This window comes from Pseudonaja textilis, chromosome 2 (assembly GCF_049901715.1).
Source record: "Pseudonaja textilis isolate UNSWEBS1 chromosome 2, rPseTex1.2, whole genome shotgun sequence".
Lineage (NCBI taxonomy): Eukaryota > Metazoa > Chordata > Lepidosauria > Squamata > Elapidae > Pseudonaja > Pseudonaja textilis.
This window is the reverse complement of record NC_141991.1, coordinates 59,690,266-59,947,512: the sequence shown is the minus strand read 5'-3', so window position 1 is coordinate 59,947,512 and position 257,247 is coordinate 59,690,266. Positions and strand designations below refer to the sequence as shown.

Genomic DNA, 257,247 nt, shown 5'->3' with positions numbered 1-257,247 from the left:
AGGCTGGCCCTCCTCGCGCCTGCAATATTTGGTCTTCCCACTTTCGCTGGTTTTCCCCTCAATTTGTTTATACGAAACCTGATGGGTTTGGTTGCTTGCTGTCTGTCAAAACAGAACGCATGCAATTCTGCAATAAGAGTTGGCGGGAGAGGAGTTGAAGCTAGTTCCCTGGTGGTAGAATCGCTGTGCGGTTACCGCGTCTTTGTGGTGATTTTGTGCATACCGTGCAATTATGCCAGCAGGAAAAGTGAGTCAGATTATCCTCAAGCAAGATAGGCTGAATCCTTTAAATGTGTGAGTTTTGTATTTATTATGATGTCTTTAGCATTTAATGCATTTTTCAACCATCCAGATCAAGAACCCGCTCTCCGCTAATATATCTCTTGGTTGTGTCCCCAGTTCGACCTGATTTCCACCACACTGCTAAACTAGTACTCACCCCACCTCCATAATATGGTTGGATTTATGAAGTCCCAGACATGTTTGTGGGGAATTATTGTGATTAAATCCAAAACAGGGTGGGTAGGTGGGTAGGTTAGGCATTAAGTTGGGGAGAGGTTGCTGAATTAAGTCCTATATACCTTTCAAGGAGCCAGAACACTATTCATTTGGAGAGAAATGGACTACAGCCGTTTTATTGTAATATACTTTCCGTTTTTGTAGAATACATTCAGGAAGGTGGCAAAACTGTTCTTACACCCTCAGAACCATTGCAGTCTTACATCAGAGAAAGTATCAGCACCATTAGCACAAACTATGTCCCTTGAACACTGTGTTCCTGTCAGTCCAGAGGAAAGCTATAGGTTGCCTTTAAAAACTCTGTGCCCTTTCCATGCTTCTGGCTATTTATAGGACAGCTGAACAGAAGGATGTTTTTTTAAATATAATCAATAATAATAAAAACAAGAAGAAATGTTTAGAACAGTTGCAGAGGTATTTTTGATGTTACCATGGATTAGGAGGGCTTTCAAAAAAAAATTTTTTTGTCTTGTGCCAAAATGAACCAAAATGGATCTGCTTCTCTGAGTAGATTGTTCTACAGCTGGTGGCCACCACTGAATAGGCTCTTTCTCTTACTGCATGGCCTCCTTCACTTGAAAAGCATGCGCTGAATAAACCCTGATCTTGAGCTGTGAGAAAGAGCTTTCATGGTTAACGGGGCTCTAGGAAATACAGTAGGAGCCCACGAGGGTGACAAAGCAGGGTGCTTTTATCGCCCACTCTAAGAGTTAGCAGCCATGCCCTGAACTGTTGCTGGACTGTTTCAATGACAACCCCTTATTCACTACCCTGAATTCCTGTCTCTGTCCTCAAGTGCAAACTAAAATATAGGTTTGCACTATGTTATCTATTTGAGGATTGCTTCCCACACCTCTCTGCCTTAAATTAAACAATAGCTCTGGACTGAAAAGAAAAAGCTTTTTTGCCTAATAAAAAGCAAAATGAAAAAAAAAGTGGTGTTAAATGGAAATGTGAGATGTTGCATTGCAAGAACCCACCAGAGACCACCTAGTGCTTTAGAGATGCCATATAAGCATTCTGACACATGATCACTCCTTATCTCCCCTGGCTGAAAAAAAAATTGCCTGAAAATAAATTCTGTCATCTAGCAGAAGCTGCTTACAGCTGAAAGAAATATAAAGAAGAGGGTGGATTGTTGATGAAATATATAATACATTTATAGTAGATGGGTTCTGAAAAGGAAAGCCATGTGTTGTCTATCATTCAGCTGTTGGTTATGCCACCTTTGCCCCCTTGTATGTGCAGCAGATCAAGCTGTTTCTCTCTCCAGCTGCCAGCAACTCCCGAGGGCCTCCCCTCCATCATTTGTTACCTGATCTGGGCATTGGGCTTTGAATAGGGCACCCTCCGCTGATACCACATGAGCTTTGCCATGGAGCTGCAGCAGGGGTCTCTTAACGGCATTATGGGGCCCCCAGGCAAAACAGTGTACTGGGGGTCCCCCACGACAACTACTCACATGAATAAAAATGTAGGTGGTCGATAAAATTAAACATATATTTGCATGTTACTGTTAATAAAAAATGCAGTAAAATGTAATAAATACATTGCTGTATTTATATGATACAAGGTGCATTGAAGGGTTAACATACACAGACTCGTATGCTCGTGGGGCCCACGGGCAAGTGCCCATCAGGCCCATGCATCAAGACAGCCCTGAGTGGCAGTCCTTTATGGTCTTTAGGTCACTTGTTTACTACAGCAGTCATGAAAGAAAGAGTCCTACAATCAGAGTTAGGAAACAGAGACCCCCCATCCATTCGAGGCAAGAATCAGAATTAAAACTTTCCCAAAGTTTTGCCCAGCTTCTGATTCAAAATATGCAGTGAAAGGGAGCCCATCACCTCTAGGAGGAAAGAGTTTCTCTTTATGGCTCTGATCATAAGAGAAATAAATGTGTTATTTTCCTAAAGTATTAAAGCCAAGTCTCCCCCCCTTTTTTTTTTTGCTGCAATGAAATTAAGCAAATTATTTGCTCTTATTTTAAGAAACTTCCCAATTTCTTCATTTCTTTCATAACATGTCAGTGGTTTCCTTAATACTTTACAATATGTTCTGATGACTGGACCCCACTGCAGTAACAGAGGACCTTGCATTCCTAAATGTATAATTGTTCATCAGTGCAGTAGGTCCTGTAACATAGCCAGCTGTTTGCACCAGACTAGCAAAATGCAAGCAAAGGACTGACAATTTGCAAGGGAAGTAATGAAGGGAACTTGGATGCTTAGCATTGTCTCATAATGCAATTGCTGTTTAAATGTGCCTATCTATTTTAGTAGGCATCACAGAAAGAAAGGCAAGTAGAGCAATCAGTTCACACATGCATGTTAATTATTTGTTGGCAGCAGTGTTACTGCCAGCAGATGACTGCCAACATCTTTTAAATTACGCACTGTTGTCGTAAAGGCCTGCTTTTTTGCAGCAGGGGCAGAGGAATCATACAGGTAAAAACATTCAACCCTATAAAATAGTAAGAGGTAAGAGACTGTTATATGCTGGTTTCTCTGAGAAGAGATAGATCCATTGTTATACCTAGGAATGTGGGAAAGATGATTTAATGCATATGGTATAGAATAGATGTAAGTATACTCTCAGTGTAGAAAGACAGCATCACCCCTCTGGGGTATTAGTCTTCCCTTGTGTATCAAAAGCATTACAAAGGCAGCATTACTCTTCTTTTTTGTGTACCATGGACAATACCAAGTATACAGGACCAGGTTCTTGAAACAAGAAGTCGATTTTCTAGCATCCTATGCTTTATTTATAAGGACTGCAAGCTTCTACATTCAAATATACGATCCAATTTTTCTATTAAGGATCATTAAAATTCTCCTGAGAACAAGCCATATAATTTCTGCCGTCAGGGACACTATCACTCTAGTACAGTAGAAAAGAGGTTTCTTTAGGTTTGCTTCTATCCTGCTCCAGGTGGGGCTGGGCTTTAAGGTGTTCTGAAAGTGGTATACTGTGTTGCTTTCTAGTTTATAGTACGCATATTTCTATATCTGAGTAACCTGTGTGTTATATTGATTTCTTACTCATATGATACGTTTTGGTAAAATCACATATGCAACCCTACTTTTAGATGTAAGACTCAACCCTTTTTTTAAAAATGGGCTACTTTTTATATACAGTATATGTTTAATTATTTTAGGAATGGTTATGTATTATGTATTGGGGTTTACATAATATTGTTAACCAGTAAGTAAAAAAAAATAGAGCACAGCAAATGAAAATTGATGCTTAGAACATTTTGTGACCCACTGTATAATGTATAATGAAAGTGTAAACTTACAAAATGGATTCACTCAATAATCAAATTAAGGAAGTTGGGTGAACTTTTATTTTTGTATATCGTCAGATGTCATATACCTCCAAGTTTGGAGTTTTACATGACTTCCACCCCCTGGAAGCCATGTAAAAGTAAAACCCTTTAAATGAGGTTGTGAGATAAGATCTGTATCTCTTTGCTTTGGGAATTTAACTGAAGGTGGACTCTATGCACCATTCTGATAATGCTTCTAGATATCCCTTCCTGCAAATGCTGAAGACCAAGACCTTTTCATTGACTGATAATCGGCCATCAAAATATTGTTAATTCCTAGTGATCACATAAATAGATTTTCTCCATGATGATCTGTCCCTAAATTGGTCCTTCAGATCTTCCAATAGTGCACTAATCATTGTCCATTCACCTTGCCCCTAGTTGTCCTCTTCTTCTCTTTCTTTCTACCTTTCCCAGCATTAAAGCTTTCTGCACAGTTAGATCTTTGATACTGAGTCTAAAACCCAGTCGTTTGTGCCTCAGGTTAAAACAATTATGAGCTGATTTATTCAATGATCCATTTGTTTGTTTTCTTGGCTGCCCATTCTCAAAAGTCTTCTCCAGCACCAATGTCAGTTTTAAAGTATAGAGTCATCTAAATTACAAAATAATTTCAATTTCTGTTAGTTCAATTTCAGGTAGAGGGTTTGAATCTGGTAGACATCTGACTATGCAATGGTGTAGTGCATTAAACCATATCTTTAGTTCTGTCTAGTGTCCTGTAGTGTCCAACCTTCCAAATCCCATCTTATCATACACTATTCAGAACAACAGCATTTTCCCATGGGATGATTCTTATAATTAGTTTCATAATCTATTCAAAATCCTTTCTTCGTTTATAATTTTTAAAAATCAATGTTCTAATTATCCAGTTGCTATTTATTCTAAACCAAAAGATTTTTCTAATCCTTAAATTTGGATAGAAGTTCTTTTGAATGAAAGATTGAATAAACTTACCTGGTATAGTAAAAACATGGCATTATAGAATTTCCTAATATCTGAAATTTACAAGCAATTTCCAAAAGTGATTAAGAAAAGTATATGATCACAGGTTTTTTTAAAGGCACTAAGCTATGGTTTGGACTACAGTGGTGTTTTCTCATCTCCCAAATTTCTAAACCCACTGGAAATGACTGATTTGTGGTCTCCTTGCAAGGAGCAACTGTCTAGAGCACATGGGGATGATCTTCGTCTTCTCCTTGTCTAGAGAGGAATTCAAGAGTTGTCTTTTTATTCTGGCTCTCATTTGCTGAAGCCATTGGCTATACTGCACAATTTCTTGCCCAGAAGTCCTGATAATTGATCTCTCCTGAACTAAAATTCCTTCTCAACCCAGTTTCTATAATGAGTGAACAAAAACCCATCTGTTGTTTTGGCTTATACTTCCATGACACCATCCTTGTTTTCTGAACACATAGTGTAGCGTTCACCCCATTCACTCACAATTAAATCTGCACAGAAATCTGAAGCACAGAATGAAGAATGCAGCTTACACCAGTAAGCAGTCGTCAGCTCAGCCTTGGCAGTGATATGTGACGCTCGTGTGGGATGTGAGAAAAGCTACACAGTAATGTGAGCTGCTACCAACTATCCAAACAGAAGAACTGGATGCAACTGAGTACATAAGAAATTGTGTATGTACTAAACAACAACTGCTCTGAAGGTGGAGGGGGGAAGGAACTGCCATTGTTATCAGTCTGCTTCATGAATACAGTAAGGGTTCACTGCCAAGCACCTGTTGTGGCACCAAATCTTGTGTAAGTAGGACTTTAGCATTCAGGAGTAACCCCATACCCTGGATAGCAGAAGATTTCTTGAAAGAGAAGTGAATGGGGAAAATGTTTACTTAGTCACAGCGGGAAGATTTTTCTTCTGTAAATTTCCTTAGTGGACCACCAGCAGTATAATCACAGTATTTCTTAAACTAAAAAAAGGTAGAAAGTCAGTGGTTCTATCTAGAAGTTAGAAATGAGATGTTGTGTGCGTGTCTACATGTGGCCATGAACAGAGGCAGATTGGAGGCTTAACTTGCAGAGAGGGGACAGCCAACTCTGGCTGAGTTGTCCTTCAGATGCTGTCAGCCTTTTTCAGTAGGCAAGGGCCTACCACCATGAAAAAAAGAAGGGACAGCAGGCAACATGCTTTTACTGGGGCAAAGATTACTGATGGAAGTAATGATTCTTTAGATATTTGTTTTTGTTCTGTTATATGGAAATAATCCAGTGCTTCTTATGGCAGCCTCAGTACCACATTAGGACATGCAGGAAGGAAAGGCAATAAGTGAAATCCTAACTGGATTTTCTATAGTAAGATCCTTCCTTCAAATGCTAAAGTAAAAACAGCCACATTTTCATTCAGCCAGTAAGGCTTACTTTTTCGCAGCTACTAAAATTCACATTTACATACTTGCAAATATGAAAAAAGTTAATGTTTGTTTATATTCTCATACTTTGTTATAAAATAACAATACAGAAATAGATAATAAATGTGTAATCTGTAAGAAATAGACATATTTGTACACATTAGAATCAAATGCAAGATCAAAGACTGGGTGCAAGGCAATAAGTTACATTGAATTGCTATGAAATAAAATGATAACATATTGTTTAAGCATAAAAGAGCTTGTTCAAAGGCCTGGAACTAGGAGTACACAGAAATAAAACATGTTTCTCCAGTTGTAAAAACTAGCTTGCCTTGTCACAGAAATATTTCATTTGCTACAGATGAGTAGTAATTTGAACGGGTATTTTCTAGCCATACTAATTTTCTAAATAGTTCTCAGGGATGCTTGCTGAGATTCTGGAAGCTGTAACTTCAATAGATACTTAGAAGGGGGTTTGAAATAGTCCAATTTATGTCTTATGGAATGCTTTGAATAAAATGAAGGACATTGGCCCTCTAGATATTGCTAAATTACATCTATCAGCATCTCTCACTATTAGTCTGACTTTAGTTTAGTTATGGCAGCTGGCTGGAAAGATAGTGTAGTAACATGTGGAGGCCAGAAATCAGAAGTCCTAACATCTTTTGCCTTGAAGATGCATGAATAGCAATGCTATATTTTTAGCCAATATAGCTGTGGTTGGCCTTGTAGGACTTAAATCCTTTTCCATCAGTTACTCGTTTTACACCAACGCCTCTGCATATGAGTCCACTCCACATTCCAGTAGCTTTGATGTGTTTTCATACCACAACATTTCAGCATTAAAGGTCTCAGCTTCTTAGAAATGCCAGTGCACTTTGAGGTGCAGTCAATCCCAGGGCTTTAGATCCTAGACTTCAAGGGATGTCTCTGGCTGTGGACTAAAGACCCATCAGGCCTGGCCCACCCTCTGCCAACAAATCCTCTGCCTGACAGGATAAAGTTGGATGCTTGACAGCCATCCCAGGCTGGCCTTCAGCTACTCAGAGCTCAGTGTGACAATTACAGCTTTCTTTTCTACTTCTTACTGCTGGCTCCATCTGTCCACAGTCCATCTGGGGAAAACGAGCACAAAGGAACTAGGCCAGGTGGCTCTGGAATAGCCATCTTTAACCTGTTTCCCATCTGTTCACCTTGGTTGCTAATGTAATAATCCCCCAGGAATTTAAAGGAATCTACTTGTGGTTTTATACTAGGGCTGAGCTGGCATTTTCTTTCATATTATACTAAGCTGGACTGTGTATGCAGTGAGGGAAAAGACAGTGGAGGGATGTTGGCCTCAACCTAGGCAGGGCACATGGCCTACCTCGCTGATGCTGAGTGAGATTTTGTTTAGAAAGTCCTGCAGGCGATTCCTGAAGTCTGTCCCCAAATTGTCACTAGGTTGTCATTTGAATATGAGAGAAGGTAAATGTTGTTAGATACATGAGGAGTACTTGTGCTAATAGATTTAATTTGATTTTAATCAAATTTAAAAGGAATGCAAGTTTTTTTTTTGTCCCCAAAGCATCTACATACAGTGCCCACATAACACTCAAAAGGCAGTTGTGGCTTTTAAATCCCAAATGTTATATATGTTTGTTCCACACAGAGAAGATCCCAATCCTGGTTAGATAATCTGGTATTGTATAAGACAGATCCATCTGTTCCTGTTCCTGTTCAGCTCCCATTAGCCCTTTGTACCAGTGATTGAGGACTATGAAAGATATACACCAACCAGATCAAGAGGGCTACGGATTCATTCTCTCTTTTACAGTATGATTTCCCGTTTTCTGCTGAAGTTTTGACTGATAAAAGCTCTGTGATAGAGTAAAACAACAAGGACTTCTCATAGTCTTCTAATTATCCTCACTTGCTACACCACAAATTTCCCCTCCAATAGAAAGAGGTTTTGTCCCTTTCTAGAATTTTAGATCTATACTGTCTGAGGCTAATTTCAATTTTGAAGACCATCTAGTTAAGATTTGGCAGCTGCTCAGCATCTTAGCCTAAGAGCCTCTTTTGCTTACAATTGGACTATCTTATCTTGAATTTAGTGCCATGGCTGCTGATACTTTTCTGATCTTTTAAGAAGGCAATACTTTCAAGAATGTTTTGTCCAAATAATGGATTAAACTTTTGTTTATGATGTTGGTATCTGTTAATGTATGTGAAATCTATCTTTGATTTATACCAGAGGTCCCCAAACTTGGCAACTTGAAGATTTGTGAACTTCAACTCCCAGAATTCTCCAGCCAGCTATGCTATGCAGAATTCTGGGAGTTGAAGTCCACAAGTCTTAAAGTTGCCAAGTTTGAAGACCTCTTCAAGATACTCTTATAGGCCATATTTAATTTAGTACTGAAAAAAGTAAAATAGTATGGCTATCAAGTTATACTAAAACCAGTTCCACACAGACCAAATATTATTACCAGTTTTTCATACCTTTGTTGTAAATCTACAGTACTCCAAATATAATTTACAGAAGTATGGTATATTTAGATGTTTTCTTTAAAAGGGAATCATTATAAAAACAGATATAAATCAGATTTATTGGATTACAAATGAATACATTTTGATAAGCAAAATTGGTACAGCAGGAGTTCACCTGAAATCTAGGCAGAACCTGTACAAGTATTGCTATTAATTTTCCTGCTCCAATCTTATTCTCAGAAGTCCTCATTCCCTTTATTTTTGAGAGCAAATGAATAAGTATGAAAGTGCAACAGAATGCTCACACTCACTTGTTCAAAAAGTGTGATCAGTTTCTCCTTAAAATGACTACAGGTGCTATCCAAAAAATCCTGTTAGTTCTACATCTATGGTCAAGCACAGTTCTAATTAAATAGCCCCTCTAACCTTTTAAAAAACTTTTTAAAAATATCTGCCCAAGAACACACTATCTGTGGAAGACAAGTTTACCACTATGAATACTTGTACATTCTTGAAGAAATCAAGCTTCCAAGAGTGGAGGTGTCATGTAACCTATGTATAGACCGTGTCAATTTTCTCTGAAAAACAGCAGGAGAAAGTAAGAATTTATTCCCCAATATAACATTCATTGAAGTCAGAGGATGGTGCCAACATACATTCTTCCCCAATACAAGTGCTCTTCACAAAGCCTCTAATGCCATTATGGATTCGGGTAACAGAATACTGTATGTAGTTCTTCCATCCTAAAGAAGCAAATTCAGATGCAAAAATATGTGGTTCAAATAGCATAAATTGCAGTATAGCTTTCTTCAAACCTGCTACTCAATGTCCAGATGTAATGGACACCAACTCACATACATTCTGACTAGCACAATTCCCATGCATGGTTTCCAAGCCTGCTGAGAATTATGGAAATTAAAACCCAACATACATGTAATCCATCAAATTGGAGAACGCTATGTCCAGTCATCAAAACAAAAAGTATCCTGTTAACAAAGATAACAAGGACAAGAACATAATAGCGATCAATGAAAGTTAGCTTTATAGAAGAATCTATGGGTTAGAAAAATATATTGTGACATTTTGGTTTTCATATAGTAAATCAGCCATAGCAACTGCTGCTAACAAACCAGAATTTTAATTTTAATACCATTGCTATGTCATACATGATGTTATAATGGATAGAGTCTTCGGTGTACTAAGTCAAAACAATTAAATCATCATATGTTTATAAGTTACTTAAACCCAGCCATTGCCTTACCTTTATTACATCTATCTCAGCCGGCACTCAATCAGCTTTTAGAAAACAATTGTTCATGATTAAAATCTTGGCAAAAGGGCTCAAGATACTGAGGACCAACTCCTAATATATCCAGGCACAGATCCTAATACATTTCTATGAATGATTATTTTATGTAAATTTGACTTCAAATATCTCATGACCCAAGCAAGAAAAATCATACCTGGTCATTTTAATTATGCAATTAATGAATCATGAATCAGTGAATGCATTCTAGATGTAACACTTTCTGATAGTTTTAGGTCTACTATGGTTAGACAGTCCACAAACAACCTGCCCCCCCAACAGGTTACTGACAGAACTGCAGGAAGAAATCCCAGCTCCTTACATGGGTATGCCAGAAAAACTGGTGAGGTTCTCATTGATTATGGGTTGACTAGGCCAGTGCTGACTGATTTGCTGTTTACTCTATGTTCTTCAGGAAATCCAGCAGCCTTTGGTGCCATTCATCTGGCTTGTCAAGATAACAGGCATGGCCTGCCCCTTTCATCATCATTAACTTGTGATTAGGTAAATTCTTCAAGTTGTTCAGGCTCACTTCACCCAGTTGGACATCTTGATCCCCATATACAATGAGAGTTGGTGTCTGTAATGCAGGAGAGAGGGAAAAAAATCAAGCCTGGTTCAATCAACGAATGAATGTTCTTGCCTGTCTTAGATCCTAATAATGAAAAATTAGTTCAGATGAAAAATAGAGACAGAGGTGTTCTCTTCCGGGAAAAAAATCCTTCCCGTATTGCTGTTCAATTTATGTGGCTACATTAACCATGTAGCTAATTTGTACTTGCTCTCTGTGTTTTATAATGGCATGCTCTTAGCCCAGTTTTCAGGCTATAAATATATCCAATCAGTATTAGCAAGAGGATGATCCTTTCCTGGTGGTGATAGAAATGCAAATCTTCAGCAAACACAAACCTCTTCTACATTTGCAAAACAGAGTAACTGCAGCAGATATTTTCAGCAGGACCACAGGGAATTCCCATTATTATCAAAAACCCACCATCACCCTAACTAAAAAAAAAATGTGCAGATCAGATTTGCAAGGGCAAAGGTACATGCTAGAAAAGACTAAAATCCCCAAAAGGGAGCAATCTGGATAGGGGTCAAATTAAATGCTCTACGCTCACAAGAGACATGATAAAAGTCGGAGAATGTTCACAGAAATTTATCGCAGTAATTGTAATTCTTCTACATTCAAAACTACAATTCATTTTAGGTGTGCCAGATTCTTACTGTTGATGCAGATGTGGAATTTATTCAACTAATGTAATAAAACATGCATAAAATGAAATGGAACCCAGTGAGAATCTCCTGAACCCATCTGAGTATTCTTTTAGAATGGTATTGCCCATTTTCTTGGTATATCTTCACAACACTATAAATATTCCCCAGATTGAATATAGGTCTGCTTTTCCTTATTAGTATTGTATTTGAGGGTAAGGCAGTGTGCATTGCCCCCTAATGGACAACTGATGAACTCCTGCAAGGTTGACAATACATCTGTAAATCCACTTCCATCCACATTTTCCTCGCATAGTTGTGAAATGCCAGTTGCATAACTGAGATAACCCAGCCCTTCTAATTATGTCTTGTACCAAAGAAGATTCTGCTCCAGAATTCCCTTCTTCTTTAGACGAACATACCTTGACACTGGCATATTGGGTTGGAGGGAACTTCTCTGTGCAGATGGGTGCCACTGGGATGTAGGCTTTCAAAAGGTGATTGTGCTGAAAAAGGAATGGGAGTGAATACATTCCACTGAGAGATGGACTGATCACCACTGCTTGGTCAAATTTCAGGGCCTCCAAGACATCCTTCAAGAAACTGCCCGGGGCTGGTTCTCCGACAGGAGCTGGAGCAACAGCATCTTTAGAGCGGCCGAATCCTGGATCACAAGAAACAAGACATCCTGCATCACACATATTCTATATGTGTAGCCCTCTCCAACCAAGCATCCTCAGCTGGGTGATTACAACTCCTAGCATTCCCAGCTCAGAAAGACAACTGCCCCATTTGGCTAGGAATTCTGTTTGAGGATTGAGCCATATATAAGCATTTAAATTATAAATCCCCAAGTTTCATTTTTGTGACACTTGAAGCCCCAATAATATACCATCAAAATTGTGGTAAATCATTCAGTAAGATGTTTTTGTCTATCCCTTTCAGTGGACAGAACTGTGGCTAGGTAGACTCAGGTGGAAAGCACCTCCCAAATCCTGTTCCAGAACCCTCTGGTTATATTTCACTACCCCATCCTATTGCAAGTCTTGGCTTTGTGAAGGTATGTGTCCCTGCAACTGGAAGATACAAAGACCATGCTTTGTTACTATATGGATTGATTCACTAGATTTTTCTCTTCAAGGCAGAAGAGAAAACAACTAAGTTCTTCCATATATTTTACCAATTGTCATTGCTTGTGGTCCTTGCTTACTGATTGCAACCAACTGAAGTTATGACAGCATTAAAAAAAAATGCAACCAATCCTTGCATTTACAATTGTCTCAGTATCCTGCAGTTACATGTTCACCATTCATGCTTATGGCAAGTAATTAATAGAGAATGCAGAAATGAAATCTTAAGTGGCTTTATTTTTTGCTTAGTGACTCCATTACTTAGCTTAAAAACAAAGGCAAAATAAGGTGGTAAACCCATCACAATCACTTGATTTTGGGCTTAAGCAGCTATGTTGTGCATCAGCCAAATTGCTGGTCCCAATTGCTGTTTTTACTATCACCCTCACCTGAGCTACAGATATTCACCACTATTGCACACTCCTATTACTGATTATATAAACCTACATTCCCACATATTTATACAATCTTTAAATATTTATTATAAGGTAACCAATATAACATAAAAGGAAGGTAGTCCCTGATTTCACAATTTAAGAAAAGTTAAGGAGAAAAAAACATAAGAGGACACCCAAAATTAGTACTGTGAGAGATGAGGATGCTTATTGCCTTGACGCCGTACAATGAATCTATTCTGATTGCCAGAAAATATAAAAGGCCACAAAGGGAATGAACTTTAGTATCCAGGAAAAGTCACAACCAGCAAATTGTATCTTTGGATAAAAGAATTATGAACAGATGCATTTTATTGCAAATATCCCTTGCATGTAAAAAAGCATTGGGGGGTTTTGGAGATCTATGTCTTCCCTTGAACCCAGAAAAACATATAACATGGTTTGAGATAAGGAGCACATAACTGCCAGTGGTGGAACTTGCTGGGCGCCGGGGTGTTCTCATTGGTGTTGTTCTTACATACTATAGGGGGGCTTTTGTGCCCACGGTTTTGTTTACAATATAAGACTGCCATACAGATGGAAATGAACTTACAAAGTTGAATACCATGACAATGAGACCAGAAAAAAATCAGAAGTCTCTCTAAACCTTAACTTTCCTGTTGCATCTCTGGAAGTTCAAGCATGATGTAAATTTTTAAGTTAGCCTAAAACAATCCATTTGTTGGTTTGATGTTGCAACTGAGCTAAATTATATTTTAGAATTAGTGTGCATATTTTATGGTAATTGTAACACACACACACACACACACAGTGTGTGTGTGCATATGTATATGTATACACTTGAATATATAGGTACATGTTTGTGTGTGTGTATATTTATATATATGTGTGTGTGTGTGTGTGTGTGTGTGTGTGTATATATATATATATATATATATATATATATATATATGTAGATCTTTGGTTGTTCGGGTTTTCTCCCGCGTAAGATTTGAAGTATCTAGGCAACGTTTCGATGAAGTCTCATTCATCATCTTCAGGCTTCTGTCTCCAGCTCTGTGCTTCTCAGAGTAATGGAGATTGCAGCTGCTTCCTCCTTTTAACTGCCAGTGGGGTGGAACTTGATTGGGTGGGGGCTTGGCTGTGTTCTGATTGGGTGGGGGTGTTCTCATTGGTAGGGGTTTGGCTGTGTTCTGATTGGTTGGGGGTTAGCCGTGTTCTGATTGGTTGGAGGCGTGTTCTGTTCAGGAGGGCTTGGTTGTGCTCAGGTTAGTTTTAGTTGCTGGGGATTTGAGCTGGAGAGTTGTGATCTTGCTGTTTGGCTTCTAGTTCGTGGTCCTGCTGCATCTTCATAGTGGGTGTTGGTTTGCTTCATGTATGGCTCAGAGGGTTTGAAGTGGGTAGTGATGCAGCTGCAGTGCAGCTTCTGGTCCATGGTCGTTTCTCATTTTCTGAATGGGTGGGAGTCTGTTTTCTACATGGAAGTGTGGTGGTGGCATCTTGTGTGGCTCTCATGGGTGTGGGTCCAGTGTCCTTCTTCATGTTAGGTACTCGTCTGTTCATGAGGGCGGGTTTCCAAATGGCTGGAAGGCGGGAGGTGTCATCTCGTTTGTTCATGCTGTGTGGGCGTTTTTCTATCTCTATGGCTTCTCTGATTATTCTGCTGTTGAAGTGTTCGGTTTTGGCGATAGTTCTGGTATTTTTAAAATCAATTTCATGTCCTGTGGCTTTGAGGTGTTGGACCAGGAAGAGGTCGTTTCTTCTTTTTGATTGAGTTCTTATGTTCTTCAATGCGTGCGCTTATTCTTCTGTTAGTTTGTCCAATGTATGTGTTAGGGCAGGCTGTGCAGGGGATTTCGTATACTCCTTGGTTTTCTAATTCGATTTTGTCTTTGGGGTTTCTTAGGATGGTGGATATTTTCTGTTTGTGCAGAATGCTGTTTTGATGTTGTGTTTTGGAGGATCTTGCTAATTTTGTCTGTAGTGCCTTTTATATATGGGAGGAGGGCTTTTCCGTTTTCTTGTTCTCTGTCTTGGATTTTGGTTGGGGCTTCTTTTTGGATTAGGTGGGTAATCTTCTTTCTTTGGAATCCATTGGCTGTAAGTACGTTGGTGAGAGTGTGTAGTTCGGTTTTTGGTGTTGTTCATCGGCTAAGCATTTTGTTCTGGAGATGAGTGTCTTGGCTACTGAATTGATCTGTGCTGGGTGGTGGTGTGAGAGTGCATGTAGATAGCGGTTAGTATGTGTTTTCTTCTGGTAGATGGTGTGTCCTAGGGAGCCATCGATCTTTTAGTATACCAAGACATCTAGGAAGGGAAGTTGATTGTTGGCTTCTGTTTCCATGGTGAATTGTATTTTGGGGTGTAGACTGTTGAGGTATGTGAGGAAGTTGTTCAGTTTTTCTTTCCCGTGTGGCCAGATTATGAAGGTGTCATCTACGTATCTGAGCCAGAGTTTGGGTTTGTGGTCGGTATTTTTCTAGAGCTTGTGTTTCAAAGTGTTCCATGTAGAGGTTTGCGATGACAGGTGAGAGGGTGATCCCATAGGTGCTCCTTCTATTTGTTTGTATTTTTGTCCATTGTAGGTGAAGTAAGTATTGGATAGGCAGTGGTTGGTTAGATCTAGGATGTGCTTGGGGGTTGTATTTGTTTTGGATGGCTGTCAAGGCTTCTTTTATTGGCACTTGGGTGAAGAGGGATGTGACATCGAAGCTTACTAGTAGGTCGCTAGGTTGTAAGTTTTGTTTCTTTATGATCTCGATGAACTGGAATGAGTTTCTTACGTGTGAGTTGATGGATTCTGCATAGGGTTGTAGTTGTTTGGCAAGAAATTTGGCCAGGTTTTGTAGAGGTGAGCCTATGGAGCTGACTATTGGTCTGAGTGGGGTTCCTTCTTTGTGTATTTTGGGGAGACCATAAAGCTTGGGGCATCTGGATGATTTTTCTCTGGGTATGATTCCTTGCTGGATTTTTTCACTGATGGGGGAGGCTTTTATTTTGGATTTGGTATATTGCTGAATACCATATATATATATATAATGTATATATATGTGTGTGTGTGTATAGTTATTTATTAAATAAATAAGCCTAAAAACATGATCTATTATATTAATATAATTATTAGTCTGATAAAGAATAATTCTTTTACTTTGGTATTGTATCACACAAAGCCTCATTTTTAACCATAATTTGTTGGAATCAGATTTTATATATTCTGCCTTATTTTTGCTTCTGGTGACACAGAAGCAAAAGTGACAGTCTTCTTAAATATCAAATTGTATAACCTGCCTTTCTTTTGCCCAAATCTCCATTGCCCACTGAGAATCAAGCCCACCTGGCAGGTCAATAGCTACAGCATGGTATCCAGCTTCTGCCAACTTAGACAAAGTCTGCAGGTTGAGCCACGTCTCTGATGAAAAACGAATGCCATGGAGCAGCAGGAGGGAAAGGCGAGGAGCCTGTTGTGTAGGTTTAGCCTGGCGGGAGAACAGAGTCTGCCCACCCACTATGATGGTTTCCTCTGTCACCTGTATTGCAGCCATCACCCTGGGATCTCCTGGGAAGCCTGAAGACATGAAGTGAGCAGAAAAAAGATTCAATGATTGCCTTCGGCATTGATTTTCATAATATATTGTAAGAATAGATTAATTTTTGTTATTAAATATATACATGACATACTTAACTGATTCGGTATGTTCACTCTGAATAGTCTCTTCCTCTTTGCTGGTCTGATATTTACATTTTTTATTATTATTTTACCTGTTTGATCTTATAGTTAGTAATTAAATTGTTAGTTCTAAGTATGTTTCTGGTTTTCAAAAAATGTTTTGTATATAGTTTCCTCTGCAATTCTATTTTTAAAATTGCTATAAAAATAGAGCTGGGTCTGTTCTAGATAATTAATATATTATATGTCATGTGAACTACTGACCTATTTAATAGGATTTAATTCAAAACTGTTACTCACATGTTCTTACCTGCTGAGCTGTTATGTAATTCTGAAAATCCAGTCAAGTGAGTAACAGTGTTCAGATTTGAGCCACTTGGTCCGAGAATGAAACAAGATGGATGCCAGTGCAGCCAACAACAAGGCACTCTGACACAAAACTGACATAAACATGCCTTTATAACTGTCTGGCTGCAATGTCCAAGACACAATAACTTTTGACTGCCTAGCCAGTGAAGAATAGGCAAGAAGTATGACAAAGCTTTGCCAATACCTTTTTGTTTGCAGAATACAAGAACCCTGAACCGAGAAAATAAGTAGAGGATAGGGCTCCTAGATGTACTGATAATGACTGGATTGTAGGTTGTATTATGTGTATTGCCCATAGACTGAAAAACTGCAGGATTCTTGTTATAGATAAATGCCTGAACTGGTCAGAATGGACACTGATGCTATAAACAATGGGATGGAATTAAGATATAAAAATATTTAAGAACATTTTTTAAGAGCATTTTTTTTCCAATCCTGCTAAAATCCCCATAAGCCCTCCCAAAGAGACAGAACTACAAGAAATATCCATTTCCCAGCTGGGCAAATAAACCTTCATACAACCAATCTCAGGACAGGGGGTCCCCTTTACATTTAGCTCCCTTTAGCTCTTTTGGTCACCAGCGTTCTCCTTTAACATGCAGTATTTTCCCTCTTATCTGTATTTTCTCTCTTATCTGTACTTTCCTTTTATCTGTATTTTCCTCTTATCTGTAAGCTGTTTATAATCACTGTGGAATCAGCAATCTCAAAACTGGGTTAAACAAGTAATAAATAATTAGAAATAAAGACGTTTGCCTGAAACTTGCAGTTAGTGTGACAGGATTCCCATTGACATTTTGGGTTTTGTTGCAAGCAGCTAGGAACTTTTTTTTTCTTTTAAGAAAGTAATAAGGAAAGATTCAAGAACCAAATCAATCTTCATCAGCCAGTAACTTTTTAAATTTGCCATACATGCCTGGGTTCTTTGCTAGTTTTTTTTAAATGTAAACTGCAGTGTAATAGGGAGTCCAAAATAAAGTAAACTAGACAAATAAAATGAAGTTTTTTTCTCTCAATGCAACCTACTTCACAATATATGCAGTGATCCATTGTCAAGCGTGAACCGGCTGTTTTGGAGCAGCTGAGGGGGAAAAAAACAAACAAATGAGGTCTCTGTAAAACTTACCAAGTTATTGCCTTAATTAACCAAAATGGTGAAGTTTCGAGAACAGGCTAACTTGCAAGAGGCATGCAAACCGATCGCTGAAAGATTTAACACTCTCCAGAACTTCCGGGTCCAAAGGTTTTTAGAGGAAGTTTGAGGAAGGAGGGGAAAGGGTAGTAATACTGTGAAAGTTGCAACATTTTCTAAGCAAAAGTTCAAACAAACACTAGGGACACCTAGTGGTCATGAACAGAATACATTTATTTCAACAATAATTCAGTAAAATGTGCAGGTAAGTGGTTCTAGTATTATCACTTACTATGTAAATATGGTATTTGCATTATTTTACATTGTCTTCCAATCAGTGGTGGGATTCAATTTTTTTTTACTACCAGTTCTGTGGGCATGGCTTGGTGAGTGCAGCAGGGGAAGGATACTGTAAAATCTCCAGTCAGAGGTGGTATTTGCTGGTTCTCCGAACTACTCAAAATTTCCCCAGAACTGGTCAGAACCTCCTGAATATCACCTCTGATTCCAATATTTATTTGTAACAGAAACATTTGTGTGTGTGGTTTTGTATGTGGTTATGAGTGCGCTTGCGCACCCCACCCACCCCATTTTTGATCTCTGACAAGTGCTTGGACAAGTACCTGCAGTTTTCTTGGCAAGAGTTTTGGGAAGTAGTTTGTTATTGCCTCATTCTTAGGACTGAAAGTGTGTGACTGGCTCAAGTCACTCAGCTGGCTTTGTGACTAAGAAAGGCTTAAGTCATTTTTTAAAAAGCTCAAATCCAAATAAATATTACAAATTTTAAATATTGTAAAGTAGTCCTAAACAACCCATGCCATCATTTCAGAGATATTTCTTTACCTAAATAGAGACACAGAATGACCACAGCTGGGGGGGAAAATGGGAACAGGAGTGACTTCTAAATTTCTTATGGAAAAATGGCAGGGAATATCAGAATTTCTTTCTTTCTTTCTTTCTTTCTTTCTTTCTTTCTTTCTTTCTTTCTTTCTTTCTTTCTTTCCTTCCTTCCTTCCTTCCTTCCTTCCTTCCTTCCTTCCTTCCTTCCTTTCTTCCTTCCTTCCCCTTTCCTTTACCTCCCCCCACATCTTTCCTTCCAGGGTTTCTCCCTCTCTCCCTCCTTCCCTCTCTCTGTCATTCTTATTTTTACAATAATGTTATTAATACTTACAAAGATAAAAGTGAATAAAAACTATTAAAAATATAAAAAGAAAAGTGAAAGGAGGTAGAAAAGAAAAAAATGAAAAGAAGATACATAAAAGTGATTTTTGCCCTCAGACAAGGCTAAACAATTTGGATAATTTAACAGCTTCTCTAATATTTCAATTAAAAAACTATTTTAATCCCATATCTTATCTCTTATCAATAGTCATTACAAAAAAATTAATCTTGCCTATTAAGACCAGGAATATTAACATATATAATTTAATCTTAATAAAAAATTCAATTTATAATCAAACCCTAGCACTTTAATAAATAAAACACTTATAAGTAAATCTTTAAAGCTGTATCATTTAATCTTAGTCCAAAAGAAATTCCATGAACAGCTACCAGAGACCATAACATGTATATTTTAACCCTAATCAAGCAGATCCATTTTATAAATATTCTTGTTATTTTAAAAAGCTTAATATTTAGATCTATTAAGTGGTAACTCACAAATTAATTCATTATCATTTTTCTTTGTCTCCTTCCAAGTACCTGAACAACACCTCTGCCTTTCGTTTCAGAAAGAGTTTCCTTGATTCCATATTCCTTTTATAAATCCAAAATAAGAAAGCTTTCTAAATCACTCTTCCAATTTATTATTTGTATGTCCTCTTTAATTATTAAGACATCAACTGATTTCATTTTTAAATCCATTTTGGCATTATTTTCCATATTGTACTCTGGCACTTTAAAATCTGTTTTCAGATCCACAACATCTTTTTCCCATATCACTTTTATAATTCAATAATTTTAAAACTCCTAATCTATATGCAAATCATTCTCCATCTCTATTTTAGCAAATAAATTCCAGTTCCTCTGCCATACATATCAATCTTGTAAGCAATGTCTGAGTAAGTTGTTTCCAAACAGACGTAATTCAAATAATTTCATACAATAATTTATAATAAATAAATACAAAGTGTTTTGCTTGATATCTTGAAGAACAACTAACAATTGAAATATAAAGTTTTGGGCTTGATGGATAAGTAGGGAAGATTCATACACTGGATTAACTGATGTTATGGCTTATTTGGCTAAGTGTGATATGTGAACCTAGCATAAATTATTCAAGCAATGAAAATTAAACCAAACTTAATACAGTGCATGATCGTAAAATTACTTTTTACTTGCAGATTAGTATTTGGTTTTGATGTGTTGAGTGAGCTGCTATTCGAAATCCAAACAGAGACCTTAAATGGGATGAGTAAGCCAAATCTATACGGAAAGCTTGAAACATTAATTTTTGGATGCTCCAGAAACCAACTATTTTGGAAGAATACTCCAGCTTCCAGTTATAGCTAATGACCACAAAACGAGTATCTGACCTTTTGATTATTTGGACAGCAAGGATGAATCTGTGTTGCTAAAGCTTGCATATTTTGACTTAGGTCTACATTAGGAAATAGGAAATTTTTATTTTACTGTAAATAAGTATTAACACTTGTAGCTTAAGGTTAGAAATGAAAAGTAATACAGTAATAAAATTATCCATTTGGTTCAGAAGGACAGCTGACAGAACAGCACATTGGCAGCCTTTGTGTCCTGCTTTGGCCAGTTCATTATACTGGCTTATCTTAGTTCATAGAGGAAGAGGAGGGAGTAAATCTCAGAGTTCTCTGTTGGTTTGGATGCACCTTTATGCCATTTTTAGAACTTTTATGTATCCCAAGATGCCCGTTTTTACATGTATACAAATTGCCACTGTTTGTGACTGTAAGTATCTGCACACGTTTCTTCTAAAAACTCTCTAATTCATTTGAGTGGGAAGATTAAACCTTAAATCAAAGGATATTCCATAATGTACCATTATGTTACCACTGCTAGCTTACGTATAATATATTAAGTCTTTAAAACTGTATATATGAATTGCTAGTTGAAATGGGCAGCTATAGAAATTAAATAAATATAATTTTATGTGCATAGTCAAATATTTAAATATACTTATTGTACTTATATATTGCTGTAATAAAGAAATGATTCTCATCAAAATAATTATTGCTATTGAATTTATAAATGTTTTGTAGATACACAAATACCTATCATGCTATTCCCTTTGGGTTAAACAACTTAATCATTAATATCCTTACATATGAGTGAAATAAGAAATAGGTGCTGGAGGCTAAAACATCTGATGAACTGTTACAGGAACTGGGTATGCTTAGTCTAAATTCTGGGTGTTTGGATTTGGGAGTGGAAATGTCCATGTCTTCACATTGGCAGTCTTCATGTCCTGCTTTGGCCAGCTCATTATACTGGTAGGATAGCTGATGACTGGCAGGTCATATGTGTTCATGGCAAGGATCTTCACTGACTGTCTCTTCAGGACTTGTCTTATTCTTTGGTGGTGGTCGTAGTTGTCTTCCTTGCTTCCTCATCCTGGTTCCTACATGGTTGTGGGATACCAAAGTACTTGTAGCTGGTCTGTTATGTGACTCACTGGTAGTTTCACTCTATTACTCCTAACAACTTTCCCTCTCGACTCCCATCCTGCCACTTTTTTCCAGTCTGAATGACATCCAGGTGCTCTTACTGTAGATCCCAGTCAGGTAGATCAACAGGTCGATGTCTTCTTCACTCTTTGCATACAGCTTAATGTCATCTGTGTAGAAGAGGTGGTTGATGGTAGTTCCACTCTTGAACTTGTGTCTGTATCCGATCCTTGTAATTATCTAGCTGAGTGGGTTCAAGCCTATACTGAATAGCAGCAGGGACAGTGTATTACCTTGGTATATGCCATACTTAATGGACACTTATGGTGTTACCTTGAACTGACTTCCAAAGTTGTCTTCCACACCCTTTCTTGAGGAAGGTCAAATAAGAGACTAACAGAATTAGAAGGGACCTTGGAAGTCTTCTAGTCCAAACCCCTGCTCAAGCAGGAGACCTATACGAATCCAGACAAGTGGTTTTTAGAGCTGCAGTAATGCAGTGGTTAGAATGCAGTACTGCAGGCTACTTCTGCTGATCACTGGCTGCCAGCTGTTTGGCAGTTCGGGTCTCACCAGCTCAAGGTTGACTTAGCCTTCCATCCTTCCGAGGTCAGTAAAATCAGGGCCCAGATTGCTGGGGGCAATATGCTGACTGCTTAGACAGGGCTGTAAAAAGCACTGTGAAGCAGTATATAAGTCGAAGTGCTATTGCTATTGCTAAGTGGTTGTCCAATCTCTTCTTAAAAACCTCCAGTGATGGAACCCACAACTTCAGATGGCAAGCTGCTAGTTTTAACTATCACGAAATTTCTTATTTCTAGCTGTGTTCTCTCCCTGATTAGGTTCCATCCATTGCTCCTTGTTCTGCCTTCAGGTGCTTTGGAGAATAGGTTGACTCCCTTAGATATTGGAACACTGCTCTCATGTCACCTCTTGTCCTTCTTTTCATTAAACTACACATACCCAATTCCTGCAACAGTTCTTCACATGTTTTAGCCTCCAGTCCCCTAATCAACTTTGTTGCTTCTCTCTGCACTCTTTCTGGAGTCTTGACATCTTTTTTTTATATATTATGGTGACCAAAACTGGATGCAATATTCCAAGTGTGGTCTTATCAAGACATTATAAAATGGCACTAACACTTCATATGATCTTGATTCTGTTAATCCAGTTTAGGACTATAGCAGCTGCAGCATACTGCCAGCAAGTAGGTCCTCAGTATCCTGTTGACTTTGTATAATCACAGAACCATGTGTGTGGCACTGAGGCATGAACTTTCTGGTAGTCAGTCCATGCTGTGCTCAAAGTCCAAATGTCTCAAAACTGATAAACTGACAAACACTGCACCAGATATTCTCTTTATCTGAACCAACTCAGTTCTTGTGGCTTAATTTATAAATACTTATAGATATCCAAACTTGGTGCCAGGTTAAGCTCATTCTGTGTTTTTTTCAGTTATGTTTGAAGAACAGCTTGTATTGTTAGTCCTTCTTTCTTGCGTGGTGCAAAGCACAAGTTAAGAATTACGTGATTATTTTTTTTTTGAGTGAAAGAGAAAAAGACTATCTTGTGTTTCTTGTCAAAGGAAGAAAAAAAGAAGCAATTGGTTGGGAAATTTGTATTGCATAAAACTTTTAGTCAATCATATACTGGCGTTTAGGGCAGGTTTCATCAAAACAAATAGATTGGGTTAATATCAGAAATTACTGGCAATCTATCTTTACTATTAGCTTATCTATGCCTTTTCTGCCAACAAGCATAGAAGCAACATTTTCAGTAACCAAGTCAGGCTTTGATCTGATGACTAAGAAAATTCCAGGGGGAAAAAGAGTTATACTAAGAGCAGCTCCTTTTTTCCATTGCAATATCTCATTAAAATTGTTCAAGTTTTCCTTGGGGAATACTATTCCTTACTATACATCAAAACTCGAAAATAACATCAACACCTGCTAAGCATCTGAACAAAATAGAAACAAACAGTCTCTTCCCATTTCTCTCAGTAACAAAAATACCTATGGCACAAAACTGGCCTGGATTTGTGCTGAATTAGAAAAGGTTCAAACTGCACTAACAGTATTTTGTGGCCTTGTATCTATTTACAAATAGGCTGAATTTGCTTATCACAATGAGCCATTATTGTATCTTAAATAATCACAATTGGTTAGAACTATATTTCGATACCCTACTTTACGCTGCATCTAGTGATCATGTTAATTTTGCAGCTGCAATCTGATTGCTGTAAACAAACCTTATTACATATGGTTTTAGCCTGATGTGAAAAAACAGCCATACAAAGACTGAGTGGAAGTGGAGATACAACCTAAACACATACTAAGCAGCCAATATTCACCATCTGCACATTCATTTTCCCCAAACAATGTTTTTTCTGGTGTGAACAGTTTGTTCATACAACATGCTGAATATGATTTACTTTTGGCTTTGTGTATTGCATGAAACCTGCCACCATGATTTTAAGCCATCGCTTTGTGTATGTGCGCGCGCGTGTGTGAATAGCACACTATGCTTTTTGAACAAACCATGGCTTAGCATAATTTATTGATTAGGTTTCGATCAGAGGGCAGTGCGCATTCTTTGCTTGGCAGTGCACAGGTGAGTTTGGATTTCTATTCTGATAGCCCCTTACCCAGCCTACATTGGAAAGAGCATGATTATCGTTGGGGATAATGGGTGTCTGAAGTTCAAAAACTTGGAAAACCAGAAGGAGCCTGACCAGAAAAGGTCAGGCTCCTTCATAAAATGGAGGGGCATAAACGGAGAACAAGTATGGGAATAGATTGCTCCTTCCCGTTTGGGTCCCCCTTATCTTAGAGCAGCGACCCCCAACCTTTTGGGCGCGAGGCACCAGTTCCATGGAGGGAGATGATTTCGCGCGCTGCTTGTTCGGGGCTTCTTTGCGTGGCCCGGTTTCTGGCATGCCTAGGGCCTGGGGCTGGGGACCTCCGCCTTAAGAGTCTCGCTCCTCTAATTTAAATAAAGTGCCCTGAATTTTCCTCGCCTCAAACGCGAAAGCGCTCCCATCCCGCCCGCTGCCAAATCAGGCGAGGGGTCGGGGGACTCTCTGGGAGGAGGTGCGAAGGGTCAGAGGAAGACACAAGGACCAGCCTCCCACGCGGACAGACCCCCCCCTCCCCCTCATCCCTTCAGCCGCGCCTCCCGATCCTGGACGGGTGGCAGGGCTCCCCTTGGCCGCTAGATGGGGCCCGGCGCGTAGAGGCGGGGAGCCGGGCTGGCGGGTCGCGGAGGGAAAGAGTTCGCGTCACCAGCTCGCGCAGCGCCCGCTCGTGGGGGGGGCGGGGGAAGAAGCGAGAGCGAGAGAGAAGACGCAGCGGCTGCGAAGCGCAGGTACTGTCGGCCGGCCAGTCGGCCTGCCCTGCGGAGGGAGGAGCGTTTTGTTCCCACGGCGTCTCGCTCGGTTCGCAGGGTCCATGACCGGCGGCTGACAAAGGCCCTCCCGCCTTGGGCGGGCCGGGGAAAGACGCTTGGGGAGGGTGGCTGTCGGCCTATGTGCGCCCTTCCCTCCCGGGGAGGGATTCGTGCCTCGCCTGGGTAGTCGGGAAGAATTTGCGGGAGTCTCTTCCCGGCCTACCGAAGTTTTCGTGGCAGAGATTAATGCTCGGTTGCGCGCGTGTTGCATGTCAGGTCATTTTGCGAGAAGCGCGCGGTCAAAGGGGAAAAACAGCCGGCATTTTTTTTTTTTTTACGGTTCCCCTTGAAACCGAGGCTGGTTGTTGCCCTCCTCCAGTTCCCAGTGTAAAAGGTGGTGTTTTGGGGTTTTTTTTTGTTTTTTTTCCCCCATGGGCCGAGGTGCCGGGCGTGGGAGTAGAGCGGGAGCCCGACAGGTGCGTCGGTCTCCCGCCTAGGAGAACCTTCGAAACGGGAGGAGAGAAATAAGAGGTTGACGCGTTAGGGCTCTTGGAAGTGCCTGAAACATGGGAGGTTGGGATTTTGAAAGGCTTGCTGGGTCAATGGAAGAAGTCTGTGGGGAGTTAGAGAGAGGGAGAAGATGGTTGTCGACTGTGAAACTCTTGCTTGCTCTCATAGGCCTTGGTGAATTTGTAAGCGCCCAGTAAAATTTATATTTTCCCACCCCATTAAACAATGCCTTTCTCTCACAGTTACATACCAGTGAAACTGCTTGAATAGAAACAGGGTTTGTATGAGTAGGTGTGCGCAGTCTGAGGTTAAAACAAATATCACCTGGTAAACAAGGGTGTGTCCTCCTATACTTAAACCAAGCAAAGGCAGTAGAAAGCTTCAGTTTGTCTCAGCAGGAATGGTGCTGCTTCTGCTATTTTCTGCATACATGTTGTGTCTGTTCTGAGTGGGAATTAACTAATAGCTCCAAAGAATCCAAAAAGGAAGTCGAAGAAAGGTTATGATGGATCTTAGAAGAATTCACGATGCGGACTTCTCTCCTCATGTGGCAAATTCCGTTCAGGAGCTGTTGGAGCAAATAATAGCAGAACGCGATGCCTTATGCCAGGCCTTGGCATCTCTCAAGGCTGGTTTAGCAAAGCTTGAGAAACGCCTGGAAGACACAGATCACCGCGTGGGAGCCCTGGAAGCAAAGATGGTATCTACTCAAGGCTGCGTTGTCAAACATGCTACTTTAATGAAGGAATTGGCAGTAGGAAAGTTGGTGGCTGACTACAAGCTGGAGACACTAGAAAACAAATTGCGAGCTCGGAACTTAAGGGTCACAGGTATCCCAGCAGCCATTAGAAATGTGAACCTTATCCCATTCGTAGAAAATCTGTTACCGGCTGCCTTAGATTTAAATGACAAACAGGTTCCCATCTGTATAGAAAGTGCTTACCGTCTTCCAGCAAATAATGCCCAGGTGGGTAAAGGTAGTACTGTATTAATCACTCTTTCTGACTTGCGGCATCGGGAGAAAATACTGAAGACATTCTGGACAACAAACTTCCATGGACACAAGATATCCTTCTTTCCTGATCTCAGCCCACTGACATATGCCCGACGGAAACATTTTGTGGCTTTCAAGCAACAGTTCCTAAAGGAAGGAGTTCAGGCCTATGTATTGTACCCTTCAAAGTTAAAGGTTCTGTACCAGGAGAAAATGTACATCTTCAAGGACATTCAGTCTGCAGATCACCTACTAGATGAAATCCGAAAAGGTAAATGGAGAAAAATTAGTACAGACTTGAGAAGAAAGCTTTGCTCCTTTTGGGTATAGTACTGACAGGATTACTTTTGAAATCTTTGACTGTTATTTTGAAGTAAGGATAATGAATAGTAGCAGATTCAGTGGAATGAAATCTAGTTTAGGTGTGCCATAATATGCAGGCATGCAAACCAAGGTTTCACTTCAGACAGTGATATCCTGAGACACTGGGAAAAGCTTGTAATCTTGGAAGGCCTTCATCTTCCTCAGCACACATTGCATATGCCTGAATAGGCAAATACCAATGTATGACTTAAGGTCTTTAACGGAATCTATTCAATGAAAGAGAGGTGTCTTGATTCCTTTTGAGTTTACTTCCTCAGTGATTCTTTTATCTCTTATTAGTAAGCATAAAAGGTTGAGAGGTATTTTTATACTCATTGCAAGATTCTGCTATTGATACAGTGGTGGAAAAGGTGCTTTCAACCGTTGTAATCAACTAGAGAATTACAACATTTACAAGAGGGTTGTTGTTTTTTTTTGCTTTAAGTACCCAAATTCTACCATATTTACAAAGGATTTTGAAATGGCATTCTGCTAGCAAAGATTTGTTTGCATTACTGTGTTTTCAAGTATACAGAACTCTTATAGCCTACAGTGCTAGAAAATAATGGACTGGTGTTTCTTCTTTGCATACATACTCAACTTTGTCTGCAAATGGGCTTTGCCTAAAACTGATTTTATGAAATATTTACCAAGTTTGTACATAATAAGCATAATGATTAGTTTGCTATGATTTTTAAAAATACATTTTCCTCACTGATAATTTCTTCAAAGATGTATGGCCATTCTTGCAGTATATTTTTCACCATTTAGTTACCCAATTGTTGTTATAGAACCAAGCAGGAATTGCTTTCAGAGTCCATCTTTTAATGGCAACCTCACTTGTGGGATTTGGCAAATTCATCTAGGACAAGTAACAAAGTCACAAAGCTGCATACTCAACTTTTGTGTAGATGTAGATCAGTATGTTTAGGAGATCTGGAAAATAATTCATCTCCCGATTGTATTGATGATGGGATATATTAATAATTAGCCTGGTTATTGCTTACATCTGTCCTGGCTGATTCTAAAAGGGTGGGAAAACTATTTTAAATCTGCTGTGCATCAAAATGATGAATTCTGAACTATTTGAATACAAAACCCCAATTATTGTGAGGTCAGCTAGAAGAAGGGGTACCTAAATATTTACCTAAGGCAATCTCACGTACTGGAAACTGAATTATTTTCCTTAAAATCACAGAAATAATTGTTCCTTTGTAAGCACTTTTGCATGGATATTTATAATCTGGGTGAGATATTTGACAGCTTTCCTTTCACTTTTGAAAGTGAAATTTGCTCTGTTAGTAAAAAGTTTAATACAGTATATTTTTTATGGGAAAAGGCCATAGACTCCACTATTTGTGAATTGAATCTACCGTATATACTCGAGTATAAGTCGACCCGAATATAAGCCGAGGCACCTAATTTTGCCACAAAAAACTGGGAAAACTTATTGACTCGAGTATAAGCCGAGTTTTTCAGCACATTTTTTGTGCTGAAAAAAAACCCCTCGGCTTATACTCGAGTGAGATTCCCTCTGAAAGAAAAATGGTATGGAGCTCCGGAGCTGGGCAGCCGCTTCCCTGCTTCCGTGTTTCCTTTGCAACTTGTAAGCATGGGGGTAATCGGAAGCAGAAAAGTTCTTGCATGAGGATATATTGTTTTTTCTTTTTTTAACTTGCCACCGTCATGTGAGAATGCTCAGACAATGCTTCAGTCCGCTCGGGAGGAGGAGGAGGTGGTGGCGGCGGCCGCTCGTGTTTTCTGAGCGAGGGAGCGAGGACAGACGGAGTCCGCGAAGCGGGGCTTGCCTGCCCTTGCTGGCTGCCTCTGCTTTCTTAGGGGCGGGGAAGGGGGCTCATCTGGACCAAGGGTGAGTCCCCCCCTCAGTTTCCCCTGAAGGATCTTCCGTCGCTTTTGCCTTCTCCCTATGTCTTCCCTCTGTTAAAATCCCCCCACACACACTTATTTTCAGGCAGATAGATTTTGTGTCTGAGCATTCTCACATGACGGTGGGTCTTTCCCACCCCCTAAAAACAGTTAAAAAAAGAAAAAACAGTATATCCTCATGCAAGAACTTTTCTGCTTCCAATTATCCCCATGCTTACAAGTTGCAAAGGAAACACGGAAGCAGGGAAGCGGCTGCCCAGCTCCGGAGCTCCATACCATTTTTTTTTTCAGAGGGAATCTCACTCGAGTATAAGCCGAGGGGTTTTTTTTCAGCACAAAAAATGTGCTGAAAAGCTCGGCTTATACTCGAGTATATACGGTAATTATCTTTTGTGTTTGGATAAAGGCCTAATGTGACATGTTGGACATAGGTATAATTAACAAAGATTGAAAGAAAAACTCAGAGGAGGAGCAAAACCTAAGGGTTTAGAAGGAAAGGATGGGCAAATGTTTTTCAAAACCTGGTCTGATGTGTAGCACCAATATCGGAGACATAGCCATTTTAATTCTGTACTGAGTAAACTTAGCAGAATTTTGTTTCAGTAGCAAAATAAAAGAAAAGACAGATCTTTTTGAGCTTCAGTGAGGCCTAAGTAGTTTAGAGAAAGGAAAGTATAGTAAAGTAGGAATCTTCCTTCCTGTAGATATGGGTAGGTCTTAAAACTGTAAAGGAGACAAGGGAAAATAGTTGCTGTTTTATATTTAAGATTTATTTCATATTCTTGTACTAAAATTGTTTTCACTGGCATGGATATGCAGAAAGTAAGTATTGGCAATAAATAGTAGAATGCATTTCTCTTTAAATCAGCCAGCTGATAAAAACATCAACCATTATAGGAAATGAGACAATTTCTACAACTACCTTCTGATTATGAATTGGATCCTACTAATACAACTTCTGGGCTTTAGAGATCATTTGTGCAAGGCGGGTAGAAATATCCCACCTTCCAAACGATTTATAGCTTATACTTACTTGCCAAAGAGAAAGGTGGGATTTGATGTTGGCAGCTGTTTTTGTCTATTGCCATTGAGTACCAGGAAAAAGAACAGGCAGGTGGGATACATGAAATGACACAGATGGGCTTTTAAAAATTATTTTTATCCTGCCCTTTTCATATACAACTCAAGGCAGCAAATTTACCAGTACTCTTTCCTTCGCTATTTTTCCCACAACCACAACCCTGTGAGGTGAGTTGGGCTGAGAGAAAATGGCTGGCCCAAAGTCACCTAGCCGGTTTTCCTGTCTAAGTTGGGACTAGAAGTCAGAGTCTCCTGTGGCCCTGACCTATCCACACTATACCAAACTGGTTCTAGTTTATAGTTTGTATATACCCTCTACTTTCTCCATCTTTAAAATGATGTACTTAGTTCTATAATTAGTTCTGCATGCAATTTGATTCTTGTACTAGCCCTTGGTTGCTGATCAGAATCACCAAGTAATCTTAATGGTTGAGTGTGGATTTTAATCTGGCTTTCTCCAATCATACTCCAACATTCTTAACTTTTACATCCCAGAAGCCCTGGTGATTGCCTATATTTTTCCAAAGCTGATTATTGCTTAAAAAAGAAATTTGAATCTTAAATAGCAATTCAATATGGCACTGTTATTGAGGCGTACCAATCGTTTTAATTCTTAACCCTAAGTCATACTGTACAGTGCTACCCACCATCTCCAAATTCAGTGGTTACAACGGAGATTGAAAGATTTAAGGCCTGGTTTAAGGACAAGTTAACATAGCTAACAATAAGCAAGATGAACTTGAAATATGATTATCCTAATTACTCAACCATAAATTTGATTTCTTGTATCAAATAAAGCCATAATTATTTCCCTCCCTCCTCAAAAAAGGCATAAAGGTTGAGGAGGAAAGAAAACATGTCTTATACACCAGGGGTCTCCAACCTTGGAAACTTTAAGTCTTGTGGACTTCAACTCCCAGAATTCCTCGGCCAGCAAAGCTACAGCAGTAATCCTGCAGTTTTGTGGTGTATGGTATTTGTTAGCTCATTGCCTTACCATAGCAAGCTCTCTGATCCTAGTGGATCTTTTTTTTTTCTTTCAAATCATTTCAGAAAAGATGACTATGACTTTGATCCGCAACAGGCTGGCGCTGCTGGTCCTAGGAATCCTTGTCACTTTTGTCCTCTACCTGTTGCTTCCTGCAATCCAGCATGAAAAATTTACTGCTTCAGTAGACATCCCTAAACCACGGGCCATGGAGGAAGAGGTGAAGAATGCTGGAAATGTCACCATCGCAACAGGGACAATTTTGCACTCTTCCGTTTTCTTCAGAGAAGCTGTGTTGGTACAAAAAGATGTGGCTTCCTCCACTGAAAGGTAAGTTACCTTCCTGATTTTTGAGACTTCAAAGAGTTAAATCTCCTTCACATAACAAATAACACTCAAGCATCTGTTATCTATTCTAATAGTACATAGAAACATTACCTTGAGTTTGAGCTACTGGCAGCCATTCTGGTTGGTTTAAAGAGTACCAAAAGTATGATGAATATTGGGTGACTTAGTTTTTAAAGTGAATCATTCTCTTGAATGGTTGATTTATTTTGCTCCAGTAAAAGTTACCGTTTTGGTATTACTGTATTTCAGTGAACAGATGATGAAATATATATTTACTGATCTATTTTCCTTGGCACTTCCTAGATGGATGTCATATTACTCATTTGATTCTTAAACTGCTCCTATTTCTTAAACTGCTCCTATTTCTCCACGACCGTGTAGCTTTCAAAAAAACCAATTATTATTTGTAACTAGATCCTGGATCCATAGAGAGAATACAGCTTATTTCTCGCAGTGTGCAGAGTAATTCAGCATTGGTAATCCATGGCTGAATCATGCTTGCTGATGCTGGAATTTTCTTTTCTACTGTGCATTTGTTGTGTTAATCTGTGGCTTTTTGGGGATATAAAGTAAGAGAAAGAACTACTACTCGGATATTGCAAGGGGCCTAAATACATTTTTCTCATCACATTTGCCACAAAGCAATCTCATTTTCTAAGTTTGTAAAAGCATCACTTTTCATCTATAAAAAATGGCTTTCTCTTAATTTGCAATTATTTGTAATTAAGAGCGTCAAATGTTTTGTCTACTCTATGACTGCCATACACTTCTATTATTAAGTGATTATTGTAATTATCCAAGAATATGTTTTCTATTTGATAATTTGAGTATTTCCTTCTGTACTGGTATCTGGTGTATAACCTTGTAAAGATTGGAAAATAATTATTGCAAAGATTGCCAAATATCTCATTTCTTTAATAATATCCCATGTTGTTTTATGAACTCTTTTTCAAATCTTCAAATTGTTTGAGATTAGTCTTCTTTAACTTGATGGGAATTGGATGTATTGAAATAATCATTACCAGTTCTCTACTGATTGTATTGCAACGTATCTGATGTATTGCAACATATCCACCAAGCAATATTGTCATAAACAATGGAATAGACTTCTATTTTCCCCACCTGTATATATTCATTACACTGCTCATGTATCTCATGTAACTTTCCCCAACCACACTTCAGGCAAGTGTTACTTTGGTGCTAAAAAAAACTCCCAATTCTCTTAATTTTCCTGAAAGATATTTGGTGTTTTGAAATGATCTTTTTTTTTCTTTTCCTTTTTTGAGATTAGTTTAGGGATTTTGTTTTACTGTGTAAATAAAATATTGTGGGACTTAAGTATATTTATACATATCAGAATACTAAAAAAAGATGAAATTAGCTGCTAGTTCTTTTTCTTAACAGGCTGGCAGTGATCTTCTTGCATGGCCAGTCCTTCACATCCAAGACATGGGAGACTCTAGGAACACTGGCTTTGCTTGCAGAGAATGGCTATCGTGCAGTGGCTATTGATTTGCCTGGTAAGAGTAAGCAGTGAAACCATTGTTTTTAAAAAACCATTTTGACTTTTCAGTTTTGGCTTCATTTTTTCTTATGGGTTGATATTCAGTAATAATATACATTTCTGGGGGGCTTGCTTTGGAAAACATTTTGGATGAGGGTAGCAAACCAAAGTAGAGGGATGAGCATTATTTAGTCAATCATTTCCATCTGCATGTTTCATTGGCAGTAATCCCTCTGCCTCTCTCTGGAGTAAATGCCAGCAGTTGTAGGGGCTCTTGTAATGTGTCTGTTCTATTTTCATATCAGGGAGAATGTAATTTATTACTTAATAAGGGGAAAAAGTTATTGGAATCTGTTAAGTAGAAGGGTGGCATGCACTGAAGATTTCATTGCCAAATATATTTGCCAGTTTTATTTCCCCTTTCAAATACTTTTGTATTTTTTTATTTCCTGGAGAAAAATGTTTGGTTTGTGTTTGTTTAGCATCCCACTCCCCACCTCAAGTCTTTTTAGCTCCCATTCTAATAGTTTTGAAAAGTCCCTAAAAACCTGGCTCTTCTACGCTTTGGGAATAAGGTGACTATTGAGTACGTTTTGTACAGTGCTTGGAATTTGTGTCCTTGTTTTTTATTCTTTATAATAATGTAAGCCTCAATGTCTCTCTGGAGTTGGATAGCCTTAAGTCTAAAGAAAAGCATAAATACGAAAACATTAATAGCTTTAAAATCAAAATTAACAGCAATTAAACAGAAGGTTAAAACTAAAAACACTGGGTAGGCTTTTGTCTCTCATTCATTCAGCCACCTCCAGTATAGTGCACCCCCATCAGGGTTCCAAGTCAACCAGCAGAGCCAGGTTTTAAAGCCATTCTAGAAGACCAGAGGATTGGAGGAGGATCTCACCCCTGGAAGCAAGATGTTCCAAAGGCCAGAGTTATAACTATCACTTTGGAGGACTAATTTATAAAAGTTTAGCTTGCATTATAAATGATTTATATTTTAGAAGAATTTCTAATGGCCGTTGCTATAGGGTGAGGAAAATTGCTTAACTAGTCAAAAGAAAGCCAGAAGTAATAGGCTGTAGAGATTGCTGGGATAACTGCATAGCCATGTAGTTTTTTCTCTTTGAGAATACTTTGACCTCTGCAAAAATTCAGTGCTGTATTTTATTGCATATTTCAGTCTCACAGGAGTGCGTAGTAGAACTTAAACATGCTTTAAATAAATAATGCTACTTTGAAAGGACATAAATTTGTCACAGCTTCTCTTAAGTTATATTTGACTAGAGGATCAGAAAGAAGAGCCAAGTTTTCCCTTGAAAGTTGGAGAATAGTGGTACATTGCTGGTTATGACAGTCTTTTTGAACCTGGTACCCTCCAGATCTGTGGCCTGAGGAATTCTAGGAGCTGTAATTTCAGCATATCTGGAGGGAGGTTAAAAAAAAAGGTCCTCTGCTATAAAGATCAGAATGATATGCATTAAAACGGGTGTCAAACTCAAGGCAGCCCGCGAGGTGCTTAGATCTGGCCTGCAGGCCCACCCTGGAAATAGCAAAGGACTGGCCCGTGGTGTCTCTGCCAGCGAAAACGGAGTTTGGGTGGGTCATGCACAGTCCTTTTGGACCCCGTTTTCAACCACGATAGCCTCCTGCAATCCTTTGCCAGCAAAAACAGCTTGGGGAGGCTGCATGCAGCCCGCCTGGCTCCGTTACCCCTAGCAGAGGGCTGCAGGAGACTGTTGTGGCCAAAACCAGAGCCAATGTGGGCCACACATGCCTCCACGGGCTCTGTTTTTGCTGGGAGGCAGGAGGCCGTCATGGCCGAAAACAGCCTCATTGAGTGATGAGCTGGCCACGCCCACCCTGGCCACGTGGCCCTGCCCCTCCAAGGTCAAACAGAAGTGGCCCTCAATGAAAATGTGTTTGACACTCCTGAATTAGAATACATGTCTTGATTTCTAGATTTGGTATCAATGACTAAAGCTATTAATTATAATTGTTTTAATGATTCTCATTGTTTGCTTAAAATTATTACCCAATTCTATTTATTGTAGTTGTTCCAATTTTTGTTTGTTTCTGAACAGGTTATGGGAGCTCCCCACGTTCCGCCTCTGTCGGGACCGCAAAAGGCCGCATTTCCTTTCTGGAGCAAGTCTTCAAGGACCTGGGTCTTCAGAAGCCCATTTTGATCAGCTCATCTATGAGTGGCCGATATTCCATTCCATTTCTCTTTTCTAGTGGAGAACAGCTAAAGGGCTTTGTGTCTATTGCACCAGTGGGTACAAAAGATTTTACAGCTCAACAATATCAGCAGCTCGAGGTAAGAGATCAATGGACTGGAAAAGCTAATTATATTTATTTGCATGGAAGAAGACATCTCTCTTCCCAAAGCAGGGGGGAAAGTCTCTTAGTGAATCTAAGAGGATCTTCTATTTTAAAGACAAATGATTTGAGAAAAAAATACATATATTCATTTCAAGCAAATACAATTCATTTGATTTAATATAAACTTTAATTCCATTAAATCAGTGTGGCCTTTTTCAATATATGTAACCCTTATTTCCTAACATCCCAAGGAAATAGTCACTCTTGGGTTGTGGGCTGTGTGAGTTACAGATGTTTTGCAGCAACATGTGTCTCCCTGGGAATGCAGACAGTACAGTTCCTGGTCTAGAGTTTATTAAGAAAAGATGTTTTAAATTTTCCTTGTGATTTTAGTAAGGAAGTGGAACGGGGGTGAACAGAACCTTTCAAGGACACATATACGGGGTGTAGAATCTGATGTCTGGCATAGAGGGCTTTTTATACAAACTCATAGGGCCCCATAATATAGATGTCTCAGGTATGTTGAATTGCAGAAATAGGAAAGAGAGACAGAACTTGGAGAAAGTTGTGTAGACAGTGATGCCAGGAAGGACAATCTCTCTAGTTTTATATGCCTGAAAGAAGCTGGGGGAAAGAAGTTCTACTATGCAGATATTAGGTAGCATGATCATTCTGTCAGTATGGTATAGACCAGTCTTTCCCAAACTTTATAGCCTGGTGAAATCCGTGAAGTAATTTCAGGCCTCAGGGAACTTGTGCATAAAAATGGTAAAAAAGACCAAACAACCAAGATCACAATACAATTTTCTTCTAACCCACACAATCCTCATTTTACACTCTTCCCAACAACAGTAAAGCAATAGGCCAGCAGCTAGGATGCAGGATGTAAAATTTCCTTCCCAGTGAGCACCAGCAGTGTACAAAATATGTAATAAAAAATACATTTTTTTTCATTTATGACCTCTTTTGGAACCCCACTTAAGAAAGACTGTTCTAGACACTTGCTGGATTTGTACAGTTCTCCTTATGACAGATATAGCAAGTATGTGTTAATGGTGCACATAGGATTGCAGTACTCCAAATATCATTTCATCACCAATCCCTACCATTTATTTCTTTTTATTCCTGCCATGGCAGCTGCCCTTTGGAGCATCATGCCTCCTGAGATTAAATTGTCCCTGTCGGCCTTTTGTAAGATCTTGAGAACTTGCCTTTGTGCCTAAGCACAGGTTATAGTTTATCTCCAGGTTATATGGATGATAGATTAGACGGTGCCTGGCTGCTGTGTGTGTGGTTTTTTTTCCATTTCTCATGTTTTGCTTTATTCTAAGCTGCTTAGAGTGTAAAAGATGGTCTATATGCATTGCATAACTAAAATACAGATGGAAATCAATACCCTTTGAAGATCCTTATGTTCTGTCCCTTGATGTGGGTAGCCAAGAGCAACTGGACGAAGGGCCCATAATAATTGAAGATCCCATCTTCTAGAATTGATAGAATAATTGGCCCTTTTTATCTGCTGTGTTAATGTCAGTCTTGGGAGTACTGCAGGCAAGATGTCTGCAGAGTACTAGCTCTAACTTTTATTTTAAAGTTATATTAACAGAATCTTGAGAGTCCGAAGGTACAGTACATCTCTTCCCACCTCACTTTGCCAATCTAAGAAACTAGGAAAGGTGCCTTCTGACATGTTTGCCACACCCTCATTGCTTCCATGGATTTAGCTGCTATTTGTCTGACCGTTGAATAGTTTGCAGTTCTTCCTCCTGTCTCCCAAGGTCATTCCCATGCAGTAGACCAGGGGTCTCCAAATTTGGCAGCTTTAAGACTTGTGGACTTCAATTCCAAGAATTCTCTAGCCGGCTATGCTAGCCACCTATGCTGGCTAGAGAATTCTGGGAGTTGAAGTCCACAAGTCTTAAAGTTGCCAAGTTTGGAGACCTCTGCAGTAGACCATTGTATCCAGATTCCGATCACTGTCTCAAGTGCTTCTTTTGGAAAGGGCATCTAGATATGTTATGCTGATGTATTTTACAGGGCCTTTTTGCAAGTTGCATGGAAAAGAATGGCAATTGTTTAGCAGTGACTGGGAAGTGATGTTAGTGTTAATTTACATAATTCTTGTGGACCATTGCTCATTTATTTATGTTTTAATGTTTCTAGATACCAACATTGATAATTTATGGACAGCGTGATACTGACTTGGGTGTACAGTCTCTGCAAAATCTTCAGCAGATTCCCAGATCCAGAGTTGTCATGTTGTTGGGAGCTGGCCATGCCTGCTATCTTGATAAACCTCAGGAGTTCCACAAAGCACTGCTGAGCTTCCTCAGTGAGTTGAAATGACTGTGGTATCCCTTCTCAGTTGCTCTACTGAATCTCATTTTCCTTTTCCCAGGGAAAAAGTGAAGACTGAATGTCTGTTACATAACCTGGATATGATGTGCATATAAATCTGGTTCTTTATACTTCAAGGGCTATAGAGCTTGACTGTTGATAGAAGAATTTATCTCTACTTTTTTGTGGGGTTATTTCTTTTACAAGTGCTCAAGGTATAGTTGCCAGAATCCTACAAACTGGCAGAAGTATTGGATCAAGGGCATACAAAGCAAGGTAGCATTTTCACAACATGCTTGAAAAGACTGAAGAACTTGGATCTGCACATCACTATTTGATATTCATTCCTTTTAAGAACTGATCTCTCCAGCGAAAGGTACAACCTCTACTCTAATATCTTATTTCAGGAACCTGGGCCACAGATATTATCTCAAGATTGATAATTTTTTTCATTAACTACCATCTACTACTTTTAGTGTGCATACTTCTGTTTTGAGTGTGTTTTCTTGTACTTTTTATCTTAATTCTACTGTTGTGGTTTGGAGGGTCTGCTTCAGTTTTTTTTAGCAGTGGAAGGAGACAAAATTGATGTGCTTGTCCTTGCTAGGAGCAGGTAATATTTGAAATTGCCCAACAGACATTTGGGAAATCTGAAGAAAAACATTAGGGGAAAAAATGACACATTTTAAAGTGTATTTTTCCTTTAACATTGATGACCATTGTAATCCATTGGTTGCCCAGCTGTAACATGCTGACTCTCTGTGAATGAAGTAGTTAGAATGTGTCATCCAGACTCACCTGATAAGGAGAATATGGAAGACATAAGGAGAATGAGTCAACCTTTTGGAGAAGCATACTCCACATGTTAGGAGGGGAATAATTTTTCCTACTCATTAGGTCATACATTATCTAGGTTTTTGAGTGTTGCAAACTGTTTAAGGGTTAATAAATTGTTTATACTGGTATTTGGTGTATGTGTCTATGTGTCTATGTGCAAACAATACAATGCTGGACAGAGACTATGCTAGAGATCAAGCTATGAAGTCATGGCTGATAGCTTAGAACATTGACTTGTTAAAGCCTTATGGCAGGGCGTGTCAAACTCAAGGCCCTTGGGCCAGATCCGGCCCATGGGGTGCTTAGATCTGACCTATGGGGCTGCCCTGGAAACAGTGAAGGACCAGCCCATGGTGCCTCTGCCAATGAAAACTGTTTTTGCTGGCAGAGGGTTGCAGGAGGTCGTCACAGCCCAAAACAGACCTCAGGAGTCCGTTTTTGCTGGCAGAGCGCTCAAGCGCCCCTAACACAAGTGACGCTGAGTTGGCCATGCCCATCCTGGCCCACGTCCCATGCCCCCCCCCCCGAGGTCAAACACAACCCTGATGCAGCCCTCAATAAAATCAAGTTTGACCCCCATGCCTTATGGAATAAGATTCTATGTTTGGTATTTTATTTATAATCTATAATAAGAACTATGCCCATGATTACCTACCTACCTATAATCTAATTTTGTATTTTCCAAACAGGTTTTCCAACTTTAATGCACAGACTCTTACTTTGAGTTTTCACTCAATTACTAAATTCCCTCTAAATACGTTCAAGTGAGTTTCTTTATATATTCTGTTCCACACTGAATTACTAGGGTATTTTCAGTCATTAGATGAATAAGAAAAAATGATAATTCATTTTCTTCCATCATAAATGAAGCTAAGAACTTCTGCTTTCTTGTGATTTCAAAACAAAGTTATGAATTTATTAGAAGAGATTAAACTTTTGTCTGAATTCTGGTATTCAGAAGTTTCTAATTTCTTGTTTAAGAGGTTTGAGGGTTTTGTAGCTTATCTTGATGAATGATAACTTTAGAGTAGAACAGAAAGTTTGTAAATGTATGTTCCTTCTAGCTACCTTTTGAAACTAAATGCTAGAGTGAAAATACCTGATACATTCTACTGCTTTTATAGAAATTAACTGCCTGTATTTTAAGGTTCTCATTTAATGGCGGCTGTTGTGGCCGAAAATGGAGCCTCAATGAGTGAAATTGAGCTGGCCACGCCCCCTGGCCACGCTCCCCATCCTCCTGAGGTCAAACACAACCCTGATGCAGCCTTCAGTGAAATCAAGTTTGACACCCCTGGCTTACAGTGACCTGTGTTACACGTTCGGTGACTCTGCTGCTTAGTTATAGAATAAGAGGGAAAAAGGCTAGGCTTATGCTTTAGTTCTCTTTTTCATAGATAACGAATTAATATTGGAAAGCATGTTAACATTTTAAAGCAGCATTCCTTGGCCTGTTACTCAAATGATTTCCAGCTAACTGAATATTACGACAGTATCCAGTCCATTGTAAAGGCATTGAGTTGGGGAGGCTGACCTACAGTACAATAGTACAACATCCAGAGGGAGGCTAAATTGCAGTTAGATGCTCAAGACAATTATTGAAAGGCTAGTTAGGTAATAATTACTTGTGCCCAATGCAGCACATACAAAGTTCAACTCTTACATTTTGTATGCAATAGAAGTTGGTTTTGGACTAATTTTCCTTTTGGCCTAGATTACTAAAGCAAGTAAGCATTTACGTATGTGAAATACTAGGATCTCTGCAGAATGTAACATTTTATTACTGATATTTTATTGAATACACATATACACATTCTCTTAGCATTTGCAAATCATTTCAAATAATTTGCTTCAAAAGCTATGGCTGGTTATTTCTCTCATTAAAAGCATGTCTACTAATCCTTTAATTTGCTACCACAAAAGCCATGTTATACACCACTAAATGTGTGGGGTATCTGATAAGAATGCTAATGCTGGCTGGCCTTGTTGCCTGCATGCATGCTGCATATTAACTACTATTTGCTGCAAAATCAAAATAAATTGGATCCAAAATATCAATTTAATATGAAGCTTAATTGTCATAATGATATGAATGATGGAAAGCATCGCTCTGTATTCTTCATGTGAAATCTAATAGCTAAGAAATCTCTCAGGTGATACAATAAGCGAGACCCACCTATCTTATTTGAACCTGATTGCTAAGTACCTTGAAATATCCCTTTTATGAAACCCTTAGATTTCTATAAAAGCTTCATGTCTATGTTAATCTCTCCTTTTTGCAAGCCCCTGGGAATATGGCATATGTACCTGTCTTTCCTTTCACTTTCAGGATAAGCAATGTGATTAAAAGTGCATAAAGGAAATAAATACTAAGTCAAAATATTTTTTTCCGAAGGTTTGTGATTACAAATCAGGAAATATAACTAATCCAAGTTATAATAGTTATAATGAATTCTAGTTATATCATTATACAGCAAAACCATTTACTGTACCACTTTGGACCATTCTGTTTGCAAACCATTTCTGCTTCTACCACTTTATACATTGTCTTTTCATCTTCACAGATTTCATCTTTTTCTATTTGAGTGTATCATCAACTTCTTTTTCGCCTTTCTCAGTTATCATTTTTCTTCTCACCCCGTTTAGTCTCCCTCTATATATTTGTCTTTTATTTGATCCTCACTGTATGATGAAACTACCTTAACATTTCATTTTGGTAACTCACTTTTGTGTTCTGCTCACTTCCATTGAACATCTATCTATTCGTGATCTCTCTTATTTTACCACACATAAGTACTCCATTCTTGTTTTATTCAACTTATTTTAAAGCTTATTATTTATTTCTTTTATTTATAAAATTTATAGTCCACCCATTTTACCTCAAGGTAACTTTGGACAGCTTACAATCATTAAAAGTTTCTCTTAATTTCAGAATCAATCAATCAGTCTTTCTAACAGTGGGCAGATATATATCTTAATAAACAGCCATTTTTGCCTTTTTTGGAGAAGCATTAATTCCGTGCAACACTTTTATTTTTAATTCAATTCATCTTCATCTACTTTTTTAACCATTTTAATTTCCATGAAAACCATTGTGCATTTCCTTTGTTTAATTGCTCCTCTTTGACAGCATCCTTTGCAAATTTTCCTCTCTATATATGGTATATTCTGTACAATATTCTATGTGTACTTTGTAACATAATCATTTTCATTTTTTGCCTAGCAGATTCCACACCATCTTTTTTCAGATGCAGTTTTCTTTTCTTTCTTTCTTTCTTTCTTTCTTTCTTTCTTTCTTTCTTTCTTTCTTTCTTTCTTTCTCTCTCTCTCTCTCTCTCTCTCTCTCTCTCTCTCTCTCTCTCTCTCTCTTCCTTTCTTTCATTAGGAGATTCATATTCTAATACATTCATATAATCTCTTTCTCTATAGTGGCTTTACTTTCACTCTACTATCCTTAATCTTTTTTTCTCCTGTGTCTATTCTTGCCAAACTGCATTTTTGATACTACAAAAATTGCCCTCTCCTCCATTCAGAATCTCCCGTCACTTTTACATCCTTTTATTGTCTCTGTCTTTCATCTTAAATAAATTAGTGACACTTTTAGATTTATATTAACTCCTTTGGCACATCCAGGTATGAAGACTTCTGCTTAAACCACATATTTTTTTAAAAAAAGCATATTATCTAAGCAGGCTTTTCACTATTTTCATTCATTCTTAGGTATCCATGTAGCTCAATTATTTCTTCTTCATTCTCTTGGCATCTAAATTCTTCCCCCTCTTCTCCAACTGCATTCATTAAAATTGTTGAATTTGCCCCAAAAAAAAAAAAATGCTTCCTCCAGGAGTTCAAAAGGTAAGGCTGGGTAAGATTTTTGCCTGTGGTGCTAACTCTTGACTCCAACCCCAGAGACTATCTGGTATGATGGTGTACTATGACCCACCAACCTGGAGGTAGAAGCAGTGTACTAATGAACACTCAGGATATCCCAGAACATGACTACAGGTAATTATAAGAATGCGTGTAATAAAGTAACTGGAAACTTTAGAGGATCCATAATGATTCAACTAGCATAAAAGTTAATAAAATGATCAAGGGCATTTATACCTAAAGTATCATTGGTATGTTCTGTATATTTTTCATGATAAGTGTTTTTGTTGCATTTAAGCTATTGCTGCTATGTGAGCACTGCAATACTGCAATACTAGATCTTTTCTAGGTGTAGGGAGAGAAACCTTCTAAGCCACATATTTGTACAAATTCTTGTTCCTGCTGACTTCCAATTTTAATGGTGACAGTCCTGGGAACAAATATGAGTTGCTTACTTGGCTTTTGACTTAAAAGATGTGAATAAAATATTTTGTATCCTTATATTACTTCATTCATAAATGATACTTCTTGTAGTCAAAGTCGCCTTAAGCAGTTCAGCAACTTTTTCTTAAAACAATTTTAAATAACCATTTAAAATAATGGGCAAGTATTTAAACAGCTCAATTTAGAAACAGTTAGAATTTGATACTTTTTTTTTCAAAAAAATAGGCATTTCTTTAGCAAAAGGAATAAAAGTTAATTAGGACTTCTTGGTAAAAACATGAGTTTGGTGTAATGTAGTCTCATCTTGTATCAGGCTAGACCTGAATACTAGTTTCCCTTTAGGCTCAAAGACAGTTGGGTAACCTTGTATCATTAACTTTCTTTCAGCCTTAGGAAGCAGCCAATGGCAAACCACTTCTGAAATTTTGCCAAGAGAACTTGCAGGGTCTACTCCAGGTCGTTGCCAGAAGTCACCAGAACTCAATACAACACAACAGAACTCAAAGGAACACACGCACACAACACCCCCCCAAGATATATAGTAACTATAACTATAATCTGAAAGGTTCAGATTAAAACAAAAAGCTTTTCCTATTGTGGAGTCATCCATATTAGGGTCCTCATATTTTGAAAACAATTTGCAAAAAAGACCTCATGTGGGTCGATAAAGAATACCTCTCCGGTATTCTGCACAAACAGAAACAAAAAGAGATGCTGTTCTGGAATGAATCAAATAATTAAAGCAGCATGTTTTTAATACAACCATCTTTTTTAAGCTCATGCATAAGTCTGATAAACCATGTTTACATTCATGAATAATGAGAGATCATGCTCATGAGATTAGAAACACTTCAACCAAATGTGCCAAGCCCTATTCTATGTAATGAAAGCACTCATTACTGAATAGTGATGAATCAAAATTTTGATCTCGTCTTTTCTACTGTATAACTGGAACCTTAAAGACCCATTCAATCTGGAACTTTATGTGACTGTTTTAGGAACAATATTCAGATTGGCTCTCCCAGCCAATGCTGAAAAATACTTAAAATTCAGACCCTGTGCTGTAGCCAAAACTGCAACTTTGAAGACACTGGACTGTAAGGTCTTGAATGGCAAAGACAATAAATAATACCAAAGAGTTTGTGAAGCTGAAAGGGAATATTGGCAGCAAATGTTCCAGCAAAAAATCTGGTGCCATGTAACTACGTGTCACAGGAAGACTAAAAGTATGCAACTTTTATACAAGATGCATTCAAAACTCACTGAACAGTATTATTAAAAAGTCAGAATGCTTTCTGTATACAACTGCATTTCTTCTGGAACCTGTTAGTTCTACCCAAACATGAAAAATAGATACAGTTGCTTACTTGGAATAGGGTTACAAACTGAAGTACTGGACAGAGGTGGTAGATCTTAGAAATGTTCTACCAAGACTTGTACTCAAAGAAGGAAACTTTGGTACTTTCTTCCCTTTGTTAAATCCGCAACACAATAATTGAATATAAAATGACTCTATTTTAAAAAATAAAACAGATTATCCAAGCAGGAGAGGAGATCTGGAATCTTGGAATTGTTTCAGAAATGGAGCCTTGTCTCTTGACTGCTAAAACTTTGCAAGAGATGGAAAAATAATATATTTCTGTCTCCACATGCTGAATTTTAGTAACCTAGTTGTACTGGAATATTATAATATGAAGTATGATGGATGAAATCCCAATGTTCTGCCATAAGTTAATCATCCTCAGATCTTGATTCTATTATAGGTTTTACGATGCTCACAAACTATATAAATTGATATAAATTTAAATGCTAAATTTATGCAGTATTTTTATCATCAGGCTGTATAGAAAACTTGATTTTAATTAATTAGAAGTTACCTAAGTGCTTAAACGTACATCTGGCCCAAAATCTGATTTCAACCACAAAACACAAATGGCTAACTGCAACTGGCTTTGCTTGTACATTTTTGGTGATTTTACTGTGATTTACTCCATCTTCTCTGCTTTTAAACAGTATAGTGAACTAAAATATACTTGGCTGGTTTGTGCTGCTGAAAATGAAAACAAGTGGTTTCTGACTGGGGAGGAAATGTTCATAACCCTGGAGGACCTCAATTCACAATAACAAAATAACAGTTGGAAGGAATCTTAGAGGTCTTCTAGTCCAACCCCCTTCTCAGGAAACGCTACACTATTTCAGAAAATTGCTTATTTAATCTCTTAAAAACTTCCAGTGTTGGAGCATTCACAACTTCTGGAGGCAAGTTGTTCCACTAATTCATTGTTTGAACTATAAGGATTTTTTTCTTTGTTCTAGGCTGGTTCTCTCCTTGATTAGTTTCCACCCATTGCTTCTTGTCCTGCCTTCAGGTGCTCTGCAGACTGGATTGACTCTTTCTTCTTTGTGGCAGCCCCTGAGATATTGGAACACTGCTATCATGTCTCCCCTTGTCCTTCATTAAACTAGACATACCCAATTCCTGCAATCATTCTTCATGTTTTAGCCTTCAGTCCCCAGGTCTTCTTTGTTGCTCTTCTCTGCACTCTAGAATCTCAACATCTTTTTTTATATCGTGGTGACTCATAATTAGTGGTAGCTTGAGACTGGGCCTGCTATGGAGGGCAACCAAATTATATTTTTCCTGAAGGGCCATCGGCCATTGTCCTGAGTAACCCCAAATACAGTAGTCCTCAACTTACAACAGTTCTCTTAGTGACCGTTCGAAGTTACAACAACATTGAAAAAAGTGACTTATGACCCATGTTTCATACTTACAACCTTGGCAGCATCCCCATGGTCATGTGATTTCCATTTGGATGCTTGAGAACTGACTCACATTTATGACAGTTGCAGGGTCTCAGAGTCACGTGATCACTTTTTGCTAACCTGACCAAGTCAAGTCAAAGGGGAAACCAGATTAATTTAAGAGTGGTAAAAATGATTTGATTTGATTTGATTTGTCAATTGCTTACAAGATAATAGGTATAAGTGTAAATATAGTGATGAATACATGGATACATATAAGAAAAAATGAGGCAAAACTCAGCAAATTTGTCACTCAACAACCTAAATTTTGGGCTCAACCGCGGCCCATAAGTTTAGGACTACCTGTTTGGGTAGATTTCAGGCCACCCATTCCCTCTGCCAAAGGCCTGACTACTTCACGAAGTCCCTGCCTGCCCTACCTACCCAGCTACTTTCTCAGCTTTCTGCTTCCCTGCTTGCAGAAGACAAATACCACGTCCGGGAACGCCATGCGGAACCTAGGCGCTCCAAGCGAAATCCCGCAGCGCCGGTTTGTCCCCCGCCAGCTTGGGCCGGAGCAAGGCTGGGCTGCAAGGCAGGGCGGGCGTCGGATTGGGCGCCAGCGGGCGGGCCGGCGCGCGCCTTGGAGATTGGCTCTGCTCTGCGCTCAGCCCTCCCCGGCGCTACTTGCTACCGCCGCCGCCGCCGCCGCCGAGGACGATGTGGAGTCAAGTCGCGGCAAGCAAGGCTTGAGGGAGGCGGTGGCGGCTTCCGCAACGAGCAAAGAGGTGGGTGAGGAGGGTCGAGGGAGAGACCCACTTCGGGAGGGCCCTTTGCTAGCCGGGAAAAGCTTCCCTGTCGCTTCGCCCCACTGTCGGCTCTTTTCCCTGGGGGAACGAGGGGGAAGGCCAGCCCTCCGTTGCCTCCAAGGTGCCCTGCCGAAGAACTTGTTTACTTGGTTGCCGCTGGGCCAGGAGCTTACAAGGGAGGCGGGCGAGCGCTGGATTGCGGTATCAGGGAGAGAAAAATCTAATGGAAGTGGGGTGGTGGTGGGTGGTGGGTGTTTGGCTGGCGCTAAGGGCCAAAGCCGGGCCGTTTCAAGCTGCCTTGCGGGCTTGTAACTGTAGCCTGCCGGACTTTCGCCCCTGCAGCCGATGAACCCTCCGTGAATGGGGTGTAACTCTCACAGCTCTGCAGAGTATAGTTGTAGCTGTGGAAATTCTGCCTTGACTGCAGTAGTTAAGGAGTGACAATCCTGTATCGGGGGAGGGTGGCAGTTTATTTTATTTATTTTGCCAAGTAATTATAAGATAACAGGTACAAGTATAAACATAGTTATGAATACATGAAATGGATACATATAAGAAAAAAAGAAACAACAGGACAAGGACGGTAGGCAGGTTTCATTCTATCTTCTGGGACTCTTCCAGGTATTTTTAATACTCTGTTGCTTTTGGCTGAAGGTACAGTACTGTGCCTTTATACTGTACAGCGCAGGAATTTGAAGTGGGAAACATAACCCTACCATAATTTCATTCGTTATTTCTGGGATAACTTCCTTCTCACCCAGTCCCAGTTGAAAAAGTGCAGGTCTTGTGTTCTTTACCCTTCACTTTCTGTCTGTTCCTCTCTTCCTGTAGTTGATATAGTACTCTATACTCTCCGGAGTCCAGAAGGCTAACATGCTACCAGACTCTAAAAAGCTTGGGGAGAGGGATCCCAAAGAAGACCCATCTGTCACTCTCTTCCGGGAATATCTGAGAATCAAGACAGTCCAGCCTCAGCCTGATTATGGTATTAACTTTTTTTTCTTTCCTTAAAGAAAGACAAAGTCATAAGGCTTTCTGTTTGACTAGATCCAATCTGCAGCCAGCTTTTTTGGCTGAACTGTTAGATGTCTACCATCTGATAGGAGCACACCCGCAAAAATCTGGTTCCTTTTATCAGTCAGAGTTGACATTCATGCATGATTTGTTAGACAAAGAGAAGCAAGCTGATTTCTAAAGTTTACTTGAATAGAATTTATCTTACCAGTTCTGTCTATGATGCATTCAGTTCATTTGTCATGTACAGTTAGAATAGAATAGAGTAGAATAGAATAGAATAGAATAGAATTCTTAATTGGCCAAGTGTGATTGGACACACAAGGAATTTATCTTGGTGCAAATACTCTTCAGTATACATAAAAGAAAAGATACATTTGTCAAGAGTCAAGAATCATAAGGTACAACACTTAATGATAGTCATATGGTACAATAAGCAATCAAATCATACTAAGAAACAGTCAATAAAGATCATAAGGATACCGTTGATCTTATTGTGAAAAGAAAAGGCTCATCCAATTCAATTGTATGTATGTGAACCATAGTATATGCCTAACTCCTTCATACCTTTTTATTCCATATGAATTTAATGCTGCAATACTACATATCTTGTGCATATTGATTTTCAGACTTTGTTGCACTGATAATCAGCATTCAGTACACCTGAAATTTGTTACAAAATGCGGGGTGGGGTGGGGGGAGAAGAATTAACTTTCATTTTATATCATGGCTTTCTTATATTAAGAGCAATTTATGATCAGACTGTACGATATTACATTATGAGATTATAATTCTTGGTCAAGAAACGGGGCGTTTTCATGAAGCATAGTTTGCTATGTGCTTTTGTACAAATAACTAGCACAATGTGTACCATATCTTTGCAAGCTGGCTATATTAAATGACATTTTAAATATGTATGTATTAAATGAAGATTTTTCTGAGCAAATACACAGTACCAATATATCTGTTTGATTTATGATTTATTTATACACCTGCATGTTATTTTGTTCTTGGCACACTCAAACAGAATTCTGCCTATGTAAGAAACATATTCAAAGTGTGATTAATTAGAATAGTTTATTTGTTACTAAAAATGCCCCAAATAGTGGTAAGAAAAAATATATATGTGGTTTTCTTTGTGTGTGTGTGTGTGTGTGTGTGCGTGCGCACATGCATATGTGTGTGTATGCATATAGTCCTGGATCTATGATCATAAGAAAGATCAGAATTTCTATTGCTAAATGAGGCAATTTTTTTCATACCAATTTTATGACCTTTTTTCATATAGTTGTGAAATAAGCAAATCACTGCAGTTGTGAAGTGAATTGTGCAGTCATTAAGGAAGTCCAGCTTCCCCCACTGAGTGTTTATTGGAAAGTGGCTGGGAAGGTTACAAATGACAATCATATGTTCTAAGGATGCTGCAGCTGTCGTAACTACATTTTGGTTGTCAAGCAACCAAATTTTCATCATGTGACTGTGGGGATGATACAATCTTCATAAGTGCCAGAACTGGTTATAAGTCATTTTCACTGAACCTAGTAAGATTTACTTCTAAATAATCTGTAGAAGATAGAAGTGTTAGCTATCTAAGATTGATGTACTAATTAAGCATGCTTCATGGGAACAGTAGAAAACTAGAGTTTGAGTGTATCCTGTGAAAATTTTTGCCTTTTTAAATAGGATGTTACGACCATATTGTGGCTCCTCTGGATTTGTAATGATGGAGTATTTGATCCAAATCCGTTGAAAGTAAAACAAGATTCTTTTGTTTTAGTAAGAGTGGCATACTTTTGAGATGTAGAATCTAAGCAGAATAGGGTTATGTGACTTGTTCTTTATGTCAAAAAAAGAAAAGAAAGAAAGTTACACTCATACACTCCAGCAAGCACTGAAGGAAGAAAATATTATTACCTATCTTTGGTTTGGTTTGAAGGAGCTCCTCCAGAAGAAGAATCCACCAAAAGCTAATATCAGTTGTATGTTTGCATGGCTAATGAAATTCTTCAGAGTAAAAACTAAAGATTTTTTCCCTCTTGCACTTTTATTTTCTGACCATACAGCCAGAAACCTATACAATCAATATAAACTTTTCTGAAAGTTAGAAGTCTTGGCAAGAAAGCAGTTTCACATTTGCAACTTGGCAAGAAAGCAGTTTCACATTTGCCTCCCTGACACTATTTATGCAGAAAATATCCTTATGATTTTATCTGTGGGATAAATGAGGCAGTGTAATTCTACAGATGGTCTCTACCATGCATAGGGTTGATCTTGCACTATCTGGGGAAGAAACAGTTGCACTGTATAAAAATTGAATAAAGGAATGAATGGAAATGATAAGACTCAAGAACTGTAATAATCTGAACAAGGAATATATTTATTTAAGTCTCACAGTGATTTCTATACAGTTTTTATATCTATCACTTGATATTTAGAAATAATCCCCAAAAGGAACAAAGCATCAGGTCTGGGTTTTGAGGGAGCCCACTTAGGATGGCGATTGCTTGTTTATTTTGCTCTGTGTCCAATTATCTTTTAACTTGAGTTTCATTTTTCATTATGATTATTTTATTGATTGCTACCTTCCCAAAGGTTCATGTTGTTTGGATGTCCATATAATATAAATAAATAAAATAATACAAGTCCGTCTAGTTGATTTCTTCTCGCAGTGCCCGTGTCCATATAGAAAATCAGTGTAAAGCGCAAAGCTGACCTCCATCTAGATCTTCATCATTTTCATTGTGGAGGAACAAATGTTTTTATTGAAGAAATTTGTAAAACTTTCATTGTAAACAACTCTGGAATAATATTCTGAAATCTTAAGGCCTCCATATTAATTCCAGAATACTCAGTGTGTCAATATTTCTTCTTCTACTGGTAATAGCTGAAAAGCTAAAATAATAGTTTTTTATTTTAATTGTTTGTGGACTGGATGATATACGTGAGGGAGGACTGAAATGCACCACCTTGAAATGGAAAGTAGAAACAATGATGACTCAGTTGACTGCTGGAAGCACTGCTTGTCTGTTAAGGGCTCATTGTTAATTTTACGGCTTTGGGCAATTTGCTGTATGTCTTTCCATGATAATGGTTGTCATCTTTAAAAATATTAGTAGAATAATTAAAATAAACATATAATAGATGACAAGTGAGCTTAAACACATGTTGGAGAGATAAGAAGCCTCAAGATTTAAAACTTTGTCCATTGCTTTATCCTTGGGGCAAAGTTTTAATTCAAATATTGCACGTGGGGAAAAGTTTTATAGAACTTGTACTGTCATTTTTAAAAATTAAATATTGATTGAATTAAAAAGACGTTTGTAATTTTCATGGTGGCTTCATATTTTCTTCCAGAAACAGCAATAAAATTCCTGGAAAGAATAGCTTCTGAACTCAACCTACAGTGTCTGAAAGTAGAGGTAAAATAATGAGAAACCCTTGCACTTATGCAGATTCTGTCAATTTCTGATTTGTTGCTATATGGCCTCTTTGTGCTCATAATTTAGGAAGAAAATCAGCATCATTTATCTTTGTCATGCAGGCTTAAGCTTTGAGATAAGGGATTTAAAAAAATAAAAATTCACCATATATTGTTATTGATAGCAACATAGAAGTGATTTGTTATTGCTTTCTACAAGGATTTCCCTATCTTACATTATCAAGAAGTCTCTCATTAAAGTACTATGCAAATCTAATCTAATTTACTTTTTAGCTTATAAAAATGTCAGCTAGACCCTGCTCTCTGCTGAGTCAAAGTAAAGGAATACTGTCTCTCATGTACAATACTGCTACAGCTCAGGGTTTCAATTTCATTCCATTGTTAAAATAGATATAATGGTACATTGGGGCAATTTTTGTTCGGGGCATTTTCCAAAGAGATATTTCTATTTGTTGTTTAACTAATGTTGCTTTACTCTGTCATCTGAGTTAATAATAAGAAATAAGATGGCATTCATTTCAAATTAGGAGGAAAAAAAAACTATAAAAGATTTTAACAAAGTTCAGTAGCATAAGCTAAAGGCTTGCTACCTAGAAACATGGTTCAAAAATAGTGACCTCAACATCTATCAAAATTAAACTCTGTAATAGCACATACTAATTATCCACAGGATAAAGTGGACAATTGATGGAATTTTATTTTTTGCAACTTATCCCCTTCAAATGTTTTTGCTGTTCTCATCTATTTCTTTTCCCCAGAGATGTATAAAGTCTTATTTCCTGTATAGTTGCAAGCCACATACCCATGTTACAATTGCATGTGTGATGGAAATGCAAAGATACAGACAGATATGCAGGCAATAGATCAGTTCACATAGCATAAATTCATGCTGCTAGAATTAGTCCAGACAGTTGCACCATTCACATATAATAGCCCAGGGTTATGGCATGGTTATGCTGTACAAAGAAGCATATTATTGAGATAGCGATCATTATTCAAAATCATTTGGAACATGTCATCTACCAGCTATAGTGTTAGCTGCCTACTTAGGCAGTGAATAAGTTTATAGAGACATGGGTGTCCAAATGTATTAGTCTTAATAATTGTATCTTATTGAGTAACATGCTGGATGAAATAGATATTTGGCCTGATTCAACAAAGATCCATTTTTAATCATTTATTAATGACTTCAGAGTTATAATAATATTTAAAACTGGCAGGCTTTCTATGTTATCATCTGATGTAATGTTAAAAAAACTGTACTGGTGTTGGAGAAACTTAAATCTGAATCTGCAAACATCATGCAACTGATCTGATGGCCTTACATACCAGAATCTAGTTATGAGGATGAAAATGAGCTGATAGTACAAACAAGGATCCATTTAGGTTAGTTTAATCATCTTGGACAAAAAGAAAAATAGACATGTAGTAAGAGTTCCACTGCCAGGGTTTTTTAAAATTGATTTTTAATTTTGATTAATTAGGGTTCACTGAATGTTGACTTCGATTATTAGGGTTCATGGCATGAAGATAATTGATTCAGGCTTACTATTACATTTTTGATTGAATCATACTATGGTATGTTTTAGATTGTTTATAGTTCGTAGTAAACCTGTTGGAGCTGTGATCCTTTAAAGAGCCTGCTATCCAGTTAATCTGTTTATTACAGGTTCTATATCCAATAACCCAGTCTGACCTTTTCAGCTTTATGTGCCACATTTAGACTGACACGTGTTACAAATGAATGCTATGGGAAAGGTTTTTTACTAGGAAAAGGCAAGGAATATAATTTTGCTAGGCTGTCCTCCTATTTCTGTTCCTGTATTAAAACCGATTCTCCTCAGGTTGACTGAGCTGAAAGTGTTAAAATGCTCCTATGTAAATAAATCATTTCAAGAATTGGAGCTTGCCTTTCTTTCAATATTTATGGTAATCAGAACCAGTTTTATAAAACTGAATTGACTTCCAGCCTGTTTTGAGTTTTCCATGTTGTTTGGAGTTGCTGTGGGCTCCCTCTAATGACATCTGGATTTGCTCTAAACAGAAAATTAAAATTGAGAAGTGGTATATGGATCTCGATGGTACTTTGGAGCTGCCTGAAGAGACAGTAGAAAAAGAAGGCATGTCTGTTTGAAAATCATTTTGTACTTTTCTTTGCAGTTGCTTATATCTGAAAAGCAGTTTTGTATGTATAAATATTATAAATGATTATTGCTTCCACTTTCTGTGTCTATACTTCTATTGTTTTCAGTGTCTGGATTCACATAGCATGCTAAATCATAATAATAGGGTCTTGAGCAAAATGCTGGGCTAGACATAAATTATCTAGCAAAAGTGACTATCATACAAATCAGGATTTCAGCAATGAAACTGTGAAATTCTTAACTATCATGCTGCCTGCTTTTTCTTATTAAATTTAATAAAAGTATTTTGCCATTTCCCTGGAATAAATAATACAACTTTTCAAATTCAATTTTTATTTTATAAAATTTTATTCTCCCCATGAAAAGAGAGGAGGGTGTATATAGTGTGAAAACTATACAAAGTTTTATTTTCCAAACTTGCACAAAAAAGAATCCCATCTGATCTAATGTTCTGTTGCAGGTCTGCCCTGACCGTGTGATCACCATTCTGACTTGGAAAGGCACAAACCCACAACTCCGCTCCATCTTACTGAATTCCCATACAGACGTTGTACCCGTGTTTGAGGTTAGGAGATCTCAGTGGGGATTCAGTAGCAACTTTAGCCTTGCTAGAAAAGAGAGTTGAGGGATGATTGGATTCCTTCTTCAAAACAAAACTTCCTGGCAAAAGCCAGGAAACATTGTTCCAGGGGAGAAGTGGTCAATCTCATCTTCCTCTTTGCTATTCCTTGTTTTAGTTTACAGGTAGTCTTTGACTTGTGAACATTTGTTTAGCAACCGTTTAGAGTTATAGTGACACTGAAAAAAGTGACTTATGACTGGCCCTTGCACTTAAAAATCAACGCAATGCCTCTCTGATCATGTAATCATAATCCAGGCACTTTTGCAACTGGTTGCATTTACGATATAGTTGCAATGTTCTAGGGTCATGCGATCCCCATTTTCCTCCTACCACTTTCCTTCCAGCTTCTGACAAAAAAGCTCAATGGGGAAATTGGCAGGGGAGATGGCAAATTGAGATCATGTGATGTCTCAGTGACTGTGGTGATTCATTTAATGACCATGGCAAAAAAAGTCATAAAATTGGGTATGGTCACTTCAGTAGAGGTATTCAAGTAAAGTTGCCATCGGTTCGGTGGGCATGGCTTGGTGGCCGCACTTTGTGCACGTGCACACTTTGTGTGCACGCGCGTGCCAAACACGCACTTTGCGCAGGTGCAGAGGCGTTCTAATTTGCCTCCTGCAAGCCTGCACGATGCTGGTCACTGCAGCAGCTGCTGCACAGTGCTATTCTGTGCTGCGCAAAGTAGCTGTGCTTTGAATTCTGGCCATAAAAGTGAGTATGGAAGCCTGGGCAGGCAGATGGGCCAAACACAGAGCAGTGAAGAGAACCAGTTCAGTCTCCACTTCTCATTGCCCGCTACTGGCTCTCCAGAACTGGGCAGAACTGGTCGAATACCACCACTGGGTCACTTGATTTCTCACTTAACTACTTCACTGTTTAACAATGAATTTATGGTTCCAAGTGTGGTCGTAAGTTGAGGACTTCAACTGTTGGTGGTCCAGTGGTTAGAATGCAGTGTTGCAGGCTAACTCTGCTGATTGCCAGGAGTTCATTTCTGCCTGGCTCAAGGTTGACTCAGCCTTCCACCTTTCTGAGGTTGGTAAAATGAGGGCCCAGATTGGTGGGGGACAATATGCTGTCTCTGTAAACCACTTATGAAGTGATATGTAAGTCTTAAGTGCTATTGCTACCTATACACAAAATACAGGTTACACTGCTTTTATGAAAATGTGATGGAAATTCATATATGGGCCATTAGTAGTATATGAAAATTCCTTTCCTCTGGAAATGAAAAGATGAGTTACAGGTTGAATTTCATGATTTTTCAATCAAGGTTGGATCTGCACTTTGTAACATTTTCAATTCTTATATTTGTAGGAATAGAAACACTATGGGGGAAATAAAAATATTATTAACTAGTGGTTGTTTAATAAAGAAATTTTATTTTACTGTGGATATTTGTAAAGAAAAAATGGTGTTTGGTATATCTATCTATAATGTTGCACCAGCAGGTAACTCCTTATAATAACAATGGAGTAAAGAGAAATCAAACAACTTGCTTATTTATTTACTTAGTATCAAAGCAGTAAATTGATACTGCTTATATAAGCATTCAAGATGGCTTACAACAATAATTATATGAATAATCATAATTAATGATTATTGACTGTCAAATAGCAAACAAAACGACGATGGGTACAAAAGGAGGACTTTGTAAGCCAAGAGGAAATCTATATTTTTCAGCAACTAGAAGTATATCCCGAAATGGAAAGAATGGGTAGGTGTAATATAGTCACCACTCAGTGGATTTTTTAAGTTCACATTGTTTACAAAGTAGTCTACGCAACTGACAAACATTATGGCAATATATCAATTTGTATAATTATCCAAGTAATATAAGTTATCTCATTACATAAATGTGCATTTAATGGACTAAACAGACATTCATTCTGTGAATGGTGGCAAATATACATGTCCCAGGATAACGATGCAGGATCCAATCTTGAGTCAGTCCCTAGGACCAGAAGTTTGTTCTTCCAAGCTTTGGGCTCGTACTGTTCCCTGAGGATGGGCTCCAGCATAAGTCTGAAAGCTAGAAGAAAAAACCTTTGGTCTCAGGGACCGACTCAGATTGGATCTTGCAGACATTAATTTCCTCCATTGGTGGGTTAAGTGTGTTTGTACATTTCAAATTAAACTGCAAGGAATATAATAAAAGAAAGTAAAAAGTGGGTATATTTGCTTGGTTTCAATGGAAAAAAGAGAACAAAGGGCTATACTTTAGTCAATCCCAGTTCTTTGGCATCCTGAGTTTGTCCTCAGAAGGAGGACTGATGCTTCTCTCATCTACTCTGAAATATTCCAAAATATTAAGACTTGAGCAAAAAGAAAAGCACTGATGACTAATTAAGTAATTCTAGAACAGGGGTGTCAGAACTTTTTCCCCCTTCGCTAAACTGGGCATGGGCATGGCTAGCGCATGATGCATCCAGCCCATGGGCCGGGAGTTTGATAGCCCTGTTCTAAGGTTTCCAGAATTCCTCACTGAAACATGGTTTGGAATATAGTACAAACATAGGATATAAAAAGTTTGTGCTTTAGATCCTGATTACTCAAAGGAAAATACAAGTATAAGTCAGAAAGCTTGGGGGAATGAGATAAGAAAGAAATAACACTTAAGTGTGAACTTACCTTTAGCACACTCTCCTGAAATAGTTATGCCCAACACTTTAGGCTGGTGCATTATTTACTGGAGGAATAAATAAAAAACCCCAATAATTCAAAAAAAATGTCATTGCTTTCTTTCCAACTATAAGTCTGACTCTAAAATTGTGATCCATCTACAGTATAAAAGACTGCTTATTTGTTCCAGACAAATTTTTTGAGCTTGTATTATAGTTGTACTACTGTAGTGGAAAATTGCTACAAAAATAGCTGCTGAGATTTTATTGTGGTATAAATAGTAGAAAACTGCCATCCAGGGCAGTAAATTTGTTAGCTTAAAAACTCTGGTTTTAAAAAGTGGTTCTGAAAGAGGAAGCTCTGTGAAATGTTAATGTAAATCCAGGAAGCTTCAACAAAATTTGGAACTGGATAACAGAGCGTTCTAAATGAATCTCCCAGCTTTAATTAAATTACCATAAAAGATTTACAGACTCACCAACTTTTGGTAATGATAAAAGGAGGCAATTAACATGATGCCTTCATGATTATTTTGCTCCTGGTTACCTTGCAGCTCCCATACTTTGCGACATTTTCCAGAAAAACTACTTCCTCACACAAACAGAGAATCCAAAAAGCATCTTCCCCAAAGTCATCCTTGCTGAACTCAGAAGCAAGTTTTTCAAAGGTTGCCTAGTTTCTCAAGTCAGGAAATGTGTAAGTTTATTTTGATTTGTTCCCAATACTGTAGGGTATCACTGAAAATAGTCAGGCTTTTCCTTTAATGTCTTAACAGGCAGCTGTAAGAGCAAAGCCTCATTTCTCATCCATTCACATTTTTCTCATTGTTTCATTTTCTTTCCTGCAGAAATATTGGCAGCATGATCCTTTTTTGGCTTTCAAAGACTCTGAGGGAAATATCTATGGACGGGGAGCTCAAGATATGAAATGTGTATCTATCCAGTACGTGTAACCTATCTTGTCCTTCTATTTATGTTCTAGACCAGGGGTGTCAAACTGGCGGTCCGCGGGACAGATGCGTCACACGCAGGCCATGCCCACCCCAGTTCTGCGAGTGGGAAAAACGTTGTGAAGCATCACGTGACAGCAGTGTGATGCCATGAGTTTGACCTCCGTGTTCTAGACAGTACAAAAGACATTTGTTTAATAAGGAAAGCTACTTTGGCATTTTGTCTTGCGAAATGATGGAAGTGAAGGGATGTGACCAAGGGAGTAATTCGTGCAAAGAGCATTTTTCGAGTTGTGGTTGTGAAAGTGATAGAAATCAATGCTTAAGTTAAGAAATCAATGCTTAACTTGATTTGCTAATCCTGTCTGTTTTGATTATGTGCTGTTATGCCATATTGTTTCATAGTGACAACATAGATCAGGGGTGGGCAATTAATTTTCCCAAGGGGCTGTATTGGACTGTTGTGGAGGGCTGAACCAAAAGGGCCATGAAGATATATAATGACATATGCACGCACATATGTCAATTGAAAAAAATATATAGTCGCTTTCAAAATAAAAGCAATGCACTTGTAATGCGGTCTAGTGGACCTCTGGCAGCCCGAGGAGGAACCAGTCTACCCACCTTCGAAGCAGGAGCAGAACCAGCCTGCCAGACTTGCTGAAGCAGTTAACTTCCACCTTTGGTAGTGCTGGCCGTTAAACCAGTTTAATTTCCGATTGACATGAGCTAGACAGAAATAATCAAAGGGCTGGATGTGGCCTGGAGGCCATAAAAATGCCCAGGTGTGACATAGACTTTCTCCATGATAACCTGTCCCTAGCCTAGTCCTTCAGGTCATTCATAATCTCTGTAACTGAGTCCATCCACCTTGCTGTTGATTGTTCTCCTCTTCTCTTTCCTTCCACCTATAAACTGATTGCCCATCAACATAAAGCTGATGAATATTACCCCCATTTGCTCAGGTTTAATGCTGTATTTTAAGGATGAGCTGCCTTATATAAATACAAAAAAGATATAACAATAAAAAAAAACAGAAAAAGAAGAAATAAGGGACAAAATATTTTTGTCCCTTATTTCTTCCTTTTCTGTTTTTTTATTGTTATATCTTTTTTCCTTCATTTCTGTTTATTAATGCAGTTAAATAAAAAAAAGATAAAACTTGGCTGAAAAACAGTGAGCTGGAAAAGGCAGATTGCTGCTGTATTCAGAAGATGGTACCAAATGGTAGTTCTTGCAAGCAGAAAATAGGTGCCTTGTATGCAAATACCAGGCTCTGCTTTGCCCTGCAAGGCATGTCTTAGAATTCAGGGAATTTTGATCCAGACTCCAGCTAAGTGTTTGCTCCTTTCCAATATACGGCATCCATCATCAACACGTACTCCTTTCCCTTAAAAGGGCTATGTTATCTTTTTAATGTGACACTAAATAAGGCATTTTTCTTTCAGATACCTAGAAACCATACGGAGGCTGAAGGCTGAAGGAAGACGTTTTCCACGAACCATTCATATGAGCTTTGTCCCAGGTGAGTTAAATAATAGCACATAGCATAATCACGTGTCTCCTAATTTTTGCTCAAATAAGCAAAAAATACAGCAACTCAACACACTCTGCTTTCATGTGTAAAGAGGCTTCACCAGTGGTAGGATTCAATTTTTTTTACTCCTGGTTCTGTGGGCGTGGCTTGGTGGACATGGCAGGGGAAGGATACTGTAAAATCTCCAGTCAGAGGTGGTTTTTGCCGGTTCTCTGAACTACTCAAAATTTCCGCTACCAGAACTGGTCAGAACTTACTGAATACCACCTTTGGGCCTCACTAATGGTCTGCTGAGGATATATTCTCACAACAGAGCATCTCTTGTGTGTCCATTCAGCAGCAGACCAAAGTCAGGCTAAGGTGTTCTGTTTCCCATGTGGCTATTCTATGATATATGGAGGAGAAAACTTCAGAGATCAACCGTCTACTAGCTTCTGTTGGCCTGCTCTAGAATTGCCCTGTCCCAACCAGCTGGTGCTTCATGTGTACTGCCATTCGTGCTCTGGTTGCCATACTGACACACTTTTTCTGTTTTCTTATTGTTCAAACATGGGAGCATGCTTTGGATTTTCCACAAGACAAGTATTTCTGTTGAGATACAAAACTAAAATCTTCGCAGGTGGCAGCCCACTTGTGCCCAGGGCTTTCCTTCACCTAGAAGCTTCTCTTCTTCCAAATCGAAGAGTCGCACACTGGTTTTTAAAAGTTTTGTCTATAAGAATGCCCAGCGATTGATGCATATGTGTCTAGGATTTTAAAAACCATTGCAGATAATAATTTTAAACGGGTTGAAGCTTGTAATTCTAAGCATGCAGTGCTGTGCTAAAAGTGTGATTCAATAAAAAGGGCTTTCAGAGATTCTCAAAGCAACTGTTCCAAACAAGCATCAGAGCCAGCTGGAGCAGAGGTACAAGGGCAGCAATTGGCAGTTCATTTTTCCTAATAGATAATTCTTCGTGAAAGGGAAAAGGAGAAGAAGTACTCCTCCAACCACAGCTCTGAAACATTTTTATGCTGTCATATTTTTGGCTTGAGGACAGAAGCCATTACTGTGGATGTGAGGAAGAGTTTTTACTTAGGGTTGGTGATGTTATTTCCCCAGGCAAATGAGATGCAAGCTAAGTCGCCTAGTAAAACCCACAGAAGTCAATAAAGTAAACATTTTCAGTATGGATTTGCAACAAAATAGTATCACTATATTGTTTTGGAAGAAAAGCATAGATTTCATTTCTGCAGCAAAATATTAAAACCACATCTTTATCAATGTTGGTTAAACAATATGGGGAGATTATGTAAAAATATAAATACAAGAGAATATTTGTAGCTCAGGATTGATGCTGTATATTGGAAAGGAGCTTGTCATTGGATTATATTGGATGACATATGAAGAAGATATTTAAATTCAGAAGTAGTTAGGTACAGCACCATCACAATGCCATTTTTTAAAATGATAATTTTAAAAAAATCACAGAGCCTCCAAATTTTCATTAGGACCCTAATATAGGGAAAGAGAGACTAACCCTTTACCTTGACATGGTTTCTTTGACAATTAATTCCCTTCATCCTATCTGCGCCTGTGATCAAGCAGCATACTACTAGGGTGTGTCATATTCTACTCCAGGGCTTACAGCAGCTTTGGGAGGAAAATTAATTGAAGAATGACGCAGAAGCTTTTGAGCAAATAAATAATTTGGGATCTTTCTGCAGTTGTTCTAAGATCGTTCTACTCTGTTCTTTTGTTGCATCCCAGTGAGACGGAACTTGTGGTCTCAAATGTAATGTTATGTCCCATTAAACAGAGTGATTGCTTTCCTGATTAATAGCAGGAAACAATTAGTGCATTACAAATTTTGGGGCAGACACACAACAAAGCTGATGAACGGGTTTTGGAGAAAAAACAATTTTTTGTTCTTTGTGGGCTATGCTAGTACAAAGAGAGGAGGCCCCCTGCATGCCAGATTGCAAAGCACAAAAGCTCTTTTGGATCCTGTAATTTAGTTCTTCAAATATTTCCACTCTGAAATGCTGGTTTGGAGATCAAAGCAAAAGTAAGTAACTATCTGGGCTTTCTTTTTCCTGCAGATGAAGAGGTTGGGGGCCACAAAGGGATGGAATTGTTTGTGAAGACTCCTGAATTTGCAGCACTTAATGTTGGCTTTGCCCTGGATGAAGGTGAAAATCCATAGTATGGCATTTGGGAAGCAGTTTTGCAATTGAAAAACATGCTGTCACTGAAATCATTTTCCTTTTTTTCTTAATAAAATTATTCTTTGTGATTACTTAGTTTCCTTCTCAAAGCTATGTGAATATAGGTTTGTTGTCTCAGAAGCAAGGCCTATACAGCCTTTGTACAGATTCTTTTAATGATGATGATGATGATGATGTCTTCCCCTACATCAGGGGCGTCCAACCTTGGCAACTTTAAGACTTGTGGACTTCAACTCCCAGAATTCCTCAGCCAGCAAAGCTGGCTGAGGAATTCTGGGAGTTGAAGTCCACAAGTCTTAAAGTTGTCAAGGTTGGACACCCCTGCCCTACATGAATACAAAGCCAGTTAGTTGATGCTATAGTTGCTTGCCAAAAGGCTTTGAAGAAAGCCTCTATATTTGAATGGCATTTGTTATTTACGATTGTTGTTTGGTTTTCTCCTAGGTCTGGCAAACCCAACGGACACTTTCACTGTATTCTATGGCGAGAAATGCCCATGGTGTAAGTAAGATCTGAAATGTTCTACTTCCTCTCATCTGTTTTCATTTTAATCTGCATCATCCTAAGATCTATACTAAAAACTATCTGCCGTATCTCCGCTACACATAATGCATGAATTCTTTGGAACAGTTTCTGGAGTTTTGTCAGTTTTATGTCTACTGTATATTTTTTTCTTAGTTGCAGCTATATTTCTTTGCTACATCGGCTTTCACTCTGTAGAACTATAGTCACACTTACATCTCACTGGACTGATGTAGAATTTTAGACCTCCTCTGGTGCTTGTTGTTTTATAGTTTGGAATTTCAATAAAGGCATTATGAAACTTTCTAATGTTTTATAGTATATGCCTGCAATTTAATTTAATTCAAATGTTGAAATCTGATTCTCTGAAAACTCAAGAATTACTGCAGTTAATGTTGGCAACTAACTCTAGTTATTAGCTGTGGTTGTGTGTGGGGTGTATATATGTTATTGTGTTTATTGTGTTTATTATATTCTATTTTATTATAAAAGATGTTATCTGCATTATCTTTTCCCCAAATTTTATTTATAAATTACAAGAAAACATGTAAAATGTAAATACATTTTTAAAACCATCAAAAAGAACATAAAAAATTAACAAGATAATCTTCAAACATATACAGAGAAAAAAGTTTAACAAAAAAAACCCATTTTTGTTTCTCTTCAAAAGGTACATGCATTATGATTAGGAGATAGAGTTTTATGGATCATTTTGTTGCCATTTCCAGTATAAAGAAGCCAAGCTCTTCTTTTATTAAAGTTGCTGATTTGTTTGAAACAAGAGTTTATCTGCTAATTGTAGTTGTGTCCTTCAATGAATTGTTACTTCTTTGGAACATGGCACACTAAAAAGATACATCATGTATATACCCTTTATTAAAAATGTGTTAATCTTTGGGATATAGTTTGAAATTACAATTATAATTTATAAGATAGATAAATAGATAGATAAAATTTATATATATATTAATGGCAATTATGTCAAATACTTGCTGTATCTTGGGAGTCGTACACTGTATAAATGCACTAGGAACCATAGGCAGTATAAATGCACATTGCCATCTTTATTATTGTAGATAAAAGATTCTAGCACAATTTTTTGAGCTTGTCAGCATTACAGAGGCACAGAATAACTGACCCAGAGTTATTCTGGTTCACACTTGTATTTAACAGGAAGAAATACTGGGGATAACTGATTAACTCAAAGTTAGTTTGCACACTATTTAATTTTTTTCTATTCATAATATCCAATCTTAAAACTCCCAGGAGAGTGATGTACTTTTTAACTTGCACCAGTCCTACTTGCTGTGGTAGTTAAACATTTATGTTTATGTTTACATTTTTGGTCTTTCTTTAAATGACCTCAGGGATTAAAGTGAAAGTAGAAGGAAATCCGGGACATGGATCCAGATTCATTGAGAATACAGCTGCTGAAAAGATGGTAAGAGGCCATTCTCTATAATATACAGGGCCAAGGAAGGGTGGGAGGTAGAACTTATTATTATATCTACATGTGAAAGTAGAAAATCAAAGCAGACACTTTATACGAACTGTCTGCTTTGCTGGATGTCATGTGCAATTTAGAGTAGGATTATCAAACTGCAGTGCTCTAATTTTGTTAGGCCGTAACACTTGATTATGAAATTCAGCGAGGAAACCTCTATGGTCAGATGTTATTAAAGTTATAGCCCATCAGTTTCTAGAGAGACAAAGGATGCCTATTTTTTGTTTACAAATATTTTCCCCATTTTATCATAATTCGCTAAAAGAGGTAAAATCCCATCTTGCCCAGAAGCTGACACTAAAGGCAGTCCTGTAGAAGTGGGGAGAATGCTTATCATTGCATTTACTTTTGATTTTCCCGTTCATAGCACAGAGTGATCACTTCTTTCCTAGAATTCAGAGAACATGAAAAACAAAGGTAAGAAATACAAATAGGTGAAGTCTATCAAGCTAAAGAAAGGCAATACCTGACCTTTATGATTGAATAATGGTATTTCCCCATCACTATGACTTTTTTTTAATGAAAGTACAATAAAAGAAGAGGGTTTTGTTCATCTCAAAAACAATTGATTGTGGCATGGCTTCGTAGACTGTATCCTAGTACATGAAATATACAAAGTGATCCAGTATTGCTCTCCCAGTCTTTTATTACAAATACATTGCTATCACAAATGTCCATTTGAACCTTCAGCTGTGATGTGGAAAACAATTCCGCTTTTTCTTTCTACAACTGGACTGAAAGGTATAGGTGACATATATCCTTCATCACCCTTTGATTCTCTAAAATGGATTTGGCAGTTTTTCATTTTAATGATGAAAAGGGTGAGTAATGAATTACAAAGCCCAGCTCTGCCATAACTCTACTGAGATGAAATTCACAAAATAATTTCACAAAACCTATCCTTGCCTTCATATAATACTGTATACAGTGATGTACTTTGCATAATTCCTAAGAATTTCTGATAAGTCAAGCACTTTAAAGAGGTGCTTTGTAAATCCAGAATGGCATTATATTCACAAAGGACATTTAATTTTGAAAATTATCTGTGTGGTGACTTTTATTAATATATTGTTGGATGTTGCACTGTCTACCATTTGTCATGTATTAAGAGCCAGTCCTCAGAAATATGGCTGGGTCCACTTGTAGGTGCCGTTCTCACAACACTAGTATATAGTTGGTTAAAATCTGAGAACTTTGACTAACACATCGAATTAAATTAATGCATATAACAATTCTGATAAATGCAGGGATGCTTTACTGTGATGGCATCTGTTCTGCCAGTAATATATAGAAGTGATGTTTTGTATGTATGTTTTTAAGATAATGTGTAAATTACAGAATCAGGTATCTTCTGCAGTTTTTGTTGGGCAGTGATTCCTATAAATATTTGGGCAGGCGGTCACATGCCCTTGCCCCATGCAGTTTCTTCATTCTCAGGGATTTAGCAATGAATTTATTTAAAAATGACAAACAAAATGTATAATTTTTTGTTGTTCTTTCTCACAGATTGAAAAATGAGGGACATCTCACTTTAGGAGATGTAACATCTGTGAACCTGACCATGTTGAATGGAGGAGTATCATTCAATGTGGTCCCCTCTGAGCTCTCTGTTGCCTTTGACATCCGGCTCCCTCCAACACAGGACTTAAAGGTACAGAGAAGGAGAAGGTTACCAGTTTTCATTCCGTAAAGATTTGCCTTGAATATCTCATCATAATTGGCCAGATAATGTATTTGCTCTTCCCACTTATGCTAGAAAAAGCAGCAGGAATGGAATGGAATGAGTTGGAAGGGACCTTGGAGGTCTTCTAGTCCAACCCCATGCTTAGGCAGGAAACCCTATACCAGGGGTGTCCAACCTTTCACCTTCCCTGGGCCACATTAGAAGATGAAAATTTGGTTTGGGCCGCACATAAAATAAAATAACAGTAACAATACCTGATCATCCAAAAAAACCATAGAAAACATAGTTAACATATTAAATTTATTTGGAAATGAAGTTAGTGAGATGTTTTTATTATTTATTAAAAATTATTTATTTTTTATCACAGTTTTTTTATCACAGTTTTTTTATCATGGTTTATTTTCCGGCCAAATTTTGCGGGGGGGGAGGAGAAAGCTCGCCCGCCTCGCACCTACCTCTCCTCCTGCAAATGGCCCGGCTGGATGAGGCAGGACTGGAAGGCAGAAGCAGCAGCGGGGGGCAGAAGCAGCGGCGGGGCAGTGGCGGCAGCGATGGCAGGGGCAGAAGTGGCGGCGGGGGCAGAAGCGGCAGGGGCAGAAGCAGCGGTGATGGCGGTGGTGGCAACAGCAGGAGGTGGCGCTCTGACGGCGCCTGCCTTTTCTGTTGCTGCTTGGCCTGGCGCTCGCCTTGCCCTGCCTCGCGCCTGCTTCTCCTCCTCCTCCTTGCTGGCTCTGGCACGAAGGTTGGGGTGGGCACTGGGCCGCATTACAAGGTGACCTGGGCCGCATGCGGCCCTTGGGCCGCAGGTTGGACAAGCCTGCCCTATACCATTTCAGACGTTATTTATTATTTAATAAAAAATGAATGTACAGTAGTTATTTGCAAGTAGTTATGGACATATTTTGTTATGCTCATGTAATACCACTATTCAATGAACTACACTGGTTCCCAATAGGCTTTTGGGTGCAATTCAAGCTGCTGGTTCTTACCTTTAAAGCCCTACATGGCATAGGGCTGGATTACATTTCCTAAGAACATCTCCCTGTGTCACATTCTCTCACATGGAGGGCATGCTCCAGGTTCCTTCTTTTAAATCTTGTCATCATCAGAACGGGTGCCATTTTTTGTGTTTCGCCCTAGAAGTATCTCCCCTCCCCCATATATGACAGCCCCCTTCTCACCTTTAAGAAAACCATTAAGACCTGGCTTTTCCCTCAGGCATTTGGGGCGAGTTATATGGGAGTTCCCCTGTGGTGATTTTGTTGTGTGCCTGTCACCATTTTACATTTAGTTTTGTTTATTGTTATGTATGGTTTTTTCCCCTTTTTTGATTTATTGTTATTTTATGCTGTGCACCACCTATCGTTTGAGATGAGCGATCTTATAAATCTTAAACTGTTTCTGGCTGGTTGTTTGTTTTTTACAAACCTTGTTAAACTGTCCTATAAAATATTGTCCATTTGTTTAACAATCTTGCAGTGTTTGTAGCAGTTAATATGGAAGTCCTTAATAGCTTTTCTTGATGTTTGAAAGAATTGGAGAGCCTAATTCCTTTACTTGTATATTACTTTCAAGAGGCCTTGAGGGCTTTCATGCTCTATGTCTGTTTAATGAAAGATTAACAGTGTTTTGCAACACATTCCCCCACAAGCTGCCCTGGAGAGAAGTGTCAGGTATCTATCATACAGACCTTTGATCAATATGTACCTTTGAAGCTACACATTTGATGTTTCCTTACCTTTGAGGGAAGAAATATTCTTAAACAGGCAGGAAGGAGCGCAGAGAATTGTAGAATAGAATAGGATAATGAAAAGTAGGGTATCTGGCCAAGAATTGCTCAGAACAAAGGGCTTTCTCATATCACATATTGATTTGTCTTTGCTTTGCAGGCATTTGAGGAGCAACTCAAAACTTGGTGCAAAGCAGCTGGAGAAGGTGTTACATATGAGTTCCAGCAGGTAACTGGGAAATGAGGGTTCACTCCAACTACTTTTACTTTAGTTCTAGAAGCAAAACTCTAAATTGGTTTTGGCTTATAGCCTTTTAGAGTTCTGCCACTGTCTTTCTCTCCCTTTCCTCCTTGGGCCTTTATCTCAACAGGGCTGTCTTTCTGTGGTGCCCTGTGCTCCACAGCCTCTTTTAGTCCTACTGCTACTTCTGCCAGGCTTTTGCCAAACATTCCTGGATTTTGAGAATCTGTTGCCTCCTCCGAGTTTCACCTTCTACCTTTTCCCTTGGGTTAGAAATGCATGGATCAGACAGTTACCTCCACAGAGGAATCTGATCCCTGGTGGAAGGCATTCAGTGACACCTGCAAAGACATGTGAGTACATTATTACATTTGCCTTTTCTCATTTTTCTTCCTTTTTCCTTAGTCATTCTGGGATAGGAGCAACTTCACCTGCTAGATAGGAGGAAACTGTATTTATATTTGGTGAAGAAGTTGCTATGGACTGCATTAAGAACCACATTATACCACATTATAAAAAAACCACATTATAACAAAAATGTTGAGACTCTAGAAAAAGTACAGAGAAGAGCAACCGGGATGATTAGGGGACTGGAGACTAAAACATATGAAGAATGATTGCAGGAACTGGGCTTGGCTAGTCTAGTGAAGAGAAGGACCAGGGGAGACATGATAGCAGTCTTCCAATATTTGAGGGGCTGCCACAGAGAGGAAGGGGTCAAGCTATTTTCTAAAGCATCTGTAGGTCAGACAAGGAACAACGGATGGAAACTAAGGAGAGATTTAACCTAGAAATAAGGAGAAACTTTGTTCAGTGAGAACAATCAACCACTGGAACAGCTTGCCCTCGGAAGTTGTGGGAGCACCATCAGTTGAGACTTTCAAAAAGAAATTAGATTGCCATTTGTCAGAAATGGTGTAGGGTCTCCCACTTGGGCGGGGGGTTGGACTAGATGACCTACAAGGTCCCTTCCAACTCTGATTATCTGTTAAGAAAAAAAGTATATACTGAAATACCCTCTAGCATAGACCACCTTTCCCAGACTACCACCTGTCTATATTCAGGGATTGTAAGGGCTAAACCAACAGAATGCTTGCAAGTTGGGAAAAGCATGGAAACTCCAACTTCTCGACTACTCCAATTCTGCATCATCTCAGAAGCCTACAGGTCCATTTTTTTCCCCCAGTTGATAAATTCTACCTTTGGAATAGTTTGAAACTTCTGAAACTGCAAAAAGACCAAGTTAAATAACAACCATCACACGGGGAGCTTCTCTGCCATTGTGTCTCTGTCTCTTCAGGAATATGAAGGTGAAGTGTGAGATCTTCCCTGCTGCCACTGACAGCCGCTACATCAGAGCAGTGAGTATAGATGTCTTTCCTAGAGGCACCTGACCAGCGGGAGTGCTTATCTTCTACTTACTTGCTCTGGCCTTGGTTTCTGACACCTGCTTCTCCTTCCAATATATTTCAGGCAGGTCACCCTGCAATTGGCTTTTCCCCCATGAACTACACGCCTGTTCTGCTGCATGACCACAACGAATTCCTGAATGAGCGGGTCTTCCTTCATGGGATTGAGATCTATGCTCACCTCATCCCAGCACTGGCCAGTGTCCCTCCTCTGCAAGCAGAAGTCTGAGATCCTAGCAGATGGCAGTGATTTGGGCTGTGTAGTCGTGGTGGGGGGTTGGGGAGAAAAACCAAAGAAATTGAGAAAGGACACTATGATATTGTGACTGAGGGCTTTGGTGCCTGATAATCTGTGTTTTGCCAAGAGGAAGTGGAATTCCAGCATCCCTGGATGTTACACAAGGGACAAAACTATCTGGCAGCATCAGTTAATGCAACCATATGTAAATTAGGGTCTTGTTAATGTCAATGACTTTTTCTCTGCTGCATACTAATGAACACAGAGACCCTTCTTTTCACAATTCCAGATGGAAAACCGTGTCCTTTTTTTTCTACTAACAATTTCTCTATTTGGAGATAAAAGGATAGTCTTCATGGTTTCTAAATCAGCAAATTCTAAATGCTAGCTTCTCACTACTGAAATGCAATTGAACAGGAAAACGTTATTGTCATATTAATTGTCTTCCTGTTACCACCATACTGTTTTGCTGTGTGGTTTTTTTTAAAAAAAGAAAAAGAACATCATTTATATTGGTAAATCTAAGGCAAAATAGAGATGAAGACCTTGAAATCTTGAGAAGTTGGAGTCAGATGAGAGTGCTATTTAGGCTGATGGGGTTGATGTGGAGTTAGTTATTCTTCTTTATTTACTTTGTCTAGCATGCCTAATACTACTATGGAAGACCATCTCAACACTTATAATATTGAGCAATTTTTCTTAGTTTCCCTATTTGTAAAGGAGAATCAATTATGGCACTTACCCTTTGCTTCATGAGTTCTTTCAGAGGCAAAAATGTTTTGAAAGTAAATGAAAGGGAATTTAGCAATAGCACTTTGACTTATATATTGTTTCACGTGCTGTACAGCCCTCTCTAAGCAGTTTACAGTGTCAGCATATTGACCCCAACAATCTGGGTCCTCATTTTACCCACCTCGGAAGGATGGAAGGCTGAGCCAGTGAGAACAGTCGGTGGAATTAGCCTGTATTCTAACTACGGCGCCACCATGGCTCTTTTTATTAAATAAAGTTTAATTACAGTGAGAGACCAAGATCTTGAAGGAGGAGTTAAGAATTAATACAACTTGCTTAGGAACTTTCTTCCCTATTCTATTATCTTATCCCACAGAAAGATGGGGATGTCCCTGAATTTTTACTCCTTGATTTTTACTCCATACTCACTAGCAGTATGGCTGACTGCCTCAATTATCTACTGAACCTGTATTCAACTAATTATAAATGAATGCCATTTGGATTCTTTGAATGCCAAACGTCTAAGGGTAAAATGGAGGTGATCAATAGCCTGGATGACTTTTCTCCCAAGAATACCTTGGGGATGGCACTATATCAGAACAGTGCATCCTTTCCTTTGAGGCATTCTTTTCCAAATTTTAACTGGAATTCTGCTGAAATATTGAAGTAAACTGAAATCATCAGTAAAGGAACTGTATATGGTTTAAGATAAGGAGAAATATTCAGCCACATTTCCTTGAATAGATGCCATTCTGTAAAGAATTTGTTAACATACACCTGCCTCTTGAATGTTAGCTATGTTTCCCCCATTCACAGCATTAGCAAAAGGCAAACCATCCCACGAAAGGGGTATTTTTCCCAGTTTTATACAAGATAATTGGTTCAGGCTGAAAAGTGAGAGAAGTTCTCCAGATATCATATTGACATACTTTATCTCAGGTTCTCTTCATCCAACTTGTCATTAGCAACAAAACCTGAATTTCTTCCAGAATGATTATTTTTGACATACTGCTGTAACGCAAGATCATCCCACTGCATTTACACTGTCAGGTACACTTTCTCTTTTTAATATTGGATAACATCTGTTAGAAACTTCACTCATACTGTCTAGTGTCTTAGAGCAACACATACTTAGGGAATATGGAAATTTCCCCCCTTTATTAGTAGACTATTAACTACAGGTGATTTTTAATATGAAACTAAAGCACAGATAACACCGTGATTTGTCTTATTATGTATACAATCATAATTTGTGAAATTTACTGTGAAAATATAAATGCTTTGTAAAGTCTTATATCCCAAAATGTTCAGGAGTCAAAATAGAGCTAAATCAGGATTCTTTCAAAAGCCTAGGGAAAAAGGCTAATGTGTGCATTTTTACATTTCTGTATAGTTTTGTACAATCTTACTTGGTAGAAAGTCCCATTGTGTTCTGTTGTGTTTTGGTAAACATGCACTGAATTTTTGCATATATGTAGATGTGGATATTTTTTTAGATGAACATATCTCCTTCGGGGAAATGACACTTCCACATAAGTCTATGGTCTCAAAATTTTCTTTAGTTTTGCTTTTTGTTTGTTCTGTTTGCCATGTTCCAGGATGAATTGCTTCTCTTAGTTAAGTTTGGCTGAAAAGAGAAATCATAGGACTATATGTGGTTATTAGATTAATAATTGTATATTAGGAAGATGAACAGAAAGCTGCTTATGGGCTTCCAAGAGGCTTTCAGTGCTCTTTGATCCAATACAACCTATTGGGGGAGGTAGGGGGGTGGGCAGCATCTTCTCTCACATAAATTTAAATTGTTTGTGCCCACATGAACAAAACAGTACAATTCATATCATGGATTATAGCAACACTTTTGGCAAAGTTGGCAACTTTAAGATGTGTGGACTTCAACTCCCAGAATTCCCCATGTTAAATTTTTTTTGCCAAGATTTCAAAAGTGGTTTGCCATTGCCTGCTTTCAAGGGCTGAAGGAGAATGATCTGTCCAAGGACATCCAACTGGCTGGCTTCCTCTGTTTTTTTTTCCTCAGCAGGCTGTGAATGGCCATATACGAGAGTTTAAAAAGAACTTCTGGTCTTTTAAAATCAGGTGTTCTTTGCTGTCCTTCCTATCTAAACCTAGATAGAAATTTATTCTGTCTTGGAAATATATTTTTTTCAGTTTATATAGAGGTGATTTTAAGAAACAAATAGAATTAATAAATCAAAACTTACTCAAATTTTAAAATTAGATTTGTGTGCTAACTTGGGAGGTGCGAACTCAGAAGGTGGTAACAGTTGATTGACCTTATTGGAATTCTGAAACCAAGCAGGGCCCGGTGGCATTTTGATAGGAGACTAATGAGGAATTCTAGGGCTGTAGGCTTGTCTGGGAACTCAAAACCATCCCCCCCAAAAAATGTAGTGACAAACCATTTACAAAACTAATGGGCCTACAGGTAGTCTCAATTTATGACCATAATTGGGACTGGAACGCCTGTTGCTAAGCAATTTACTCATTAAGTGAATTGGACCCAATTTTATGACCTTTTTGCTGTGATCAGGTGAACCACATGATTGTTAAGTGAACCTGGCTTCCCCATTGACTTTGCTTGTCAGACATCCCTTGGGAAGGTTACAAACGATAGTCACGTAACCCTGGGATGTGCAATGGTTGTAAGTCTGAGGACTGAACGAAGACACTTTTTCAGCACCTTTTTAAAATTTCAAACAGGTGTTAAATGAATGGTCATAAGTTGAAGTGTCCCTGTATACCAATAATCCAACTTCACTCAAGTTTTCCTTTTACTCCGAACAATAATTGCTTGGAACTATTTTCCACTAGATGGCGAACTGCACCTAAAAATCCTCCAACATGGAATAATTTCAGCCTATGGAACAACTATCAAATATTGTTGATATTACTCATATTTGTTGGGAGTGGGATGCAACAATGCGTGTATTGATATAACATGGAAATAATTAAAAATGATTGCTTGGTTAAAGGAGAAGATGCACAAACATTAAAATATTAAAAACTGTTTTTGCAACAACAGGTAGCATGATAAACAATAGATTAAAAGTTGAACTATGTACTTTGAAGCAAAATGAGTTTTCCATTCTCAGTTCATAGGCCAACTTTATCAGGGGGCTTAGAGGGGGGATCATTTCAAACAGAGCCCAATGTGTGAACTTTGTTAGCTGAGGGACAGTGAGTACAGACAAATGATAATATTTTCTTTTGCAATTACTCAGTTACTTCACAGAATAAATATTAATACACTGATACATTTACACCACAAGTTCTGCAAGAGTCAGCAAAACTTTTACAAGAGAATGTTCTACTCAGGGACTTGATGAAATCTCTTGGTTTTGGCTTAACATATCATGTGAACCTGGGCAGAAGCGGTCATACAGGTAGCATAAAATAATTTTATGAATTGGTTATAAAAAACGGATGTAAATTTTACAGTTGAAAGCAATCAAGCAATCAGTTGAAAGCAAGCTAATTTGAATGTGTTCAAAGAAAAAAATACAATGTTATTTATGGTTATTTTTTACTGAGGAGAGTAGGAAGTTGTGTGAATGTTTAGTCTCAGGTTCAAATACCATCATCAAAGAATCATTTCAGGAAGCAAAATGTATTGGACCAGCTCTAGCAATGCAGAAAGTTTATTAAGAACATGAAAAAGGATATGAAAACCAAGTTGGGGAAAAATATACTCACAAAAGACAGCATAACTCTTTTCAAAGCAAAGTTGGAAAGACCTTCACTGATCAGTGATAATCACATATTGAAAAAGTGGAAATCAAAATGACAAGAGGAAGTGACCATACACATTTGATCAGAATGTAATAGCAGCAACAAGAAATCTAGCAATAGTTGCATTAGAAAAAATGGCTGTGTTTGATTTTGACCGACCCAAATGGAGACAGCTTTGCTGACAAACAGACCCTGCCATAGCACAGGAATAATGCTATGAAGAAGGAGGGGAGAAAGAAAAGAGGAAGGGGAGAAGGAGAAGAAAGAGAGAAAAATAAAAATATTCAGAGGAAGAAAAAAAAGATCCTGGAATAACTGGTCTGCTTGTGGAAGCCATGCCCCTAACTAAGCTGTAGCTATCACAAAAGTCTGACTGGAATGGAGCCACAGGATAGAGCCATTTTGTTTTGCTCCATTTTGTTCTGTTACTGTCAGCCAGGGGGTAGAAAGGAGAAAGGTGACTGCTGCTTTGATCCAGTAAAGCTTTTGAATCTGCTTGTTTGAGAGCCATATTGGTGTAGTGGTTAAGGCATCAGGCTAGAAACCTGGAAACCGTGAATTCCAGTCCCATCTTGGGCACAAAATTAGTTGAGTGACTAGGCTAGTCATTCTCTCAGCTCCAAGAAGGAGGCAGTGGCAAACCATTTCTGAAAAACTTTGCCAAGAAAACTGCAGGGACTTGTCCAAGTAATCCCTGAGAATTGGATATGATTGAATGGAAGGAGGGAAAAAGAGGTAAACCAGGATACTACTTTGCTACTTTGGATTTTTGACAGAGATCTGATCAAAACCTCTTGAGTTAGACACAGCCTAAATGCATCTGGGATTTGACCTGGCTCTGTCTCAGCCTCCAAATTCTGAGCGTCAAAACAGGCTATTTTCTCGCATTTGATAAATCAAGCCAGGCGTGGAGTGTCAAGTCTGCTCTTTAGCATCTTTGTACACAATATATCCCAGTGCAAATATCTACATGGAGCAATGTAAAGTCAAGAGAGGGCATCACGCAAAACAGCATGGTTTCTCTTTGGGGAGTGGGGAGGATAGCCGATCAGTTTCCACCACAGCCTGTTGAAGTTGCCTGCCAGCATTTGCCGAGGCCTCTTACTCTGCCGCCCTGCTGTCTCCACACTACTCAAAACACAACAGCAAGCAGCAACCTGGCTTAAAGCAGCTGTTGAAATTGAAATCAGATGAGAGGCAAAAATATTATGCTTTGGATCTGAACTTTCCTCTCTTCATAAATGAGATCCATGTCTTCCAAGGCGAGGGCTCTCTCTCTCTAGGGCCCCCCAGATGCTGCCTTGATCCGTTATCGCCAATGAGTAGCTGTGTTGGCAGCCCAAAGGAGGATAAGATGGGTCCCCACAGTTCCCCACAGTTCAATTTCCTGAGCCCTGAACCCCAGATAAAAGATGGACCTCACTACTTGTCCTAGGACTCATGACTTTTCTGTGGGAAAAATGGGAGATGGAATTTTTAGCTTAGGGTTTCATCTCAGTATTGCAAAAACAACCTGGGCCTGTTTCAGGTTACTGGTTTCAGACTGACAAATTTAGTTTGAACATTTAATTTTCTTAGAATAAATAATATTCTTTTTTTTAAATAAATAATATTTTAATGTGAAGCTGAGACAGTGATTCAATTCCTAATGCTGAAAAAACAACGCGATGAATAGCTTCATACAGTATATCATGACAGATTTTAAAAGTGTAATCTCATTTTTTTTTTTTAATTGTTGGGATGACTGCACCTAAAAAGGGGGCAAGGTTTCACTCATCGTCTTGAAATTTTAACCCTGGCCTCAACTACTGTAATTAAACATCCCTTGAAAAATGGTGTCAATAAAATCTTTTCAAAAAATCTATTTTGAGTTGTATGCTGAGATTGGTTTTCCTAAAAGTATTTGTCTCCATGATCAATGCAGAAATTGACAAAATTCATATACTTTCCATAACACTTATCCTTCAACTTTATTGCCTTCCTCTTAGGAACTTGTTAACTCCATTGCATCTTTCCTTTCACAGCCATAATTACTTTCTGGGTTTCTGAGGGAAAGCAGAGCAGCGAGTGCAGACAACATAAAAGCAGTTGACTCCCTGTAGCCTAATGCACCATATTTATCCATTTAACCCACTGTTCATGAAGGGGGCCATAGGCACTTACTTGCTTTAGAGTGGATCAGTTGCAAAGATGAAGAGGCCTCTCTCTACATTTGCAAATGTGCAAGTGATGGAAAAGAAGATTGCATCTGTTTTTACATTGGAGGGGATTTTTTTATCTTTTCTCCCCAAGCGTCTAGCCACCTCCACCCATTATAATAACTGCTACGAAGCTTTTGACTGAAAGATGATCTTCCTTCATTCCTCAGCACTGCTATTACTACTAGCTACCCTACATAGTAAAATATTCCTGGGGAAAGCATCTGAATGGGGAAATGCCAGAAAGCCCCACCTCTCCGTTACAGAGATGCCACCTGACATTGTGGCTTGGAATGCAGGGCCCAATCATTGATGAAGGCTTCCTAAACTTTTCAGGGTATCTATTTTATAGGGTTTCCCCCCCCCCCCTGCAGCTCCCCCTCCTACATGCTTCTTGAAAGTCATTTTTTTAAAAATTCATCAAATGTAGAAAATAGGTGGTGTGTGCAGGGGGAGTACACTACTAGCAATTTTATAAATGGATTGTATTTTGGGGGAGTATAGGGTTTTTTAAAAATTAATTTGCAATTAGTGGACTCTTGAGGGTCTTGGTAAGGAGGATATTCATCTGTTAGGAAGCTGGGGTTAGCAAAGAAGCAGTGAGTAATTAGATTCAATGTTGGAAACTCTAGATTATCCAGAGCACACAAATGCCAAAGTTAATATATTTGCCTGTAGATCATGAACAGTAAAAACGATACGGAATAAGGCCAACTTTGATCTTAGGTTAATAGTGTTTGCATATCAGCATGGAACTTACAAAAATTAATTCTGCTTATGGGATAAAACTGATTTTTATATCAGGAAGGCTTGGAAGTGCTCTTAGAAGATACTTTTGGAGCCCTAAGATTTCTTGATACCTGAGACACTCAGCATTATGAGTATATATTTTTTTTAAATCACAAAGTGTATACAAAATAATAAACAGGAGAGCTGTGGCATATCTGCACATAATTCTAATAAATTATTACAACACAATAGTAACAATTTGAAGAGGGAAACCAAGAACCCTGGTTTAAAACTAGCTGAACTAATCTCTAGAGCCAAAACGGAGCAGGGCAGGGGAAAGAGAAACGAAAAGGATTTTGACATATCATTCATCCTAACAACTTGCCTCTTTTAAAGAGTGCCTGCCTTTCATACAGTCTGCCCTCCTGTTCTGACAGTGTGTTTGCTTTGATACTCCCGCTTTTTTTAAAAAAAATAACACCATCTAGTATGAGTCAAGAAGTGGGCCTCCTCTATTGCAGCATCTGCCATTTGAAATAGTTTTCCTGGAAATGCATATATTTTAATGGTATCTGTGTCACCCAGTGGCTAATAGGTTCTTGATACATTCTTTTTTCTTTTGCATGATTCCCAGAATCAGTGTTCAGTGTTATCCCCCAGTCATCTCTTTGGTAACTAAACTGATTTATTTCTCGTTTAATTGCATTGTAACTCATCTTTCTTTTTGCAGTGCTGAAATGTTGCTGAATTTGCAGGCAGACTATCCATCGGCAGGAACTCCTGCCTCATCCCAGCTGCGGACTCCCTGTTCCCAGGTCCTTGAAATGGAAAGGTGGTCTTGATGGCTAAAAAGATCCCCTTATTATCAGTTGCTTAATAGTTTTTCAATTTGTATGCAATAGATGCAGCATAGCCTGATTATATTAGAACTGGAGAATTGTCAGGATATTCTAGAATGCAGAACTGATCACTCGGTGTTTTAAAAGTCTCATTCCACCACCTGCTGTATCACTGGCTTCAGTTGACACCAGGAGCAACATGTTTGCTCCTCTCAGAAATATCTTGATGATGAGTGACTCAGACCTCACATGTCAGGTTTTGGATGCTGACATCCAAAAGATTTGATCCTGTGTACTCCATGGAACCCTGTGACTTTCACAATAGGATTTTGCTATTCCCTAAACTAAGTCAGAATTTACTAAAATTTAAAAGACCAATACTCGAATACAGCTCATCAGTCTGGAACCCGTATTACATATCTGGTATTAATACAGTTGAGAAAGTCCAGAAATATTTCACAGGAAGAGTTCTCCCCTCCTCTACTCATTGCGGAATATCTAATGCCACCAGACTTGAAATTCTAGACCTAGAAAACCTAGAACTACGCTGTCTTAGGTCCGATCTAAGTATAGTATATAAAATCATACATTGCAATGTCCTACCTGTCAATGAATACTTCAGCTTCAACCATAACAATACATGAGCACACAATAGATACAAACTCAAGGTAAACTGCACCAAACTTGATTGCAGGAAATACGACTCCAGCAACAGAGTGGTCAATGTCTGGAATACTCTACCTGAGTCTGTGGTTTCTTCCCCAAACCTCAAAAACTTTAACCTTAGACTTTCTACTAGTGACCTCACCCCTTTCCTAAGAGGTCTGTAGGGGGCATGCATAAGCGCACCAATCGTGCCTACCGTCCCTGTCCTATTGTTTCTTTTTATTTTTCTTAAATGTATCCCTGTATTCATAACTATGTTTATACTTATACCTGTTATCTTATAATCGCTTGACAAAATAAATAAAATAAATAAAAAGGATATTACAAAGCTACCTTTTATATTTATGATCCAACCTAAGTGATATTTAACTAACTTCTTCCCGCTGTTTTGATTGTAGATCAGACTTGCCTAAATAAATGCACTTAGAACCTGGGGGCCTTGCAGAATTCTGCACTGGCTTGTTCAGTGTCAATGGCGAGAGGTTTCTTTGGGCTCTGATTATGTTAAAATTAGCACCTAAAAACAAGACACTAGTGAAATTATCTGAAAGTATTATGAGCAGCTTTTTACAGGATTCAAGCAACTGTCCACATTTCAATACTGTCACAAATTGCCTCACAAATTGCTATAGCTCCCTCTAGAGAAATTTCTCCTACAGCAATTTCCACTCAAGCTGAATTCATCATAGTTAGTTGGGAAATCCAAACTCCTAATGAAAAGCTGAAAGTTTCCATTTATTATGCTAGAGAATGGAAATGGAAACCAAGAAGAAGAAGAAAACAATCCATGCATTCCAAATCGCATCCCTGCAACAATGAGGGAAGTCCTTGTTCCATATGCCTCATGCAGATTTACCCTTGTGACACAAGGCAGCAGTACAGTGGTTTCCATTTCTGGCTGACTGCCACATCCTTGAAAGCAACAAGCTGTTTTCAACAAAAGTTCTAGGCTTCTGTCCAGCCTTCTCAAAATTGTGTTTCCTTCCTGTCTTGACAACTGGCAGGGCTGGAAAGGCTGCCCAAATCTCTATAGTAGTCCTTGTTTAACAACCATAATTGAAACTGGCAACTTGGTCCTTAAACGAAGCAGTTCCAAACGAACCATTCCAAACAAGTGGTTGTTCAGTCTCTTTTTAAAACTAACAATGAGTGATTCCAGCTGGGCAAAGCTGTGGATTGTGATTGCAGAAAAGGTAAAGTGCCATATAATTTTTACACACTGAGGTTGCTAATAGCCAGCGTAAGAAAGATGCAGAGAAAGTGAAATAATAATAGAATAATCAACATTTACTCAAAACCTGTGAGTGGGTTACTGTTGGAGAGTGATCTTGGTCTTTGGGAAGCCAAGTCCTCTATTTTCTGCTCTTTATTTCTGTTTTGTTCTATCTTCTATCAATTACAATTGAACCACAAGGGTCCAATTAGTGGGCAATGATTGGGACCCTGCAGTTTTCAAGTTACTATACAGTGGTGGCAAACCTATGGCACACGTGCTAGAGGTGGCGCTCAGAACCCTCTCTGTGGACATGTGTGCTGTCACCCCAGCCCAGCTCCATTAAGTTTCTTCATTGCATTTCTTGCCATTGTTTGCAGGGAAATAAAAGTTTGTGGGACTAAAAAAAATCCACGAAACAGCCTTCATCACGGTACATTTGCTGTTGCTTTCTCCATGGCTTGCCCGCTGCTTTTGCACCACCTTGTGCAGCACAGTGAAATTTAGTGCACTTCACAGTGGGGGAGATAGGGTCCCCTCCTCCTGGAGTCCATTACTATACAGAGCCACAATGCGACTCATCTCTCAGATGTCAGTTGCTTTTCCTGCAGAGCTGCCAGTGTTGAGATGCCCCGCCTCCCCGCCAGCCAACTGATCTTCGGCTCTCCGCCAACCAGCTGAGCGTGGGTGTGCTGCTCCTGGGTTTGTCAGCCTCTGGACTTCAGATTCACACCACCCAGCACCAGTTCAGGGGTTCCTTCCCCTGGTGGGGGAGAGAGGGGGGGGAAAGAGAGGGAAAGAGAAGAGAGGAAGGGAAAGAGAGAGAAATAGAGAGAGGCAGAGAGGGAGGGAAAGAGAGAGAAAGGCAGCAAAAGAGAAGAAAGGGGAAAGAGAGAGACAGAGAGTGATGGAGGGAAAGAGAGGGAGGGAAAGAGAAAGGGGAGAGAGGAAGCGAAAGAAAAATATTACAAAATGTTTTCTTTTTTATTGTTGATAAACATAATATTTCAAAAGCAGAAAAAAATGAAGGGGCATAAAAGTGCATTATCACGTTTTTCTTAGAAGAATTAGCTGAACTCTGCCTTGTTTATCATTATTTTAGGTAGTAAAACCTCAGTATTCTGATTAAATTGCCGTGTTGGCACTTTTTGATAAATATAAGTGGGAACTTAGTCTGTAAAAGGTTGGCCATCACAGGAATAGGGTAAGAAAACATGTCTTGGTATGTTTGGTAGTAGATATAAAAAGGAACATGGTGTCCTTGTTTGACCCTAAATTAAATATGATCATATGTGTGATGCAGCTTCTAAAAAGGAAAATGTTGGCTTGAGGTTATTATCAGAAGCATAAAGTTCTAATCGCAGGAAATAATTGTTCCACTCTACTTGGCTTTGATTGAACCTCTGTTGGAGTACTACATTCAGTTTTGGATACCAAAGTTCAAAAAGGATAGTAAGAAATTATAAGATTGTGAAGAATCTGGAAACAACCCTAACCAGGAATGGTGAAACGATATGGCTGTGTTTAGCTTATAGATGTGATGACCGAGAGGAGATGTGATAGACTTCAAATGTCTGAAAGATTTTCACTCAGAAAAAAAGTAGATTTATTTTCTTTTGCCCCAAAGGACAGGACCAAATCGATGAATTAAAATGACAGGGAGGAGATTCAGGCTGGATATCAGAAGAAAGTTTCTGACTGCCTGAGGTGCTAGCCTGTGGAACAGGCTGCCACATGAAATAGTGAGTTCTCTTTCCCTACAAGTCTTCAGTGAGGTCTGGATGGTCATATGTCAGAGGTACTTTAGTGGCCTCTTCACTAATTACCTGGTGAGGTTTGATTGCTTTCAAGGTCTCTTCTGACTCTTGTGATTCTAATTCCAGTTCCCACTCACCCCCAACTCCACTCCCACACATTTAAAATGTTTCAGCCGAGATGCTGTCTCTCTTGTCCTCTTTTCTTTTCTGGAACTGTGTCTCTCTATCAGTGCCATAAGTACATGAGATAGGGAGAATTGATAAACCTCCCCAAATATGCAGTCAGGAGAAAGGAAAGTTGAAAAGTCTATTCTACAGTTCAATGCACCAAAACAGGTTAATGATGGAGACATTCCAGGTTAATGATGGAGACATCATGATGGAGACATTCCTGTGGGCAGGAGGTATAGGCTTAAGGTTCCTCTGCTATAGTTATTGGAGGTATTTCCCACCCCCTGCTCCTTTAGAAAGAATTAGGAAGAGGTGAATACCGAACAGAAGACAAGATGTGGGGGCAACTAGAGGGAGATGAGATCAGGGCCATCTTCAAGGGAGATCAACAATGACAAAATTGTGGGCATGACTGGGCAATCTCAGCCCTGCCTCTCTATACTTCCATGCAATGCATGTTCAACAGCAGTAGCATCTGGACCATTTGTTTGTGCATGCCAAAATTTGACCCACCTAGGAAGGACCCCTTGATGTGTCCAGACTTTGGATGGTTGACAGCTTAGGCTGCTGAACTGGGGTAACATTTTCTTTGGACTGAGATGAACAGTATCTTCATTGTGTTAGATTCTGCTTATGTGGGAAGAAATATAATTTTCTTTTAACTAAGGTAAACACTTTGTGGTGTTTTAATACTTCAGTATAAAGAGAACATTTATTTTTTTTTGTGACAAAGAGAGATAACCACTTCATTACATCACATTAATCCAATGTGCAGATAAACGTTATTTTCTTTTGGCAAAGCAACCTTGCATTAGTTTTAATTAAATTTAAATTTATGATTGAAACTGGGTTGATGTTGTGTTTTATATTTACTTGCCCTAAAATAAAAAATTGGCAAGAACTGGGAGAGTTTTAATGTTACTTTCTGGAGATTTCAAACAAAATCTTACAGGGATATTCCATTCATGAACACACCAAAGCCTTTAAGAGGGAGGGGAGGCAAAGGAAAAAATCAGTGCTGCAAAGATGTGGCTATCATTGCTATGTGGAACGTGAGACCCATGAACCAAAGTAAACTGGTTGTCAAAACAGAAATGTCAAGATTAAACACTGATATTCTGGGAATCAATGAATTGAAATGGACTGAAATGGGTGACTTCACATCTGAAGAGTTCAGATCTTTTAATGAGCACAAGAAAATCATAAAAAAAATTAGAGTAGACATTATTTTTAAGAAAAGAGCATGAAAGTCAGTACTCAGATATCCTCCACTCAAAGATAAAAGAACCTTATTACAAATCCAAGGCAAGCCAATCAATTTGCGGGGATTTAAGTGTATGGTTCACTAACTGATAACAGAGTAAGTTAATGCTGAATGGAACGGCAACCTACAGCACCTTGTTAAAACAATGGACAAAACACACAAAAGACATACTAATTACAGGAGAAAGGAAAGTTGGAAGTAATCTGGCATCTGAAATAATGGGAAAACTGGGCCTGAGTTTATGGGAAACAGACTGCTAATAGGAAAGATAGTCTTCATAAAATCTGATACTGATTATGTCTCAGATCACAAACATCTTGCAAAAGTATAGTTTGGCTTGAAAGTAAGGAGTGTGGCCCCTTGGTCCAAATAGGTCCACCTACTCAGTGGTTTTTAAAAAAATATTAATCATTATAGATCAAATTTGAGGGTTGGGAATAAGTAGTGTTATTTTCTGGTGGTTTTGCCTGATTCTAATCCATCTTGATGGAGGATGAACTGTTGAGACTTTGGCCGCAGACCTGGCTCTTTTTTCCCTTGCTGTTTAATATCTATATAAAACATCTATGCCTAGAACAAGTCATCTATAAATTTAGGATGAGATGTCCCCAATCTGCTGATGTATAGTTATATATTTCTAGTCTAGGCTGTGGTTCTGACTAGGTCTGATGGCTGTGAGGGTTTTAGTGGAGTAAAGAAAGCTCAGACTGAATCTGAATAACAAGGTGGAGTTACTGTTTACCTAAATTCATTGGACTTTTTCCCATAATAGTTTTGGATGAACTTTCATTCCCCCCAAAAGAGCAAGTCTATAATGTTGAGACCCTCTTGGATTCACAGCTGTTTGAAGATGATTCAGAAAGGAAACAACCAATCTTAACTCTGCAGTAAAGCCTCAAGGACAAGATGGGTGCCCGAATTGCTACTGAAGTAGATCAGAGTGTAATCCTTCAGACACCATAAATTATGTCAGCATAATTTTCTTCTGTCATGAGGGAAATTAAGTAGGCCTTGACAAACTGCATACATCAGAAACAATATAATCCTTTTCACCGAGGGAAAGAGGTAATCCAGTGTCTTAACAAAAGACATTGTCTCCCCTCAAAGGTTATTTTTTCTGTTTTTAAAAAACATATCCTTAAAATACATAATTAACAAAACAATCTTTAAACAATCTTTTCTACTTTAAATCTTTAAAGTGGAAACCAAACAAAAAAAAAAAACCTCTAGGGAAAAAAACTAACAAAAGTAGAAAAATGGGTAGGGAACCTATATTATAATTTAATGTAAACATAAAAACGGGGGAAAATCTACCTGATATTTCATATACATCGTCACTGATTCACTAACTACAATATAACCACTAAAAATATATCACAAAATCTCTGACATAGTAACACATAATGGTGTATTCTTTGATTAGCAGAAAATATTGCGTTTTCCAAAACCCTTTGCAGGCTGCATTATCTTCTACTTCTTCCCTTTTAACTTCCTCGATCACTTACGCTTTGTGTTCCAGCACTTATAAAAGCTGGAAAAGCTTTTTCTGGCTTCTATAAATGCTGTGGTGAAGATGAGGAGCTGGTGCAAAGCTGAGGGAAGGAATTTGGCTGCTTCTTTTTGCTCCTAGAAGGGAGCTGGCCCTTGACTTTGTCAGCCTCCTTCAAAGTCTCATTCATCCCTTCATCAAAGAGAAGTCCCCTTCCTTGCAAATTTGCAAATACATATGGTAAATTTAATTATACTTCAGATGAAATAGGAACAACAACAGTTACATTGCATATTTCAGCTAATCAGACTAAACATCAGATACTTTAAAATGCTTTGTTTTTTAAAAAGCTGCAGATGATCCTTGAATATGATAGTAGCGGGTGATGGATCCATTCATTCACCCTGGTAAAAAGCAAAGTTGTTTCTTACAATGTAAGAGGAAGCAGCTATATTAAATTTCCAAGTGCTCTAATATTAAAATAACTATCTACTATTAGTTATTTTGTGGGTTAAAAACAGCAAATGCACTTGAAAACACACACACACACATCCCAACTTAACTCTAAAAGAAAGGAATGCTAAATCAAATTTTCAATTCAAAGCAGCTTTTGGGGTCAATGTTTCAAATTCTAGTCTTAAAATTGAGATGCCTTTCAGTAAAATACAACCACAAGGTTTTCACTAATGACGCCGAATTAGTATCACATTTTCTTCGGTTATTACATTATATGTGTTTTATAGCTATACAGTAAAACTGATTGTCAACAGTGTTACTGAAATATTTAGTGATCTTACAAGTTATAGTAACTTATAAGTAGAATAACAGAAGGTCTATAAAATATATTTATGTCTTTCTCAGAAAAGTGGTTTTTTTGTTTCTATTTTGATGGATCCCACTTTCTTTTAAAGAATGATTGGTGGGACTTAAAATATGAAAGATGATGAATTATTGTCCATAACAATGTCTTGTATTTTTAAACAGCTTTCTAAAAGGGTTTTAACAGTGTATTCTTAGTAGTTAATTTTGCTTTTTAAAGGAGGACGTTTCTATTCATTTTTTGTGACATCCAATTGATCTTTAGCAGAATTAGGAGAGCTTTGAGATTTGAAGAGCCAAAGCACACAGAGCTGGATTGAGTAAAATAGTTTGATTTAAGTGAATTCTCACTCTATGTAGGCAGTTCTATGAAGTTATACCAAGTTCCATCCAACTTCAGCTGTCAAGTCGGACCAATCATACTTTTTGAGTGACTTGCTACTCTAAAAATCTTCTTACAAATATATAATATAGAGAAAAGGACTGAACTAAAATCATTGTCCTCAAGGGATTCATAAGATATATGGTGAGGTTTCTTTTTAGCATAAAGGAATATTAAAACTTAAATACCCTGCATGTTGTCTAAAGCAATTTAGTCTAATGCTGTAGGTGTCTGATTCCTTGTTTCTCTCTTCTAGATCCAAATAAAGTTCTTTACATCACAATCACCTAATCACACCCTTAAGGCTGTCAACAAGTTCAGCAGGGCAAAACTGGATTTTAAAAAGAACAAATGAGTTTCCAACCCAATAAGGGCAGATAAAACTGATAAATGGTAGACAAAGGAAAGTATTAATTCATCCTGTTGAGAGTCTGTGGTCTTGTTTTAAATGTGATTGTAGCACCCACAACTGGCTCCAGACAGAGATAAGCCACCAATTACCATTGCAAGATCTGCCCAAACCTATGAGCTTTGAACAGCTGATGGTTTGTTATTGGATGGGGGTCCTGCCACTGTAATGACAACCCCTGTCAAACTAGAAATAGGGAGTCATTGGGAGTATTTACAATTTATTTTGGTAACAGACATGTGGGAGGCACTGATCTTGGGTCTAGTGTGGTTAGATAAATGGAAGCCCACAATATGGTGGGAGGATGGTTTCCTGAAGTTACGCATTGTAGCTGGCCCTACGCCCCCTCCATGCATGCAAAATAGAGAGGCCGTAACAGCTGTGGTCGAATCAGAACCACCATCTTACCCAGATGTGTATAAAGACCTGTCAGTTGTGTTTAGTGAAAAGGAGTGTGAAGCATTACCACCACATAGAGCCATGGATTGCTCAATTGATTTGATTCCTGGGACAAAGTTGCCGAAACTGCACATGTATGCAATGACTCCAAAGGAGATGGATGAAATGAGAAAATACATCAAAAAGAATCTGGCTCGTGGATTCCTCCAACCAGGGAGATCACATATAACTGCATCTGTTTTGTTTCTCAAGAAAAGAGAATGGCAGGTTATGTTTATGTGTGGACTTCCATGGGCTCAATGCTATTTGTGTAGACAATGTATATCCCCTCCTGTTAATCAACGATTTATTAGCAACGTTAGCAACCAGCCATTATTTCACTAAGTTAGATTTACATGAAGCCTACTACCGCATTCAAATCAGAGATGGGGATGAGTGGAAGACTATGTTTAATTGTCCCCTCGGGAGCTTCCATTTTAATGTTATGCCATTTGGACTGCAGGGAGCACCTGCAGTTTTTATGCAACTTATAAATGAAGTGTTGCAAGAACATTTATATTGTGGCATTCTGGTATACTTGCGTGATATTCTGATTTATACTGAAACATGTGGCCTTGGTGCGAACTGTTCTGAAAAAAATTACTTGATGCTAAGTTGTATGTGAAGCTTTCGAAGTGCGAGTTTCACTGCACATCGTTGGATTATCTGGGGTACAGAATATCAAATAAAGGATTAGAAATAGATCCCAATAAAGTAAAAGCAGTGCTTGAGAGGAAAGGCCTGAAAACAAGAAAGCAGTTATAAAGTTTTCTAGGCTTCATGAACTTTTACAGACAGGTTATTCCCAAGTTCGCACAAATTGCATTACCACTGACAGAATTATTAAAGATGAAACACCAATCACCAGACCAAAACCCAGCCAACCCATTGTATGGTCGATAGAATGTCAGCAAGCATTCAACAGTTTAAAAGCCTTATTTTCTCAAGAGCCCATTTTAAAACATCCTGATACTAATAAGAGTTTTATAGTACAAGCTGATGCAAGTGATGTTGCTGTAGGAGCTGTTCTAATGCAATATAACATGGAAGGACAATTACAACCCTGCACTTATACATCACAAAAATTTACACCTACAGAAAGAAGGTGGGCTATTTGGGAGAAAGAGGTGTTCGCTGTAAAACCTGTCATGACCACGCAACACAAGCTACCAACGGGGCTGCGATGATGGTAGCGATCCAGAAGGGTGGTGATTCTGATACACCAGCGAAGCTTCTAGAGAGTATAACAAAGAATGTAATCATAGGGAGCCGTTTTGTTGAAAATGTAGCTAATGGTGGATTAATTAAGCTTACAATGCCTATGATTGGATAATGAGGGGTAATAACAGATAATACCGGGTAATAATGGGAAGTCTCTATAATTACAGGGTTCTGTTAAACTCAGGTTAGAGAAGTCAAGGTTCTTTGGGTCATATCACAGGTACATAATAATTCATGTTCTGAAATATTCTTAAATTGTTTATTCTATAATAATTAAGGAAACAACTGAATCCCATTGTTGCTCTCCTTCTTTTAAAAGAAATAATGCTGGATCCTATACATTTATAATATAAATTACTTCTAACTAACAGCAGTTAAATATATAGAGTGCATCCAGTAGAAGCACTTCAAATGATGGAATAGGCTAGGAATATACAAATATTATCATTTCTAGAACAATTATTTTGTAAGACTGTAACAAAACTTAGATAATGTTTATATAAAGATTACCATTTGGTCAATTTTTGGAATTATAAAAGTAAGCTGGATCCCAGGCATGATTTAAAATTATGACTGCCTTTGTTATTCTTGGCACTTTTATTGGCTATGATGATGCTGTGAAGAAACTTCTCACTATTCTATGACAATGGCTGCTGCCAAATTTCAATTATTGAGGCTTTCATCTGTTGTCATTGTATAAGTCCATTTTGCACCAACTTTCCCATGTTGAAGAACATCTCACTAAAGTGATATACATGTTCCAAGGAAATGTCAAGCTTGATAGCAATTTCCACTTAAGTGGCTTGTTGATTATCCTTAATCAGTTCACCCGCCTTTCTCAAAAACTCACCAATTTTTCCCACAGGTCATCCATTTTGTTTTTGATCACACAAATTAGCTCTTCCCAGCTAGTCATCTTTACAGCATTGAGCCTAGAATCAACACAGTTATCACCATAAACAACCTGTGTTTAAGCATTGAATTTCCATTGATTCGTTTAGCAAACAAAAATTCAATCATGGGGTGTTGCTTGTAATCTGCTGTTGCTTCTCACTGCATGCTTTCATTTTGTGATCAACAGGAAGACAACATTTCTCACAGCTTTCCAGTAACTGCATTGAAAGAACATTGTATGCCAAAGAATATATCAGAGCATTTACAGTAGTATCTCTGTAGTGCCACCTGTTGACAACTTACAACAGTAAAAGTATTAATGTTGCATTCAACATTCATACATTAGTATAAATTAAAAGTTTTACAAAGTTTGCAGTTTTATATATTCTTTTCCTTATGTCCCCAGTATGGAATTGCCTTTTCAACAGCAATTGTCAGTTGTCAATTAACAACCCATTGTCAATTATTAGTAATTCAGTGTTCATCAATATATTTTTGAAAGTAGGATATTTGCTGCAGTACATGTGCCATTAATTATTCCTAAAATATGGAGAGATTTATTTAGAATTCATATTTATTCATCTTTAAAAGAAAAAAATATAAAATATTTTATATTAAGCTCAATGTCTGTGTTTGGAGGACAAGAAATAGTTTCCCATTGCTATCACATCCTTCTCCCCTTCTTCCTTGTTTTCCCTTTCCAATTTCCCAATCTTGGTAACTTTCAACTTACAGCCTTGGTATTGCCTTGTAGCTGTTCATGAAAGAAGTAAGAAGGTCCAATTTTGCTTAGCTTCCTGAGCTAATATTGAATAGGTGAACTTTCTCTGTGTCATATAATATATGTGAGTATATGCATAATTTTGTATGTATTTATTTAGTCACATTTATGTAATGTATATTAGAGGTGGAGACCCTTTGAGAGCTGTAAGCAATGATTTCATTGTAATGTATGCCAATTAGTATACATTCAAAGTGACAATAAATTTAGTCAAAGTCTAAGCAAAGTTGACTTGATATAACCAACCTTCACTTTCCCCTACCTGTGCTCTAATGTTTAATCAATGTCCTTTTCCACATAGCTCGACAATACTATTTTTTCTCAGAATTCTTTGGTGAACATTTCCCTTTCAAAACCCTTTGAAAATCCAGATAAATCATGTTTACTAGATAAGTGTACTCACATGCTTATTGATATGCTTTAAGAATTCTGAAAATGAATGAACCAGGAGTTAACTTTACATAAATCATGTTAATTGTCTTTGAAAATAATATTAGTAAGCATAAAGAAGTATAAGAACAGCCAATGTTTTCCTTATAATTATCCAGGACAGACTCACAAGCTACCTGCTTTATAATTTTCTGAATTCTTCCTACCATCTGAATTGCTTTTAAAAAATTGGTAGTACATTGAAAAAATTCTAGTCCTCTTGCATAGACATTAATGTTGTGGACATATCTGAGAATGAGATGGGAAATATTTATTTACTTGATAGATAAATAAATATTAATTATTGTCATTCAATTAGGAATTTCAAATTGAGTTCTCTGGGCAATTATCATAATAAATATGATTTTATCTGTCACTTTGCATCTTGCTTGTGCTATATTTATGTTTTCAAATTGATAAACAATAAATTTAAAAATATGTTTTTCCTTATTTATTTTCTTGAATCCTTTATCATCTGCCAGAATATATTTTAATGCAATTTTGAATGTATAAGCTGTATCCTTATTTGCAAAGAAATTTACCTTTGGGAGAATTTAATTCTTGTGATATTGTTGTTAATTCTACAATATTTTTAGATATTGTGATAGTTTTCATTAACTCCTGGTTGAGCATCTGTTCCTGTGATTATGCGTAATTCTTTATCATAAAAATATTTTGACATCCTTGAGAATCCACTTTTTCACAATTTTGAAATTTCCATTCTGGAATCAGACGACGTTCAATATCTTTAGGGAGTGAAAGCAACCATTCACAGGCATCATATTTTTTTTTGGAAAACAATTGTATTAGTTTTTAAAGACAAACAAAACAAACAAAACATAAAAACATCCAACTTTTCCATAAGTATACAGTGTGTCGGTTGGTTTACCAATTTTTTTGTGCATCCATTTCGTAGTCTCAATTACAATTACATTACATAATGACTCATATTCAAAAATTATATACCCTAGTATCACTATTAAACAATCATTTGACTCTGATTTTATTCATTCATGCTTTATGAGATAACTATAATTTACTTAGTTGATTTAATAGCAAATCATATAATCATACCAAATCTATCCTAAAAACATTTTATAGATATAATATCAAATAGAAAAGAAAAAGTATCTCTTTATATATTCATTATTATCTAAGATTCTAAATATTCTATTTATTATGTTTTATCATCCAACCATCGATAGAAAAGATCCCAAATTTCATAAAATTGTTTATCTTGTTCTCTAATTTCAAATGTCAATCTACTCATCTCAGCATCATATTTTTGAGCTTCAGTTGGTTGCCTTTTTGTTTTCATTGTTCCTAGCTTGGTGAGATTCATTTTGGATGATCATATTCTTGGCCCTCTATTCAGCAAATGGAGTCTCCATTGTTTGTCTGACTCCGTGCCCTGTAGAAACTATCCCATTAAATCTAACAGTAGGAACCAAACTGCTCCTGCTGAGGAGATACACAATCGGACAATAGAGCCAATGTACGCTGTTGAATGAATGCATCTGACTCCAATTACAGCTCTGTTGGATTTGCATTTCTGTTTAATTGAGGAAGTAAGAATAAAGCTGATGCGGCTCCTTGCAACCTTCAGTAGAGTTTTATCTGACTAGTGTGTGCTTAATTAGTCTTCAATGAACTGGCTACAGTTATTCCCAGAGGACTGAATGAAGTCATCCCCACTACCACATGCATTACCACTTTATAGGACCTCTTGGCAGAGATCCTAGAGTGAGGTGGGGAAAGGATACATGTGGTAACTATCCTGTTTTACTGGGAGCAGGATACTAAGAAAAGCTTTGTTGATCTGTGCATAAATTGAAGCCTATAGTCTTAAGCCTGAAAAACCAAGAAGCTCTAAACTGGAATAAGATCTTGTGGTTTATGTAAGTCACCTACCTGCAAGCTAAGTAGGGGATTCAGAGTATTAGTACCTTGTAACATCTATGCTCAAAAGCAGAAAACAGGCCATCACAATTCAATCTTGAATTGATATGTCCTTTCTTCCAGTAATATTTTTCACTAGACTATGAAGTACAATACAGCACTATGTGGTTTGCTAGAAAGCAATATTAAAATATCCGCTAGGTATTTCTTAGGACTTGTTGAAACATCTGCAATATTGCATAGCCAGAATAGTCAGCTGTACCAGTGCCGCTGTCAAGGTTTCAAGCAATACATCCCATTCAATAAGAACTCCGAAGCAGGCATATTGCTCAAAGAACATTTTATTGGGAAATATCAAATTGGCATTTTCTTGGTGAAAAACCAGCTCTAAGTTCCTGCCGGTTTTATACCCAATTAAAAGTAAATTGTCCCTACCCCCAGAGTCATCAGTCACACGGTCCACCTCAGTCTCCACCTTTCAAATACCTGGACCAACGTCCTTGATTCCAAGGGGAAAGAATTTTATTTTGGTTATAGCACCCCAGCTATTTCTACACACACACACCCCTGGCCCCTTGGCTCCAGGCTGTGTCAGCTCTAAAGCAGTGAGAAAACTCTCTAAAGAAAAACTACAAAAAGAAAATGGCCACAGTTTGGCCAACTTCAGGGTTGACAGCTACAACCATAAGAATCGTGATGGGGCAGTGGTGCATTGGTTTTTCTAGCTCTGCCCACATCCGGGAGTTCAGTCCCGACTGGCTCAAAGTTGATTCAGCCTTTCATCCTTCCGAAGTCGGTAAAATGAGAACCTAGATTGTTGGGGGCAATATGTTGAAATTTGTAATTACAGAGAGTGCTGTAAAGCACTGTGGAGTAATATATAAGTCTAAGTGCTATAGCACTAGGTTCATTCTAATATATAGGAAACAGAAAATAGGTTAAGCTTTGCAATTATTTTCTCAATTGAGTCAATCAGCTTCTTGTTCATTGAGAATGCATTGTGTTGTCCAATCTCATGCCTAAACAATGAATCACCTCCAGGTGTAGGCTCAACCACAAAGCTTTTGCTTATCTGCCACTCAAAAGTCCTGAGCCTGGGTCATATCCAGATACCTTACACTTCAGGGCTCAATTTGCCTTTGCTCTACTTATAGGGCCTTATCGTGCTTTATGTAAATACCCTAAAGAGAACCATATCTTCAAAGGCAAGAATACTAATGCTATTTTCCTTTTGCTTGCTTATCTCCGGATAGGCCCCTGTGATGGCAGCTCAAAGATCTGCAGACCTATCTCATGAAAAAAGAACTTGAGCCTTTGATAGAAGCCCACTTCAAAGTCTCAGCAGATCTAGGATTTTCTCCAGTTACAGACTTTAGTGTTCCATTCAGTTTTTCCCCATCCAGATATTAAGATCATAAAGTTTAAGTATTAACCACAGCAAACAATTAGCCAATGTGATAATACCCAGCACTGGGTAACCTATATCCCTCTAAGTGGCTATTGAATTCAATTCTCATGTTCCATAGGGCTGCAGGCTATTCACTTTGCAAAATTCATTCTTTTGTTTCTCTTCTGAAATTATTTCTTGCAAATATACTGCTATTAAAATGCATATGTAATGAGTAACTTCTCAGATTTATGTCTGAGCAAAAAAATCCCTGATCTTGGACACAACTAAAATATCTATTTATCTTCTGAAAATCTAGACCTGATGTACCTTATTATCAATAAAATGAAATTATTTTGTCACTAAGCCCAGATTTTTTTTTTAATGTGATAAACAATACTCTAATGTTTTCATTATTCTAAAGAGAGCGCTGGTTTTACTCTTTGTCTCAATTCAGATATAAATTTAGTCTTCTTTCTTTAGTCATTAATGATGGTGAAAGGAAGACTGCTTATAGATTTTAGTCATGGCAGTTTCTGTAACGCAACAGTGTCATCGTGTGCTGTAGTTTTTTGAAGATGTTATGTCTGACTTCGGTTCTAATTACCGTGTTGGATGGAAACTGGTGGACTTTGGGCTAGCCCAACTCACAAGGTTGTTGTGGAGTAAATATAAGGAACTAGCATGACGTATGCCACCTTGAGTTGTATGAAAGAAAATGTGGGGTATAAATCAACATAGTGATAATCTTCAAGATTAATTGATCATAAAGGATTTTCTGGGGCCTGTTCTTGAGTTTCGCATAGGAGCTATACCTCTGCTGAGCTGGTGAAGTTAGCAATAGCAATAGCACTTAAACTTATGTACTGCTTCACAAGGCTTTACAGCCCTCTGTAAGCGGTTTACAAAGTCAGCATATTGCCCCTAACAATCTGGTCCTCATTTTACTGCCTTGGAAGGATAGAAGGCTGAGTCAATCTTGAGCTAGTGAGAATTAAACTGCTGAACTGCTGACAGCCGGCAGTCAGCAGAAGTAGCCTGCAGTACTGCATTCTAACCACTGTACCCCATCCCCAATGTATGTTCATTATTTTGAAAGAGCTGCACTGAGTGCCTTTGGGTAGCAAGCCAAATGCCAGTTGTTCATGTCCCCATATTGACCTATAAAAGGCAATTCTTAATGTAGAACGTCCCTGTTTGAAAGTGTCTTTCTTTATTAAAATTATGGTTGACACCAAGCCCTGTAAAGCTTTAGTCTCCACCGAAAACTTCATCTATAGCCTGTAAATCAGAAAGAGTTGTTTGAGACTTGTGGTATTTTTCTATGTGAAGAATGTTTTAGAGACATATGGTTTGGCAAGACTGATACATCTTGCTGGGTTTTTTTTTTTTTTTACTTTAGCATTGTGTCAAATGTATGTGAATGTTTAACAAGTGTTTGCTATCCTCTATTTGAAAATGAATGTTGTCCTTCTGGCAAAAATATTTGCTCAATGTGATTTAAATAAATCAGATGTCTCTGTAACTGGCAATTATTACTAATGTTCTGGAAATGATTGATACTATTATTGCACTGTTTCTTTAACATGCAAGGATGTTTGAAGCAATAGCCAACAATTTCTAGAAGTTAACAAAGTGCATTTTTCTTCTGAATCTTTTTTAGAAATATTTTTTTTTAATTTTTATTCAAGAAATGTTTAAAAGAATGAAAACCATGCAGGTTTTGAAAGAAAAAATAAGGATAAACAATGAAAAGTGATAAGTAAGTGCAAAGAAAGAAATAGGAAAAAAGGAAAGAAAAGTTATAAAGAAGCATCTTCCAACCGTCTTAACAGAAATTACAATTACATTTATACTTTACTCTCTTTCACTAAAGATATGACATGAGCTCCTTTTAAATCCTGACAAATAACTGAATGAATTTATCAAATGCCTGTCCGGGAAAACAGATCAAGTTTATATGAGTGGAGCCTTTTTTTCATAACAAAGAATACATGACAAGGATTCAGATCAGCTGTAAAAATGGGTGTTTTCCATTATATAATTCATTTTAATGTAACCTTTATGCTTTTTTGCGAATAAATACAATGGAATAAAATAAAATAACACCTAGTGTGCTGTACTGTACTTGCAATTGACTAAACTTCGGAGTTCCAGAAGTTCTAGTAGGCACTAATGGATGTGAATGTAAACCGTTCCTGTGGCTATGATTTTTGCCACATGGAACATATCGCATGGGAGGGGTCTCTCAATTTCCCACTTTAGATCAATCGGTGGCAAGCACACAATACTTTTAAAATCACTTGTTTATAATGGCTGAAATATTGGGAGTTGGGTTGGCGGCATCCAATCCGCTGAAACATTCTGCTTCCTGTTTTGTGAGAAGCTGTGCATAGCACAAGCTCATGCTTTTGTCTCTTGACAAAACTTTGGACCATAAAGTGGCCACTTCTTTCCATGTTTGGGTTAAATTCAAGCAAGCAAATCATCCCTGTCTTCATTGTTTTGACTGGAATAGGAACATTGGACAGGAGGGCCCAGCAGCACGGAATTGTGGTTAAATGGCTTGGTTTGGATGAAACCTTGTACAAACCTTTGTTAGGGAGCAAAATACGGTACAAAAAACTATTCAGTTTTGCCTTTTTAAAAGACGATAATTAAAATCGACAATACAGGTAGTCCTCGACTTACAACAGTTCATTGAATGACTGTTCAAAGTTACAATGGCACTGAAAAAGTAACATGTCCATTTTTCATATTTAGGACTGCTGCAGCATCCTCATGGTCATGTGATCAAAATTCAGGCATTTGGCAACCGATTCATATTTATGACAGCGTCCTGGGTCATGTGATCACTTTTCCTGACCTTCTGACAAGCAAAATCAATAGGGAAGTCAGATTCATTTAAAACCATATTACTAAATTAACAAATGCACTGAATCACTTAGCAACTATGACAAGAAAGATTGTAAAATGGGGCAAAAGTCACTTAACAATTATCTCACTTAACAGCAGAAATTTGGGGCTCAATTGTAGTTGTAAGTGTTTTATTACCCAGATTTATACCTTTTATTTCTCCACTTTGTAGTCCAGCTTTTCCGAACTAGTTGCCATCCAAAATTTTAATTTGTTTCCAAACCTCTGGGAATTGTAGTCACGTCTGTAGTCAAGTCTGCAAGATACCTGTTAGACTCCCAACATTTTGCTGGTCAGGGAACATGTATAATTTGATGTCAAGATAATGTTTTTATCAGAGTAGTTCCAAAGTCCTCATTTCCCGCCCTTCATATATGTTTATAAGTAGTCATAAATCCTGGGGATATCTTGTGTCTTTTACAGAAATACCTTTAACTATCCCTAACCCATTCATTGCTTTCAGATGCACGGATTCTATCAATCAAAAGAGAGTGTCCAGCTGTTCCACTTGAATACCTTAATCAATTTTCTGTGGTAAGGGGTTACAAATCAAAGACACAATATAGTTGTATGAATAGAGAAGTGGAATTGCACAATAAAAGGCTGATTTAGAAACAAGCAGAAACAATGAGTATTTCCAGGAGGGGAAATCTTGTGAAATCAACATATTGTGCAGTTATTCTGTATTTCTCCACTTAATAATTTTTTTTTTCCTGCTAAGGAAACACAGAAGAGTTACAATTGGGAGATGATTCGGTCCATGACATCCTATAAATTTGTGATTACATAAATTCTGATTACATAATTAAAAACCTCCCCTATATGAAAGTAACTTGTAGACATGGCTGGCTCACTGCCAGCTGAGGAGTCTCTTCAGTATTATCTTTGGTTGATCCAGATAATCTCCCTAAAGAGAGAGAGAGAGATAAAATAGCAGCATAGTTGTCAGAAAGGGTCATCCAGCGGTTTGGGGAGAGGAATCATCAATATGCTAATAATATTCACTTTTACACCTCTGCCAGGAATTTAGGGAGTGCTATATAGACATCTTCACTCCACATCTGGAGGCGATAAGGTTTAGGATGGGACAAAACAAATAGAGGATGATTCCTAGAAAGACAGATGAGAAGCTTTGTCCAGCCACTGTGGGGAGGAGACAAGATGGCTTGCTTGCTGTTTCTTAGAATAGGGGTCTCCAACCGTGGCAACTTTACGACTTGTCGACTTCAACTCCCAGCATTACTCAGCCAGCTCATGCTGGCTGAAGAATTCTGGGAGTTGACGTCGACAAATCGTAAAGTTGCCACGGTTGGAGACCCCTGTTCTACAGGATTTTTTTTTTAAAGAAAACATGTTTATTCTTTTATGACCAAAGATAAAATACAAAAAAAAAAAAAAAGGGCGGGGGGAAACAGACTAACAAACAGCCAACACTAACAACAAATAAGGGAAAAAAAACATTTTCAATAAAAATGAGTTTGTTGCAAGGTTACATTAACAGAATCCTGCAAGTCTGAAAGCAGTTCTTCAGACTTTCTTTCTTTATTTTTATTTATTTATTTAGTTAGTTTGTCAAGCATGTATGAGAAAACAAGTATAAGTATGAACATAACATATAAACGTATAAGTATAAACAGGTATAAATATATGCATAATAAATGAGTATGAAGAAATGGGAACAGTAGGACTGGGACGGTAGGCATGCTGGTGTGCTTATGCACACCCCCTTTACAGACCTCTTAGGAATGGAGTGAGGTCCACGGTAGACAGTTTAAGGTTGAAGTTTTGGGGGTTTGAGGATGGAACAACAGAGTCAGGTGGTGAGTTCCAGGTGTTGACCACTCTGTTGCTGAAGTCGTATTTTCTGCAATTGAGTTTGGAGTGGTTTACGTTGAGTTTATATCTCTTGTTTGCCCATGTATTGTTGAGGTTGAAGCTGAAGTAGTCATTGACAGGTAGGACAGCAGACAATTTTGTGTACTAAGCTTAGATCAGACTGTAGGCAGCAGAGTTCTAGGTTGTCCAGGTCCAAAATTTCAAGCCTGGTAGCATAAGGTATACTATTGTGAGCCAAGGAGTGGAGTACTCTTCTCGTGAAATACCTCTGGACTCGTTCAATTGTATTAATGTCTGTTGTTCTGTCTCTTGCACAGAGGTAGTTTTATAGCTGTACAGATGCAGATAGATAACTCAACAAAGCTTCCATAACAAAGTTCATTTATTGGTACATCAGGTATCTTCATAACTCACATTTGTGATGAAGTTCTTCTTTAATGACTAATCCTTTGTATATCTGCCTTGTACGTGAAAGATGGTTATCTTCTAACCCATCTCGTAGCAATAGAAGGAAGATGCCATGAGGTAGAGAGTTCAGACAAAGAATGAGGAAAACTCCCTTAACCCACAAAGGGTCAATTCAGTGACCAATCGGGATTACAGATGTAGCCATGTGAGATGAACTACATTTCCCAGGATACCTTTAACTACATTTACCATGATGCATTCCCTTAAGGGGACAGCTCACAATTCCTAAGTAACTATCCAACTCCCATAGACTGGCTGGGATAGCACACTCCCCTCCTAGAATTGTAAATTCCACTATTAAAAGAAGAGAGAAAAAATTAACTATAAACTAAGATAAGCAGTAAACAATAATACTAACTGAATAGCATATAACTATATAACTAAGATAAACAGTCTGCTATATAACTAAGAAAAAACAGTAAACATTGATAAAGCATCAAACAAAGCAAAGCATGCAAAGCTTGAGGTTCAATCTTCAAGTTCGGCCTCTTGGTGCAAGTCTGTTGGTCACCTCTGGTGGCCTTTTAGAGTGTACAGGAACTCTTGGTGACAAAGGTGAAAGTCTGCTGGTCACCTCTGGTGGCCTTATAGGGTTGGAACGGTACTCTTGCTTCCACGGTGTCAAAGGGTATCGGGAAGCTGTTGGAGAGGGCATTACAGAGGCATACGCCTGTGTAGAGTCTCTTAGTGGACATCTGGTGGTTGTTGGTGGCCGTTTAGGATGTTCTAGCGAACGTGCACTGATCGGTGGTGGCCTTTGAGGCTGGAACTTCATTCTTGTTTTCGGTGTTCTAAAGGGCATCGGAAGGCGGTTGGAATGGATGGTGCTAAGGTATTTGCCAGGGTTGGAGACTGCATTTGAGTGTCACTGACAATTCCTACAATCCCCCATCCAAGTGGAGATTTGATGGCCACTGGGCCATCTACAGGACCGCTGACTGACTTGGAGAAGAGAAAGGCACGTGGGGCATTATTTCCCAGCAAGAGTAGGATATTAGTCTTGGGATCTAGAGCAGGAAAGTGATGAGCAAGGTGCTGTAGGTGAGGCATGCTACTTATGACCTCAGGTGTTGCGATCTGACTGTGGTCATTCGGTATGCCATTGCATTCAAATACGAGTGGTAGTGGGAATCAGGTACTTCCATCTAATGACTCTATGCAAAGTCCAGTAGCTCTCCTCCCCGCTGTGCTTCTTGGTCCATGGCACGTTGATACAGTGAAGGGAAGTTTGGCCTGTTGCACCTCAAAGAGGTCGAAGAATGTAGGTTTGGCCAGGGTGCAGGTGCTTTGAGTGTCTATCCACACGTACATTTTCACGGCATCTTCAGGGTACACTTTGGCTAAACAGATGGGAAGACACGAAGGAGGGCATTGTGAGTCAGTGCACACTGCCGTGTGGTTGACACTCACCACTGGCTTTGGGGGTGCCTCTGTAGCATGTTGAGGCTCCTTGGCCAGGAGAGGGTTATGTGTTGTCTGCTGTGGTGGTTTGGAGTCTGGATGCAGAATGGCTGGGTGCTCATTGCTGTCAGCATCCGCATAGGCATGGCATTCTGGCTCGAAGGCATGTGTTGTAGACAGTTTGTGGTTCTCCTCAGAGTACTTTGTGAGGAGGTCATGATCCATTAACACATGCGCAGGTAGTGTCTCTTGCTGCTGGGTGTGGGTACCACATTCGTCTTGCCATACATCTGCGTTAGAGTTGCTTGGAAGGTATGGTAGGAACTCTGTTGCCTGTGGATCGAGTGTGGCCACGGTGGCTGCTTGCATGCCTACTTGTTGAGAAATCTTCTTAGTAAGTGGTGGGCCAAGTTGCTTGCCCTATGGGTCTTGAGACCTTAGTGTAGGTTCTTTGTTTTCGGGACTGGAATCTCAGGTTTTAGGTTTTACGACATCAATGTTTGGAGTATCATCTAGACCCTGTGGTTGAGGGTCACCCCTTCAAATCCTTGATTCTGGGAGACTGCCAAGTAACTGTGCTGGTTTCACCTGCTTGTGTTGTAGCAAGTGTTGCTCATCCACGTAGGTCTTGGCACATTTATCTGGGCTCTGTCTTTTCAACTCTCCAAGGTGGAAGTTGAGGGAGGCGGCATTGGCCACCTTCTGCAATGTTGCGGCCTATGCTGTTTTTGCTGCCGTCACTCTTTGTCATTCGAGCAACTCCACTTGGGCTTGAGCTTTGGCCATTTCTGCCTGTTGGTTGGCCTGAGTTTTGGCCTGTTCTGCTTGTCATCTGGCCAATTCTGCTTTCTGCGATGTTACTTCCATCGTGAAAGGTAAAACTGCTTTTGCTACCGCAGCTTTGATTTGAGCTTCTACAGCTCAGTTGGAGTACCTTGCTGCTTTAGAGGCATTCTTTGAATGGTGGGAAGAGGCTGCTTGTGATTGAGGAGCTATGTCAGATGTGGACTTCTTCCTCAGTGTTTGTTCCTCCTGTAATGCAACAAGGAGCACGACCTGGAGGGAGTTTCTGCCTTCACAAACGCTGTCTTTGTGTTCTTGGTTCACCTCCTCGAAGCACTGAATGTGTTCTTGGAAATCTGGGTCTTCCAGGTTCGACTGTATGTACTTGAGCTTACTTTTACTGTCACTCCATTGTTTGAGGTGCTCCTCTAACTCCTTCTGCATCAGGAAGAGGGTCTCAAGGGCCAACTTGCTTTTGGGGGTGTCACAGATCTTGAACAGCTCAATCCATGCATCTGCATGACAGTGATACTGCCTTTCCCAATCCTTTCTGAAGCTTTTCACCACGGATGAGGTAAGTTTCCTATGCTGTCTGAGGTCGTAGGCCTTCTGAGGTATTGCGGCATCTCCAGAGGGTTGGACATCTGAAGGCAGTTGTTGGGAATCAGGCTCCATGTTTTCATAAAGGATCCAGGTCTTCTGGTACATCATAGACATTTGTCATGGCTGAGGAAGTTGCCATGCTTCAAAGTGGGAAAGGAAAAATTCTGGAAAAGTTTAGTGATTTTTTGTGCAATTCCTTTTTTGTAATAGGGTATGCTGCAAGCAGGTAGCAGAAGGTAGAATTGCTGCTGGATTTAACACTTGAGCACGTAGGTGGCACTGCAGAGTCTGAGCGATGCTAGCACAGCACACAGTATGGCTGCTTCTAGGGTGCGGTGTGAGCTTGCGACAAAAGGGGGCACTAGAGGTTACTTCACAAAGTCTGAGGACTAGAGGGCTGAACACAAAAATATGCCTATAAGGGTCGCTTGCTTCACAAGGTGGCAGCAGAGGGTCTGGAAGATGCTGTTGCTATGCCCATATTAAGTTACAGTTACTCTTGGGACCTTTGAATTAAGTTGATTAAATGGTGCACAATAGTTTCATAATCACTCTGGTCAATATTTGATAAATTGTGAAAAAAAATCACATAAGGGAAAAAATGTTTTTTTGTTGACCACCAGAAGGGGGCAGTGGGCTGAAGAGAAAAGGAGGGGGGGAGCCCTTGCCCACTGTTGAAAATAAAATAAAATGACTTCACTGTAAATTTTTTCTTGACCACCAGATGGAGTTAGTAGATTGTAGGTAATCTTGGAATATTGGAATTAAATTGATTAAATGTTCACAATAATTTCAAAAGGAATTATCAATGCAAATACATATTGGGAACTCATGGAGATTTTTCTTTGATTACCAAATGTAGCTTTGGGCTGCTTAAATATTCAGAAAATCTTACAAAGTCCAGCCTAGCAGCCAAACGGTTTCTTTTGAAAGTTGAGCAGAGAAGGCGGGGGGGTTAGAAAGCTCTTTGTTTGTAGCATGTGGGGAACTCCAGCCCCTCCCACCATGCAAACAGCATATAGAGAGTTTAGGACAAAGGGGCCTAATTTTAATGACTGACTTCCTGTGGAAACTTTAGGAGAAGAAAGATGGCAAATTGTCTTCAGTTGCTAAAATTGTAGATTCAACTGTAGTAGTAGGGGAGAAGCAAGGCAGATGGGTAACTCTGGCTCTTCCCTTTGTTTTACAAATTGAGTCTTCCCAGTTAAGAGTTGAAATTTGAGACAAAGCACTTCTCTCGCTGATGAGCTGTATTCGAGAATGGGTCTGGCCAAGGTTTTGTATGCCCTGGTTTGCAGTTCAATGCTACCGGAGAAAAAGCTTCGCAAAAATTTCTTGCCTACATCACTGTTCCTGCTCCTCTTCCTCCTGTCTGTCAAGGGTGTTCTCATGCACCATTACACTCAAACCCTCTAGACCCGATTTCTGCATTGTCCTGTCCTGAGGGTAAGCTTTGAAGACTGCACAAAAACTGCAATTGATACAAAATGCAGCTAACCCATGCATTGGATAATATCCTTTTAATTTGTCTTTTTATCAGTGGGACCTAACACAGTTTTGAATTCCATCTTTCTTTTATTGGCTTCTTCTGCCATACTAACAAGCTTTTATCCTATGCCATTTTGGGGGTATTATCCCATTGATAGACAGATGGACCAATGGGCAGTTTCAAGCCTCCTTATCCAATTTCTCTAGGTTGCAAAGAGTGATAAAACAACTTACAGGAGCAACAGCAGTGGATTTTCTTGCAGTGTTCAATGCAGCTTGAAGTATGTGCCCACATTGTAAGGATGCATACAACCTTTCAAACATTACTATTCTGCTATTCCTACAAGTCAGAAGAGTGGGAGGTGGTATATGCCATTCTATCACTATATATATATATATCAGATAGTCATTTGCCTTTAAAAAACAACCATATATGGAAGAAAAATGTACATATTTGATAGCAGACTAAAATGGACCCAGTGGAGAACTTGCACTAAGAGCTACTCATTAAGGAAATAATTTTCTTGCCTTGCAAGTAAATAGTTACAAAATCAGCAAAAAACTCCCTAATCTCTCTACTTTCCCCCCATGCTCTCCCCTATAAAGCAAGAAGCATTTTCCTTAGTTTACCAACAAGACCAATTGCATTAGGATCCATTAATCTGTCAAATCATTATTATTTTTAACCTTGTTTAATAAAATGAAATATTTTTTTCTACAGTAAGTGATATCTTTTTTGTTTTCTTTCCCTACTATCCTAATCAGGATAATTGTATACTGTAGCATAATACAATACAATTGTATACTGTAGCATAATACAACATTTAGACTTAAATCTTATATGCATTAGTTTGAGAGCAAATCTCATTGGTCTCAACATAACTGTTATATTCTCCTCCATTTATAGAGTACCTATAATTGTTTCAATACCATAGTAATAATTAAGAAAACAGTACTATGTCTTCCAGCAATACTATTCTCATAAGATGACATACAAAGCAAAAAATAAAAAGAAGGCAATTACGGTTATATTTTTAAGATTTAATACCTTTATCTTATAGTCAGAAATTGGCATGGTCATTGAGTACCCAGAGAGAACAAACCAAAATGGATTATGATCAACACAGCAGACAATCTACAAAAAATAATTTATTCTTAGTTTATTCTATAGCACATTTTATAAGGGTTTATGCCACTCTTATGATTTAATTTCACAAAAGAGTAAAATTTGACTTGAACCAATCTCCTAAATTTCAGAAGTCTCTCCTTTAATCAATTTGAAGCAACATTTGGAAACCTGAAATTTCATGCCTCTAATCAACAGTCATTAGAAAATTACAAATGGCTGATTGTTTAAAACTTTGTTTTAAATGGACACATTTCAAAAGTCAAACAGATAAGTGCAAGGTTTTGTTTTGTTTTTTGTCCAAGGGAAATATTTCCGGTTTTATGATAATAGGCAAAGCATACTAGTTCTATATTCTACATAATCATTTTAAGGACTCCATTATGACTTCTCCTTCAAAGCCCTATGAGTGGACAACCCAGGGAAACTATATAATTAGAAGACATGGTTGTTAATCCAGCTCTTCACTCTCCCTAGCCTGACATATTCAAGAGATCACAAATCAAAAACAGTCTTTTTCTTTTTGTAGAAGTGACTGAATTAGTTCAGGCCTAAGTTAGACATAAAGGAGTCACAAATCTTTGAGAAGATCCAGGTTTGGTTCTGGCTGTTTCAAAGAGAATCCTGCTTCATTTATGATGCCAAATGATGATCCAGTTTGACTGGAGGTTCAGCCAAAATCATAGTAAGATCTAGCATTTTCCTATAAGTTTACTGTGTCACAAAAAACATATACAATGGCTGTGTAATGGCAGCTATTACAGACAAATCTTTAATCTCCAGATATTGTATATTAATGAAACTATAAGATAGTAGGAAAAAAGTAGTAGGACATTAGCATATTTTACTTATTGAAGATAGCTGCTTTATACAAAATTCTAGTCTTCTTCTGTGGTCATAATGGAACGCACAGAAAAATTCATGAATGTTGTACGTAAAACAGCCACATGTCTTTATTAAATAAAAAGCTAAAAGACATCTAATGAAATCAATCAGAAATGAGTTTATAAAGACAATGCAGGAATGTTTATATAAATCTAACAGGAACTTTATTTCAAAGAATTATATCACCATGATTTAACTAAATTTAAACATTGACTGATTTAACTAAATTCTGAAAATTACTGAATAAATGGAATACTAATCAAGGAGAATGAAAACTAATTAATGATTTACATTAATTACTGAATAAATGGAAACTAATCAAGGAGAGAACCAACCTAGAACTAAGGAGAAATGTCCTGATAATTAGATCAATTTATCAGTGGAACAACTTTCCTTCAGAAGTTGTGAATGCTCCAACACTGGAAGTTCTTAAAGAAGAGATTGGACAATCATTTGTCTGAAATGGTATAGTTTCCTGCCTGAGCAAGAGTTGGACTAGAAGACCTGCAAAGTCCCTTCCAACTCTGTTATTCTGTTAATGAATTAAAATAAAAATCTATAAAGAAATCTTGTTGGATCTATATTTCCTTCCTTCCTTCCTTCCTTCCTTCCTTCCTTCCTTCCTTCCTTCCTTCCTTCCTTCCTTCCTTCCCCTGTAATTCTCTTTATAGAAAACATAAAGAAAGGCCTTTGAATTTCTAAAAGCAATGGACCTTTTGTTTATTTCTTCCAACCCCTATACCTAGTATAAATCTAAGGATTATTATTTCAGCATTACAGTCATCTATTTCACCTGCGAAAATTGACAATTTGTTTTTGCAAGACCATCATAAATCAGGCTAACATAGTAAAAGAATAAAACTGAAATTTCTCACGAGTTGTGCTCACCTCCTGGTGATTAGATGATGCTTCTCCATTGTGAAGTTGTTTGCCATTGCCTTCTTCCAGGATAGGGTGTGGTCCAAAAAAATCAGAGGCAGTGTGAATGAAACTCTACTCATTTTAAATGTAGGTTGCTATCCTGACTTTTTTTTCACCATACCCTGTGGATATACCATCCCAGGCTCCAGGATTGTTATTATTATTTTGTTATTTGGAGGAGGGCTTTCCAATCTAGGTGACAGCTCTCAGATTTCCTCATGGCTCCTCAAACAAGTATTCACTAGGACTGGCCTTGTTTAGCTTTGTGTTCCAAAAGTTTCTTCATAACATTCCTGATTTGTCATTGTGCCTTTGGGTTATGACCAGTTTGTGATTCAGTGTATTAGGTATAACTGTTTTCCTTTGAAAAGAAAATCTTGGATTGACATGGATTTATTTGAGCTGAAGAAGTTAAAAGAAGTGTGTGTATGTGTGTGTCTGTGTTGTTGTTGTTGTTGTTGGAGTTTGTACATATCGACCCAGAAATGAAGCTTACTTGAATTTGTTGGAACTTATTCCTGCAGACTGCTGTCGTAAACTTTGCCTTTTTTATTTTAAGCTTGTAAAATATATAGATTAACGCTTAGATTTCTTCTACATGTGAAAAGCAAAAGAATATATCTGAGATACTAGATGGGCAAAGACAAAAAAAAAAAAAAAAAGACCAGTTCTAACTTCAAACTTTTATAGAAGAAAAATAGGTCAGGATGTGGAAAGCGAACTTCACGAAGACAGTAGTGTCACAAAAATGGGAAAAGCCCAAGGGGAACATCAGGTCAGCCATAAAGCAAACTTACATAGGAAAAGGAATCAAATAAAAAAGGCATTAAAGAATCCCTATAGACAAAAGCCTAAGTAATTAAGAAAACTAGACAAATAAGAAAAGGAAACAAAAAGATAATTTAGAAAACCCTTACAAACACAGGACATACCAAATAAGCAAAACAAACACACAAAAGACACAAAATATAAATTACAAAAGGGACAGACAGGAGATTGCCACAGAACAAATATGAAAAACTATTTTAAAGCTAAAAGAGATTAGAGAAAACCAATAATACAATCTGGCCACCCCGCAGAGTTTGCCTTCCGCACCCTGCGGAGTTTGCCCTCTGGTGGGAATAAAGACAAACTCAAACAGGATTTGAAACATTAAGCACAAATACAAACATTCACACAAAATCAACTTACAAAGGGAGAAAAGGGTATAAAATCCAGGGACTTACCATAAGAAGCTAGCTAGCCCAGGAACACAGACTTCTCGCTGTCCCCCGCCTTCCTGAAAAATAAAAAGATCCAGCTTTCAAGCAGTTGTCCGTATCCTTGTGCCGGAGCTCTCCCAGTGGGAAAATCGAATCCTTGAAAGAAAGGCATTTTGACACCTTTCAACAAGGAAAAATATAATTTGCTATAATTAACTCATCTGTTCCCAGTTTTGAGTGTGTACGTGTGTGTAGACTACATTATTTCACATAGTGGTGGCTTTTTTTTTTTTAACTAAACTCTGGATGAAATGAACAGCAATTACATTCAGAAAAGTCATCGTAGCAAGAGACAACATAGGTGCTATAAGATAAACCTTACTCAATACCACAGTCTCTGTCTATGTAGCACTGCAGGTGTTCTTGGGGGCAAACAGTTTTTGGATTTTAAAGAATGCTAAGAAAGGAAAAACCCTGACAAATTAAGTACAGATGCCTGTGACTGTTATGATTCCCCCTCCCCATCCCACAATAATTTTTCAAGGTTAGTGCCATTTTTCATGGTTCCTTCCATTACAAAATCCTGGGATTTTGACTGCAAGGGCAGGGCAGGCAGAGGGAGGCCAGTTTTAAGAAGTCTGGACAATTGAAATTTTGGCAGAGTCCCTGGAGACAATAAGAGACACAAATGCCTCCAAATGGACAGAGAGATTGGAAGAGGTGTTTATATCAAGAAGAGAGTCTTGAGTAACATTACACATAGTAACTTTCTGCTACAAGTTGCATACTTGGGGATGTATCATATGGGTCTTAATTTTTTCTAGGGAGGGACACTGCTTTTTTTGTGTGTATGTATATATATATATATATATATGTAGATCTTTGGTTGTTCGGGTTTTCTCCGCGTAAGATTCAAGTATCTAGGCAACGCGTTCGATGAAGTCTCATTCATCATCTTCAGGCTTCTGTCTCCAGCTCTGTGCTTCTCAGAGTAATGGAGATTGCAGCTGCTTCCTCCTTTTAACTGCCAGTGGGGTGGAACTTGATTGGGTGGGGGCTTGGCTGTGTTCTGATTGGGTGGGGGTGTTCTCATTGGTAGGGGGTTTGGCTGTGTTCTGATTGGTTGGGGGTTAGCCGTGTTCTGATTGGTTGGAGGCGTGTTCTGTTCAGGAGGGGGCTTGGTTGTGCTCAGGTTAGTTTTAGTTGCTGGGGATTTGAGCTGGAGAGTTGTGATCTTGCTGTTTGGCTTCTAGTTCGTGGTCCTGCTGCATCTTCATAGTGGGTGTCAGTTTGCTTCATGTATGGCTCAGAGGGGTTTGAAGTGGGTAGTGATGCAGTTGCAGTGCAGCTTCTGGTCCATGGTCGTTTCTCATTTTCTGAATGGGTGGGAGTCTGTTTTCTACATGGAAGTGTGGTGGTGGCATCTTGTGTGGCTCTCATGGGTGTGGGTCCAGTGTCCTTCTTCATGTTAGGTACTGTCTGTTCATGAGGGCGGGTTTCCAAATGGCTGGAAGGCGGGAGGTGTCATCTCGTTTGTTCATGCTGTGTGGGCGTTTTCTATCTCTATGGCTTCTCTGATTATTCTGCTGTTGAAGTGTTCGGTTTTGGCGATAGTTCTGGTATTTTTAAAATCAATTTCATGTCCTGTGGCTTTGAGGTGTTGGACCAGGGAAGAGGTCGTTTCTTCTTTTTTGATTGAGTTCTTATGTTCTTCAATGCGTGCGCTTATTCTTCTGTTAGTTTGTCCAATGTATGTGTTAGGGCAGGCTGTGCAGGGGATTTCGTGATACTCCTTGGTTTTCTAATTCGATTTTGTCTTTGGGGTTTCTTAGGATGGTGGATATTTTTTTGTTTGTGCAGAATGCTGTTTTGATGTTGTGTTTTTGGAGGATCTTGCTAATTTTGTCTGTAGTGCCTTTTATATATGGGAGGAGGGCTTTTCCGTTTTCTTGTTCTCTGTCTTGGATTTTGGTTGGGGCTTCTTTTTGGATTAGGTGGGTAATCTTCTTTCTTTGGAATCCATTGGCTGTAAGTACGTTGGTGAGAGTGTGTAGTTCGGTTTTTTGGTGTTGTTCATCGGCTAAGCATTTTGTTCTGGAGATGAGTGTCTTGGCTACGGAATTGATCTGTGCTGGGTGGTGGTGTGAGAGTGCATGTAGATAGTGCATGTAGATGTATATAAAAGGCACTACAGACAAAATTAGCAAGATCCTCCAAAAACACAACATCAAAACAGCATTCTGCACAAACAAAAAAATATCCACCATCCTAAGAAACCCCAAAGACAAAATCGAATTAGAAAACCAAGGAGTATACGAAATCCCCTGCACAGCCTGCCCTAACACATACATTGGACAAACTAACAGAAGAATAAGCGCACGCATTGAAGAACATAAGAACTCAATCAAAAAGAAGAAACGACTCTCTTCCCTGGTCCAACACCTCAAAGCCACAGGACATGAAATTGATTTTAAAAATACCAGAACTATCGCCAAAACCGAACACTTCAACAGCAGAATAATCAGAGAAGCCATAGAGATAGAAAAACGCCACACAGCATGAACAAACGAGATGACACCTCCCGCCTTCCAGCCATTTGGAAACCCGCCTCATGAACAGACGAGTACCTAACATGAAGAAGGACACTGGACCCACACCCATGAGAGCCACACAAGATGCCACCACCACACTTCCATGTAGAAAACAGACTCCCACCCATTCAGAAAATGAGAAACGACCATGGACCAGAAGCTGCACTGCAACTGCATCACTACCCACTTCAAACCCCTCTGAGCCATACATGAAGCAAACTGACACCCACTATGAAGATGCAGCAGGACCACGAACTAGAAGCCAAACAGCAAGATCACAACTCTCCAGCTCAAATCCCCCAGCAACTAAAACTAACCTGAGCACAACCAAGCCCCTCCTGAACAGAACACGCCCAACCAATCAGAACACGGCTAACCCCCAACCAATCAGAACACAGCCAAACCCCTACCAATGAGAACACCCCCACCCAATCAGAACACAGCCAAGCCCCCACCCAATCAAGTTCCACCCCACTGGCAGTTAAAAGGAGGAAGCAGCTGCAATCTCCATTACTCTGAGAAGCACAGAGCTGGAGACAGAAGCCTGAAGATGATGAATGAGACTTCATCGAAACGCTGCCTAGATACTTCAATCTTACGCGGGAGAAAACCCGAACAACCAAAGATCTACATATAAATACCCGCGAGAACCTCAGAAAACATATATATATATATATATATATATATATATATATATATATATATATATATATATATATATTTTTTGTTTTCTTCCAGGAGATTCAAGTATCTAGGCACGTTTGATGAAGTCTCATTCATCATCTTCAGGCTTCTGTCTTCGCTCTTGCTTCACTCTGAAGCCAAGACAGAAGCCTGAAGATGATGAATGAGACTTCATCGAAACGATGCCTAGATACTTGAATCTTACGGGGAGAAAACCCAACAACCAAAGATCCACATACAAATACCCAGAACCTCAGAAAATATATATATATATATATATATATATATATATATATATATATATATATATATATATATATATATATATATTATAATCAATGAATAAAATAAATGAAATGGATTTTTCTATCCAGATTTACTTTAATTATTTTTGTGCCTTTGAATCAGTCATAAATCCTGATGTTTGCCTTAACTACTCTTTGTATTTTTCTTGGAAAGAGTTTCAGAAGTAGCAAATTCTTTACCATTTACCATTACTTTAAGAAAGGGAGAGGGAGGGAGAGAAATCCAGCTGGCTGGATATAGGGTACAATTAGCACTCATGGTTTCCTGGGTTCTAGCCTGGTGCTTAAATTCTATGCCAAACTAGCTCTAATCCAGCTTTACTGTGGATTTCTTTTTAAAAGAAAGAAATTGGATAATTTCTGATTTAAAACAGTGCTTTCTTTCCAAGATATGCTCAAGACCACAAATGAATGATTCTATCCAAAACAGTTTTTAATTCTCAAATACTGCATTAATACTTAAGTCATGGTGCCTTATTTATCCAGAACAGATTTTATATGTAAGACTTGTTTCGGGGCTCAAATAAATATTATTTTTTCCCCAAAACACTATTTCAAAAAATCAAATAGTTCCTTTTATGCTTAGACTGAAATCCAAGCAAAAACATATGAAATGAAGTTATATTCGGTTCCTCATATTCTGCAGAGGGCAAAGGGCTTATGAAGTTACCATAAAATAAAAAAGGACAAATGATTATTTTAGCATTCTCAGGGCCAAATCTAAATTCCTCTGCAAGTAGGGGAAAAAAGAACTTCCTTGAAAGACATTTAATTTTGTAAGGAAGTGGTCAGAAAAGTCCTCAGATTGGCTGCATTGTTAAGCAGTCACACAAACATGAAAGTCTTTTAAATGTTTACGAATACCCTTAAATGTCATGACATGCTTTAGTTATGACAAGTCTGACGGTCTATGGAGATTCTCAGTCATCCAAGTCATGGTTGTCCCAAAGGCCTCAGAACTGAAAAAAGGTATTGGGTGAGAAGTAAAATGTCTTCAAGGAATAGCAAAATCCAGTTATCCTTTGAAAAAGCATATTTGGAGTGACAAGTCTCTGCTTTGGTGCCTGGAATAGAAGTGCAAGTGGTCAGGAATAACTGGAGCTAACCTTGAGAAAAAGAGAAGGAATGTGCAAGCCATTAAGAGTGGACTTCTGTCCCGGGAAAGAGAAAAGCACAAGGAAAACACCCTGACTTGATTTTGTATATACAAGTAAGTCCGTTGACTTAGAACCACAACTGCGCCTGAAATTTTTGTGGTTAAGTGAGTTTTGCCCCATTTTACAACCTTTCTGTCCACAGTTGTTAAGTGAAGCACTACAGTTGATATGCTGCAGTTGTTAAATACAGTTGTGAAGTGAATCTGGCTTCCCCATTGCTTTTGCTTGTCAGAAGGTTGACAGCAAAACCACGGTCATAAGTATGTCAGTTGTCTAGCATCTGAATTTTGATCACATGATCATGGGGACGCTACCAAGATTGTAAGTGTGAAAAACTATCATAAGTCACTTTTTTCAGTTCTACAGTATTGTAACTTTGAATGGTCACTAAAGGAACTGTTATAAGTCAAGGACTTCCTGGATAAGGTGGGACAGAGTGAAATTTGGACAGAATTTCAAGATTCTATTATTCTGTCCTTCCAGGCCCTTGCCTACCTCAAAGAGCTGATATCAGGGATCCATCCGTCCCCAAACACGGAAATTTTTTTGGTGCTTTCTAGATAATGTCCGGGAATCTCAACAGGGCATCAAGTTGGGGAAAGCTGCCTTATGAATCATTTAGTCACAAAACTAGTTTGTAATTAAAGATGCGGAAAGGGAGACATGGACCAATATGTAACTTCTAGGTAGCTCAATTCTGTCTATGATATGTTGTGCTATGGGAAGCTAATGTCACCAAACATAAAACATTTTATGTTTATCTATTGGATATTTGTGATACGAAAAGTGGCCGAAGAAGTCAAAGAAAAAGCAAAGACGGGTGGCAAGATGATTTATAACTACCCGTAGAATCCCATGGTTAAGCAGCACAAGTATCCCTGAGGAAAGTCAATTGTGGTATTAACTCATACCCAGCTGGTGTTTGGATCGACTGGATCTGTAGCCCTCACGTATACGATAGCAATTATATGAATCTGAAAAAGACTCTCAGCACATCGGTTGCTGCATGGAGGGACTTTTTAATACACGCACAGAATCATGAGGATCTTAGGTGGAGACTAATATTTGGAATAGACTCTCCTGCTCGAGCAGGGGGTTGGACTAGATGACCTCCAAGGTCCCTTCCCACTCTGTTATTCTAGGAGAAGTTTAAGTTGATCCTAGCATTGTAGATGGGATGATGTGGGAAAAGTCAAGAGCTGGCATGAAAGGTTCAGAATGTCTTGCTCTTCACGAGACGGGGGAGACTAGGGAGGCATTTTGTCTCAAGGCCCGGCTGGTACTGTTTGTGTAGCTCTGTCAGTGTGAGAATGTTTCTCTTTATAAGGAGGCCTTTTCTCCTTAATGTGATTCATATCCACCTAGAGTTCAGCCTATGCCACATTACTCAGAGATACCTCTGATACCTTTGTAATTTATGGTTTTGTTTTAGGAGTAGGCTCCACTCTTCTCACTGAAAAATTATGTGAACCATTGGATGCCTAGATGGAATTAAATGGCTTGGTGGGGAAGTTGAAGAATTCTATACATGTTTGCACTGATAGCCAGGAGAAAAGGAGACTAGGATCAAAGGACTCATTTCTCTGCTATTTATTCCCATGGAGCAGATAACCACCCAGAAACCTCTTCCAACCTTATGCCAGGATTCAAAAGGTTTGAAGAACACCTCCCAACTGAAACACAAGTAACCTTGACATATGATCACAAGTGAGCTCAAAATGTCTGTTGCTAAAGAAAAAAAGACAGCCGTTAAGTGAGTTTTTGCCCCACCTTATGACCTTTCAAGCCACAGTTGTTAAGTAAATCACTGAAGTAACACAGTTAAATCTGGCTTCCCCGTTCACTAGGATTGTCAGAAGGCTGCAAAAGTTGATGATTCCAGGATATTGCAACCGCATTAAATACATGCTGGGTGCCAAGTGTCCGAATTCTGATCATGTGACCATGGGGAATGCTGCAATAGTTACAAGTGTGCAAACAGTCAAAAGTCACTTTTTCCAATACCAAACTGTCACTTCATGAACTGTTGTAAGTTGAAGACTACCTGTACAGCCTGTAAAGTCAAGAAGTTGTTCCTCAAAGTTTTGCATTAAGATAGGGGAAATAACTTTAAGAAGGAGGAAGCCTTGGGCAGTGACTCACCTTATGCTAGGCATATTTACAAATCCACTTAGAACTTGTGTTGAAGTAATTCCCCATTAGGAGAAAGAGTGCACACAGGGAGACATAGTGAGAGTGATGTTGAATAAAGAGACAGTATTAAATGTCTATCATGGTTTATATATTTCCAACCCAACTGTTAGGTGACTATCAATTCCTAACAACTTGCAAGGTAAAAAATTACCAGGGCAGCTCAACTTGTACCACATTATCTAAATCAGGGGTCGCCAACCTTTTGGACCTCAGGGACCACCAAACTCATAATTTTAAATCCCAGGGACCACTAAACAGTACTGGGGGAATGACCTAATTTGTGGGTGTGGCTTAGTGGTCATGTGACTGGCTGGGCATGGCTTGTATGTATATATTATAAATATTTGTATAAATATTGAATTTTTTATTAAAAAAGAGCAACTTTTACCCAAAATCAGGTAAAGCAGGCAGGCAGATTGAGTTGCTGACAGAATCATTCAGTGATCTATTCATCTGTCATCGGCTAGCTCAGTCTGTCACATAAAATGTGCTTGCCGTGAGTCTGCACTGAATAATAGAATATTCAGTCCTCAGGGAGATTTGGCTGTGCTTAAAAGCAGAGCTGAAGATCTAAAGACTAGCTAGAAAGCAAGAAATCCAACCATTTCCTGCTTCCTAGTTAATCTAAATCTCCCGACACAGCAGAACAGCTGATGGTCAAAAAAAAAAGAAAAAGAAAAATAGCAATTTAGCAGGCAAGTTTGCTGGCTAAGGAGTGAGTGGGCGGGGAGGGTTCCCGCGGGCCATGTGGGCAGCGCAGCCTTGTGTTCCTGCACAGTCTGGATTAATTGCTTTGGGAGGGGTGCTCTGGGGGTGAGATTTCTCTGCAGCCCATCAAAAATTTTTTGCTGGCCACCAATGGGTCACGGCCCACTGGTTGGCAACTGCTGATCTAAATGACTTTATCTGGTGCTCGGAAGTCTCTACATACTTTCTAACTTCCTTTGTCTACGGCAGAGGTCTCCGAACTTGGCAACTTTAAGACATGTGGACTTCAACCCCCAGAATTCTCCAGCCAGCTGGCTGGCTGGAGAATTCTGGGAGTTAAAGTCCACAAGTCTTGCAGTTGACAATTTTGGGGACCCCTGGTCTAAGGTATATGTGAAGCGCTGAAATAACTATTCATTTTATGTTTTTCTTTTTATTCCACCATTATTATTTTTATAAATAATTCAAACCTATCACCATAGATATGGTGAACATATCTAATACTCCTTACTCCTCCTTATTTTCCCCACAACAGCAACCTTGTGCCACTGACTGACCCAAAGCAGCTTTGTCAGCGTGAGCCAATTTTTCATGCCTTAAGTGGGACTAGAACTCATTTTCTGGTTTTTAGGCTGATGCCTTAACCACTGAGACCAAAGTGCCTCTAGGGTTACCTGTTACATTATCAGTCTTCTCTGTTAAACATAGTTTGGGTATTTACCTGAAAGCATTGCTATTTAACAGGAGTTTGTATCACAAAGATGCAAGTCAAAGTCATGAATAATTTCATGACAAAGTTGAATGTTGATATAATGATATATACCACGTTTGCAATTTAGGTGAAGGAAACGCTCATTTTTGCATTATTGAAGCTCCCTGTGACTATGATAGTTGAAAGATTACCTCAGAGCAAGATAATAAATTAAAATTTAAAAAAAGTTTCCTACTATTTTGAAATGGGAAATATGTTAAAACTAGATCCTATTTAAAAACAAAAAAATACCTCAAACTCCTCTCTAAAACCTGGTAGTTCTGCTGTCCTGTGTGATACAATCCTACCTAATTTCCTGCTTTCAACTCAGATTCCCATTTTTAGCATAACTCTTAGCCACTAGCAAGTTGTCCAAAACTTGTTTTAGAACCTGGCTTTCATTATAAAGAAAGTTTAAATGGAATTAAATCTATAATATTGATTAGCCCAAAGGAAAGTTGGGCCTAAATAGGTCTGTTCTAAGATAATACCTCCTCTTGATTTGTCAGATAATGAATGAACCCTCCTTGATTACACTTGGTAATTTAAAGGTGAGGAAATGTTACTATCAGCAAAACCAATTATTGTAAGAGGAGAAAAAAATTCATTAGGCTGACTTTTGGCAATTTCTGAGGTATTTAATTTTAAACCTCCCAAATTAAAAATTTGGAAAGCAATTAAAAAATAAAGCTACCTTGATAAAAGTAAAAGTAGAAGAAGATAGTCAAACCAGAGATCTAAGCATTTTTGTGTTCCTGATGGAATAACAAATACCAAAAATGGACCTCCTCTGTAATCCAGATAGAGCTGCCGTGTTTTGCTCAACATAAGTTTTTGGCAACTAAACCCAAAGGCAACCATGCAGCCCCTCTGCCTTGTCTCTGCATTGAAGTTTTCGGCCAACTCCAACCACATCTCCTCTGAAACAGCCACCCTTCAACCTTCACACATCCACCCAGTTGTGCAGCCCAGATGGAATAAAAAAGCAAAAGCATTAAAAAAGAAACAGTCACAGTGACACAGTGGTTAGAATGCAATACTGCAGGCTACTTCTGCTGACTACCAGCTACCTGCTATTTGGCAGTTCAAATCTCACCAGGCCCAAGGTTGACTCAGCCTTCCATCCTTCTGAGGTCAGATCCAGATTGGTGTGGGCAAGAGGCTGACTCTGTAAACCGCTTAGAGAGGGCTGTAAAGCACTGTGAAGTGCTATATAAGTCTAAGTGCTATTGTATGTATATTTTATTTGTATATTTTATTTGTCAAGCGATTATAAGATAACATTTTTTGCTAATTTTTGCTATTGCTCTAAATATGAGAAGAAGGTTATTGTAGTACAAGAGGGAGAAAAAAAAGGTAGCGAGAAGCAGCTTCTTGGTGGGATAATCTTAACAAGAGATGGCTCCCTGTTTTGGGGCTTTGCCACTCCCTCAGTCAGTATTCATCCAAATGTACATTAGTCAGACGTGAACCTGGTGCTCCTGGCTTTTATTTTAATTAAGGCTTGAGGCTAAGAGCTGGACAGGAGGCCCTCTAATATTACCGAGCTTTTCATGAGATCAGCATCCCCAGAGAGCATGAAAAGTCAGAGAACAGCCTTTATTGTTTTGGGGGAAAGGGAAGACTTTTATTTTTCCCTTTGCTCTGGAAAGCTGGAAGTTTTTAATTACCTTCCTGGCTCCCCTCCTAAATCTCTGTCAGATATCTACCTTGTCAGGCAAGCAGCACTGGCTGTGTTCCTAAATGATTAAGCAGAGTTTATCAAAGATTCGACAAAATTACAAGAGAATACAAAGCTTGATATTCTGCACTATTTAAAGTTATTCACAGAGTGTTCAGCATGAGCATTTGTGGAAAGCGGCTTGAAGGCTTTAATATATAACTAAATCAAAAGTCATCTTCACAATCCTGTAGATGTTTAGCCACAAAGGAGCCACCAATAAAACAAGACCAAAGTAAAGGTGTCAATATTCCAACTCTTGAATTGCATTTTAATAACAAGGTGATTAAGATCAACCCTTATTTAAAATAATCCTCTGAGATATGAATTATCCATTATATACTTATATAAAGCAACTTTGGGTAGAATTCATTATAAGATCATAGGAAAGTAATTTCAGATTGCTTAAAATAATCCTCTATTAGGGCGTGACGTTCAAGCTTATTATTCCAGAGGTATTATAAGTACCTAATGCAACTTTTATTAACTTCTTACAATGTCCAGAAGCTTCCCCCAAAATAAAATGCCTTGGCATGACATTAATCACATTTCAAATTGTCTAAGAATTATTTCTGATTTACATTCTTTCTGAATCAATTGTTAAGTATTTAGGATGCATTTTTTTCTTATTTTCTACTTCTTCAGCGTTTTGTATGTTCCACAGTATAAAGCATTTTGGTCTCTTCTCCCCCTTTCCTTTTTTAAAATTTTGATAATCATTAGTTTTGAAGTTACATATTCATTAAGATTTCATTCATTAAGTGGGTGTATATGTGTATTTGTATGTTCCTCATGTCAATGAGTTTAGCACAATAGGTTCGTATACAAAAATAAATCTAAACAAACTAAGAGCTTCAGTAAGAAACCTCCCTTTATCAGTTCTTCCTAGTCTTTTTTTTTATTCAGTTTTTAATTCCCTCTGAAACTACTACACTTTCTACTGCTTTTGACTCACAGTTAATTCTACCTCTTCTTCTGACTGGAGGAGAAATGAAAACAGAAATATTTTTTTTCCAATTAACTTCTACTATTCTACATGGATGTTTCCAGAAAGTCACTAGGAGATGAACTTGACAAGGTGGAGACTTTACTTAATGTGTTCAATCTTAAAATAAAAAAAAATCTTAAATACCTTTCTTCTATAAACAAAGAAACAGACAATACATTTTGGGAGAAGATCTGAGTTTCCTTGCTTGATTCTATTGGGTCTCCACTACTCTCAGGTTCCAAAAATTCACCCTCTGGAAAGTACAGCCCCCAACAGTGAAAAAATGTCTTCTTTGTAAACAAAAGAAATATTTCTCTGGCAATGTAGAGGCCTGTGTTAAGTGAAATACCAACAGGTCCTCACTCCAGAAATAATCTCAGCACACACTGCAAAATTTCCATCGTGTTATGGAATTAAAATGTGTTTTAGCAAGTTCTGCTCTAGAAAACAACAACTTCAATAAAAGAAAAGGGGGATAAGAAACTGGTTTTGTTCCACAATTTTGCTATATAGAGATTTTTAATTATTTCAACTCTTCCTGTAAGCCTGGTTGCCAGAAAACTCACTGTGTTATGTCCAACCATGCATGGAACAGAAGATCCAGCATATTAGAAAGTTAAGCTCCAGAGTCAGCTGAATGGGAATACAAGTGCCAACATCCGTGACATCACTTGATTCCCACTATTTGGTACCCAATCTTCTGTTGCATTGCTTTTCAGTTCAGCCAAGGCAATAAACGTCTTATTGAATCTGCCTATGGCTTCCACTAAATAGGCCCCTGAACTTTCCTTGGTAATGGAGTATGACGCAAGGCAGAGAGAATAATAAATAGGATTTTCCCATAAGTCAAAAAAAATCTGTGCTGGCTTAAGTCTGGATGTTCAAAAATTGAGAAGCACAATTGATTTTCCTGTGTTTGTGGACTGGTTTTCAAAGACAAAGAGTGCTGCCTGCTAACCACAAAGATTTGGAAGGCTTTGAGAGGCAATGATAAGTTAGGACTTAAGTAAGTATCATTGTTTTCCAGGGACCCTTGTTTTCCTTCTTTGGGTTTCCCAAGGAGGAAAGACCTGAATATCAGGCAAAAGCTAGTTTGTCCCAGGTCTGTTCTTCTGTTATCATCTGAGCAGTGGTGTTCTAGAGCGGTGGTTCTTAACCTTTTTGAAAGAATCGCCCCCTTGAGCCATTGAGGAAGTTATCATCGCCCTCCTCCCCCAACATAACCTCTCAATCACAACACAGGGAAATAATACTTATTATTATTATTACTTATTATTACTTTATTTATTCAAGACACTTAAATGCAATGACCACTGAAAACAAAATTCAATTGCAAGAAAATGAAATGCCCGAAAAAAAACAGTAACATTTAATGATTTAATTACAAGTGAATTTTAAGACGCAAAAAGAAATATAAAAAGGGCATAAGAACAAACCGCAATGCAGGAACTAAGAATTTCAAGACAAAAACTCTGAAACTAAATTAAATTTTGAGGAAAATATATATTCATGCACACTGTAAAAAGGGTTAAAAAGACACAAAGAAAATTTTTACAGAAGGAAAGCAACAAAAATCAGAGTGACAAATTTAATGGGTAGAGTGATAGAGTCTGCTGCGCAATGTGCATGAAGATGACCGATGCGTATTTTGATATGTACAGCGTTCTGTACTGAAGTTAGCTGGAGGAACATTTTAAAACACAGTTCAATCAACTAATAGCGAGCGATCTGATGTTTTTGTACGACAGATATACAGTGGTTCACTGTATGAAAAAAGTCTCAAAAGTGTCCCCAAAACTTCTTGCTCCATCACTCCCATATCACCCCCTTCCGTTCCTTTGCCCCTGTGTTGCCCCTTTTCGTTCCATCACCCCCCTGAAAAATGAAGTTGCCCCCTGGGGGGCGATATCGCCCAGGTTAAGAACCACTGTTCTAGAGTGATCTCTCAGACCCTAATGGCTGATGTTGAGGCCAAATAAAGGAAGGGATGCTTTGCTTGAATGAAAGTAGCACAGAAGCAGTGTCATCTGCAGAGGAGGTGGGAGGTTTGTGTGTATCAAAAAAAAAAGGCAAGATGGCACCTAGTTGTATGGGTCAGCAAAAGGAAAGGAGGCAGTGGTGGGGTACCGGTTCTGTGGGCGTGGCTTGGTGGGCATGGCTTGGTGGGCGTTGCAGGGGAAGGATACTGTAAAATCTCCATTCCCTCCCCACTCCTGGGGTAAGGTTACTCCAAAATCCCAATCCCTCCCCACCCCACTAACCTGCTTTCCAGCCCCACTTTCCTGTGCAGGGCAACAAAAAAAGACCCAGCTGATCAGCTGGGACTTGGGAGGCAGAGAATAGATGGGGGTGGGGCCAGTTAGAAGTGGTATTTTCTGGTTCTCTGAACTACTCAAATGTTCTGCTACCGGTTCTCCAGAACTGGTCAGAACCTGCTGAATACCACCTCTGGAAGGAGGTTAAATTGCGTTCCTACTTGCCCCATTTTATGTTTTTGATCCTTCCCAGCCAATGCCGTTTCACAGTTTTTTGGGTTTTTTTTAGGAATGATGTGGCAGCAGGTCAGCCCGGCCTCTTAAAACCATCAAATCCGAGCATTGGAGCACTCCTATTAAACAGACAGCTTGTACCGGACATGAGGTTAAGCAGCAGGGAAGAGCCCTTGACATCTCAATCTGCCTCCTCTTGAATCAGGAATTGCATTCTTGTTCATATAAGCCTCCTTTTCAAACTTTCCCATTTTCTTTCTTTACTGTCCACATGCCAGAATGGGAAATTAATTATAAATTATCCCCTACACACCGGATACTGATAATTTTGGTGCTTGTCCTTTTCTTTACCCCAAAATTGCCAAACTTACTTCCTTTAAAAGTTAGCCTTTGCTTTTTAATAGGTAATTCTAAAAATTCAGGTACTTTTAATTAGTTTTTGTTTTTCTTCCTGAAGTCTAGCTCCTTTAGTACTAGATTTCAAGATTTCCCCTTCCCTTAGATATTCCCAAATACAAGAATTTCTTTCATATCAAAGACAGAAAATTTTGCTGGAAACTTTCCTTATTTTTTTGGCAGTAGAAAATGCAATAGTGATGAATCTAATAATTATTTGCTGCCTTATTATTCATCCAAATCAGTTTTTTCTACTAAAGTGACTGATAACATTGAGAGAAGCCTATGAATTGATGTATTTTCTTCATTCTGATTCACACTGTACCATAAACGATAATGTGGCTTGATTAGCATTGGTTCAGTGTGTGGTGTGAATCCAGTCATCATGGCTTATTCTATAAAACTGTAGTCTATGACTTAGTGCAATGTGTAACTAAGTACAATTAACAGGCAAGTAAAATCACAGGTAGAAATTGGTAGACGAAAGGTTCTATTTTGAAAGCGCTTCTTTAAAAATGTCTGAGCCAAAATAAACAACATAGCCAGCACTTTTAAGCAAAGGAAAGGCATCATTCATTTGAAAATGAATGATGTAAGATGATGCGGTGGAAGGGACCAGGAATATTAAATGTAATCCTGTGGGATGTTTTATTGCAAGGGTCATTGCACTGATTTGTCTGGAAAGTACACATAGCACAATCCTCCCCCCATTCTTCCTTTTTTTTTTTTTTTTGGCTCTTGTGGAAGAGCAGTTGACTATCCTACTAAGAGGGAATATTTTTTGTGTGTGCTAATTAATCTGTCAACATAAAGTTGGAGTTGCAGGAAATCAACTTTGCCCTTGTCATCTGCAATAAATACAGAGCCCCCCAAAATCCAACCACCATTCCTATTCAACTGAAAGGACTAAGACTTAAAATATCCCGAGAAAAATATGTTTTAAAGAGCTGTCTTTTTCACAGAAATTCTCTCCCAGTGGAAATGTTATCTGACATCCCTTCTTGCTAAGATTCTGCCAATACTTCCCATTTCTAAACTCAGATGAAATTTGAGTAATAGATGGAGGTTAAGTCTTGTTGCCTGTAGTTTTAAATCAGCTTGGCCCTAAACTATCAGTTTCAATAACTCAGCTTCAAAGCTACTGACTAAATCAGATTATTCATGCAAATTTTTTTGCAAGCAATGATCATTTTACACTTTCAGAGACGACTGTAAGAACCCGGTAGTGCTGCCAAGGCAATTAAGTATAATCAAGAGAGGAAATGCTTGAATAAATATCTTTAAGAGCTTTATTATTCAACAATGGTTTTCATGGACAGGGTCTTCCCCTAATGTTTATTCATAAGAAGGTTTTGTTAACAGAAGATTTCTAACACAGGGGTCTGCAGTTCCAACTTATTTCTTCAAAACTATCTGTCTGTCCCTTTTGGATGGGTGTCTTCCGTCACAAGGGACAGCTCTTGTGCCATGATGGGACAACGTTGCTCTCATCACATGGATTAATTTAACCCTGCAAGTGCTGCTGGTGTTTGTCACTATTCATTGAAAGCTTCCTTTTGGAAGTTCATCTACTGCTTTCCAAGGAGCAGCTTCATTGCTGACAATTGAGTGGTAATGAAGTAACATGATTTACAACAAATATGCTAATAAGGTGCACTTCAGTTCAGGTTACCAGCAGGGTAGCAGCAATTCGTTCAGAACCATTCCATTCTGTTTTGACACCCCTGTCCCACCAAGACCCTATTCAATTACTGCAAAATGTGATTATCAATTTTTTGGTATCAACTTGGACTGGAAATCGTTAATCTCAAAATCAACTCTCTAAGAGTTCTGATTAGTAAGAACACCCACAAGCAGTTTACTGATTCAATGCTTAAAAGTGAACACAGTATTACAATATGGGATAGCCCAGATGAGTAAGAACTGCAAAGAGAAGGGAGGGAGGGAGGGAGGGAGGGAGGTTGTTTCCAGTATTTCAAAACAGTCATCACCTTGAGCTATATAATGCTGCTGTGGTTATGGCTATCAAAGTTATTCTAGTAAGTCCTGCAGGGAATTCTCCTGAAGCAGCCAAAACACAGGAGGAGACCATCTTCAGGTTGGGCTGGGAGGGATGAGGGGATGATATTGTGGATATAGCTATCTCACCATCTGTAATGGATACAGGTTGGGTGTTGGCCTAGAAACCAGGAGGCCATGAGTTCCAGCCCCACTTTGGGCTTGAAAGCCAGATGTGTGGCTTCAGGCCACTTACTCACTCTCAGCCCAACCCATCTCACAGGTTGTTGTTGTGGGGAAAATAGGAAGGAGGAGCAGTGGGTATGATCATGCAATGAACCATGACAACAATAACAGCAAACCAGCCTAAACATCTGGCTGACTGTGCAACCGTAATATAATTTAACAATAAAAGAAGCTATCAAAAGCATAGAGAAGGCATAGTACAACCCTAAAAGGGAAGACTGTGCTGTCCAGAAACGCAGGCAAAAGCTCTATTTAGGGTAGCATGGGGGATGATCCCTTGATTAAGCCATGGAAAGTAATTTTCAATCATATGTCTTTAAAAAGTACGAAACAATACTAAATGAAGAGAATGTCCATGGTTTATTGAAAGTAAATGTATGACAATTACTATATCTTGAAATAGTTCAATGTAAGAAGGTATATAGGTATGCTTTAGACTGGTACTGACTGATAAATTTGGCCAACTTGATTTCTGCAAACTTGTGCTAATAAAAGCATCATTTTCTTATTTTTATTTTTACAGGATGAAAGCAAGACACTTCATGCAAATATGTTTAATATATTCAGATAACCATTTCTTCTGGAAATGAAACTAGGTAATGCAAAAAGGGTGCACATGTGTGTGATTGTGCACACAATTATGCTCCATTATTTTTTTGCTGCCATTCCTCCTTCCCACTAATTTCTTCAAGCTGACTTTCTTTCTGCATACTTGGCCTTTAGGGGGTATTTTATGGGAAAATGATCAACTATATGCTGTAGTCTATAATGAATCCAGTATAACTTGCTCTCTGACAATCTGTTTAAAATTATATTTTGCCTTATATGCTTTGTGGGACCAAGGATAATAAGGATATTTCATGTATTTATAAGTTATGCATTTTTTACCTATGCTTTATGAATAACCAAGAGCATACATCCGGTTTTCCAGGTTTAGTATAGTGAAGACCCTGACTTGATCTGACTTTTGGGACGACAATCCCTTTTTCTAGTGTGGCAAGGGAAGATCTAGTCACATACTATAGGTTTGTCTTTGTATCTTTAAGGATTCAGAGAAAGCTCACCCTACAGAATTTTGTTTTAACTGTTAATTATGAAGCTTCATGGATGGTAGACATCAACATTTTAAACAAATTTCTAAATCAAAAAATTACAGTGCACATAACAGAACTGAAAAGTCAATGTATGCGGCTTACTTCATTAGAGGTGACTGTGAATTTTTAGCCATAAAGAAGCTGAACTGGTGTCAGTATTCCATTGAAAAACTTCTTCAGAAATCATGTGAAAATTAAGGCTTGGTCCAAGGGCCATTTCATTCAAGCAGCTCTTGGAAAGACCTACCCTTTCAATTCTAGCCATCCACCCCATTGTGAAGGACCCAAGATTTGGGTCTTCAGTGGAATAGGTCCTAATTTTTTCTCAGCCAGCTTGCCTACCTTCCCTGAGTTTAATTAGATTAAGTCAACAATAGTAAATCTCTGAATTTACCTCCTTGCAGCCTCCCAATAGTCCAATAGTCAATGTGGTAATAGGAGCTGTAATCTGCATCTGGAGAGCCACAGGTTTCCTACCTCTGGACAAGATCTCCAACATAAAGTTCTTGTACATTTCTATAAATAAACAAGGACTCCAAACAGCTGAATCAACTGAATTATTTGTTTAGAAATATTCAGTTACATATTTTTCCTAATAATTTTCGGATCAGCAGGCAATGCCAAAGGGCTGCAATCTTTTGAAAGAAAGGAAAACAGCTTGTCTTTGAAGATATATGCCAAAGAACCAGGGATTAGAAGGAATTCCTTCTCACCAGGAGAGCAGTCATAATAAAACCAGGGTTCCTTATTGCTCTGTATATGACTATAAAGTCGACCTCTGACTTATTGTGACCATGAGGTCAAAGGCTGGCAAATCCAGTGCTTTACATTAGGATTGCTGCAGGATCAGATAAAGGTGTCTTCCCATCTTTTTCAATGTGAATGGACTACTTGTTTTCTTGGAAGTTGGCCAAATTTCTTCTTTCCACATCAGTAACAAGGAAATACAAGACAAAAAAAAAATCCTAATAAGAAAAATACAGATGCAGTTCCTCTTAAAGTACTGTCTTTCAAGTGCATTCTTTCTGCATTATGAATTCCAAATGAGGTAGAGTTACAAGGGGACCACAATCACTTCATTGTTACAATAAAATAATTGGTCTTAGTCCTACATGATTTAAGCATCACGGGTCAGTTTTTAACGTTGAGATACAGTGCAATGCACAATATCCCTCCCTTTCTGAATATGAAGAACAGGATGAAAAAGATGCATACATTGAAATTTCGATTACTTTAAGTCATCTTAGCCACCCTTAATATTCCACACAGCTGGAAAACTATACAACTGGCTATCACTAGGAGTAGGGACAATTGATATTGAATCTAAGCTGTGAAATGCTTGCCTATAAGATTGGCTGTGAATTTCTGGGAGCTGAAGTCGACATATCTTAAAGGTATCCAAGATTGAGAAACATATGCTGTAATATTAAGGTGCACACCTTCTTGTGTTAACTATTTCATTGATTAAATCTGCTTTCTATATCTTTTGCATTGAAAGGATATTACTGTCATTTAACACAATCTATGCTCCTGTGATCAAAGTCTATATGTTCTACTCAGATGTAAAACTTCAATTTATAGATATTTGAATTCCTCTCCAGGTTCTCTTTTCTAGTTGATAGCCTTCCTGTTTCTAGATCATTTCTTGCACCATCACTGAAATCCTGTATTCCTATGAAGCAGGAGAAATATTACTTTTTTGAAAAAATATAAAGAACTCAAAACAAAATGAGAATTTGTACAATTTCCTTTATTCCAAGGCAAGTCTTGTTCTTTTTAATGAACTAGATTTATTTATGAATGAAAAAAAAATCCCAGTCTTTGGAACATCACAGTTAGAGTTCTCACATAACAAATTAAAGAAAAGCATAATCTAATGCTAGCATTATACATTCTTAGACAATATAAATTATATTCTGTTAGACTCAAGAATTGTGTAGGATTGTAAGATTTTTTAAAAATTAGATTGATTACCTGATGTAAACATGAATGATTATACATAGTCTTTTCAAACAGGAGAAGGGTTGTCTAGTACCAACCGTTTTAAAAATTGGTTTTCTTAGCAATACTGTACATAAATTGCTGTCAGTTTCTCAGGGCAACTGAATATTCAGCCCGTACAGAACATTATGATTGAAATGATCAGTAGAAATAATAAACGGGTTTGTTGCAATTTAAGGTATGAAACCCTGTCTTTGTTGAGCCTTTATGAGGTAAGCCAATTATTGCATGTGTATATTTGCAAGTGTGAATGCCAATCTGGTCTGCTTCCTGTGCTCTTCCAGCCAATGATTGTGTCAGTGTTTTAATCAAGCTTTCCTGGTTTGCTTCTTTATCTAGGCTCTCTTCCATCTGGCTTTCAGTTGCTGGCTCCCTATTTCTTGTTCAGGAAAAGCTGTGGTTTTAAGAAGGGTAGGTTAAACGTCTCACTAAAAGTTCAAAAAAAAAGAATTATCCTGTCTTATGGGAGGACTGGCTTTGCGTTAATGTCACTTCTAATCCCATCATCTCCTAACTTGTCCATGTCCACCATGGTTCACAGATGTTTGCTTTCCTCTCATGATCTTGTACTGCCAATTTACTTCCGGCTGTTTGAAATGTCATGTATATGCTTCTGCTTTTTCTTATGACATTCCTTAGGGACACTCCTGAAAACCTACTTCGTGAAGTTTCTTTGGCCTGCTTGACCCTAAGATGAATGGAAAATACAATGTTTGTAAAACAGGGCTTGATCTGTTCCTCATGTTCCACCATCATCTGATTGTAGCTGAAATTCAAACATTATATCAGTTGAATAGTTCCCACTTAACTGGTAGAATATCTGCTTTGGACCAAAAATATCCTTAATCCATATCATCTCCAGGTAGAGCTGCAAAAACTCCTATCTCAAATCTTGAGAAGTAGAATGAGCAAAGATTTAATTTTGTGACTAGGTTCACACACAACATATAAAGCCATTGTTTTGACTTAATATGGCTGTGAACCATGTTTATGACTTACCATCAACATGCTAACTGTGATGTATGCTAAATGTGATGGTTAAGCAAACCATGTCATAGCATAACGTCCGAACCAGCAAGTGGAAAACAACTTCCCAAGTTCCTCCAGGCAGAGTTTGGCTTGTATACTGTATAAATTTCCCTAACTTTATTCATATTCTGTCTTCCACTAATGTTATCTTTGTCTTCACATCTGTCTCTCCATTTAACATCTGGTTTCAACAATGGGAATAGAAATTAGAGAAGAATTTTTCAAGACAGGCAAATGCAATTATTCGGCAGTGGTGGAATAATGTCCATGTTATGGCCAATTTGGTATGAAGAGTAGAGCAGTTTCAATTCAGCATTATACATTTATGAATATAATCACTAGTGAAGTCCAAGTGATCTCATTTCTTCCTACATTGCTATACAATTTTATAACATCTGTATGGTTAGTCTCTTATGATTATTACAATTATTTGTAAAGTACTTGGCATCTTGACAAATTTAATATATTAAACAGGAGGCATCATAGCTCAAGTTTACTAGAAGCCATACTTTCTGAGTAACCAGGATGTTAAACTGAAGGTACTTTAGACTGTGGTTACTTAACAGCCAAGGAGAGTCTGGAAGAAGGAGACTTTTAAAGAAGACATATTTTAAAGAATGGTACATTCTGGTTTTAGCATTTGAAAATCACTGATTCTCTCTTTGCTTTTCTGATCTCTTGGATTAAATATTCTAAGGCCAGGTTCTTTTGGAAAAATAAAATTTATGTATGCTTCCAACAAACTGTGGGTTTCTTTTGTGTTTTGAATGGAAATGGTTGGTGTAAAGCAGTGTTGGGATTCCAAATTTTTTACTACTAGTTCTGTGGGTGTGGCTTGGTGGGCATGGTGTGCTTGGTGGGCATGGCAGGGGAAGGTTACTGCAAAATCCCCATTCCCTCCCCACTCCTGGGGGAAGGTTACTGCAAAATCCCATTTCCTCCCCACCCCACTAACCTGCTTTCCAGCTCCATTCTCCTGTGCAGGGCAACAAAAGAGGACCCAGCCAATCAGCTGGGACTCAGGAGGCAGAGAATAGATAGGGCCAGGGCCAGTCAGAGGTGGTATTTGTTGGTTCTCCGCACTACTCAAAATTTCTGCTGCCAGAACTGCTCTCCAGAACTGTTCAGAACCTGCTGAATGCTACTTCTGGTGTAAAGCTTCATTATCTAATCAAGTTCAGCATACACTTCTGTTCACAAATCTTTAATATCTTGATTTCAAAAGCCTCTGACTGAATAATTTCTCAGGCCAAGCCCCCATTATCTTTGCCTTTGACACTTTCTGAGTGGGTAGTTTCCAAAGAATATGATTTTTGTGTTCCCAATGAAGAGAACATACCTGAGTGAAGCATCTGAATCCCTTGAGAGTCTTGTTCTCCAGGAAAAATGAAGTTCCATTCACAATCAAGCAAACTTTAACCACTGATTCAGTCATCTCATGAAAGTAATTGGAAAGTAGTCTGTATATTATCCCGTTAAACACGCAAATATGGTCTAGAAGATGGCAATTCCATTCAGACTCCATTGATTAAACATAGGGCTACCAGATCTCAGCTACAACTTTCCAGAAGATCAGCAGATGGCAGCAAAAGGTTGGAGGTTTCTGTATCTCTTTGCCATATCTAGGGATTTCTGAATTTTTGCAGCCCATATTATGACTTCATTGACTTAAGTAGAATTCAGGACCTATTAACATTTATTGTATTGTTTTCCTGTGTGAGTTAGTTTAAGGAAAATATTGGAAACAACGGATATTTGATCCTGGATGATGTGAGAATGGACAAAGGATTCTATCACACACACAGACACACACACACACACACAAACAGAGAGAGAGAGAGAGACAGAGAGAGAATGCTGTGAAACTCCCTTTTTCATTAACAAATGTCTGGAAATTAATGATAATCTTCATTTAGAGGAAGACCTTTGAAATATAATCCTTCTCATTTTTAATTCAAGATTTTAAATAGTTTAATTGTTTCCACTGTGTGGGTCTGCTGCTGTTTTGGGTTTGCTGGGTTGTTTTATTTTTATTTTGTTTAAATATTCCTATCAACAGCTTAGAAGGTTATGACAGATAATGTTCCAGATCAACTGATAATATAATTTGGAGTTTCTTTTCATTCATTGTGGCAGACTGAGTGATTTCCCATTCAAATAAGCCTGGCATGAAATCTCTTCTAAATTACATACTTTGGTATTTAAGTCTGTCCTTGTTTTTATTAATAAGAATGTGATTGCCTGAAGAACTTTTATCACTGCTATCCTATAAAAGTTTTTAGTCAGAAATTAGACTTTAAATAAAAAGAAATCACAAGGTGCCTACAACAGAAATCTGGCTAAAGATGAAGGAAGCCCTTCATGCACCCTGAAGTAGAGATGATGTGGGAATGGACAAAGGTCATTTTACTATCCCTGGAGAAACACAAACTTCCACAGCAACACTATAAAACCTATCAAAATTTACATAGGCAAGACAACCTGGGTGAGGTCATTTGGCTGTAGAAGCTGCAGAGGATTTTATAATTTCTTACAACTTGGCAGGACTTCAGAATGGGTTAGTTAGAATGCTCATTAGTTCTGGCTTTATTAAAATGATTAGTGGGAAAAAGGTAAGAGCTTGATCAAAAATAATCACATGAACTAGAATGAAAAATAATCAAACTAAGAAGAAGCTTAGGGAGCAAAACCTGAAAAAAATGTGATGAAAGGCAAGATTAAACAAATGTATACTTGCCAAGGCACAGGGGACCTCTATGTTTTGAATAGAAATCTAAAAGCGCGATTGATAGGATTGTTTTTGATGAAGGATTGAGATATTTCTTGAATGACACAAAAACAATGGATGTTGGAAAAATCATTTTCAGTACTGCTAAAAATCTATCTTGAGTGAAAATGGACAATGGAAGAAAAGAAAATATGAAGGAAATGAGAGTGAAAACAGAATAATTGCAGGAAGTAAAAGTACAAGCCCTGTATAGAAAGGCAGATTGGCCTCCCAACAGAAGGAATAGAATATGGATGTAACAAAATGGGCTGTGGAAACTACTGAGTGAAAACAATTATGCTACAGAGTGTATGGAAGTGTGTGGTGTCACACTAGTGGGAAGTAAAATGATGAAGTGAAAGGAACTATGAATGGTAAAAAGAATGCTGCAAACTAAAAGGATGGGAGAAGGATACCATACAATATATATAAGGAGAAAAAAAGATGGTTTCTATGAATACAATAAAAAATAGCAAGAATTGGTTAAAATTAAGGTAGGCAGAGAAAATACTAGATAGTTTTGAGGGAAATAAAACATAGCATGAAGCCTTCACTCTTATGAATGGAATTAACCATAAAAACAATGAAATTATTTGGGATAAAAAACTCAAGTGACCACCATTTTGGCTTTGCTGGTATCAGCAATACATGGATACCGTATAGAAGTTCTCCTGTTTCATCCAGGTAGGAAATGTGACTAGATGAGCTAAATGGGTAACAACTTTTTATTGTAAGTCTACATTAACAGAATATTTCAAGTCTGAAGTACAAACTTCCCATCACTTTTATCAGTCTGATCAATTAGAAAGGATTGATTGATCCTTCTCTAGGTAGCATCTCTTTCTCTCATCCCCCAGGATATTGCATTGCAGGATGTGATCAAGGAAGGAAAGAAAGATCTGGTGAATGATGTTAGTATAAACTAGAGTCAGGTTTCCCTTCCCTATCTAATCTCATGCAGTTAATTTTTGAGGGAAACTATTTCTTACTCTCTTTCTATGCCTGTATTACATTACCTACCCTGAAAGGAACCAAGAGATATGCAATTTATGAACGAATGCAATTTATGTTATTTTTTTTGAACCCTACCAATATTTATTAACAGCGAGCATCTTACAAAAATAGGAGAATGTCATCAGCTAAGCAGCTGACAGACATTTCACACAGAGACCCAGAGAAATGTGAGTATGCCAACACTCACTTTATCTTCCCACCTTGCATAATACAATTGAGTAATATTAAACCCCTTCTTCTTTCTAGGCAGGGAGTTTTAGGGTGGATGAGCACAATAAAAATGGAAAGATAGTATAGGCTAGGGAAATGGAAGACGGGGATGAGTCACTGGGTAGGAAAATGCACAGCACAAGTAGGAATATGATCTTCAAAGGAATGGCCTGTCTAGAGGAACAGCAAATAGCAAAGGAGAAATAAGGAAAGAAATTTCTGTGTATAAAGATAGAAACAGAACTGAAACATGAATTTTTATCTAGCATAGGGTATTATAAGCAACCCTTAATCAATTTCATTTGCTGGGATACAGTGGTACCATATTTCTATAGGTTTTCAAATTTATTTCTCTGTGTCTTGGCTTTGGTGGGAAGGACATTGCTAGAATTTTGCAAATGATAATTGTGCAGATGTCACCCTTGACTCCAGGCAGTGAGATCAGTTGCCCTGGCAGTGTACAGGCAACAGAGAAAGAAAATATACCCTGAGTTTATGGGAGTTCAGGACAGGAGACTGAAATGAAACTATTATGCTCAGATACATGGAATCAGTCCTTCCCAGAATGAAAGTAAAGAACATCTGGTTGTCACAGACTGACGATATTTGCAGCTTCCTGTACATGTCAACACTTTTAGACTATTTCAAGCAATTTTACCCCAGGGCAGCAAACTCCCCTATAGAGTTTCTGTAATAAGGCGAAAGAAAAAATAATAATTGTGTGGGACAGAAGCTCATTTCCCTGGTGTGGTTTAAATGTCTTGAGGAGTGTGAGGGATGGCTAGTTTGTTCGGTGATAGAAGGAAGAAGAGTAACTTGAAAATCTTTGGAGGATTTTCTGAGTCATTTTTCAGATTTGGTATCGTGCATCATTTGAGCAGCTGTATTGGCTGAAGCACACTTCCCTCTAGAAATGTGTCTCTGTATTTGGCAGATGGCATAAAGGAAAATGTCAAAATGCATGACATTTCTGAAAGCTATGAGGACCACTATATCTTTTGATAAGCCTTATCTGTTTAAACCCGGAAAGAACTGTTTCCTTTTCAGCCTTTTGCTAGCATCTTAAGTTAACAGAGCCCCCATGTATGCTGGCTTCTTCACATGTATGCTGGAGCCAGAAGTGTTGGAATCTGTAATATTGAAGAGAGGGGGAGAGGGGGTGGGAGAAAAATTTATTTACTGTCCAATGCAAAGTGTAGTAATTGTGTGGTGTGCAGAGCTAAACAGTGTCACAAGTAAGTGCAAGCAGTTCAATGGGTATTCTTTGATCCTAGTCCTGACTGAAGTTGAACCATTTCTTTGCTCTCTGAAGCCCATTCCGACTGGCTTCTCTCTTGGAAAAGTTTCTCACCTGACAAATTATTTTCAGAACTACAGTGTAACTTAAAGCATCACTGCCAGGGTTTCCTTGTTTTTGCTTTGCTGTCTTCATATGCTTCTTGTTTCCTGTCATGTCACTTAAATTTCAGAGTCTCACTCTTTTTCAGGGACGTTTTCTGCTGAGCAGGGATGCAAGATATTTACATCTGTGGTAGACAGCTTGGTACTTTCCCATCAACACTAAGAAGCATGGCCAATAGCAGGGAACTGTGGAAGTTATAATACAAAAATATCTGCATGGCTCCAGATTGCTTACTCCTGCTTTAAATAAATATATATTCAGTTGCCTCCTAATCCAGAGGTTATATTAAAGTACACAGTGTGAACATTAGAAAATATAATGCTTCAGTACTAGCCCAGAGGTGCAGAATCAAAACTTGTTTTTAAAAAACAAAAGAAAACGTTCTTAAAACGTTCTGAGAACAGTGTGAAAAATGTATAACTGTGTTTCCTTAAAGGGTGATCCTCGGACCCCTGCCCCCCCAAAAAACCCTCCCAGTGGTCTGTGAAATCAAAATTATTTGCCAGCTTATGCTGAAAAATAATACAATACAGATAATCCTTCACATACCATTGGGGTTGCTTAACAGCTGTTTGAAGTTACAATAGACCTTCCCAGAGCCAGTTATGACCAGTTTTGAAATTGCAATGGTGGCACTTCCCCCCCCACAGTCACATGATTGCTTTTGGTCACTTGGCAACCGGCTCAGCTTTACAGTGGTTTGCAGCTTCATGCAGTCATATGGCTTCAATTTGTGACTTTTTCGCTGGTTTCCATCATTTATTTTTGGTTTCTGGCAAAATGTACCCATTGGGAAAAAAGGGATTCACTTATTGACTGTGGTGTTTGCTTCACGACTGCCACAAAAAAAGTTGAAAACTTGGATCTGGTCATGTGATACCTTGATTTACAACTGCAATGACCATAATTTCAGCAGTGGTGGGATTCAATTTTTTTTACTACCAGTTCTGAGGGTGTGGCTTGGTGGGTGTGGTAGGGGAAGGATACTGCAAAATCTCCATTTCCTCCCCACTCCCGGGGGAAGGTTACCACCAGTTCTCCGAACTACTCAAAATTTCTTCTACCAGTTCTTCAGAACTGGTCAGAACCTGCTGAATGCAACCTCTGAATTCCAGGTTCAATTTTGGTCATAAGTCAAGGACCACCAGTACTGAAATCCCATGAAACAATCATCATGAGAACCACAATGGCAATGCATGCATCACTTTTAATTGTTAATATGGTAAATATCAATAAATATAACCCATACAAATAAAAGCTCTTTTGGGATCCTTCGTAATTTTTAAAAGTGAGAAGGGATCCTGAGAGAAAGAAGTTTAAGGAATATTGATATAGAGGGATGGAGAGCTTTGTTGACCTTTGCACACTATTGACCTATCCACACAGGCAAGGATGCACCTACTAGTAACAGAGGTGTATGCATAGCAAATGGCACTAAGTTGCTATACTGTCAAAGACAGACAATGAGTTTCAAAGTTAAAAAAAAGAACACGAGAAATGAAGAAACTGCCTGGGTATAGACGTGTGCCATTAATGCTTAATAACACACCACAGGCTATATTCAGATGCCAAATATACTTTCCCTGAAAGGCAGTTGATCTCCATATTTTCATACTCAGAAGACAGACAACATACCCAAGAATGTGAGAGACACGACAGAGTTATTAGGTTTGTGTTTAATAGAAAAGAGAAATAACCAAAAGTGAAGTTTCCTTTAAAGCCTCAGAATATTAAGAAGGTGAACAGATAGTGGAACCAATTTTTATTTCATATGACTGTAGTTCAACTGAGATGAAAGAGTCTGAAAAAGTTTGTTTCTCTGGAGAAAATTTTTGCTTGAGGGTGATATAAATTTGCATCGAGAGGGTTCACTGAAAGGCTGATTTGATACAGGTTTCAAAACAGGGATAAGCAGGAATATTTTCAGTTAGTAAGGTTAATTTTTCAGAAGATAAGCCCTTCTGACTTTGGCTAGTAAGTGAGGTTATAACAAAGCTTTCTGATTTTATACTGACTTCAAGAATAGCTCAGATTGTGTCAGAGAACAAACAAGTAATTAGGCAAAACTTGCTTAATTAGACGAGCAGGCAGAGCTGCAGGCATACAAAGTAAAATGCATCATCATTAAAATTTAGAGTCCTTGGGTTGCCATAAGAGTCCAGCCCCCCTTAAATTCTGCTGTACCTTATTTAGTGCCAATTTACTGTTTACCATTAATTGACTAGATTTTTGTGTATAGGCTTCAAGAAATCATTTATGATGCAACCTAACAAATGCACCTGATTCTTTGCAAATGACAAGCTGGTTATTTTTCATTTGCTTAGGCTGCCTTGTTAGTTCATGCTGGCAGTTTAATGGGTATCGGGGTTTTTTTTTAAATAAAAAAAAGTTTGCTTGCATTCCTAATGAAAAACAGGTTGAAAATCTTCAGTTAAAGGTCAGGGTACTTTCCCAAAACCTCTGCAATCTGAAGTAAGCAGCACTTCTGCAGGATTTTTTTTAAATTAAAAAGAAAAGCTCTCTCTAATTACTATACATTTCTGTTTTCCATCTTCTAAGGAGCACAGGGTATATTGTCTGAAAATCCAGATAGATCTCGGTAACAGCTGGATTTCATTTTTTCAAAACTGGGGATGGGGTGGGGAGGGTCAACCCATTGTTGTTCCTTCATGTTCCAGCAGAGCTAGAGAGACTGCTGAAACCATTACAACAGCAAATAATCCCCAGTCTGACCGTCTGCAATTTCTTTCTAGGCTATTACTTAAGCCTCTGACACAAGTCATTTTTACATCAGAGGCTGTCCTGAGCATCTGCTTGGAGAAGAATTCTGCAGATCCCGGAATCTTCCCATTGTTTTGTGATCTTTCACTGTCCCAAAGAAAAATTTTAGGTGGACCTTTTAATTAAGGAAGTTATGTAAAACATGGTGATTGATAATTTAGGAAATAGTTGCTTAGGCTACTTTGAGGACCACTATCTGGTGAGCAAACAGCCTATACAAGTAGAATAGAATTAGAATAGGACATCAGAGTTCTTGTAGCTGCTCAAGCAGGAGAACCTATACTATTTCAGATAAGTGGCCATCCAATCTCTTCTCAAAAAGTAGTCCTTGATTTATGACCGGGTCACTTAGCAGCCAGTCAAGGTTACAATGGACCTGCCCAGGGCACTTAGGACTTAGTTCAGTCCTAGTTCAGATGCACCCATCCCCACAGAAATGATTGCATTTCAGGCAGTCAGCAACCAACCCTAACTTACGGCCATTTGCAGCACCCTGCTGTCATGGGATGATATATTTTACGCTGACTTGTTTATAACAGAAAATTGGCATTTATTTCTGATTTTCAGCAAAACCGGCTAGCAGGGAACAAATGGTCCAAGTTGTTTTATACCTGTTGCATTTGCTTCATGATTTGCAAAACAAGTCACATGACAATGTTTTCCGACCATCACGGCTTAAGAATATAAGGAGCAGTGTCCATTACAGTCATAAGCTGAGGACTAGCTGTAAATAAGATAGACGGTTTTGAAAGGTAGACCTTTGGGGTGGTGGTGGTAAGAGCTTGTTTAAATATGAACAAATCCACAATGGGTTTTCCACAGATTGTTATACTATTTTGGGCTCAGCTATGAAATATAGGGTAAAAGGTTGGTGAACACTTAACTATTTACTAGCTGAGCTGGCAATTTAGAAATTCTTTCTTTTATTCATTCCCTCCACCCCCCCAGTTTCTATACTGTAGTTATTTGACAGGTCTCAGCATATTATCAAACTACTGTCTCTCTAAAACACCCAATTTTCTCTGGGGCTGATATTAACACATGCTGAAAGTTGTATTATATGTCCAATCGTTACTTTTTTTTCCCAAGCTCTCTTCCTCTGTCCAACAATACAAGTCTTTTACCTTTATCTGCTTCCTAAATGCTTCCTTGGGGATTCTGGGGGCAAGCCCTGAACTAATTGAATTCAATTAGCACTCCCTCCTCAATGACATGCTGTAACTGGTGGACCCCATTCTTTATGCCTGCCCTTCGTCTCTGCAGCCTAACATCTGTTTAAAATGTTTTCCTTGCTCCTTTCATTTAGCTTCCAAGCACCTATGTCAGTTAGCATTGGAAAAATGAAACAAAAGCAAGCATACAGTATAACCGTGTTGGCAACGTGGGAAAATAAAATAACAAAAAATATAAAATGAAATAAAACCCAGTCCCCCGTTTTTGTGATAGCGTGTAAGCCAGCACAACAGTCTGTGAATGTAATATGTTGCTTCTGTGAATAATACTTTCAGTAATCTACCTAAATCAACAATCTAACATAATTCACCAGGACAGAGTCTGTGAATGTATTAAATTATGCCGTGATACTATCCTCTTGGCAAGGAATTCTGAGTGGGGCACCTTGGTTTCCCTGGGCCACTCAGGCAAACCTAAGACTCTGTAAGTGGTGTAAGATAACATGACAGCTGCAGGTCTGGTGTCTCTGACATCCAACTTGTCTCCCTTGCTTACCATACAGGCTTTCCAAATTCTTACAAAATCTGGACTGAAAGTCAGAGAGAAAACTTATCTGTTATCCTGCCAAAATAAAATGCCTGTCATTTCTGAGAGGGAGGGTCAATAATTTGGGAGTTTTCATATGCGTTCCAGAACTTTCTTCAAAGCTCACCTTCCCCTGCTAGCCCCATAGGAAAGGGTAGTAAATCTATCTCGACAACTTAAAACTGGCTCATCTATTTCTTAAGATGTGCTTTGTCTTTTTAATTTCATTTCTATCTGGACCCCCGTTAATGCAAATGTTTGACATGGATATTTAATAGTGTATCTACAGTAATGGCACACGATGGCTAATGATTATCAACTTGAAATAATAAGTATTGTTTCCCTTATAGTCCCCCAAGGCTACATTAGAGTAATAAAGGATTTTGTAACGTGTATTAATTAACCATTTACGCTGCTGGCATGAGACTGCATATTTATTCAGATGTAAGTAATATTTATTCTAGCCTGCTTACCCACGGTTATTGTAATTGTAGTTTACTCAACCCAATTTTTCTGGGTTCACCTACCACCATAAACTAACCTCACATATTTGCACAATATACTAGACTAAAATGTGGTTGACCAGTCTGGGGTTCAGTGTATCACAAATGAGGCTTCTGGGGAATTTCATTCTAAGCAAGTAAACCTAGTCTTGCATCAGGACCAGTTTATAAATGGAACGACAGAATCAAGCCAACAAAGAGCTTTTTTCCTGTGGTTGCCAAATTTACTATAGCCATGTCTGCACAACATACTTATCCAGGTCATTTAAAGAACTAGTAGGGTCATGCATACAACATACAATATTTGGCTTGTGTTATTTTGGTCTAGCTTTTTTCAACTGCGAGTGTTGTTAACTTATGGTTCAATATATCGGATGAATCCATAATGGATTAATTCAGCCACTAGGTTAAGTGTGTTCAATAATTAATTTCTCCTTTCATTGCAGTATTAAGATAGTAATGTGACAAAATGCAACTATGGAAAAATATCTATTAAAATAGAGGCGTTCTGACAAGTTCTAGATTCTGGGTGAAGTCTAGGTAACTGAAGCAGAACATCAGGCATTTGGTAGCTGACTCAACTGAAAGTAATGTTTTCAAGCAACTTTATCATTGACAGGATTTATTGAGATGAAATAGATAGGATTACAAGCATTTCAGCAGCTGAATTATTTCCCATTTAGTACCAATTTATCTTAACATACATTCTGGTGGAGACTCCTTCAGATTCTTTCTAACACATTTCTTGGGAACTGACAAGGAGGTGATTTTTTTCATAGATAACAGAGAAATTTGCAGATGCCTGTTTACAAAGCCATCTCCTGAATCCGTATCAGCCTGTGAACCAATCATTGCACAGAAGTTTTGTTTTAGAAAAAGGCTGTTCTATAGTATAATAGAGCAACATAGAAATACTATTAATAATAAAATAAAGAGAAATTAAAGTTATAGCCTGGAACTTATTGATTCTGTTTGCTGTTTAATGATAATTTCTCAGGCTCTTCTGTCTTTTATTTCTCTGTAAAACTTATTTAACTGAACATGCAACTTTTTTCCCATACTTAAGGCAGAGTTCCATAAAAAATACATTTTCCTCTATGGAATGTTCTTTTGATTGCTACAGTAGTATGAATTTGGAATTCTATCTCATCTCTTTATGCAAAACAATACCATCCAAGTGGTATAATCTCTTAGAATTTTCTTCTATTAGCTGCTTTTCCCTTGAACGGACTATTTCCTTTTTAGTATTATTTTAAAAAGCTTTTGTCTTTTATTCTTTCTTTTCTTTTTAATTTTATATATCTCTTGTGAGATTGAACTATCACATAAGGTGGAAAAAAGGCTAAATCCTCTAGATACTATGCCTTTATACTACAAAGTCACTACTGAAATTATTTTAATTTTTGCTCTTTGTTTTCATTGCCAGAAAGGCAGCAGTTTATGAAAGCCTCATTTCTCTCAACAGTGCCGTTAGAGTGTTGATGTCAAAGCAACTGCTCCCTGGAAACTAGGTGATGGCAGCAGAAATTAACAAGCTGCTACCACAAAACAGGAGATCGGGCCAGCATGTAAAAGGCCAGAAGGCTTTTTGGAAAAGAGTTGAGGCTTCTAGCTTTTCACCTTTTAGGCTCAGCCATTTACTATGAAGATCTTAAATTATTTTTAGAAGTAGAACTTCCACGATATTTTAGTGAAAATATGATTGCTTGTGATTAAATTTTATTTTGTATGTTATTCAACAGTGACATGGAACTTCTGAGAGAGCTCATTTTAAAATGCTAGTGATGGTATCATCCTTATGCAAATGATATTGAAACTTAATCCTCTTGAAGTTGTGGATGTTTTAAATTGGTGCCTGGATTTAGTAAGGGTCTTTAATGTGGTGTGTGTGTATGACACACACACACACACACACACACACACACACAGAGAGAGAGAGAGAGAGAGAGAGAGAGAGAGAGAGAGATGGAGATGTATGAGGTACGAGTAAAATTGCATAATCCCTATAGGATCAGATGTTTAATCTGGATACTCTCAAATACTACATTACATAGATGGTGTTTGGAGCATATTTTATTACTTAGCTGATGCACCACAGATAGCTTCACTTTATGCCATTATCCACACTGTGGTACCATTGTCTCTTGGGGGCTCCTTTTGAAAATCCCCGTGAAACATCAGCTTATCCAAAGGACACAAGATGGGTACTATTACTCTCCATAGTCTGCTTCAAGATACATAGTGAGATGATGGGATGGAGTATTTTTTTTTGGGGGGGGAAGGATGGGGGGGGGGTTAGGCGTTTTTTTTTAAACAACTATACAATTAGGCATTTTGATTTAGCCAAGATAACAGATATCAATCTGAATGAGCCAGAATAATTGTTTGTCTTATTTTTGTACTATTTTAAAAATTATCTACAGGCTGTCCTCGACTTACAACAGTTCACTTAGTGACCGTTCAAAGTTACGGCATTGAACAAAATGACTTATGAGCATTTTTGCACTTGCAACTGTTATAGCATCCCCATTGTCGCGTGATTTACATCCAGACACTTGACAACTGACTCGCATTTATGACGGTTGCAGTGTCCTGGGGTCATGTAATCCCCTTTTGCGACCATCTTACAAGTAAAGTCAATGCGGAAGCCAGGTTCGTTTAAGAATCATGTTACTAATTTAATAACTGCAGTGATTCACTTAACAAAGATGGCAAGGAAAGTCATAAAATGGGGCAAAGCCCACTTAACAAATTTCTCACTTACCAACATAAACATGGAGCTCAGCTGTGGTTATAAGCTGAGCACTCCATGTGTATAGTTTGAGAATGTCAAAGCAGCCGGAGCACTGCGGGTAAGCGATTACCACTCTTGATTTTAAGAAAACTAAATATAGACAAAACCTGTATTTTGGCTTCAGAAAAGCAGATCTTAATAGATCAATAACTGATAAAGAGAATTCCAGGGGAAGAGAAGCAGGTAAGAAAAGGCGCTCAAGATGGATGGGAAGGAATGCTTATGGCACTTCTAGATCAGTGGTGGGATTCAAAAAATTTAACTACCGGTTCTGTGGGCGTGGCTTGGTGGGCATGGCCATGTGACTGAGTGGGTGTGGCTTTTTTTTTTTTTTTTGCTTTTTTGCAGCCCCCCCATTCCTTTTTTGGGCCTTCTGGGCCTCAGAGGAGCCTCTGGGAAGGTGTTTTTGCTCCCCTAAGTCTCCTCTGAGGCTCAGGAAGGAAAAAAAACAGCGCATTGGAGGGGCGCGCAGCACCCCTCCACGCTCCATTTTGGGAGCTTCCTGGCCTCAGAAGAGCTTCTGGGGAATGTTTTTGCTCCCCTAAGGCTCCTCTGAAGCTCAGGAGGGCAAAAAATGGAGGGGGGCTGAGCCATTTTTTGCCTTCCTGGGCCTCAGCAAGGGGAATCCTGGCACAGCTGATCTATGTACAGCTGATTGTCGGGAGGGGGGAAAAAAGAAAGAAATACCTTAGGCGAACGTCAGGTGGGCAGGGTGAGCAAGCATCGGGCAGAAGGGGGACCGGGTGGGGGGCGTGGCCAGCCAGAACTTACTATCGGTTCAGCGACCCACGTCAAATTCTTGCTACCGATTCACTCGATCAGATGCGAACTGACTGAATACCACAACTGTTCTAGATGATACAAAATTGGATTAGTTAGCTTATACTCAAGATATGAAAGTTTGGTGAGTAGAGAAAATTAAGAACTGATATAGTAATTGAGCAGGTTTACTGAAGACCTCAAAACAAACAAACAAATAAAAAAAGATCCAGGGTCTTCTATCCTTCGCTACTTTCATTAAAGATTTGAATAATGAAGTGAAGGGAACGCTTTTTGAAGTTTGCAAATTATAAAAATGGGGTATTGTATGCTTTAGAAGTAAAAAAAAATAACAAAGACTCAAACTGATCACAATGTACTGGAGAAATGGATTGAAAAGAAAAGAATGAAGTTTAACACAGACAAGTGCAAAATTCTTTACCTCAGGGACAAAAATCAGATGCACAAGAAAAAGATCAGGGATCACCTGGCTCAGTAATAACACTTGCAAGAAAGAAAGAAAAAGACTTTGGCTTAATCCTTGATTAGAAATTGTAAATGAGCCAGTAACATGATGTGGCTGTTTAAAAGAAAGCAAATGAAATGGGCATCCAATCACAGGAAGTAACAATTCCATTCTGTTCTGCTTGGGTCACCCCACAATTTAAGTCTGCACTTAAAGCGGAAATGACACTTTAAAAGGATTTTGAGAAATTGGAACCAGTTCAGAAAGGACAATGAAGGCTACATCCTAAAACTGCAGAGTGAAATTGGATGAATATGATATGTTAGCCTTGAGGAAAACAAAATTGCTGAGAGGGAATAGAATAGCACTCTTGAAATACCTGAAAAGATGCCCCATAGGAGAAGTGCATAAGTGCACCATCGTGCCTCCTGTCCCTATCCTATTGTCCCCATTTAATTGTACCTATTTTCTGTATTCTTACTCATGTTTATACTTATACCTATGATTTTGTAAGAGATTGACAAATCAAATAAATAAAATAAAGTCAGGACCTGTTCTGTCCTGTGCCAGAGAGCAGAACAGGAAATAACAGATTTTAATTATAGGGGTGTAGATTCCTCTTCAACATTAAAATAAAAACATCCTAATGGTAAGGGCAGTTTGACAGGGAGAGCCAATCACCCAGAAACTGGTAGACTCTTTGGATGTGCTCAAGCGGAAGCGAGAGAACCCTCTTCCTGGGATGCTTTGATTTGGATTTTTGTACTAAGTAGAATAGAATAGAACAGAACAGAACAGAATAGAATTCTTTATTGCCCAAGTGTGATTGGGCACACAAGGAATTTGTCTTGGTACAAATGCTCTCAGTATACATAAAAGAAAAGATACATTCATCAAGAGTCAAGAATCATAAGGTACAGCACTTAATGATAGTCATGGGGTACAATAAGCAATCAAATCATACTAGGAAACAGTCAATATAAATCGTAAGGATACAAGCGATAAAGTTACAGTCATACAGTCACAAGTGGGAGGCGATGGGTGATAAGGAGTGATGAGAAAATTAATAGTAATACTAATGCAGACTTTGTAAATAGTTGGGCTCCGAAGTCTCAATAACACTTCCCAACTCTATATATTGTAGTTTACAAATCAAAGTACACAGTACAATGTTGGCCCTTGCTTACTTGGAAATAAGGAATGTTGCCTGGATAAATCCCTTAACCTAAGACCTGATTTGCTTAATTGTGGTTTACTGGAAATCCCCCAACTTCCCCCAAGCTGTCAAGCAGGAATAATACATCTTAACGACTGGTTTAGAATCGAATCGAATTCTTTATTGGCCAAGTGTGATTGGACACACAAGGAATTTGTCTTGGTGCAAGTACTCTGAGTATACATAAAAGAAAAGATACATTTGTCAAGAGTCAAGAATCATAAGGTTTAGCACTAAATGTGAAACTTGCAACACTGTACAAAGCTATAGGACTATAACTGTTGGTAGATCTGTTCTTTGGCAGGTCATACCTATGACTACCTTCATTGGTCTTAACAATGTCAGCACATTTCTGTGCATGCCCCCCCCACCCTTTTTTAAAAAAAGTGCAGCTCTTTGCATGCTACTCATGCAAAGGAATCCAAAGGGTCAATCCAAAATGTCCTTTAGAAGCCAGAAGATTTGGAACTCCCTGGAATCTTTCTTTGGCTGGAGTCAGTAGTCTTTGAGGGGCATTCTTTAAGACAAAAAAACAACAACAACCCTGTCACAGACATGTATTAATTGATTGATTTTGTGCCACTCTAAGGGACCACATAGACTTTATCCATGATGATCCATCCCGAACCTGGTCCTTCACATCTTCCAAGAGTGTCCCCACGCCACTGCAGCATTCACCTGGCTGCTGGCGACCTCACCTCTTTTTCCTTCCAGCTGAAGACAAAGCCAGCAGGAAACAAATCCGGGACCTCAAATGCGACTGTCTCCCTTTTCCCTTTTTTCTCTTTGAAACCCCCCACCCACCCCCACACCCCCAAATTCCCAAGGATGAACCCCAGACCCCCTAACTGGCATATGTATCCATGTATTCATAACTATGTTTTTACTTATACCTATTATCTTGTAAGCAATTGACAAAACAAACCAAATAAAATAAAATAAATAGGCCGGGGGGCCGTAAGTGGAATTCCTCCAGCAGGGAGGACTGAGGTCCAGCAGAGGAGAAAGTGGGCAGAATTCCAGATCCAGACCAGGCCGCTGCCCGGAGGGTGGTTCTTGCGCTCCGAGCTAGCCTGCCCCGCTTCCCCTTGCCCAGCCGCCGCGGACAACGCAGAGGCTGGTAGCTTGCCGGGAAGTCTTGGGCTTGGAGACGGAGCGCGCTTCCCTCCGTCCTTTTCCTTTTCCTTCTCGGCTCTCGGGCTCCGGCAGTCTCCGGCGCTGGAAGCTGGGTGGAGCCCGCGCGTGCAGAATTTCGGGGGAAATGCGCGGCGGCGGCGGCGGCGGCGGCATCCAGCTGAAGAGCAAGACGCGCTTGAGGGCAGGCGAGCGAGCCGGCTTGTGGAGCCTCCCTTAGGCAGCTGGACGCGCGGCCTCGGAAAGGCTGCGGGACTCGGGACACGGAGTTTGAAAGAACTTCTGGCGGGGCCGCTATAGTGCTGCGCAGCCCGGCAAGTGAGGGGCTATGCAGCGCGCGGGAGCCCTTTTCGCCGGCCTGGGAATGTGGTGGTGGCTCAGCTGGGACCTCGTCGCCGTCTGCGAGGCTGCCAAGGGCCGAGTGCCTCGCCTCCGCCTCTCCTATAAAGGTAAAAGGTCAAGTTCCTTTTAATTAAGCCTTTTCTGATTTATTTATTTATTTATTTTGGGGCCGTCGCTTAAGCCTCGGCGATAGGGACGCTGATGATTCCATTTCGCAGATGGGGAAACTGAGGCTGAGCAAGGGAAACTTGATTGCAGGAAATACGACTTCAGCAACAGAGTGGTCAATGTCTGGAATACTCTACCTGACTCGGTGGTTTCTTCCCCAAACCCCAAAAACTTTAACTTTAGACTACTGTCTACTATTGACCTCACCCCTTTCCTAAGAGGCCTGTAGGGGCTGTACATAAGCACACCAACGTGCCTACCGTCCCCGTCCTATTGTTTCTTTTATTTTTCTTATATGTACCCATTTCATGTATTCATAACTATGTTTTTACTTATACCTGTTATCTTATAATCACTTGACAAAATAAATTAAATTAAATTAAATTAAATAAATTTAATTAAATAAATTAAAAAAAAACAAAAACTTGAGCGATCCAGAGGCCGTCAATGGGTTGGATCCTGCACTTGCTTCCCAAATCGCCTTCGCTTTTCTTTACTCTGTGTTTCTGCGCGTGTGTTTGGGTGAATCCCATTATAAATTTATCTCTGTAATCTTGTTGGGATCTTTTTGATCTAATCGCGGTTCTTTCACTTTTTGTTGTGCATTGATTAAATCTGGAGGACGGCGTGTGTGTGCAGGAACGAGATAGTGGCCGGGTTAGGGTTAGGGTTAGGAACTAGCAGCGTTAGATCAGCCAGGCTACTTCATTCTGCACTTGCTAGATTCATTACAAATCCCTAAATCTCAACCTGAGATCTTTGGACTGAGATCCACATTCTTTAAAGAGGTGGGGATTACTAAAAATCCTTTGAACTGCTTTAAATTGTGAGTCATTTTCTCCTGGGCACGTTTATATCACGGTTAGGGGTAAGTGAACAACACTGAGATAAGCGGGGGCGGAGGAAACACCTAAGAATGGCAGGCAGGCATATTTTGGATTTAGCACTGTGCACGTGTGTGGAGTATGCTCCAAATCAAGAGTGCAAAAGTTAAGGGTTGATATAGCGGGTATGGGGTGCTTTTTGCATGAGCATAGGGGAGTGTTGACTTGCATACAATTCAGAGATATCGGAATTTGCACTGTACATTTCTGCAAGGATGTTTTCGAGCAATATACATGCAATATAATCAACCCAGAAAAAAAAGCATGTCAAACAAGCATACAAATCAGATAAGGTTGCCAACTGATCCACAAGCAAAATCAGCCGGCCGTACCAATGCCTTGATTCCCGTGACAGCAACTTGATGCATCAAAATCAACAAATGTGTTTTATTTTATCACCATGCAGGCAAGAAAGCTTTACACGTCAGATTTTTGTAAAAGTTGTCAGCCCTGGGGGGTAAATACAGATAGATTACATTTGTCTTTCCTGAAATTTTACCACTAGAGGGTGAGGAGAGAAAAAAAAACAAACAAACTGTGGGAGTTTTGCTAATTTTCTTTCTGGTTGGGCGATATAACAAGCACTCATAAAGTTTTCTCTGACATGGTCCTATGAACAATGCCTGTATTTATGCAGCCCCACCTAAGGACAGTTCATATTTAATAGGGTCTCTATGCACGATCTCAGGAACATACTAGTTATTGTAGCTTTGCAGCTGAGTGGATTTGCCTGGAAAAAGCAGGTTTACAGGCATCACCAACACAATGAAGTCTTCAGTCGCAGGATGTGCTTTTTGTCACAAATCGCTGAGCAGCTTTCACTGAAGTTCCCTACAGTTTCCAGTTTTGTTTTCCTACTTCTTTTCTATCTCCACACATTATATTCTGCAATGCGTTGTGCTGTGATTTGATTGGTTTCTTTTTATTTGCAGAGGAATTTTCATTGCTTTTCAATTGTGGTTCTGAACATTTCCATCACCACAAAAACCCTTTAAGTACCTTTTGCGGCCACGGACCTCCAAGACTTAACTCAAGTTTAAAATCATAACATTTTTTCCAGCTTTCGTGGACTTCCTGTGATGACATTACGCCCCTCCCAGGGTCCGAGGACCTCACGTTGAGAACTGCAGGTTTAAAACTCTCACCCTTTATTATTTAAGTTATAATTAAAACAATACTTATTGCTAGTACTTGTACCACCACCAAATTATATGGTGCTTCTTCATGAAAGCTGTTGTCTGTTAGCAGTGTGCTGATGAGAGAATACTGAAGACAACTTGTGAGAAGTTAAACCAATAGCTCCAGGGGTGGGATTCAATATTTTTAATAACTAGTTCTGTGGGCGTGGCTTAGTTGGTGGGCATGGCTTGGTGGTCATCTTATTGGCTGGGTGTGGCCAACTCAATATCACTCACATCGAGGCACGCATCTCCTCGTCTGGCCTCTCATGACTGTGGGGATGCTGCAACAGTCGTAAGTGTGAAAAATGGTCATAAGTCACTTTTTTCAGTGCCATTGTAACTTTGAATACACAAGTAAAGTACCAGCAAAGGAGAGGAAAAAAAACTCCAGAGAAGTTCCTGAGACAGGAAGTCTAGTCCTGCCAAGAATGTAATGAGGGTTAATGGAGAGGCAGTTTCTGTAAGCAACACCAGAATGTTTCCTTCCTGCCTTCCTTACAGGATTAACAACCGGTTCTCTGAATTGTTTAGAATGTTAATAACCAGTTTGAGCGAATAGGTGTGAACTGATAGATTCCCACCCCTGAATGGCTCTGCTTTCATCAATAAATGATATTGTATGCGAGGAGTCCTTAGTGATCTCTGAGCTGGAATGTTTCCTTGCAGATGTTCATTGGAACTGTTAGTTTGGGTAATGAAATGTCTGCAAGAGAACAACTAAGGTCAGAGAGCACCAAGGACCCCTCGTTTCAACTGTGAACTACACCTATTCTCCTTTATTGGTATCATCTATAACGGTGGCTAAACTTTTTCGGCTCCCGTGCCGATAATTGTGCACGCACTCGTCTACACTCGTGTGTCAGCACCCAAAAAGCAATGCATGATGCCCCCCACGCCCCCTGAGCATGCGTGACCCCCCCTTGTGCATCGTGCATCTGCACATGCGCACATGATTCCCCCCTCATGCGTTGCACATCTGTGCATGCACACGTGATCCCCCCTCACGTGCCACACATCTTTGTACATGCATGCACGATTCCCCCTCATGCGTGTCTCCTGTGCACCCCCTCCATCCCATGTACATGCGCCAGATACCTGACAATCAGCTGTCGGGCGGTGGCCCGAGCGCACATGTGCAGTGGGGCTCCTCCAGGCAACCTCTCGTGTGCCAGGGGAAATGGCTCTGCGTGCCACTTCCAGCATGCATGGCATAGGTTTGCCAACACGGATCTATAACAAACCTGCTGGCTTTCTAAGAGCTGAGGCAGTTCTTGCATGATCTGAACAGCTCCGGGATTGAACTTGGGATCTTCTATATATGAAGTTGCCGGGCTATCTTCCTCCTCGTGTTCTTTCTTGACCTGCATTCCCCGGAGAGGGTTGTAAGAAGGATCACAAAACAAGTGGTCCTTTTCCAAGGCTGCATTTCTTTGGGCCAAAATGGAAGCAGTATGATGGTATCTGGAGAGGGTACTGTGGGTGAGAACAAGGGGAAGAATGCTCCAGGCATCTCTGATGCTTGTAAAGTTGTCTGAACTCTCAGTGAGGGATCAGATGGACTGCATTACTTGCATTTATCATTATAAATAATAAGTCTGGGCCTCAGTGTCAGAACAACTGAGAGTCAATCTGAGAGATTAGGTGGAATTTGCATATTTAGAATTCTACTGTGAAAATTTGTTTGTTGCTTTTCTGTAGGATAAGGAAACACTATTGGAATGTTGTATATTTAGTCATTCACTTGCCAATTTCTGAAATATAGTTTCTTCCCAAATGCCTAGCCAGTTATGCTGCCCAATCAGTGGTTTAGTAATCAGTTGGCAGAACTTGCTGTCTCTATTGTCATGGACATTTATTTTTTTTTGCTTTCTACCATGGGGGATGCTTTTTAATTTCCTAAATTCATTATTCAAGATGCCATCTCTTAAGGCTAGCACTGAACCCCATAATTCTTAGTTTAAGGCTGGGCTTAGTCAAGAGGATAATCAGTGGATTGCCACTGTTGTTCTCAGCAGCTCTTCTGGAATAGCAAAATACCTGTTCTTTTGTGAGGAGATTCTTCAGAGTTGGTGTCTTGTTCAAATATGAATACTAGAGAAAGCTGTCAGTGTGCAGTGAAGCCTCAGTTGTAATTGTTTGGAAGTGAGGACATAATTATTATGTTAGTCCTTTTGTCAATATTGGACTTAAAGGCTGAATAGGGAGCTCTGGTGCTCTGTGACATTAGAGAAGATTCCAACAATAAAGAGAAAAATGGAGGAATTTCGATGTCACTTGATGTCAATATTATGTCTCATAAATTTGAACATTCCTTTGAGTGATCCTGGTTTGGTGAAATTTAGGGATGGGGGTGGGATGTTCTGAAGGCCGCACAGACTTTTTTTTTGACGATCTTTAGGGAGTGGAGCCACAACTTATATAAGCAGAGTTGTTTAAGCAGAATTGTTTGGATTGTTCCTTCTTTGCGGTATGTTTAGTTTAGGATTTACAATATGTTAGTTTTCTTCTGTTTTGCATCACAAAATGGAAATAAACTCGGCATTCCATTTTGAACAGTGATGATCAGATGGCCACAACAAGGGCACTTGATGAAGGGGACGCGGGAATTTTGCAATCTCTGAAGCTTATCCTTGTTGTGGAATATGAAGGTTGGTGGCAGTAAGAAATCCAAGAGAGCCACCCACTAGGGATCACAACCTTGCATTATACTGAAAAGCAGAAGTTGCTCTTTTGATGGTTTGTTCCCACAGAAGCCAGAAGTAGTAAAATTCACATGTGCTTCTCCGAGGAATAGTTATTGGCACTTCTACCCTTATGAGTCATGTTAAGGTTGACACACACATTGTACTGAGGTATTGTTGAAGTAGCTGCATCTGCATCTATTTAGACAAATAGTTCAGTTTCCAAACTCATGTTCTCTTCTTTGCTCTAAGATGCTGCTCCATGCAAAAAGAAATATTGTGGCCAGCAAACAAAGATAGTGTAACCTCAAATAGGCTAAAGGAAATAGGGAAAATCTGCAACTGTGGGAGGGCAGGAAATGTAAAACAGAAGAGTTGGGTTGGTGCTGGCTTAGACTGAATAGCTATGGAGATATTTTTTTTTCCAAAGACAGACCAAGTCCTTCTGGCTAAGATCCATTCTGAAGGGATGTTGTAGGCTATGATCTGGGAACCTTGAATCTGAGAAGGGGTCTATTTACACAAGGGTCTAAGTGGAATTATTCTAGGAAGAACTCTGTAGGCTATCCATGTGCCTGATCTGAGAAGGGAGAAACATGTTTGAGCTGCTTTAAAGCAATAATGCAACAAGCCACTTGTCACTGTCAATATGTAATGTTTTAATTTTTTAGAAGCTTATACTCGGTAGCACATTAAAGAGTTCTGCAATCAGAGAAATATATAAACCCAAACATATAGATATAGCTAGAAAATGTGTTTGAAAAAGGCTCTTTGTGCTGCATTTTTGAAAAAAAAATCGTATAAAGAACTTTTATCCCAGCTATTGCCAGTGTTTTAACGGAATTCTAGTTTTTTCCCTCTGGAGGAAAGCTATTTACCCTCGTCCTGCTTATAGTTGGTTATTGCACATGGTCACTGCGTATGGCTTATAGGCTCTCCAAGAGAGAGAAATAATTTTGAGAATCACAGTAAAATAGGGACAGAAGGTTTTATTTCATCCTACCTCAGCCAGGGTGATCTCAACTACAGTCAATTCTCTTATATTTAGTTAATCATATATGGAGAAAAAGCTTACATGGTTCCCATCTCAGAAAGATGTCTAGAATGCTATCTAGTATATTTAGGTTAATCAGCGGGTTCCTTTATTTTTCTGGTACCAAATCACATAGGTAATGAGGGCATAGAGATGGACCCAGCCAAAGTATAAGCTGTCCTAGGCTGGCAGCCCCCTCGCACCCACAGAGAGCTACAAAGCTTCTTGGGGTTTGCAAACTTCTACCAGCAATTCATCCCCTCCTTCACGAGGATTGCCAAACCCATGATGGGCCTCCTAAAGACAGGGAGTCCAGAAACGAAACCCCACCCAGGACAACCCCTACAGTGGGACCTAACCTGCCAAAGGCATTTGACACTGAAAGAACTGTTTGCAAAAGCCCCAGTGCTGCAGCATCCTGTCTCCGAACAACCCTTCACCATCCAAGCAGATGCCAGCTCATGCCACTCACTTAACCAAACCCAGGCATTGGGACAAAGTCCATACCACTCACTTCTTTGAAGGGGGGGCTAGTCCCATGCTACTGTGAACAGCGGGGTTCTTTTGCAAACAGTTCTTTCAGCTTTGGGTTAAACTTGGTGAGGCCTTAAGTACCCATATGGATACTTAAGAAACAATAACCCGAGCTAATATTGAAAACAAAACCAGCAATTATTCCAGTGATCAAGGCACTTGGAACGGACTCTAAAAATGTGAATGAGTAGCTCAACTTAACAATGGGTATGGAATTATAGGGATAAGCTCCCTGATTTATTATAGCAAATACTCACAATCGTCTCATGTTTAAGGTGCCATGAACTGCCTGATGGGACCTTAAACAAAAGAATGGTTGGATCTGTAGGAATTCCAATGAAAGAACTTTCTACAGCAAACCACAGAGCTCACAAATATCCAATATTGACTTGTAGCCTGCATTAGGTGATTTTTTAAAAACTTATTTTCCCTTTTTCCTTTTATTAAGATTAGAATTAGATAATGTTTGTGCCTCCTAATAGATCTTGAAATGGGAAGCAGAGAAGAGGCAACTGTAGGGCACTCTCATCTCCCCCATTACCACTGTTCTGCTTTATGACCATAGCTTAGTGCACCTTTCAGACAAAAAAAAAAAATGGTAGCACACATATAGGTCCAATTGCCATAAGCAAGCACAGCACATATGTGTATGTAAGCCACTTCATTGTAAGGGGATGTCTTTGTCAAACTGTTTTTAGACTGTTGATAATAGTATGTCTGCGTATTTAAAAAAAAAATCCCTGTGTAAGCTGTCTTGTATTACTTCTTGCTTTTTCACCCCCTGCTGGGTGGCTCTTTAATTTTTGGAAATATAACTATGCCTGTCCCAGAGCTGTACCTCTAATTTGGCATTATGGCACTAAGCAGGTCAGAAAATCCCAACAATTGGCAGTCGATCAAAACTCTGCTTTCGGGGGGGGGGGGTGAAGGAGGGAGGGAAGGAGCTCTCTGAGCCTTGAGTGCAAGTTGAACTAAATTCTAAATCTTCCCAGTACCATGTGATGGATCAGGTGGGCCTAGATCAGGGCTGTCAAACTCCTGGCCCATAGGCCGGATGCATCACGTCACGTGCTGGTCACGCCCACACCCGGTTTAGCAAAGGGGGGGAAAGTCCCAATGCTACAGATGACACCACCGTGATGATGTAACATTTGACACCCCTGGGCTAGGTTAACCCAACTCTGAATTGTAGAGAGCAGAAGTTTGGAGATAGAACTCTGTTGGCTGCTGTTGATCATGCCTGTGGCCCAAAAGGTGTCCTTTTCAAAGAAGCAGGGCCAAACATCCCTTTTCTCCATTCATATGTTGAAACGTCCTGCTTACTTCTCATCCTTGCTACTTCCTTTCTTATGTTGTTTATTTTTAAACAGCAGTTTATTTATCGAGTAGGGGACTCTGATGGTCTTGTTCCTGCTTCTCTGACCCAATCATACACAATAGGCCAGACAGGGAAGGCTTGGGCCTGGGAAAAAAAATATAACAGCAAATGCTGAATTTGCATGTGTATATCTTTCTTGCAGTTAAGCCACCTAATAAAGGAGAATATTTGTAGCTCAGGGTTGAAACGTGGGGTCCTTGCTGCTCTTGAACTTGTTTTCTTGTAGATGTTTCATGACCAAAACTAGGAAATGTCATCAGTGCTAGCAAAGAGTGCGGTTTGCTCTCAGTTTATATTTCTAGTGGTTTGCCCTGTCAGTGTTGATGGGGATGGTCTTAGAGTTTCTTTGGTTGAGCTGTTTACTGTTGGCTTCTTTGGCAGTTTCTTGATTGGGGTATAGTTTACTTGATTATTGGTCTGATATTAATCTTGAAGTTAATCTAACTCCAAGACAAGTCCAAGGATGTCAGGGAATTTCTAGAAGCCATCCATAGACACATTGACATTAACAGCATTTATAGACCTTGCAAAAGAGACAATCAACCAGCCGGGGCGGGGGGCGGGGGAATGACACACAAGACTTCTCCATAAGCGATCAGCATAAATTAATTCCAAAATTAACATCAGACAATCAAGTAAACAATACTCCAATGAAGAAATTGCCAAAGAAGCCAACAGTAAACAGCCGAAAGAAATAATCTCTAAGAGCACTCCCATCAACACTGACAGGTCAAGCCATTGGAACAGAGATGTCAAACTCACGTTGTAATGGTGGTATCACCTGACATATCGGGACTTTTTCCCCCTTTGCTTACCGGGCGTGGGCAGCATGTGATGCATTCAGCCCATGGGCCAGGAGTTTGACATCCCTGCATTAGAATATAAATTGACAGCAAACAGCACTCCACTGATGATGTTACCTAGCTAAGGTAATGAAACATCTGCAAGAAAACAAGCAAGCTCAGAGAGCACTGAGCCTCCTACTATATGTACACAGGTGTCTAACTCTGCATATCTAAATGTCTTCTTTTTCAATTGTTTGGCTTAAAAACTATTTCTTTTTTAAAAAAAGCTACCATTTGAGCTTATGCTGATGTAAAACAAGTAGATGAACCTGTTGGAAACCTATACAGTATAGAAATGTACAGGTATGATTAGAGGAAGTGACTCCTTCTTTTCCAATATCGGATTCTCCATCCTTATCTAAAAACATATTAATACTATCTAAATGTTATGTATAAGCAAAACTAGAACTGCACAACAACATTGTGGGAGGAGAACCAGGTATCAGAATTCAGCAACGAGAGAGTCATATTGTCAAGATAACTCGGGCTATAGCAGTGGGGCTGCAACATTCTGGATGATGCCTACGTGGCAGCAGAAATAAAGAAATGCTCTTTGCTATCCATCTTTTGCAGCACAAACCTGGTAAGCTAGTTGTGAAACCGGGGCTCTTCCCTTGGGCACGGAGACTGAATGTTGAGGGGTTGATGGAATGGATGCGGTTTGTATCCTTAAAATCAGCATAAAATTGAGACCAGAAGTTTTTCTTTTAGGATTACTGGGTAAGGAGTTGGGAAAAAAAAAAGGATTTGGAGCTTTATTACTATATATGTTAACTGTACCAAGAATTGAATAGGCACAGAATTGGAGAGACACATCAATCCCCACAGTAGAACAATGGATGGAAAAAATGTCAGAGCTAACAGAGATGGCAAAATTGATGTTTTAATCAGAGAAAAATATATATCCAGTTTTACTTCTACCTGGAAATCACTTCTGATTTTGTGCTTGAGACAGGAAAAAAAATAAATTTTGACTTTCGGGTTTTCCTAATTAAACTAGTTTGTTATGTAGTATTTGTTGGAGTAATACAGTGAAAAGTTAAGGCTGTAATTCTAGTTTGCATGTTACTGCACTGAAAAAAGTTGGAAGGCAATACCTTTTTTTCTTCTTCTATCTTATTCCTCATTTTTTCTTTCTCTCTTCTTTTCCCACTTTCCTGTCATTTTTATTTTTATTTTCATTTGTATTTTATATTCTTAATAATAAAAAGGGAATGGGTGTGGTTTGTTCAATGAGCTACACAGTATAATGTGATTTTTTTAGGAGCCCCGATCCACTTTCTTTTAAATGGATCAATATTTTAGAGTCCCTTGGGTAGATAGGCAGCCATATACATTTATTAAATAAACAAATACACAAGCACCCCTAAGATCACATTCCCAACTGCATTGGGAAGGCCTAGCTGGAAATAGCCTCAGAGTAAGAGAACTGGCAGAAAACAAGAACATGGTTTTAGGAGTCACTGAATGGTTGATCTGGATTGGATGGGGTAGACCAAGAGGGTAAAATGTTGCATGAGTGAGAAATGAAGATGTACTAAGCTAGACAAAGCAGTATGTGAGCAGTTCCCAGGAAAGATCAGGTTGGCACAATCCCATCCCCAGTTTTAAATAATGTTTTGTCTTTGTTGTAATTTTCTTGCCTTCCTGGTTTAAATTAGTCTGAGGGCCCTGATGGGCAGAAAAGTAATTTATAAATATAAAGATTTTTAATGAATAATTAAAGCCTGCATGTTGTTTTCCATTGCCTAGGATCAGCTACAATTTCCTTTACTCTGTGTAGTCACAAGTAAGAAAGTAAGGCCATGGTCTTTTCGTTACAGAGTATTTTTGTCTGCATTTTACTCCCTCTAATATTGTAAAGACAATGACCTCATGGCTTGGAATTCCTGTGTGTATCCTGTGTGCACAGTTTGTCAGTAAACTGCCTGCGCCTCCCAGTTGGTGAGATGCAACAATGTGTTGGCCTGCAAGGTCATGTCTAGATTAGAGATTCTACTGGACTTCAGTTGTACTTGAGGTATACTAATCAAAAGGTGCCAAAAATGATAAGGGGATTCCTTATGATTAGAAAGAAATTCAGCATGTGAAACTTTCTTATTAAAGAAAGTTATTGAAAGCCTCAGTTAATCAAAACCACAAGAGATGGTGTTGGTCAATCTGTCAAACCACAAGGGATGGTGTCGGTCAAAGTGATGGTTGATGGCTATGGTGTCATTTATAGCACGGGTGTCAAACTTTTAGCGTCACAGCGGTGTCATGTGATGTAGAGGGACTTTTGCCCCCTTCACTAAACTGGGCATGGGGGTGGCCAGTGCATGATGCACCCGGATCACGGGCCAGGAGTTTGGCGGGCCTGATTTATAGGATCCAGCATGCTTTGATTGACTTGTCCCGAGTCATCTTGATGAGACTAATGGGAGACATCACCCATTAGTTTTGGGGTGAGATAGTATACTGATAAATACTTTGCCTTTTTATTCTGGACTGAGCCTAAGATGCTGTGGAAGTCTTGAACGTGTGCTTGGGAGGCTGCTCAGAACTAGATGGGACGAAGCAGGTTAAAACTGAACCCAAGCAAGCCATTTCTGATGAAGTATCTCTGTTGACACCAATTATAACTTTTGATTTTTGTATAATATTTGTTTTAAAAGGAAGAGAAGGAAGAGAAAAAAGAAAGATGCATAGAATTTGCAAAACACTGATATTATTTATTTATTTTTATTTTATTTTATTTATTTGTCAATTGTTTACGAGATAAGTAAAAGTGTATACATAATTATGAATACATGACATGAGTACATATAAGAAAAATAAAAGAAAAATAAAAGAAACAATAGGACAGGGACGGTAGGCACGTTGGTGCACTTATGCACGCCCCCTACAGACCTCTTAGGAAAGGGGTGAGGTCAATAGTAGACAGTCTAAGGTTAAAGTTTTTGGGGTTTGGGGAAGAAACTACAGAGTCGGGTAGAGTATTCCAGACATTGACCACTCTGTTGCTGAAGTCGTATTTCCTGCAATCAAGCTTGGTGCGGTTAACCTTGAGTTTGTATCTGTTGTGTGCTCTTGTGTTGTTATGGTTGAAGCTGAAGTATTCATTGACAGGTAGGACATTGCAATGTATGATTTTATATACCATGCTTAAATCAGACCGAAGACGGCGTAATTCAAGGTTTTCTAGTTCTAGAATTTCAAGTCTGGTGGCATAAGGTATTCTACAACGAGTAGAGGAGTGGAGAACTCTTCTTGTGAAATATTTCTGGACTTTCTCAATTGTGCTAATATCAGATACGTAATGTGGGTTCCAGACTGATGAGCTGTATTCGAGTATTGGTCTAGCAAATGTTTTGTATGCTCTAGTTAGTAGTGTGATATTACCAGAGAAAAAGCTACGTAAGATTAGGTTAACAACTCTTAATGCCTTTTTGGCTATGTAGTTGCAGTGGGCACTAGCACTTAGATGGAACATGGAAATATTTTCAGAACAATTCAAGATAAAACTGGAAGAAAATACAAACTCTTCCATTGGAAGAAATGTCTCATTTTTATTCTTATGTATTAAATTGGATTAGAATAAAAATAAAATAATTTTAAGACAGTTTAGCATTTTAATATTTTCTACTGTTAAACTGTCCACTGCTAAATTTATGTTATTAAAAAAATTAAAACAAGACTTCTATATAATTAAAAATAAATAATTCTAACTAAATTAAAGAACTTTAAAGAGAAGCCAAAGCTTGGATGACAGCAACCTTCTGTCTAATTGTACACCATAAACAGTTTCAAGTTGAAATTAACATCAGTCTTCTTTTCAGAATGCCATTATTTTGGGATAATTGCGCACTTCCACAATTTAAGTTGGCATCTCTTTAATGAAGGAATGAGATGTGATTTCCAATAAAAAGCATAAAGTATTCTGGGGACAGTTACCCTATATAAAGTGAGCTCAGTGTATTTTATAGATATATTAAGTTTATTAATACTTAACAGAAAATATGTGGTAGAAAAGAAAAGCCAGAATTTGTTGCACCTTGCAGTAAATCACTTTACCACCAGATATGGTAGAACATTCCAGTTGTTACAGTTGCACAACTTTTTAACAATTATCACTGGGATAATTTAATCAGCAGAACATTTGTAGCTACTTTCTTATAGTGTATTATTCACAGTGAATCTGATGGCCATCTTCTGTTAATACTCTCATTGTTACTTGTCAGTTATATCATTTAAATTCTGTCTGTCTCTTTTTGATTATGAAATCTTTAACTAGCTTGGTTTCTGAATCACATTTCAATACCAATTTACATAAAAATCCAGCAAATGTTCTGCATTTTGTATAACAAGCATTTCAAATTCAGTTAAACATTCTGAGCACGTTCACCTTGTTTTTTTAATTCCTTCTGGACTAGACTGTTCATTTAAAACACTTGAAGCACTTTTGACCATTCTAATGAAACAGTCTTGAGTGATTTTATTTTTGCAGGCTGTCAAGATCTTTTTGTCCAATTTTCAGCATCAATCTCTTCATGAAAATATATATTTATTTTTATTCATTCATTAAGAAATATTTATCCTATAAATTCTATATTTTATTAAATAAATAAAGTCATAAATAAAAAATAATTATTAAAAACTATTTATCCTATGCATTTAATAAGCTGCTTTGAACAGAGTTCATACTTATAATCATCCAAAGTTATTTCTGCAAATCCTGTTCCTTCTTTAGTCTGAACCAAAGTTTAAATCTGAAGTTTAATTCGTGTTTGTTTATTTAACCAGATGAAATTACACACTTTATCTTTGCCACTCACTCAGCATCTTTTCATCAATGTTTATTGAAATCATTTGGAACAGGAAACTAACTCGTGGAAGAATGTTCATTTTTATTGTTAACATTCTCCTTAGCCAAAATGTGTTCAACTTTTTTCATCTAAGAATGTCCATTACGCTCTTTCAGATTTACAAATTATTCTAGAGTACATATTATTTTCTAGCTAAGTAAATTCCTAATTATTTTATTGATTTAATAGTAATATTAAACCCTTATGTTTATCTTAGGAATTGTTATTCCTCTTTGGAGAATTTCTATGCAATCAACCATGTCTTATTGTTGTTTATCCAAGGTCCTATACTGTACTGTTGTATATACTCAATTATTAATTCTAGAGACTCCCTTAAATGAGAAACTATAACCACAACTTAATCAGTGTACACTTTGAACTTATATACTTGTCTTACCATTTTAACTCTAAAAAAAATACTATCCTATTGAAACTTTTTTGCTAATGGATTAGTAAACTCAGAAAGGGAGAATTGGGCAACCTTGTCTTGTCCTTCATTTGATGATGAACCATGATATAGCATGGTTTAGATCAGGGGTCTGCAACCTTAAACACTCAAAGAGCCATTTGGACCCATTTCCCACAGAAAAAAAAAACATGGGAAGCCACAAAACCTGGGTGGGCATGGCCAACTCGATGTCACTCCCTCCTACCAACGAGGGCCGGAAGAAGCACCAGCAAGAGTGAGATGCCAGAGAATCAGCCCCAGCTGCTTTTCCATGCCCTTACCTTCTCAGGCCAGGTGAGGGAGGGGAGGGAGAGGGGCGGGACCAGCCAGTGATGGGACAGGGAGTGGTAGCAGAGGGTTCAAAGAGCTGCATGTGACTCTGGAGCTGTAGGTTGCCGTCACCCGGTTTAGATATAGTTTCAATTACTATTATCTTCGCTATTTCATGATAAGACTTTGAATTCCTGGTTTAAATTCATTTGAAAAAGAGTCCATCTTCTTCTCAACTGGAAGCATAAAAGACCATTCTAAATTATCAAAATTTCTCATCCTGAACTCACAGCTTTTGCTTGAGAAGTAGGTCTACAGTTGGGTGAGCCATCATCCATCTATGTCTCTGCAGCTGTGATTTCCCTACCTGGAGGAGGGAGCTCTTGTCCCAGTAACCTATGGTGGCGTCATCACCCCCTATTGGATTCTGCACTGTGTTTTACATGAAGCTGCCTTTGAAAACCGATCAGAAACTATAATTATTACAAGATATGGTAGCCCAGATATTAGCAAATTAGAGCCATTACAGTCATGCAACACCTCTTTTGAAGTTGCCACATTGATTACCAGGTATAGTTCAGGTGCTGGTTTTGACCTTTAAAGTCACTGATCTATGGCATGGCCACTCAGGGACTTCCAGGATCTCCTTCTCCATTCAGAAATGGGCCACCAAACTCATCCAGTACTGATTTGCTATCAGTATCATCCAGTTCCCTTAGGTGAGAGCAGTGAAGATATGGGATTCATAGGCAGTGTTTTTCAGTCTCAGCCCCCATATTACAGAACAACTTCCCCATTAATATTAGGATGGCATCCTCATTATTGGTCTTCCAGAAACTATTAAATAGGAAGTTGCTTCAGAATGAATGAATGGTCATCAGTGGGCCTATTACTGCAATATGAGAGCATTCTGATTTTATGGTTTGCATTATGTTTTTGTGGTTTTCATTTGTAAGGTGCCTTGAGTTGTTTTCTGAGTCCAGTGGTGCATAAACAGAATAAATAAATGCATGTCAAAGACTTCATCTTGGAATGTATACTATGAGGACTATAAATGGCAAAGGGAATGAATTAACCACTGCAGTGAGAGAAAGAAAAAACAGGTATTTGTGTGTGTGTGTGAAAAGGAGAAAGGGGAAGGAAGCAATACTGTAAAGCTGAATGGAGTTGGTCTGACCTATAGACTAGAGTTACACTGAAGGAAGTAAAGGTGCAGATAGAGTTAGGAAGAAAAGGGCTAACATGTACATCAGTGAATATACATTGATGATAACTAGGTTTTGGCGAGTGCCTATGCAAGTAGGAATTAATACAATAGATTAGTGGTAATTCATGTTGTACTACAGTAAACAGTAGTAAACATAAGAAGTAATAGTTTGCTTTGGAAAACTTGAGCAAAATGTCCTATTTCAAATTGATCATGTGCACACACACCAACTTGATTTGCAAATAGTTTACTACTAAGTACCAAACAATCACAGGTAGGCAAAGAGCCAGTATCTGTGCCCCAGAAATGTATATAGGAAAGCAAGGTTTTGCTTGAGAGTTGGGTGGTTGGACAGTTCAGTGTAGGGTCAAAACAGAGCATAGATTCAGAAAGGAAGATGCACTCTGAAACTGTTCAAAAGTGGAGTCACCAAGATTAGTCAGCCAGTTCAGAATGCAAAGCAGGAATGATGGATTCCAGGTTGACATAGTTGTTCCCAACAACAGCTGACCACTGGCAACTGTTATGATACAGCCCAGCTGCAGTTGTATCTCAGTTATGGATACTCATACCTTTGCTTCTTAAGGAGCTGGGCTTAATGACCACATGATTCACTTAGCAACCATGATAAAAATGATCATAAAATTAGATCTGGGCATGTGATCACACACTTTATAATCACACTGACTAATGATATTGTGATCCTAAATCTAGAATGACTTGTACTATTTACTTAAGAAACGTAGGATTTTTATAATGACTTTATAGTGTTTGGATTGCTAAGCACATAGAAGCATAACTGTAGCAGCTGCCTGTAGCATCTTACCTGTTCCTGTGGTTGTGGACTTGCTCTCTGCAGCTGCCTTGTGATCCTGAGAAAGCAGGTGGTGTTGGAAATTGGTGCTGTTTGGACTTGCATGCCTTCTGAAATATGAGCAGAATAGCTGCACGCTCTAGTTTTTATCATTTCATCCGTGCAATAAGTTTTCTAAGGTAGCTTAGGTGGAAAAGCAGCAGATCATTGAAAAAGTATCGGGTTGGTTTGGTTTAGTTCTGAGGTCCAGGTCCAACCCTTTCATCATTCTCAGACAGGCACCCTGGTATGAATACTGAGGAGAAATGGTCATCTATCTAGGCTGGAGACTATCTGCCACATATTGCCCACATTTTCAAGGCAGAAATTGCCTAGTGTATAATGAGATCTAGGAGAAATGAATGATGAAAAAGAGACTGATTGTAAAACACATTAATGTAGAAAAAAATGTTGTTTGAAACAGAGTTTCAGCTTTGGCTTTTCTAATATAAAGATGGGATATGTAGTAGTCTTTGCCAGACAATTTTTAAACATGAGGTGTTAAAAATGGCAATTTATTTTTTAACTCCCATGCGTAGTATTCATTGAAGTTTACATATTTGATTGAAAGGTAAAAACAAAACAAAAGCAATGATGAAAATCCCACCCAAACGCCAAATCTTCTCCGAAGTTTTATTTTGATTCTTCCAAATTTAAGACTTCTGTTCTGACAATACCACACTGCTTCATGGGGACCTGGATTTATCAGTAGTGGCACATGATTAAAACTAACTGCAGAAGAAGCAAAATAGGTGCAGCACTTCCATAAAACTTATTTTCAATAAAATCTTTAGCTGCTGTGTGTAAGTGTTGCTGCTAAGGACATGGATGTGATTTGTCCCACAGAAGACCAAAAGCGTTAGAGAGGATCTGCTGCCATATTCTCAGCATGAACATAATGGATGAAAACATTCATGTTCAAGACATTTGCACAGTGCGTAGGTCTTTCTGGTGGTGGTAGTTGAGAATTCAAGTTTTTAACAACTTAAAAAAATAGATATTTGGAGGAGAACAGTGACCTTTCGAAAAACAAATTTACAGGATGGTTCTTCCCAGTGTGCACTGCCCAATAAAACCACACACTTCAACAGTACACTTTTTATAGGTACTTCTCCTGAGCCTGCCTTAAACCAAACCCTTTTAGGTCATCCTGTGATCTTATCAATGTTTATTAATATTGCTTAGCTTGCATCCGCATTGTCTAGCAGCAATCAGCACATTTGCCGCTAGTTTCAAGTAACAATTAGCACGTTATGCCATAATTAATACATTGTCTTCCCCCCAAATTCCTCTTTTCCCAAGCTGTCACATTTGAAATATTTGCAAATCTTATATATACAGCATTTTAGCATAATCATCTATTCTTTGCACTTGTGACGTTCAAGTCCCCTGTTTACACAGTTGCTTTGTTTTGTGATTATATTTGGGATTTCATAAGAGCAAGCGTTTTCTGAGGATTTCTCTAATTAAGTTATTTCCATTACTTCTTATGGAGCAGCAAATGGTTGAAAATGCCTGCAAATAATAATTTCCTAAAGAGATTTTTTTGGGGAGGGGTTCTTTTGATGTTTCTTTCAAAGTTAGAGGAACAGGACTTTAGCTTCGTTGTAAAGCCTATGAGTAGGACTTAATTTAGTCCTATTCATTGTAAAGCCCCTGAATAGGACTTAATTTAGTCCTATTTGTTGTAAAGCCTATGAGTAGGGCTTAATTTAGATTTAGGTAGACTTGGTGGTGGTGGGGAACTGTTGTGTGAAATTACAGAACGCAGTTATTCAATGGTATTGATCACAATCAGTGGACGTCAAACTGCACCTAATCCACTGTTGTCCTTACAAGTATAGCAATAGCTGCAGAATGCATTTTTTATGTTTTCCTCAATGGAAAAAAAATGAAAAATGATATCCAAGGGAGAGAATACATTGATTTCAGAGGAGAGCCTGGTTTACCAATCCCATGAGTTTTCATTCTCAGACTATATGGGGCCATTGTTTGGCAATCTCCCATATGTCCTGCCAGCAGCAGATATATCAGTTTATAGCCTTGGTTTAAAATGAAAAGGAACTCTTGAAGCAAGGCCAGGTTTTCATCTTTTCACAAAGTACCATGGTGACACAATAATATGGAGAGGATAGTTTGCATGAAGTCTTGTCAAAAGCCAAGTTGAGATTTTACAGAAGGCATTTGTTATAATCATCATAAGCAGATGAAGCTCTTTGCTTAACTGCTGAATCTTGGTGAATAGATGTGTGTTTGGAAGGGTCTGTTTGTTTATCTGCTTCTCTTTGTAAGAAGAAGCTGTCAACACAGATTCCAGGGTCTCCTTGCTTGCTGGTAAATTGGGTGACGGAAAAGGAGGCCACTATTTTGACAACAGTAAATGTGAGGGAAAAATAGTTGAAAGCCTAGACTTTAGATGCAAAGGAAAACTTGGTCTCTGCTGGAAAAAAGAAAGCTGTGGATTCTGTTTTCTTCCATCAAGATTTGAATGAAGCCTGTGGACATATGTGATGATATTTTCAACTCCACAAACTGCTTAGGTAGAGAACTGATGAGACATGTGTAGGTGACAACTGCTTTTTTATCTTTTTTAAATCTCAGAAAGGTTATGGTTTTCTACCATGGACAGAGATACAAAGAGCATAGGTTTCAAAATATGTCCTTGCATATCTTATTTTCTACTGGCAAACATGGAGCTGAAGTACATAAAATGCATAATTCATGCTCAAGACAATAGTCTGAATATATCTGGGGAATCTGAAGGTTTTCAGAATTAGAAAATTATTTGCAAAGAAAAAAAAATACCTTAAATCCTGGAGGAGTGAGTGTGCTCAGGAACTGGGAAATGTTGGCTGCAAAGTTTTTGTTTATTATCTTGGTTTCTTTGTACTGTATGCTATCCCAAAAGCAGGCAGAGCTGAATTGGAACAAGGCAACTCCTTATACATCCATAAAATATATCTGCAGCCTTTACAGGAGATCCTATTGTTATTTTGGATTGTGGATTATGGGGGAGCTGCAAAGATGTTTTATTGGTAGAGAATATTGGCATGCTGTTCAAAACTTGTATTTTTATGTTGGCTTTCCTAGCCACAAATGTTGCCAATCACTTTGGAATGTATAACAATGAGATGTACTGAAGTAATAATAATATCAATTAATAGCAAGAGGATTTTTCAGTCTTTTAAAATGCTAGTCACTAATATTTTTTAAAGGAATAAAATTGTACAAGATCAAGCAAGATGCTTAGGCAAGAATGCTGAGATTTTGCGATATTGTTTTAAAAATACTTCTTAGTTTTGATTTCTGCAGATACTTCTCAGGGTGGTTAGCTGCTGGATACTTCACTAAGTGATGTCTCCTGAGATCTTACAAGAAGGAACTGTCTTATCTAGAATTCATATAGGAGTATTACATGAAGGAGTACAGGAACATTAATGAAGAACAGTAAAAATTAAAAGGTGCTGTGAAAAATAATAGCATGAAAATGTTTTTTAAAGAGAGAAGCTCCTTCTGGAGAAGTGAAAGGAATTTGCATTAACTTGGCTGTAGAAGAAAATTTATGACATAAGTAATATTTCAAGAAGCACCCAAGGACCATAGCTCTGGTGCATAATTGAACTGAAGTTCTATTATGAATTATTTTTTTTCAGTAAAGCTGAAGGATTAATTAAGGAAATCATAGTATAGTTTATAATACACCATAATGTTGCAAAATCTTTCATTCTTTGCCTCAGGAGAATGAATTTTGATGAAGCCTAAAGAGGGCTGGGCATAATCCCTGAACAGTCACAGCCAGAGTTGACCCACAGACATTCTTCTCTTGCTTGTGCCATTAATCTCTTTTGATATGGCCATAATGCTTAAGCAGGGAAAAATCCTGCTGGATTAATACAAATATAAAAGCTCTCCGGGGTCTTGGTGGAAGTTTTGGCCGGTGGAAGTTTTCTGAAACAACAAAAGGCTGAGTGCTTAAGCCCAATGCTATTCTAGGCAGGAAAATATTACTTTTGTTTAATTACAGCAGAAGAGTTAGCTCCTTTTGAAGTGGCCATTTGTGGCACTCCTATTGCTGAAGAGCTTTCCACAGGAATAGGTAAGAGGCCATTGTATGTTCAGAAAGAAGAAAAACACTTTATTACAGAGGCCCCAACCTTTTGGGCATCAAGACTGGTTCCATAGAGATTTTTCTGCAGATCGGAGGAGGTGTGGTTTTGCATACTGCCTGCATCCCACCGATGGGGATTTACTTATTTGTGTGGCCCAGTTGCTGGCATGCCATGGTCTGGTGCCGGTTCATGGACTGGGGTGGGTTGTGGACCCCTGTCTTATTAGATACCTATCATAGATAGTGATGGTCCTCCCTGAGGATGAAAACATGAGGCATGCAAGAAATGTCCATTTGTTGCAAGACCAGCTGGGCATTTTTCTGACTAATTGGAGTTGCTCTGATAGGTTTCGATTTCTAAGTAAGCAAACTCAGTTTTCTTGTTGCTGGACTAATGCCAGTTCCCCACAGCCCATTTCCTGCATTATAGTGTTATCCTTGCCAATACTGTTTCATATGAAAAATGGCGCAATCTATGAATAAGCCTCTCAGGTAATGCTCAGTGACATGCTTGATATACAACCCCATTCTTTTCTTCTATCCCCATCCTAGTCTTGTGGGAATTGGGGAGGGGTATTTGAAATGTATATTTTAAATGAAGTTCCATCCCCACTTCACAATCTTAGCCCTGAGATTCCATTCCCCTTCACTTTCAGCTGTGTTGCTTCCTCTTTTCTCTCTTCTGGAGAGCCCTGGAAGAATTCTCTTTTTGAACAAAAGGTAATAAATGCCAGCAAGGCAGGTCAGTTTCCGAACTAAGCCTTTGCTTGTGGGTTGCAGGATGAACTATGGAAGAATTCTGGGAAGGCAGCACTCGTAGTTAAAGATGGTTGGAAATTATGATAAATAGCATTATAAGGTTCCATAGAAAAAGCAGTATGGGTGCTTCCAAAATAGGGTTTTAGTATGGCATTGCAGTGTTTCCTCCATTTACATGTAAAGGGACATACATAGACTTTCATTGTCTAACAGTTGTCTTCCTGATTCTAATTCACTTCAGTTTCTTTCTCATTATATAGAACAGTCTTTTTCAGCCTCAGCGGCTTCAAGATGTGTGGACTTCAATTCCCAGAATTCCCCAGCCAGCATATTGGCTAGGGAATTTGGGGAATTGAAGTCCACACTTCTTGAAGCTGCTAAGGTTGAGAGACACTGCTATAGGGAAAAAAAGATTTCTTTAAAAAAAATTGAACAATAGCACAAATTCCATACATATGGATGCTATTTTTCAATCTTGGTACATTATTTTGAAGCAAAAAGAATTTCATTTCAGCTGAACTGAAAGTTCCGCTGGGAATTTCTTTGGTACTAATTGTGAGAACTAGGAAGGGGGCAAATTCATAATCTTATAATCTTTGTTTGTTTGTTTGTATCCTCCCTTTATTAGTTTTAACTCCAGGTGGCAAACATATCCAGACATCTGGCATAAAAACCTTGTGCATAACTGAAACTAAGCATAAGAGGATTTTGTTCAGAATCAGGGACTGCTATCAGCAATTACTATGGCACAGAATATAGCCACTTTCTAGAAACTTTGGAATAGTGATCATTTAGTTGGAAATGCAAAGTTAGTTGTTGGGGGCCAGCCGGAGTGATGCAATATTTAATGGAAATTAGCTGCAAATGTCAAGAGTTATATATATGGAACAGTTGAAAATTCATGTAGAGTACAACTGCTTCAGTCTCTGCATCTGTGTATGTACATAAATGCTCTTAAGGGGGAAAAGTATTGAAATTACTGAATTATTGAATCACTGCATAACATCACTAAGGACAAGGTGTTTAAGCACACCTTCCACAATTTGGAGTAGAAGCAGGTTCATTCTAGCAGAGGTGAAATAATGTAACTGGTGGCTCTTTTCAGTTTCACTTTTGTATTGTGTTGTTTTATTATCACTACAAGCTGCCGTGAAAATATTTTCCATTAAATGAGAATTAATATATAGAGTATTTTAAAAAATTACAAACCATCTTTTTAAAATAATGCATTGGCGCAGTTACATTCAAACCTAATACTGATCTATTGGAACCTTTCTTTTAAAGCTTCATCCTTGTGCAACTCTTATTTTATAATCGTTCTGGATGGTTACGTTCAGGGAGTTGGTTGAAAATGGAATAAAAAATTAAGGAATGGGAAACTGTTTCTCATGTTATATCCTTCATGTGTGTTTGTGGGTGTTCTGTGGGAATCCATGGGAATGCAGAGGAGGGGCAAAGGTCTGTGAGACAGCTGCAAGACCCTTATGTTGGGCCACTGCTCTTTAATAATGTTTAATAACGTTCGCTGGGGTGCATAAGGAAGGAGATGAGGTACCATCTGCCCAGGAGGGGAAATGAGGATTGGCCAGGCGCGTAGCAACTGGTGGCCAGTAGTTTCCCTGGGAATGCCTGGAACCAGTTCGGAGAGAAAGTGTCTGAATTTCTATTCTTGGCAGTGGGAACTATAATTTTCACAGTGGGAAATACTGTATGTTGCTGACTGGGTGAATTGGGAGTTAATTCCATATTAGAAGACGTGCCCACAAGAGAACATGGTTTGCACTCTTGATGCAGAGGAAATTGTGATAATTTTCCTAATGCCCCTGCTTAATTGCCTGCCGATTGTTGGAGAGCTTTCTTTTTTCCTTCCTTCCTTCCTTCCTTCCTTCCTTCCTTCCTTCCTTCCTTCCTTCCTTCCTTCCTTCTTTCTTTCTTTCTCTTTCTTTCTTTCCTTCTTTTTCTTTTCTTTTCTTTTCTTTCTTTTTCTTTCTTTCTTTCTTTTCTTTCTTTCTTTTTTCTTCCTTCCTCTCCCTCCCTCCCTCCCTCCCTCTCTCTTTCACAAGGATAATGTGCAGATTTGGGGATCTTTGTGGTATTGAGTATGTATATGAGGCATTACATAGAAGTTAAACCACTGTTGATTCAAAAACTACCCTGAGTTTTAAAATTTTTAATATTTTTAAATAAAACTGTCACCCTCTCTTGTAAGGTTGCTCAGTAGCAATTTTATCTCATCTGCTCATCCTTATCCTATGAAATTCAAAAGGGCACCTGGTTTCTCCATTTTTTCCCGAACGAACATGCTATGTAGTCTCTATTCAATTTGAGGAAAAAAACATACTTCTTAAATATAAGTCCAAATGAAATATATGATGCATAAATTTTATCAGAAAATATTGATTGACTGATGAGTGTTATATCCTTCATGCAAAAATCCATTGGCTACAAAATTTAAAAACCATACGACCAGTGAATTAAAAATGATAACTGAAGACAAGACAAATGTACTGTTGCAACCAATTCATCTGGACTTAACTAACTTCCTGACCCCCATGCCAATAGCCTTTCTAAAAGGCCCATAGAGTTGGGGATAAGCTAATATTGGGGATGATGGGCTCCCAGAGCCCATGAGCTTGGGGCCCCAATGGAGATACCCCATGTTGTAGGTGGTTGGTGGACTAAGAAAGAAGATTTTATCTCCATTCCACTCATGTATTTGTTCCTAATTTTATGCAATCTTTCTTAATTTTAACGTTTTAATATTATTGTATTCTTGCTTCCATTATATTGTAAGCATCCAGACAGAGTCACTTACCTAGTGAGATGGGCAGGCTGCATTCCAGAGGAACAAGGGAAGTGCAATTTAGATAGCTTGTATGGGAGAAAGAGTGAAGATAGCTCCTCCCAAATAGGTTCCTAGAGTATATATTTATGGTAGAAATAGTCTGCTTTAGTTTGGCAAAAATTTTGCCTGTAGATGAGGAACAATAAATGAAACTGCTTAGAAGAATCTCAATGTGTCTTTTTTGGTTTTTGGTGCCTGACAGATCATAATTGAAATGATTTCCTTTCCTTTCCTTTTTTTCCTTTCCTTTTTCCTTTCCTTTCCTCTTATGAAATTTTAAATAAGCATATTAGTTATTTTTTCTTGCTTTAAAAAAAAGCTATTCCTTTTGGATTTTTATTGGACTGCCTTATCCAATAATTTTTTTTTATTTGTGGCCTGCTCTTGAGAGCTGTGACAGGAAAGCAACTATAAGTGTCTTCAGTGAATTGCTGTCTGGGGACTCTACTGCCAATATCCCTCCGCTCTGCTTTTATATTCACAAATAAGTAAAACTTTGCAGAACAGAAGTCTGCAGAGGTTTCTCCTATACAGAAATCCTGGTTTTGGGGACTTGACATTGCATACTGTAGGCAGCAGGGGTTAAGGAAGAGTATTTTTCCTCCCAGGTATTGGTAGGAATCCTGAGCATTTCTGTTTTTGTTTTTTTGTGCATTCACTACAGTCCTGCATGTTAAGAAAATAACAATAAATAAGTGCAGTTCCGGTCAATACAATCCTACAGTCCTGTCCAGCAATAAATTTGTTAAGTTTGAGCAATGAGAGGCTGAACCAGAGCATGAGTGCAACAATACTTTATTATGACAATAAAGGGCTGACCGTGCTTGCCACGCCTGGAACTGGCTCGCAGCAATCAGCAACTGGTTGGACCTCGCAGCCTGCTTTTATAGCTGGCTGCTGGAGAGAATCAACCAATGAGGAAAGGGGGAAGAACGCCCACACAAAGTGAGTGGACCTGAGTGAGAACTCCTAGAGTCCTCAGGACATAACAAAATTAATAACGTTTTTTTATAACAGATCGGCTTCTCAGGTTGTGCAAAGATCTTGGTGCATAATTGAAAGGAAATAACTCCTCATGAGTTCAGTTTTGGCACATTTTAAAACAAGGAACAGGGCAGCTGTATATTCCAAAGCAATTGTACCCCTATACTGGTTTTCTTCTTACACATCAATACAGGCTTCAAATTATTTATGCCTGGAAATTGTTTTAGCTTTTTTTTTTATTTTTCTCAAATCTGTTGTTTACACCCTCTTTCTCATCCCTTCAAGCTCTGCCTTGTGTTGATAGGATGCATTTTGTGATCCCAGCGGGGTCAGTAATTATTTTCCCTTTCTGCACTCTCATAGGATCAAGTGATTTTGGCCCTGTCTGAGCCCAACCAGTTTCTCTAGAGAAATAATTACCCAGTCCAATGCAAATAAGCAAAGCCTCAACTGGAAATATAGGACACACAGCTAAAGAAAACAACACTGGGATGTGGGCTGGGGAGGACATCGGGCTTTTAAAATAAACTCCTTTGAAAGCAGAGAGAAGAAACTCAAGGGGAGGATTTGCAAAGAGATTAAGAAGGCTGCATGAGAGAAGCTGATGACAGAAGAATTGAAGAGTGCGTTCAGCATGTTGCCTACAACCTGTTAGTCTTGGGTTCAGACATCTGATAATTTATGTACCCACACAAAACTCAGAATTGGGCTGCTTTTATATCTCTGAGGTGCAGACCATTTTCATTTAGCTTTACTAGCTCATGTATACCTTTTCCCCCTATCCTAGTCTGATGGCATTTGATGGAGTTTGGTGGGATCTGAGGATGTTCAGGCAGTTTTCAACTTATGACCCCAAATGAGTCCAAAATTGTTGTTGCTAAGTGTTAAGTGAGTTTTGCCCAGTGGTGGGATTCAAATTTTTTTACTACCAGATCTGTGGGCGTGGCTTGATTGGGCATGGCAGGGGAAGGATACTATAAAATCTCTAGTCAGAGGTGGTATTCGCCGGTTCTCAGGACTACTCAAAATTTCCGCTACTGGTTCTCCAGAACTGGTCAGAACCTGCTGAATACCACCTGGTTTTGCCCCATTTTTCTTGCCACAGTTGTTAAGTGAATCACTGCAGTTATAACACTGGTAACATGGTTGTTAAGTGAATCTGGCTTTCCCATTGACTTTGCTTGTCAGAAGGTCTCAAGAAGTGATCACATGACCTTGGAACATTGCAACCATCATAAATCTGAACCAGTTTCCAAGCATCCGAATTTTGATCACATGGCCATGGGGATGATGCAATGGTTGTAAGTGTGAAAAACGGTGATGTCACTTTTTTCAGTGCCATTGTAACTTTGAATAGTCACTAAGCCAGTGGTTGTAACCTGAGGAACAACCTATAATAGGAGTTTAAATAGTGTGATTACATTTGCTTTTTAAAACCCAAATAAAAGTCCTGGTTTATATGTCATCCAAGGAATGAGGAGATGCATAAAATGCCTTCTTTTTCTGTCTCTTCTGATTCTTGGCGAAAAGGAATCCCTCCTCCCTAGGTGGTAGTAACACCAGCCAGGGCAGAATAGTTACCACTCATTTGGTAGAACTAATCTATAGACATAGTAACTTAGTCATTATCTCCTGACAATCATTTGGCTGTTCAATCATTACTCCCAACATTCCTCACCATTATCCCACCTAGTGGCTGCTGGTGTGAGTTGAAGTTCAATGACATTGGAGAATCACAGATTCCTCCATTCCTCCTGTTGTAATTCTCCCATTCTCATTAGAGCCGTGGTGGTGCATTGGTTTGAATGCAGTACTGCAGGACTAAGTCACTGCTCACTCCAGGAGTTTGATTATGAGTGGCTCAATACTGACTCAGCCCTCTATCCTTCTGAGGTCGGTAAAATGAGGACCCAGATTGCTGGGGGAAAGATGCTCACTCTGTAAACCACTTAGAGAGGGCTGTAGAGCACTGTGAAGCTTTACAATAGCTTTACAGTTAAACTATCCACTATTGACCTCACTCCATTCCTAAGAGGTCTGTAAGGGGTATGCATAACTGCACAATTGTGCCTGTCCTATTGTCCCCATTTATTCATACCTATTTCCTGTATTCTTACTCAAGTTTATACCTATACGTATTATCTTGTAAGTGATTGACAAATCAACTAAAAAAAGTGAGCGGTACATAAATCTAAATGCTATTGCCATTACATTATCTTCTATTGACAAATGAGCAGATTCCTTTCCCTATTGCCCATTTTTTGTTTGCTTTCATCAATTGTGGTTGGTTTTTAAGAGAAGGTGGAAGTTACAGAGGTTCCCAGATCCCACAACTGATAATCAGATCCTAATTATTGTCTCAAGTGATTGGTTGATTATGTTCCATCAAGATAATTCTGATCTTTGTATGTATAGTTACATTATGACATTTGAACAGTTGCTATACCAAATGCTAGATTGTGGTTAATTTCTTGACTGCTTGTTGCCTTGTTCCTTTATGGTTGATGGTTGATTCTAAAAGACTGAAGCTCTTCACCAATTTGATATCTTTATTGCCAGTTCCAAGGCTGGTTGTTGTATCTATGCTCATGCTTTTGGTTTTCTTTCTATTTAATTTTAGTTCTATTTTTTTTTCTGAACTCCTTGACTTTTACTACTGGAGTTTGCAGATTTTTCCATTTTTTGGGGGGGATATAAGTATCATCAGCATAGTGCAGATTATTAATGTTTCTTCCACCAATGTAAAACCATACCCTTCCAATCCAGTTCCCCTACAGCCAGTCAATTTCATCATATTTTGTCCATACTGTTGCTTCCTGATCTGTATATACATTTTCACGAGGAGAACAAGATGTTCTTGGATTCCCATTTTCTAAGCACATTCCACAGCTTGATGTGATTGATACAATCCAAGGTCTTTCTATCATCAGTCAAATACATAGTGACTTCTGTTTGGCTATTCTTTGGCTTTCTCAGTTATCAAGGTACATCAGCAATAATGTTTTTTGTTCCTCGGCATTTTCTTGAACGTTTGGCAACTCTTTTTCCACATAAAATTCTAATCTGCATTGGATGATTCTAAGCATTATTTTGCCAGCATGGGAATTAAGGATAATGTATGATAGTTTGCACACTCTGTTAAGTCTCCTTTGGAATATATTCTGATATCTCCCAATCTGTTGACCCCTATATCATTCTCCAGGTTTGCTGGCTTAGCTTCATATGAATCTTGACTGATTCTTTTTCTGTTGTTTGCTGTACTTCTGTGGATATTCCATCGATTAGTTGTCCAATTTAGTAATGATTGGAGTACTGTTCTAAATTAATCGTCTAATATTGTCTCAGTTAAGTAGGGAGTATTTAAATAGGCACTGAGACCACAGGTAGTTGAAAAATGAATCAATCAATTTATTTTAATCTCTGTAGTATAAAACAGATGTTACACTCTCCTGGTCCCTTTATAAAAGCTGTCCAGCCATATAATGTCATCATTCTTTGATAGTCTTGAGGAGACAGAGACCAGACTAGAGTAACAGCTATTCAAATGAATATATGGCACACACGTTCCTCTTTCAAACTTTGTTATACTGCCTCCAGAGTCAATTGGCTCCTTTTGCCTAATAGGAGGACTGACCCTCATGCCAAATATAATATCTGTGTGAAAAATTTAGCTGTTTTGGCATGTGACATACATACCTTTATCTTTCTTGATTTTTGCTCTAGTGAATAGTGAGGATACTTCAGGAGTTTGATATCCCAGTTTGAAGAGAGTCTTCCTCAGACTAACCTGCTGCCTCCCCCCCCACCCCCGTTTTAATAATGTACTGCCCCCTTAATATCCTAATTCTGATTTGACATCTGTGGAGAGGAGGGGGATGTGTGTGGTCTTAGGGGACTCGGCAGTGAAGCATGACATATCATTCCTTTTATTGGGAGACCGTCAAAACCATTCCAGATGTGTGGTGAAGAAGGACTGTTTTCTACCAAGAGGCAACATAATTGGGGAATTAATGGAACCAACATCCACATAAAGGCATGTTAGTGGGAAAAATTCCAATGTTTTTGAGGGATGGGAAGAGGTGGAATGACTTATTGTTGCTTTCTACCCTAGTCTGAATGATTACGTTGAGCCAAATGGAAAGGAAGCTAAATGGAAGAGCAACAGTAGGACAGTTGCTACAATGCTGGGCTCTGGCATGAAATCCCTAAATATCAGAACAGGAGGCTTCTGTCCCTGCCTGGCCTCAACTGGATGATATCTTCAATTACACTTTAGTTGGAAGCATCACTTGATTACGAGAGAGCAGGATGTCCACAGTTGATGCTTCAGGTGCACAATCTCTTCTGCCCTTTGCTTTGATCCTTGCAAACCTACATCTAAGGATGTATATGATGCCCAATGCAAAATACTCAATAGACTTTCTTGTGAACATGAAAAAGTCAGCATCCCCTTTTATCTCTTTTTAGGAATGAATTTTAAAGTGCCTTGAGCATTGTGTGACCTGCTATTATCATCATGAGTGATGCAGTTTCCCGAACAGAAGTGTTGAGTCTCAAGTAGGGATCTGCATTCCGCAAAGTTTAGGTATAAATCCTACCCCAGCACTTGATTATAATTTGTAAGGCTAAGGCTAAGCCTGAGGCTGAGGCTAGGGACAGAAGATATAGGAAATCTATCTATGCGGTTACCAAAAGTGAACATTGGTTTGATGGCACATCTGTCAGTCATATATAATAGGACAGTAAGGCAACCTTGGCATTGTACTTTAAGAGAACAAAACATACAAAATGCTACCACAGCGATGCCATTGCTGAAGAAGGCAAGTCAGAAATGTCCAGCTCTCAGTAATGGGGCAGCAAAAATTTTAATGTTAAAATCGAGTTAGTAAATCCATTTGTATTTCCCTTAATTTTCCCATTTCCTCTCCATGCACTTCCAAATTGTAGCATTGGAAGTGATTAAAAAAATGCTTTATTCATTAAATTTATTGTCCGCCCATCTTAATAAGGGTAACTTGGAGGTAATCTTGAAGATCCAGAGCAGGCTTCTTCTGGAACAGGCTTTAGTTAGGCTGCAGTAGTTGAGTCTTTTTTTCAGGGTAGCAAAATGGTGCACCAAATGATTAAATGCTCAGCCAAGATGATGAGGGTGAAATGAAGTCTGCCAGAGATGAACCTGGTATGTGGGGAGCATGCTGAGGTCAGGACTGGTTGTTTTTCTCCCTCCAACTTACAATTGCTCAGCAACGTCTCCCACATGTCATCATCCTATTTGCCTCCCTCCCTCCTTTTACTGCTACGATTTATGCAGAAAACTTGTAGGAAAGGGGAAGATGTCGCTGGGAATCCTTGGATTTAGAGAGGCAAAATAAGGTGGGGAAAGAAAGCTACAGAAACGAAGGCCTTGCATTGCATATTCAAGGAAGGCACAATTTAGCAAGAACAGAGTAATGAAATAAAATTGTGTCTGAGAATTTGGTTTGGGGCGCCGAGCCTGGCAACGAATTTGAATAATTCCTGAGTCAGACCTGAGCAATCCTGTTAGATATTGCAAAATATTCCATAGTCAGATTCTTACAGCCAGTGCCGATTTAAAAAGTCAGAGATATATGGTCTGCTTTATCCTCCTGTGGAGTAAGGGTTATAAATACACAATTATACTTCATATAACAGTTCCAGCCCAGCCAGAGAAACAGTGAAACAGCTGATGAATGCCTAAGAAGCCAACTGGAACGCTTATCTCCGAGGATGCTTTCTGTATCGGCATGCCTGTTAACAGCTGGGAACGATTCAGCATGACAAGCACCTGACTCCAAGCTCACCATCTTCAGGGGCAAAAAAAGATAGATTCCTGCATGGGCCAAACAATTCCTTTGGGGATTTCTCCTCCTCAGGCTTGTATTTTCTCATCACTGTACAACAGAACAATTATGTTGTGCAATTGATACTAACCATCTGACTCGACAGAGGCCTCTTCTCACAAAGACCGTTTCCATCTTTATAAAACTTCATCATACAGTATTTCAGCATTACAGCAGGATGAAATGTTAATGTAGTGAATTCCACAGTGATGATAGTAACATACAGGATTATGTGGGATGTTTATATATTCTAATATCATATCCTCCTGACCTTGGTCAGTCATATTTAACAAGAGAAAGCTCAAATAAATTTCAATCTGCAAATGTTTTTTCTGTAATAAGTACACTATCGAGAAGAAAAATAAATACAGATGGTATTCTTTTGCAGATATTGTATCTTCTCCTACGTTGAAGAGCAACAGGCAACATGCTTCATCAACTTGGTGGCTTCTAAATGGGTTACATCTCATGAGGAACATTTTTTATTTATCAGCTGCTTTGACCATTAGGCACATTGAGACTTCTCATTATCCCGAAGCATTATGGCCCTGTGGAAGGAGGGTGAGGAACACATGTGAAGAGCATCTGCTAGGCTTCAGCTTTATATAAAGGTTTTTGAGGGGTCCTTGGTGCTCTCTGAGTTTGGTCGTTTGCTTGCAGACAATTTCATTACCCAAGCTAGGTAATCTCATCAGCAAACAACCAAACTCAGAGAGCACCAAGGGCTCCTCATTTCAACTCTGAACTACAAATATTCTTTTTTTACTGGTAAAAGGGGTTTTAATCAATATTTCTAGTTTCTCATTTTATAAAACCCTGCGTGTGCTCTTCTTTCATCTCCCCACATTTCTCTGCCTGACTTTTCCCCACAGTGTTCCAAGACCTCAAATCTACTCCAGCTTTCAGTAGCCAGAGATAAGACTGATTCTGCAACTGTCAGGGAGTTATCCTTGTCACATGATTGACTGCATTATAGAGCATTCATCCTTTAGCCTTTTTATCAGCCTTAAGGAATCCTTCTGTCTTCACTTGCAGATAATGGCAACTCCTTCCAGCCTTTCAGGTGGACTATCCAGCTTTCCGAGCTAGAAAAATTTCTTGGGAAGCTAAGCATAGGTATTAATTTTGGTATAGGTATTAACCCCATCCTTTCTACCAGTCATATGCTGCTGAGACAAGGTGGATGTAACAAATGCTACCTTTCTAGCCACTCCCTTCTTCTTCCTAACCAAAGTAGAAATCTGAACTAAGGTTCAAAATCGTTTATACTGTATCCAATTTCTTTGATGTGAAGCCGTTTGCTTCTTGACAAATTCAGTATATATCAAGGGCAGAAACTTTTGTAGTAATTGATTGAGAGAAATCCTCCTTTATAATTCCTCTCCCCCACTTCTGCCCCTGAAACTCGTGAAGTTTGTGGAATTGAAAAAGATTAATTTAGCATTTGTCATTTAGCAGTACTTTCTTAGGTCTTACTCAGATGATGTTAGAACACCATTTCTCTACACCCTCTCTAAAACTAGAGTTCTTGGGAGTTCTGTTACAACTAAGTTGGAGTTTTAACAACAAGGCTCAGAGAACCCCAATAATTCCACAATTCTTGGAGTTTATGCCAAGTATGAACACTCTCAAATTTTGTGGTTCTCATTTTCAGAAGTGTGTGCTTTTTTAAACTAAGATGCTTAATGAGTAAGAATAACACATTACAAGATTATATAACTTTTTTAAAAATACATTAAAAGGGGGATTTAGCAGATTTTCTGAGTTGAATCTGTCCCTGTTGTCTGGCATACACTGATTTATATATAAGAAATGTATTTGTCATTTGACTTGCACTAGAAAATTAACAATACGGTCCATTTTATAATGCAAAAAAAGAATAGGAAATTGTATGCATGTGTGTATATTTTTCTATGCAAAACAGGACCACAAAAAAATATTATAATTTGGATTGTTTCTATTGAGCATTCCAGTCTCAGCCCTGCCCTTCTCTATTCCAGTTCTTTTCCCACCTACTTTTTATTTTTTCCAACCAAAAGAATGTTGGAAAATTATGTAAAGGAACTCAGGACGTACTCCCCATCTGTGGGTCAACATGGTAATGCTAAAAAAAGCTATAAAAAACCCAACCTAAACAGAATAGGATTAAATTTGATGTAGCTGGAGAAGCCAGTAAAAAATAGACCTAAGTATGAAAATCAGCTATATCTGGCAACATGGCTATGGAGAAAAAAAACAGAAAGAAAATCCCCCAATGCATCTTTATACAGTCAACTGCAAGGCAGGTTGATTAATTATGTGCCATAAAATCATTTTCAATTGCTAACAACTACAAAGATAGATCTTATTTCTATGATGGATCTATCCCTAATCTGTTCTTTCAAGTTTCCCAATGCATTCATTGCCACTTTAGCTGAGTCCATCCATCTTGCTCTTATTCTCTTCTAGAGGAATAAGGGGACTAAAATAGTGGGCAGAACTGCAGATTATGCAGTTGACATTGTCGTTTTATAATTTTGAGACCACAATTTTTGCCATTTTTCTAAATCAATCTCATATCCAAAATTTCCCCCCCAAACAATCATTTCTTTAACTTGTTCCTCCTCCAATTTAAATTCTAATAAGTGTCCATAAAGTTTTTAAATTATCGTTTCATCAGTATCCATCAAAATTTTATCTAAATCAACTCATAATAAATGCCTTCTATTTTAACATCTTTGTCAAATCTAGATTGCATTTGCAAATATGAAAACCAGTTCATTTTTACACCTTGTTCTTCCAACGCTTGCATAGATTTAAGTTCACCCTTTTCATTCAATATCTCACCATATCTAACTGTTAGTTCCTTTTTATATATTACTGGATAAGAAAAAGCTTCAATGGTAGATATCCATGATGGAATTTTTAAATATTATTGTCTTTTTATCTTCTCACAATTCAAAAACAATGCCTCTTGGATGTAATGTTTTCTAAAATACCGCTGTGTTTTAGTTCCCTTGTACCAAAGGAAGGCCTGCCATCCCAACAGCAAGTCATGCCCTTCTAAGGTCAATAGTCTATTGTTCCTTAGTGTTATTTATTCCTTTACCCACATCAGATTTGTTGCCTGGTAATACAACTCCCAGTTGGGCAAGGCAAACCCTCCTCTTATACTTGCATCTTGTAACAGTTTTAGTTTTATTCTTACTTTTTTGCCCTGCCAAATATATTTCACCACAATTCTATTTAAGTCTTCAAAAAACTCTTTCCCTAGTCAGATTGGAATTGTCTAGAATAGATATAAAATCCCAGGCAATACATTGTAGATATTCTCCCAATCAATGATAATTGTAAATTTCCCCATTTGATCAAATCTGTCACAATCTGCTGTTTGAGTTTAAGATAATTACCTTCCTTCAGTGTGCTACATCTTGGTGTAATGCATATCCCTAAATACTTAACCTTGTTTGTGACCTGTATTTCTAAAATTTCTTCCAACTCTTTCTTTCGTCTTGCTAACATATTCTTTGTTAATATCTTTGTTTTATCTTTATTTATTTTCAAACCTGCTACTTTCTACTTCTTCTATTTTTTCTATTAATTTAGGTGCTGTTTCCAATGGATCTTTTAATATGAATACCAGGTCATCTGCAAAGGCTTGCAATTTATACTCTTCCTTTTTTATTTTCCATTCCTTTTATTTCTTTGTCTTCTCTAATATTCCTATTCAACACTTCCAATGTTAACACAAACAGCAGGGGCGACGGTGGACAACCTTGCGTTGTCCCTTTTCTTATATCTATAGATTCTGTTAGTTTGCCATTTACCATAACCTTTGCATTGTTCATGGTATATCATTTCAAAGGCTTGAATAAATTTTTTACCAAAGCCCATTTGTGTCAATTGAAATAAGATGAATAGCCAACTCACATTGTCAAAGGCTTTTTGTGCGTCTAAAAACATCAAGGCCATTTGTTTTTCAGGATGTACCTCATAGTATTCCAGAGTATTCAAAATAATTATCACATTGTCTTTGATTTGTCTCTTTGGCAGGAATCCATTTTGGTCAATAGGAATAAAATTATTTAAATATCTTTTTAGTCTTTCTGCCAGAATTGAAGCAAAAATTTTATAGTTTGAATTTAATAGGGATATAGGTCTGTAATTTTTAATTTGCTGCAGGTCTGTATCCTCCTTCAGTATAAGTGTAATATATGCTTCTGTCCATGTTTTGGGTATTCTTTTCTTTAGTATAACTTCATTCATAACTTCTAATAGGTGAAGATTAAATATTTCCTGGAAAGTCTTGTAAATTCTGCCGGTAAGCCATCTGGACCTGGTGCTTTTCCAACATTCTGTTTTTTTTAAGGCTTCTGTTAATTCCATCATTCATTCATTCATTCATTCATTCATTCATATATATATATATATATATATATATATATATATATATATATATATATATATATATATATATATATATATATATATATATATCAGTATCTTTAGGTATCTGAGGTAAATTCACTTTCTGTAAATATTGCTTAATTCTCTTGAAAGTACAATTTTCCATAGAAATGTTGTATAATTTTTTTCTTCTCATTTCCATAGCAAACATGTCCTTCTTCATTTATTAATTGGCTAATCTTTCTTGATTCTCTTTCCTTTCTCAGTTTATAAGCTAGCCATCTGCCCGGTTTATTTGCATCTTCAAAAAAATTCTGTTTAGCATTTTTAATTTTTTGTGCTAGTTCCTCTTTTTCCATTAGTCCCATTTTATGTTTAATTATATCCATTTTATTTTTAATGTCTTTTTTTTTGCAGGGACTTCTATAGATCTTTTTCCAATCTTTTATAATCATCCTCCAATGTTTTGAAAGTCTTTTTCTGTTTTATATTTCTTTTCCTTGTATAGTCTATTATCAAGCCTCTTGTATAGGCCTTCATCGTGTCCCGGAGGTTCTGTAGAGATGTATCCTCTTTTCTATTTTCTTTTAAAAAGAAAGCAAGTTCTTTCTCTATTTTCTCTTTAAAGTCTTTTTCTTTTAATATCGTATTTTTTAAGGTCCATCTAGATCTCCTCTTATATCCTTTCCAAATAACTATCACTGGATTATGGTCTGCCCAGGTGCTTGTTTCTATTTCAGTCTCTTGTATGTTGGCCAGTAATTCTGCTGACATCCATATCATATCTATTCTAGACCATGATGCATGTCTGTTTCAGTAAAAAGTGTATTGCTTACTTTCCACATTTCTCTCTCTCCATGCATCTTTTAAGTTAAATTCTTCTGTTATTCGAAAGAAAGATTTCGGTAATATCTTTCTAGCTTTCTTTGTTGATTTCTGCATTTTATAGTCCAACCAATCATTAACTATTCCATTAAGATATCCCATCATATAAATATTAACATAGTCCAATTATTTTCATACGTAATTTCCTGTAAAATTCTTCTTTGTTATCATTCGGAGCATAGATTGCAATTAAAAGTGTTTTAACATGATTGTCCATTATTTCCACCATCAAAATCCTTCCATCGTCATCTGTGTAAATTAGTTCTGCCAAAATTGTGTCTTTAATATATAAAACCACACCTCTTTTTTTAGATTGTGCCAGCGACGTAAATAATTTCCCAATTTTTTTTTTTTTTAAATATATATTCATGTTGTATTTTGATATGTACTTCTTGTAGGCAAATTATATCAAATTTTAATTTCTCTCATTTGTGAAATACTTTCCTTCTTTTAGGTGCTAAATTAAGTCCATTTATGTTAATTGTCATCAATTTTCTTTCATCCAGGCTTTGTGAGGGGTTTTTATTGCTCTAGTAGGTCTTAATTCTCATTGCTCTCTGGGTACACCATCTACTGCACCTTCTTCTTTTTCTTTTTTAATTACTGCTATACACTCCTGTTGGAATTCAATTAATGATTCTTCCTTTCTTGCTTCTTCCTCCTTTCCTCTGAAATATTCCAAGTAGAATAGCTTAGCTTTTTCAACTGTGTCAATTCTGTGTCTTTGTTCCTGCCAGGTGAACAAGAGACCTTCTGGCATCAGCCATCTGTAGTTTACTCCTCTTTTAAGTAACTCTTTAGTCAAGAATAAGTATTCTCTTCTCATCTCTCTTACATTTCTTGGTACTTGTTTCAGCACCACAATTTCTTTATCTTTATACTTTAAAGTTTTCTCTCTTGTCACCTGCAGTATCTGTGTCTTGATAATCTTTTTAGTGACTCTGATATGAACTTCTCTTGGTAGTCTGTTTCTCATTGCTTATCTTGTATAGACACGGAACACTTCAGAAGGAATGAGTCTTTAATTGCAGCAAATTCTCAACCACTTTCTGTAAGTCACTTGTTGCTACTCCCTTTTGTTGAATTGTGCCTTGTGCCCATGCAAAGCAATGTCTCACCCAAGCTATATGGTACATAGAACTTCTTTTATTTCAGATTATTTGTCCTAACTTTGTTTGTTTTGTCATTTGATTCCTCTCTCTTAGATCTCCTGGCCACTAACCGCTCAGTCCTGTTTCTTGGTCACCGGGGAAGTTTAGACTTTCGCTCCCTGTACCTAGATGAATACCGTGATCGCCTATTCATTGGAGGAAAGGACACCCTTTACTCGCTTCGGCTAGACCAAACCAATATGGATGTTAAGGAGGTAATGCTCTTAAAATGGATTGTACAGTATTTGTAATAGTACGGTACAGATTATTCATCTAGGAAAAATTAAAATTGCTCCCCATGGACCTTCATCATGGTGACTTTGTAAAAGGAGAGCAATTTACTGATGATCATAGAACATGAAATGAAAGAAGCCAGAGGCCATGACTTATTTATGACCATCAAATGGCCTCAATTCTCAGCTGAGATTGGAACTAAAATTTCATGCTATAATTTAGGAATATATTTATCATATGGTTTTCTTACTGATTAGCATCTAGCTGAGCTTGTCTGGACTCCAAGCTAAGCAGGCTCAAGCCTGGGTAGTAGCAATAGCAATAGCACTTAGACATCTACATCACTTCACAGTGCTTTACAGCCCTCTCTAAGCGGTTTGCAGAGTCAGCATATTGCCCACAGCAATCTGGGTCCTCATTTTACCCACCTTGGGAGGATAGAAGGCTGAGTCAACCTTGAGCCTGGTGAGATTCGATCTGCCAAACTGCTGACAGCCGGCAGTCAGCAAAAGTAGCCTGCAGTACTGCATTCTAACCACTGCACCACCACAGCTTTAGTACCTGGTGAATGGAATGCTAGGACTGAAACCTAGATTGGGAAAGCTCCTCCCTTCTCATCCCAGAAGATGATGTTATTTCCGTATTGTTGCCAAGAAAACTACATGGACAGATCTGTGAGCTCATTACGGATCAAGCTCAGCAAAGTAGAAGGAGACTTCAGTTTGAATGGACTTCTAAGAATCTGACTATTTGGAGACCTACTGTGGAGAAAAAGATGACCTGCTTTGCAGTGGGGATAAATAGGACTAAGGTAGAAGAGAAGAAGACTTCAAATCCTAGGTTTTAGCCAGCAGGACTGGATGCCTACCCTTTTCCACTGGAAGAGTGGCAGTCCACAGCTTGCAGATTACCAGTTCACTCCACCATGGGTACTCCAGCTGTTTCTCCATGACCACAGCAGCAGATGGGGGAGAGAAATCATTGGATTCTCTGCTCTGCAAAAAAATGGAAGTGAATTGTGAAACAGACATCTGTGCCATTTATGGGATCTTTTTGCAAATTGTTGAGATGCTAAGAGTTTGTCTTTATACTTGTGTTTATTAAACTTAGTTATATATTTCCCTCTTGCTGACCAGTTTAAATATTATTGGGAAAACTTGCCGTAAATGTATACTTAACATTAATCTTCCATGTGATAATAGTCAAGTGTCTCTACAAGCAGATTGAGTTGTATTTGTTTTATATTTTTTATTAAACAAATGTTTAACAAGATAAAAACAATATAAATTTTAGAAAAAAAATAGTGAATAGATAAGAAAGAAAATAGGAAAAAGAATACAGAAAAGAATGAAAAAGAAAAGATTATTAAAAAGGGCTCCCAGTCTTCTTAGCAGTTATTATAAATTCTTTTATATTTTGTTCTCTCTCTCTAAGTTTACATCATAATTTCCTGCTTTCCAAAGTCTACGCCTTCTAATCAAAAGTTCATTTTCCCATTCTTTTACAAAAAGTCCATAAAGGGTTTTCCAATCACTAAATATGATTATTTGTCTTTCTCTAGTCAAACAGGTCAATTTTGTCTTCTATTTTAATTCTGTTATTTTTAGCAACCATTCCTCCATTGTGGCTATTTCACCGTCTTGCATATTGACTTCTATTTGTCTCTGTGTGTGGTTTTAAATGTGCTCATTGAATGTTGCTCTAGCATGACCAAACACTTTCCAGTAGTTTTAGATCAGGATATTAAATCATCCATAGAGGAGCTTTTCTTCCATAGAAGTTGAAACTTGAGATGGACAGAAGGAGCTCTGCAACGTCAGACCTAAGTTCTGCTAGAGTCAAGAGTAGAGCGAACTTTATTAAATAGAAGCCAGAAATGTGACACCAGATTGGATAGATGGATGAGGGTTTTGCAAAACATACAGCCCAAAAGAGATTATATTGCAATTAAAATAATTGAAAGCATGGGAAGCTGAGACACAATCAGGTTTTGAGTAATTTATAGAAGTTTACAAAAGGATTTCTGCCATAATGTTAAATGAGTAAATCAACGGCTAGGTCAACCTTAGTATAAATTGAGATAGGAAATGAGATCTGACAGGTTAGGAATTTTTAGTACAAGTATTGTGCAAATTTCTTAATGGTAATTGTTCTGTTTCTTTGTTCATTAATTCTGTGAGATAGGCCATTAACATTTTCATAAGCCTATAAAGAAAAAAAATCAAGACCATCTAGAGGGAATCTGACCAATGAGTAATTAAATCCATTTTTTTTTTCCTCTTTTGGTGTGGCCAACATTGTATTCTTTAAATCATGCATGTTGAAGAGAATTGCTTGATCCCATTTGTGCAAAGATGTATATTCAGTGGAAGCTATTTGCAAATCCATAAGGCTGAAACTTCAAGGTAATTTATGGACTGTGTCCCATTTGTTCTTTGTGGGATCACTGCAAATGCACAGAACTTATATGAATGGAACATACGTTTAAATATTTTCTGCAACTAATGTAATGGGTTTAGTCTAGATAGGGTTTCCTATTGAAGCCTGTCTTCTTTGTATCATTGGTCTCTGCCTGGCCCACATGAGTCACAAACATTTCCTCCAATCCATGTAAAGATGTAATATAAAGTTACTTTGCCTAAGGGGGCGGCGGTGGCTCATGTGGTAAGACACTGGGCCTGTGCACCACTGAGGTCGGCTGTTTGGCAGTTCGATTCCCATGAGTGAATAAACCACGCAAGGACAAGAAAGGAGCCTCCCCCGAATGCCTACTGGCATTCAGGCATCCCGTGGGTAAAGACGAAACTGCACAAAAAAATTCCTTTCACAGAGGCAGCCAGCCACCTTGGTGATCCCTGGCTAACATGTGCCATATGCTAAATAAATAAATAAATAAACAAACTGCCTAAATCTGGTCGTACCGAATCAGTCAATAAAAGAAAAGTGATTTCATTAATCTGAAAAATATAATAGATGCAGTGACAACAGTAGAAACATCAAGTTATGGACTATGTTATATCTGTGTGTACTGAATCTAGACGGAAGAGATTTATGTGTATGGATGTTTGGGAGAAGAGAAAATGAAATAGATAACCTCTGAGTGTGCAGCTACATATGTCTTTGAATTAGTTCTGCTTTCTTTAATCCAGTATCATCATTAGCCATGCCAAATGGAAAGTTATAGAGGTTGGTCTACAGTATAGAGGAAGTCTTCATTAACAGCTTTGAAAAAAGTAGGAATCCAGCATGTAAGGAATAAAGAGTTATAATCTATAGTTGCATTTAATCAGATACTATTTTGACTTTCAGCTAAATGGCCCCAGCCAGGGATGTGTTTGTCTTCTCTTCAGTTTTTATATGGAAAGGAAGGACATCCAAAACAACATGGGTTTTAAAGCAGGAAGGATCACCAATAAGATGAGGAGTACTTCTGAAATGGTTTTATAGAGTTATCCATTGAAAAATGTTCATTTTTCCCTTTAGATCAATTCTATCATGATCTTATGATGCATCCTGGAGTATTCTGCTCAAATGTTGCACTAGTTGTGACATATACTTGGGTGCCTAAATGGAGTCATACACTATCATTCATTGATGTTGATCACTTCCGTTTTTGGTGCTTTGGTTTTTAAAATACGGCAGCTGAAAGCCAAAATTATGGTTTTCATTTTAAATAGCCTTCAGGCATTTGTATTGCTTACCCTACTAACCTACAGGAGTCCATCCCTGTTGGTATTTTATTAATAAAAGACATTGAGACCCGCTTGTCTGGTATATTCTATGGGACAAGGGCAAATTTATTCTCCTGAATTATACAGCTTGGCTTCTTACGGCCGTTTTGAAAGGAAGATTTTGAGCACCCCTGGATTTGGATGAAATCCTAGCCAATTGTAAACTGTTAAGTTTTTTAGAATAGCAATTTCATTTATGCATAGCTAAGTTCCTGAGGGTGTGAGACCACACAAAAGAGAAATTAAAAGTCAACATTTACTCCTCTACACTTCTTTTTAAAAATGAATGTTTCTCTACAATTCTCTGCCAGCCCATCCACCAGTAAAACAAACTTTATAAATCAGGTCTTGGCTTGCATAAACAAGTAGGGATAAAAGTGCCAAGTTGTAGAGGCAGGTTAGGGTTAATCAGAAGTCCCTTATTTAAGATTTTATCTTAATTCTCTCTTGTGTCATGAAACTACAGCTCAATAACGTAATTACTATGTTTTTCTTTCAGATAAAACAATCCCAGAGACTCCTTTATATTTGAAATATTGAGATAGCCTCTTAAGTTCATTTTCTCAGAGTAGATAGATGAATAGATTAATTCCAAGCAGCATAATAAAATTCAGTTCTATTTTTAACATTGAACTGTGCTGTCCTGCCCTCCCTCCCTCCCTCCCCCCTCTCTCTATGTGTCTCTGTGTCTCTGTCTCTGTCTCTGTCTCTCTCTGTTTCTCTCAGACAGACAGACAGACAGACAGATGTACGTACGTACGTTAGGTCTTTATTAGGGCTTCCAAACCTAAATTAGTATTCCCGAGCAGTTTCCTTCACCAACACCAGAACACCCCCAATGAGTTCAACAGGCTATTCAACAGAAGCCAGTACCACTCCACAGCTCAAAGGCAAGGCAAATCCACCAGGCAAAGTCGAGTCCAGAGTGCCAGAGGCATGATCCGAAGTTCAAGGTACAGAATCCAGTTGGAGAGTCAAGACAAGAATCACAAAGGCTAAGGACCCACACCAAGGAAATGGGCACATTGTTCCCAGCATCATTACAATCCACTTGCATAACTAAATAGCTGCTTCATGCTTCCTGCCCTATCAAGAAGGGCAAGGCTGCCGCCTCGCATATAGCCTGGCTGATCTTTATTGTACCTGCCTCCTCTCAGCCCTATGTGCTCTTGGATTGGGAGGAGGAGGAGGAAATACTTCCTGATCTCCACTGACCAGCTACAGCTGTGTGCCTTCTCTATCTGAAGCCTCTGGGCTTCCCAGCTGCAAATGTGCCTCTCCTGTCCCTAGCTCAACCAGTTGCTTGTCCAATTGCTCCACTTTGCTCAACCCCTCCTCTCCTGGCTCAGCCTCTGGCAGTCTTCAAATGTTCCTCCGCATCTCCACCAACAACCCTGGATCCTGCTCTTCCTTGTCTGAACTAACATCTGGGGAAGCATCCAAAGAAGGCATCACACGAACTTTCACTTTTTTCATGTCTTTTAGTGTCTTTTTTTATTAAACAAAATCTTTATTAAATATTAAAAAGATAAATACAAAATATAAAATACAAAACATTTTGTTAAAAACAAAAAAACACTATACACATTACACATTAATTAGAGGTGCTTATATATCAAATATTATTCTAATGCTTACTTCATATATCTGGTTATTACTTTTACCTCTTTATAGCATTCCTTCCTTATTTATTTACTCGCTGGTTTCTATTGTTTATCCATTTGTACCAGATGTCTTCTAGTTTCATTATCTAGTTTTCACTTTTGCTAATTCTAACGTTTCTTATGAATGATCTAATTTGTGGTCCATTTTCTTAGCCTTCCGTTGCCCTTGCTTTCCCTTCGTCATCCTTGAGAAACCCTTAACGTTGCTTCTGAGCCTTGCCAGGCACGACTCCCTCAACTTGCAACCCATAGCCAGTGCATAGAAAGCCAACCTGCTTTCCTTTGTTTTGTCTGCACCAGTTGCAAATCATAACCACTTTCAGGAATCTATTACTGCTGGTTGAGTGAGTGTGAAATGTGAACCTGGAGGCAGGGAGCATAGTAGATGGTGGGCAGTCAATCTGCCAATTAAAAAAAAAAAAACTTCAGGAGGAACATGAATACAATAGAATAGAACCCACAATAGAAGCATGAGAGAGTTTTAAAAGCTGGCTTTCTACTTTTGGAAAGAATCTAGATTTTTTTTTGGCTGCTTGTAATCTACTAGTATGATTTTGCAACTGGTGGCATGAGAGAGATGGGATCATGTCCAGCAGAAAATTGAGGTGGAATATTTTCTTCCCTGGTGAATATGTGTTATTCTCTTTTCCTTTCACTGATTATTTTCTTCTTTATTTCTCTTTTTGTTTAGAGCTAATTTGCTAAGATTTTTTTTGATAGTCACTATATATGATTTATAATGCTTGATTATTTTGTATTTAAGTTTATTCTGAGTTATTCTTTCGTCCCTTCTGCTGTTTTGTTTAAATTCTACCATCACTTCATTGTTGTTGTATCTCATGAGTTCCGTTCTTATTTTTGCTTGGTTCAACCATTTATCAATTGTCCACTCGTCTTTATGAATTTATTTGAACTACTCATTTTAATGACTGAGGTGGTTTTCCCCTTGTCTCATTTCTTTATTTGCTTAATGCTTTCAACTGCATTTGGCATTTGTTACATAACATAAACATTATACTCATTTTAGAGTTATGATTATTTCTTAATTTGCTCCTTCTTCTGCAGAGAGAAACTATTTTTTCTATGTCAGTTCAGAGTTGAGGGTTCTTTGTTGAATCCAAAAATGTTCAGTCCAAAGTGCTGCTCCATCTGTTTACTTGGCTGCTTGTGGCCTTAACACTGAGAAAGATCTGTGCAGTGCGGAGCGGGGAGATAAGTAAATTTGATAATATTATCTCTGGGAGAGATAATATTTTATTCCTGATAACTGGAACCAACTTTACAAAGATTTGTGATATTTCCAAAATATATCTTAGAAAACAGATCTTGAAACTTGGGATTTACTGAATTGAAACTACTCTTCTGACTCAGAAGATTCCCCAGTCCCTAAGACATGTTTTTCAATTGATTTGAGCTCAAGTTTGTTTTCTTTTACAGATTTACTGGCCACCTCTTCCTGGGCAGAAAGAGGAATGCTTCCAGAAAGGAAAGGACTTAGCGGTAGGTCATTTTGTTGCTTGTAAAATTTCAACATTTGCTAAATTTCATCTCTACTCTGTGATATATTTGAAATGAATTTGCAGTTTCTGAAAATGTCTGTGGTCACCTTGAACTTATTGGATTATCTTTTTCAAAAGTTTCATTCAGTCCTTCTACCCAAAGGATTCATCCATGGTTGAACATCACTCCCTGCCCTAACTTAAGGAAATTACACTCCACGAGGAAGGAGGAGATTAGGAATCTATTTCCTCATTTGTACCAACCTAAGCGCAAACATGACTTGGTATATGCTGTGTCCTATGGCATTTTTCATCTGATGGTACTTGGGTCTCAAACTGTCGAGTTCTGGTCCACAAATCCAGCGTTTGAATTGCTAGGCCACCACATCCCTTGTGCATAAATAGTGTGGAATACACTTTTAATGCTTTGAGCTCAACTCCTATTCCTGGTTAGTTCTGCCTGACTCTCACAGGGCCATTATTGGATACTCTGTATGATTTGGTGATCACTATTTTTCTAAGATTATCTGATATTAACTTCTCTTTTGAGTTTTTTTTAAACTTATTCTTGTGTCATCAGAGATAGCATCTAACACTCTTGTCTTTTCTTTGCTTCCCGGTGGATTGCTTCAGTTTTCCAAAACATTAGCATCTTCTCCAGTAACCTTTGTATTATACGCTCAAAATAGCATAGCTCCATTATTAGTGTTTCTAGGGAGTTGTCGAATCTTACTTAATCCAATATTGAACGATCTGTTCTTTTCGTGGGCTAGGGTATTCTCAGCTTTTCCTCCAGCACCACAGGGTAAAGGCATTAGTACAATGTTTGTTTGTTTGTTTGTTTGTTTATTTAGTCAAGAGCTTACAATATAGCAGAAACAAGAACAAACATAAGTTTAAATACAAGAAATAGGAACTAATAATTGGGGAAAATAGGACAGGGAACGGGAGACACGATTGTGCCACTTATGCACACCCCTTACAGACCTCTTAGGAATGGGGTGAGGTCAGTAGAGGTTATTTTGAGGGTAAAGGATTTTTGAGCAAGTGACAACAGAATCAGGTAGTGAGTTCCAGACATTGATCACTCTGCAAAAATCGTACTTCCTGCAATCAAACTTGGAGTGGTTTACATTTAGTTTATATTTGTTCTGTGCTCTTGTGTCATCAGTTTGAGCTCCCCCCTTGATTCTGATGTTATTCCTTGGGGTACTGTACTCTACACCTTTGAAGTTTGGGGTACTTATTGCTGAAATTCCATCTTCCTTGCAGATAGGGGAAGTCAGAACTGATTAGGTATTGATTGTAAAGCACATTCTTGGGACGCATCAAATTGTCTACTGGATTGCATTTTGGTGGTAGATTCACTATAGATCTTTTTACTACATAGTGCCTATTCTTTGCTTCTACATCATGTGAACAATAATCTGAGACAAGGGGGGGGGGAGAAAAATGGGGTCTATAAGGGCCCTGGGATCTTTTGTTTACAGTCTATCTCACTGTAATGGTTCCCAAGAGTGAGTGTTACTCCCTTCAGCCTTATGGTATTTATTTTGAAGTCTGCAAAAAAAAAAAAAAAGCTGCAGGCTTTGAAGGGAGTCTTAAAATGCTCATTCTTTGCTTTTACAAACCCAAAATGCAAAAAAAACCCATTCTTTTAGCTACAGAAAAAAAGTATTCTTTTCCCAGCATTTCTGCTTTTAATAGGATACATGAGAACTTGACCAATGTTATCCAGAAGGAATAGATCAATAGAAGCAATGATTACACTTATAGAATACACCAGCTATTAAAGACTCACTAATGTAATTGAGTTAAAATGCCTTGTCTTCACTATCCTCCTTGTTGGTTAAAAGCATTGTTAGAATAATAAAAGTGGAAAATATGTCCAGTTCCCCAGTACATTTTTAGACTGTGACTTAGAGGTCCTATAACGTTTGTTGCCAGACACATTCTAGGTTTAGCTTATAGTCTTTCCACTTTTATAAAATGAAGCCTTACGTAATACACACCAAGAGTCATTAAGGATTGCTGGATTTTTACTTTTTCAAGGAACTCTTATTTTTAGTTATCCATATTTATATCCAGTGCTGTTCAATGGATGGAGCTGAAGAACTGAGTGTTGGTAGTGGATTTGATAACAGTGAAAAAAGAACTTGGCTTCTTGCCTCTCTTGGGGTAGGAGAAGGAATGGAACAATTCTCCTGTTGCAAGCTCTTGCTCTGATCCGTCCCCTGTAGGAGGTGAGACACAGCTTATTTCAGCAGGGGCATTTTGGTGCCAGATATTGTGAGGAGGGGGAAAGAACACAATTAATCTGCATTTGTAATTCCAGGCTATTCTGCATTTTGTTGCTATTAGAGTTTAATGCTATCTGGTTTTACATTTCAATTGCCTTTTAACAATCATATAGATTATTCATCATAATTTGGTTGTATGATCGCAGACAAATATTATATAAACAACTTAATAGGAAATGTCAATTTGTTTTCTAAACAATTGTTCAAAGAGATTATTTTAAATTTCTCCCTTTTTACTTAGGTACTGTTGCTCAGCTATTTGGACTTTCAGTTCATCAATAGGTGGATATGTTTGTAAGCACTTTGTACATCTTCTCTGCTTTAAGATTTGTGAAACAGTCTATTGCATAAAGAGAAAAGAAGATGAATTAATAAGATGGATTGTTTTCCACACTGAATTCAAGTGCCATCTTGGCTGAAGAAAAGAAGTGTCTCCTGAAGTATATTTAAAAGTCTGAGAGTTAGAAGGGTTTTCTAAACACCACAAATCAGCAAAATGGAAACAGGTTAATCATAGTCGACAGATTCATTAGAACTCTCCATGTCATAGAAAAATAACAGTAGTAGTAGAAGGAAGGGGGAGAAGGAAGGAGGAAGGAGGAAAGAAGAAGGAAACTAATTCATGGGGGGGAGAGTTGGATGCAGGAAAATAATTAGTTCAGGCCAGTCAACTTGATGCTTTCCAGATGTTTTGAGTTATAATTCACATAATCCCTTGCCGTTAGATATGGTGGTGTATACGCAGGTGTCTTTATTTTATTTTACAATATCTATAATTGTAATCTCGTTTGTAGCCTAGTCTAAGGAATAGGGAACTCTTTGAAGCTGGGATCTTGAATTTCTGGATTCCTAAATCATAATGGGACATGAAAAAGACAGCCAGTGTGTTTAATAGATGCGACCAGCACCAAGGAGATTCAGGTTATGTCCATCTTTAGCCATGGAACCCTGTTGGTTTAGGTTGTGGCAGTCATTCTTTGTCATTGGACTCCTTGACGCTCTCGGTTTTCTTGCAGAGATTTCATTAATGACTAGATAACATCATTAATGCTAGTAAGAAAATAATCAAGCTCAGAGAGCACCAAGGACTCCATGGCTCAACCCTGAGCTACAAATATTTATTGGTCCCATTCTCTGTCAATCCAATCATTCTCAGAGGATGGCTACTATTAGGATAAATTGAAAGGCAATCCCAGTGTAAGAACCTTGAGCTCTTGACAAAAAGATGGGTTAGAAATCCAAGGAATAATTGCACTCATTTTTTATTTTTCCATGTCTAGGATTTTCAAATGTGATAAATTTAAAAAGATAGCAAAATAATCTAACAAAAACATCATTCTGTAAGATATTAATTTCAAATTTCATAAATATAGTCCTAAATCCAGCATATTAAACCTGCAAATTTGTGCTAAATCACAGTTCCTAAGGTATTGAAAGAAAAATAAAATAAAAGCCTGATATGATAAAATCATAAAATAAAATTTAAAATGTTTTAAAATATGTGTTTTCTGCACTTTTGCCATCCAGACCAGGATAATTTAATACAAAACATTTTTAATAGTGCCATCTTTTTCTGCTATTACATATATGATAACAAATATTATGCCTGTTTATTGTTCGTTGAAAGAACAACATTTTCGGATTAAAAGGCATTAACCTGATATGAAACACAAATCTCTATCCACTGTTTATTCTGGTAAGATCCTCAAAGCAAAAAGTTGAAAGCTGAAAATATGGAATTGATTATCAGGCTATAAAAGAATTCAAATAAATGACTCTTCTTTGGAAACTGAAGAAGAATAACAAGGCAGAAAATAATCACTTGAAGGGCAAATTATATTTTGGAAATGAGATAATTTTGTTTTTGAATAAGCTTTTTCTTATGAGAAACTTGGGAATTACTGTAGCTCTGCCTTCTTCAATCTCATGCCCGGCCAGATGTCTTTAGGAGTACAATTCCAGAATCCCGAGTCATCAGGGCCCGGAATTGTGCCTTTTGGGAATTATGGGAATTGCTCATGTGCCTGGAACATGCTAAACTGGGGAACGCTGCCTGTTTCAAAGTGTCTGGGCTGCTTTTGCTCAATTTTCCTCAATCTCTTGAGCAGGAAAAATATATGAAGGTAATTAGCAGCACCAGCAATGTCATTATTGGCTCTAAGACTAACAAAGGAATAATTGATGGTATTATAAGATGAATTACAACATGGGTGTCAAGCTTTTTGGCTTGCCAGGGCTGCATTAAGTGAAGGGGAATTGTCTTTGGGCCACATATATAAAGTATACAATAGAGTTAATGTATATAAATATTGCTAAAACAATCACATAATAATGTTGAAAGTTTACAATCTTATGGGACTGCATTACTAGCAGCCCAGGGCTGCGTGCTGGCCACGTGTTGGACATGCCTGAATTGTAAGGATCTCTGTCCAAATAAATACGACAGAGATGAATTAGATCCAATTTGGATGGATATATAGAATTCTTCCCCAACTGGAGGCACCACAGAGTTTGAGAGGCAGAATGATGGGAGAGCATATTCAAAAGTAAAAGTAAGATTTCATTGATTTATATTTAATTAAAATTAAGTACAGGTGGCCTTTGACTTACAGTCATTCATTTAGCAACCATTTGGAGTTACAATACTGACTTACAACCCGTCCTCCTATTTACAACCATCACAGCGTATGTCTAATTTAATGAAAAAGATGACACGATGACATGATAGCAGTCTTCCAATATTTGAGGGGCTGCCACAAAGAAGAGGGGGTCGGCCTATACTCCAAAGCGCATGAAGGCAGGACAAGAAGCAAGGGATGGAAACGAACCAAGGAGAGAAGCAACTTACCAGTAGAATTAAGGAGGAATTTCCTGACAATTAATCAGTGGAACAACTTGCCACCAGGAATTGTGAAAAGCAGTAGCATTTAGAGTTATATACCACTTCACAGTGCTTTACAGGCCTCTCTAAGTAGTTTTACAGAGCCAGCATATTGCCCCCAACAATCGGTCCTCATTTTACCCACCTCAGAAGGTTGGAAGGCCGAGTCAACCTTGAGCCTGGTGAGAATCAAACTGCCAAACTGCAGGCAGTTGGCAATCAGCAGAAGTAGCCTGCAGTACTGCATTCTAACCACTGCGCCACCACGGCTCATGAATGCTTCAATACTAGAAATCTTTCAGAAGAGACTGGGCAACCATTTGTCTGAAATGATATAGGGTTTCCTGCCTGAGCAGGGGCTTGGATCAGAAGACCTCCAAGGTCCTTTCAAAATGTGTCATCCTGTTATAGCAGCTCCAGAGTCCTGTGATCAAAATTTGAGCGCTAGGCAACTGGCATGTATTTACAATGATTGCAGTGTCCCCCAGGAATCCTGTGATTTCCCTTTGCAACCTTCCTGCCTGGCTTCCGACAAACAAACTCAGTGGGGGAAGCTGGATTTTCTTAACCCACCTGATTCACATAACAAAGTGATTCGCTTAAAAACCATAGCCAAAAAAAGGGTGTAAAATCAGGCATGACTCATTTAACAACCAACTTGCTTAGCAACAGAAACTGGTCCAGATTGTGGTTGTAAGTCAAGAACTACCTGCGTAGTGGATATGATTGCTTTTTTCTGAGATATTTTATTTTTTTTGTTCTCCTATCTTGTTAAAAATTGCAGTTTGGTGGCAACTTCTGCAGGTTTCTAGGCTCCGCGTTCAAGGCTTTTGGAGTGAAAGGCTATTCTTGGGTTATATGGGTAGTCCTCAACTTACAGCAGTTCATTAGTGACTGTCAAAGTTATCACAGCACTGATAAACGTGATTTATGACTGTTTTTCACAGTTACGATCTTTGTAGCACTCCCATGATCAGGGGATCAAAATTCAGATGCTTGATAACTGACTATGACTGTGCTGTGGTTAGCCAGTAGCAGGTGCAGATGGCTGAGGATAGCGGGGACTCAGATGAGGGGCCAGGACCATTAGGGAGTGGGCTGCTGCCTTCAGAGATTGTGGGGGCTGGCAGCGGTGATGAGGAGGTTCCCGAGGAGCCTGTGCCAAGTGTGCGTGCACAAAGGATTGCTCAGAAGAAAGAACAGTTGCAACAGCATGGGCGACTCGGGAATAAGGCTGCAAGGTAATGGCCCCTCCTTCAAGAAGATAAAAGCCAGATGTGAAACTAACCTTCTTTGCAGAAGGCAAAAGAGTTTTGAACTCAGCCTTGTGGACATTACAGTTGGTATTTGAAGACTTTTATAAACTGTTTCTTATCTGTTGTTTTTTTTTGTCAGACTTGAAAAAACTTTGCAAGGCTCTTTTTTATTGGAGCTAATTAGTTGGAAGCAGCCTTTTATGTGTGAAGAAACAGGATTCCTAGCTAAAACATAAAAAGGTTATACTGCTGTCTTTGTCTTGTGTTTGCTCTCTTGGGACCAGGTTTGGGTCAGAACAGATCATTGCTGTGTCCCAAGGTCATGGGATCCTCTTTTATGACCTTTTGACAAGCAAAATCAATGGGGAGGCCAGATTCACTTAACAACCGTGTTACTAACTTATCAACTTCACTTAGCAACTTTGGTAAGAAAGGTTGTAAAATGGGGCAAAACTCTCTTAACAAATGTCTCATTTAACAACAGAAATTTTGGACTCCAATGTGGTTATAAGTCGAGGACACTTGGTTTAGCGATTAAATTGATGTATTATGAGCACCTTTAACTTCAGTCTTTAAACACATCATGAGCTTATCATGAAAGCACGTGACATCAATCAGATTTCCCATTTTAATATAGCCCCTGAGTGGGTAGTCTTACGTATGTACGAACTAATGCCTGGTTTTGTGTTAAAAGAGTGTTAAAAGAGCAGCCTACTACTTAGTTTGTTGGAAATACCCAGGGACTTTTTTTTTTTAAGGGGCATGTTCAAATTAGAAATGAGAGATGGGGTATGACATGTCCTGTTTGATGATTTGATGCAGAGGGAAAAAGGAGCGTGAGAAAGGGAGGGTAAGGCCTTGGGTTTCTGTAGCAGTATACATGCAGTTTGTTATGGGTGATGGCCATTCGGATCTGGTGGTGCCTCCAAGAGACCCCATGGCTTCTTTCTGCTTATCTGCCAATGACTTCTGCTCCGGAAAAGTCAACAATTAATCCACGACAGGCTTGTGAGTGGTTGTTTGTCATTCTGCTATGGAACTAAGCTTCCTTTTTAAATGACTGGTTTTGGCTTGATGAAGGTTGTGTGTCTCTTTCACTTCCTGTAATTGTCTCCCTACCAGTAATACCCCCCCCCCCACCCTCCTCTCTACATCTTAACTGGAATTTGCAGGCAAAACTGAATCTAAGGCCCGTGCTCTGATTTTAATATCCTCTTTATTGGTATTAATTTTCCCTTTGGGTGGAAAAAGCAAAATGGATTAAGAAGTCGTGAAGAGGTCTTGTTGAGAGAGAGAGGGAGGGAGGGAGAGACACACAGAGAGAGATGGGACAATTACGTGCCTCACTGTTCTATGGAGTCTCAACCAAGCTAGTATTGCATGCATACATTGGTTTACAACTCCCATAATCCCCATTCAGCACAGCTGGCAGTCTTCTGGCTTGAACTGTTGTAGTTTATTGCAACTGCAGCAGTGGTGGGATTCAATTTTTTTTACTACCGGTTCTGTGGGCGTGGCTTGGTGGGCGTGGCAGGGGAAGGGTACTGTAAAATCTCCAGTCAGAGGTGGTATTTGCCGGTTCTCCAAACGACTCAAAATTTCTGCTACCGGTTCTCTAGAACTGGTCAGAACCTGCTGAATGCCACCTCTGCACTGCAGGATACCCTGTTGAGGAAGGCTGATCTCGTTTGGAGCATTACAGAGTGGTTGCTTATAAGTCAGTTGTTTTCTTATTTAGGGGCCTTAGCCAATTCATTTCAAATTTCCCTAAATTTCCATAAGACACTTAGAACAGAGGAAAAAGCCCAAGATGGCTTTTTGGATTGCTGGACCCTGGAGATGAATGTTTTATGTCAACTCCCATTATGTCTGTTCACGGGCCTCAAATTGTTATATATTGCCGTATGTCTGTAGGACCAAGTTGGCTTAGTCAGTGTCAAGTGTGCAGGCTTCATTGGTATTCTGTTCTGCATGGAGGATTCTGATCTACAATCTCCCATCATCTTGGTTCTTGGAAACTAGCATGTAGGGATCATGGCTGTCACAGAATCCAGGTTCTTTTCATTCCTAAAACAGAAGAACTCTTTTCATCAACTTTTGCTTTGAAAATGTGTTTTTGAACTTGTGTACTACAGCTGTTAAATTGTGAGCATGGAGCTCAGACATCCAGATCCCCATTTTTCTGTGAAACTTGCTGGACAAACTCGTTGCCATAGGAAACAAAGCAAACAATTAAATCATATATATTCTTTTTCTCTCTTTAATCAGTGAGTCTCTTACTGTCTTTGGAAACAGATCTTCCTAAAGTCCTCTTTGATTGGAAGATTGCTACCTTTTGAGGATGTCTGCCAACAATTTTATTATAACTGTTGGAGTTTAAAGTAGCATTTGATTACTGTAAGTCAACTTCCTAGTAATTACAATCAGGAATAGACAATCCTTTTAAATTGGGGGCACATTGGAGATTTTGAGAATAGAGCAAGTATCTTCACCAAATGGCCCCCTTGGCAGGTTCTGGGGAAATATGGCCAATTACAAAGAACCCAAAAGTGAATGGGAGAATCTCTTTTAAGAAGTGCTGGATTCAGACGTAAGGCAAACAAGCTACAACTTAGGATGTCACAACATATTTGATAATTTTCTTTTTGTTTTTAGAAGTTACATTTTAAGTATTGTTTCTCGGGCATGTTGCACTTCATTATGAGTTATGAGAGATATCAAGCCAGCCAAATGATAAATATGTTAACAGTAAATATGTTCATTTGAAAATAAATTATATTTTTCATTTTGAATGCCATATTATTAAACAATATATATTATATAACTATATATAATTATAATTTTTTTTGTGGTGACCCAAAGTCCTGTTTCGATAGGCCCCTTTGTGAGGCCTTTTACTTTACATTTTTAACAAGGGGCCTCCAAGCTTTATATAGCTTAATGCCTCACCAGATCTAAACCTGGCAGTGATTTCAAGGGATACAGATGCTGAAATCTGAAAGCAATTCCGGAGTCTATCAGTCCAGGAATATGGATATAAATGTCCAAAATGTGCAAGAATCAAACAGATTCTCCTTTCAGGTAGGTTTTAAAAAAAGGAAGGGACAGCTCCATTCTCTCTGCCATTTGTCCTCTGATCATGAGAGCATCACTTCTTGGGATCAAATCCAGGAAGTCAGAACTTCAATCCAGGAATTGCATTGGAGATATAAGGACAATAGCCATCTAGGGAACAGTCAGACTAGATATGGGATTAGTACCGTAACATCTGGGGGTTTTGCTGATAGAGAAGTAGCTGAGGTCCCATGAGAAACTTCTTGTTTCCTTTCTCCCCACTCTTTATCCTTTGTTTTCTATAATTATTTTAGAAAGACGCGGGTTCTCTCTTTCTGAAAGGATTCTAACATCTCCCTGATTGATTAAGCTACAGAAAAGGAAGAAAGCAAGAAAAGTGGTTGCCTTTCATCTGTTCTCAGGGAAATGTAGCACCAATTACCCCCCCTCCCCGTGAGGTATGGGAGGGGACTGTATGGAGGGGTTTTCCCATCCAAACAAACCTACCATATCCAGCCACAAGCAGGATTATGTGTGTCCCATTACACCTCATTTACCAGAAAAAGAACTAATCCTTCAAAATGTTGTCATCACAATGGGATCTTTGATGACCCCATATCAATCCTACAAATGAATCTGATGTTAGAGACTGGCACTGTGCTTTGCCTTGGTTTGGCTTCCTATTTAGTTTTAAATTAAAACTAAACTAGACTAAATTAAACTAAATTAAAAATTAAATTAAAACTTTTAAAAATTAAAACATATAAAGACGGGGGAGGTTATATGGTGGTCACCAAATGATGGAGGCTGACGCATTCTGTATGTCCCTATGAACATTTCTGAGAACAGGAATACAGTTTGAAAAATAAAGACTGGGAAGCAGGAATCTGTCTGTCTGTCTGTCCATCCGTCCGTCTGTCTGTCTCCTCCTCTCTTCCTCCACTGGACATGCTTGTGAACTATGGCAGGGCTAGACTTAATTTTCTGGATAAGGTTCTGTCAAGATGCCCCTTTGAATTTCTAAATGAAAATGCTATTTTTAGACCCATTGTGGTACTTTCTTCCTGTTTTCTCCTGATTTAACAGCAGTGTTACATTGTGTGTACTTAGGCTAATACAGGATATCACTGCACAAGGCAATATGACAACCTCACTTCCTGACTTATGAATGGTTTCAGTCACATCAGTCACCCAGGCGGCCTGAGGTGAGGAAAGATCGTCATTGGTTCAGTGACAGGAACGTGGGAGGAGGACTGTAATGTACCTAACAACCTCCAGATATACAGGAATTTGTGATCCATTTTGGAAGTCACAAGAAAAGTCTACTGTTTGATCAAAAGCAATACAGTGATAGTTGGTGATACGATCTCAACAAGAAGAAAGATTTTTATGACCCTGGGGAATGACATGTGAAAATTTGAAATATGAGAAGGATTTGTTCTCTGTACTTCAATATAGATATTGGATCTAAAATAACATTAGTCTTTGGCAAGAGGAAAACGCTATTCGGCTCATTATGCTCAATATATCACTTTACTGTTTTGATTATTTATTTAATAAACTGCTCATTCCCAAAGGCTTTTCACTGCTAACAATCAAAACCATCATAAAACAAGAAAACTCATCTGAAAGTAATAAATGAACTAATGGTTTTACAGTTGTATAGAAGCAGAAGAAAACATACTAAGCCATGTGTTGACCAGATGACCTAACCATCGCAACATGCCTTCCTCCTGGGATAGATTGAATGATTAAATTGTAGGTGCTTTCCTCAATCTCTATGGGAAAGGTATCCCAAGGCATGGAGAATGGGTGAAAAAGACTAGCCAAATTCAGTGTTCAGAAACCAAAGCTACAGAGCTTGGTTCTCAATAACTCTGTATCTTTTCATGATACTTTATTGCTTGAACCAGAAATCCACCCTCCTTCTAACTGGGTCATCCTTTTCTCAACATAATCATAATACCTAGCTGTAACCATCCAGATGAAGTTATTTCATAGAAATGTAGAACATGGAAAGCATTGCAAATATCAGTTGCTATTTCTTTTCCAGACGGAGTGTGCAAACTATATCCGAGTTCTTTATCCTTTAAACCGGACTCATCTCTTAGCTTGCGGGACTGGAGCTTTTCATCCCGTCTGTGCTTTCATCTACGTGGGACACAGGGGAGAGGTAAGGAGATGATGTGCACCTGAAGTAGACCATATAAGTACTGTAGTGAAGGATCGAGACCCTTTTCTGTTAAAAGCAATTGTGACCAACAATACCTCTCCTGGGGTGGGTCAGTCTTGAGTCAATCTTTTTTTTTTTAAACTGGGGGAAGCCAATTTGGTTTAGTAGCTAAGAAGCTGGATTAGAAACCTTATGCAGACCCCGAATTCTACACCTCCCTTATTTATTGAACTTGGTTGACTTTTGGTCAGTCATTCTGAGTCCAACTCATCTCACAGAAAGATTGGAAAATGGCAAATAGGAGAAGAAGGATGAGTTGCAAAAAATAAAAGTAGGATATAAAGCAAATAAAGGAGAAGAAGGAAGATTTGTTGGTGAGCCCTTCTTTCTCTTGTGGAAAATGGTACTCTTTTATTTTATTCATTTTTATATTTATAGCATCCACCCCCATTGCTATAGAAATAAAGGTGGGCTCCTTGTGGAGGGGGCTTCCCCAGGGGTGGGATTCAAAATTTTTAACAATTGGTTCTGTGGGTGTGGCTTAGGTGGTAGGCGTGGCTTGATGGTCATGTGACTGGGTGGACATGGCTTGGTGGTCATGTTATTGACTGGGTGTGGCCAACTCAATATCACTCACATCGAGGCACGCATCTCCTCTCCTGGCCTCTCATGACTGTGGGGATGCTGCAACAGTCGTAAGTGTGAAAAATGGTCATAGGTCACTTTTTTCAGTGCCATTGTAACTTTGAATGGTCACTCCATACAAGCTAAGTTCCAGCAAAGGAGGGAAAAAAAACTCCAGAGAAGTTCCTGAGACAGAAAGTCTAGTCCTGCCAAGAATGTAATAAGAGGCAGTTTCTGTAAGCAACACCAGAATGTTTCCTTCTTGCCTTCCTTACAGGATTAGGCCAGTAATTTCTTCTAACAATGGGTTCTCCAAACTGCTTAGAAAGTTAACAACTGGTTTTAGCGAACAGGTACGAACTGGTAGAATCCCACCCCTGGGCTTCCCTCATTGATCCTTACAAGACTGAGAAGCAGGGATTGCCCCATGGTATCCCAGTTGAGTGAGACTTGAACCCATGCCCTTCCAGTCCCATTCCAAGGATTCAACCATTACATCCCACCTGGTTTCCCCCATCAGCTCCCTTGTACTTCCCTTCCCTTCCCATTTCCAAGGCAGCTTCAATAATGGGCAACAGTTGCCTATTAGTTTCAGACAAAGGGGTAGTATTGTGGCTGGCCTTAATAGCGATAAAAAAAAAACTCAACTTCTGAACTGAAATGTATTCACTTTCTTTAATCATGGTTAAGAATAATTATAATTCTTCTGGTTTTCTTGACTCATTAAGTTTTAGTTACACAAACATGTAAATGAATGCAACAATATTGCAGAGAGAAGAATGCCAGCCTGAGGGGAGGCGAGGATCATTGTTATAAAATACTAAACTATAATGTGCTGTTATATTCAAAGCAATTCAGTGTATTAAATCCAGTAAACTACAGTTTTGCAAATAAAAGGGAAAAAATCTCTTTTGGATCAGAGAGAGATTTAATCAGACTAGCATCTTGTTACTGTTAGTTGACAGATATCTATTGAAATCATAAAGACTGGACAAGGCTTTGGTTGATTTAACAGATCTTTTCTTATATGTGAACTGGTCTACTCACTTAATGCAGAAAGATTAAACAGTGATACTTCCAATTCCAGGAAGGAATAAATGCAGACAACAACTTGCAATTCTTTGTGTTAAATGTCTTATATTGTATTAAATTCAGAAAGATTGATTTATGTGCTTATGCTTCTCAGATAGGAAAAGACCCTTGACTTATCAGTTCAGTGCACTTAGCCTGCTTGTTGTTGCAACTAAACATAACTGCCATTGTGGAATTTGTCCAGCCTTCTCAGCATTCTAAGAAATGAATGTAGGATATATTAAGCTGCCAAGCATATCAGTGTACTACTACATTCATATCTAACTCCTACTTATACAGCTTTCTTCCTCTGCCTGTTTTTCTGTCTGCTGTCTTTTTTTTTTTAAAAAAAAAAAAACAAATTAAACCCCATTTATATTCCATTTGAACATGTTCATTGACTCCTAGATGTATTTCCAAGGAGAGAGCAGAAATAATGTTAGATGGGGATAGGTTTAAAAAAAGAGGAGTTCTTGATGCTCTATGAGCTCGATTGTTTTCCTGCAGATGTTTCATAACCCAACCTATGCAACATCACGAGCACTAACAACCTATAAAAGCAGTGAAATTGCAACTGTATAATGGTCTACATTACTATTAAGCCATCTGTCTTGAGTTGGAGGGACAGCACAAATATTGGCGCATATAGGATATCTGGGATATGAGCTACAAGTACTGTAGCTTCCAAGGATGGATTCCTTTGGAACTGTGAGATCCATTATGGAGGCTGCTAAACCTTCCTGCCTCCCCTGTGGGTTCTCACATTTTTAAAGACATCTTTTAAATTAGGAAATAAGTCCGCTCTAAAATGAAACAACAGTCTCCAGTGCTGTCTTCGTTTTCAAAAATGCCTTTTTGGATCCCAAACAGGCCCCATAATCTTTTTTTATAAAAACAAAAATGGTGGATGGTTGCCATCTGGACCTTTGGCCTATACACACCTGCTCAGGAATGAGATAAAAGTAGAAATCACCTGCTGAGAGAGAGCCTACACATCCACCTGCTATTTTGATACTTTGTAACTGATTATGTTCCCTGAACTAGTCATTAGGGATTTTGGGGGGGTGGGGTAGTGGTGGTGGTGGTGAATAGATCAAAAAGTTGAGATGACAAGCAGACTTGACTATCTTGATTTTTTTCACTGCCTTGTGAAACCGCTTGTACCTCTTTGCTTACGTACTTACAAATGCCTGGGTCTGGAAGCAGTATTGTAGAAAATAACAATCTACTCTCTGTAATTTGCACCTATTGATCACATTGTTCAAAATTCTTGCAACCAGAAGGACTAAATCATTCTGTTTGTTTGATATCTATATCTATTATTAACTCAATCTCTTAGAAAAGAGATTGAAAAATGTATGGTTATCTGTGTGTGTGTGTGTGTGTGTGTGTGTGTGTGTGTGTGTGTACGTACATAACACCATTCTTCTATATATACATAAATTACAAAACCTTTGGTGTAATAAGATATTAATAAAATTTTGCATTCTCTCAAACTCAGTTAAAGTGTCCAGTCTAACTCTGTAAAGGACTAATATAAATAAAATCAAAACTAACCAAGACTTAAAACCAATTAGCAGCCATTTGACCCACTGGCCTCTCATGAAAAACACTCCGATCAACAACCAGATATAAAATCTGTGGGTGGCATTTCTCGTCCTTTCCTCATTAATCAAACTGGCCGAAGCAGGAAGGTCGCCCAACTTCACCTCATAACCCCTCTTGGCTCTGGCAATTTCAGAAGCTTTTATGACCAAGCCTGTGGGAGAAAGAGTCCTTTCAGCACAGTTGTTTATCATGAGACCCTGGGATGATCACTTGGACTTCTCATTTCATGCAACGTGCCTTTCCGAAATGTTCAGACTGACATCACCCTGGTTTGCTATGCAAAGCAGAAACACAATCTAAGCCCTGTGTTGCGCCTTGAGTGTGGGTGTGTGGAAAGCCTGAATGAAGGTCCCACAGTTAGGTGGTTTGAAGAGATTGCTTTGTCCAGCCAAGGAGATGACTCAGTCAAAATAGTCAAGAATTGCAGAAATAATATCAGCATAGCAATTTTCAAAGGAGGCAATTTTATTAACCTGAGCGATATTTCTTGAAACTGAACAGGATAGTGAATACTGCTGTACCAAAAACATTTTACCAAGCAGTTACAGAGTGGTCAGTGCCTGGAATGCACTACCTGACTGTTGTTACATCCTCTAACCCCCACTCCTTTACCCTTAAACTATCCACTATTGACCTCACCCCATTCCTAAGAGGTCTGTAAGGGGGGTGCATAAGTGCACAATTGTGCCTACAGTCCCTGTCCTATTGTCCCTATTTATTTGTACCTATTTCCTGTATTCTTACTCATGTTTATACTTACACCTATTATCTTGTAAGTGATTGACAAATCAAATAAATAAATAAAAAATAAAAGTTAACCAAGGCAAAGACGTTAAATGTCATTCTAGGATTGGCTGTGGCCTTTTCCTCCCTATATTGTAAGCTTGATAATCATTTATTTTGTTATTGACCAACAACAGTTACAGACACAGTTTACAGTACTAAAATCAAACGTAGCTTATTTGTACAGATGAGTCAGTGTTTTTGTGGCTCCATGCTGGTTTATCTGAACCTAGAATGAAACTGACACCTTTTTTTTTGGCAATGCTGAAGCTTGTAGCTTTCATTGTTTTCCTCCCACACCCCATCTCTCTCCTGAGTCTCTGAGTTCTTAAACTCAAGTCAGTTTCTTCTTAACCTCTACTGCGACCTTTAATTCATAAAGATGTAAACATTCCAAGATCTATTGGCACTGAGAAAGCCATAGGGTTAATAATGGGATGAACATCAGTCTTTAGTAACTTGATTTTTGCTTATATTAAGAATAAAAAAAACCTGCTGTTACTTCCTCTTGGTGAATCTGTGCTATCATGACAAGGGTTTCCTTACACATCCTATGATCTGAGAGCCTTTTGGGGTTCTCTTCATCCTTATCACATAAACACTTCCACTTTTCCTTTGACTCTATTAGTTTGATGTGGACACCTAATTTTTTCCCCTCATTTCTCTTCCCAGCACATGTTCAGCATGGATCCAGCCGGTATAGAAAATGGCCGGGGCAGATGTCCACATGAGCCTAATCGGGCGTTTGCAAGTACATTTTTTGGTAGGTGCCAAAGTAAATTAACCTGAATCTTGTATTCTAATGGCTATACATGGATATTTATTATTTTATGTGTATATTATATTTTTTCTGCTACTTAGTCTACAGTTTAAGACATTCAGCAAATATGTGCTGGAAATAATTGAAGAAATTCATTGTCTCAGGTGGACTTCTCAGGAATCGATCTTATAGGCTTCTTTGCCGGGTGTTTTTCTGTTCACCAGAGAGAATTCAGTTCTTCAAGTGGATTCAGAAAAGTCTAGAAAGAATCTGTCCAATCATTCTTCCAGGCTGCTGCTGGCACTCTGCTCAAGAATCAATAACTTAGGTTATTTGTCTGTATGCGTGTATTAGAAAGCCTCTTCTTTCACCATTTGTGACTCTGGATGGCATTCAAAATGGGGAAAAAAATCGATAACAATAATGAACAAAATTAAAAAGCTCAACAAAACCAAAAACATAATAAACTACTGAGCCTTTCTTGAATGCCTAGACAATTGCTGAATATATGATTCTATAATAGATGTGGGTTCTATTCAGTGGTGGGATTCAAAACTTTTTACTACAGGTTCTGTGGGTGTGGCTTGGTGGGCATCCCCACCCCACTAACCTGCTTTCTAGCTCCAGGGCAACAAAAGAAGACCCAGCTAATCAGGTGGGACTCAGAGGCAGAGAATAGGGGCCAGTCAGAGGTGGTGCTGAATACCACCTCTGGTTCTGTTGTTTTTTTCTAAGACTACCATTATATATGGACAAATTCTGAGAGCTTAGGAGAGAATGCAACATGAATAATCCAGATAGCAGGAGCTACAGCCAGCAGTATTGTGGGTTGGGGGGAAAAACAGTTGCTGTTTTGCTGAAATAAAAGACCGCTACTTCTACTCTAGATTTCCTAATTTATATTTAAATTATGTTTTAGTGCTCAGTGGAATATGTGAGAGGAACCAGGGTGAAGACAAGGATTGTTTAATCCAGTGTTTCTCAACCTTGGCAACTTTAAGATTGAGGAATTCTGGGAGCCGAAATCGACACATCTTAAGATTGCTAAAGCTGAGAAACACTGGGTTGACTTTTTAAAGACTATTATGTCGATGAGTTTTCCCTATGGATGTGAGGCCTGCTCCTTCCCAGTTTAGTCACATTCATTTAGAATTTCAGCGTGATTTTGAGTCCACATAATTTTAAAAAAGGGAAAAAAAAGAGAGAAAAGGAATGCAGCTACGAAACCCCATTCATTCTCTCCAGGGACAACTGCTCCCCACTGGTGCTTTAATTATTTTCTTTCCTCATCTCACACACACAAAAATGTGCTATACATTTTAGCGTTGCCTTTGGTAATGAATTGTCCATGGTAAGAAAAATGATGGGAAAAGTAACAAGAACAGATGGGAGAATTAAAAATGGTAGATAAAATCATCTGGACTTCCAGATCCCATGGGCTGTTGCATAATAAAGGGTTGATCTAGAAAGACCCTGAGAATTGATAGAACAGACTTGTCAAGAATGGCAGCCAAGGAATCTGCTGTTTAGATCTGACCTCTGCCATAAATGCAATTGATGGCTTTAGACAAGCTGTCCTTTCTCACCTTGAACCATCTGTGAATGTTATCAGGCAATCAGAATACTTACAAAGTTCTTTAAATATAATGGGGTGCATCTGTCTATGTGCTGCTGCCTTTATTATTAAAGGTGTCAATAAACACAAAAGCTATGTACAAACAGCTACTGTTTTTAATTGAACTTATTCCCTAGGTGGAGACTTGTATACGGGGCTAACAGCCGATTTCTTGGGCAGGGACTCTGTGATCTTCCGGACCATGGGACATCGCTCTTCTCTACGTACAGAGATGGACCAGAGGCTGCTTAATGGTAAGCAAAAGTTATGACTCTTTATCAAGTCAAAAGGCACATACTGAACATGTAAATATGCAGCCTTAGAGAAGTTGGGATTGCTTCATTTTAGGCAAACAATGAAATACTGTAGGGGTGTGTTCCATAAATTCTGTGCACTGGATCATGCCAAGGGTATAAAGGGGATTAAACAAAGCTCATGCAAAGCTCAGAGATGATCAGAAGAAGAATGACTGACTGAATCCCATATAATGTACACAGCAATCAATGAAAAAGGGAGTGTGGTCCACAAAAATAAGAATGGGGGGAAGAGGTGAAATGGAGGTCATGATCACTTTAAATTTGTACATGGGAAAGGAGGAGGAGATGGGGAAGTGTTTATATAACTAACCCTGTATAGTTTTAATAAGAAGAGTACTTACGTGTTATCTCTTTTGGCAATAACCTTCATTAACTGTTCCAAGACAGAATCTGCCAAGATTTTAAACTGTTAGGACCAGCATCAGGCTACAAACTGCTTCTGGGATCGTTTTTTCTCTGTCCAATGATTCTTTTCCTTTTCTCAGCTCCCAAATTTGTTGCTGCTTATATGATCCCAGAGAATGATGATCGGGACAATGACAAAGTTTATTTCTTCTTCACGGAGAAGGCAGCAGAATCAGATAGCAAAGGGCATGCCATCTTCAGCCGTGTGGGCAGAATCTGTGTGGTGAGTTTGTCAGGTCATTTTTGGTTATAATAGAGAGACATGTGCTCATATTGATCTAAAAATGAAAAAAAAAAAAAGCTTGCAGCTGTGGATATCATACTTTAAAATCTATAGCTCCTGGGAAAGCTTATCCCCTGTGAAGTGGTTGCTTGCTACTCATGGGCCTTTGAGATTTAATTTAGGAGAAGCAGTTGAATTATTGTATGGTACTTGAAGATAAAGGCCATATGATGTGTCTTTATTTTATTTTTATTGCTGCTCTGTTGTTTTAGTGGTATTATAATGTGTTTTGAGGATGTTATTGCAAGCTGCCTAGAGATCTAGAAGGAGACAGTATATAAATTAATGTAATAAATAAATCATAAATATAGGTTAAATGACTCAGTTGACATCTTTACGCACCACCGAAATGGATCATTTGGTCTTTGACTAGTGCCTAATTATATTTCATGGATGAGTTTAAAGAGATTTATTAATAGATAGAAGGCCACTTTATAGAACAAGGCCATGCCATTTTGTGATTTATGGCATGGCTAGTTATTATGAAAACCGTTAAGCAATAATAGCCTTCAGTCTGTTTGATTACTTGTTTTCTGTGTGTCAAATGAGAATATGAGAAATGAGAATATCTGAATGTGTACATTCATTTTATTGATTTTTTTAAAAAAATATATGTTTAAAGATGAGTCCTCTCCTGGTATCAGTGGCAAAAGTGTGCTGTATAGGTTTCATTTAGGGCTTAAATGGCATTGCACACTTTTATGCAGAAACAGCAGAAGTTAGACCAAAACCTGCACCCAGAGTGTATAGATTTCCATACCAGAAAGGATAAATGCTTCAGCTTCATTTTTGCTTTGTAAGAACCAGCTTCCCTATTAAAAAATACACCCAAGAATTGATAGTTTGGATTTACGTAGAAGAAATAATCAAACCAAATTAGACTCCAGAGGAATGGCCTCTGGAGATTGGAACAGAAATCCTTCCAGGGAAAGGATTGGCACGTATGAAGGATTGGCCGAGGGTCCAAATAAAAATCAAGTAGTAACCGTTGAAGCCCTACGCTCTGCTGGTAAACAAGAATTGCTTCTAGGACTTGGCAATGTTACAACATATGCACTGAACATGGAAACATTTTAAAAGATTTCTCTCTGATCATGGAGGTCTTGTCTGCTTTAAATTAAACTAAGTTGTCCAGCCCAGCTCAGAAATCTTGAAGAGGTTAAATAAACTCACTAAAGAATTTGGAGAAAGATGCTGTATGAGTTCTGGTGAGTGGTATAAGTATATCAAGTAGGAATTTATGGACTATCGTAGCCTAAGTGTTCAGAGTCGCCCCGGTAGTGAGATAGATGGCATATCAATTTAATAAATAAAAAATATATACGAAAAGTGAAATAGCCAAAGTTGGATGTGTTGCTAAAACCCAAATCAAGAACGTCCACAGGAGACAAGGTAATTCTCATCTATATTTTCTTTTTCTACTGTTGGGACATCCACACTCCTTATATAAACTCCCTTTCACCTAAAGTGCCTTACATCCCAAAAGATGAGGTCTTGCAGTGTTTCATGCAAGGAAGTACCAAACAGTCACTCTCATATGATGAAAAAGAAAGGAAGTTTGCAAGAGCGGATACGTAACTGGAAGACTCCCTGATATCTTTACCACAGTATGTAGCTCTATGTAGCGGTGTCTTTTCTACCTTCCTGTTAACTACAATTGCTTATTTGTGATCAGTTTCATGATGGGGTAATATAATATTGTTGGGATTTGTAACAGGATTATTTTAACACCCAGAGCTGAAAATGCAGCTAGTTAAAGCTGGAAAATGCTTAGAAAATCATTATCAACTGTGTTCTTCAATCTACAGTGCATTCACTGGCTTCCAGTAATCACCCACCTAAAAATAGAACCATCCATTTTTTTTTTTTTTTGAAAAAAGGATTTAAAATGTTTTGAAACAGGAGAGGAGAAAATGTTGGCAAATGTATCTGAAACTTAGGTGAGCCTACTTGATTCTGATTTATCCTGAACTAAATCCTAATTTATACTAAATTGGTTTATATACTGAAGTTAAACCTGCTGTCCCTCTGCCTCTCTTTCCTAATGAAGAGCAGTGAGTGATGTAATGGAGGAAGTCTGCTTGGAACAAGTTGCTGGCCTTAAGTTCTCCTATCAAGATCTCTTTGGTAGGGCCTGGTTCTCGCAGGCTGCATAAATCTTGCCTGACACAATTGTTTCTTTTCCAGCCAAGTTATGAACATGGACCTTTTCTTTCTGGTGTTTCTCTTTTTTTGTGATTCCACCCCTCACCCCAAAGTGACAGGGGTGGGGGGTGGGGAAGACTGATGTTGCTGTATGGGAGGAAGGGATAATACTTTAAAGCTTTTGAATTCAGTTGTTCTTCCAAATGGAAATGCCCCAATATTTTGTTCAAGCCATTTTCACTTCCTCGCTTCTTTCTTCAACTGTTCTTTTTCACTTCTCCTGCAAGCAATTCCTTCCAGCCAAAGGTTCCACAAAGCCATTTTGATGCCAGCTTCAGTTCTGCCCCCTGGATTTCTCTACAACACACGTGCACAAAATGTAATGTAATGAAACTCTGCAAGGAAACTGGCTAATTGTAGAAATAGGAAAGGTGCTGATCGTAGAAGTTCCTCTTCACTGAACCTCTATGGTGTTGTAATTGATTATGTCATTTGAGTAACATGAGAGACAGTTTGGTGTTTATAGTTAAGGCATCAGGCTAGACACTTGGAGTTCTGGTCCTACCTTGGGTAGAGAGGCAGCTGGCAATGGCAAACTATTTCCAAAATCTTGCCTAGAAGACAGCAGGGATTGGGTCCAGGTAGTCAAAAGGAGTCAAAACTAAATTGAAGGTACAACATAAATGAATTGGAGTAATAAGTCACTAGCAAACCTCTTTAAATGTTTCCCTTTGTATTTTATGACATCTGTCTCATGTAGAAAGCTATAGAAATAACTGAGAAAAATGGATCTATTGCAAATAACTGAGAAAAATGGATCTATTGCAAATACATTCCTAGCACTTTACTTTTCTCATTCTCACTGACCAAAAACCTTTTCTTGTTGGAGCGCTGATGAGCTAATAGGGATATACAGTGCTTCAGATTTGAAGCCAAAATGGTGCTTTGGAGCTCACGTGGAGCTGATGTGTAATACCTGATATAACTCCTTAATCCAAACATATCTTTCCTGGGATTACTGACTGGCTATGGAAAGCAAATGTAGGATTCCAGGAAAAAGCACAGTTGTTTGAAGGAATTGCAGATAAGCGCTATATGAAGGGCTCCCTCCACTATCTGAAACACCTTTTTATATTTGGATCTGAAGCCTAGCTGAGCTGTATTTTTTAATCCCATTCTTAATGGCACTCCCCCTCATTGAAACCCGAGGGCTAAGCTGATGCATCAGAGATAAAATCCTGCACCGTTTTCTGAGACTGGAAAAACCCCTCTTTTCTCCCAGCCAATGCCCACTTTAACAATTCTCTGTAACTTTGGTAATTGCCAAGCTTCTCCAATAAAACAGAGAAAAGTTTCCATGGTTTCCTGGAGGGGTTGAGATTGGATCTCGTCCCAACTAAAAATGTTCTGAATTATCTTGACTCAGTTCTCTTCATAAAGTTTTCAGGTAGCAGAATGGTTTTTCTTTTAAAAATGAATATCTAAAAAGTAAGCTTTTCAGCCGCAGCCCCTTGCTCAATCTGTCTTGCTTACTTGTTTGGAATCAGCAGAACATTTTTACGTGCCAAAATTCATGAAATTGTAATATATTTTAATTTTAAGTATCTTAAGATTTTATGTATATGTAAAACACGCACACATGTACAACATTGAACGTACTTAAAGTAAGTTTACTCATTTTTTAAAAATGCAGAGGTAATAAATTAAAACAATTTACAAGTTTGAGAAATTCAAACATACATTAAAGTTAAACCATTATAAAATACATGCAGAATAAAAATAATAAGGCAGCAATAAGAAAAAGCAGCAGCAGAGGGTTAAAATTACAGCAGAACTATTATTAAAAGGCAAGCAGAATAAAAATGTTTTTACTTGGCACCCAAAAATAGCAAAAATGATGCCAGGCATACTTTTCTGGGGAAATCATTTCAAAGTTGGATGCTGCAACTGAAAAGGTATCATCATATGCTTTAACTTGGCCTTCTCTGCCCACAGTCCGGAGTTGGATCCTTAGAGGCTCGAGGTTGACTCACCCTTTCCATCCTTCCAAGGTCGGCAAAATGAGGACCCAGATTGTTGGGGGCAATATGCTGACTCTTTAAACTGCTTAGAGGGGGCTGTAAAGCACTCTGAAGAGGTATAAGTGCTATTGCTAAGTGCTATTGGCAACATACCTAGAACAGATCCTTTGCTTCTGAGATGTTGATCGTGACCAAATTATCCATTTAAAACAAATGAACAAGTAAGTAAATAAATCTGGGTTTTCCCAGATAAATTTCAGCATCTAACCATCTGGTAGCTTTTAAAAAGCTAAGCAATGTCAGATCTGGGTTAATACTTGAATGGCAGGCCACCACGAAAATCTAAACAGTAGGGTGGACTAGGAAGGAGAACTGTTTCATAGCCTTGATATTTTTATAAAAAATAATAACGATGTGATTTTAAAAAAATTTGAAAAAAGCACATGGAAATATTCTGTGTACGCATGGTAAAACAAATAGTTTGAGAAAAAGTGGTTATCTGAATCTCACTCATCAAGAATAGATTTTAATGAACAGAAACTTACCTTCTAGCCATTTTGGAGGAACTAAGTTAGTTAAGATAGTACAATATAGACAGACTGTGAGGAACACACTTTTCCTCTCCCATTTTTTGGTTCCTGATGCCCAAGATGTCTCCATTGGATGGCTTACACAAGGAAAGCAGAGTTTTATTGACTTTAAAATTATGAGTAGGTGATACAGTTCAGTGTTGAAATATCTGGTAAATGTAGAAAGCGCATTTCAATTCAATTCTGGCATCTCTATTTTTCAGACAGCAGATAGAGTGGCTTCCCTGGGAGAGACCGGAGAGAATCATTTGCCCAGATTTATTTCTTTTGGTTTTGAAAGAACCAGTGGTTTGACTCAGTGTCAGATAGCTTCACCTTTTCTTATGCAAGCTATGGAACTAGTTAACCAGGTCATTTCTGGCTCAAGTGAGAAATCTGGGTTGATGTGTTTGATGATTTTATTTTGCTTTGTTTCTTTGGCTGTCTGAAGTTCAGAAGTATCACTACTTTTTCTGTTTAGCTTCTTCATAGTCCAACTTTCACTTTCTTAGAGTGTTACAGGGAAGACCTCAGCATCTGAAATATGTTTCTGACATATTTCTTGACTGCTGGTTCCTTTACAGTAATGTGCAATCATTCATTGGACACCCCGCCCCCAGACAGATTTTCTTACTTGTTAAGAGAGGAGCCCTCTTCGAAATGGGTATCTAGCAAACATCATAACATCTCTGTATCCTTGAAATGTCAAAGAGCATCTCCACCAAGTGGGGAAGTGGAGGGTCTTACACCCCGGCCTACTATACTATACTATATCCTTGGTTGAAATTGTTTCAGTGCTTTTGGTTGAGCACTTTGTAAAATACATTCATCTCTTTAGCCCACCCTCCCCATCCTCCCCTTTCATTCTTGGGATTCATCAGTTCTTACGCTCAGTGCTAGAGCATTCACATTTTGATAAATGAGTACTACTGTTCCATCTCACCATATCTCAGAGCTATGGATGCTCCATGGCAACAGCAAAGGCCCAAAATGCTGGATGGAGCTGTCCATCCATGTGTAAAGAGACTGCAATCCAGACGGTTAAGCTTGTTCAAGTCTAGGGTTCCTTTCTCCTGTGCTCCAACTGGCCAGCTCATTCGTGACCCAATTTTGGTAATTTATTGCCATTGTTTTTCACCATACTGGGGTATATTAATACGTTGCTAGCCTCATCTTTAAGACTCAGCTCCCTAGACTCTGCAGAGTGGGTGTGGTACATAAGGCACTTTGGGGTGTGCAATCTGTCATATTACAGCTTGATAAAATGTATTTGGATTATCCACAGCATATTTTAGGAGAGCTGGGTTTTTTAAATGTTTATATTCATCTAAAATGGAGAGCAATCTATTGTCTCTTAAATCAGGAAAAGAGAGGCTATTGCCAGATGAACCAATATGCTGCACAACAGGCAGCAAAGAATTTTCTCTAATTTATCATTTGATGCTTGACTTGAACCTGGGTGTGTTCCACACATGTTCCTATTTTGGGGGGTGCATCAGACATACTCCTGTTCTTCTGTACAAAATGTTTGCCTGTATATTCTTTTTCTCTCTTAATGTTTATAGCAAAGGAATAGAGGAAATACAGATACAACAGTTCAACTTACAACAGTTCATTTAGTGACTGTTCAAAGTTACAATGGCACTGAAAAAAATGGCATGACCATTTTTCACACTTACAACCATTGCAAGATCCCCTGATCACATGATCAACATATGGACGCTTGGTAGTTGACTCATATTTGTGACAGTTGCAATGTCCTGATCACCTTTTGTGGCCTTCTGACAAGCTAAGTCAATGGGGAAGCCAATGGTGGCAAGAAAGATTGTAAAATGGGGCAAAACTCTACTTAACAAATGTCTCACTTGACAACAGAAATTTTGGGATCAATTCTGGTCGTATGTTGAGGACAACCTGTACCAAAAACAAACAAACAAATTAAAAAAAACCCTGAACAGGGAAGCATAAATGCTTATTCAAAATCTACATATATTAGGAAATGACCTCTTTGAGACACTTTTTGATATGGTTCACCGGCAGCAGGTGCAGATGGCTGAGGTCTCAGAGAGCGAGGACTCGGATGAGGGGCCTGCGTGTGATGCAGAGATGGGGCCAGGACCATCAGGGAGTGGAATGCTGCCTTTGGAGATTGTGGAGGCTGGCAGCAGGGATGCAAAGGACCCCGAGGAGCTTGTGCCCAGTGCGCGTGTGTGCAGGGCTGCTTGAAGGAAAGAGCAGCTGCAGCAGCACGGTTGACTCAGGAGTAAGGCTGCAAGGTGACGACCGCTCCCTTAAGGGATAAAAGCCAGCTCTCAGAGGTGGGATTCTTTGCAGGAAGCAAAGACGTTCTTGCACTTCAAGTCTTGTGGAAGTTCAGACTATCCTGGTTTGTGTTTGGAGACTTTTGGTTTTGATTATTTCCTTGCAATTTAATCGAGTGTTCTTGGCAGCCTTGCACAATCTTGGCAAGGCTTGTTCTTATCTGGGACAATTAGTTTTGAATAGCGTTTTACTGTGAATGAACGGAATTCACAGAGAAGCATTAAAAGGGTTTGCTTTTATCTCTGTTTGGCGTTTGTTTGCTTTGAACAAGGCTTGGGCCAGAACATTTTTCCAGAGAATCCTTGTAGATCACGGGCGTCGAAATCAGGTCACATGACGTATCGTGATGTTTTTGTCTTTGCGGAGCCAGGAGGGGCATGGCCTGGGTGTGACATATCCAGCCCGTGGGCTGCTAGTTTGACAGGCCTGTTGTTGATGGACAGAAGTCAACCATCTTTCCCCTCTTAATTGTGTGTGTATATATGTCTGTGTAAGAGAGAGAGGTAGAAAGAGAAAGGGAGAAAAGGAAAAGTATATTACATAAGGTGAAAAATGGGGGAGGGTATCACATAGAAAATCATCCAATCCACTGAATATTTGCCTTTGAGGCAGAGCCCCTGCATTCTCAAAACACATCTGGAAACATGATCTATAGCTAACAACTCAAAGGCTTGCCGTATTTGTGAAGCAGAAGTCGGAACTTGGCCTCTGCAAAGCTAGGAGCCAGCCTAATGGGCAAGACTCAGTTCAATTTCTATCTGCTGTTGAAAAATTGGAGGGGGGGAAAAACCCCACCTCTCTCCGCCTAAAGAGCTGTTGGGGAGAAGTATTTGTCAGATGGAAATTATCCTAGTGGCGCCTGCCTGCAATAATTCAAACTCCCTGCAACAAGTCAGAAAGTCAGTGTACTACAATGGACTACAGAAATGGAGATGGCAGATTTCCATGCAAATAGACTAATTCTGCTGGCTGTGAATTACTTGTTCTCGTCCTAATCCTACAAATAAACAGTAAAACACAGAGATGAAGCAATTATTTGCCGGATTCACCAGCCTTTCTACAAAGAGGGATTTTGTGTTTAAGAGGCATCCAGGATGGGGATCTAATTTGATTTGCGGAGTTCGCAGGGGCACCGATAAATCAAGGGCAGGGAAGGGGGAGTAAGTACCCTGCTTAGTTAAGACAATCTGCAGCCTTGTCCTTTTGCCTCTTTGGCAGTCAAAACACGCACACAATGGCCGGGTTAAACTGCTGCAGTCGCTTGAGAGTATTAATCCACAATAATCCCAGAGGGATTTCTGTATTTTGTAAGGGCTGCTTTTGTGAAGGAAAAGGAACAGTTGTCATAGAATAATACCTGAAAAGTAGCACTGGTAATTGCTGGAAGATAGTTGGAGTCTATTTTGGTTCCTCTATTGCAAAGAAAAACAGACGTGTGTTAGTTGTGGGTTATATTGAATATTTGGGAGGGAGAATGAAAACCACATTGAGTAGGGCAATGATGAAAAGTAGGTAGGGTCAAATTACATGTGTAGGCTGAATTTTCTGTGTTTTTCCTGGGGTTCTGGGGATGTTGGGGTATTTTTCTTTGCATTTTCTAGTTGCAAAGAATAATTTTAGTATGTATACTGTTACTTCTTTAGGCTTCCTGTGGTGAAACGAGATTTATTTTAGTCAGAAGTCTAAAGTTTATTTGGGGGAGAAATAAATATAGTTTAAAATCTTGCCACCAACTTCCCAAAATGATAAAATTGGTTGTTACTTTCAGTCTTATCAGTGTTTTTCTTGGAGTATAACATTTTAAGTGTGTATGTGGGAAAGGATTATTCTGTTTCTCAAGGGAGCAGTTAATTATAAACAAAATAATTAATAGTAACATTGCATGTAGAATTAGTACAAGTTACTTCTGTTTAGAAATGCATTATCAAAACTCAGGTCTTATGGGCAGAATTAAGGTTTACAATATTAGATGAGCCATTGGTGTCCCTTTTCTTTTAACATTATATATGATGAGGGCACAGATAAACAGATACAGATTTAGATACAGATTAACAGAGTTGGAAGGGACCTCATAGGTCATCTAGTCCAACCCCCCACCTTAGCAGATCCTACACCATTTTTGACAGATGGCAGTCCAGTCTCTTCTTGAAAGCTTCCAGTGGTGAAGCTCCCACAACTTCTGAAGGCAATAAATATAGTTTAAATATACACTGCTCAAAAAAATAAAGGGAACACTTAAACAACACAATGTAACTCCAAGTCAGTCACACTTCTGTGAAATCAAACTGTCCACTTAGGTAGCAACACTGATTGACAATCAATTTCACATGCTGTTGTGCAAATGGAATAGACAACAGGTGGAAAGCATAGGCAGTTAGCAAGACATCCCCAATAAAGGAGTGGTTCTGCAGGTGGTGACCACAGACCACTTCTCAGTTCCTATGCTTTCTGGCTGATGGTTTGGTCACTATTGAATGCTGGCGGTGCTTTCACTCTAGTGGTAGCATGAGACGGAGTCTACAACCCACACAAGTGGCCCAGGATGGCACATCAATACGAGCTATGGCAAGAAGGATTGCTGTGTCTGTCAGTGTAGTGTCCAGAGCATGGAGGCACTACCAGGAGACAGGCCAGTACATCAGGAGACGTGAAGGAGGCCGTAGGAGGGCAACAACCCAGCATCAGGACCGCTACGTCTGCCTTTGTGCAAGGAGGGACAGGAGGAGCATTGCCAGAGTCCTGAAAAATGACCTCCAGAGGGCCACAAATGTGCATGTGGCTGCTCAAATGGTCAGAAACAGACTCCATGAGGGTGGTATGAGGGCCTGATGTCCACAGGTGGGGGTTGTGCTTACAGCCCAATACCGTGCAGGATGTTTGGCATTTGCCAGAGAACACCAAGATTGGGAAATTCGCCACTGGCATCCTGTGCTCTTCGCAGATGAAAGCAGGTTCACACTGAGCACATGTGACAGATGTGACAGGGTCTGGAGATGCTGTGGAGAACGTTCTGCTGCCTGCAACATCCTCCAGCATGACCGGTTTGGCAGTTGGTCAGTAATGGTGTGGGGTGGCATTTCTTTAGGGGGCTGCACAGCCCTCCATGTGCTCACCAGAGGTAGTCTGACTGCCATTAGGTACCGAGATGAGATCCTCAGACCCCTTGTGAGACCATATGCTGGTGCGGTTGGCCCTGGGTTCCTCCTAATTCAAGACAATGCTAGACCTCATGTGGGTGGAGTGTGTCAGCAGTTCCTGCAAGACGAAAGCATTGATGCTATGGACTGGCCTGCCCATTCCCCAGACCTGAATCCAATTTAGCACATCTGGAACATCATGTCTTGCTCCATCCACCAATGCTACATTGCACCACAGACTGTCCAGGAGTTGGGGGATGCTTTAGTCCAGGTATGGGAGGAGATACCTCAGGAGACCATCCACCACCTCATCAGGAGCATGCTCAGGCATTATAGGGAGGTCATACAGGCTCGTGGAGGCCACACACACTACTGAGCCTCATTTTGACTTGTTTTAAGGACATTACATCAAAGTTGGATCAGCCTGTGCTGTTTTTTTCCACTTTAATTTTGAGGGTAACTCCAAATCCAGTCCTCCATGGGTTGCTAAATTTGATTTCCACTGATAATTTTTGTGTGATTTTGTTGTCAGCACATTCAACTATGTAATGAACAACGTATTTAATAAGACTATTTCATTCATTCAGATCTAGGATGTCTTGTTTTTGTGTTCCCTTTATTTTTTTGAGCAGTGTAGTTTATAGCTGTTCCATTGGTTGATTGCTCTCGTTGTCAGAAAATTTCTCCTTATTTCCAGATTGAATCTCTCCTTGTTCAGTTTCCATCCATTATTCCTTGTCTGGCCTTCAGGTACTTTGCAAAATAGCTTGACCCCTCTCCCCTCCTCTCGGTGGCAGCCCCTCAAATATTGGAACACTGCCATCATTGTCCCCCGGTCCTTCTCTTCACTAACTAGCCATGCTCAGTTCCTGCAACTGTTCATTGTATGTTTTAGCCTTCGGTCCCCTAATCATCTTGGTTGCTCTTTTCTGCACTCTTTCTAAAGTCTCAACATCTTTTTAATAGCGTGGTGACCAAAACTGGATGTAGTACTCTAGGTGTAGTCTTACTAAAGCTTTATAGAGGTGTATTAGTACCTCCCTTGATCTTGACTGTATCCCTCTGTTAATGTAATTTAGGATTGCATTGGCTTTTCTGGCTGCTGTCACATACTGCTGGCTCATATTTAATTGGTTGTCCACTAAAACTCCAAGATCCCTCTCACAGTTACTGCTATTGAGCCTGGTTTCACCCAGTTTATATGTGTATTTTTGGTTTTTCTTGCCTAAGTGTAAGACTTTACTTTTCTCTACATTGAATTTCATTTTGTTAGATAGGGCCTAGTGTTCAAGTCTATCAAACCCCCAAGTGGCCTCAAGAGCTCTCAGGTAAAATGCTAACAACCAGGTGATTGCAAATAAATATTATTTTTCCACACATACTCCCACCATCCTGCCAGAACCAATGAAGCTTCTTGGAGGAGAAGCGAAATATCTTATTCTTCTTCCTCAAGGAATTATAGTCCTATTGCCTTTTGGAAAAAAATAGCACCTTTAAGACTACCCTTGAGTCATTTCTCTCAATGAGTAAAATAATAAGCAAATGTAATGTTTTTGTTTGTTCAACTAGCTCCTCAGGATCTTGTTTCAGGACTTGTGTGGAGAAAGATCATGTTTTAACTCATCTTTATGCTGAAATACTACAAATTCAAAAGGTTCAAAAACATTTATGTGCCATTATGTCAGTGGCTTTCACTCCTGAACATTATTTATTTTCCTTCTTCCAGAATGATGTTGGTGGACAACGAGTGCTGGTCAACAAATGGAGCACTTTCAACAAAGCTCGTCTTGTGTGTTCTGTTCCAGGACCAGATGGCATTGACACACACTTTGATGAACTGGGTGTGATTTATATTCCATAATCACAGTTGGTTGGTTTGTAGAGGATTAGGAATTTACAGTATGGGGAAAGTGGAACCAAAGGAATGACCAGGGACATTTAATGCTATACTAATCCTAAAACTAAGCCAGTGGAGATTTGATCAGAGCTTGATCAAAAACCACTGGGAGTTTAAAGTCAATGATGCATCCTTATGTTAGGAACTCATAATCTGAGATTCCCTGGTCTTATGCAGCACCCCCCCACCCCAATTTGTCTGCAACCTCCAAAGAAAAAATACAATTTTTGGTATAAGAGAAAGGGGAATTTATTAAATGCATGGATGAAGAGTAATCATATTGATGAAGTTTAATTACATACAAATGAAATCAGTTGTAGTCTTATTCTGACTCTGTTCAGCTTCCCAACTTTTGGAATGGGCCTCTTCTCTTCTCCAGCACTGCACCCACAGGCTAGCTAGCACAACCCTCACTTCAGAAAAGGTTTGTGTTCCTATGCTAGAGTGTGGTGCCATGCAATTTTATTTTAGATTAGGCAGTGGTAGTGTAACAGGAGTTAGTAGCAGTGAAACAAAATGGATAGCACAAATATCTTCTAGGCCAGGGATGGGGAACTCTGCCCCTTTTATGACTTGTAGACTTCAACCCCCAGAATTCCTGAGCCGGTCATTAGAAAAAAAAACCACTTAGAAATATGTTTGTGTAGAGTAAGTACATTGACACAACAGTTACAGAACTCATTCGATCATCCACTTTTCAACAGAGGACATCTTTCTTCTGAGGGCCAAAGATGGCAAGAATCCTGAAGTCTATGCACTGTTTAGCACCATCAGGTGAGATGTTTCTCTATCTGTGGTTTGTAGTTCTGTCTGTAGTTACTTTAACAGCGAATCTTTTAAAAATGCCCTTTATAATGAGTTTATAATTTTTTGTATACCCAATATAGTTTGCTTTTTCGCCAATTCTTCTTCAGTCAACTTCACTAGAATTCATACAGTATGAATTATTCCCTGCCCCCCCCCCCCCAAGTGTAACCTTCTAGGCATTTATTTACTTAAAAGCATTTTTCTTTCTTTCTGAATTTGCAGCCTAGAGAGATAACAAACAAATCTCAGTGACATTTAAATCTTGTGTTACAAGCAATATTGGGGTAATTTTTTCTCATTACAGCAATGTCTTCCAAGGCTTCGCCATCTGTGTCTATCGTATGGCAGACATCTGGGAGGTTTTTAATGGACCATTTGCTCATAAAGATGGTCCTGATCATCAGTGGGCAGCTTATGAGGGCAAGGTGCCTTACCCAAGGCCAGGAGTTGTAAGTATAAGAATGAAGGTGATGATTTTCCTGAGGGGGGGGGGAACCCCAGAAAAGAAAAATGTATAGGAAGAGCAATTTGCCATAAAACAAAGAAATTAAAAATGCAAAATAATGTTTTGTGTGATTATCTAAAGCTGCCAGAACTATTCACATCAGTGGAAATGACAACAAAAAAAGTTTCTCAACTTCTGGAATAAATTTTGCAAGCATGGGAAGAATCAAGGAAAAAAATGAAATGGGGGAAAGAGTTGGCTTTGATTCCTGATAAATAGTAAGAACAGAGCTATTTGCTAAAATTATTTCCTTTTTCCTAGTGCCCTAGCAAAACAACCAACCAGCCAAGTCGTCAGTACTCCTCGACCAAAGACTACCCAGATGAGGTACTGCAATTTGCACGTGCTCACCCCCTGATGAGCAAATCTGTGTATCCACTACAACGGCGGCCTGTGCTGGTGAAAACCAACCTGCATCATCGCCTGCGGCAGTTAGTGGTGGATCGTGTGGAAGCTGAGGATGGGCATTACGATGTTATGTTCATTGGCACAGGTATTGGGGTTCAGCAGTACCTGAACATCTCTCTTCCAAACTGCAGATACAGTATATGGAGTTGCTGGTCATTATGTAGAAGAATTTGTGAGTTTGAAGATAATTTCCTGAATTTTCAAAACTTCAGACTACAACCTGACATTGAAAAGGGGTCTTGGGTAAAATACTGATGAATGGACAAGCCAAACTTTGCTATGCATTGAAACAAGGCCTATGCATCATGCTCAGCTGAATTCAGAATAGAAGTGAGCCATTTGGATCAATTTGTGAAGCAGTTAGAACTACGTTGTGACTACCATGGGGCTGTCTGAATGATTTGGCATCTTTTGGCACTACAGGAAGTTTGCCCTATACCAGCAAAATAGAATATTTTCAACTTTTACTTATTCAGGAGGATAGAAATGGTGAAGGAGATGGATGGATTTGAGTAAGTCATACATGTGTTTTCTTCAAGGAAAATACTTCTTCAGGGAATCTCCAATTACAGTGTTGTGTGGAAGGGATGTTCAAATTTGTCTGCCATTAAGGCTCCTTTCTTTGAAATTGTGTCCTTTTGTTTGCTGTATTTCAAAATGTAAGCCCCATTCAACAGTGAGAAAAACAATAGCTTAGCAAGCTACAAGAAATGTTTTCCAAGTCAAGGTTAGAGAATGAGAAAAAAATGGTGAAATTACCATTTCATTTTTTTAAGGTGGATAGTTGAGCATTGATTTTTTTTAAAAAATTAGCATTTCCCCAATAGCTTTTAAATGTAAAAGAATAAAGATGATTCAGGGATGCAGAGATCTAAAATCACATATTAGTAGTGTAGTGTATCTCATAGTATAAAACTAGGAGTCAGATTCTAGGCTACTTGCTGTCAAGAGCAGCTTTTGAAAAAGTTCCCAATGAGCTTTGCCAGGATTTTAGGTGACCCCAGGGATGGCCTTGTTTCAGTGGGCTTTCTTTCCTTCCTCCCTTTTAGATGCTGGCACCATATTGAAGGTCATAGCCCTACAAAGAGGAAATTTTGCTGCTGTTGAAGAAGTTGTTTTGGAAGAGCTTCAAGTGTTTAAGGTGCAGTAAAAATAGCAGTATATGTGTGAGCTTCATGTATATATTCAGTAAAGAAACAATCCTGGCTGGCTAATTTTGACTGTATTGCACATTGCTTGATATTCACTGGTTTCTTGCATAGCATTTACAAGTGTTCCTCTGACAAAGTCTTGCACTATCAGTGTGCACGTTTGCAGTAATAGTCATACATGGACCATTTTTGTGCCTGATTACTACTTAGCTGTATAATTCCAAGTTTGTAAGGTGTTTTATGAAGATAGTTATCATCCTGAACACAATATTAATTAGAAGCCTATCTTGGAAAGTGAAAAATTGTATTTTATGAATCCAGATATGTATGTATGTATGTATGTATGTATGTATACTCTTCCGTACATGAAGGAGCTATGATAAAGGTAGCCACAATATGAATACTGCAGCAATTATTTAAGTCTGCTTTTAGGCTTGGTTCCCATGTGGCTGTGAACTTTCATGGATAATGGGACCTTGCCCTGCTTTTTGAATAGCCCAAGATCCTTGCTTGTTGGAATTTGTTATTCTGTTTGATCCAGTTTTTCAGAGAAAAAGACCATAGAAAGTATACTTATTTATACTTATAACTATTGAGTAACCTGGGAAAGAGAATAGTTGTATATCTCCATTAGCCCTAATTTTCAGATTTACTGAAAGTTTAAGTTTGGAAAAAGCTATCTGTCCAACTGCCCTTTGTGTGTATGCATTTATTTTTGTGAGAAAATAGCTGGGACAATAATGACCTTCTATGACTATTAGAAATACATAAATGCAGAATCATAGGATAGGATTGGGAGTCATTTGGGGGACATACTTTAGCTGAATTGCCGTGTCTTCATGTCCCCCAGGTACCAGTCCCCATCACTGAGATGGAAATTTCTGTGAAACGGGTAAGTAATGAATGAATTATAAAAATAAATCATCAACTTCTATCCCTTTGCGTTTTTACTATAAAATTCACTATTTAAGCTAGGCATGGCCATTCCCTCTTTCATTCCTTCCAACAAATTGTAGTTTTCCAAAATATTTATCTTTTATTCTATTGGTTGAATTTCCTGCAGCATTGCTATAGATATATTTTAAATGTTTACTAAAGGAAATTGGACAAAAAAGTAATAATTAATTAACAAACAAGGTTCCTTTAGAATGCAATGCAGTGTTTAAATGGATTTGACATAGAAAACTTACTGCTGGGACAAATGGTAAACACAAACTCAGGACCAGTTTAAACAAAAATTGCTATTAAAAAAAAGTAAAACCCAGAAATCACTGTACAAAAGGCAGTAGAATATTATGCAGATTCAGAGTTTAATCTAGTCATAGGGAGCCATGACTTCCCAATGACCAATGTTTTAGAATTAAAATTAGATAATAATATAACCTACACTCATTTTTCTCATTTAATACTATATTAACTTTAATAAAGCAGCAAAATAACAGTTATTTTTTAAAGAAAATTATGCAAATATTCATAATACTGATAAGATAGGAATCTATGAAAATATTAATATAAATTCATAAATCAAATAATTATGAATATATAAACCAGATCAATATAATTGAAAATGAATCTTCATCATCTGCAAATAAATTAGATATAGAAATCAAGAATATATTAGCGAAATACAGGAAGCAGGCTGTTAATATGTATATTCTACAGTTAGAAATGAAAAAGAAAAGAATAAAGTATTTTAGAGATTAATAAAGTCATCGCACAGCTTTTATATGTAAAACAAAAATATTATGAATACAGTAATACAATTCAAAATTGAAAACACATAGATTTAAAAATAAAGATAAAAAGATTTTGAAAAATCTCTAAAGGTCAAGTTATTACCATACTAAAATATTAACGATTAATTTATGATTTTTTGAAAAATGTATATACTTCAAGCAATTCTTTAGTAGATGAAATTAATGATAATCTAAATTACAAATGTTTCAGTGCTGAATGGAAACCACAAGGATCAGACTCAGTAAGGAATTTTAGGAACAGCACAAGGATATTTAAATACAAGAGTTCTTATTAATATGTAATTGAATGCATTTAAGAGAAAAATCTTCCCGCATTCTGCTACAACTGTAAAATTATCCTTATTCCCAAACCAAGCAAGAAACTACACAATATAATTATATAGTGACCCATTTTTCTACTGTGAACTGATTATAAATTTTGTTATAACCCACCCCCCTCAATTATTAATAAAATTATATATCCAAATTATATATGTGCATGAATAATAATTTGGTGTGTGTATGGAGAGAGAGAGAGAGAGAGAGAAGGAGAATTACTAAATAGTAAATTTGCAGGCAATGTGATAGATACTCAAACACAGCACATTTGTTTCATATTAAAAGGGAGCTGCAAAAGTTTGCAAAAGTATCAGCTTTAACTTTTTTCCACTTTAGATTCATATGTGGAAAAAGATCAAATTTTGGATAAAAAGTTTTTGATGAACTGAATAGTATAACTAAACAAAGAGTTCAGTTTATCACAGTATATGTGATAAATATAGAATCAAGTAGCAAAAAAAATATTACAATTTCATTTATCTCAGTTAAATCATGAATTACTCAGAAAATTGCATTATTTACTTATTTATTTATATGCCTCCCCTCTCACCAGAATGGTGTCTCATGATAAAATTTGGCCAGAAAATTTATTTGAAAAACTACAAAATGAATGTTCAAAAACAAAAAAAACAAAATGGCAAACTGTCATTTTACAGGATCTGGGGGACGGACGGACTATATTTTATAAACAATTATAAGCCATCTTCTGTCAGCCCAGAGGATATGAGGAAATCATAATATGGTCTGTAGTGAGACAATATGGATGCTAAACTAGTAAAATGCCAGCCCAAATTTTGATTGTTTAAACTAAGAAATAGGAACAAAAACCTAAAGAATAGGTTCTTTATAAGAATATGGTGGTGGTGAAAACAGCTTTCAATCACCACCATGCCTGAAGCCCAGCAAAACACTTCCAAGATTTTAGATGTGGTGATTTTTTGTTGAAAGTTAGCTAGGGTAAAACAAATACAATAAAGATGTTAAGACCAGGGTAAGTTCAGATACCCATTCCAAAAGAATCTCTGACTTCACAGCAAACAGGGAACTATCACAATATAATTTTTCTTCCTCCAATCTAGCATTATTCAGCTCTGTTGAATTCAGTAGCCATAATCTCAGATAGACTGTGAATCCTGTTTGTAAATCATAGGTTGTGTGGTCTAATATTTCAGTGGGCGGTACATTGGGGAAAACATGTCCCTGCTTTATAAACAGCGGACCACTTCCAATTATTCTCCAATAGTCATTGATATGCAAATTAGAAATATGAAATCATTATTTAAATCATGAATTTCTATTTTAAAATCACAGAAATCTGTTAAAAATGCTAACTGTAGTTTGGTACTACAGATATTAATTATCTCAAGGCATATGTAATGTGGCTTCTTTCTGTATGTCTTGACTTCTAAGACCTCTGACGTTACCGAGTAGGTTTTCTTTGACATTAAGATATATACGATCAGTTTCAATTCTGAATGGCCATAAATAATGTCATAACATATCCAGGAAACTGTGGGAATTCCAAAGCCATTTAATTTTATTGCTCTTCCAAATGCTGTAACTTAAGAAGGTTGATGACCCAGCTGCCTATATTTTCCCTTAGAGGACCAAATTCAGTAGAAAAAGGAAGAGCGCAATTTAGATCAGGAAAATAGAGTGCAGGGTGCGGGGGAAGAGACCAAACAATCCTTCCCAGTGCCATTGTTCCCATGAAAATTGCTGCACTTGTTTCTACAGCAAGATGGCAGGTGTGGCATTTGCCATCTTACCTGTAAAAGATCAGCATGATTTTGCCAGTGGTTAGCTCTGCAAGCTTGTTTCAAGTTAGTTTCTGAACGTTGCGTTACCAGACTAGGTAACATCATCAGCAGGATTTCCTTGTCCTGTTCTCCTTAGCTTATAAATGTCTTGTATGCCAGTTTGGTCAGTTGGTTGTGTGATTGGTTGTTCGTTTGGAGCTATATTTAAATTCTGAGCAGCTGATTGGTTCTCTTGTTGATTGGTCCTATGTTCAATAGATTGCAGTGCTCCTGCCCGCTGATCGGTAGGGTAGCTTAGAAAAAAATAGTTCAGTCAAGATCTGATCCCTAACTTTGTCTGGGTCCTAAAGGAGCAAAAATTTCCAGTTCCCCATTTCACAGCAAAAGGAAAACTGCCTCTCACTGTTTCCAATGTCCATGTTACTATTATGGGAACTTAAGATTAAATGACGTGTGGAACTGAAAAATAAAAATACATTAGATAATTTATTTTTATTTTTCCAGTTCCACCCCTTGCTTTATCTTAAGTATCTAGATCAGGGGTGTCCAACCTTTCACCTTCCCTGGGCCACATTAGAAGATGAAAATTTGGTTTGGGCCGCACATAAAATAAAATAACAGTAACAATACCTGATCATCCAAAAAACCCATAGAAAACATAGTTAACATATTAAATTTATTTGGAAATGAAGTTAGTGAGATGTTTTTATTATTAATTATTTATTAAAAATTATTTATTTGCGGGGGGAGAAAGCTCGCCCGCCTCGCGCCTACCTCTCCTCCTGCAAATGGCCCAGCTGGATGAGGCAGGACTGGAAGGCAGAAGCAGCAGCAGCAGCGGGGGCAGAAGCAGCGGCGGGGCAGTGGCGGCAGCGATGGCAGGGGCAGAAGTGGCAGCGGGGCAGAAGCGGCAGGGGCAGAAGCAGCGGCGATGGCGGTGGTGGCAACAGCAGGAGGTGGCGCTCTGATGGCGCCTGCTTTTTCTGTTGCTGCTTGGCCTGGGGCTCGCCTCGCCCTGCCTCGCGCCTGCTTCTCCTCCTCCTTGCTGGCTCTGGCACGAAGGTTGGGGTGGGCACTGGGCCGCATTACAAGGTGACCTGGGCCGCATGCGGCCCTTGGGCCGCAGGTTGGACAAGCCTGATCTAGATAGTCTAAATATCATTTATATATATATATATATATATATATTAAAACGTATCTAGAACAAAAGCATATCACCAAGTTTATGGCAGGGCTTTTCTTCCAGGATCTGTAATAGTTTTGGGATGGGAGGGAAATAAACACATAGTTGAGGATATAGGAATTGACCCTCAGTGGTATGGGGAAGGAATGAGTGAAGGCTCACTTGAGCCCAGGAAATGAGCCAGGAAGATTGCCCCCCGCCCCCATCTCAGCTACAGCAGCATTCCAGCAAACACTACTCATGTATTCCCATTTTACTGAACAAAATACCACTAGGAATAAGGCAGCCAACTCTCCAGACAAGCCAGTCTCCTGGAATTAGGCAGGTTTGGAGTTGGCTTCAAGTAGGGTCAGTATCATCATACGGAGGTACTTTTAACAAGCTAAGCTTCAGTTTTCTTTTCTGAAAAGTGCAGAAGAAATTCTGATAGAAACAAAAGATGTCCCAGTAGAAGAGAATATCTGTAACTGAGAATTGAACTGTGGAGTCCTAGTACTCTCTGAGCATGGTTATTTAGTTGCAGACATTTCATTACCCAACCAGGTAATATTATCAGTGTTAGTGAGTGAGGGTTTGGGTCCCTCTTTAAAATAATGCCCACCAATTTCACTGTGTGCTTTATAACTCTTCATCAGTATGAGGCTGCTATTAAAAATAACAGCTCCAAGGTGATTTGGTGCTCCTCTGATTAACCCTGCTTTGACTTGTTTTGACAGCAAATGCTTTATGTGGGCTCACGGGTCGGTGTTGCCCAAGTGAAACTGCATCAATGTGAGACGTATGGGACCGCCTGTGCAGAATGCTGCCTGGCACGGGACCCCTATTGTGCCTGGGATGGTCTCACTTGCACCAGATACCAGGAATCGGGCAAACGTCGCTTTCGCAGGCAAGACATCCAGAATGGGAACCCCATGCACCAGTGCTTGGATCAAAACCTAACAGGTGAAGAAACTTGGGAATATATGTTTAGAGCGGTGGGGCAGAATGGGATGGCTTTTGTGGAGGGATACCTGCCATATCCTTGGCTTTCAAGGACACTGGAGAGTGAACATGGCAGCCACGCTGGCGCAGTGGTGAGAATGCAGTACTGCAGGCTACTTCTGCTGACTGCTGGCTGACTGCAATTTGCCAGATCGAATCTCACCAGGCACAAGACTGACTCAGCCTTCCATTCTTCAGAGGTCAGTAAAATGAGGACCTAGATTGTTGGGGGCAATATGCTGACTCTGTAAACTTAGAGAGGGCACTGTGAAGCTGTATATAAATGCTAAATGCTACTGCTGTTAAGATCAATTACAAATAGGCAAGGGGTCTGCTGTGTTACCGCTAATAATAACCTCTGTGTTCATGAAACAGAGATTTTCACAGGGATATGGTCAAATTTTTGCTTTGGACAGCATCTATTTTATGAAAACATAAATAGAGCTCCACAATCTTCACTGGAATATTGGGAAAAAGAGGAGACCTTGGAGTCTTTGGCATCTTGAATTAACCCTGCAAGCACTCTGACAATTTTGATTCAGTACTCAGTGTTTTGGATGGGGAATGAATATCTCTCTATTCCAAAGAGCAAAATAGCAGGTTGGGCCAGGCTTCAAACCCATTCCTACCTCCCACAGGTTCAGAAGCAATCCTGGACCATCGTGACCCTTTTATGGAAATGGGAGATTTCCGAATGATTGATATGTGGTAATAGCATATAGAAAGAGAGTAGAGTAGGAACAGAATAGAGTCGGAACAGAATAGAGTAGGAACAGAGTAGGAACAGAAGAGGATGGAACAGAACAGAACAGAACAGACAGAATTGGAAGTTTTGGAAGACTTCTAGTTCAACCCCCTGTTCAGGCAGGAACCATTTCAAACAAATGGCTGTCCAATCTCTTCTTTAAAAATTTCAATTTTTGCATTTTTGTAGTGGATGACTTTGACAGCATTGAGGAGAAGGTGGTATATGGGACAGAGCACAACAGTACCTTCTTAGAGTGCATCCCCAAGTCACCCCAAGCTGCAGTGCAATGGTTTGTACGCAGATCTCCAGAGGAGCTAAGAGATGAGGTGAGGCACTCTTGCTTTTGTTTTCTTAATGGCAATTTTCTTCATATCTTCTCCCTCAAAGTATATACACAAACACATACTCTCTCATGTAAATATATGAGTCATCTTAGTACATTATTGTTCCTGCCGCATAAGTACCACATTTTTTGTCTTGACTGTTTTGTTACAACAGATATTGGTTATATAGAGCATTGTGGGGGGTCTGGGAGATCTTTATTTACTAAATTTCAGTGTGCAATACAGCTGTAAAAGCTGAGGATCTCTGCCAAATGTACCCCTTCCCATTCTGTTCCCTGTCTGTGAATAAAATTGTCTTCTCCTCAGGCTGTTAAGCACATATGGAGTTCTTGGTTACTTATGCTGAACAGATAAGAAAGGTCTCCTCAACCTCTTCCAGTCATAAGGCAGAGCTACTCTTGCATTTGGTCGACGCGATCTGCCCTCCCTCTCATTCTTCAATCTGATTTTTTTTTTAATTCTTGGCTCTATCTGGGCTAGGGGAAAAAAGAAAATAGATTATCATGTAACTGAGCCTACTAAATGTAAAGCATTTTCCTCTCTCGATTTTTACCTTCTTTTCACGGAGGCAATACAATAGCTTGGAATGTCTTCTGTCAATAAACTACTCATGGCCATCATTGCCAAGACAGTGGTCCAAAGAGAAGGAAGTACAGTTCTTATGAATTCTACTGAATGTAAGATGGATACAGCTTAAATAACATGAAACAGCTGTTGTAGGCCTTCAAGACTTGGAAGCTATTTTTATAGCTGTTCCCCACACTCCAGCTCTGTTAATATGGGTATGTGAGTTGTTTAAGGCTTTATTAATTGACCCTGAACTCCTTAAGGAGGCATTCAGTGAGTTTGCTAAAACAGCAGAATTGATTACTGATGCAACCACACTCTATGGCAACCAGAGTGTTAATTTGCAGGTGGCTGGGGTTCAGACATTGGAAAATTGACCATCAGTCAAGAACTACTTTGGCAGGCAAGCCCTGCCAAAGTAGTTTGGGAAGATTATTGTTGTTTGGGAAGGTTATTCTTGTTTGGGAAGGTTATTGTTGTTTGGGAAGATTATTGTTGTGATGTTGGTAGAGAGTACACTAAGAAGAGGTACTTGCCATCTGCAGCTAAGGAAAATGCCATATACTTAAAAGATTGATTGCCTTTCAGGCTAGAAAGCAATATTCCAGCCTTTCTTCCTACTGGAAGCAACCAAGGAGACCTCAGGAGTATCAACACAAGTATTCCAGCAACAGCAACTGAAGTAAAGGAGAGAAGATGAGGAATAAAGAACTCTTAATTCAGAGTTCATTGTAGTAATGTGTGTGTGAAAGGCGGTATTCTCAAAAAGTTTGGACATCTGGGAATGGACCTACAGGGACAGGTCCTAGTCCACTGAGGAAGGGTGGTGGTAACTTTCTTTGCCTGTCTATCTTCTGGTGATCAGAATGACATCTCACAAGACGTGTCATTCTCTGCTTGACATACTTTGATGTTCAGATCCACTGAATTCTAGTTCTATTAAACTCCTGATAAAGGTACTTTGTTATCCATTGTTGGTGCAATTCTCAGCTAAGAAATACTTGGTGATAGATTTGGTGATAAAGGGTATACGTTTTAAGGTAGTGAAATATCTGAGAAAATACTTTGACAGAAAATACTTTCAGAATAATGGTTTAAAATGTTATGCATATATTTTTTCACTGCAATTTCTTCAAAAAAAAAAAATAATACACAAAAATGTAACTCGTGTGAAAGAGGAACTCATTAAATACATAAAATGTTTAATTAAACAGACTGAACTATCCAGCAAGTTCTTATAATATTGAATTTTAGCAAACGACATACTAACAACCCCCCCCCAACACTAACAAATCCAAAATTCTATTTATTTTTCACTTCAAAGCATGGAAGGTAAACTTAGATTCTTTCTGTACAAATGATGGTCCATCCTTATAGGAACAAATTAATAATTTAGGAGATATAGACTCCAGTTAATTTTAAAGCAGGTCTCTGGAATAGTGGCATAGCCTTGCTTCTCCCTTTCTTAAATATTCAGGCCTGATTTCAGTGGTTTGGAATACATATATAATTAGGGAGTGGCTCTCAGTTAAATTCTGTAACTTTCATTGCTGCTTCAATGTGTGATGATTTGAGGGATATTTTCCCACAAATTATTTTGCCATAGTCATAATATTTTTTTAAGAAGCAGACTTGCATATCAAATCTCAGCAGAGAAGCTGGAGTAAAAATTACAAAATTATTAGTAAAGTTGCCTTTACAATATGTGCAAGTTCTGTGGAAACCAGAGAAATATCACGCAAGCAAAATGAAGACAGTCCGTGAATATTTAAAACTTAAAAAGCCCAAGAATTATTCTACATAATATAAATAACATGTTATTAACTTTGCCACTTCATACTGGATTCTACTCCTCATTAAATACTTATTTGTAATGGCAATTAGCCTTCGGGGAGAGGGTTTTCTTCCTGATGTTATCTGCATGTAGATTATTTAGTAATTAGCGCACTTTTATTACTTTATGTGTTACTCAAGGCAGCAAAGATACCCAATACTTCATCTTTCTCCTCTTTTTCCCCTCAACAACTACCCAGTTAGATGGGTTGACTGAGAATGACTGGCCCAAAGTCACCCAAATGCCTAAGGTAGGCCTAGAACTCATGGTCTCCTGCTTTGTAGGCCTTAATCATCACACCAAACGTTTGGTTCTTGGAATTGCGATTTCAGGGAGGGTGATGAGGAATTCCTGACTAAACTGAAAATAGGGAAATCCACACACACACTCACACACACACACACACACACTGTGTGAGGTCTTTCTCCTCTTTTCCCAGGCTAGTCTAATTCCCAGGAATTGAAGTGATAATACACAACGATTGGAGAGGAGGTTTTTTTGGGGGGGGAGGGGGCAATTGGGATATAGAAGGTGGGAACTGATAAGTAAACACAGCTGCTGAGTTTCATTCCAAAACCATCATTTGCTAATAAGGGCAACGCTGGTACTTCCTGAGGGTGCAGTGGCGTTAGACCGCCTCCCATGTCTCCCCTTCAACTTTCTGAAGGACCACACAGATTAATGGAATGTGCTGTTCTTGCTGGGCTCCTTGTTCTTTGTATAAAACAATAAATACAATTGTTTAAAAGAAGGGAAGAAATTAGCAAGATGTACGTCTATCTGCTATTTCTATTTAGTTTCAGTACTGGGTGACTTCCTTTATAAGGTGGGGCTTGTGTCAGGAGTCTCAGCTGGAATAAAATCCTTGCAGGTGAAGTCTGTTTGCAGGAGAAACCCATTTTGAGATGAACAAAAGTGCTGCAGAATTTTAGGTAGGTTTCTGGGTGGCCACACCTAGTTTTTAGGGACTGCTACTTCCTAGAAAAATTCCTTTTAGGTACTACTGCTATCATTACCCAGCATACAACCAAAAGTAAGTCACCCTAAAGCATTCACTACCTAATGGCAAAGTAAGGATTGGATTGGAATTAGAACATTTTTATAGATGGGGACATTTCAAAGCTAGAGAAATGTTTTAATTTATTGAAAATTGCCAGCCACCAAAGGAGTCTGGCAATTTGAGGGAAAGACGAGACTTCTGGGTCAGAATAAGCAGCGTGGTTTGGGAAAATGTTAGAGCCTGACTGGATGTTTCAGAAGTTCTAATACAAAGAGAGATGAAATAGTGCAAATGAAGTGGAAGCTTTCTTTTGAGCAGTTCTGATCTTAGGCGCAATCTTTTATATATCTATCTATCAGATTGCCTGGATGCTCCTGTCTCTGGGCCCATTCTTTACCTGCATCTTCAGTATTTAGCAAGTATAACTCTACTTTTTCTTTCTTTAATCAATCACAAAAACCCCTGGATTCTCAGAGTCACATCAGTTATGTGAAATAAGCATTTACTTTTTTTTTTATTGTGCTTAGGGGGAGAAGCAAGATGCATTTCTCACCACGGGAATTTCTACACATACCCATACTGTTATCACTTCGTCATACACTGCTGCATCAGTTCAAGCATACTGTAATATATGTCAGAAAAGATGTGAATCATAGCATATTTAGAAATCTGTTTGGTTTTTTTGCAGGGGTGGGATTCAAATTTTTTAACAACTGGTTTTGTGGGCATGGTTTAGCTGGTAGGCATGGCTTGGTGATCATGTGACTGGGTGGACATGGCTTGGTGGACATGTTATTGGCTGGGCGTGGCCAACTCAATATCACTCATATCGAGGCACGCATCTCCTCGCCTGGCCTCTCATGACTGTGGGGATGCTGCAACAATTGTAAGTGTGAAAAATGGTCATAAGTCACTTTTTTCAGTGCCATTATAACTTTGACTGGTCACTCTACACAAGCAAAGTACCAGCAAAGGAGGGGGAAAAAACTCCAGAGAAGTTCCTGAGACAGGAAGTCTAGTCCTGCCAAGAATGTAATAAGGGTTAATGGAAAGGCAGTTTCTGTAAGCAACACCAGAATGTTTTCTTCCTGCCTTTCTTACAGGATTAGGCCAGTAATTTCTACTAACAACTGGTTCTCCAAACTGCTTAGAATGTTAACAACCAGTTCTAGCAAATAGGTGTGAACTGGTAGAATCCCACCCCTGGTTTTTTTGTCCCTAAGAAAGACTGGGTGTACTTTTGCAGGAAAGTTTGCAGTCAAGCCATTGCTGACCTTGACATTCCTGCAGTATCTCGATTAAATCAAACTGAATTTCTAGAAAACTCTTTATCTTCCTAATTTTATTTATTTCATTTTTTTTCCTGGCTCTTCCAGGTGAAAACAGATGAACGGATCATGAAGACAGAATACGGCTTGCTGTTTCGGAAACTCTTTCGTCAGGATACTGGAACTTATTACTGCAGGTCGCAGGAGCAGGGCTTTGCTCAGACTGTCAGCAAAATCATTTTGGAAGTGGTGGAGAATGAGCAGCTGGAACACATTTTCCAGAAGGAGCAGGAGGAGGAGCTGCCTCGGCCTCCGTGCCGAGTCCCCAACCTCCGCCTGCTACATGGACAACGATTGTGGTTCAAGGACATCATGCATCTGATCGGCTACGCCAATCTGCAGAGATTGGAGGAGTATTGTGAGCGGGTGTGGTGTGGAGATCGGCCACTATGGCATAAAGGCAAACTCCCAAAGAGCAAGAACCTGCTGGAGGGCGGCAAAAAGGGAAGAGGCAAGCAGCCCAGTGACAGAAACCGGGTGCCTAGGCAAGCGGTGGCCACTGAAGGAGACATGGACCCAACTCTTGGCAAAAGCATCCTGTGAATAAAAATCCACCCTTCTAAGACTGTCCTTGCCCTGATGGAGGTCCCCCCTTGCCCTTGCTGATCAACTGAGCCTATGGACATCCCTCCCTTCTGTCAAAATGCTGGAGATTTAACAAATACCAAAGTATTGTTTTTCTGTCCCATACTGACAACCCTGGTGTGAGTTGTATCACACCTCACATGGTATCAAGTCGAAGAAAGGGTGGAGGTGGCCTCACTCATGATCGCGCGTGTTAAATGCTGCCATCCCTGAAGCCTCCTGTTCAGTACGGCTGAGCTACATGACTCAGAAAAGGCGCCATTAAGGATCTAATCATGTGGCTGGGAGACTGTTACCAGCAACCAAGGAACAGCAGCATCCGTTCCTCTTACAAGACTGAGAAGAAACAATGAGAAGATGGAAAGAATGGATATGTGTAGCCCATGCTCTTCTGGAGGATAATAGTCACCCTTTTGAAGGAGCAGATGGAGCTTCCAGTGACCTATTCTCCCCATGCTACATGCTGGATAGTATGGGTGTGACCACTGAATTGTGCGTATCATGGTACCTGGCGGTGCAAAGCAGATCGTTACAGCACTTCCAGCCTCCTGCTTTTCCTTGTTCTGCCCAACAGGTCAAAAGCAATGACAATTCTTTGGGCATGATTGCATATGAGTTTTTAAAAGGCCAGTTACTTTACAATATGATTTGACCCTCATGCTTGTTCATACCAACATGTGTCCTTCTCATGCGCTCTCTTTCAAATGGTTGGAAGCGAAACTAAACCTGACAAAGAAATGAGCAAACAAATAAAGAGAAACCTCAGGGGTAACATGGACCAGCCAAAAAATAATAATAAAATCTTATGCAGCTTATCCTCAGCCCCGCCTTCTGCTGTAATTGCCCCCCACCCCCAAGGTTCTGTTGAAAAACAGAGGAACCAGTAAGCTAACCTTGGCCACATAACGTAGTTTGGTTTACCTATTGCTGAATTTCCTATATTTTGCTTGCCAATATCTTATCCTGTCCTGGAAAGTCTGACTTCTCTGCACCACCTCTGATTATTTCCTTGCTGGCCACTTTTTCTTGGGCAATACAACCACCCGCCACTGGAGGCCCACATAAGCATTTGCCTTCAATAAGCCTTGCCTTTCATGGACTTGTTGTAATTCCTTTGTTTTAAAGATTGACAACTAAGTGAAAACTAGCAGTTTGTTCAACAAATAAATTAAATCTTACATAGCAAGCTCTGACTTGGGGGTAATTTTACGCCTGCTTCTTGACTTTCATCAGCATAATGAATAGTTGGGACAAGCTGGTCCTGGGATCGAAATGCCTCGTTGAAATGGTTACCAGGTAGCGCACTGATTTCTTCCTAGTACTTCCTAGGTATTCCTAGTTCAGAGCAGGTGTTCTCAACCTTTTTTTCGGTTGTTGTTCACGGCCTCTCGTGAGCGCAATTTACCTCTGCAATCCCTTTCGTGGTCACTGTTAGCTGCCTATTTTTACCATCTTCAATGTTTATTAATCTGAACCGTATCATGTAATATATATGTAATATCTTTATAACATTAAGACAAAGTCATTGGTTGTAGCTACCAAAGTGGCTAATTCTATGCCGACATAATTGTAATTGACAACCATTTTTTTAAAATAATACACAAAAATATACAATGCATAGCAGCTGCAGTAGGAAGATGCCCCCTAGAAATATGGCATGGACCATGTTGAGAACCACTGATCTAGAGTGCAGAAAGCAACGCTCAAGTTGCTGTAAGTTCGTGAATTGGCTAGGAGGTGTAAACTAGGTAACCAATTTCTAGACAAACTGGCCAATAACGGAGACCTGTTCGAGAGCAAATGGACAGATACTGATGCAGATAATGGTTCTTTTGGGGCTCCTTTCAGATAATGACTTATTGCAGATAGTGCTGATTTCAAAGTAGACGAGCACTCCCGTCCTCCAAGAAATATGAATCATTGTGGGATTTTTTTTAAATGCACATTAAAGAAAGAAGGAAAAACTGCAAAGGCACTGCACCCACCTTTCTCTAAATCAGTGGTTCCCAAACTTTTTCAGTCCACCACCCACTTGGTGCTACAAACTCATCCTTGGTGCCCCCCACCCAGGAGTGGGATTCAAATTTCTGTGGGCATGGCCTAATTTGAGGGTGTGGCTTGCTGGTCATGTGACTGGCTGGGTGTGGCTTGATGGTCACGTGACCGGGTAGGTGTGGTTTGGTGGTCACATGACTGAGTGGTTTTGGCCAAGTGACTGGCAAACCAAATACAAGTGGTCCTCACTTAATGGCTGGTTGCTTAGCAAGTGTTCTAATTTATGACTAGCCTCCCCAGAGCTACTTGACCTGTTTTTGGAGTTTTGACAGCCACGCACACACATACACACACACTCCCTTCTAACCCTGCTGGAGCATTGGTCATTGGACTAGAATTGGCAAAGCATCTCTGATTAGATTATAGTAGTGAATAGAATCTAATCAGAGATGATTTGCCGATTCTTTTATTTGTATTTCTTTATTTTATGTTGCTGAATTGCATTGACATGTGTGTCCCTTCTTGTGCACAGCACAGAAACTTTTGTGACTCTTTGCAGCAAAAAATACTGACCTCTGGCTTTGCTCTACTTTTCAAACGCTCCGCCACTGCTGTGTTCTAGGTGCCGGCCCCTCAGGTCCACCCCATTGAGCCCGCTGCATTGGAGGGACCTGCCCAAGCAAGTCCAAGCAGAGCAGTGCACCAAGTCAATGGGCTGAGCCTCAGAGAGGGAAACAGAGAGAGAGAAAAGAAAGAGAGAAAAAGAAAGAAGGAAGAAAAGAAAAAGGGACAGAAAGAAAACAGGATAGACAAAGAAAGAAGGGTGGGATGGAAGGAAGGGATAGAGAGAAAAATAAAGAGGGAGGGAGGAGAAAGACAATATCTATTCTACTCCAATCACCTGCTCCAGCAGGGTTAGAAGGGAGTGTGTGTATGTGTGTGTGTGTGTGTTCTTGTACTTTACCAGTACATTTTGGTTTTGCCTTCTTCAAAATTGGCACTGTAATACATTAGGGAAAAGTAATTTTTTAGGGCGGAGGTCTGGTCCAAAGGACCCAGTTTAAAGCCTCAACAAAATGTGAGAGCTTCCTGATAGTCTTGACCATGTTTTGTCCACAAAACCTTTAATTAGAAGCCAAAGATGTTTCAATATTCTGGCAAAGATGCTGGCAAAGATGTTTCAGTGTGGAAAAGGGCCTCTAAACTAGGCCTCATTTCAATCTGATGCATCAGGTCTTTCTCTCTCTCTCTCTCTTTCTCTCTCTCTATCCCTTCCTTAACCTATCTACCTATTTTCTACCCAGGCAGGCCTGGGCTAATCCTGCATCATCCCGTTTCCCCTTTCAGAGGCCCCAGCCCTTAATCTCCCCATTTCCTCACCCACGACCGCCTCTTTTGTCATCCCATGGCCATGACTTTACCTTCCTCCTGCAGCTAGCTGCCAGGGAAGGCAATCCAGGGCTGAGCCATTGTTGTCGCTGGGCTCCCCGCCAGCCCATGTCACCCTTGTCATGAATGTCTGCAGCGGCCATGTTTTTTTGGGTGCAGCTGGACTGCATAAATTAGGCATGACTCACTTAATCATCTTGTTTAACAACAGAATTCTGGGAGCAATTGTGGCCATAAATTGAGGACTATCTGTGATATTTGCTGTAGCAAATAGGAAAGGGTATTTACACTGGTTCAATTGCTGAACCTCATTGATAGAAAACCACTGTGGAATGAAATCAGTTTTATTTATTTTCTATATTTATAGCACACCTTAATTGTATATTACTGAAAGCTGTGTTCTCTCTCCTTTCTTCCCCACAACAACCTTGTTAGGTAGGTGGCCTAAGAGAGAGTGACCCAGGCAGCTTTAATCCCCAATTGAGCAATTCATGGTTTCCCAGTTTCTAAGTCAAAATTAAGGACAAAGACCACAGAATTCCAGAGAGCTGTTAGCAGAGACAAGCAGTATTAGAACAATATCTGCAAAGACACTGAAGAAACAGACATGGAAAACCAAGGAAAGTTATCCAAAAGTTATCTGAACTCAGAAGGAGGTCACAGACACAAATTGGGTAGTAAAGGATGCTAATGGACAGATAGTAACCAGTTCAAAGGAGATCAAACAAAGTTGGAAGGAGAACGTGAAAATACTATACTGTACAGTACAAATGTCACCATCTTTAGAAGATATTCCTTATATATCTCTTTCTTTCTATGATCAATAATAATTTATGAACTTTGAATGCTGCCCAGCTCTCAATGCCACTCTACCATGCATCTTGAAATCTAGCCTAGTGTAAACTGGAGGTGCTGAAGGTGTGGTTAACAACTTAAAATTTGGTGTAACTTTACGATGCAAACCTAAACCATCAGGATGGTTAAAAGGTTATCTAACCCAGATAATTAGGTTAACTCAGCTAACCATGATTTAGCATAAAAGCCAGAGGTTTTCCTTTGCTTTTCAAAATCTGGCTGCCTTTTTGCTGGAAGTAATGAGGTTGCACGCATATGTCTTGCTTTCCTTGCACCCCACCGTTGCTCCCCCGAGAGAACCCCCTTCGCTCACCTGCGGAGGAGGCTTCATCTCCAGCCGCTGCCAGAGGGCTCTAGGTGGCACCGGGGAAGAAGTCAGGCTTTCCATCTCTCTCGTTCTGTGGCTCTGGGCATCACTTGTTGAGCTTTCTCAGTGACTCGGAGGCAGAGGCGGACCAGGCCAGGAGAACTGCCCCGCCGCAGGTCCATCCCACCAGCCGCTGGGAGACCTTCCTTGCAGTCGGCTTGCCCCGGCCCAGGTGGGGACCTGTTGTGGCTCAGTGCAGGCAGCGCTTCCGGGATGGAAGGGTGAATCTCGCCTGCAGCGCTGATCCCCTGTGCCAGCAAAAAACCTCCAGCCGCCACATATTCTTTTGGTGTGGCTGGACTCCAGCCGTACCAAAAAAACACACGGCATCTGGATGCTTTTTGGAGCAAAAATTACTGACCTCTGACTTTGCTTGCTCTGCTTCTCCAATGCGCCGCTGTGGCCATCAGCGATTGTTGCACATGCACATGATGTTGTGTATGTGCAATAAGGGCTGACTGGCCAGGGAACGGAGGACCAGGCGGAGAGGAGCAGGGCCAGGCAGGGGCTCGTTTTACCATTTTTCCAACTACTGGGAACAGTAATGAACTGGTAGAATCTCACCCCTGAATTGCGCCCTGCGAGGGCCCCACCTCCAGCACCCCCCCCGCACCTCTTAGCGCCCCCTTGCTGGTCCCCATGCCTCTTAGTGCCCCCCCAAGGCATTCCACCGACCCCCCGGGGGGGACCGCCCACTTTGGGAACCACTGCTCTAAATGAAGTGAATATTTGAGTAATATTTGCCGTGTTTGCAAGTATGCAAAGACATTATAACAGGAAGAAAAGAGGAATTCTTATAAAGCGGATCAGCAAATGGAGTTGGGGCAGCCTCTCAAGCTTCCACTCCAAATTCATCTTGAAACTCCTATCATCATCCCCACCACCTTCATCCTGGCTTATTTTATTTTCAGCGGCCATTGGGTACATATGGAGACAATGGGCTCACTCTCACGTCTTTCTAACTAGAGGATGAAGATGGTAATGGTTGCCAACCGTTGTTAGAGGTTGTGTTCCCATGATGCCTGCTATGAGGGAAGCCTACATGTGTCTTTATTCCAATTTAAATGTAGAGTTTTCCCTTTTCTGACTCTTGCTATGGGCATGTTCTAGGACACTTCACTAGGAATAATTGGAATAATTTTATTGTCACTTTGAATGTACACTAATCGGCATACATTAAAATGAAATTATGTTGCATACAGCTCTCAAAGGGTATCCACCTCTAATATAAACATAAATATGACAAGATAAATAAAAACAAAATTTTGCATGTACCCACATATATTATATGACATGGAGAAACAACACAGTCTAACTTGGATGTATACATGTACGTGGCAAGAGAAACAAATCTTGCAAATGTACCAGCATTTGACAATGCTGATTACATTATGAAGCTGGGATGGGCCAGTTTGGGCTGGTGAAGACACTGTCCTCTCAGTCGCTTGGCACTGCCCTTCATTGCTGGCTTGGCTTGGCTTGGCCACTTGGCTTCCATAGGGACAGCTTCCTCAATCAGCAAGAGAGGGGTGGAAGCAAGGGTGCCTGGAACAACTTTAATCAGACAAGGAGAGGCGGAATGGTTTTCTATTCTCTCCTAGTCTGCAAGATCTTTGTACCCCTCTCAGGTTGCCAGTGCTGAGTGCTGCTTTTCATATGAAACTTCCTAGATAATTTTTCTTGCAAAGAGATGTTGTGGGATGAAGGGGAGAAGCAGCACCAGAAGGACTTTTAAATATACTTTTCAGTTCTGATGACAGCATGAAGGTTTTTAGCTGGCTCCCTCAAACATTTGTTACTGATAATGCCTGCAATAAATATATCCACATTACATTACTTTTTACCATCTGACCAGGGCTTCGTCTTTTCATTGCTGTTCAGGCAATGGCTGCAGCAGAGAAGACAAGCTACAGCAGCAGTGCTGGGAAGGTGACAGGAGAAGTGGGGAGTTCATTGCCAGAAGCTATCAACAGCCCTGCCAGCATCTGCCTTTCTTACACAGGTGGTCCTCAACTTACTACAGTTCATTCAGTGATGGTTCAAAGTTACAATGGCGCTGAAAAAGGTGACTTATGGCCGTTTTTCACAGTTACGACATTTGCAGCATCCCTATGATCATGGGATCAAAATTTGGACGCTTGGCAACTGGTTCATATTTATGATGGTTGCAGTGTCCCAAGGTCATGTGATCCCATTTTGCGACCTGACAAGCAGAATCAATGGGGAAAGCCAGATTCACTTAACAAACAGGTTACTAGCTTATCAGTTGCATGTGATTCACTTAAGAACTGAGGCAAAAAAGGCTGTAAAATGGGGCAAAACTCACTTAACAAATGTCTTGCTTAACGACAGAAATTTGGGGCTCAATTGTGGTCATAAGTCAAGGACTATCTGTATAGAAAAAGAGTAATCATTGTGGGAGAACGAGAGAGACCTGGATTGTAACATTTGTCAAATGAGAAATGCTGGTGCAGGATAGCTGTCCAGCCTCAAAACAACCCTTTCAGGAAGCAGTTTTGTCTGGACATCTGCCCACTAATAGCTTTAAATCCCATGGGTTCCTTTCATTTAAGTGGCCTGTGGCACTGTAATTGCCAAAACTAGACAGTAAAAATAAAACAGGAGACTGTGTAGTGTTTCCAGTTTGTTTCCTCAAAGTTGCAGTGGGAAAGATCCCAAAACAGAAGGTCCCAACATGGGGGACTGACCCAGCCCATGAGATAGGTCATCTCACTGAGAGAAGAAGGGTTTAAGAAGTTGGCATTTCAAAGCATTGGCTTGAAAGAAACAAAAGTGACTGCCAAGTAGAAATATTATTTCTTGACAATCACAATATTGTTTAGCAGAGAGATTTGATTCCATGTGTTGACTGGCGGATTCTGACAGATGGGTCAAGCCATCTATCAAAACTCACTTCCTTCCCAAGCGTCAACCGTATCTCATGTTAGAGAGAGTGATTTTTCCCATCAACAGAATTTTTCCCATTACTTTCCTTAATCTGTCCCACATTAAACAATAAAAGTGCTACTTGTAAGCCTTGTAGATGACTGTCAGGGCTGGGATGTCAGGGATGACTGCTTTTCATAAGAAAAGCAGAAGGAATAGCCCTATGTCAGGAAAAATTCCATGAAATGGTTGCCATGGTTTCAATTTGTCCTCTGTTTCCACTCACCACCTCCACAAGCCCCTCCTATCTACACTGTTGCATGTGGTTGACTTTTTCCTAACAGATGGGCACATTTTCAAAGGACACATTGGACTGCAAGCATCAGTCATTGTTACTCCTGAGAATGCTTATGGAACCAACAAATGGCTCACAGATGTTCTTGGAAATAAAGATGACGCGAGCTGTGCTTTATCCTGTAATATGTCAGCATGAATATGTTTAATTAATAAAATGTGACAAAAGGACAAGAAGATCAGAGGGCCTGGCACTAAGGCAATAATCCACTGGTATGCAATTGCCTGGCACTGAGGCAATAATCCACTGGTATGTTTCCAACCTTTATTCTATTTGTGTATACCCCAAACTTGTGGGTTTCTCTTTTGCCAAGGTTGTGTGACATGATCCTTAAGCTCTAATGCAGGGGTCCTCAAACTTGGCAACTTTAAGACTTGTGGACTACAACTCCCAGAATTCTGTTTGGAGACCTCTGCTCTAATGTATAGCTCATTCAAAACGAGCCAAGAGTCCCTTCAATGATCAGGCAAACCTTTTGTAAACTGTAGGTTCTACTGCTAACATCTTGGTTGACAATAGTACTGGACATTGTTCCATTAAAAAAAGAATGGACTAGATGGAATGAATATGATTTGGTGGTTCATATGAAGGTATCTATTGGGTCTAAAAGCAGAATAGACTCCCCTGGTAGGTGGGATGGGCACAATTCTTATCGCCACATGTAACCAAGAAAAACAACAAGAACAGAACTACTTCATAAAGTCAATTTTTCCTCTGAATCCACTTTTATCATTGCTCACCATCAACAGAATATCTATAATAAACAAATGATATATTAGATTCCCTTGGCACACAGAACAGTTCCTTTGTGTCACACAATTAGGGCTTCTTTGAGGTTCATGGGGTTTGTGCCTAATGTTCTGTGCAAAACACCAATTCAAGATATATTCCAGTGTAATGATTGGACAAACAGAGAAAGACTGGTTCATCCCTTCTCCTTAGTAGCTCCAGCATGGTGTATCCAAGCAGGCCTCCCATTTCGGATCTCTTATGTGGCTACCCTTCCCTCCTAATAGCTGCTGCTAATGTCCTTGGCTTTTTCTTCCTCATACCTCTTCTGAATCACTTCTAATCCAGAAGAATCATGCTATGCCTACATCCAGAACAAACCAACTTTGCCCCATTCTTTGTATGAACTAAAATATCTGAAACATGTTTTTTTTTTAGTTTGAATGCCAATCATCTGAAAACATCTTAAATTCACAGAATAACTCATATGCATAACATTTGCATACCCAACCTAACTTCCAGTTCTTTCCAACACATCTCTCTCCTTTAAATCCTCCATCGATGTTGCTACTATAGACAAATATGCCTGTCCTGTAATGTCTATACCTATGGAATTCTACTAAATATTTGCCAGAAAAGTGAAAAAGCTTTGATCAAAATAAATCTTTAACAGAATGAAGGAAGAAGGATAAGTAAGAATCATTCATTCTGGAAATAGACTAAAAGAAAGTAGTCCAATTAATAATGAGTTCATCTTGTTCCAATCAAGCAATCTTGGATATTTCATGAAGTAGGAATAGGCTGAAAATGACACAACATCATTCAACACTGTTAGAGGCCAACATGTTGGAAATGTCTAAAATAGATGAATACCTCTTATTGTAAGATAATATTGTCACTTTATATAATTTGCCCCAGTAAATCACTCCCAACACTTGTTGGTAAAGTAATTGTTATGTCCTGAGGACTCAAGGAGTTCTCACTCAGGTCCACTCACTTTGTGTGGGCGTTATTCCCCCATTCCCATTGGTCAGTTCTCCCCAGCAGCCAGCTATAAAAGCAGGCTGCGGGGTCCAACTGGCTGCTGATTGCTGCGAGCCAGTTCCAGGCTTGGCAAGCACGGTCAGCCCTTTATTTGTGAAATAAAGTACTGTTGCACTCATGCTCTGGTTCAGCCTCTCATTGCTCAAACTTAACACTGGCGACGAGGATGGGATGGCTACCAGAAGCACCTTGCAACCGCTGAGTCACTAGCCACCCATCTACAGCCCAGAGAGAGCGATCGGCTGGCAACAAGGGAAACGCTGATCCGCAGCCAGAGAGAGCGGTCAGCTAACGAAACGAGCGATCAAAAAGAGCAAACGCAGATCCGCAGCCAGAGAAAGCAGTCTGAGTCAAATAGTTAGAAGCGCCTGTAACCGCTTGTTAGCCTCGCTACGGGAAAGTGAAGCGCTGCGAGCCGCAGCCGCTCTGCATTTGGCGCGCGAAATTCAAACGGGTGTCATTTGAATTTCGAGCCAGTAGGGAATCACAGCACAGCGCTGTAGAGAGTCACTAACGCCCACTTTTTTGGCGCGAATCAAGACACCTCCAACGGCTAGCAGCCAACGTGGTAACCCAGAGAGAGAGAAAGAGAGGGTAGCAAAAACCTCTCCAGAGCTGATATCACTAGTAACTCACGAGCGCTCGTAGTCCCAGAGAGATTTCTCCCGCAGGTAGCCCAGCCGCTCCAGCACCATGGTTCCAATCCAGTATTCCCGGCGTTTAAACCAGACGAAGAGAAGTGGGAATCGTATAAGAACCGCTTTCAATCATTACATCGATGCGGTCGGCCTGTCGGATGCGGAGAGCATCGAAAAAATCCTATTTCCTAATCTACTGCGGAGCCACCGCTACGATACCGCTGCAGCACTCGTGGGCGCCGAGAGAATTAAAAACGCCCGTGGTCCGGAGTTGCTTGAGATCCTCACAAACCACTACGCCCCAGGCCTTCACAAATCGCCAGGAGGTTCACGTTCCGAATGAGGAAGCAATCAAGTAAGGAGACCATCAACCAATATATGGCCGCCTCAGAACAGCAGCCCTGCACTGCGGGTTTGGAACATACCTGGAGGACATGCTCCTCGATCAATTGGTTTGTGGGGTCAAGGATCTCAACCTACAGAGGCGACTGCTAGCTAAAAAAGACCTCAACCTCGCGCAAGCGGTAGAGGAGGCCCTAGCAGCCGAGCTAGCAACAAACTCAGCCACCGAAATTCAGGGCCCAAGCGCCAAGCTAGCAGCGCTCCCAGTCCATTCCGAAGAGGTGGAAGCGGAGGAAGGCCACAACGATGAGAACGATGTCCATCGCCTCACCAATAACAGACGGTCGCAGGTAGGGGCCAAACGAGAATACACCGGTCCACCCAAGCACATCACCCTGTGCCTAGCCTGTGGGGGATCACATCAAAGGGCCACCTGCAAGTTTAAAGGAGCCGCTTGCAACAACTGCCATAAGAGGGGGCACATTGCGAGAGTCTGCCAAGCCCCCCAAAGCGCTGCACAAAGACCCCGTCCTCGCACTCGGGACCACAGAGGCAAGAGTAAACTGTCGCACGCACCGCCTTGCCAGGCGTACTTGCGACTCTGTTAGTAAAATTTCTCTCTCCGTTTCCCTAGAAGGTAAACCGTGCCACATGGAGGTTGACACAGGGTCAGCGCTCTCAATAATCTCGTGGAACACCCTCAAGAGACTCCACCCCAGCCTATCTACTACCCGGCTTCAGAGATGCCAGTTCGGTCTGAAGGACTACCAGGGAAGGCCATTCCCGTGATCGGCAGAGGCAAGTTCTTTGTCAGTTTTAGAGCTTTTAAAGGCCACCTACCTCTAGTGGTAGTTAACGGCAATCTACTCACCTTATTGGGGCTCGATTGGTTTCCCACCTCGGCCTAGGGTTAACAGGAGTCCATGCTGTCTCAACCTCAGACACTGACTCTTATTCGCTGACTACGCAGATGTGTTCAGCGAGGAGCTGGGGTGTTATAATGGAACCCCATCTCGTTCACCGTTGACCCCAGGCAGTCCCAATCAGATTAAAACCACGAGAGTTCCATTTGCTATTCGACCAAAACTAGACGCTGAATTGGATAAACTACTAAAACAAGGGGTCATTGAGCCAACAGATTTCGCCAAGTGGGAGACGCCCATTGTCACACCCTCAAAAAGATGGTAGCCTGAGAATTTGCTCGACTACAAGACAACAATCAATAAATATTTACAAGTTAGCGCCTACCCCGTGCTCCGTCATTCAGCACTTATTGCACACATTCGAACCGGGCAGTATTTTTGCTAAATTGACATGTCTCAAGCATATCAACAGTTCCCTGTTGATAACCAAACAGCAGAACTTCAGACCATCGCCACTCACAGGGTGCCTTCCATGCAAGCGTCTCCAATTTGGCGTAAGTGTTGCCCCAGGTATTTTTCAATCCCTCATGGAGCGGATTTTACAGGGCCTCCCTGGTGTAGTACCCTACTTCGACGACATCTTGGTCTCGGCCAGGACAGACCCCAACTCTTCCAGAGAGTGCGAGCAGTGTTAGAGAGGTTCAGACAGCATGGCCTCAAGTTAAAAAAAAGAAAAATGCGCCATTGCCACTAGACAGGTGGACTTTCTGGGTTATAAAATTGACGCCTCTGGCATTCACCCCTGGAGTCCAAGGTCAGGGCGATCCACGAAGCTCCCACACCGACCTCCAAAACGGAGCTACAAGCTTTCTTGGGACTCCTAAACTTTTATGCATCCTTTTGCCCCATAAAGCCTCAGTAGCCGAACCCCTACACAGATTACTAGACAAAAAGTCACCGTGGCACTGGGGGCACAAAGAAGACCAGGCGTTTAACGCCGTCAAATCACTACTTTACGTCCAGAGGCAGTGCTCATCCAATTCGACCCCAACCTTCCTTTAGTACTGGCAGCAGACGCATCCCCTTTTGGAATTGGGGCGGTCCTTAGTCACCGACTCAGCCAATGGCGCCGAGGCCCCCATCGCCTTTTTCTCCAGGATGCTCTCGCCACGGAGCGAAATTACAGCCAAATAGACAAGGAAGCCCTAGCAGCTGTTGCAGCCGTGAAAAAGTTTCACGAATTCCTTTTTGGCCACTTCTTCAAACTGGTCACCGACCATAAGCCCCTCCTGGGCCTACTGGCCGGCGACAAACAGACACCTCAAGTCCTCTCCCCTCGGATGACAAGGTGGACACTTTTCCTAGCGGCCTACTCATACAAACTTATCCACCGCCCGGGCAAAACTCTATCCCACGCTGACGCACTCAGTCGCTGCCCCTTACCCGCTCCGGCTGAAGACCCAGCTCCTGTCAATGCCATTTTTGAAATCACCCAGTTGGACCTGCCCATCACCGCCCTTGACATCGCCGCCAAAACCAAGGCAGACCAAACGCTCGCCCAGGTGCTCGACTGGGTGAGGAGGGGTGGCCGGGAGGCAATGTTGATAACAAATTCGCACCCTTTAAGACTCGCATGCAGGAGCTGTCCAGTTTGCAGGGTTGTCTACTGTGGGGCACTCGAGTGATCATTCCGACCTCGCCATGCGTCTCCGAGTCCTGGAGGCGTTGCACGAGGGACACCCCGGCATTGTGAGAATGAAGGCGTTGGCACGCAGCTACGTGTGGTGGCCGGGTCTAGACGAGGACATTGTCAATTGGGTAAGTTCCTGCAGCATTTGCCAGGAATCCCGTCCTGCTCCCCCATCGCCACCCCTACCAGATGGGAGAGCGCCAGCGCCCTTGGTCTAGAATCCATATCGATCTGGCCGGCCCGTGCATGGAAAGATGTTCCTAGTGGTCGTGGACGCTTATTCCAAGTGGATAGACGTGGCGCAGCTATCCACGACCACCACACTAGCAATCACCAACGTGTTAACGCGCCTGTTCGTTACCCATGGACTACCCGACTCCTTGGTCTCCGATAATGGCCCACAGTTCGCATCAGTAGAATTCAGCCGTTTTGCAGCCAACCTAGGCATTCGCCACATTTTCACAGCCCCATTTCACCCTGCGAGTAATGGGTTGGCTGAAAGGGCCGTCAGGACCACCAAAGAGGCCCTCGCTAGGTTTGGCAGAGATGACTGGCACCACAAACTCTCACGGTTCCTGATGAGCCAGCACTCAACCCCCTGTGCAGTCACCAATAAGTCCCCAGCGGAACTTCTGATGGGCCGCGCCTGAGGACTGTATTAGATAGACTGCACCCACAATACTGCCTGACTCTCCCCTCGCTTCCACTTCGGGGTTAGACATTTTATGTTACAGGAGCCGATATTCGCAAGGAATTTCGCTGGGGACCCACTTTGGATTCCGGGCGAGGTCATCGCCGTCACCGGGCCGAGATCATATAGAGTCAGGCTGGAGGATGGTCGCGTCTGGAGGAGACACATAGACCAACTCAGAAGGCGCCTCAGCAACCTCGCAAACAAGAATCCAGAGTCTCCAATCGAAGGGGAACCGTCCCATCCGCCACCCAGCCACACCGCACCCAGTGACCAGTCTGCGCCAGCGGTCGCCCGGTCAGCCCAAACTCGGACAACAGCGCCCAGAGAGTTGATCAACCGGATCCAACCCACGAGAGTTTGACTCCAGAAACCAACCCGGTGGTTTCCGAGGATGCCCAGTCCAGAGAGAGTGTTGGCGACACTATGCCAGCTCAACCGTCACAGACTGATACCGAACAGTCAGACAATGTTCCCGAGTTGCGCCGCTCCGGGCGCCAACACAAACCCCCATCTACCTCAAGGACTATGCGTGTTCGCATCTGGGGGAAGGGGTGTTATGTCCTGAGGACTCAAGGAGTTCTCACTCAGGTCCACTCACTTTGTGTGGGCGTTATTCCCCATTCCCATTGGTCAGTTCTCCCCAGCAGCCAGCTATAAAAGCAGGCTGCGGGGTCCAACTGGCTGCTGATTGCTGCGAGCCAGTTCCAGGCTTGGCAAGCACGGTCAGCCCTTTATTTGTGAAATAAAGTACTGTTGCACTCATGCTCTGGTTCAGCCTCTCATTGCTCAAACTTAACAGTAATGGTGATCTTTTAAATTACTCTTGTATTGAAAAGATCTTTCATAATCTGACTGGAAAAATCTGCACCCGTTTTTCCTGTGGAAAAGAGCCATTAAAATGCCAGGGGTGAAAGAGGAGAAGGATCTGTTTATTTAGCTCAAGGACTAGTTCATTTTTGTGAATTGCAGCTTTGCTACATTGGAATATTTTATTTTAAAGAAACACAGAGCTGCAATCACTGTACAACGTACTGATTGAAAGCAATTAAATAGGTTATATGAAGATGGTTTGATTTAAAACATGACTGCAGTAAAGAATTTATGAGGAAACGAGGAAAATAAGATGGAAAGGCTGAGAAATATGAGAGAGAAAAAACGGTGAATATATCCATCACACCACTTTATCTCTGCTCAACAGATGAGCCAATGTATGACTGGTTCAGTTGTGGAATATTTGAAAGAGCTGCAAAAGGTGGTTCATTTTTGGAAATGCTACTCCTTTTTTCCCCTCCCATTTGAAGAATTATTGCCTCATCCTGCTTTTCGGTTCTTGGATTATACCCGTACCACTAGGTCTTTCTAGAGAAAGGGGGTTTAACTGCTTCCTCTTAAGAGAAACTACTTCATCATAATAACAATGATGAAGAATTTTTGATAGACAGCTAGAAAAATGCAACAGGAAGTATGGATGAGTAGAGGAGGAAAAGTAATTTATTTTGCCTCCATTTCTCATTGAATGAGACTGGAAGGTCATTTTGCACAACCTGGTCAAATCACTCATTTTCCCTTCTGGTTCTAAGCATTTCTCTTGACTAAAATTAAGACATTGGGGGGGGAGTGTCTTCAAAAAGCTTTTGAAGGATGGGGAGACATAAAAAGTGATAAGAACAAGCAAGGGGGGAAAGGTACATTGAACATAACTTTTTCTGGTGCAGTTGCTATTCAACACCAATTAATCAACTTGTACTTCTACCAGATAGTCTCTGGACTCTGAAATCATTTGAATCAGGTTTTTATATGGTCTGTTATCCAGGACTGAAGAGAAAGTCACTGGGGACTGTGGCTTTCTGTTGTGGCTATACTGTGCATTAACTGGTAGCTTCCATAACTGGGCCAACTACTCCTCTATATATTGCTAACCAGCAAAGACTGCCAAGAGAATAGCATCCTCAGAATGGATAGCATAGAATGTATGGGGAAGATAAACACCAGTGCCATTATGTCTACCTTAAATCCCACTTGTTTTAAAGAGTAGGGGAAGCAATTCCTATTTTCAAAAAAAGGAGGGGTAAAATATAACTTTTTTTTTCCAGACTTGATTAGTGGAGTATATTTACCCTAAGGTTCAACAAGCCATTTTTGGATGTAAAATTCCTTTTGTGACCGCAGCAGCTACTGCCAAGCATATACTTCAATAATTGGTTTAATATTTGAATGACCTCAGCTCTAATGTGAATGGATCTCCAGAAGTGGATTTTTCATGCAGACTTTAGGAAGAAAAGAAACTACACTTCTTCCTCTCCCTGTCTCTGTTTACTTAGACTTCTTTGGTCAAATGTTTAGTGCAGTCTGCCTCACCCTGGAACTTTGCTTGTGTGAGGGTTGCAACTTCCAGAATTCCCCATGGCTGGAAATATTGGGAAACCCAGCCTTTAGAGAGTGTCAGGTTGCAGAAGGTGAGATCAGAGCATTTTGGGGTCCCCCAGGAAGGCCAAATGGAAAAGCAAGAACAGAAACCAAATTGACTAATAGCTACTGTTCCCATCCCTATGTTTGTTGAGGTAAAGGATATAAATTGACATCTTGTGCAGATTTGATACCCGATCTCTCTGAAAGGATGGCCTTTCTGATCTTTGCCTTCTTTAACTATAGCCCTTCAGCTAAGTGGATCTCAAGACTTTGAAGACCAGAGAGTGATGAGATCAAAGAGAGGACAGAAATTGGTGAACTTCTTTCTTGCATCTGCCAGGCTATAATTACAGGAAGCTTATTTTTTTTAAAAAAATGTCCTACAAAGTGCAAAAGGAGCATGATGTAGAGTAAGATAATAAGCATTGTATGAACTGAGAATGGATTTCACATGTTATAGCCTATGAAATGCCCATGCAGTTCATCCTCATTCCCAGTAAAATTCCTTACAGACCTATTGAAATCCACCTTCCATAATGATAATGCTGATTTGAAAGATGGGCAATGTAGTCCAATATCGCTCAAGACCACAATGTTGGAGGGGAGTGCAACTGGCTTCTGAGCAAAATGGGTAGGACTTCATTTGCCGTGATGTCTTGGCTCTTTTATTCACTCATTACAGCTCAGTGTTAAAGAATATCAAGCTAACCACCGTAAAATATAAAGACATAACAGATTTATGGCAACATTAGGTTTGGTGAAGTGTAGAAGCATCCATTTCATCAGATATGTGGAATGTTATTCTGAAGTGGCAGATTTATGTAGGCAGAGTTCACACACTGAGCTATGATTTATTAAATTGTAGCTTATTCAATTTAATGCCTTAATATTATGGGTAAAATCTGTCACTTGTGAAGAATAACATTTTTTACACTAATTCAATTCCAACATAATTATTATTAATTATCATCACCATCAAATGCATTTTTATACAAATATCTCTCTGAGAGTTCAAGATGGCTCCAGCGGGGGAGTCTTAACTAATTTTATTCCCACAAGAAAACTGAGATTGATTGGTTGAACTCCACTTGATGTTCTGTTTCCCTAGTTCAGGTCCAACTTCATAAACACTACACTACAGCCCAGCCCTCAGTCCATTACAGATCACCCCAAATATACATATAGCACAGTTGGCCTCAAAATTATTACAGAATGACAGTACCAGAAAACAATCAAGAACTTAAACTGAGTAATAAAAGCATCCAGGAACAGTAAGATCAATTTAGACATCAGAAACCTAGGATTGAAGGGAGGTAGGGAAATCTCCTGGTGCCATAGAAATGTCCTGAATACCAAATAAGCAGTGAAACACACATGGAAAAAGCTGTCTTTCTGATGTCTATTCTTTTGTCTTCAGGAACAGGGAAGTGAGAGCATTGGAGATGGGTGGCAACTCAAGAGCAGTCCAGGAATGCTTTTGAAATAAATAGTTGCACAAACTAGGGGAGGAAATGCTTCATCTGATTAGCTAGAGAAGACATATGTCCAGCCCACTATGGCCACATAGTGGAACTGGAGATTGGTCATGATAGACATCTCCCTCCAACTTAAGTATTATAAACCAAGGACAACACATATACTTAGAATGCAAATGGTTCTGGTTTCAGCTCTTGGAACATGCCAGACAAAACAGCAGAGAGTTGCTCTCTCATATTCTGGAAAGCTGTTATCAGTCTGTGTACAGACCAACTGCTGGACTATTTTCTATGAATGATATCTAACGGTGGGAATTTATTTATTTATTTATTTATTAAATTTATTTGCTGGCCATTTCCCCAGTAAGATGACTCTGGACAGCTTACAGATCATAAAAGGATAAATAGAAAACTGGTTAAATTTTTTAAAACTTTGCAGAAAACAGGAACTGTTTTCATTAGAGACACTGTGGGAGCTGTTCTCCTTCAAATATTACTGAGCCCCCAGAATCCTTCCACTTGACTGTGCTGGTCGGGACCACTCAGACTTGTAATTTGCCAAAATCTGGAGGTAATAGATTCCTTGTGATACACCAATAGATTCTTCTTGTCTTTAGTTGCTAGTTGGCAGTGCACATTAAAATGAAGTTAGCATTATGCAAACCACATAACCAGAAAAATCCATTCGAATCCGCACTGGGACTTTCCAAATTGGATTCAAAGCAAATATAATTAGTTCATCATTTGGTCTTAGTCCTGTTTCATACTTAAATGCATGTGTGTTTCTGTCACTTCCAGATTAAGCTTTTTCCAAGTATCATCCATCAACTTTTTCTAGTTTAGTGCTTTCCATAACTGTGTCTAAATTTCCATCCAAATTCCTAGTTGTTGGTGTTGGAAAGAACACAATTCTGACACAGTTGGAGATATCAAGTTGAGAAAGGTTGCCATCTGCAATAACCAGGATCTATGTTGCATCAGGACCCTTGTTCATTTTCAATAATGTGTAAATGACTAACTTCCCACCCAATTTATCCTTTGTGAAGTTTCAACCATTATTGCAACACACACTAGAGTTAATTGTGAGGGATATGCTTTTGTTCACCACTATTCAGTGCCCCCCCGCCATAAGCCTTCAGGCTTTAGCAGGATCAGTTGACAGAATGAAGGCTAAGCCAAGGCTAAGCCATGTAGCCACATCTAACGGGTGAAGCCTACACCCCCTTCCTGTGTGATTTGTGCTGGCTGGGCTGGATCCTATCCCTGAAACTAGAGCAGATTAGAAGAGAAGTCAAGTGGCGGGTAGGGGAAACTTTCTATAACAAAGCAGGAAAGGAGACATTGGTTTGGTCATAGTCACCAGCTGCTTTGATTGGAAAAGGCAGATGTGCTTTTGGAGGAAACAGCATCATCTTGTTTGTTCAGTGACCTCTCTGGTGCTGATGAAAATCTTTTTCTTCCTGCTGCCAATCAGACCTCATGCAGTAGGGAGAACCAGCGGCCCTGCCAAGAAGAACATTGTTACCAAGCAAGAATCTCTGTGGACTACATAGTTGGTTGAGGATGTTTATAGATTCAGCACAGACATTAAACAAAACAAAACAGAGAGATGCTGGATGGCACAAAGAAGAATTGTTTTGTCTTTACCACATCAATTCATTTTGGATATGAAGATGCCAGGAACCACAGCAAAACAACCTACAGTCCTGGTTCCAGAATTGGGGTGGATGTTAGTTGATTCCTGAATGTCCTTTCAAGTTTGGGGACTGGGGAGAAGAGAAAGAATCAGTTAAAGAAAGGTAGCTTGGAAGGAACATTTAGATCACCTTATAACAGAAATAAGTGGGAGAGATTATTCCCCCCGCCCCCATTGCTATCCTCTCCCATTCAGATGTAGATAGAAGATAAAGCGGTGGTTGAGTATTTCTTTTTTTTATTGGTTTTTAAAAACAAACATAAACAAACAAAACATGAAAACATCAAGCTATCTTCCATATGTGTTATACAGTGTGCTGGTTGGTTTACAAATTGTTTTGTGCTTCCATTTTGTAGTTTTCAATTACAATTGCATTGCATATAATCTCATATTTTCAATCAAAAATTAAATACCTTGGTATCATTATTAATCAATCATTTGACTATACTTTAATTCATGCATGTTTTACAAGATAATCATAATTTACTTAGTTTATTTTATAACAGTTCATATTATCATCCCAAATCATTTTGTAGATATAAGAAAGAAGTACATCTTTACATCTTTATTATTTTCTAAAAGTCTACATATGTCATTACTGTATTTTATTATCTAACCATTGATAGAAAAGATCCCAAATTTTATAAAATTGTTTATCCTCTTGTTCTCTAATTTCAAATGTCAATCTACTCATTTCAGCACATTCCAATATTTTCTTAATGATTTCCTCCTGTGATGGTATTTTCTCATTTTTCCAGTTTTTAGCAAATACAATCCTAGCCTCTGTCAACACGTTTACAATCAGATATTTCAAGTCTTTAGTATATATTTCAAGTAAAATTCCCAATAAAAATATCTCTGGTTTCAAATCTATATGTTTTTTTGTCATTTTTTCCAACCACATGTGGATTTTAGTCCAGTGTTTTTTAGCATCCGCACAAGTTCACCACATATGGTAATATGAGCCAGGTGTCTGATGACATTTCCAACATTTTTCGGATTTATTCTTGAACATTCTTGCTATTCTTGTTGGGGGAAAATGCCACCTGTAAAACATCTTATACAAATTTTCTTTATATACTGTTGATATTGTCATTTTATAATTTTGAGACCACAATTTTTGCCATTTCTCTAGATCAATCCCATATCCAAAATTCTTCCCCCAAGCAATCATAGTTTCTTTAACTTGTTCTTCTAATTTAATTTCTAATAAATATCCATACTGTTTTTTAATCACTTTTTCATCAGTACCTGTCAAAATCTTATCTAAATCAGTCAATTTATCATAGAGACCTTCCATTTTAGAATCTTTATCATATCTTGAATGTATTTGCGCATATGAAAACCAATTCATCTTTATACCTTGTTCCTCTAGTTTTTGTATAGATTTGAGCTCACCCTTTTCATTCAATATTTCACCATATCTAACTGTTTGTTCCTTTTGTTTGTATATTATAGGATAAGAAAATGCTTCAATAGTCGATAACCAGACTGGAATTTTCAAATAACATTGTCTCTTGATCTTCTCCCAGTTTAACCACAGAGACTCCCGTATATAATGTCTTCTAAAATACCCCTGTGTTTTAGTTCCTTTATACCATAAAAAAGTATGCCACCCCAACAACAAATCATGTCCTTCTAATGTCAACAATCTAGAGTTTCTTAGTGTTATCCATTCCTTAATCCACATCAGATTTGTAGCTTGATAGTACAACTCCCAGTTAGGCAAACCAAATCCTCCTCTAATTCTAGCATCTTGCAAAAGTTTTAACTTTATTCTCGCTTTCTTACCTTGCCATATATATTTCAACACAATTTTATTTAGATCTTCAAAGTAATCTTTTCCAAGCCTAATTGGAATTGTTTGAAACAAATATAAAATTCTGGGTAGTATATTCATCTTGATTGTTGAAATTCTCCCTATTAGTGACAGTTGTAAATTTTCCCATTTCACCAGATCTAGCACTATCTGTTGTTTAAGTTTGATATAATTATTCTCTTTTAATGTACTACATCTTGCTGTCAAATATATCCCCAAGTACTTGATCTTATTCATGACCTGAATTTTCAATAGGTCTGCCAGTTCTTCCTTTTGTCTTAATAGCATATTCTTTGTCAAGATCTTCGTCTTATCTTTATTTATTTTCAAACCAGCCACTTTTCCATATGTCTCTATCTTTTCTATCAGTTTTGATGCTGTTTCTAAACAGTCTTCTAAGATGAAAACCAGATCATCTGCAAATGCTTGCATCTTAAATTCTTCCTTTTTGATTTTCATTCCTTTTATATTCTTTTCATCTCTAATATTTCTGTTTAGCACTTCCAAAGTTAACACAAACAACAAAAGTGATAGTGGGCACCCTTGTCTTGTTCCTTTTCTTATATTGATAAAGTCTGTCAGTTCTCCCTCTATCAGTACCTTTGCTGACTGCTTATAGTATATAGCCTCTATTGCTTGAATAAATTTTCTAGCAAAACCCATCTGTTCCAACAGTAATAACATGAATCACCAATTCACATTATCAAATGCCTTCTGTGCATCTAGAAATATCAGAGCCATTTGTTTTTCAGGATGTGCCTCGTAGTATTCCAAGGTGTCCAAGATTACTCTCATATTGTCTTTAATTTGTCTCTTTGGCAGAAATCCATTTTGATCAGGATGGATAAAATTATTTAAATATTTTTAAGTCTTTCTGCCAATATTGAAGCAAAAATTTTATAATCTGCATTTAGTAGAGAAATGGGTCTATAGTTCTTAATTTGTAATGGGTCGGCCTCCTCTTTTGGAATAAGTGTAATATAGGCTTCTGACCATGATTTAGGTATCTTCTTCTTTAACATAACTTCATTCATAACTTCTAGCAATGGAAGATTCAATGATTCTTGTAATGTTTTATAAAATTCTGCCGGAAGTCCATCTGGGCCTGGTACCTTTCCATTATTTTGCTCCTTGAGTGCTTTAGTTAACTCCATCATCGTTATATTGCTTTCTAACATTTTTTCAGTCTCTTTAGGTATCTGAGGTAAATTAGCATTCTGTAAGTACTGTTTAACTCTTTCCTCATCAATATTCTCTTGCATATATAATTTCCCATAGAAGTCTCAAATGATTTCCTTCTTCTCTTTACTATCATGGCAAACTTGGCCTTGATTGTCTATTAATTGCAATATTTTCCTTGATTCTTTCTCCTTTCTCAATTTGTATGCTAACCATCTACCTGGTTTGTTTGTGTCTTCAAAGTAGTTCTGTTTAGCACCTGTAATTTTCTGTGCTAATTCTTTTTCTATTTGACCCATTTTATGTTTAATTATATCCATTTTTAGCTTGATGTCCTTTTTCTATGGCATTTTCTGTAGCTCCTTTTCAAGTCTTTTATGCTCATCCTCTAAGGCCTTAGAGGCTAGTCTTTTCATAATATTCCTTTTCCTTGTATAGTCTATTATCAAGCCTCTAACATATGCCTTCATTGTATCCCATACATTCTGAATTGATGTATCTTCTTTTTTGTTTTCTCTAAAGAAAAAAGCCAATTCTTTCTCCATCCACTGTGTGAAGTCTTTTTCTTTTAAAACAGTATTACTTAACGTCTATCTAGATCTTCTTTTTTATCCTTTCCATTTAATTGTTATTGGATTGTGATCTGCCCAAGTACTTGTTTCAATATTTATTTCTTGAATATTAGTTATTAATTCTGTTGACATCCATATCATATCTATTCTGGACCATGATAAGTGTCTATTTGAATAGAAGGTGTATTGTTTAGTTTTAGCATTTCTTTCTCTCCATGTATCTTTTAAGTTTATTTCATCTACCATTTTAAAAAAGGATTTAGGGAGAGTCTTTCTGTTTTGCTTTATTGTTTTCTGTGCTGTATTGTCTACAATTCCATTAAAATCTCCCATCATAACTATACTAGCATAGTCCAGTTTGATTATTTTCATATGTAATTTTTTGTAGAGTTCTTCTTGTTTGTCATTCGGAGCATAAATTGCAATCAGGAGTGTTTTTGTATTATTTTCCATTATTTCCACCATTAGTATTCTTCCATCATCATTGGTATAAATCAATTTTGCTGGGGTGGTCTCTTTAATATATAAAACCACTCCTCTTTTCTTACATTGTGTCAAGGAAGTATATATTTTCCCTAATTTTGGCTGTACCAACAATTGTTCATATTGTTTTTTAATATGTACTTCTTGTAGACAAATTATATCAAATTTTAATTTCTCAAATTTGTGAAAGGTTTTTCTTCTTTTAACAGCTGAGTTAAGTCCATTTATATTAATTGTAATCAATTTTTTCTCTTCCGTGGTTATATTTTATAGTTAGGTTTAGCAGCTCTCGTAGATCTTAGTTCACATTGTTCTTTGGCTTCCACCTTTCCACCTACTGCACCTTCTTCTTTTTCAGTTGGCAGTCCTCTTGGAATTCAGTGAGTGAGATCTCTTTTTCTGCCTCTTCCTCTTTCCCTCCAAAA

General features: G+C 39.0%; 4 protein-coding genes across 10 annotated transcripts; 3 read left to right on the top strand and 1 right to left on the bottom strand.

Moving 5' to 3' along the window:
• Nucleotides 1-8,780: 8,780 nt before the first annotated feature.
• LOC113453684 (putative protein-lysine deacylase ABHD14B) lies at nt 8,781-17,986 on the bottom strand. 3 transcript variants are annotated; one of them, XM_026725169.2, is made up of 4 exons: nt 17,790-17,986; nt 16,062-16,292; nt 11,625-11,866; nt 8,781-10,567 (listed from the first exon to the last, which is right to left on the bottom strand). In XM_026725169.2, the coding sequence occupies exons 2-4, from the start codon at nt 16,267-16,269 to the stop codon at nt 10,385-10,387; spliced, it is 633 nt and encodes a 210-aa protein (XP_026580954.1). In that variant the 5' UTR covers nt 16,270-16,292; nt 17,790-17,986; the 3' UTR covers nt 8,781-10,384. The 3 variants fall into 3 exon arrangements, with proteins under 3 accessions (XP_026580954.1, XP_026580949.1, XP_026580942.2); XM_026725164.2 differs by having other exon boundaries at nt 17,890-17,986; XM_026725157.2 differs by lacking the exon at nt 17,790-17,986 and having other exon boundaries at nt 16,062-16,302.
• Nucleotides 16,167-38,215, top strand: ABHD14A (abhydrolase domain containing 14A). 3 transcript variants are annotated; one of them, XM_087924035.1, is made up of 5 exons: nt 16,167-16,305; nt 30,805-31,069; nt 32,492-32,607; nt 34,673-34,908; nt 37,077-38,215. In XM_087924035.1, the coding sequence occupies exons 2-5, from the start codon at nt 30,810-30,812 to the stop codon at nt 37,257-37,259; spliced, it is 795 nt and encodes a 264-aa protein (XP_087780161.1). In that variant the 5' UTR covers nt 16,167-16,305; nt 30,805-30,809; the 3' UTR covers nt 37,260-38,215. The 3 variants fall into 3 exon arrangements, with proteins under 3 accessions (XP_087780161.1, XP_087780160.1, XP_026580931.2); XM_087924034.1 differs by lacking the exon at nt 16,167-16,305 and adding an exon at nt 24,558-24,896; XM_026725146.2 differs by lacking the exon at nt 16,167-16,305 and adding an exon at nt 24,892-26,692.
• Nucleotides 38,216-45,850: 7,635 nt separating this feature from the next.
• On the top strand, nt 45,851-70,779 carry ACY1 (aminoacylase 1). 3 transcript variants are annotated; one of them, XM_026725130.2, is made up of 15 exons: nt 45,851-45,934; nt 46,787-46,940; nt 50,324-50,388; nt 53,013-53,117; nt 56,647-56,741; nt 58,197-58,273; nt 60,368-60,457; nt 60,938-60,994; nt 62,383-62,456; nt 62,887-62,936; nt 64,026-64,170; nt 66,093-66,161; nt 66,447-66,526; nt 67,474-67,534; nt 67,647-70,779. In XM_026725130.2, exons 2-15 carry the CDS (start codon nt 46,829-46,831, stop codon nt 67,809-67,811), a joined length of 1,245 nt encoding a protein of 414 aa, XP_026580915.1. In that variant the 5' UTR covers nt 45,851-45,934; nt 46,787-46,828; the 3' UTR covers nt 67,812-70,779. The 3 variants fall into 3 exon arrangements, with proteins under 3 accessions (XP_026580915.1, XP_087780166.1, XP_087780167.1); XM_087924040.1 differs by having other exon boundaries at nt 45,851-46,184; XM_087924041.1 differs by lacking the exon at nt 53,013-53,117.
• Nucleotides 70,780-142,026: 71,247 nt separating this feature from the next.
• SEMA3G (semaphorin 3G) lies at nt 142,027-234,528 on the top strand. Its single transcript, XM_087924027.1, has 16 exons — nt 142,027-142,519; nt 179,772-179,932; nt 186,784-186,846; nt 198,390-198,509; nt 203,268-203,358; nt 205,108-205,224; nt 205,773-205,915; nt 217,896-218,010; nt 218,771-218,840; nt 219,178-219,322; nt 219,640-219,871; nt 220,836-220,927; nt 221,788-221,829; nt 226,672-226,897; nt 227,871-228,010; nt 232,806-234,528. Exons 1-16 carry the CDS (start codon nt 142,399-142,401, stop codon nt 233,298-233,300), a joined length of 2,373 nt encoding a protein of 790 aa, XP_087780153.1. The 5' UTR covers nt 142,027-142,398; the 3' UTR covers nt 233,301-234,528.
• Nucleotides 234,529-257,247: the final 22,719 nt, after the last annotated feature.

Bases quoted from the DNA above. Each gene is read 5' to 3' on its own strand.
- LOC113453684 (XM_026725157.2), bottom strand. From the start codon at position 16,302: ATGTCTTCAGGCTTCCCAGGAGATCCCAGGGTGATGGCTGCAATACAG. The intron at 11,867-16,061 runs GTGGGCTTGATT...CTTGTGATCCAG, and splicing joins TGTAGCTATTGACCTGCCAG to GATTCGGCCGCTCTAAAGAT. The intron at 10,568-11,624 runs GTATGTTCGTCT...CCTGCATTACAG, and splicing joins CCCAATATGCCAGTGTCAAG to ACACCAACTCTCATTGTATA.
- ABHD14A (XM_026725146.2), top strand. From the start codon at position 25,930: ATGATGGATCTTAGAAGAATTCACGATGCGGACTTCTCTCCTCATGTG. The intron at 26,693-30,804 runs GTAAATGGAGAA...AAATCATTTCAG, and splicing joins ACTAGATGAAATCCGAAAAG to AAAAGATGACTATGACTTTG. The intron at 32,608-34,672 runs GTAAGAGTAAGC...GTTTCTGAACAG, and splicing joins AGTGGCTATTGATTTGCCTG to GTTATGGGAGCTCCCCACGT.
- ACY1 (XM_026725130.2), top strand. From the start codon at position 46,829: ATGCTACCAGACTCTAAAAAGCTTGGGGAGAGGGATCCCAAAGAAGAC. The intron at 56,742-58,196 runs GTACGTGTAACC...TTTTTCTTTCAG, and splicing joins ATGAAATGTGTATCTATCCA to ATACCTAGAAACCATACGGA. The intron at 62,457-62,886 runs GTAAGAGGCCAT...TCCCGTTCATAG, and splicing joins ATACAGCTGCTGAAAAGATG to CACAGAGTGATCACTTCTTT.
- SEMA3G (XM_087924027.1), top strand. From the start codon at position 142,399: ATGCAGCGCGCGGGAGCCCTTTTCGCCGGCCTGGGAATGTGGTGGTGG. The intron at 205,916-217,895 runs GTGAGTTTGTCA...TCCTTCTTCCAG, and splicing joins GTGTGGGCAGAATCTGTGTG to AATGATGTTGGTGGACAACG. The intron at 219,323-219,639 runs GTAAGTATAAGA...CCTTTTTCCTAG, and splicing joins CTTACCCAAGGCCAGGAGTT to TGCCCTAGCAAAACAACCAA.